At 43.0% G+C, this 282,673-nt stretch overlaps 20 protein-coding genes, 1 long non-coding RNA gene and 1 other non-coding gene across 31 annotated transcripts; 9 read left to right on the top strand and 13 right to left on the bottom strand.

Moving 5' to 3' along the window:
* The first annotated feature begins 85,126 nt into the window (after positions 1-85,126).
* Positions 85,127-105,468, top strand: zhx2a (zinc fingers and homeoboxes 2a). The gene is made up of 13 exons (XM_037453153.2): positions 85,127-85,621; positions 97,977-98,472; positions 98,779-99,459; positions 99,675-99,887; positions 100,002-100,262; positions 100,353-100,568; positions 100,748-100,832; positions 101,526-101,711; positions 102,248-102,660; positions 102,898-103,141; positions 103,223-103,379; positions 103,656-103,775; positions 104,290-105,468. The coding sequence occupies exons 2-12, from the start codon at positions 98,380-98,382 to the stop codon at positions 103,771-103,773; spliced, it is 2,667 nt and encodes an 888-aa protein (XP_037309050.2). The 5' UTR covers positions 85,127-85,621; positions 97,977-98,379; the 3' UTR covers positions 103,774-103,775; positions 104,290-105,468.
* Positions 105,469-106,170: 702 nt separating this feature from the next.
* derl1 (derlin 1) lies at positions 106,171-110,150 on the bottom strand. Its single transcript, XM_037453154.2, has 8 exons — positions 109,822-110,150; positions 108,838-108,949; positions 108,678-108,742; positions 108,152-108,178; positions 107,595-107,690; positions 107,332-107,384; positions 107,096-107,206; positions 106,171-106,659 (listed from the first exon to the last, which is right to left on the bottom strand). The coding sequence occupies exons 1-8, from the start codon at positions 109,972-109,974 to the stop codon at positions 106,503-106,505; spliced, it is 774 nt and encodes a 257-aa protein (XP_037309051.1). The 5' UTR covers positions 109,975-110,150; the 3' UTR covers positions 106,171-106,502.
* Positions 110,151-110,675: 525 nt separating this feature from the next.
* On the top strand, positions 110,676-125,032 carry tbc1d31 (TBC1 domain family, member 31). 2 transcript variants are annotated; one of them, XM_037455035.2, is made up of 24 exons: positions 110,676-110,863; positions 111,755-111,838; positions 117,627-117,767; positions 118,015-118,130; positions 118,256-118,434; positions 118,569-118,720; positions 118,805-118,964; positions 119,097-119,297; positions 119,415-119,588; positions 119,774-119,853; positions 119,975-120,121; positions 120,203-120,336; positions 120,515-120,648; positions 120,747-120,926; positions 121,019-121,251; positions 121,378-121,450; positions 121,677-121,756; positions 121,859-121,994; positions 122,195-122,287; positions 122,676-122,804; positions 122,952-123,146; positions 123,327-123,396; positions 123,497-123,628; positions 124,255-125,032. In XM_037455035.2, the coding sequence occupies exons 2-24, from the start codon at positions 111,768-111,770 to the stop codon at positions 124,407-124,409; spliced, it is 3,165 nt and encodes a 1,054-aa protein (XP_037310932.2). In that variant the 5' UTR covers positions 110,676-110,863; positions 111,755-111,767; the 3' UTR covers positions 124,410-125,032. The 2 variants fall into 2 exon arrangements, with proteins under 2 accessions (XP_037310932.2, XP_037310931.2); XM_037455034.2 differs by lacking the exon at positions 110,676-110,863 and adding an exon at positions 111,401-111,530.
* A 1,387-nt stretch (positions 125,033-126,419) lies between these two features.
* LOC119198021 (protein FAM83A-like) lies at positions 126,420-133,534 on the top strand. Its single transcript, XM_037454824.2, has 7 exons — positions 126,420-126,688; positions 126,766-126,879; positions 126,978-127,096; positions 127,277-127,444; positions 130,707-130,831; positions 130,963-132,288; positions 133,408-133,534. Exons 1-6 carry the CDS (start codon positions 126,505-126,507, stop codon positions 132,233-132,235), a joined length of 1,983 nt encoding a protein of 660 aa, XP_037310721.2. The 5' UTR covers positions 126,420-126,504; the 3' UTR covers positions 132,236-132,288; positions 133,408-133,534.
* On the bottom strand, positions 132,656-138,441 carry LOC119198022 (uncharacterized protein C8orf76). 3 transcript variants are annotated; one of them, XM_037454825.2, is made up of 9 exons: positions 137,607-137,762; positions 136,065-137,206; positions 135,507-135,608; positions 134,910-135,053; positions 134,721-134,771; positions 134,456-134,600; positions 134,142-134,265; positions 133,722-133,854; positions 132,656-133,601 (listed from the first exon to the last, which is right to left on the bottom strand). In XM_037454825.2, the coding sequence occupies exons 2-9, from the start codon at positions 136,164-136,166 to the stop codon at positions 133,440-133,442; spliced, it is 963 nt and encodes a 320-aa protein (XP_037310722.2). In that variant the 5' UTR covers positions 136,167-137,206; positions 137,607-137,762; the 3' UTR covers positions 132,656-133,439. The 3 variants fall into 3 exon arrangements, with proteins under 3 accessions (XP_037310722.2, XP_062421490.1, XP_062421491.1); XM_062565506.1 differs by lacking the exon at positions 134,721-134,771 and having other exon boundaries at positions 137,607-137,752; XM_062565507.1 differs by lacking the exons at positions 132,656-133,601; positions 133,722-133,854; positions 134,142-134,265; ... (2 more) ...; positions 134,910-135,053; positions 135,507-135,608 and adding an exon at positions 137,868-138,441 and having other exon boundaries at positions 136,178-137,206; positions 137,607-137,752.
* Positions 138,442-139,391: 950 nt separating this feature from the next.
* On the bottom strand, positions 139,392-151,514 carry LOC119197823 (zinc fingers and homeoboxes protein 1-like). Of its 2 annotated transcripts, none has more exons than XM_037454447.2 (8): positions 150,861-151,514; positions 149,634-149,940; positions 149,070-149,533; positions 148,508-148,714; positions 148,078-148,293; positions 147,556-147,720; positions 146,108-147,325; positions 139,392-144,617 (listed from the first exon to the last, which is right to left on the bottom strand). In XM_037454447.2, exons 2-8 carry the CDS (start codon positions 149,821-149,823, stop codon positions 144,336-144,338), a joined length of 2,742 nt encoding a protein of 913 aa, XP_037310344.2. In that variant the 5' UTR covers positions 149,824-149,940; positions 150,861-151,514; the 3' UTR covers positions 139,392-144,335. The 2 variants fall into 2 exon arrangements, with proteins under 2 accessions (XP_037310344.2, XP_037310343.2); XM_037454446.2 differs by having other exon boundaries at positions 150,877-151,514.
* Positions 151,515-152,091: 577 nt separating this feature from the next.
* LOC119197910 (ATPase family AAA domain-containing protein 2-like) lies at positions 152,092-167,769 on the bottom strand. 2 transcript variants are annotated; one of them, XM_037454606.2, is made up of 30 exons: positions 167,403-167,769; positions 166,677-166,831; positions 166,379-166,434; positions 166,085-166,256; positions 165,841-165,928; positions 165,601-165,682; positions 165,290-165,472; positions 164,876-164,993; positions 163,130-163,144; positions 162,593-162,694; positions 162,003-162,111; positions 161,562-161,677; positions 161,244-161,418; positions 160,989-161,077; positions 160,591-160,750; positions 160,371-160,461; positions 160,041-160,218; positions 159,788-159,924; positions 159,491-159,635; positions 158,562-158,748; positions 157,452-157,637; positions 157,140-157,275; positions 155,574-155,770; positions 155,301-155,460; positions 155,070-155,192; positions 154,613-154,786; positions 153,859-154,536; positions 152,951-153,081; positions 152,657-152,785; positions 152,092-152,330 (listed from the first exon to the last, which is right to left on the bottom strand). In XM_037454606.2, exons 1-30 carry the CDS (start codon positions 167,604-167,606, stop codon positions 152,298-152,300), a joined length of 4,509 nt encoding a protein of 1,502 aa, XP_037310503.2. In that variant the 5' UTR covers positions 167,607-167,769; the 3' UTR covers positions 152,092-152,297. The 2 variants fall into 2 exon arrangements, with proteins under 2 accessions (XP_037310503.2, XP_037310504.2); XM_037454607.2 differs by having other exon boundaries at positions 162,593-162,691.
* Positions 157,901-158,035, bottom strand: LOC119198257 (small nucleolar RNA SNORA5). Its single transcript, XR_005114505.2, has one exon. It is a non-coding gene; the product is annotated as a small nucleolar RNA SNORA5 (small nucleolar RNA).
* Positions 167,770-168,161: 392 nt separating the features above from the next.
* psma2a (proteasome 20S subunit alpha 2a) lies at positions 168,162-172,105 on the bottom strand. Its single transcript, XM_037454457.2, has 8 exons — positions 171,976-172,105; positions 171,378-171,454; positions 170,871-171,003; positions 170,420-170,542; positions 170,226-170,307; positions 169,920-169,993; positions 169,282-169,339; positions 168,162-169,177 (listed from the first exon to the last, which is right to left on the bottom strand). Exons 1-8 carry the CDS (start codon positions 172,014-172,016, stop codon positions 169,061-169,063), a joined length of 705 nt encoding a protein of 234 aa, XP_037310354.1. The 5' UTR covers positions 172,017-172,105; the 3' UTR covers positions 168,162-169,060.
* A 562-nt stretch (positions 172,106-172,667) lies between these two features.
* mrpl32 (mitochondrial ribosomal protein L32) lies at positions 172,668-174,281 on the top strand. The gene is made up of 3 exons (XM_037454458.2): positions 172,668-172,885; positions 173,092-173,273; positions 173,627-174,281. Exons 1-3 carry the CDS (start codon positions 172,783-172,785, stop codon positions 173,873-173,875), a joined length of 534 nt encoding a protein of 177 aa, XP_037310355.2. The 5' UTR covers positions 172,668-172,782; the 3' UTR covers positions 173,876-174,281.
* Positions 174,282-175,073: 792 nt separating this feature from the next.
* On the bottom strand, positions 175,074-179,188 carry LOC119197379 (coiled-coil domain-containing protein 127). Its single transcript, XM_037453618.2, has 4 exons — positions 179,049-179,188; positions 178,421-178,558; positions 177,677-177,921; positions 175,074-177,572 (listed from the first exon to the last, which is right to left on the bottom strand). The coding sequence occupies exons 2-4, from the start codon at positions 178,548-178,550 to the stop codon at positions 177,141-177,143; spliced, it is 807 nt and encodes a 268-aa protein (XP_037309515.1). The 5' UTR covers positions 178,551-178,558; positions 179,049-179,188; the 3' UTR covers positions 175,074-177,140.
* Positions 179,189-179,321: 133 nt separating this feature from the next.
* Positions 179,322-185,850, top strand: sdha (succinate dehydrogenase complex, subunit A, flavoprotein (Fp)). Its single transcript, XM_037453617.2, has 15 exons — positions 179,322-179,454; positions 180,051-180,131; positions 180,411-180,572; positions 180,682-180,825; positions 181,060-181,224; positions 181,308-181,456; positions 181,575-181,699; positions 183,248-183,416; positions 183,558-183,753; positions 183,866-184,037; positions 184,228-184,346; positions 184,490-184,601; positions 185,055-185,185; positions 185,382-185,495; positions 185,619-185,850. Exons 1-15 carry the CDS (start codon positions 179,392-179,394, stop codon positions 185,703-185,705), a joined length of 1,989 nt encoding a protein of 662 aa, XP_037309514.2. The 5' UTR covers positions 179,322-179,391; the 3' UTR covers positions 185,706-185,850.
* A 2,894-nt stretch (positions 185,851-188,744) lies between these two features.
* Positions 188,745-202,610, bottom strand: LOC119197934 (proline-rich transmembrane protein 1-like). The gene is made up of 3 exons (XM_037454649.2): positions 202,270-202,610; positions 199,455-199,667; positions 188,745-189,400 (listed from the first exon to the last, which is right to left on the bottom strand). Exons 1-3 carry the CDS (start codon positions 202,414-202,416, stop codon positions 189,257-189,259), a joined length of 504 nt encoding a protein of 167 aa, XP_037310546.2. The 5' UTR covers positions 202,417-202,610; the 3' UTR covers positions 188,745-189,256.
* A 1,532-nt stretch (positions 202,611-204,142) lies between these two features.
* LOC119197824 (fucolectin-like) lies at positions 204,143-207,775 on the top strand. Its single transcript, XM_037454450.2, has 4 exons — positions 204,143-205,180; positions 205,706-205,770; positions 205,993-206,275; positions 206,460-207,775. The coding sequence occupies exons 1-4, from the start codon at positions 205,122-205,124 to the stop codon at positions 206,632-206,634; spliced, it is 582 nt and encodes a 193-aa protein (XP_037310347.2). The 5' UTR covers positions 204,143-205,121; the 3' UTR covers positions 206,635-207,775.
* Positions 207,776-207,973: 198 nt separating this feature from the next.
* On the bottom strand, positions 207,974-217,996 carry fxyd3 (FXYD domain containing ion transport regulator 3). The gene is made up of 8 exons (XM_037454451.2): positions 217,798-217,996; positions 211,588-211,643; positions 210,451-210,483; positions 210,057-210,080; positions 209,828-209,902; positions 209,676-209,712; positions 209,493-209,536; positions 207,974-208,629 (listed from the first exon to the last, which is right to left on the bottom strand). The coding sequence occupies exons 2-8, from the start codon at positions 211,619-211,621 to the stop codon at positions 208,610-208,612; spliced, it is 267 nt and encodes an 88-aa protein (XP_037310348.1). The 5' UTR covers positions 211,622-211,643; positions 217,798-217,996; the 3' UTR covers positions 207,974-208,609.
* A 291-nt stretch (positions 217,997-218,287) lies between these two features.
* On the bottom strand, positions 218,288-221,433 carry LOC119197802 (uncharacterized). Of its 2 annotated transcripts, none has more exons than XR_005114446.2 (7): positions 221,385-221,433; positions 220,006-220,050; positions 219,765-219,797; positions 219,456-219,470; positions 219,079-219,153; positions 218,941-218,965; positions 218,288-218,766 (listed from the first exon to the last, which is right to left on the bottom strand). It is a non-coding gene; the product is annotated as an uncharacterized LOC119197802 (long non-coding RNA). The 2 variants fall into 2 exon arrangements; XR_005114447.2 differs by having other exon boundaries at positions 221,360-221,431.
* Positions 221,434-225,614: 4,181 nt separating this feature from the next.
* LOC119197809 (uncharacterized) lies at positions 225,615-228,118 on the bottom strand. 2 transcript variants are annotated; one of them, XM_037454425.2, is made up of 6 exons: positions 227,821-228,118; positions 227,441-227,569; positions 226,953-227,170; positions 226,566-226,713; positions 226,300-226,422; positions 225,615-226,202 (listed from the first exon to the last, which is right to left on the bottom strand). In XM_037454425.2, the coding sequence occupies exons 2-6, from the start codon at positions 227,529-227,531 to the stop codon at positions 226,153-226,155; spliced, it is 630 nt and encodes a 209-aa protein (XP_037310322.2). In that variant the 5' UTR covers positions 227,532-227,569; positions 227,821-228,118; the 3' UTR covers positions 225,615-226,152. The 2 variants fall into 2 exon arrangements, with proteins under 2 accessions (XP_037310322.2, XP_037310323.2); XM_037454426.2 differs by having other exon boundaries at positions 227,954-228,118.
* Positions 228,119-229,050: 932 nt separating this feature from the next.
* Positions 229,051-232,351, top strand: cd22 (cd22 molecule). The gene is made up of 7 exons (XM_037453972.2): positions 229,051-229,215; positions 229,630-229,974; positions 230,457-230,678; positions 230,974-231,252; positions 231,513-231,594; positions 231,696-231,729; positions 231,811-232,351. Exons 1-7 carry the CDS (start codon positions 229,053-229,055, stop codon positions 231,847-231,849), a joined length of 1,164 nt encoding a protein of 387 aa, XP_037309869.2. The 5' UTR covers positions 229,051-229,052; the 3' UTR covers positions 231,850-232,351.
* Positions 232,352-232,407: 56 nt separating this feature from the next.
* LOC119197557 (limbic system-associated membrane protein) lies at positions 232,408-237,485 on the bottom strand. The gene is made up of 8 exons (XM_037453971.2): positions 237,089-237,485; positions 236,507-236,646; positions 236,171-236,250; positions 235,881-236,086; positions 234,954-235,217; positions 234,543-234,845; positions 233,861-233,963; positions 232,408-233,500 (listed from the first exon to the last, which is right to left on the bottom strand). The coding sequence occupies exons 1-8, from the start codon at positions 237,150-237,152 to the stop codon at positions 233,437-233,439; spliced, it is 1,224 nt and encodes a 407-aa protein (XP_037309868.2). The 5' UTR covers positions 237,153-237,485; the 3' UTR covers positions 232,408-233,436.
* A 204-nt stretch (positions 237,486-237,689) lies between these two features.
* hpn (hepsin) lies at positions 237,690-247,713 on the top strand. 3 transcript variants are annotated; one of them, XM_037453969.2, is made up of 14 exons: positions 237,690-238,092; positions 238,745-238,911; positions 240,251-240,363; positions 242,846-242,953; positions 243,089-243,130; positions 243,455-243,584; positions 243,661-243,780; positions 243,955-243,995; positions 244,215-244,404; positions 244,486-244,676; positions 245,161-245,256; positions 245,491-245,633; positions 245,836-246,000; positions 246,270-247,713. In XM_037453969.2, the coding sequence occupies exons 3-14, from the start codon at positions 240,342-240,344 to the stop codon at positions 246,312-246,314; spliced, it is 1,293 nt and encodes a 430-aa protein (XP_037309866.1). In that variant the 5' UTR covers positions 237,690-238,092; positions 238,745-238,911; positions 240,251-240,341; the 3' UTR covers positions 246,315-247,713. The 3 variants fall into 3 exon arrangements, with proteins under 3 accessions (XP_037309866.1, XP_037309865.1, XP_037309867.1); XM_037453968.2 differs by lacking the exon at positions 240,251-240,363 and having other exon boundaries at positions 237,691-238,092; XM_037453970.2 differs by lacking the exon at positions 240,251-240,363 and having other exon boundaries at positions 237,693-238,092; positions 244,215-244,380.
* An 823-nt stretch (positions 247,714-248,536) lies between these two features.
* Positions 248,537-256,296, bottom strand: si:dkey-33i11.1 (sialoadhesin). The gene is made up of 18 exons (XM_062565581.1): positions 256,040-256,296; positions 255,221-255,319; positions 254,943-255,054; positions 254,717-254,862; positions 254,506-254,626; positions 254,297-254,433; positions 253,982-254,104; positions 253,503-253,649; positions 252,802-252,907; positions 252,338-252,501; positions 252,003-252,152; positions 251,699-251,830; positions 250,985-251,066; positions 250,854-250,902; positions 250,482-250,568; positions 250,219-250,352; positions 249,672-249,797; positions 248,537-249,321 (listed from the first exon to the last, which is right to left on the bottom strand). Exons 1-17 carry the CDS (start codon positions 256,086-256,088, stop codon positions 249,695-249,697), a joined length of 1,941 nt encoding a protein of 646 aa, XP_062421565.1. The 5' UTR covers positions 256,089-256,296; the 3' UTR covers positions 248,537-249,321; positions 249,672-249,694.
* Positions 256,297-270,629: 14,333 nt separating this feature from the next.
* Positions 270,630-281,857, top strand: LOC119196953 (basic helix-loop-helix transcription factor scleraxis-like). Its single transcript, XM_037452767.2, has 3 exons — positions 270,630-271,695; positions 271,999-272,215; positions 281,183-281,857. The coding sequence occupies exons 1-3, from the start codon at positions 271,310-271,312 to the stop codon at positions 281,219-281,221; spliced, it is 642 nt and encodes a 213-aa protein (XP_037308664.1). The 5' UTR covers positions 270,630-271,309; the 3' UTR covers positions 281,222-281,857.
* Positions 281,858-282,673: the final 816 nt, after the last annotated feature.

Here is a 282,673-nt window from a genome sequence, read left to right as displayed (position 1 = left end):
TTTTTATGTAACTCAGTCAAAGAACAATATTCAATAATTAACACAATCTTGATGAAGTGATGAACAGTGTGCAATAACGCTAATTCTGCCTAATAGAATGCTCTTTATTGAATGCCCAGGCAACAACTACATTTGAATCAGAAATTATTTTTTTTATATTGTGGTAGACAGTGAACATATTTCTTGAAGTAAAAAACAAGAGCTCTTAGTGGTATGTTTTCCCCTCCCTCTTTCCTGTACACAGGGGTGTGGACCAGCACACCTGGGGCTAATTCTAATTGATTGATCTGGTGTGTGGACTCGTCCTGTTGTCTTCTCCTGCTGGGTGTCTGTGGAGACGTGTCCGGGAGGCGCGCTTCATGTTTTGGCCGCTGCCCTAGGTCAACATTCTGCTGTGGTGTGGTAAGGGCAAATTTTTCCATCTTTTGTGCCGTTTTATTTTCCCGTGTCGCCGTGCATGCGGCACTGATGTGCATCCTTTCATATAGCGACCCTGTATGGGTCATGGATGTCCCCGTGTGGGTGGATGTCTCTTTTTCGACACATTTGGGGGCGTTATTATATAAATCTTAATTGTTAGTGTGGGCCGCTGTCTGTGAGTGTGTGCGCAAGGTGGTTGCCACCGGCTGGGTCTGTGGGCAGCTTGACCTGTAATTCGGTAAGTTGCTGTGTCTGCCTGTTTGCTGTACATCCATTACGGTCTTGTTCTAATGCTGTGTTTCACAACATAGCTGGACCGGGCTGCAGCCTTGGACATGCTATCGTGAATAAAAATGGTCTTGGGCCTATCCCAAGTGGCGTTGCGGGAGATTATTATTTTCCTGGAGTGTCATAGGTCGCTCGTATTGCCACAGGTAGTTGAGAAGGACAAGTAACTTAATGTCTCTTAAGTCCTATGTCCACAGCTGCAGGTCAGGTTTCTTGAGATGACTGAATTATTCAAATGGAGATCGTAGAACCAAAATCTACCTCGCTATCAAAAAACACTAAGCCCGCCACATAAGTACATTCATTCTGGGCCACAATCTATACTCGAAGGCTGGATTCATCTGTAAAAAATTTAACATTGTCATGATCTTGGTCAAGTGAAACTGGTGATTTTTTTTTTGCTGGTATTTGTTCTCAAAATGTTCTACTGATGAGTAGATGGATCATATGCTTAACGATTAATTTAAGTTATTGAGCCCCAACTTCATCAATAAGTCAGAGCTTCTTCACTGCTAGTTCACCCCTTTCAGCTGTTTTCTCCGCGGCCTGCAGTATTGCACACTAGGTGTGTGGATGAAAGGGTGCAGGTGTGTTATGGTGCTGAAAACACTGAAGCCAGCTGTCTTCTCTTACTCTTCTTACCTTAAATATTGTGTATACATGTGTGATTATTGTTTTACCCATCGACCTCTTTGAAGGATCGTCTCATCTCTCGCCACCCTTTTGGCGCTGCAGTGTTTGAATCAACCTTTTATTGCTGGGGTACCACCCCGGCCCGGGCGGATGAACTTCAATTCTCCTTCATTGACTCTAACTGTCATGTTCCAATTGTGTCTTTGAACGCATTTTGACCTGGATGTTATTCATCACTCGTAACTCTGTGCTTGGGTCGTTGCTATCCTCATCTACGAAAAAATGCTCATTGGATTCATCGGGTTGAGCGTTGGCGGCGTCGTGTTTATCCACTAGATTTGCTTTGCTTGTTTCTTTTGTTCATGGTAACAGTGTGCTTGTTGTCTGAGCATAACCGATTACCTCACAACACTGATGTAGGACGCACACGTCAGCCTATGCGTTCAAATATAGCTTTCTATTGTTAAAACTGCACGAGATACGCGTGGGTTGTACTGGGTCAGACAACCTTCTGAGGGAGAGGCCTTAAAGAGGCTGCGCGTGTTCAAGTTTAAAGTGAGGTTGAATGTGTGGGAGGTATAAAAATCAAAGCTCAGTGAAGTCCAACCGCAGTCGCAAATGAGCTGCGTCTCAAGGTGTGGTTTTTGGGCACGAAGGCCCGTTTCTCGATCAGAAAGCCACCAAAAACCAGCTGCTGTTTGGATGTTGACATCAGGTCACGTGAATGGTGGGATTATTTCAGAGACATAGGGTGCAGACACACATAAAATATAACAAACTGGGCGTGACACAGTTGTGTATTATTATCCAATGCGCGCACACACACACACACACACAGAGGGCAGGCTACATTGGTTTCCATCTAGCCTGCATTAAGAGCATTACCCTAGGAGTTTACGCCGAATTGGTACCACATGCTCTTAACTACGTTGCAACCTTCAGTCTATGATTTCCTCTTGTCCCTCTGGAGGGCTGTATGTCAAGCTGTGATTTTCCAAAAATTAAGGGAAATGGGGAAAATGTTGCCTTTGCTGTCCTTGCCAAAAAAGTCCATCAGTCAGAAGTAAGGCTGGATGTTTAAACTAAGCAGAAGTCTAGACTTTGTCTGAAAGTATTTTACCATACAGCTTAATAGATGGATCAGGGACTGATCAGCATATTCAGCCCAGGGGGGGATGCAGAATTTCTAGATTGTAGTATTCAGCAACTATTTGGCATACATTTAGGAGAATATGCAGATGGCTTATAGATTGTAGTGTAACTGAGGTTTTTTTGCAACCACCTCAACCTTCAGAGATCCTGATGAGGCAGGGATGAAGCCACACACACACACATATATATGTTTTAATCTCTTCCTCTAAAAGCCAGTTGAGGTGGAGCAGTGTTGTAATGGATAGAAATAACCTCTGAACCCTGAGAGGAAAGCATCTTCCTCCTCTTCCTCTGCCCCCTCCTTTTCCTGAGTGCTGAGTTTCCACTGGACGCCACGATGACCTGGTCAGCTGCTTTGGCCTACAGTCCAACACAATTATTACCTGCAGAGCTACACAAGAGAGATGTAATATATATACGGTCAAAAGAGCGATAAGAGCAGAAAGTGGAAGCATCCAGGATGGTGCTCGTGCTAATTCTCTCAGAGGTGGTATGTGTACTCATTGTGGACTTTTGGTAACATGAACAGCTCAGCGCAGGGGACACTGTGTGTGCGTGTGTGTGTGGGTGTGTGCTAAAAGCCAGAAGGAGTGGGGGAAGAGGGTCTGGACGAGGATACCCCACCCATCTTGTTGTGGTAATGTAACCATGGTGATTCCTAAGACCAGACCACCGTGCAGAATTGGAGGGGTAATTTAAAAGTTTAAAGGATTACTCTCTCCTTTCACTTCCCTTTGTCTCTCTCTCTCTCTCTGTCCTTCTTTCTTCCTGTCTCTATACGGCTTCCACACCCCTCCACCCCTCCACCCGCACCCTCTCCTCCAGAAGCCCCTGTCCCCCTCAGTCTGAAGTCTCAGCCTGTGCTGAGAGTTATTTGAGGTCACACACACCTCGGGGATACAAGGCTCCGAGACTCACGGTGGACATGTCTTCAATCATCGCCCCCCCCCCCCCCTCCTCCTCCCCTCTAGGGACGCCAAGAAGTATTTACCAAAAGATGCATACATCTGCAACATGGCAGCACTGAGAGATTATAATATTTCAAACCACATGAGTGAAATGTGTGTGACAAGTGTACGGTGCACTCTGTGATTGGCAGCAGGGTTTCTGTTGTGCTTTCAAAACATTGTCTGCCCTCAAAGGTCGTTTCAGGAGCAAAATATTTGATGCCGTGTCCCCCCCCCCCCCCCCCCCCCTCTAATATAAAGGGAAACGACGTATCATGGCAATTATGTAAATGTTCATCACATTTGAGCAATCACATTGTGGGAGTCACATGCTGGTCGGCGTCAGCTGTTTGCAATACGCTTCCCAGGGATTGTCTCACGGCAGCTGGGTGGCTTGTGATATCCAGTAAACATACTTGTAAACACGTGTAAACAGACAACAGCGCGCCGAGGTGCTGGTGCTGATGTCGATGGCTCCTTTCAGCCCAACCTCCTCCCCCCTCATGTTATAGTTCTTAAGTTGATTTAACTGAGAGTTTGTTTTGTCCATCTTATTATGTATTAAAGGGGGGGGGGGGGTGTATATATTTGCCAAATCACTTGTAGTTTAAACATAAAAAAATTGTTTTATGTTGTCTTGTGTTCTTGAAGACCCAACTGAAAAATGTAATCATCCAACGTCACATCTGGCCTCTGAAACCCGAAACAGAAGTTGTCCCTCGCCTGTAGCAGACCTCTGGATGATCAGATCACCACCAGGTATCCAATCCATCCTCCTAAAATGAGAAAAAGTCGATAAAACAATGTGACGCAAGTGTTTTGAACTGTTAAAGACGGCTCAACCAGCACACCAAAATGAAAATTAGGGTTCTGAATATGAATGCATACCAAGTGTAATATAATGTGTATAATGAGGTTAGAATAATGGTTTGAATGGTATCGAGCACACAGCTGATGATGGTTGGGTGAGGATGCTCTATACGCCATGGTTCATGTGCTGTTTGCTCAGAGCAGAGGATGCTGGGATGCGCTTATGACACATTAGTGCGGCCATGCTGTCATTTGTGTCAAATACCACACCCCCATCACACTTTCTTTGTAATGTGTACACATAATACAAAAAAGTCCAATTCTCTACCTAGCATTTTGTACCTTCCTACCATCAAATTTGAGCATTTTTGATACATTTTATGGTAATCCTGGTAACCGGTTTAGGGGAGAACTGGGACTATAGTGTATTCAGAAAATAGAAGACATGACTTAACCGGAATTGCTTAGTTTCAACACAGATGTGATTCACAGCAATTCCTTAAGAATTGATTTATTGCTCAATCAGGGGGGCAGTGCTTCATCAGAACCTTCTAAAGTCTGAGAAAATGCGTGTGTGACGATGTGATGAAGTTAAACATCCGTTATACGGGGGAAGGAATATTGTCTCATTGCCCTCCCTCATATGACCGAGCAGGTCTGAAGGACCTGTGTGAAGCAGGAAGTCTGCTGCTCGTTCTGCACTTCCTCCTCTGCTTCAAAGAGCTGATCTTATCAGTAATGGTCGTACTCAGGGGACTCTGTGTTTTTTATTTTAAGAGCTAAGTGACAGCTGTGAGCTACTGACGGGTTCTTTTTTTTTACTGTTTTTCCCTGTGGAAAGTTGGAAAGGAGTGTTGTCAAAACTATCAAGAATGTCGCTATTGTGTTCACGCAACATGATGATTTATTGCATATAAGAGGGTTTTGAACTTTAATATGGAAAGCAGTACACATCGGAAGACACAAATATTTAGAGTTTGACGTCATACTTCACAAATCACAGTCTTTACATTCTAATGTCCAGAAAATGCGTCAGAAACCAAAATGACCAACGTAGAACTACAATGCAGTATTAGCTGTCAAAGAGGTATTTTGAACACGCAGTATATTACCAGATCAAACATTGTTTTCTATCAGATGCATTACGCGTTAGTCAACTGCTGGCCTGGAGTTAAGGTTGTTTCTCAAACTGAAAATCAAAGAAAAACACTTCCAGACACTGCAATGAAACCCAAATCGTTGCTTTGTAAAGGAGCATGAACGTCTTTCACTGAAGGAACTGGGACTGCAAGCTGATATTAAAGGGAAAGGGTCCTGCTTCCTGTAATGGATGCTACAAAGGATGAAGCAGGAGGCTTTTCATGTGTTATCACTTAAATATTGCACACAGTCATTTCCAGATTAGTATTTCAACAGACTCAACACAAGTGGGTTGGGGGGTAACGGTTGAGTTTTAGTTGCTTTGTTTCCGTTTTTGCTGTCAGCTGGTTGTAAATACGAAGAACTGAGGTCTTTTGACTGATGCTGGTCGTAAAGGGGGATTGTCTCAGTTCACTGCGTTTGATATGGATCTCTAGCACAGAGAAAGTAAGACTGCTTTGAGGAAGAAAAAAAAAATTGTGACTGCTTTGAGAAAAAAAAAAAATTGTGACAGAAACCTCTACTATTTTTATAAATAAGTATTTGAATATGAAATATTTTCTGATTAATAGCTTAACTGATTAATACACAAACATATTAATACATCTCATATTACCTTGTGAATGTAAGTCCAATCTCAATAATGTTTGCTTTGCCTTAACCAGTTTTTTTTAATTATAAGCCCACGCAAATCAATTGGCCTTAAGAAATATAACATTACCTAAATGTAGTCCTAATTACTTGCAGTTACTTTCCTCTATTATCCTCAAGTGTTAATAGTTACTGTGGAGCTCCCTGCTGTATGTGGATGATGTGAATAATACCACAAGAAAGAGAGAAAACAGAAGGCACAGGCTGATAATAGAGTGAATTGCAGTGGAGAGTATCAAGTTAAAAAAAAAATCAGGAGTCTCCCTTTTTGCTTGACTACCCGACGACATTCATCAAATGAATCAGTTCAAGACGTTGGAGCAGCAGAGGAATCAGTGCCTGAACACACACACACACCAATCAGTGGGACTGGAGTGGCGGGAGGACAGGGTTCCGGTCGTGACCTGCTGCGTTGATCACAAGACTTCAACACACGGCACCTCACAGAGAAGCCTGGACTTGACTGTACAACAGTCACAGAGCACGCAGCGGGGTGAACAATTATCACAGCCACTTATCCCCTAGCAACCGTCTCCTCCGCTTGGTTGTTACAGCGTGGAACACACAACCTGTGTTTGAACTGAGTTTTACCATCGGGCCAGTGCTGCACCCGCTGATTATTCTCACATTCTCTTTGATGGGCAAATTGTCATGTTATGACATTCATTACAGTGGACATGAACCCCACATCATATGTATGTAAAAGGTGCATTCTGGAACCCTTCCCTTCCTGCGGTTTAGTACTTGTACCATCCGATTTTAAGACAAAGGGACATCTGTTACGCAACAAAGCCTGCTGCTTATCCACACTCTCTTTATCCTTATATTTGATTTATTGTTGTGGGCCAAATCCTATCAAGCCGTATTGTGTCTTTTCTTATATCGTTATCTTCACGTCTCGATCGTGAGAGTTTGACTTCTGCAATACCGCGATAGAAGAATCTCATCTCTCATCTTAGTTGCGGTCTGAATAACACCCGCTATCAGGATATCCTGCTGTCCGACCACTCTCTCTCGGTGCTCGTTGCTCTTATCTGAACAGACAGAGGAACATGTGACAGAACTGGACCCCCTGCTAGCGCACCATCAGAGTAAGTTTGGCTCAAATTTTTCTCTCCCTGCAACACTCCCTCATGCAGAAATTCTCTCTCACACACACACACACGACCTAAAAAAACACGCCTGCAAATACACTTCCTTCCTAAAGGTGATTTGTTGACTGGATGCCCGTAATTATCTGCAGAACACACTCGCACATAAACCAAAGCCCTGTTTTTCCTTTGATTTAGACGTGGTCAGTGGCCAGACATAATTGCCAGAGTGATCTCTAGCCTCAGGGGTCAGAGGGCAGAATGTCAGGGATCCCAAAAAGTCCAAAGGGTCAAATTTGACCCTCTGGGGCTACGGTCACAGAACCAGCTGGAGTGTCACGTGTGAAAAGAGCTGCCAAATGAAAACCTTTGTAAGCCTCCAGCTAACACAACATGAGCATCTGAAAAAGAGGCGGTATTGAGAGGTCTGAACCCTTTATTTGGGCTCGTGGTGCAAAGCTGTCTGTTTGGAAAGTGGTGATGAGTTTAATTATGTTTTCAGATCACAAATACACACTCAACTGCTTTGCAATCAGACACCACAGAGCATTGTACCAGAAAGCATGCAAGCTGTTATTTCCCTCTGGGATTTCACCATCATTTCGCTCCTCTTTTTACCACATGTGTCATTTTGGCATGCACGCCCCCGTATCGTTCAATCAGGAATCAGCGGTGAATATGGCCGCCTTTACCAGCTGCATGTCATGAGGTCATCCCCTTCAGTTTCTTCTGCTTCCACTGGTGTGAATGAATCCCACCTTTTTGGGAATTTGAAAAGCACGGGATCTGTTGATATGACAAATAGAGGTGGATCATGTAATACAAAGACTCATTTCCTCTGACTTTTATTTTTAAACTTTGCAAAGCTCCTGGAATAGTGTGAGCAAAATGACCCCACAAAGGCAGAAACCTCAGCAACGATACCTTTGCTCATATCTTACAAGGTACAAAGGCAGTAAGAATACTTACCCACTATGGGGCAGGTATTGTCCTGTCCATCCTTCACTGTGAATTATTTTCCCAGCAGGCCCGGTGGACACAAAACGGAGAGAGTATAGGCCACGCTGTTGAGGTGCAGGTATATTTCATCCAGAGGTTAGACAGGCCACAGCTGTCCAGAGGGGAGATGGACTGATGCCTGCGTTGGCCCCCGTCCCACACACCTCTAACCCGCTATCTGACCCGACCCCTCATTGTGTGGCTCTCAGACCTTCTCACCTGAGATTTGGCACTAATCCTCTCTGACCCACAAACTAAACTCAGTCATTACTGTCGTACTTTGTCTTTCCTTGTGATTAGTGTCCATTCTTCAGCCACCCCCGAAACAAGTTCTATGTGCCTTCAAATAGATGTAGTTTTAAGTTAACTCGGTTCTGGATGCATAATTCCATAGTAAAGTTTGCGTTTATGATTTTTAAAAATGGTTTCACTCTGTAGCCAAACCAATTCATGAATTTTGTCCAAGATTAGTCTAAAAAATCTTGAACCAGGGGCATTCACCAGGGTGCAGTTTGAGATCATTTTTTCATGCAACGACCTGTTACATCACAACAGTGTGCAATTATGTATTGAAAAGGCTTGTTTTCAGAACATTTAACTCTAAAAAAAATTGAAATCACCTCCTTGGGGTACAGGTGATTACTCTCAAGTCGGATTTGGTTACAGGAGTTCTTGTCCAATTGAGGCTTGACACAACTTTCTGGGTAGGAAAGTAAATCATGTCATTGACTGATGAAAAGCAGACTAGACATTCATCCCCGACTTGCCAAGAACTCTGCGTGGCTAACCTTCTAGGTGCTATGAAGTTATTTTTTGACAGGCCTATTTTACATCAAAAAGTAAAAACTTTAATGCCAAAATACATCTTTAAGTCATACTTAGTAACACTTTCCAATATAATTTCAACTAAAGCGTCATCCACTGGGAAATTTGCACTTGGGCCACAATAAATCAGTGTGTAAGAGTTCTACGAAACGTACTTCAACTTTTGCATATTATACAACCGTTTGACTCAATGACGGCCAGAGGATGTGGGGAAGGCTGCCTCTTTGAGGGGGGCTTCACTGTGCAGAGAGCATCCTGACGACATGCAGTGGCCTTTCTCAACACTTATTTTTGCTGGTTGTTTTAAACAAACAAAACATGAGGGATTCAGATTCCTGTGAGTAAAGGATGGCCCTGAAATCTCACAGAGCGGCAGTAGTTAAAGGTGAAAGTTCTAGCGCAGGATTTTCATAACCAGTGCATTTCTATTTTGAATTATGCAATACTGCTCCTGACATGACTCTATACTTAGAACCACTACTTTGAGAAACTTTATCTTTAAGAATCACATTGAGCAATAGAAGGTTATGGGTTTGGCCTCTGGGTATTCTTTTTAATAGCAGTACTATTCAAAAACATCTCAGTCATTTATCAAGGAATTCCTACTGTGTAGCAAATTGTGAAGCGGTCAGGAAAATAACTGCTTTGAAGAGGGTTCTCAAAACTCAGAACTCAGAACTTCCCACCCTTAAGAAATATATGCATGCAGCCGACTAATAAGTTAATATGAGTAATGACTTTTAAAGGACTATGCTATTAAACTCATGCAAGCACAACTTAAGGACTGTTATGCGCTTCTCCAGATGCAGTCTACAGGAAGTAGGACATACTCTCAGTTCAAGGAAAGCAAGGCCAATGCCGGCGCCCTTCATTTGTAAGACTTGCTAAATGCTGCTAGCAACGGGCTGGCCTGAGGAAATCGGATATGAATCACCTTTCAACTTGCTTTTTTCGTAAAAATGTGTACAGCTGCACGTATGGAGTTTATTTTGGATCGAGATCTGATCACAATGCAAACCAGACCACCTTCGGAGTGGTTTGAGCCATCTGAACGTGGAGTGATACCTTGTGCATGAACACGTGATTTACCTTCTCCCGACAAAAAATCACACGTTATTGTCAGGTGTAAACGGGGAATATGACGACAGCTGCAGTTCCTTCAAAGATGCCTCTCGCCAACTGTGAGGATTACATTGACTTTGTTTGCTTGCATGTTTCATATTTACTGAAGTTATGTAACGATGATGTTACAGCCACATAAACAAAACCATAATCGGCTAAAGACTACAGAGACCTCGTATTTCAAGGCATCCTTTGTCATGTGCACAGACGCAGGGATCGATTAGTTGATGCTGTGAATGCGTCAATAGCACAGCTGCCTGTGTAATACTCATCCACACTAGGGAAGTGGTGTGTGTTTTGTGATTAAGTGAGACAGAGACTAATAGAGGGACTTGGGATGAGAGAGAGAGAGAGTTGGCTGTGGCACAGCTGAGGTCCACTTGGGCCTCGTCTTGTTTCATCCTCTGATTTCCCAATACTAAACATGAACATATGAGCCCTCCAACGGTTTTCTTTCACGCTCTCTCCTCCCCCGACGTGTTCCACATTTATCCTCCTTGTGTTACACCTTCCTGTTGCGCCGTCACCTCCGGCTCTCTTTTGTTTCTCTCTGACTTTCTGCACCGCTCCAATAGCGGATAACTCCAACTCCAAACACTGCAGAGCTAAAACAAACTCATTCTGCCACAGTAAAAATAAACCACTTTCTCCCCCTCCCCCTCCCTCTCTCTCTCTCTCTCTCTCTGCTTCACTCTCTCAGACCCCCCCCCCTCTATTTAGCCACAGTGAAAATAAACAGCTTGGTCTTTATTTGTTTTACGTAGGAAGACCTGACCACCGCAGAGTTTCCTTCAAGCCATTTCATCTTTAACCTGCTTAATTTCCCCGTTAGAATGACGTAACCCGAAACATCTCGCTGCTAATTTGTCACATGTGAATGTATTAGGAACAAATTAGATGTCAGTGTCTTCCTATGCCACAGTTCACCATTCAAGCTTGACTTGATTCCACACCAGATGTGATTTCCTAAATAGAGAAATGTTGTTTTGAGGCGCTACATGTGCAGCGGTGATGCATTATCCTAATGTAAAAAAAAATCCTTGAGGTCATCGGTAAAACTGAGCAGCTTTTTCCTCCATTTTCTGAAAAGGTGACATATTTCAGATTCAGCGTGTGCTGTATGTGACATAAGCAAACCTGACGCACAGGAGATGCAGGGGGATCGTATTGGTCTTCAGTTTGCACGAGGCTGTTATTGCCAGGCATGCGATGGGTTTTCACAAAGTGTTACTGACCCGGGAGTCCCAGTAAATGCTTGTTTTTACCCTTTGGGCTTAAGATGTTTACGTAGTGCAGCAGTTGCTGTGGTTTCATTGGCAAAATATTTTCTCTCCAAATACAATTAACGGCAACCACAAGAGTGTGTGCATTAAAGCTGGGATGAGGTTTGCTGCTGGCATACCGTACATTAAGTCATTTGAAAGAGGAGCTCTGAGGTGGATGATGACTCCAGCACTCGGGCAACTAATAGAATGAAGCTTCCATCGACCACACTGATGTTAGTCTGCAGACGTGCTTTTCACTGAACAAGAATAGCGTACTCACACCCATATACCCAGAAATGCATAGACATTGACAGAAGTGACATCACGCAAGCATGGATACCAAAGGAAAATGTCTGAGGGCCTAATAAGGAGGATAGGAGGATATAATTGATAATTTAGTTACACCAATCAATAATAATTGAAAGTAATACAAATGATTCAATTTGCTCTTAAAATATGCAAAAATGAGGCTGAAAAATGAGGCTGAAATTAGAATGCATGTTGGAAGAACAATAATTGAATACATCTCATTCATATATAAATAAATATTGTATATATACTGCATGTATATTTATTTGAATTCACTCAAAACGATAAGAATGGCGAGAACTGAACTGACAGTAGATAATCTGAAAGAGTTTGACCACTGTGACGGATGACATTGTTTGCTTTCACCACTTACACATTGTAAATGTAGCTAATGTGCTTTGAATGAAGCCTCTATTCACTCACTCAAGACTTACCTCACATGCTCTCTCAACAAATCAGGATACATTGTATTTCCAAATAATGTGTGATTGGAGGTTGATGGATGGGCCTTTTCTCTGCCATCGGCTGTAGAAGCTTGGCAGCTGTACACATCAACAATCTTTACACTTTGCGCCAACAATTCACTCCACGGCTTCGATTTCTCGGTTTTATTTGTGAAATATCGTGCTGTCTGTCTGACACCCTTGGAAACCTTTTACGTCTTCTGTTCCTTTTGATGTCAGTCTCGTTCTCGCCAAGGACATATGACTCTTTGAGGTCTCTCTCGCGTCCACACTTGATCTCCCTCCAGCTCTCACTTAAACATCCCACTTCTCTCGTATCTGTTTCTCAATGCCACACGCAAACACACAAACCCACCATGTCCTTCTTCTCCCTCGCGCCGCCAACTCTGCTTCGCTTCCCAGATACACTGTTATATCACCATCGCATTGCGCATGCAGCATAATGCATTGTTCTACTGGAGAGCTTGAATTGTGAAAGGAAAAGACAGACCACCTTTTGTCTTGAGTAAAATCACTTCCATGTTGTTTTCCACTTAGTTGGCCGGGTCTGTATTTAGGTGATAAACAGCGTCTTCTCTTCTTCCCGTCTTTGAGTTGAAGGTTACTCACCGAATGAATCATTAATCACCTTTTTCACACTTTGAGGGTCTTTTCTTTGGATGAAATATACACACTTGTCTGTTGTTTGTTTCCCATGAGCCAATATGTAGCAAGGCTTGAATCTGCTACATATATTTTTTTTACATACACTGTTTGTGTTGTGAAAGGCTCCCATTATTTGCAGGACATCAACCTCAACCCTAATGGGAAAATGGCTGGTTGGACGGAGCCCCGACGGCGTGGTCAACACAATACGGTCACACAAGTGCTGAATGTGGATGGGAAGTGCTAACACTACCAAGACATGTGGACAGAGGGTTTATTCATCTGTGGATCTTTTGTGTGTGTGTGTGTGTGTGCGCGCGCCTCTAAATGGAGATAGTGGGTCTGTGGTGTGTCACTTTGCCAAATTAAATGAGGAACACATTGAGGGGGAAGACTGTGTGTGTGTGTCTGCTCAAACACAAACTGGTGGACATCTACCATGGTAACATCTGGCCTTGCATTCTTTATAGCTCCTTTAGCACAGAGAAAGACATTATTGTTTTGAGGCAATTAGACCAACTCACACAAACATCCTGCAGCAAAGCATGTGTGTGTGATTGACCTACTAGAAAGTAGGCATGCATGGGAGTGTTTAAGTGGACCGCTTGGTGCAGGGAATCTATACCTATGGTTTACGTACTCGTAACGTAGTAAAAATTAGCTGAACACTAACAGTGAAGGTAAAAAGCAGGTGAAATACGCTGGATCAAAGGTCCTGATCTGGCACCAAGGAGCCAAGACTGTCAACGGCTGCAAGCTGGAATTGTTAAACTAAACTGTTCGAATGGCTCTGGGTTTACACAGTACCTGTCGTCTTGACAACAGTGACCTACGGTTGCCTTCTGACATCACTGCTGCGTCTAATAAGGCTGCTGGGGAAAATCCCTCTGCTCTCAGCCCAGACATCAGCCAGCGAGCCTTCTAGGAAACACTGTGCACACATTAGTGGATGCGTCAAGAAGAGACTGAAGAGGCTCGAAGCTGTAGAGCATGCAGTCAGGGGACAGCGGTGTGGACATTTACACACAAACACACACAGTAAACGTAACCACGTTCACACACAGCAGCTGTAAGCAGAGAGAGACAAGAGGGAAGTCTCCCATTCCTTAGAAAGAAGAAAACTGATCCGACCTATTAAAGCTTAGCAAATGTTTAAAAGCAACCTGTGTGCGCTCGAAGCACAATGTGTGACTTGGACAAAGGTACAAAGGCACACTGTTTGTTTCTCATTGTTTTCTTGAGAACAGAAATGATTGCCTAACAAGTTACATTTTAATTGTTTTGAATCCATTGAGTTTTGGCCAATTTCCCCCCCATATTTCTGTAATCAAGCATTGTCGCAATGACATTGAGTTCAATGGAACCCCAAGTGAAATTTGATCAGTATTTTAAAAGATTTCTTTAAAACGATTTTTAAAATAAAAACCGTATCAGTTGTCTGAGAGTAGCGTAGCATTTTATTCTCATCTTGCCGAGATGAAAATAAAAATGTTTTGGAACTCCTGGGCCATAGCGAGCCAACTGCAAGACACACAACTAAAATAAACCTGTCAAAACATGGGTTAATGAGTTTCTGGGCAACTCGACATGGGCCATCATTCTGTCATCTCTCTTCATTTATGGGCGTACATGTAAGACTTTGTGTGTGTGTGTGTGTGTGTTTGTGCGGGTGCTGCTCAAAGTGCTAAATCGCCCTCATCGATATCGCCCAAAGGGAAAATGGGTTCTTGCCCTCAGCGTCCAATTGGAACTTGAGCCAGAGCAAACATGGGTGTAACCTCTTAATGCATCAAGGCGTGACTACGCCAGCGTGTTGTGCCTCAAAATCAGTCTGGGACTGCATGGGTGTGTGTAACAGAGAGACTCTGAATGCCTCTATCGGAGTGGGAGAACAAAGAGGTGGAATACGACAAAGATATATGAAACATTTGCGACAGATGAGCACAATGAAAGAGAGAAGGATGTGAAGAGGAAACTTAAGAAGAGAATAGCCAGAGAGTGAGACAGAGAATTATCCAATAGTTATAGGTTCTTTACCCCCGCACTGTCAAAACAACGATTCAGCAAATAACTATCACAAAAAAGACTTGCAGTAATAAAGCTTACATGATATGGAATGGCACAGAGGAATTTGAAATGGTCATTTCCATGGACAGGGTGTGAAACAGGACCGGTTCTGTGCTGGCCAGGTTATGGTTGACTGGATTTTCAGAGCTTCTTTGATGAAAAGCAGCCAAAAATCACAACATGTAACCACCTCGAGAAAATTAGAAAATATTATTAATAATTAATTAATCAAATGTATTATTTAACTAAATTTGGTATTTTTTCTGAGGATGAGACAAAAAAACATTTAAGAATAGTTTGAAAATAGGAGATTTGGTGTAAATAAATAGTCCTGGCTCCAGGCAGTTTGTACGAACTCATTAAGTGTTTCTGTCGTCCTCGTTGAGCGCCGTCACCCCTCCCTGTTCCATGATGCCGTTCTTCTTCTAGCACAGCAGCTGCTTTGACTAATCATTCCCCAGAGATTACTTCAAAGCCAGCTTCCTAGCCCACTGAAAACCGTCTGTTGATGGCGACGGGGTCAGAGTGACACACACACACACACACAACATTCACACATCCAGGCATACGTGCACTGACACACGTAGCCAAGCGCTCGTGGCACAGAGTCCCGTCTGTCCGGGCTGCGAGCTGACATCACCGTTTTATGAAGTGCACCCTGTTTTACACTGGCCGGGGCCTTGTTTGGATTAGGCTGAGCACTGAATTGGCCCGGGCTGGAAACCAATACTGCTGAAGGGAGGGTCAGGGGAAGGAAACCTGGAGGTGCTACCAAGAGAATGTAACCAGACCCTAGACTGGGGCATTTTAGGTCTGGGGTAGGTGGTGTTAGAGAAAAGGTTATTGGGCAAGTAGGAAGCATCTGAAGCTGGAGATGGGATTGATTTGGAGGTGGAAGGTGGGTGGCTCAGGCTCTGCCTTGCAGCACTCGGGTAGTTGTTTGTACTCAATGGCTGCATCTCAAACGGTTGTGGTCTGAGGTTTGGATTATATTATTTAGTCTGGCTCTGATGTTGTGGATATAGTCTTGAAGGGCAAGATGAAGTTATTGTGATAAAGAAGCAGAACATTCACAAATATATAGTTTCATTTATGCTGGGGCTACGGCGTCGCTACACACGACACGAGTTGGAGCAGTTTTGTATTGCATTATAATCCAGATGATTTTGTCTCCGCTGGAGTCAGACCAGCAGCTATCCAGGCACCTTCATAACCAGACAACCTGGGTAGGAAACGCTGGGCCGCAGCTGGAGAACGGATCCGAGGGTAAAACTCCCTGAGTTGAAATCAAATTATATCACATAATAAATCTCACTCATTTTACATTATTAATCACGGCTCTGACAAGGGCAAGGCGCGGCAGTTGGCGGGCCAACACGTCGGGATAGACATTTTCCAGCAGGAACTCGGCACACTCTCAAGCAGCCGTTTCGGAGGATTAGAGGAACTTTGTGGTATAGCGCTTTGTCTCGTGTAGCTCAGCTGCTCCACACCGCCTTTAAAAGAAGGGTTTTTTTTTTTTTCGTGAGGTTGCATTTAGGGTGCGCCGTTGTCAACGTATCAGTTACTGAGTTAGTTGGAGTGAGGCTGGAATAATACAAAAGACAGTGAGTGAGATGAAGAAAGTACAATGCCATATACTGTATGAAAAGTATTTTTTCTAAAATGCACAGCGCTGCAGCCTCTCACCTGTCAGAACTCAAAACAGTTTTTACTATGGATGCTGCTTATATCCATAGACAGTGATAATCAATCAGCAATGGTTCATTTCTTTATTTTTGACGCTAATCATTGTCCATGTGTTGACTATGCTTTGCCTTATGTTGGCCATGTGTGTGTCCTGATTATTTATGAATCCATGGAAATGCGTGACCATGTTCAGACCACTACTTGTACTGAGCAAATGAACTGTGAGAGCTGAGGTAACCTTTTGAATTCCCCTCGTGTCTCATACGAGATCCTCAACATGAACTCACTTGCGTGTAACCTGTGTGATTTTCTTCTGTCAAGAGACAACATTGAATACAACTGATTTCCCACTCTTAGTGGTATTGTGGGTGACTACTGTAGAGGATTATTCAGCACAGTTGGTGTATTGGAGGAGAGGAACCTTTTTTTTTTGTGGAAAGTGGGGCCATTTTGGTAAGGAATATTTCATTAGAAAAACATTTAATGTGAATTTCATCAGTTGAGGACATATACATGCAGCATCTGATATTTAATATTCAGAATGAGCCTTTTCATACAACTGTTGACTCACACTACGGTCAAAGACAGGCTGAGATATGCTGACTCATCACAATGGATCTCACAGAGATGAGTCGTTTTATTGAAAGGCATTCATAGAAATACCCCTTTTTGAAACGTGGTCAGCTGAATTAAATAAAATAGGATCATGAGGGAGAACCTGTCCGCCAATAGAGATGCATCTGCCTGTAAAGACCTTTGGATTAACACTGAGGCTTTCCCCCACACTTGAGGCCACTTCCTCTCCTGTGATCTTCTGTTGTCACATCTTCTTTCCTTCCCCACTTCTTTTACCCTCCATTCACCCCCCCCCCCCCCCCGCCCCGGCCCCCTCTCTCTCTCTCTCTCTCTCTCTCTCTCTCTCTCTCTCTCTCTCTCTCTCTCTCTCTCTCTCTCTCTCTCTCTCTCTCTCTCTCTCTCTCTCTCTCTCTCTCTCTCTCTCCTGTTTTCTCCTTTCTTCTTTGCTGGTCTTCCACGTTTCTTGCCTCTCCTCCAACTCTCCACCCCCACCTCTGCTCCTTTTGGTATGTTAGCAGCTAATGTCCCTGGAGGGGCTGTTCAATTTGGAGAAAGCCTTACCCCCTGCATTGACATCTGTTGCCTGCTACCAGTGAGTCACACACACACACACACACACACACACACAGTAAATGACCCCCCACCTTCTTTGCTCCCCCTGAATTGTGTTAACCCCCTCACATTCTCACTTATACCCCAATCCTGAATGTCCTTGTTTGTTCGCGCCTCTCTCTCCTTCTGTCTCCATCACCCACTCAATTGTTTATTCCATTTTTCTTGGCTCCTGCTCCTCCTATTTCTTTCACTTCTCTTTTTACTTGCCCATCAGGGCTGGTAGGATATCAGGGTTATACCCAAAGACCAAGACTTTTAAATAGCAGACAGGACACAGGAGTGCGAATGCCTATTATTAAACTGATTATTCTTTAATCTTAAGAAGATTCGTTGGTCCTACACTTGAATAGTTGAATAGTCTATCCTCACTTTACTCCATGGCCACTTTTTTGTCCACATTTCAGATTTTCCAGTACTGTGTGCTCATTAGCAAATGTTAGAACGCTGACATGCTGAACTAAGATGATGAACATACATGAACATTTTCATAACTATGTGACTTCCAATACTTGCCTAGAGAGCTGCTGAAAAAGCTTGTTGGGGACAACACACACTCAAAGTCCACAACCTTTTTTTTGTCTCACAGACCGGTCAATAAAAGTTATTTGTTTCTTTCTCTGCGGCCCAGTACCAAGCGGCCCAGTTTGGTTGTGCCCCACTGAGGGTAACCATCTCCCAAACACGCATGTGGTTGGACCAGAGGTCTCAATATTTTCAGTTCGCATTGAAATGTTCTCATTTGGTGTATTGAAAATCTCGTTTTAAAATGACAAAACCACATCATTTAAGGCGAGTATGCCCATCACAGTAGAGCCATATTTACAGAGAAGAAGATTGAGAGGGCTAACTGGCAACTTTGCGCAACCATCCACGCTCTTTGCCAGGTGGCATGTTGTCGATTAGCAGTTAATTGTTGGCAGATGTATTTTCCTGATCAATTGTTGGTTCTTCTTGTTCATGTTAATCCAGTGTAAATACCCCGCTTCATCACATTTCCAGTGCAAGAAGGAATGAAAGAGGAACACAGAGAGAGACAGAAAGAGCTATACAAACCCTTCAATCCATCATGATCACTAATCAAGTCCATGTCTCAGCCAAGTAACAGTCAAAACATTCCTCATTTCGGGATTTAAATGAAAACCCCACATTGTAAATTCAGAGTTTGGGGAACTTTGGGGTCTGGGTGCCCTAAGGCAGGGATGTGTTCTTCCCACCGTGGACCAGTTATAAGTCAAAGCCATCTGATCCTTTAAACCCGCCGGCGGAATTCAAAAGCATGTTTTCTTTAATCAATTGCAGTTTGTCCTAACCATAAGCTGTAAAAAAAACACCATTATCATCAACGCTGTATCTTTTCTGACTCCACATGATCACATTATGATATTGATTCAAATGCATTCATTCTAAATTAATTTAGTCCTGAGAAGAACCAGCTTTCCAGGTTCATTGGGATGACCCAGCACTAGGTGAAGAGATTATATCTCCACAAGGGCCTGGGAACTTCTTGGGATCCCCCCCAGTCGGAGCTGGTAGAGGCCCGGGGGGAAAGGGACGTGTGGGGTCCCCTGCTGGAGCTGTTGCCCTCGCAACCCGACCCCGGATTGAGGCGGTTGAAGATGACTGACTGACTGACTGACTGACTGACTCTACGTTTCTTGCATAAAATGTTTTTGATGCATGGATTCAAATGTTTTCCCATTTATGTAAAGATGCATTTAACGTGCCTTGTTTTTTTTCCTTTTTTTATTCATGGTATGTTCAAGACAGTTCTCTCAGCTCGTGGTTGTGCTGTTTCCAAAGAGCTGCGGGACTTATGCTGCAGTGGAAAACGAGGCCACAGGGAAACAAAAACTGATGAACAATATTCTGGCGAGCTGGTCGGTTGAGGACGAGGCACTGGGAGAATTCACTACTGAATAGTTGATTAACTCAATACTCAAACCAATACGCCCACCCAGGATAAGTGTCCGTTTGATTGCCACTGCCATTCTCTTTATACATCCATGGCCTGTCTCCATAATAGTGTTGTGAGGCTCGTAGGTCTGAGCCAATAGTTTGAAGTTTCATTCATCAGCTTTGATATGTTAATAAGTGTTAATTAAGTCCACAGACCTTCTCAGAAAGGCGCCCTGCACTTGTCATTCTGATTCGAGGCCTTACAGAAACATCATGTGGAGCTTACACCATCTCGTCCCATTCTCATTGCCTCTATCCCAAACACACACACACACACACACACACACGCATAACGAGCACTGTGCCGCAGCACCGACAGGCGGACTTTGTCAAGTTCATTCCAATTCCCTGACAAATAATCTATAATGTTGTTTGTTTATTATTCAGGACCTTTATTTTGTAGTTTCCTACACAGCTGTTTTCAATTTTTTGGTCTCAGTGAATCCCTTGTCGGTGTCTCACTGTGCGATGTGAGACCAACAATAATTGATGACCAACGGTAACCACATTTCTCTCATGGTTGTCAACTTTTTCTCTCCGGCAGATTAGGATTTCACGGTACACAGGGGACTTTTAAGACAAAGACTGACACGTTAGGCATTTTAGTTTAAAGGGTTGCACAGGAAAGGTTTTGGGTTTAGTTAGCTAAGTTGGCACTGCTGTGCATGTCTTCCTTTGATTAGACTTGATGGATCTTTAAGACGGTCTGTGGGGGAATATTACAAGCCTATCGTTCTAGAAACAGTGTGTTAGTTGTAACTGTGGATGTGACCCCTACTCTGTGTTTTCTACAGCGCTCTACCCTCTGAAACCCATGTAGTTTATGGGTGTCTCCGGTTGCATTTTACTATCTGCATTTGTAGTTAAACACGGTTACCATGTCATAAATAAAAGAAATAGCACACATAATTTACTTGTATCAAATAATCAAATCAACATTGTTATCAGTTTGTGCAAAACAATGTTGGGTTTCATTATATTTAATTTAGTTACATTTTTATAACCTCTACTTACGTCCTCTCCTGTCCTCCACTCGGCAGTGTGAGGAGCCCACAGTTCAGTCGACCCTTCACACAAAATGTGTCATGTGTCTGTTGGTCCATCTATCATTGGCTGCTTTTCCTTGCGTATAGACCCCTAAACATAGATGGGGTTACGCATGCTGCCATATTCTGCATCTGGAATGCTTGCACAATACCACTGATAAACATGAATTTTTTCTGTAAATACATAGATATACGTAGATAAATGATAAGATCAAATCAGGCGGTGCTCGTTGCACCATTTAAACTGATTCAAGCTTGTGTATTACTTCTTTTTATAGACTAATCTGGTTTAGAACATGACAGATGTAACACATATGCTGGGATTGTTCTTGCATTGCATCCTTTACAATACTGAGCTTAAAGTAAATAAATGAAAGGTAGGTCATCAATTGTATTTCAAAAATTATGTCACATGATTTTTTATTCATGCTACATTTGAAGAGAGGCGTTTCACACATCCTGATGCTTGATGTTTCCACGGGGACAGAAACTGTCAAATTTAACCAGTTCATTGTGCAAAAGGCCTCAACCGAAGATTTGCTGCACACAACAAGCTTCACTTATGCTGCAGAACTCAATGTTCGATTGGTTTATTTTCAAGATTTAAACCTCTTCGTCTACTCTTTACATTACGCTTTGGCACTGCTTCCCAGCTCTGTCATTATGTCTACCCCGTGCTGCATATGTTTCTGGGGCCGCAGCCAAAGTTGAGTCAGGGAATTACATTAAGACTTGTGTGTGCCAGAAAACACAGCAGCGTGTTGCTTCTGACATCGACATCTGTCATGGCCTCCATAGGATTCAAGTATTTGGCTGTGATCTAATGGTATTCCCCCTCCTAGACACTTAGAAAAGACTCATGCTATATGTACAATCAAGAGCCAAAGTTGGTTCAAGGGTGTGCTTTTGAGTATTAAGGAACCTGAGTTGGTTGACTTTTGAATCTTCTTAATGTAAAACATAGACTGAATAAAAAGTCCATACGACGTTAAATACAGGTGAAATTTATTGCTAGTGAAATTAATTGATAGTTTAAAGACTTAAATTGCTCAGGGTAGATACTGCACAGAACCGCAGTGAAAAAGCTATTCTGAATCTTTCATTGTAGGTAAGTCAACCTACAAACTTACTACACTGAAGTGTGAATTAAAGTTTATTTGATTCTACCCTCATTTTTAACCATTTATCCATTTAGAAATCATGTTGACGTCCTGTGGTAGGATGTTTTCAGTATATACCCACATTCCATCCCGAATACATGTGTAATTTAGTTTATTCATGATTTGGACAGTTGGAGCTTCAATCCTGCTAAAAAACATGACAAGATATAAAACATTTGAAGGCAATAGCTGCATTGAATTCATTTTAACAATGACGTTCCACTTGGGGAAGAGGTTGCGGGGCAGTTTTAGTCATTCTCAGCAATTGGCCACCCACTTGGCTCTGCCACAGATCTGCCAAACCAACATTCAGCCTCCTGTGCAGAAGCCAGCCTTCAGTTTGATTCAACACAATCGGTTACTTTTTGAAAACAAAAGACTTGCCTTCATATTCTTTCAACATGAGAAGAGCTGAGTCTCAGTTTTAAAGGTATCATTAAACGGCAAAAACCATGTTAATGATAATGATACACAAAGCATCTCCCTGCGGTCTGCATCCAAACCAGAGCTTCAGGAAATGGTAATCCACTAAGTGGAATGTGCTGAATTTTCCCACACATTTATTCCCTGAAAGCTGCAAAACATGACATTCAGCTCTACAAATGCAGTATTGTCAAAAGTCGGTCTCATGCAAAAATGACAGACAAAGTTAATATTGTGTGCTGTAGAATATAGAATACAAGCATACAACATACATTTTCAGTTATAGTCTGTAAGGGATTTGTGTAGTGTGTTTGACCAGCTGCGGAATAAAGGCCACAAAAAAGATCTGTGTGCATTTGTTCATTCAAAGTTGCAGCATGCACATCTTGACTTGCATGTGTGTACCATTTCCTCAGTCGTGTATGGTCCTGCAGATCTGGATATCCGGGGTATGAATTCCATCGTTGAACCGCTGGTGTGACATACAGTAGGCTCTGTGGACCCAGCTGTTCCCTTGAATACTTTGGGAGGATGGGTGTTAGATGTCCAGATGTGCTTTCCTGCAGCTGATGCTTTAGCTACAGCTCCGTATGAATGCATGACATAGAAAAGTAATCCACATTGCTGCGTGTCTCACCATACCAACAACACTATACCATTTCTCTCTCTATGTCAGTGTGGGCATGTGTCTTTCCCGATGAAGGCATTGTAGCATTTAGAAATTCAGAAAGAGCGTGACGCACATAAGCAGAGCCAACACCGCAGTCCATTAATTGAGCTGTTAGCTTCAAAGCACGGTAACACCACGCCGAAAAAGGCCTGCAGCACAAAAACCCCACGTAATCACTCGCAACTGTTTCTTCCTTTGAACACATTCAGCTGCCCAAAGTGACCCCCTGATGTTCCTACACTGTCTCGTAATCAGAGGAAATGAAGGGGGCCAGCGCGGCTTCTAATTGCTGGCAGAAGATAGGTGGATACACACACACAGCGTCGGGGAAGCGCACACACGAGGCCACAGGCGCACCGCTTTATCTTATCTGCAGAGAGCGGACCAATTTATCCAAGTAGGTAAAATGTCTCGTCTGACCACTGTTCAGGCTCCCATCACACCTTGGTTTATCACAGTGAAGAACGAGTCTGTGGAGTCCCGGAGTTCAGGGAGGGATACACCTCTCAATGTTTCTTAAATGTTGTAAAGAAAGAAAATGAATTGTAGTAAGTGTTTTGGCGTCGCACATACCTAGAACCTTCAAAAACTGTGTTTGATGTAGTTTCTCGGTAACTAACAAGGAAGTTCCCCTTTCATTGAGACTTGGGGAAGACAAAATACAAAGAGCGCAACGTCTCTTTACTGTATAAACACGTCTGAGAAACCAACCTCAGACGAGAGATATTTGTATGGCAGTTGTCAACAAGTTTGACAAGAACATAAAAGTTGCTTCCTAATGCAGAAACCGGAGAAGGATTATATAAAACAAACCACTTTGAAGCAGTATTTGGATTTATTTCGTTGACAGATGGGAGTGACTGAGTTGGTATCTCTGGTTCACATTCAAACCACAGTAAGCCTGTACAACCACCCACCACCAATCTCCATTGCGTCCCAAGGATTGAGCCATTCTGTCCCCTTTTTCATCACGCTCCGTGTTGCAACGGGGCGGCCACTTTAAAAAGGAAAAGACGCGGACAAATTGAAGCAATTTGCCTTTAGTTCGTTTACAGAGAGCTCGTACAGAATGAGAAATTAGATCTGTTATTATTCGAATGAAGCGGCAGTGGGAAGCTTCGTGCTGTTCAACGTGTGTTCGTCCCCACAGACGAGACGGAAGCCCGTCCAGATGGAAAAGGAGACCTGCTGTTCAGGAAGAAGCATGTTTTGCCAAATCAATACGAAGGAATCACAAGAGAGCCAACTTGTTAAGGTTGTTATGGTTCTGAGCAAAAAGGTTCCCAACTGTTAAAACATACTCTCATTACTCAGCATGACTATTGTGGTCACATTTGGACTGAACAAATTATCCTGCGTTAATACTAAGAAATGGATTTGTTAAATCGAATCAAGAGCAGTTGAAAGAAAGAAGAAATGTAAGCTACTGCGGAGGCCTCACATGAGATTATTGTTGATTGCTTTGCAATGGAGCCTTTTCTTTTGCTCTTTTGAGCATATTTCTGTTCTTGCACGGCACATTTGTAGTTTGTAATACAATGAAGGCGCTGGTAGAAAATGAGTGACATATTGTAACTCAATGTCAGATTTTAACAGAAGAAGGTTTCTCCTTTCTTCTCTCCAAACATGGATTGAGCATGCGAAAAGGACAACTGCTGCCTGTATATTAGTAATTATTAAATTATCATTATAACACCATTAAAAAAGACTCGGGCTAAAGCTTTGTGTTCATTTAAAATATATAGACAATGCATTATTTGTGCAGCATTTAGCTAGTCAGCCCTACTAACTATAGTATAAATAAATGTCGAATTTGTGACTCCTAATAACCAAGAAGACCAATAGAGAGTGTTTTGTTTTGTTTGCATTTTTAAAAAGCATGTTTCTGTTTTACCTTAACAAGAGAAAAATATGAAACAAGCTAGAAAAATGCAATGCTATGGTAATATTTTGGATCAATTTGTGGTGCTTGAAGTGTAACGCTGCATTGCTGAGCTCCTCAACTCTGATTGGCTTTGCGAATTTCTCGCCCCAAAGCTCCTTTTGCTTTTCGCGTCCAAAGCACCCAACACGCCACGCCGTGTCTTTTGCGTCCTTCGCACTGCCCGTTGAAATTTGTCTTATTCGCAGCCAGTCGCGTCTGTGCTTTGATTATACATGGAATCTACCCCCCAATTGCCCTAAAAGACCACAAAAGACTTAATGTCAGCCAAAACTTTGACCGTCTTCTTCATAGCTGATGAGGGGATTGGGAATGGAGCTTTTCCATCGTAGTCACAGCAGAATATTGGAGTTTAATAATTATGTCAGTAGATGAGATTGTATTTACTTTCAGAAGTACGCTGGGCAAGCTCAAGTTGGATCACACAAACACGCTGGATCTTGTGCTTAGAACTTATTAGATGGAGTTTCTGATTTTGGGAAGGCTTAGCAAAGACTCCACAGCATGTGGAGAAAGCATGTCCAGCTCGCTGTGCCTGGTTACAGATGCCAAACTTTGATTGGACAATTACCATTTGGAGGCACGGTGTTCTCCGTTTGACAAAGATAACCAGACGTGCTCGCTTTCACTGCTCATTGTTTCTACTCATGTGTTGCAGAATAGAAAAACAACCTCCACAGACCTGAAAATTGCCTGCGCTACAACATCCATCACAGTAATGACGAGGCCTTTATTTGGCTTTGACAGAATTCGGAGTGTTTTTGAATTGGTGTGCATTATGTTATCCTGTGCTTACAGGAAGAAATCAAAGCTCATGATGAGAGGGAATAATCCATCTCATCATGACATGTTGCAGCCTGGATTGTCACATCCATTTTTATTTGAGTTATATACAGTGTATTATAATACGGGGAGGTGAAATCCAGGGGGGTGGGTTATTGAGCGACAGTTGCTGTTCACATTGACCCGATCATGTGATCGCACTCAAATTAACACGTTAGATTTTGCGTGACCGTTAGTGGACATTTTAACTTTTAGCTCGTTCGAGGGTTGCCGGCCCTCCTCTGCGCTTCGGGCCTGAGAAACTCCCCCGAACTGCTTCATTATCGGACCATAAAATACGGCCTCTCGTCTGCATTCCAAAACAATTGAAGAATCCTTTAAAGGCCATAGCAAATTAGATCTTGATCTAAATGGTAAAATAAGAATCTTGACTTTATCGGAAGCAGCTTCGAATATTCAAAAAAGTTGGATCCAATACACTTTCCCATCATGTTCCCCTTTTCACATGTCCTGCTTGTTACTGGTTTTCTAATCTTTCAGATAAAAGCATGGCTCCCTCGGGGTGGAGGGCATGGCTGTAAATAGATACGGAGAGGAAACTAAGTGGGTGATCATGTTGTTTCAGCCTTGTTAACAACACACCAGCATGGGCATCCCCCGCCTCACACCCCCGCACCGACCCAGCTCCTTATTCCAGAGCTGATCGACACTCAGCAAACGTCATCCGTCATCAGGCCGTTGGCTCTCCGAAGCGCCCAATCAGCCGGTCAATGCGCCGTGCCGCCCCAACCGGGCGGGTCAGCGGTTCAGTCTGTCAGCCACCACCCAGATGGCTGGTCGCAAAGCCAGCCGCTCACTCAGTCAACACCTTTTGGTTCTTGCTATCGGGGAAGAATTTCCTCTCACTGTCTTCTCCTCCTGTAACACCTGGACACACACGTGCATGCAGACAAGGCGGACTCACACAGCCAAATGGCTACCAGTCTTTTGCAACTTGTTCTCAAAGCAGCAGCGGGCGCTTGCCCTGAAGTCTCACATCCACTCTGCAGATCTACTGAGGAATCAGACAGTGTAGCTTGAGAACGCTGCGGGGGCACTCGGCCTCTCGCGTATTCAATCGTGAAAAATCACTGCGCACGGATAGATTTTTGCTTGCGATTTGTCAGCTCATGATTCTATCCAGCGTGACTTTGAATCACAGGATATCAGAGATGCCTCATATCACAGGATGAGCATGCTGTCTGACCTCTCTTCAGCGTCTGGTCACCACCAGGTGGTTTATTACTCAATGCCCTCTATTTACTATTATGACGCCACATTTAGCATTAATTGCAATAATGTATAAAGTTTTTTTTTTTTTTTTTTTACAATCATACTGTTCATGCTATTATGTACCTGTCAGTGTTACTTTTCTAACTTTACTTTAATATCTTATGCTTACTCTCGGCCCACTCTTATATGGTTGTAACCAATTAGCTGTTTAGGTTAAAAACAGACGGCAGGAGGAGGATTATAATAAAATGTATAAATAGCGTCTGAATATGTGACTCTGTATCAAAAACGGCAGCCGGTCAGGGAAGAGTGACTTTGTTTCTTTTAAAGAAAGACCGTATTTGGTTGTAATGACCTTTAGATGTGACAGTTTGATGACGTCATATATATATATACAAACAGAAGGCCTCTGCACGACACAAAAACACAAGCAATCCATTACATGCACACACTCACAGACTAACACATCAAATCTCTAATCACATCTCCAACTATATACACACTGAGCAGGTGAATGCATATTCCCACGAGAACAGACTGAGCCAAAACAAATGCCTTTGGCCAATAAAACAGTCAAAACTCCTCACGTTGTTTTTTTTTTCCCTGCCTCGTCTAGACAGAAGCTCTTCTTTTCTCACAGCCTTGCCAGAGTCTGACATCCTCTGTGAAAGGATTGATGGCACATCACATCTAAATCCTGCTTATCACTCCCCACTCCTGTTGCATCTACGAAGTGCATTTTTTTGCGATGGTTAATACGTCGGTGGCACAGAAAAGGGGCTCGATGTCCACTAAACTGAAGCAACTCTGGCTAATGTTTAGATACCTGAAGAAAAGTTTGATTACAGAATCAACTGAATCCTGAAACTTTATTATTTTCACAGAATTTTGTTTGCAGAAGGTGTTTCGTAAATCTATTGCAAACCTCGGTGAAGTTCATCCTTCATCCTTGTGTTCAGTATTTAAAGGTTAAAGTCTGTATTTAAATGTCTCTCACATGATAAATGATGTGTATTCATACTAGGAATTGAATATGTTCTACATGCTTTCTAATGATGTCTGAAATGAATGAAATCCATCATCTATCCGTCAGTTCTTTCAACACTAATGGTCACCTGCTGTTTTTTCAAGTTTATAGTAGGTTATGTTCAGTGTTTGGGGTACAGGCGGCATTGTGTCGTCATTCTCTCCCTGCTTTCCCAGCTAGTTTGCTGTTTATTGGCTTGGTCCAACCATATATCACGGTAAATTGTAGCAACAGGAGCCAAGCATATGGCGCCAGTAACCTCAATAGTTGTGAAAAACAGGAGAGATCAGACAGAAGACAAGGAAGCCATTCAGATCTTCTCTTACAAATACAATAGCAGCTGTATTAGCAGGCCGTGGCGGGCTGTGGCTGTGTCGTTGTTGACATGTGAAAGATATTATAGCTTTTCCCGCTGTGACATACCGTGACATTCTGCTGTGGAAAATCGTCCTGTCAGTTCTTACTATTTGGATCCGTTTTCACCCTCTTTCACCCAAGTTAACCCAACAATTATATATTTTAAATTCCATTTCACGACCACATCTAATGGCCATACGGCCTGAACATAAAATGACTCTTCACCTTAGTGCTTAGAAGCTGTTCCCATAAACTGGGTGATTCATGATCGGAGGACAGCTCACCGATAGTGCTCCTTTAGTGTAACAATTTGGCATGTTTTGCTGGAGAGAGAGGGGGGGTGTGAATATGGGGTCTGTGTGTGGGAGGGGGGGGTGGATGTCTTAGGTGTTGCTTTTAATAAGTGTTGAAACATAATATCTCAGTTTACTTAACATGATCAGCAGCTGTTGAGTGGACTTAAAATATTACTTATTTTCGGGATTAACAGGATTATTTTGTGGTATTCAAACAGGCAGAAGCGGCAAACACTATAACAAGTGCCACAATATCTCTAAACAAAAACAAATTAGACAGCAACTTATGTTGTTGGATATAATGAAACACATGTCTGGTTGGAGAAGTGCAATATTAAATGGTCATGTAGTCTACATGTCTTCATAACGTACAAATATTAGAATGTCATTTCTATTTACAGCTTCCAGGACGACCAGTCAAAGTTAAGTCTTTTAGGGCTGACAATTAAATCTGTCAGAAAAATGGTTCTGTTGCTTGGCATGTGGCCGTATGACATGCTTAACATTACAGCCTGTTAAACACGTGTTTATGGGAACCCTAGAACATCAGCGGTTGTGTGATGTCGATAATGCATGGACACACACATATGCACAGAAATACTAAAAGACATGCACAGACGCTGCTGCACTTTAACGACGTTCATCCACAGCTCCAGTTATTTTCATGCAGGATAAAGCACCAAGAACAGAAAACTATTGGCAGAATCTTCCAAATTCTTCACTTTCAATCAATTAACAGCTGCACTCTTGAAAACGACCTCTTTAATTGTTCTTTTTTTTTAATGATGAAACGTTTAATGAGCTTGAAGTTCTTGCAAGGAAACATCCGGTCAGTCCAACGGCAGCTGAGAAAAAGCAGGATCCCTTGAAGCCATCACGTTCATGCTTGTTTCACACGTGTCCACTGGCTGCACTGATTTAAGTGGTTTGTGAAGGGTCTACTTGTCTATTCATCCACAGCACTGGAAACGTATATACTTGTATTTTGAGTGTCTCCCATTATGTAATCACTATCATTTACTCATTTCATGCCAACTCACATTTCTGTCAACTGTACAGGCATCTGCTGCACATTGTGTTGTTTTGTATCAGCCTGGATTATTTGATATAAAAAAAGACAGCAGACACACTGTTTGAGCTCAAGTACCGGCTCGACTCGGGACACAATTTATGAGGTAAAGGTCGAACTTGGTGGTTTACTTTTTGTATGCATCCAGACTGGTGGGCATGGTGCTTGTTTGTTATGGGTCCTAAAAAAACAAATAGAAAACAGCTGTTCAATGAAACACACCAACTGGTGTTGGTGGTGTGTCTGCATGTGTGTTTGTGTGTGTGTGTGTGTGTGTGTGTGTGTGTGTGTGTGTTTGGGGAAAGGCCAATAGAAACAAACCGTGCAAGAATTGAATTGTCATATATGTCATGCAGCACATATATTAAGTGTTAATTGATTTACTTGGGTAATTTCTCACTTTGTTAAGTTTATAAGAGTCTTGTGTATGAGACTGACTTCCTGGTGAGTTTATTTGTGTGTGTTTTTGGTCGCTCCTCACTTTCCGGTTCGGGGATTACGATTGAAATTGTGCTTAGGTGAGAGTTTAGTTAAGGTTAGTACAGTGTCTGTTTTGCGTGTGTGTAGAGGGGAGGGGGGGGGTTCGCTGACAACTGCCACCACCCAGTTGTGCCAAACACCACTTCGCTTGAGGAGGTAAAAAATACAATCCGTTACACATGTGCTCATTTTTGACAATCATCACAAAACACAAAGGATTGGCATCAAACGTGCAACACAATAGCGCACAGTAATGTGTTTTGCACACACACTCACTGTCGGTGTGGGTGGGATTGCTGCTGGAGCAACACACTCAGTCAAACAGAGCTGTGCTTGATTGGCTGTCCAAACTAAAAAAAGGTAATCTTGGGACTATGTTGCAAAATACATTTTTTGTACATGTCTGTATATGTTTCAGTGTTTGTGTGAGAGTGTGTGCGCATGTGTGAGTGTGTACTACACTCAAAGTATTGTACTCAAAAGGTTCCCACTCTGTAAACCAACAAATGATTGCTTACATCCTTGTGGGGATAAAAGCTGGTGAAATTTGACAAAGTAACCGTTAATCTTCATCCATTTACCCTCTTCATCCTCAGCTGTCAATCACATCTCTTCATTGGGCATATCCGGGGAGTTTCTCGATTGATGAACTAAAAACATATGAACGTCCAGCCCATCATTTTAATCCATCATTTTTCACCATTAACCAGCTAATGATGCTCCCATAGTGGCAGAATAGTACTCAATGTCAACCATCTGACTATGTTTACATGTAATGTGTTTGAAGAGCAAAAATACATTAAATCTATTAAAATATAACACGTGTTAGAAAATGAAATACAATACATGTAATTTATATTAAAGCAAAAAGGTACGAAAGGCTGTACTGTATCGTCCAATAAAGTAACAGTTCAGTGAAAATCATAAATAGTAAGTAAATAGCTGCCTTTCAGCACAAAATAGTTGTAGCCACCAAAACATTTTGTTTACACATTTATAGAATGAAAAAAAGTCCCCATACGTGCATGTAAACAGCATCGGGTCCCACACCATCTCATTCATTCACATCGCTCATGTCGTCTACCTTGTTTGTCGAAATTGTGCGAAAGCTCTCATTGCTTCAAAACGATCATTTGTGGAACAGTTTTTTTCATAATCTTATAACTGTTTTGACTTTGTGCAGATCCTGTGACGTTTATAAAATCAAACCAGAGATGAGTGACAGCAAATATTAACACTGCACAGTACATTTGCTACCATTTGACAACCCAAATGCAATTTACTCTCCATTTTTGGTTTAACAAAGAGCTTACAATAACATCCCATTGTCATTGTATTCTCTTTGGATGATCAACAGCTGTCTCCTCTTAATTAGGTGTGGCTTTAGATGTCTGAGATCAAGTTAAGGCACTGATTGTGTAGTATGCAATAGGACATCTGTAATGGACCTGTCTGGGATATCTTAATTTTTGGTCTGCACCTATTGTGATATTACATTACGTGTCATTTCGCTGACACTTTTATCCAAAGCGACTTACAATAAGAGCATTTCAACCATAAGGACACAGACCCAAAAGAACAAGAAACAAGAAGTGCAATTTCATCAAATAAGTCGATTTTACAACTCGCTATAGATAAGAGCCATTATGAGTACAATTTAAGTGCTACATTTTTGTTGTGTTTTTAGTACAGGTAGAGTCTAAAGAGGTGTGTCTTTTGCATCACAGAGCTCATTCCACCATTTCAATTTCAATGCAAGCGGGCATCCATTAAACAACCCTGCTTGCTTTTGAGTACACTGATTTCTGTCATAGTACTCTACAGACTGATAAAACATGGAACGTGTGGCAGTAGTCGAGTTGCATTTTAGTGTAACATAGTGATAATATAAGCCAGGGATCCAATATATTTTGTTCTGGTGCTCCATTCATTCCGTGTCTGTCAGGAGACACAAGAACACAGAACAAATGTTACACAGAGCTCTTAGATTACCTCCTCTGTCCATATGTGAGTAGAAGAATGAGAATGGCCATTGTGTCTGCTTTATTCTTGCAGTTACTATTCATGTTTTTAATCCTCCATGTTGGCACTGAACAAAAGACGCATTGTGTGTAAGTGGCAGATAAGTGTGTGGTTGTGTTTCTGAGAGACTTCCAGTAACTGTCAGTAATTCATGGAAGCTGTTGCGTCGCTGAAATAATGCAATCCACAAGAATCCAAAGTTTGGATGCAGTAATTGTATACATACAGCAAACCCACAAGCAAATCACTTCACAGATGCAAGCATGCATGGACATGCACACAAACACGCGCACAAACACCTACAGCTGCTCAAGTTTAATTTGGGACTCAGTTTTCCATGAACGTAAATCAGGCGTTAGGCTCCCGTCTCCCCCCCCCCCCCCCAGCACAGGAGGCGGCATCAGCCAAAGCCAACACAATGGCAGTGTGTGTGTGCGTGTGTGTGTGTGTGTGCGAGACAGCGACAGCGAGTCCGATGGAGAGACGCAAAGCGAAAACAGAACCACAGTATGAACGAGCAAATGCACGCGAGTTGGTCACACACTGAGCATGTAAAGATGGCAGCTTGTCAAACCCTGTGAAACATGACTAATGCAACTGGGGAATCATCTCCAGTTTCCCCCCCCCCCCCCCCCCCCCCCCCCCCCGCAACCCCCCATACTTCTCTCCCACCTCTCTGCTGGCTGGATAATGTGATGCAGTAATTGCCCCCAGTAGGAGATTTATGCAGCGGTTGACACTGACTCTAATGTTTATGAAGATGTGGGAGGGGGGGGCGAGACTTGCCTTTCACAGCGTGACTCTTCACATCGCTGAGCCAACAATAGAAATGCTGATTTTGATCTGCACCTACACAAGCTGCGTGGAAGAGATGCTTTGTTATAAGTATAAGAATATGAAAAGCTCACCTAGACTGGCATTATTGCTTCTTTTGGGGAATCGTTTTGTCAAAACATGTCTGAAAAAATGCAAATGTTAGAACACAATGTTGACGGAGAATGACCATGGCTCAGTGAGTCTGAATTGAAGATAATCATCTCAAAAAACGAATGTTTGTTAGTTATTTTCATTAATTGACTTTGTGTAATGTTAATGATCTGCTCGCTCCTGATGATGAATTTTCACCCTTCTTTGCAGTTGCCCCCAGCGCTTCAGTGTCTTTCAGAGTCTTTCAGCTGATTGGCGACGACCCTGTTGGGAATGAAAGCAGTCGTATTCAGTACCACCTTCATCTCCATGCGTTTTGCTGAACCTCACACATCCACACCACAAGAAGATTCAAATGAAGATGCAACACAAAGCGGCGAGGGAGGGTCCCGCCCTTCTAATACACCAGAATTGCCACAATCCAGTTTAATATGGAAACGTCATTTTATCCTGCTGCATGTTACGGTGGCTTTGCATGTGAGTGTCTGTTTTTTGTTTGGTTGATTTTCTTCAGCAGCTCTATTGTGTGTGTGTGTGTGTGTGTGTGTGTGTGTGTGTGTGTGTGGTGAAGCTATAAAGTTGAACAGTCTCCATCATCCTGTAAAAACAGAACACTGCATGGCTGTCAGTGTTTCCAGTCCTCGTCCTTTTGTTCGGTGTAATGCTGCCGTTGGTGGACAGACGCAGCCTGACTCATTCACCGGATCCGGTCACAGGGCAGCGGGGACGGCCGATGAATAAGTGTTTATAAGATCACAATCTGATGGACCCTGAGCCGCGCGTTGTCTGTTGTTGTAGAATCCCTGGCTCAGCTTCGGCTTAACGGCTTCCTCTGCGTGTTTGTGTCCCTGACACTTACTCACCGAGTGTTTCATGGGGAAGACCTCGGGTGGACGCATGGAATCAGGGGTTTTGTCACAATGCTTAGTGTTAATCCTGGTTCTTTTTATGTAAGCTGAAGCCAGATCTTTAGAAGGACTCTTTGTACGAGTACTGATGAGAAGTATTGAAGTATTTTTCAGACAACGACTGTGATCATTGGAGGGGGAAGATGGAGGTGCCGACATATCAAAGCCTGGATGCACGCAGACAATAAACTATTCCACTTAACTATAATACATCACAGATTTGAGCTTATTGCCCAAAGATTTTCACCTGACAAACTGACTGGCTTGAATTGCTATTTAGGAGATGAGGAGATAACTAGGGTAAGTGACCTTATGGGATTGCTACAGTTGAAACATTTCATACAGTATGGTTCTGATTGGAGGGTAGTGTATTGAGTGTATCTGTAGATCACTTCCATAGTTTCAGCAACAACATATTCCATTATTTACGTTGGTGTTGGTCATAATCGTCACGGTGGCCGTTATCAGGTCGTTGGGGTGTTTTGTCTTCGTCTCTGTCTGTGTTGGTGTTTTTCCGGTGGCCATGGCGACGGGGCGTGGACTTTGAGGACGCGCAGCTGCTCCGAATCGCTCACCTGGCTGCGGTTCCCTATCGGGGGGGGCATTTAGGAGCAGCCCGGCGATCCCGTCCCTGTCGGGTGGTTAGATGCCAATAGATCACATCTTGTAGGACCGCCGTTCACCCTGCCGGACTTTGCCTCACCAACGTTCGGACCACCTGACACACCAGTATCTCCAGTATCTCCAGTTGGGTCAAGGACTCGGTGAAGGGACCCACTCCAGGAACCAGAAAGTTGCAGACTACTGGTGTTTTTTTCGTTTTGTTGTTTTGTTGATTGACTCGCGCTATAAACCTTTTGTTTCACCCCACCGGTCCGTTCTGCATCTGGGTCCTTTCTGAGCTAGCTGTGAAAATAATAACCTCACAATCCATTTTTCAAAACAGCAAACAGTTTATTGATCAAGTACGCACACTTTTTATTGTTAATAGGTTCTCAGATGACGTACAACAGATGTGATTTGATCATTGCTATAAAGTGTAAAAGAATTGGCTGTTGATTGTATTATCTTTGCAAGCTTATAAAAAATACGGACACTGTGTCATTGGTTGGCAGCGGGGGAAAGTGTCGCTACACTGCTCCTGGCATCCTGCTTCTGCCCTTGCACATGACCACTACCCTTCTGACTTACTATTGGGTTATTCCACACAGTCACATCAGTCAGAGCCAACAAACAGCTCTTTGGTAATATCAGTTTTCACAGATCGGCTCAAAACACTTCCAGCTTTCACATTAGTGATGTAAATCAATGAAAAACTAACGTGACTGCATGCGGAGATGGCCAAACACGCAATGACGGATTGTGAAATCCTTTTGTGCATGCAGCTTTCATGCACCCAAATGTAAGGCTGTGGACCTACTGCCCCAAAAACGCACTCCTTTTGTGTCACATGGCTTTTGTTTATTCCGTAAAGATTTAACATGACCAAGGCAGCTTCACTTTTCATCAGGAGGGTCCGCCCTGCAGAAGAGTCCTTCAGCAAAGTTCCCATGTAAATCAAACCCTTGATAAACAGCTGAAGCTCACAGAGCATGAATCTCGTCCTAAAACACTATCTCTTCCCAGCCTTTTAGATTTTCTCACAGGCATCCAGAAGAAACACCCTTGTGAGAATCCTTCTGCCAGACCTCTACACATGCTGGCCAGACAGCAACACACTCACATACACACACATGCACTCTTGTGGAAGCAGAAGCACCACACCCTGCTAGACAACCACTTTGCTAATGAATTTTGTAGACCTTTTTAACTTGTATTGTTTTGTGTATGAATGCTTTATTCTCAAGTGGGAAAACATTTCTTTAAATCAAAAAGAAAGGATTATTAAATCTAGGGTTTTTACGATGTGTGCGGGTAGAAACGGTGGTGATAGTTCTGCTGGCGGAGGTTGCATGGTGTCTTTTTCGGAGTAGTAGCCGGCTTTTTATGTGATCCGGCAGCTGTCGTTTATAATCACAGCAGCAGACAGCAGATTGTCCTTGAGGTCAATTAGGGGTTAAAGACATGCAGGGTGGGTCTGTTTTTCCTTGCCAGGAAAAAAATCAGAGTTCACATCTGGAGCCCCTCCCTCACAACACAGGAATAGCTGTTCATAGGTTCCTAATAAGCTGTCGATATGAGCTCTATTCCTGATGATTGCGTTGGACACTGGAGCGATGGTCCATTTATGTTTCTTTGGGGAATCTTATTGTCGTCGGTTTACAACATGATGCCAATATAGTATTTATTTAGATTCACTGGAAACAAAGTTAAGATTTGACATAGATTCCCATCACCTACTGTACGTGACACAGGTGTTTGAATAACACGCAAATTTGTAGATCAAACAAATTTCGTAACAAATCAACAGGTGCGATTGGTGGCTTGCAACAAATATGTATTATAAAATCATTTTAAATGCTGAATTAAGGTTTAGAACAGTTCACAGCGATAACTGCGGAGAGGTACATCTCAGATCCCACAGACCTCTTGTGGGAGACCAGCTTGTTGAGGGACCACTCTGCCCAAAACAACAGCCTGGCTTGAGGATTGGAAATCTGTGTAAGATATGAAAGATGTCTACTCTTCTGTGCCGCAACCCGGGCGAGTGCTGGACTTGTGGTTGCTGTATTCTGGCCATTTGGACTTTGTGTTGATTGTGGCTTCAAGGCAGGTCCCATGATTCCTTCCTGCAGTAGGCTCTGGGTAGCCTCGCCCTTTGCAATGGCGCCTGAGATCAACAAACGCATGGAGCATTTTTGGCAACAAAATTCATCTTTTGAAAGCAGATTTCACGCTTTTTAATTATGCCTTTGAAAGTGTGTAAGTTAGAGCCATTGTTGTCAAAGTATTTGGATTGTGTCAAGATCAAAATCCAAACTTTTTACCTTTCCTTGGACTCAAACCTTGTTTTTTCTCGAATCTCGAGTTTCTTTAACTTTGCTATAAAAGTTTTCACAGTTTAACGTTCTTCCATCTGTCCACCCATCCATCTTCCTCCACCTATCTGGGTCGGGTGGCGGTGGCAGCAGCTTGACCCAAACGTCCTTCTCACCCATAACATTTCCCAGCTCATTCTGGGGGATCCTGAGGCGTTCCCAGGCCAGCTGGGAGATATAATCCTTCCAGCATGTCCTGAGCCTTCCCTGTGGTCTCCTCCAGTGGGAGGCGTCCGGGAGTCATCCTATTTAGATGCCCAAACCACCTCAGCTGACTCCTTTCGACTCAAAGGAGTAGCACATCCACTCCGAGTTGCCTCTGGATGGCCTGTGCTCCTCACCAAATGGTAAGGAGGATGAGCCCGGCACCCTACATAGGAAACTCGTTTTGGCCGCAACATTGTTCTTTTGCTCAAAACCCAGAATTCGTGACCTTAGGTGAAGTTCGGAACGTAGACCCTCTTCATCAAGGCGGTGCAGGGAGCGTGACAACAGAAGCGACGTCACGCTCCCTCTTACCCTCACTTGTGAGCAAGGCCCCGAGATACTGGAACTCCTTTTGCTTGCGGTAGGCAGTTAAAAGTTCTTTAGTATAAATCAACAAACTATTGTGCAGGCTTATATTGGATGCAAAGGTTTGGTGCACAGGGCATTTTTCTATAGCTTCATATTCTCATCATGGCTCGTTAGTGAGACTGGTGAGTGAGTTCTTCAGTCTGAAATCACACTGCGTGTGCACATGGACGCCTCCAACTAAACGAAGTGTGAGCCCCGCATACATTAAGCTTGAGACTAAAGCTGTAATGGAGGACAGTGGCAATGAAATAGACTGGTGCAGTGTTGGTTATCTGATGTTACAGCTTTTGTGACATACAGAAAGAAGTAAATCCTCCGAGCCTGCTTCCCAACAATTGAAACCTGACTCGGTATGATTACATTTTGGGCGAATTACCGACCACATCGTCACGGTCAAATCGATTATCCTCAGCATCTCTAAAGCATGGACTAAGCTTACAAAATCGAAGTTAAGTTGTTTGGCCCGTCATCAACCATAAAATAAAGAACAGATACATAAAGCAGAAAGGTATGTCCAACGTGAAGTGTATATATCATAGTATATTAAATCTGTTTATATGATCTGCATCCTATTTGGTGAAAACTTGTTGTTTCTGAAATTATTCTGATTCATTACCTCAATAAATATCTCTACTTTTGCGTCTTCTTCAATAGGGAATAATGTTCTTTTAGTGAACTATAGTCCATTTTAGAATGAAAAACCATGGAGCACCAATGAAAGAGTCAACGCAGGGCTGCACAACATCCCGAGAATACGTGCCCTTCTCACTCAGAAGGCGGCGCAGGTTCTGGTGCAGACTGGGGTCATCTGACGCCGTTAGAACTCCCCTCTGATAGGTCCACCTGCTCGACGTGCAGACGGGTCACCTCGGCTACCAGAGCAGTATACGGCCTCCTACTGTCACTGTGCAATCAAAATATGGGCACTTACTGGTTCAAAAAGTCAGTGACTATTGGCATCCAAGATGCAATCCAAGGTCAATCATGACGTCAGGCTTGAGACTTCAAAGTGTCAGTCGCAAACGTCTATTTCAGATGATTATAGTCTATGACTAAACACTGCTTGTCTAACACCTTTCCCTGCACATGGTTGCATGAGCTGTTTATGTGTTTAACATTAACTAAAAAGCAACCTAGAGCACAAATCTCTTTTTTGTTACCTTTTCCCTAGCCTTAAAATTAGACTGTTCTACTCAGGTTTAATATATTTTTTAAATTTATTATTGACTTCTATTCACATTGCTGATCACAAATTTTGTATCAAGTCATCTCCAATTAAGCAGCACAGACAAAAAAAATTCTGTCATATGTCAATGTCATAATAATACATGAATTAAATAAATAAATTGTAGCTAATACATTCAAGTCAAGTCAAAGTCAAAATTGCAGCAATCCAATCATGAACAACTTTAATCAGAACAATGTGGATCATTGGGAGCTCCATGTTTCAAGATCCCCTCTCTATCATGGGGCAAAGAATATCCATTACACTCATTTCTCCTTCTTTATATCAAACTGTCAGACCCTATGCACATATCTATTTGCCCATCAAAAGGGTAACAATATTAGCATGTATTTTTTTACAGGATAACCACCCATATGTGTACCGTCGTATCGCTCTGTCCATCTGAGGGTCAGACTGCATAGAGTTAGAGAGATTGACGGGTTGCTGTGTTTCCCGTAAAACCACACGCGGTCCGGCCTGGCTTACATAGCCAATTTAGGGTGGAAAAAGAGGAGAGCTGAAGAAGAAAGCAGTGGGATTAGATGGTCGAGAGGAGAGGAAAAAAAATTGGAAGCAGCAGGTCGAGTGACGCCTGGGGAGAAAGCGATGGAGATGTGCTGTGGAACAAAGGCGAGATGCAAGGAAAAGTGTGATCTAGTGTGGACTCGTTCGTACACTAAACCTTTGTAGGGTCCATGGAATGGTTGCCTGCGTCGCGTTGTTGGTTACGTTGGTTACGTTGGCAACGCTTCATCATGTGTTTCGGTACCTGCGTCTGGTCACAGGTTAGTGCAGGAAAACATTTAACGTCTTGTACTTGATACTGTTGACTTTTCCAGTTGTCGGTGGTCTTTCCCTGACCTTACCAGAGTACTCTGAACCTAAAATAAAAACATTGCATATTTATATCATTCTGCATATTAAGTGTGTGTTGTATCAGTGGATACTGTAGGAAAAAAGATTTTTTTTTTAAAAGGTAGCATCATGCATGAGTTAAAATCTCTTTGTCGCATGTCAACGAGGCCGAGCATCTTGACCGATCTAAGTTTTTAAAAATAAAGGGGCGACGAATGTGACTGAACGATGGGAAATGGGGCAAAGTGGAAATAGAGACGGCAAATGGGAGGTTGGGAAGAGGAAATGAAAACCATCTGCAGGCTCATAAAGTGTGTGTCAACTTCTCACTGAGAGACAGAATAGGATGGGAGAAAGGGGAGACGGGTGTGCTGGGTGAGCGAGCGATATCAGGAGTGAGCTGCTTCCTCCGCCCCCCAAAAGCCTCTCTTTCTCCCGCAAGATACAACCGTCTGAAAGTGAGCCAAGGATCCAAAAGCACACATGGAGTTAATGCCTTTAATGATAAATAGAGCTTGTAGGTTTCTCTGGTTCGGATTTCCCAAAGAGAAAACAAACAATAACAACAGTATGTTTCTATGTGTCACGCGCTCAAATCTTAAAAAAAGGTTCAGAGCTTTTGTTTTTTTCCACTATGGTATTTTGCGTGGTAACCACCTACCGAATGAGTTATTTTAAATTGACAATTTTTCAAACTCTGCAATGAATTTCACAAAGAAGCCTTGCGGGATTATATTCTATTGTCTCACTAATACCAGAACCAAGCGTGAAGCATTCTCTGCATTTACTTTCTTAAAACTAAATGACTACCTACCCACAATGACTTGTCAGGAGGCCAACCTCTTTATATGTGAATTATGTTTTGCTTCATCCAAAGATGATTCTTTAACGTGCCTGACTCACATGTTCTTGTTGTTAACATTTTTATTACACAATGCATTTTATGGAGCTAAATTAAATTCGTACTACTTCTGTAAAACTTCTATAATTTGCAATTGCTGTAAACCATCTGCATCTTGTATACGCTTTGGTCCTGTTTCTGATCGTGGGGTTGTAAAGGTTTCTTCACACACGCCGTTAACCTGTTGCACTTTCATGCTGTTGGTCAAAATTGGCTTTAACCCTTTCACCTGTTCAACGGCCTTTTTGAAGATCGGATTCTCCCTTTCTTATTTCTCATTTACTGAGACGCTTGCCTAAAAACACGCTCTGCCAATCAGTCGCCGTTAATCGCGTGGCGCGACGCCGGGAACGACGCTTTGTGAACTTTATCCCATCAAGGTCTTTCCTGACAACATTTGAGAGGGATCTGATTCATTTGCGAGGAGCAGAGTGTAAATGTAACTTCCGGTTGCCACTAGGTGGCGCTATGACTAAGATTCAAAATGATCATATGGATGTCTAAAGGGTGAGGATGAGAAATGGTGAGCAGATCAGATCATTTACGAAAACCATTTCAATTCTCATGGCAAAGCACCGCGCTAACAAACCTTTTTCAAGCTTCATGACATTTTTAAAGGCCAAGAATCGGAATGAATCTCTGGGAGATGTTTGGTCTTTTATAACTGTAGAGAATATGCTAAAAATCAACAGTTTTTTGTGTTGATATCTAAGTCAAATTTAAAGTCAATTGGCCATCGGGGGTAAAAGAACTCTCCTACTGTGGTATTTTTTTTTCGAGGGGGGGGGGGAAATCTAGACATTTCTTTATACCCAAATGCGAGACCCCAAAATCATGAATCATGAAACTTTTTGAATATCATAAATCCCCCCTAAAGGCAAACAACTTGTGACAAGAAGAATAACTAGAAAATGCATTTCCTGCTCACAATGTGTTGGAATAGTGGAAGCTGGAATGGGGAATTGCTAAAATGAGGTTGGGGGTTTGGGTAGAGAGAGAGGGGGGGGGGGGGTCGGGTAGGAAAGAGGGTGGGGTGGAGAAAGAGGGTGGGGTACAGAGAGGGTGGGGTGGGGTACAGAGAGGGTGGGGTAGAGAGAGAGGGTGGGGGAGGAGAGGGTGGGGTACAGAGAGAGGGTGGGGGAGGAGAGGGTGGGGTACAGAGAGAGGGTGGGGTAGAGACAGTGAACACAGTAATATCAGCCAAGTTAGATTTTATAGGTAATTTACTTACCTTGAGTGCTTAAATACTGAGGGGGGGGGGGGGGGGTTACGGTTATTAGGGAAATTAGGCTTTCTCATTGTTTGGCACCACTGTAACATTTTGTTATATTTCTTTTCTTTTGGGGCATCCCGGGGAAACTCGTGTACAGAATGCACTTCTCTCTTACCAAAGAAGCTACTCTATTACATACCTACCGTCTTTGTTCAGTCGCTGTGACATTAGAGGGTCATAGAGGTCAGATTTGGGATATTATTGGGGGGGCAATGGGGGAATATTTGTATCTTCTTCCTGATCCGACAACATTTATTTTGCATCTCTCTTGTTGTTAGCGGTTGTGTTATTCCTGGAAGTAATCATTACGCAATATCACTGGGCAACCACTCAAGGATTCCTTGAAACAACTATCCTCAAACGTATTGTTGCTCTGTTCAGAGTCCTCAATGAAGATATTTGGTTTCATCTCTCGATCGGGTCTAATGGAAAATAAAAAACATTTCTTTACGTGCATTTCTTTTCTTTTACTAAGTAACTTTTTTTTTTGTACATTTCATTGTGCAACAATGCTGTGGTTTTCACTGGAAAGCCAGCAGATGCAAAACATTTTGGATCAATTAATAACAAAGGAGGGGGTCGCATCATGACGCACTACAATAGAATACAGCACATCTGGTGGTGTGTGTGTGTGTGTGTGTGTGTGTGTGTGTGTGTGTGTGTGTGTGTGTGTGTGTGTGTGTGTGTGTGTGTGTGTGTGTGTGTGTGTGTGTGTGTGTGTGTGTGTGTGTGTGTGTGTGTGTGTGTGTGTGTGTGTGTGTGTGTGTGTGTGTGTGTGTGTGTGCGCAGTATATGCTCATTAAATGTTTTTGCAGAAAGCTGCTTTGAGGCTTCAGTCGTAGAGTTTTACAAATGTGTCTTTAAAATAAAGAATACAACAGAAGGAGAATTTCTCGGGGCCCAAACATTTGGATTATCTTTGTTTAACCTTTTCTTTAATGTCAAAACCATTTCAATATTTTGGTTCCTATTATGTCATGAGAATTAAACTAAGGAAAGCTTTTCTGACAGAAGTATCTTGTTAAAACAAAGCACCTTGTTAAAAAGGCCCAATCATCGGTCATTATCATGCTTAGGTGTGGTCCTATAAATGTTGCTAAATAATTACTTGTTTTATTTATGTCCTGTCAAAAAACAGTTTTGCAAACCTATTATATTCCGCTTTGTACATTCAGACAGAATTATCGCCAACGTGTTGCAGCATATGAGACATGCTGGCATTAAACTTTGGATCGCAAGAATGAACCACTAGGAGTTGATTTTTGGTTAAACGCTTCGTCTCTCTGTCTACATTTCTCTTTTTGGGGAACGCCATGTGTAATAAGTTCTCTGTGAGGCTATCCCCTCCAATCGTTCTCCTGTGTGTTTACATGTCACTGGAGTTACCACGCATATCAGCATACACGTATTGGGGCTGGGTAGCATCACGTGAGATGATGCCACACATGGAATTTGCTGTACTTCCTAAGCCGTGCTGCTGTAAAGGCTGAGAATGAGGAGGATCTATTGGCTTTAGGTCCAGCCCCAGCCAGAATAGCGTCTGGTTCCGGACCCTATTAGTGACTGCTGGTCAAAACAAATGCCAAACCACCCCGAAGAATACAGCAGTTTCTGCCAGCATTGCTCTCCTGTCACCAGGGAGCCGAATTATAACTGACTGTGATGGAGAGATGCTGCAGACAAAAAGATCGCATTGGCCATAACTAACGGCATTAACCCCTCATGCCCTGGGTGTCCTGGTCCAGCCCGACCTCTCTCAAACACAGGGTTAAGTGCCGCAGCTTTTCACAGTGTGGTCGTTTTATGACCCTACAGCCTTTTAAAGACACATAGCAAATTAACAAATTAACTTTGACCTCACAAATGTGTGACAAACGTTTTAAACACTCAATCACCACGGGAGACGTAAGCATCAATGTGTCATCGTTTGGGAACCAGAAAGTGTAAGTGAAGTAAGTGCATCAAGTATTACCGAATCAACTCAAGAATACAAAAATAATTTAACAGAGATACACATCAATTCCATGTTGCACATTAAGAGAGAGTGAAATACTCTATATATACGTGATGAGCCCCAAATGCTACAAGCATGCCTGTGCACAGTGGCCTTGGATGTAAATATGGCTGTGCCTTACCGCGTTTTCTTTTTAATCAAAGAGAAAACCATTACCTGTTGTAAACTGTGTAGTTTAGATTGTCTTTGCATTAAAAAAATATATTTTGTGTGGCTACTAGTCCAAAAATACACCAAATGCTGTAAGATGTTCTGTAAGCAGAACGCTGATTATTATTCTTGTAAAATATGACTAATACTGGAATTCTCTTGCATCTTGGTTTAAGGTTGTGTGTACAAAGTTTATTCATTCAAATTCAGGGAATCCCCCCCCCCCCCCCTTCTCAAATGTTGACAGCAGATCGAGTTTTGTTCCTGCCAGTGTGTCCTGCTCCCAGGTTGGAGATTATGAACCTAAAAATGGAGCTGGAAAAAGACATTGCTCAACACTTCTCTGAATTGGATCTGCAGGAGCCAAAGTGCCATTTTGTGACTTTCTGTGAGAGACTATGTCTTAAATAGAGAATAAATGGTGGGTAAAGCCTCAAAAGGCGCCAACAAAAGCAAGTTACTATATTCATGTTGGAATGCTGCGTGATTGTTTGGCCTCCAAGAGCCTGTTTCAGAGAGAGTTTTATAAAATAAATGTAATCTGCTGCTGCCATAAACCACTGTGTAATGAATGTTCCATGTCTTGTGTCAATACAGAGCTAGGTATCAAACAGTAGTGATATCAAACAGTGATCCATACATTAAGCCACAGGGGTCCTTGAGGGATTTCAAGCAAGGTTTTATTCACTGTATAAGTTATACCAATGTGATATGATATGATTAAGAGTCACTAAAGTACAAGTTCTAGTAAAAGTTTCATTTTTCCCACAGTTTTCTCCTCAGTTATAATCAATATATATATATACATGTATATATTTTAAAGGCTCAGTCAAGACATATCTTCAATTTTTTATTTCTTCTTCTTGATATCAGCAGAAGCTTCTTCATGTTTTTTTATGAGCTAGTGTCCTCTTCTATGCTGTGCTCTGCTGGGGGATAACTGGATCAATAAGTTGATAAAGGCTGGTTCAGTGATTGGCCTTCCACCGGACTCACTAGAGAACTATCAATATTTCCTTTAAAGGCCATTCACTAAAGCTCATTCATACTAAATGACTCAGAATGTCTTTCATTCCAGCAGCGGATTCATTTTTTAATAAACACCTTTATGTTCAGCATCTTTCTGATGTCATGTTTTATGAGGCACCTTCTGTTTGTTTTTATCCTCGTAATGTGTTTCTCGTCCGTTGTGCTCTGTGGCCTCTGTCTGTTGTTGTTTGTGTGAGTCTGTACGCATGTTTTGGTGGCAAATGAGTTTTTTTTCTCGCTCTGGGGATTGACAGAGTTTTCAAATCTAGGAGCCCATGACACAAAACCAGGTGAAGAACGACCACAGAGGTTATGTAGCTCATGTCAGTCACTGCTGTGGTGATAAACTGTTGGATCCTCGTCAAAAATGTGCAATAGCAGCATAATAAAAAAAAAAGTGAGAGTACATTTTGCTGTTTATTGTCTCACTATTTCACATTGTGTGACAAAGGCATGAAGTCCAGGGAAACTGTAAATATGTACGGACCTCTCACAGAGAAGTGTGTTGGGGGTCGGTGCAGATATGAACTGCCAAAGCATTAAGCGTTTCCAGGAGCACAGGATGTTTCAGCATTTGGATCCGCTGTGACTCTTCCTAGAGCTGAATACCGTGTGCCAACAGAAATAACCACGTCACTTCTCTGCCAGCCACACACTCGCACTCACAACTCAACATATGTGTTCCACACACAGAAACACACACACACACACACACACTAAGGCAACATATATCCTGCATTTGAACATGCACAGACGAAAACACTCACTCTCACACACATTCACAAAATATATCTTCCACAAAGGCGCACACACACCTGTGCAGCATATACTGTATCTTTCACACTCACTCACTCACACAAAACCACACACAACATATATCTTCCACACTTCACTCAAGGTCCAATTTTGTCCCTTTTGCATTGAAGTGGTATATCAGCTGTGGGTCAGTGCAGCTGTTCCTGCCGCCTACTGCACCTGATAAACACCCTGGGAGCCAAAGACAAGTACACACGCACGCACACACACACACACGCGCAGACACACAAACGTCTGTGTATCTGGTTCTGCGAGACATGAGATAAGCCGCTGAGCCGTCTCTCCCTGTCCGCTCCACACACACGGACACCATCATTCACTGGGAGCTGTGATCAATAAACAACAAAAAAGACAACAACTTTCATGTGCGCTCTTCTGGATGGTGAGAAGGACTTCATCTGTGTCATTTGACAACCATTAACAATTGGTTTAGAAGTGAAACCTGAAAAAAATCAGAAGGGTTCTTGTAAAATGCTGCACGTCAATGCAAGGTTACAAGTAATGTCAGAACAGTTCCAGAGAATTTCTTCAAGCTTTCTCTCTGGGGATGAACACACCCTTCACTTCTCTTCTCCATATTCTGCAGATTGAATGTACTACTAAATATAATATAACTAATAAAACCTGCCATTCGCCAGTGCAACAAATGAACCGGGACAGTTGCATTTATATAATTAATGCCAAGGTCGGTTGGAGCAGCGTAGAATTATATATTTTTATTTTTAATGTACAGTACATTAAAAAAGGTATCCTCTCATTAACTCACAAATCATTAAATATAAAATGTTAAAACATCTATTGTATTTAGTGATAACGTGAGATTGAATACATTTAGTAACCAAATGTTATTCTATATAAGTGACCTGTACTGCTCACTAACAAAAGGGATGGGATGGAGAAGTCCATTCATTCTCAAAAGGCCACCCACCCAAATGACATAATGAAAAGTTCACTGGCTTGTGAACTTGGTTGACATTCATTAAGGTAAAGTGGTAGAAAAGCATGTCCCAACCCTGAGCAAACATCCTACATCCTACACACATAATCACTGCGGCCTGATTCTTCAGGTCCCTCCTTTCATTTTCATGGCTGCAATTTTCTGTGCGATTGCTTCCTGTCCTCCAAACTAGAAACGTCTTTCTCGGAGGATAGAGCTGTCAGTTTGTCAAACCCCAGTCACGTCCGTACAAGCTGTTGGTTGTGAATGTGTGAGACCCATCTGTTTGAGCTCTCTCCACCTGCAGCTCGTTCAGGTTCAAGTAACTTTCAAGGTTCAACATTCAAAGGTTTTACTTTCCTGCAAGTGGAGGTGTGATTTTTACACAGTAACCTCAAAACCAATAACTGAAATTGGCCCAGTTCATACTTAAGTAATTAAATCAAAATGCCAACCTGCCACTCGTGTTCCTGTCTGAGACGATGTGTTCTAAAAGCTGCCTTGCAAGCACGCACTGATTAACATTACATACATTTTGTTTGCAACATCATTTGAACATTGATTCTGAGTCACATTTGTGAAATGATTATAACGTGTTTGACCCGCTAAAGATGTGGAATAAAGAGCATTACGGAGGCCAAAAACACAAGCGTGGACACGTGACAGAGAGCAGAAGGCAGAGAAGAAGCACAAAGAGGCAGCGAAGCAAAGGGAGGGATCAGCTACGGAGTGGTTCCTGCAGTCATTTCAAGGGGATTTCCCCCCCGAGCCGTGCAACTGATTACACAAGGGCTGCACATTTCTAAACAAGCGCTTGAAGAGAAAGAGAAGAGGGCCGATGTTGTCAGCGTGGACAACGTTTTAGATCAGGACCCGGTGGTGAACTTGAACACTGAGAGGCTTTGAATAATAGATGACGCCATAGAGATAATTTAAGAAATAATGATGAGGATGGCCGACGCATTGATCAAAGTGGAAATCAGGCAACGCCCAGTCTAAAGGTGAACAGTCCTGTGACCCACAGAGAGGGAGACTCATATGTTAAAGTCTCATCATATGAGTCTCTGATGTCAAACTGCCTTTTGGCTGTGATGGTAGGTTTAAAACCAGAGTCTGCCTGTCTGCTGCAGGTGTGTGCGTGCGTGCGTGTGTGCACGCACAGAGTTGGCGGGTGGCTGCCCCCCACGTGGTGGCTGCTCTGTGTCTGTGTGCCAGCTCGTGTCCCTGGCATTGCTTCGGCGGTAGCCTCTGTGCCATTTACACTCAGGACAACGTCGACTGGGACATCTGCCTCCAATGGGACCACTGCTGTGCGCACACACAGCGTCATCTAGCACTTGGTTTGTGCTGTTTCAAATACTTTTGAAGGGTGACATTGAGCCAAGAACCTCAACAAAGCATCGGGAACGAGAAGATGCTGATGGGTGTGGGGGGTTTGATGCAACTGTATTAGTCAGTCTTGTTTTTATTGCATTAGTGTTATAGAAAATGTCTGTGAGCAATTATCGCTCCTCTCCTCTCATGATCACGTGGACCTTCTCACACACACACACACACACACTCATATATATGTGGCTCGTATGGTGGTGTTCAGCCCGGTTGCCTCACAGCAAAAGGTTGTGGCCTTTCTGTGTGGAGTTTGCATGTTCTCCCTGGGCCTGTGTGGGTTCTCTCCTGCTTCCTCCCACAGTCCAATGAAATGCAGGTTAGGTTAGTTAGTGGCTGGGTGATGGGTGTACCCCGTCTCTAGGGATAAGTGGTATAGAAGACAAACAAATACATTTGTACACTACACATGTATGGCCTTATTTCCCATCTAGTACTCCACAATTGATATTCGCTCTGATGTGGAACAAAAGGGGGGTTTGGGGGTCACAGACGCACAAAGGAGGTTGTTCCACTGGAAAATTAGCTCATGAGACGGGAGTGTGTGCGTAAAGACAGCCTCTGCTAATCACCCGTTGGTGGAGTCACAGTGGTGGCCTATCTCTGCGTGTGTGTGTGTGTGTGTGTGTGTGTGTGTGAGTGAGAGAGTTATCCACTTCCGTCTGTGATGTAATTTTAGAAGAAGCTAGGAGGGTTTCCCCTCACTCACTTGCTCATCCACCTATACCCACACACGCACAGACACACACACACACACACACACACACACACACACCCTCGGATCACAGGATTCTGGATGCAGCAACATTGACAGCTTCTGCTCATCCTCACAGTGACGGGGTTTGTTGTTAGTCCTCAGGGGTCCGAGCAGGCACGTAATCGCCAACCAGAGTGTGGCCCCTTGCGATCCCTGCTGTTCCACTAGAGGAGACGTGCAGTCTACAGCAGCGTTATCTGGCTGAACGCCGCTCAGTGAGAAAGCAGTGTGGCTTGAGGCTGACTTTAAAGTCTCCACGTTGAGAGCGTTATCTTAGAAATGAAGATGACCACTTTCCTTTGGAGAGGATAGAACCTGAAGGCCTCATGATATTTTAACCGTGACTTTGGGCCACTTTGGCTCTTTGAACAAACTGACAGGTGGTCAACTGTCCTCACATGCGTCACATTTCGGCTGTTTCAAAGCAGTTACACACGCCTGCTTTTAATAAAATGGCTCTTTGTGATGTGCATGAGTTTTGGCCATGTGCTTAGACCACGCAGGCGTTTTCACGTGGACATGTCGACCTGTTTATCTTAACCGAATTGGGAGAAGTGCAAGCAGCGCACGCGGATGCTTGCCCGCGTGCATGTGAACGGGGCCATAAGTTGAAAAGTTTCTAAAAAGCATGACTTCATCACCGGTTCAGAGCCCACATTCAGTTTCACCGCCAACCCCCGGGTGGCACACGTCCCGTCCGCGGAACAGGCCATTTGCAAATGAGTAATCATCGTCGTTGGAAACCTGCCCAGGTCAAAACCATTAGATGGGGCCGTCTGACATTAATTGGGGTCACTTTGGATGCATTGTCCATGTCCACAATTGAGTTTGAGCTAAGCAGACTGAAGTGAGGAAAGCACAGAGCTTCCACTTTCAGCGCACACACTGGTGGTGAGAGGGTAGTAGTCTTGTAATTTCATCTCTGCAGTTGTGCAAATTACAGTGTGTGTGTTGCAATAGAGTTAGGGTTTGTTTTATGTACAATATTATATCCCACATGTTGGCATTTAGTTCTATAGAAAGTTTCTCCCAAGGAGCCCTCGCTTGCCAACTGTAGTTTGTCCGATGCCAGATTCACCAGCGTTAGTCAACAGCAAGAGTCATTAGATCTGCTTTGGGCTGAGATCCATTTCGGCAGTGAATTACAACTAAATGTCACAGAACTTAGTCGGCGGAGCAAGCTCAATGGATATCAAATGGTCATGCTGACTGAGCAGTTGACATGAATACATCTATAAACGTGTATACATCTAGACTGTGGCTTAAAACGCAGACCGTTAACATACACAAAAAACACAGTAAACAAACACTAAACTATCTCTTCCCAAACATAAAAGTCTTACTGTCAAACAGCTCTCAATGTGCTTCCCTCGGTTACAGAAACCTTTAATCTGCTGGGAATATCCATCCTCTTGTTTGAAAAAAAAATGGCAATATAACCTGAAGAATGTGCCTTGGAGAATCTGTTGGTGCTGAGCTTCTGCTACGTTTCTTTCAACAGCAGCAAGTGGTTCATGTCTGCTGGCATGCTTCCTCGTTGTTCCTCTACTCCTTTGCGGCCGGTGAGGATCACGCTGGAGAGGCCTAACTTCTAAGAAGAAGAAGAAGAAGAAGAAGCAGCAACATCCCACCTTAACACAAGCTGACTCAAACAAAAACGACAGCATTTTTTTGCATCTGTGCAATCTATGCCTGGGATAAAGGTGTATTTCTCTATGTATAAATGAGAATTAGAGGCTATGCAGCTAAACTAGGAAAGGTCAAAGGGTTCATCAAAAATATTGGAAATCTACTCTATGGAGTACAATGGTTAGCTTGTTTCTCCTGTGCTCCGTCGCTACATTGTCGACTGTTTATAGCTCTACATTTCGACTTCAAGAAACGAAACGAATGTTACATTTTGCTTTCTATTCTTCTATTCTTAAAGCTTTTGATCATTATTGTGACACATGCTAACCAATAAGAGTTTCGATTCACCCTTCGTTTGGCATACCGAGTCTTTTGGGGTAACCTCCCACAGACACACACACACACACACACCCCCACGCACAAAAATACCCACGTCAGCAGTCGTCATCGGCCTTCCGTTACCGTGTCAACGCGTGAGTCACCGTGACTGGGAACACCCGCACAGCAGATACAATGCAGCCCTGGGAGTCTACGTCAGTGTGCGTCTGTGTGAGAGGGCTTTGTGTGTGAGTGTGAGTGAGTCTGTAGGGGGATTTAGGGCCTGCCCAAACGGTTGAGCAATCTGATCTGGGGGGTGTGAGAGGACCTTCTTTCCCCCTGCTGCTCTTAGTCCCTCACTACGTTAACTGTGTGTTTTCTATTTCCTTTTGCTCAAACTGGTCTGCCTGTTGGAATCATTTGTGTAAACACGGTTTCATTTTTTGGGTGCACAGCGACGCGATACAAACGATCTGCAGCAACAGCCCGGAGCCCCCCGCCTGAGTGATGGGTTGGTAGCCGCTGGTTTGTTTTGGTAGTTTCTGGTTTCGAGCTTCTGCCTTAATCTGATCCTAGGTTTTTTTTTCTCCTGTGTCACATTGTTATAGAGTCCGTGGTTCGATAATATTGTTGCTGAAGCCTTTCGTTGGCCCTTTGTCATGTTTTTCAAAGACACCCCAGTTGTGCCCCTGTAGAGTTACACGATTATTTAGATGGCTCTTGTTCTATCAATAACAGTTCTATGGACTTAATGTTGACTTGCGGCTGATGTGAAGGGAGCATTTAGACTACGCACTGTTCACATGACTTCTTGTTGACTGTTCATTTTTTTTATATTAGACAAGAGGCACTCACACATACTACCATACTATTTATCATGTTTCAATACAAGGTGTGTCAAATGCAATGTGCAAGAAAATGCCAGGATGTTATTTTTCTGACACCTTTCACAATAAGAGTAATTCACGAGTTGAAGACCGACAGTGATGTCCATCTTTTACCATCTTTATTTGCAATGTGGGCAAAATTGTTTGCTGCATGTTTTATTACACTGTCACTGTTTGACTTTGTTTTTCCTTTTTTACCAAAGGTCAGCTTGCACTTTATTCCTTAATCCATGACAACACACATTGGTGTTCTTCTATTCCTTCCTAAAAATTTTAATAATACCGTGCATGCTTTTATTAAGTGTTGCCTATCAAGAGACTGGTCACATGAATGTGCCACTCACAAAACTCTCTAAACAGGACATGGTAAAAAAAAAGGAAAAAAATAGGGTTTTGGAGCAACACTTGGTTGTTTGGCCACAGCAGGAAGCCGCAAGCCAATACTGTTAGGTAGACCTCACACAGCAAGCAAACATAAAGGAACCACACCAAGGGGAGAATGGAAACCGGCCATTCATTCAACACAACGTTGTGTTTCTTCTATCATCTATCATCGTGCTTTTATAGTTGTTGTTTTCTCACATGTTGCATCTGATGCTGTTTGGGCTCATTGAATATGGGTCAACACATTCATAGATAGAACAATCACACAAACAGCCTGCAGTTGTGTTGCAGAGAAAAACAAACTCAGGTGGCACTGGCTTGGACATCTTATCACTCCCCAAGTTCCATCAGGAACTCCTAATAGACCACACGTCCATGGGTAGCAAACACTATCGGCTTTCAACAGTCTGCAGCTGGTTTTTGCCCCTCCAAAGCACAACACAACACATATTGGTTTGGAGAACCAAACCCGACAAAACACCCTTCGTGAAGAAAAAAGAAGCTGCGGTTGCCGAGCAACACTCAAAGCTTGGTAGTAAAAGCCTTAATACTCGAAAAACATATAAATGGCCGCCAGAATCAGAATCAAATTGGTCACGCCAGTGGTTGCCAAACTTCTGCTGTCAGGGGCCCCCTCTTTCTTTTCCTCTGTCTCTTTTTCTCTCCCCATCCATCTCTTTCTTTCCCCCTCTCTCTCTGCCTCTCTGCTGTAACCTGAGCCGCTCTGTGGGGGGTTGGTTCCAACACAACGCATGTCAAGTCCTCATGTTGGTTTGGCTTCTTTTTTTTTTTCATGCTGGGTCGGTGATGAAGCTGCGACCCCCCCCCTGTCGGCCTACCCCCAGCTCGGGAACCACTCGGTTGAGCCATGTCATTTTAACTAAAAGTAATATCGCAATCTTAAGACGGAGAAAATCAATTACTACAGTCAATAAAAAAAACAATAAATGTCAGCAAACCCATTCAAACACAACTTGAATGCAGAGAATTGTTATTTTCTTATTGAATAGGGTTCCATCTTATTTAACTGTAACCATAAGACCTTACAAAATATTTCCAAGCTACATATTAGCTATAAATTTGTGTGTTTTTTATAAATAAGAGCACTTTATTCACACGTCTTGTGTGTATGAACAAAAAAAACGACATTGGTCACCAACATCACCTAACTTAAGAAATTGTTTTAAACTGAAATGTATTGTGAGATATCATATTATAATATATCTATCTACAGATGTTCGAGTGAATTGCAGTACTTACATTTAAAAGGGAACTCCCGCTCCTCCGGCTGTCGGCTCACCTGCCTCCATCACGATTCAGTGAAATTCTCCATCCACTCTGCATGAGGAGATACGCCGGGCTGCAAAGGATGCATCACATGTGTCCTGCAAAGCCGCCGACTGTGTCCTTGAGGGCAGGAAGCACGGTGCTAAAGGTTTATTAACATTCTTAAACGTCCTTAAACGACGTATTGTTTACACCGAGCTGTTTACGGGCTTGCAGCCTCCTTCACTGGATTTGTTGGCGAGTGAGTGTTTCTTTGACATGTTGCTGCCACCTGTAGATTGTGGAATGGTGAAAAAAAAAAGCCATTAGGCAGGAACGAGCAAGGTGAGAGTGAGGCTTTTAACACCTTTTAACTGTCTGAACTAGGTGAACATGTCATCAAAGCAGATGTGTTCCAGCCGGGTTTTTTTTAGATTTAACTGACTTGTCGTTTCGTTTAAACGCGTGAGCGTCCTCCATTTGATGCTGCTGCTTACTTTGGACCTTGTGTTTGGTTTTATGTTCTAAACAAACCACTGACGTAAACTGTGGCCGTGAAAATCAAGGCATCAGACACATGTGGTGAGTTTATAGCAAGTAGAGGTCTACGGTGGACAGGCGAAGGACCCTCTAAGAGGAAATATGATTTCATTAGTTTGTAAAAAGTGTCAACATCCTGCCTGTCTGATAACCATGAAAGGATTCAGTGGTGCTTGGTAATTCTTCACAGCGAAGTAGATTTGGGTTCACGACAATTTCCTCTAAACTGTGGAGTACAGATTTATTCTATTTTCAAAACAATCCCATGGTTCCATTTGTAAAGCCTTTTGAAAAACTTACTGGTGTGCAGTTTAATGATAGCATTTTATACCTAACTCTTGGCTTCTTTCAATTTGGTTTCTGGCCTCTTTCTTCAGATGCTTCAAGTGTAAAATGAACAAAAACATTTTTACGTTAGTCATCTTCAACGACAATTCTGTTAAGATGAATATAAGTGCACTCAGATGGGAGCATGCTGGGAGAAGTGGTAAAGTGGTGCGCCGGAGCAATGGCAAACTGCTATGTGTGTATTTTTGTGGCAGAGAAGACATGGTGCAATCGCTCCGGCAGCATAACAGTGCTAACTATCATGTGCTGATTGGAGGTGCCATGGTGACTGTTTGAGGAAAAAGTCTCTTGCAAAATTTGAAACGACACATGCCAAGTTCAGACTTGCAACAATGGAACACATTCAAATGTGCTCTGTGTGATTTTCAAAGAAGCACATTTGTTCCATGAAACATATAATCTGAACCAAGCCTCACAATGAAAGAGCACTTTTTTTATCGAAAAAAAAAAGTGAAGGCATATTTCATCCAAAGTGAACAGGAAATAGCTCAGAATTAACGTCCTGTGCATCATATCAATTTCTGGCTTTATTACCATTTTGACGGTATGTTAATTCCCCAAAACCTCGTTCAGTCTTGAATGTCTCTCATATGCTGAAGCAAACCTCTCTGCCTCTGAGAGGAAGAGTAGTCTTAGTCAGCTTGGAGTCAACTGCTTTTATGTTTCTAAGACATAAAAACCAACTCCATATTTTACTCATTAAACTCATTATTCTGTCACAGGTAATCAATGTATCATTTGATCATTTTCATTGTTAACCATATACTACATGACAAGTAAAACCTATTGATTATATCTTTGGTTGAAATGCACTTATTGTAATATATTCATATGGTATTAAATACTACATCAAAATCCATTTGGAATAAAGTTATTTATTTTAAAATAAATGTTATGATGTCTGAATGTAACTGAAAAGATGTTTTTACACTATTGTTAAAAAGAGCGTCTTTTCTGCAGATTAGCAGTTTTAGTTTATATTGAAGCCCGAAGGAGAATAATTGGTATAATGTGCATTGTTTTGCTCCGGATGAACAACACGTTTTGTTTAAATGTTGTAAAAAAAAGTATGCAATGGGATTTGGGGAACTTATTTCAGAAAGGAGAAGAAGATGATTCACTTGACAATTTCAGGAAGCTGTGCAAATATCTGTTCATTAAACCCAATCCCCCCCGAGTACATTTTTATCGAATGAATCACATCAACCGTCAGACCAAAACATGACAAACATTCATATTTATCATTTAAATGGAGGAAATCATAAATATGCAAGTTCTCGTACCAGAGATCAAGTCAACGTCCACATTCCTGCACTTCCAAGCACAAAGTTTCCAGTAGTTCATATTACCAGCTGACTCTCAGATCACATGAATCATAGTGACAGATGTTTAGGTTCGTTCCCACACGCCGGGCTTAGTTCATTCACTTCGACGAGGGAAATAATAGGACAAATGTCAGTGATAAATAACGTAGTTAACAGAGTCAATAACAAAAGACATCAACAGTACAAAGTGCACTGTGGAAAGGTGAGTTTGAGCATGTTGAATGCTACTGGCTGGAAGGACCATTGGATTCTTATTTCTTTATCACCATTATTAATGACGTTCAGCTTCAGTGCTGCTGAAGGCCTTGTCAGTTTGATTGATCTTGCCGTTGATTCAATATTCAGGATTCACAGATCTCAAAGTTAGGCTGTGCAAGGCTTCCTCTAGTAGCTGCTATTCCTAAAAAGTCCACTGGGGGTCTGTGAGCGAGCGCATGCGTTGGACCGGGTCCGTCGACCCGGACCGTCCACGTTTGCGCACCTCAGCACCCCATCGACCGTCGCCAATGATCTGACTGGTCCGGCCCGCGTGACATCAAAGTGGACAGTACATGAGTAAAATGGGTTTGACAACCCTGATTTAAACCATGCGTGTCCCTTGTCGGTTCATCGAGTGTGTTTCTATGCTGGCTTTTCAACTTTAACAAAATAGTTTTGGTTTTGTTCTTGAGTCCGACTCAACCATCACAGATATTAGCCTGGTGAAGGCATTGGGTTGCATTCTGCCATTGTCCACCGCTGGTTTCATAGTCATCCGTCATTGGTCAAGGCTTTTTTCAAATAGATTTCAAAAGCTGAAAAAAGGGCAATACTGAAAGGAAGCTCTACGGGGATATATTCTCCTTGTCAGCCGACCACCCTTACAGCTTTTATCCGCTATCAACACTTGTGGCTTTCTGCTCCTTTCTGCTCTACTTTTCCTAACCACCATTCACCCTGTTTATATGTTCACCCTCTACACTCATCTGGTTTTCTCTCTTTACCACATTTGTTCCTCCCTCTGATTCTGTTTATTACACTCTTTCTGTATTTCCTCTGTTTGTTCATTAGTTAAAGCTTTTTTTGATTTATGGTGGGTGTCACCAACAAGCAAATCCTCACATCTGGACCTCTGCAGGACCGTAAACATTAAACATGCACACAAAACACAGAGTTTACAAGTTCACAAGTGCACAGTTGACTGCACATACGCAACAATTAAAGCATGCAGATTCACAGCTTTCCTTGCAAAAATAATGCACACACCAGAAACTTTCCAACCTGCAGCGCACACATCTTCATTTATTGCCATGACAACGGTCAAAAACATTCCCGCCCTTTCTTCTCCGTAAAACCCCTGAAGTCAATCACGCACATGCAAACACAAATGTGATCTGGAGTCATCCAAACTGACCATAACGTACAGAGCCAAGACGTTGAAAAACAAAAACACGCTGTAGGTGTTGTCACTTTCTGTGCAGGTCACTGGACAGTCATTAGGAATTTTCCAGGTTTTTGGGGGTGTTTATGGATGATGTTACTTTTATTGCCTTGGTGATAATTGCAATGCAATGGTGGAGGCATAAATCATTACAGCAGCATCGCAATAATTTGCGTGGCAATATTGTGTTGATACAGATCAAGAAACAATGTTTTTTAATCTAAACCTATTAATATTGCTACTTGAGATGTCAGGATTAACCAATTTGGTTATATATAAGACACAGTTTCATAACCATTAGAGTTTACAGAAACAATGTTTATGGTGACTTGATTCCTTGTGTGTGTGCGTGTGTGTGCGTGTGTGTGCGTGTGTTTAAGAGAGATTTGCAACTTACTTAAAGCGTTCCGTAAACATTAAACAGAGGGAACAGTAGCCTCTCGTATCTGCTATAAAGGGCCTTAGATCTGCAGCGATGGAGCATTTTGGATATGGAAAATGATGAGGGTCCAATTGAACTTTGAGCTCAGCCCAGATTTAGGGACACAAATGCTCAAGATCTACATTTACGCTTCCCAGTGCCTGGTCTGATAATGATACTTTGTAAAGCAGTAATCTGGGTTGTGGTGCCTTCAAGATCCATCAAGTTAAAATGATGAGTCTCATCTCATCTCATCTTCTACAGCTTATCCGGGTTCGGGTCGCGGGGGCAACAGCTCCAGCAGGGGACCCCAAACTTCCCTTAATAGATATAATCTCTCCACCTAGTCCTGGGTCTTCCCCTGGGCCTCTTCCCAGCTGTTATCGTTTCTGGGGAATAACTTTAGGTTTTTTTTCATTTAGGTTTTAAGCTTTGAACACCTGACGTCACGTTTAATGATAATGTTTGTAATTTGTAATGCATCGTAGTTGTAAATATTAAATGTAAGTCTTGATTGCTTCCAGGCCACCACCATGCTTTGTGTGAGGCAAGTTTTGTTTTTGAAAGGCTTAACCCCAAAACTTTGGATTGAAGTAGGATATTTTATACACAGTTACATGTTGTGGATTTTGGAAATAATTACATCTATCTTTCTATGTTTGTTAACTTTTGGATATAACAACACTGAGGAGGTATTGGAGATGTTTGGCTCTTATGAGCGGAGGCAGCCGCTGTGCACACTACACGGACACACGTTCTGGGTCAGGTTTACTTCAAACCTACTGGATACGAGAAAAGTGAAACACAGCAACGCACCACCGGGTGTGCAGTAGAAATGCACATTAATATGGGCATTTTTCATATTCCATAATTCATAATCTCTGCATTGAATCAGCCTTTGTGGATTGTAGACCAGTTATTTGTCTAGTTTGAGGAATAAAGACTCATATTTCTCGTCCAATTTTCACAACAGTGTCATGTGGAGGATTCACCTTGTCCGTGCATTATGTCAGCTCAACTTCACTTAGTGACACTTAACACAACCCTCCTCTGTCCCACCCCTCCCTCCATGGTCCTTCCCCTTTATCTCCTCCATTTCTCCCTTTGCCTCTCTAAATTTCCTGTGTTTTGCTGATGTTTTGGACTCTGTATTGCCATAACAAACACATTGTTGCTGTGGTTACGTTTCTCACAGTCCCAGGAAAACAAGACTGAGCAACATTTCTGAGAATGAGATGGTCTTTAAGTCCCTGGGCTACAAGTGTTGCTTAATACATGATTTTAGTGATAGGTTTGGGAGACACATTTTTTATTATTTCTATTTGGTACAAGAAAGGAAAGTTAAGAGTAAAGTTATGCGCCAAAGAAATGCCCTTTTTTTCTACACGGAAACCTTAATGTCTTTTTCTGTTACGTCAACCCGTTTCTGTCTGATTTTCACACATGAGCTCACTTCTGCTCCCTGGTACCACCTGACCAGACTGACTTCTGGCAAACGTAACATATGTCAAGTGTATGAGGTGTGTAGGTGTCTGAGGTATGGTTTGTGTGTGTTTGTGTGTGTGTATGTGTGTGTGTTTAAAGGAGAGTAAAAGAGAACCCCGTGGTTTGGGGCTTAGAGCTAATCTAATTGAATTAACGCAATATTCCTCACACCATTTTCAGATTTTTCCATGAACAATTGCTTGACTTTTGGCTTGAACTGTACAGTGTGCGTGCTGCCCGAGTGTAATCATGCTGTGGGGATTGTGAGCTGAGGGACTGAGGTGTGGCAGAGTTAAGAGGTTAAAGGTGGGCTCGTATTCTGCAGTAACTAGTCCTTCCCTGAGGACGAGAATGAACTATTACGCTTTGGCCAGCCATCTCTTCATCATGCATTTACTCACAATATGAGTCTACAGTACGGTTAGGAGTTCCCACAGATCCATTTTTCAAGATGACCAATCAGACTGTGATAACAGAAGAACTGCCTCCTAACATTGTCACTATCCCTTCACATCCGCTCAAGCCTAATTTGGTCATTACAAAAAAACGTAGGTCCTAACTTGCCCTTGGATATTACTGTCTGCAGACATATTTTAGTAGATTACATGACGTGTTTCACATTCGAATTCAATTCCAAATTAAAGCAGTGATTTATTTGCATTCGATATATTCATCGTTACCAAAGCGTTATACAATAGAGGTAGAATCCAGGTCTGAGTAGATCTTGGCCATCAAGAATAAGTGCCATGAAAGGAAGGGACAAATGGATTTGGAATAGTTTACCTTTGTCAAAGTTGTGACTTAATTCCAATATCAAGCCAGTGTTTCCGCTACCATCATAACAGCGGGGGGGGCGTGTGAGTATATGCCGGAGTGCATGCGGCATACAAGCAATGCGCATATTGAATCCCCTCTCTGGTCAAACCTATACAACCTATAGAATGTAACAAGGCCTCTCAGCTGCTGAAGCAGAAGTAGAAGCTGCGTTCCCACTGCGGCTTAAATAAGGATTTTACTGCAGCTTGAATCTCCTATTTTAAACCTATTTTAACATCCATGTTTAACACTAAGCGCTGTCCCGTCAAAGACCTGCGCTCACATTGTCACTGTTACTCTGTGAGAACACAAACGCAACAACACTTGTTTGATCTGAGTTTGATCAACGCTAGTACATTTTTTTTTTTAACCCTGACTTTGACACAAGAAGTATATTGGTTGCATGGTCAACAGTGGAAACTGAACTTGCGTGGTGTCAAGAGAAGGTTTACATCAGGCCCTGTATGTAATGTAATAACCTGGAAAGGCTGGTGAGCTCATGGAAAACCTTGATCCTTTACAAAGCAGAGCAAACCAGCTGGTGTTCTGGCTTCCTGTTAATGGCTGAATCACAGTATGGCAACCAACTACTGAAATGGTTTTGTGTGCAGCGCTAGTCATGTGATTAGTCAAAGAGACATTTACGTGGAATGTAGTCATCTTAAGTTCCAGGAAACGCTAAAAAAAAATGTCTGTGTGCTGGATTTGACTGAGCAGAACGTCTTGCCGTTCCCTTCACAGGGAGTTCAAGGGTGTTTATAAGCAAGGCCCTGAGCATGTCAGTAAACACCTTGTGTTTGCACCTATCAGACTCAAATCAAAATCAGCTATCATATTTATTTGGAGCCCCATTTATTTGGTACAATTTTAGTCTCTACCAAATCCTGAGGGAAATATCCGTCTCTTCAGCTGTTAAACGCCTCATTATGTTCACCAGTTATTTGTTCAATGTGTCTGCGGAGCTCGGCAGGTCTGGGGCATTGAATTTTTTTTCCAGCTGCATCAGTGCGGACATGATGAATCCCCTCTGAGGGAAAGGCCCTTGTAAATATTAGTGTCAAAGAGAGAATCCTCATTCATCGTATCTCTTCTGGGAAACGGCCTGTGCTTATGAGGTCAAAAAGGTCAACACAAAGTACTCCTCACATTTAAAAATAAGGAAGAATACAGATTTTTGAGTGTGAGAAGTGTTCGCTCATCAGCCCTTTGAAGTGTGTTTGGTCGTTTTGAAGACGGATTGAAGGGAATGTTTATCGGTCGGCACAACTTGGGCTCCTCACCCAGAGAAAAGGAGATGAGAAGGGAGGAGAGGCCTGATACAGAAAGACTTAATAGAAACAATCACATTTTTCACAATGGAATATGAAAAGGGTGTTTGAAGACAAAACTGGACTGTGAATAGTCCATTACAAATAGTTATTATTATGCATTATTTAAAAGCACAGGAGCAACAAAGAGGTTTCGCTTCCCATTTTTTAACTGCTTGTGATTGTTTTTGTTTTTGTACAATATCACAAAGATTTCAATGACATGTGAGCCTGTATTCGTATGGATTCAGGTTCAAAGCCAGATGAATAGTCAAAAGATTTTGGAATGTGTACTTAATAATTAAAGATATGTGACATGATAAAAGGGATTAGTGGTTTTCTTTGTACAGTTTAAACTATTGTATGTAATCTGTCTATGTGGAAGTACAACCTTGGCGTGGGCTGTATGTGCACACGTTGCTTTACAAGTACTAATTATTTGTGTGATGTCCAAAAGGAAGACTCCTCTCGCTCCTTTGGGGTTAGTGTTGGGCTTAGCCTTGAGTTAGGGTGTGTTTATGTTTGAGTCCGTGGCTGTGTGTGAGTTTCCTCCACTTCAAAGGCCGTCTGTGGCCCCTGAGGCCCTCAGTGACACCTCACAGGTGTTTCCTTTGAGTAGACACACACTGTCAACATTTCACTCAGGAGCCAAAAGCTCTCCTTTACCTACAAACCCTGAAAGGATACGCGCTCCTCGAGGTGTAAAGGCTCTTCAACGACCGAGCACTTGCGCTTCAGCTCAAAAGCCGTCGACATCTGCTGTGGTGAAGTGCGAGATGTGGCTCCTGCTGCTGCTGTGAAAAGTTATTCACTTTTACAGCCTGTCGCTTTGAGATTAAAAGACTGCTCAGGTCACACCGACACAGCAACTACTAACACCAATATTTTGATAGGCCCTGAGTTCAACACGTGTGAAATACCTCATGTCCACAAACGAAATAGTCTAACACAATTTATCGCACAGAGGATGCTTCAAAATAACGTCACGAAGACAACAACGTCAGTCATCAGTACAGTCCTCCTGGTGCTCTAGCTCGGTAATCTCTTCTCTTCTGCAGCGTCTGGGTGAAGCACACAAGTGTGGACCACTGACCTCTTTCCCCAGGAAAGGGGCACATTGAGAGGGCATGTTGTCGGTCTGGCTCTCTGGCTCTCTGGCTGTCTGGATGGATGATTTCATGGCTCGCTGCCTGTCTGTCCACCTCTGACTCTTTCTCTCACTCTGTCTCTCTCGCTTGTGCTGTCTCTCTCTCTCTCTCTCTCTTGGTATATTAGCTCAGACGGATGATTCGGGAGAGGGAGCTACAGGCATCTCAATGGTGTTAGATTCTGTGGAAAGACACGGATACCAATACCTCGCCGTTCACAATGATCTGAGTTCTTGACACTGCTTAATTTGATATTGTCTCAACTTGGATTCTAAATTCAATTTCAAATGATCTTCAGTGAATGTATATATAACTGATTCAAAGTCAGAAGAATCTGGATTTCTGTTGCTTAAGCAGCTCCTGTGCTTTGAAGGTCAAAGAGTCAGCCTGATGTTCTCGTTAGCCAGCGAGGATTGAGAAATCAAAAGGATGAGTCAGGAGAGACTCATTAACAATATTTAGTCTGAAGTGAAGGAAGACATGATGGGGTCAAACCGTCTACTTGGATCAGAGTCAAATGATAAGAAGCCATTGATAATTAAGATGTTGCTTAGCAGGTCTAAAGAAATAAATGTGGGAGTAATGATAGCAAAGCTTCTAGGGTGGCATCGAGCGAGCCGGAGGCTAGACCGTGTCCAAAGTTTGACTTTCACGGGCTCTGTTGGTGTGGACTTGGGGACGGCACCTCCTAATGCCACACTTCAATCAGGCACAAACCTACAAATAATAAGCCATAATGGTGGGCTTAATTATTAAAGGATTCCTTTCTAGAATCTTCCAATCTTGTCAAATGGCTTAAAATATGGTTATCATGTAGTTGGTGGTGTTATCCTTAAACAAAGCCTGGAGGCTGTGGTGCGAAAGCCTCTCTTAAGTTTGAGCAGACGTTTGACCATTGGCCGATCAAGGCTGCTGTCATGGTTTGTTCATGTTGGCCAAGTAAACCCTCAATATGAAAACAAAGATGAGAGTTTATATGTTACACATGTGTACGCATGGGAGAATCATTCAACAGACTTTGTTTTTTTGCACTGAATTAGACACGGAATGATGCGATCTTCCCTTTTCTATCATTGGCTGATTGAACACTTTGACCATGCCAAACATGAATATATAGTGTGTCCCACGGGGCACTATTCTGTTGCCTTTTGACAGTTGTTTTTTTTAAAGTGAAGAATGAATGATAGTTAAGGGTCATCAACCATTTTTGACACTTTTCCTCTCCCCTCTGTTGACATGAATGTAATGCGCATGATCCGGTGAACTTTGTTTCATTACATCAAAACATCATTTTCTTAAACTTTTTTAAAACCAATTGTGTGCATCAATATAGACAAATCTCATCATTTATCATTACTGTGATTATTTAATTGATCAATTCTTCCCAAAACAAATGCAACTGACGAAACCATAGAATTGACACTGTATCCACACGGCTGCGATCTGGCTCCTGACATTTAGGTTCAGCAGAACACGATGAATGGCTCTGTGCTTTAATCATCAAATGGAGTGTTTACCTGCAGTGACTTGCAGTTTGCCCCTTATCACAGCCAAAGTGAGTGAAACCATAGGGTGACCCCCGCGCTAAGTTGCGGCTTCGTAATCCCGCTTCGGTGTTCATCCAAACTTCCTGTCTTGTCGGCAGGGAACAGAGACACATGGTTAAAAGAGATAGAGGCAGAGGGAAAAGGTCACATGAAATGAGTTATGACACACGGATTATAGATGGGTAACAATAAAGATCAAGGCAGAGGAAGAGGAGGTACAGACCATATGTGCAGATGACAAAAGGGTTTTATTCCACTTCCCAATGAATGCTAACATTGTCTGGTTTCTCTACACGGTGATGTGATTTCCACCCCGCTGCTCCTCCTCGCAGGGATTGAGCACCGTGTGCACGTGTGCACGAGAGGCACAGGGACGACCCCGGACTGGCTCCTCCTGCACACATCATCTCATTCCTGATTTAGGGTGCCACAGATAATTACATGTGGATAATTACATACAACGCAGCAGAGGACTTTGAAGTAAGTGTCTAACCTGGTGGATCCCACAATGTGGTTCTCATCACTCAAACTCTGCAGGGGAAAGAGAGCAAGCGCATTAGACACAGTGGTAGCTGGTAATTGTGATGACCTTGTCACACATACTGAGCGGGAAGATAAATAAAAACAACTGTCTTTGGGGGTCGAGTCCAAAGAAACAATGTCAACAAATAAATAACCGGAATTGTTTCCATGTTGTACGTTTGTTGGTTTTGTTCTTTAAAAGCTGTAACAATGTGTTACCACCCTTACAAATAGACCTAGTCGGTAAGGTTGTTCTCCATATGCATTCGGTTTATTTTATTGTATTTGGCTCCCTACGTGCTCACTGCAACATTTAGGAACAGCTTGTGAAAAAATCAAATAAAAAAGCAAGCGTGTTTCATTAAAACGAATGAAATATGTCTGACAACTTACAACAACTATGGTATCAAGTGAATGATTAGTCTCATTATGTTAGTCTGATTAAATGTGCCCGCTCTTGAAAGTTGGAGGAGTTTATTTTTAAAGATTTTAATTTGGTATTGCACATTGTAAATCACATGAATGCATACGTACAATGTGACTAAAACTGTCAAAACTACATACCACAACAACAATACAATTGCGCCATAAGATTGAACAAAAAACATCGACACACTTTACGACTGAATCCCGTTTCCCTCCTTGTGGATCCCTCAGACCACGGGTCTTCCAGGGATTGCTGCAGTCCTTAAACTGATCAGCTCACAGGTTGACGTATCAGCTCAAGGGCATCCACGACACGAGAGATTAGTTGAACTCATCAGCATCACCCACCTGCAAGATTCTGTGTTTTGTGAGACGTGTAGGAAAGTGCAGGTGAAAATGACGTTACTTCTGAAAAGTGACCTTGCAGGTGACCTTGATGGTCATTTGTGCGAGGGACTTCGACAACAGTGTGACCTTTCGACGGTTGTTTTGGAGACGCTCTCTCGCTCTGCAGCCGAGTGGTATTTATTGTTTCCCCTCAGCACCCTGAGGATTCACTCTCCTTGAAACACATGTGTGCCTGTGTGTTTGCGTATGAATGTGTGTTGTTTTGAAAACTACAGAGAAACTGGTTCCATTATTTTGGGACCCCCTGGTTGAAGGATGGCTTGTTCGTCAAGAACAGGAGAGGAAACGAGAAAGTCCAGCAGTTGATTTGGTGTGGGTGTGTATGTGTTTGTGAATTGTGTGTGCACGTAATCACTGGATCTGCCTCTGATTAGCACAAGGGCATTTATATGTGTTCATATTCATCTGGATGTTCTTTGACCCGCCTCATCTCAACATCTGAACAAGGGAATCATGCTTTAACAATTGTTTGTATAAATGATATTGTACCGCCATGGTTGCTGCCAATAGTTTGGTTTATACATTGGGGGACATATGAAAGGTATCTTAAAGGCTTTGTTCCTGATACTCTGTGCCTTTCTAAATAAAAAGTACCCTGCACACAGATAAACACACACACACCCAGCGCACACAGACACACAAAAAGGTTTAGTGAGCGGTAGATGAAACCTTGAATGCAGTACTGTGTTGCATCAAACAGCCTTCTTCAATGCGACATGAGATGATGTAGTTTCTTCAGAATAAATAGCCTCATAATCTTCTTATATCATCCTTCAACCATCATTTTTTTAACAAAACACAACTGTAGCGGCGGAAAGCTTGATTTTATTTCGGCTTGATTTCGTTTTTTGCATTTGACTTCATGTCAGCTCCAATTTATTAAAGCTGGCATCTTTAACTTGATTCCTCTCTTCTCCTTGAGTTATTTTCCAGAGCAGAAACCTTTTCTGGGACCCTCTGCAGGTGCTTGGCCAGATTTTTGTGGCTCAATGAATCGTACCGTAAAAACCTGCACGGTGATACAGACAGAATGGAGTTGCGGCTCTCCTCCAGTGACCTGCAAACACGAGAACGCCAATCGCCATGTTATAGATGTTGATATTTTTTTATTGGAGAAGGGAAACTGACCCGCTGGTGGCCTCAGAGAAAAAGTAAAAACACCACCAAAGTCAGTAGGATTCTCCCTGGAGTGACCGTGCATAAGTACAACAACTTTCATGCCAATCCATCCAAGAGATTTTTCAATGGAAGACCTTCCAAATGACAGACACTCCCATCCCCAGAGCCTAGTTGTTGGGGAGTTTTCTCTCGCTGTGAAAGTGAGTTGAATGATTCAAGCCAGGTCCCCCGTTGATGTAATAATTTCGGATTCTGCGCACCCTTTAATAACCCTGAGAAAGGGTCAGAAAGACAGATTAATGTGGCTGTGTGACAGATCCAAAAACAGTTGTGTTCAGCTGAAATCCCTTTTTTATAGTGTGTGTGTGTGTGTGTGTGTGTGTCTATGTTACTGGCTACAATGAACTAAAATACATATGGGCCAAAAACATTTCAACCCGCAGATGATTTCTGCAGTGTGTGCTTCACATTTGAATTGTTCTTAGAGACAAGAGCAGAAAAAAATCAGTTTTAATAAAAGTGTTTAGCAATGGTTTAGGATTATTCCCAGCCTGCAACACGTCTTAGAGGTCACATCAGGTACGGCTTTGGAGCCAAATGAAATCAACACGTCACTTTTACTCACGGCAAAACTAGTAGTCATTCCTTTGTTTGACCGTAGCTTTCTGACCTCTGACCCGGAGCCCTGCGTCACAGGAAGCGTTCCGATAAGGAGTGCGGATCAACAGTAACCGTACAGCGAGCTTATCAGAGACACAAGCCAGACGGGATGATTTAACCAACTCGTTATAAACAGCACGCGCCGTTTGCCAAGACCACGCCCACTTGTGCATTTTATTTTATGGTGTGCAAATTTGCACGAATTTGCAGATATATTGTTACATTTCCCAACAACACTTTTTACAGATTAAGTATTTAATGTGACAAAAAAAGCAACATAAAAATATGGACTGTAGTTTGTTACAGCCTGGAAGCAGGAAAAGGGGCAAAAAGTTCATTGAGTTAGGATCTACAATAAAACAAACTCTGTGATCCGCAGGTCCATCAGAACTTGGCCGGGGGGGCGGCGTGTTTCATTGTTTTAAATATTGTCATTCTTTGTTTTGTCACTATTCCTTTTGTGGGCCTTTTGTGCGTTTGAGAGAGAACCCCAAATCTGGGTTGGTTACACTTGATAAACTCCTACGTTCTGCCTGTGTGTTGTGTTGCTCAATGACAGTCAAAGCAAAAACACTGACCGCAAAACCCCTTGCCAAAACATTGGTTTAGCACTAACATGTGGGACGATTCAACAGCCCTCCGAAGGGAAAGCTGTGCATTCACACATGAGATAAAAGCGTAAAACGATGATGCTTCTGAACAGCTTGTTCATACCTGATGAGCTTATGTGACGTGGTCTAGAGATAGGAAACAAACAAACGATGAAGGTTTACTGAACTGCTGAGTAAGCACTAGTCCACACGGCCCTGTAGCTGCATATGTATACGAAAGCGACTGCATGAAGCATTGTGTTTTTCTAATGGACTATGGAACTACGTTATACAGACATTACTCAATCCAATTTTCTTCCAGTTGCAGCCGGAAACACTTCATGACCACTGCTGATCAGCAGGTTGCGGAGGTCTCTGTATCACTCCTTGGGGCTGGACAACTTCCACAGCGCCGTAAACAAATAAGCAATGTATGCAGCTCTGCGGCACGAGTGATGGAGCTGCAGTTGACTCAAGTTAACAGACAGCGAGAGAGCCAGGAGAGGAAAGGGGCTTTCCATTGCCCTAGTTTCCATGGCCAAGTGTGTGTATGTCTGTCATTATGCGTAAATGGTGGCTCTTTGAAGAGAACTGCAGCTCAAACTGGCTCACTTTCCAAAGACAAGCGGGAGAGAGAATGTGATTGAGAGGAGAATAAGATACACAAAGAGAAAGAAGAGACTGAAAAACTGTAAAAAAAACCTGTGTGCGGTGTGTACTCTCACAGGTTGGCTGAATGCACATCATTCTTGTGGAGAATGACCGCAAACTCTCTCACGTTACTTGCAGCACTTGAGTTGCAGTACAAGTCATCAAGCATCAAAGAGCATTCCCATAACCAGACTGATGCAGCTACAGTGACTGATGCTGGTGGGGACGACAGATTGCTGGAGACAAAAGGATTGGGGTTAAATAGTTGTGCGTTTTAAGGGTTTTAAATTCCATAGAGGTCCACTAAGACCATAGATTTAATTTATCAATGTAGAAGGATTATGGATCCCCAGTTGTGATCCGAGTCAAGGCGTATACTATGAGGTATTATGTATAAAACAAGACGCCCTCACCAAATAAATCGAATTAGAATCCCTCTAAACGGGAATGTAGGCAGAATAAAGATGTCTGTCTTTAAATTGGTTGTTCGCTGCATGCCCAACGCCAACACACTGGTGTGTGCTGAGCCCCCGACACCACTTCCCATTTCCCCTCATCACTGTGGCACCACGCCCCCTGATGGGGAGAAACTCTGCAGGAAGTACCAGGCGGTGTGAACGTGTGAGGAACATGACGTCCATTGTGGTGGTTGTGAAAGTCATTCCAGATGTGTTTGCTCACCTTATTTGCCTCCATGAAGGGTTATTTTCTCAGGTGGGCTCACTGAGCAACAGACTTGTAGCATTTCTTATGTAAATTACGTCATGAAGGCCTTTCCTTCACACCCTTGACTCAGTGTACAGCATTCTGAAGACAGCAGGTAGCTGTCTCCCCTCCGCCTGCCCATCGTTCGAATGGATATAAGAGGGACAAACAAAATAAAACGTGTTTCTTTTCCTCCCTCTCTGTTCACATTACAGCCCAACAAGCCATTGTTACACTGGAAATACTGTATCTCTGGGATACAAAACACAATACACAAGTAAGAAGTCCAATATTGCTTTGAGTTAACATAATACAATATCATAATATAAATCACAAGTTGAACCAATGTGAACTCTAGGACTGCACTCCAGCAAGCTGTCACTTCATGGAGCAGTTTGTACGGAGACTGGTTCCAGCCCACAGCTCTACACATAACACCTTCCCACATTCATCATGGGAACCTGCTCTACATTGCTCTGGAAGTTTGGGGGGGGGTTGCGTCTCTTAGGATGTGAACATGAATTGAGTAGAGCTTTTGAAAAGGGGGAAATGAATAATGTCCTTGGCCCACCAGAAAACAGCATTTGGAGTTCGTATACAGAGAGCTTCCTGTTAGCTTTCAAAAACAAATAAGCCTTTCACTCCAGTCCACCTCTGGTTTCTGTAATTAAGTGTCAAGAGCCCCGAGAATCAGGGTTCGCTTAGTCACAACTCATTTTTCGCAAAAAGTGAATCTCATTTATAAAAAACTGAGAAAAAACTGAAAAAGATTGGATTTAGATCTCACTGAAGACCAGAATTAAGTTCAGCAAACAAGACCCAACAAGACCTCATTCTTTAGGGAAAATATTGACTTTACTATGACGTTAGAAGAACTGCATCTTTGGCATTTGTTCTTTGAGTTTGTATCCATATGGTTCATATGCACTTATTGTCGCTTATAGGCCCAAGAAAGGATCCAATCACTGTGACTGACACATTGTGGTGCGTGAAAATGGCGTTACTTTTACAGGAAGTGTTTTCAATTGTGCATTAGAGTCTTGCTTTGTAAGAGTTAGTAGTCAAGAGTTAATCGCTCTCTTTGTACACTTGGACCAAACAAGCAAGCGACAAGTTTCTATTGTGCCACTTTGCTAGAGGCCTGATACCATCAAGTTAACCAAAGGTTTCTTAAATTTGTGTCCATTGTGGGTTTTTGTTAGGGCATCATGACAGTATCATGTTTTCGTTTGTAGCAGGAACCAAAATGAGTTTCTGTTTTCCTGCTAATATTCATAAGGGTTTGTTATCAAGTAATTGATTTATCGCTAACAAACGCATCCTTTATCGGTTGAATGCATTATTTGAATCAAATTGCTATTCCCACATAAGACATATATAACATATTTAACACATAAATTGTCCGACGGCTGAAATAACACGTGTGGGTGTGTTACAGGTCGCATGCTGCAGTGCTCACTCAGGACTTTCTATCAAAACCCTGCTGAGTGCAGTTTGCATTGCACTATAGAATTAACATCATACGAAAAAATATTCATATTTACTCACCTGATTACGATTACGTGACAAATTATGAATGTGAGTCCTCCCCGCACGCAGAGTCTGCTCCAACAGCACAAACTGCATGGTGAATTTTGTGGAGGTTGCATAAAATTTCTAAATTTGTATTTGAAACCTCTTTGAAACAAATGCTCAGATAAGAACTGCATTACAAGATTCATCCTTCTCAGAAAATGAGGTGGTTGTGCTCTTCTGTGACACTTTAGGAAAACACCCTCTTTCTCTTTGTTTATAGAGCAATCACCTCCATGGTGATTAAACGGGACAGTGTCCAAATCCAAAGATGTTGCAATATTTAATCCTCTGATTGAATTAACAGGGAGGTACAGAGCGTGAGAGTGAGATAACGGAAGTTACGCTACATTTAACTTATTATGAATCAGACTAAATTAACAAGAAAATGTATTGAAATGTCTTTGAATTGAACCAGCTAACAGGGAGACGGACATGACGATTGAGGAAATAGTGGAATAGTTGGACTAGAAAACGACTACTTTCGCTCTCAAAACGTTTCAATAGGTATCTCGATACATGGTCTGCAATACAATGAATATACCAGTTAACCATGCAATGATTCAACCCAGTTCGAATTCAACTCTGATTTAACTGTGATTGTGCAGAAAACAAGAGGTCCAAGTGTTTGTTGTATTTCCTTGCGGATAGAACATATGAGATTGAAGATTCAAGTTAGCCGGGGTGTTCATTTGGAACAGAGTTTTTAATGCTCACTGCATTTAAGAAACGTTTCAATGTCTCCGGATGACTAGAAAATCAGTAACAATTATAAGGGAAATAGCTTATTGGGTTGGAAGAAATCTCTGATGTCCTCACCCACAACCAACGCTGAAAAACAAACTCTCTAATAGCTGATAATTGATATTATCACGCGAGGGTTTGCCCTCAAACTCTGTCATATACAATCCTCCCCATCTGTGACCACCCAATCTCCCCAGGAAGTCAGACTTCATCATGATAAACACAGACGGTGTCCAGTCTAACAAAACTCCACTCTCCTTTTTCTGCCTTTTAACAATTGGTTTGCATGTCTGGCATCCAGGACTTATCTGACCCCCCAGCCCTAGCTGCATCATTAACTCTGATCATTAGTGCCTAATCCACAGCAGGGTTTAGTGAGACTTGCTGTAACCAAGACGAGTTTATTTTCAAAAGTATAAACTTTTGTGTTTGTATTTATTTATAGTAACAATAAGATGACTGGAAGTATAAAACCTGTGTTTTTTTTAAGAATCATATAAAAAAAGTGATTTGATGTCACGTTCTGACATATGAGAGTACAATTGAATGTTAACAATGCAGAATTACAGTAAAATGGACCATAAGTCTAGTATGTTATGGGCGGGACTACCTTGTGATTGACAGGTTGCTACCCTACCACAGTCTCTGCGTCATTTTTCTGCCGTCCAGATGCGGTACCCTCCGATTATTGATTGCAAAAAAAAGCCATAACCTAAGGTGGCAAGTCAAGGCCTCATACCACCGTCACAATGAATACAGCGGATGGTCCTGATACAACTATCTTCTGTTGTTTTTTTTCACAATTAGGATAATATCATACTACATAGATGTTTATTACATTCTGTCTCACTCATTTGATCATAACCCAATATGACAATGCCCCCCCAGTCTGAATTCAAGAATGATTTTTGTCAATATGTGTGTCGATCAATCAATGTGTTGTGGTTAAGGTTCCTGCTATGATAATTGCCATTCTTTCTAATACAAACCTTACATTACACTAACTATCAGCTCTCGTATCAAATAGTAAGTCTTTATTTTCCAATTACTCCTTTCTTGATGAATTACTGGCAACAAAAATGTATTGAGTAAATGTATTGTAATGAGTATTGTGTTGGTGGCGCACTGAGAAAAGACTTTAAAGACTGTATTTTGTATGATATTAAAAAATTAATTGACAACCAGGTTCATAAATACTATATACCAATAAAAAACTGTAAATAAAATGCATTTAGTGTACACCAAAATACAACCATGATTCTGGTGATATGTGTTCAATAAAGTAATGGTAATGTCATAAAACCACTGTAATTTTGAAACTGTAATCAAATAGAATAATACCAATTTACAGTTATGATTGTAGTCAATGTAATGTAATCTACCGGAATGCATTCATGTAATACTTGATAACACCACAACTGATGTTGCCTTCGAAAGCCGAGCTACATTGAGCTCACCAGGAGGCCACTCCCAGGGGGCGTGGCCACTGACTTTCACACCTTTACTGATGGGTATAAATACTTGTAGGCAGCCATTGTTCTGGAGTTCTCTGGTTGTAGACAGCAGACATGGTCCAGGGATGGTCATGAGACTGTCATGTGGCCTGTTGGTTACGCAGACCAGCGCCTCCTCAGCTGAGATGTTCTCTCTCTTTGGCACAACACCTTTTCCTTTATCAAACACTTTTGATTTTAACTGTTCATTCCAAGATGTCGCCCGTCCGTCTGGTGTTTCTTCATTGTTTGAACATAACAGTTTGGATGGCCAGATAGCAGCACACTGTGCAATATCTATCAGAGAAAGTTTTGGTGGATTGCTGGACATGACTTCCTTCCTGCTGAAGGTCTGTCCATGCTATTGAAAGATGAACTTAGTGTTCAGGAAGGTGTGGTCGGTGCTAAAATGATTGTCCATCCGTCCATCACATCCACCCATGCATGAAGATTTGAGGGTTCCGGTTTTGGGAGTTTAAGTAAAGTAAGGTGCTTATTTTCTATCTGCTTAGACACTCACACCCACAAATACACACAATGTCAGATTCTTTTAGAACGTTTTGACGTTTTAGCCACGGTGGGTTACTTTAATCACCTTCATCCTGAAATGAAGCATTAAGAGGTGGATTATGTGTGTTTCTCAGAACTCACACAGTATTTGCCTGCTGTGAGCGCACACTTAGTGACTCCGCTGTGTCTGCTCAAGAGTAAGTGGGTCTCTTATTTGATTGTGTGTCTGTATTACTGCTTGTTTTTCCTCATCACACAAAGCCAGCTAGAAGTAAAAGCTAGCCGGCTAATTAGTAGCAGGCTTTGGGTTTTTTTATCTTTTTTTTCTCACAGTCATGATTGCCTCTGACACTGCAGTCCAGGAGCTAATTGGATCAACATATTTATTGACCTTCTTACCATCTTGAGGATTTTTGCTTCATGTGTTGAATTTCATTAGAAACTGATAAAAACACAAACAAAGACATGCATGCAAATGTTTTACATGGGTGCTGAATTGCAAATACAAACAAACCCTTTTTTAGTACCGACCTAAATGTCATTCTCAGACTGTCAGTTGCTGACTTGATGGTACTAGTAGCAGATACATTGTAATTTTATGTTTGGTAAATCCAGATTTAATGGGAATTAAGATGAAGAGTCAGCTAAATTCTCTGCTGACAGGCTGCGTTTATGGTTAATCCTGTTAGAACTCAAGTTTCATAACTTTAAAACCAACATTTCAAATATCTCACTACCTCTCTGACTGTTTTTACAACCCCTTACTTATGTCTGATATATAGCTGTCGTGCCTCCGGGTTCCTCTTTTCTCTCCTCTACGTTTCATGTTCTTGTTTTTACTCTTCCTCGATTTCTTTTGGTTGAACAAACATCGCGCTAAATCTCCTTTGCTTGCTTTTGTATGTTTTAGGGATTTTTTATCATGAAAGCAAATCAGATTATGGCCTGTTTTGCAAATCAAACCCAGATACGGAGAGACATTTTGATGTCATTTCCATTAACATCCACACATTTCAACTGATGTTTTTTATTTCATTCTTTTGGTAGTAGTTCTACATTCGTACGTGAATAAAAGATGGCAGGGTCCCAGACTGTTTGTTTGGCAATATAGCTTTAAAAAGTGACTTTAAATGTTCATGAAAAACCTTCAGGATACTTCGTTAGCTATTGAACTGAACTCAAGTGGAAACAATATATTTACCAGATGATTCCAAATGTAATGTAGCTGCTGGTCTCTTTGCAGACACATTTTTTCATATCAACTTTTGAAGGCCTTCCCACAAGTGTCCAAGAAATATGAATTTACTATGTGTTTAGTAGAAATAAACAGAGCCCAGGTTGATGTTTCTTTATCTCGCTGTAATTTATAGGTCTGTGTATCACACAAGGAGAGAGAACAAAGAAGGAAATGCACGCCACAAACTAATTAGATGTATTGAAAAAGACGGACACGGGAGGAGCAATGAAGAAAGAGTGTGTGTGTGTGTGTGTGTGTGTGATAATGAGCGTCCAGGCTACGTAGCCAACCGCTCCAGTTCATCTGCTGCCCATTTGGCTCTAATTAGCATGCAGCCCCCTCTAGCTCCCTCCGTCTCCCGACTCCCTCCCTCTCTGCCTCCTCTGTTCTCGCTTTGCAGCTCACCCTTATTCACTCTGCTTCCTACACGCCTGACACAATTTTCTCCAGTAGCGTATGTGACTACGTGCACGGATGCAGATGTGTGTCTGCGTATGTTTGGGGGTTGTGTGAGTGTGTACCTAGCCTCCCGCTGCCTTTTTTCCGTAACAGGCCACCACCAAGGCCGACCCCCTCTGTCTGATTTAAGACATAAGCACACACCCGCAGACTGAACAAAGCCCCCACAGTTACTCAGTCCACTGAGCGTTTGTAAATGGTAACATATTCCCTGAGCTACAGCGGCACAATGGGCCCTTATGGAGATTTCAAAATGTAAGTTTAAAGGATGGCACAATCAATTTCCACTTTGTGGAAACAGGCCCGTAGTTTCTCTTGTTGTTAAATTGTAGAATCCTACATACAGGACAGTATAATTATGTCACGCTTTCGCAATTTGCCGATTGTCATGTCATCATTATCGGTTCAAATGTCAAACTTGTTCTTCGACGTAAGAGTAAAGGGATCTGTTTGTTGAAAAGGATGTCACCCCATAAGTGACACACTAATCGGATGTTTTAACTGCTGGGACCTTTCATATCGGGATGACTTCACCCTGCACACGTGCTCACATCCACGGTCAAGTTATTAATTCAGGTTCCCGCAGTGTTTGCACTTCAGGCCCCCCAATTACGAACCGTTATTGAGTCATTTGGAGTCCCGGTAGTGTCAGACCACCCAATGATGAGAACTGCATCTGACCTCTGACATCAGGCCGACACTCTATGTAGGGTGAAAGTAGAAAGGCCGAGGCATACGGTTGCTACACTATTTATTTTTTTGTGAAGGTAAATTAACTTTTTTGTCTGTTAGTGTATTTTACAATCTACACAAAGTTAATGTACCTAAAAAAAATTGATCATTCATACATCTCAAACAACATATTTTTTGATCAAGGGACGAACAGCTTAACATCCCTCCTTTTGGTCACTGTTGATCTTAGAATGAGGTCAGATTAAAACTCAGCATTTGGCAGCATTAAGGCTTTACTCTTTTACTTTTCTGTCCCCTTTAACAAGTGAACAAGACGGGGCTTTGTAGATGTTCAATCAAACATTCATTGCTTCCATGTCTTCCATGAGCATTGGTCTTTTTCCTTTCTGACTGAGCTGTCACTCTTATATAGTATGACATTCAACCCTGAAAGGCTGTCACTCTGGATTAATAAAGATCCATCTTTATTATTGAACCCTCATTGTACAGGATGCAATGCGGATGCCCCCGCTGAACTTCTTATAACAGGAAGCATATGAGGTTACAGTAATCGCATTTTATGATGCACACTGTGGGACTTCGTTTCAAATGGTTGTAATGTGTTGAGTCACTTTGCATCTTTTGTTCAGAGTTACACAATGTTTGCTTGGTGTGTGTGGGTGGGGGATTTGTGTGTAGTAATGTCTTTAGTTGTCTAGTGTTTGGCACAAAACAGCTGTGGAGGAAGCTAAGTTCACCGGCTTTACTTGGTGAGACGCGGGTGGGACTGACTGTCAGTTCTGATGCTTAAACTGGAAACAAAGTTTGGCACGAGTCCAGCTAATACATTTAACCTGGAGATTTTATTTGTGGTTTACAAACATGTAACTACTTGGGGAAACTATTAAGCTCCGTGCATTGAGCGTTACGTCCATTTCGCTATTCAGTTGACATAATTTGGTTTTCACCAGAAGCATGTGTTTGTAAATGAGCACAATGCATTAGAAGATGAGTAGGATGCTTGTTTTTCCCATGCACAGATGTGTTTCATTCTTTTATTGCTGTATTGTTTAATTATTCAAAATCCGCAGAATAGCTCGTGGATTAGGTCGACGTAAACTTCAAAAGGCCCTTCAGATCAAAGAAGCCACTAAAATGATATAAAATGCTCCAGCCCGCGGAAGGTGAAGGTACAGCAGTGTGGTTCACCTTCTCAAAGCTGGTGCAGATGTTAAATGTTTTTTATTTGGGGTTTGAGTGGGGACGGAGGCTAACCGAGTGACAGTTAACAAATAATCTCCAGGCTTTATAGATCTGCGGAAAAGGAAACCCGAATACCGTTCAACTTCCACCCAAACACACACGCAGAGCTGCACACAAACACTGCATGCCACTAAAGAGGGATGAGGAGGAGACTGACTGCGGCCAAATTTACAAAAAAGACTCAACATCAGCTCAGAGGTTCAGTTTCCCAGGGAGATTTATGGGGGATTATATTTCTGTTGGAATTAGCTAATATCCCACTAAGTGCAAATACTCCTCTATCTTATCAGTTGTGGTAGGACATGGTGAAATGCTCAGGACACTACGCTGGAGATGGAGCAGCTTGCTGCAGCATTTCCTTTCTTTACCTCTTCCTTCATCAACCTCTCAATGGCTGTGACCAGTGGGCCTTATTTGATACTACTCATGATGATCATGCTATCATAATATCATCATATTGAGTGTCCATTCCTCTACACCAGATAACCTCCAACATGTGTGCCACCATTGGCTAGCTATAGTAATTGCACACTAGTGTAATTGTGCAAGAGACGTTTCATGGAAATGTTTTTTTGTTACAGTGTCTGATGTTCTGACCGTTTTATATTGTATTGTGGATTTGTTTTTTCCTGTCCGCTCTGCCTCTGATTCGTGAGAACGTGTTGCCGTCTTAGCCAAATTTATGTAATATATGCATTATTACTAATGAATAACAGTATTGAAGGTTTGGGAAAGCTCAGAACCTGAGATGTGGATACTAACGTGCTCTCATACATAACTACAGTGCTCGATTATGAAAACAAAATGTTGTTAAATATGTTGCTACGCACTCAACCGAATTGATGGAATATAATTACGCCACACTGAAAAAGAAGAAAAGCAACCCATGGAGTAAACGTTGTGGCAACGTCCCTGATGATCAGTCAAAACTGAATTTGTTACCCAACACAGAGAGGAAACAGCAGGGAATCAGCCACTGCTCGAGATCCCATACTGGACATCAAACAAGGTTCTCAGGGTTCAAACAATCTTCCGTCTCAGCAAACACGTGTCCATCCACTCCTGTTCCTTTCCGTCATTCGGGGAAGCTGTTCAACCCGTGTCCGTGACCATCGGTCAGCCATTTAATTAAACCAGCAAATCGGAGTGAATCAAACTGGAATAAATCCTGCTTCTCAGGTGAGTCCAATTCAAGTTGACCGGCTCAGCCTGCGGTCACAGCAGTGCCCCCATTCACTGGTTTGCTGGGTTTGGTTCACTTGGCTGTAAACGGACACCATTAGCTGGTAGGGTTGTTAAGCTACTTTAGGCCAATTAACTTTCCTTTACACGCAACACCCCCAGCTGGAAGGCGCATGTTTGGGTTTTTGAAATAGAGAAGAGAAGAAGGACAAGGCGAGACAAAGAGGGAACGATAGGTGGAAACATTTCCTTCGCATCGTCTTCTTTGAGCATTTAGCTTACAGTATGTTGTTGTGTGGTGTCGGAGAACTAATTAAAGACTTCCATGGCCGTCTTTTGGTGCAGGGGTTTCCACATGTGGTGTAACGGTGTAGATGACAAAGACAGAGTGAGTGAGAGGGTGGTGAGAGGAAACCGACGAGCAGAAAGGTCAGTTGGGGTGAGACGGGAAGCAAATAGAGAGGAAGTGATGCAGAGAAAGTGAAATTCAGTGTTGTTTTCTTTCTGTATCCCATGTAAATCATTTTAAAGGAGAATCTTTCAGCATCTTGACCTGGTAAAATGCACTGAATATTCACAGTTGAATATGTTTTTTCCTCTTATGGACGTCACTGAAATAAAAAAAAGCTGTAAAAAAAGAGCCGGGATATCTATAATTAGTGATCAAAATGAAAAACCCAAGCAAACCCGACAAAGGATTAAGGAACGCCTTGGCTTACAAATAACAGGGAGGTGAGGAAGAGCAACAGTGTAAGAGGAAAAACACTTTAATTACTCAATGAGAAATGTACACAACAGGCTGAAACCGCAGGACAGAGATAATGGGGGAAGAAGAGTGGGTTCTTTAAGAGATTATAGCTTTTCTCCCAAGCCCTGCAATAAAAACGTAACAATAAAAAACTATATACTAAATAAATCCACAGCACTGTTTACAGCACTGTTGTTATACTGCTGGATGCATGTCAAGTTTTTACCAGACAAGCAAGAAGAGGCTTTCTGAAACTCTATATACACAGACATAAAAGGGAAACCCACACTTTAATAGTAGCCCACTCATTGCAACAGATAACATAATGTTGGTCCTGTGTACTTTAATTACAGAACAACAGCACAAGTGCATCATGCAAATGTAAACTACGTAGATACACATTGAAACCAGGGGAAGAGAGGGGTATTTGCAGCTTTGAATACTTGACTGAGAGCAGGAAACATTGACAAAATGGATGGTTGCACAATGGAATAAAGGACCGCTATGATTTAATATAACGCAACAAGCGTGTCTAAACCGTTGCAAATTTTAAGCTACAAAGACAATATTGTTTCCCTGTGAAGGTTGTTTTTTTCTCATGCATTTGGAAGCACACTAAAGTGAACTCACAGAATGTGTTTATTAAATGCTGTGCAATGAATTGCATGTAAAAAAAGTTATTTCGATAGTGCAAATGTAATCAGAATTTTCCCAGTAGGTGATTACTTTCTAAATCATTTTAATTCTCCATTATTTTAGTGGGCAAATAAAAGTGATAGCGGTGCAAAGTGTAACTTAACCCCAAGCTCTAAGTACTCTCTCTTTTAAAAAAAAATGAAAGCATGCCTTCTTTCTTATGACGAAAGCGTTGATGCAGCGTCGACTAATACAACATCTACAGTGGCTTCAAAACTCAGACCACGTGAGACGAGAACTGGAACCCGGGAATCCTCCAACCTCACGCCACGCCAGTGGGAGATGGCTCTGCTGGAAGGAGAGCAGATGCCAGCTCGCAAAATGACCTTTGGGGTGGCAGGAACCCAAATTGAAAGAGTGCAATAGGGTTCCTGTACCACTACGGAGTGGCATCTGCTACCCTCCCAACAATAATGACATTACATAGAAATGTCTTCCCATCACTGTGCCTGCCTCATCCATCTATTCATCCCTTTGAGTTTGACGCGTTACTTTCAGTTAAACTGAGTATTATTTATGTGACCAGTGGATATTAAGAAGAGTTATTAAGAATGGCCCTTTTACTGGCCTTGATTACAAAAGACTTTATTTGAAATCAAAGATAGTTGAACATGGATGAGAGGCAGTCCCCCACAAAGGGAGTATGAGAGGAGAAAGGAACAGTGATCTGGTTTCCTCTTCTTCAGGCATAATGACATGTTTCATCATAATGTTGATGGAAGGAGATGGAGGGCTTGAAAATACTATGCTACTGCATGCTTGTATATTCTTATCCAACACAATCATTTGATTGTGAAAGTGAAAATATGTTTTAATTGGCTTCAAGGTCCTCATCTTCTCCAAAGAGCAGAAAACCTTTGTAATAAAAAACTTAATTCAAAGGGGACTCCTTTCTGTGCATTGGCTAAACGGCCCGTGCTGTGAACTTAATGGACCTGCGGTATCTCTGGTCTTGATTAAGCGCTCATCTCCTGGGACTGAGCGGGGGTCTCTGCAGAAGTCTTTTGTGTACCCTGCTGTTTTATTCTACTCAGAATCAGAACCAGCTTTATTGGTCATGATGCCTATGCATACAAGGAATTTGACTACATTATTTCTTAAAGTACTTACATAGAAGAGGCGAGGGTGGCAAATGGAGTAGTGTGGTGCGCTGGGCGCCGCAAGGTAGACGCAAACAATAGACGAGATATAAACATGAACTGCTATATATGCAAATATATGAAGGAAAAACAACAATGACCATGAAATACAGGTTATACTGCAGTGCGACTCATTCCCTTTTATCTGGAGTGATTTCCAGTGGGAAGAAGCTGGTGTGTGGTGGTTTTGGCGTACATTGCTCTGTAGCGCCCACCAGAGGTAAGACGTTGGAACTGGTTGTGCCCCCGGTGTGATGGGTCTGCACTGATTGCCTCTGCCCCTGGAGACGTACAAATCCAGGATGCGGGGCAGCAGATGATTCAATCTGCAGACCTGACAGTCTGTTCCCCTCCTGCTTGGTAGCCGTTTTAGTGACTTTGTACTGTTTGCTGTCCACCAATAAGTTAATACTTCAGATAGGTGCTTTGGCAGACCACATTGTAAGGCTTCAGATGCAGATTGGTCTCTAGCCAATAAATCGTACCATGCTTCTCTTTTCACTCTTGTAACACCTACAGTTTGTTACATTGGATTTGGAACCTCTCTTTTCGTTAATTCTTTCACGTTACTCTTAATCCCTCCCCACAGTTTCCTCACTCTTCCTCTCCTCCTCCTCCTCCTCCTCCTGTTACTGCTGTGTGATAGTTGTGTCAGCAGCTGTGTCACGGTTGAACCCGAACGTGGGAAGGGAAGTCTGTGAGACGTTTCAGTGGTGATAACAGGATTTATTAACCCCACTGCTATTTGTGAATACATTCTTACCAAACAGCATTTTGAATATATTCCAACTGTCTGCTGTCTGAATGTGCCAAGACTGCTCTCCAGGGAAGTACATGCATAACCTGAAAATACACACGCACACACAAACACACATCCTACAATGGACACTGACTGGTCACATTTAATTTAAACTAAATCGTCACAATAGCGTAGATCAATCTCAACAGTTAAAGAGCAGTAAAACGCTACAATGGCCTATTAATGTAATATTAGTGCACCAATGAACTGTTCGCTAAGCCCCCTTAGGTGTTGATGCTCGTCACATTGTCTTTTACCGTCTAGCTTGACAAATGTAGTTTAAAGTTATTGTGCAGATTTATGACTAATATGTAGTTATTTGTCAAAGACTGTGGTTCTTTGATTTCAGACAGACTTTTCATCTTTAACTTGTACCCAGTTAGCCGAGCAACAAGAACTTTGGATTTGGTTTAACAAGACTTTTTATTGTTTCCAAAACAAGCTTTTTGAATTTGATTCATCGTGCAGGTTTCATGCTTTCTAATCATCTAAAGACTTTTGGTTCAACCAACACAAGACAGGCAAAAGGGAGCATCGTCATCCGCTGATTCCGCTGATGTAGATGAAAGAAATGAGAAAATAAATAAATATATAAAAAAGCACAGGACAGACCACTCCAGGCTTGAAACGGAGATCCATGCTTAAGGTGGGACGCTTCAGATAATAAACTCTGGTTCAGGGATTCTTCACAGGAGCAGGTTGTACAGCCATGTGGCACCATCTAGTGACCTACTACTTTAATGAAGTTTACACATTTTACAGAGTTCCCTGTGTGAGGGATTAGGAAGGTATGTTCTAAATATATTCACAAGAACTGGAACATTAAAGTGAAAGTGACTGAATGCATTTTTTTTTTTTTACAAATTATTTAAGGAAAAAGACAACTAGCACAAAATCTGTACAGTAACAGAAATGCATCATCATCGCAAGAGCTTAAAATAAATTCATTTCGAAGTAATCAACTTTTGTGACATTTCAGATGGAAAATATGCCCGTAAAAGACTATGACCTCTGCGAAGATCACATTGGGTGTAAAAATTGCTCTATTCTGAAACACAACTTAAGCCTTTGTTGAATATTCGCTCTAATGGCTCACAAATTCTAAGTGCACGATGGTAATTGTCCATACCAAAAGGCACCTTTGTTAGTTATAGCTACTTTCTCTCCATGCATTCTTATTATTGACTTTGTCAGTAAAAAAAACGATATTGTGTTACACATCTGCTTACCGTCGAGTCCTTCCATTGGGCTCCGTCTTAGCCCAGGACCTCAAGTGGGAACATCAGCTCCATCACCAAGAAAGCTCAGCAGAGGTTGTTCATCCTGAGGCAGCTGAAGAAATTCAACTTGCCGAAGACAACGATGGTCTACACAGCCACGGGCAGGTTGCAGCGTGTCATCCGCTCTGCAGAGAGGGTGATTGGCTGCAATCTGCCGTCCCTCCGGGACTCGTTTTCTTCGAGGACCCTTTTTGTGCTCCTTCCATCTGGCGGGAGGCCGAGTTCCATCAGGACCAAGAACGGCACAGAAAAAAAGAATCCCGTCGGCAGTGAGGCTTATTAACAGCGCCGGGTCCCCCACTGACTGACTATTTAAAAGACATTTGGTCACTTTCTAATTTGCTTGTGTAGTAGTAGTGTTGTTATCTGTTTGCATGTACACCTTTCCCTTTATCTTTTTTATTTGGATTCCATATTTCATTTTAAAATATTTTGTATTCCTTTGGTCATTTACATGAAAACCATTCTCTTTTTTTCCATGTATGCACCACCTACCATTACAATTTCCTTTTATCCAAGGTGACAATAAGTGCATTTCAACCACAAGGATACAAACAAGAAAGTGCATATGAATATTTCTGATATATTCTGATATTCCAGCATCCCTCTGTTGGCACAACAGAGGACCGTGCATTAAAAAGCACGGTGGATTCATGTAAACCAAGAGCAGAGCAGCACTTATTGTAAGTCGCTTTGGATAAAAGCTTTAGCTAAATGACATGTAATGTACTGTTGACTGCCATAAACTCATAAAATCACTGTTCACTGCAATCACTTCAAAACATAACTGTTTTGGCCTCACTGGTCCAGTGGGGAGCTGCGGTGTTGTTCTGTCTGGTCCAGGTCCGGATAGACAGATTCAGAGAGAAGCCCCTTAAAATCCAGACTGGCTTAAAAACATCTCTCTTTTGTATTGAGTTTTTCTCTGAGGCCTGAGGGAGGTATAGAAGAAGGCATGTGACATCTTGTCAGCTCTATTTCTTTCACACTCCTGTGAAGGAAAAGAAGATTGGTCCGCTTTCAATGAATTGTGCTCCGTGGGGGCCGTGGAATCAAGCCAAACTTGAACCACTGCAAAGAATGATTAAAGCAGCAGAAAACACATCAGTGACCTGACAGCTGAGGGATAAATTGACCACTTTAACATATTCAGATAGCTTGATACGGAATGTTGTGTGACAGGCGGACATGTGATCACCTGCCAAAATACAAAACTCTTTGACACACACACAAAAAAACCAAATTTGACCATTTCTTTACTTTTCAAAAGAGGGTTTTGATGTCAGGTCCCAGAAGATACTTGAAAATATGAATCGACAACATGGTAAAACATTCTGGAGGGGGATTTGATTTTCAACATGAGGCTGGAGAAGGATCCCCTGTTGATGTTTAACTGTTCTGATGTTTTATTTTCCCTCCATAATACTGTAAAAGACAGGCAATTTATCAGCTTTCTTTTGATGTGTGTTATGTGTTATGTGTTCTGATCTAGCCAGGGGGGGTTGGCTCAGTGTTGTCACAACTCAAGCAGAATATCAACGACAATACACTTAGTTTGACTTATGACATCCGAAACCGCTACATTACAATTCATGCAGAAACTGAACAAGCTAGTAGATACATAATGGCTAAAAGTAAACAAATAGAAAACAAAATGCATCCTCCACTCATTACACAATCACCTTTTTTGCAGTATGCAGCTGGTAGTCCTAACCAAGGAACACACCTTCATAGACGATGTGAGGTAACAAGTGAAATACTGTTCAAGCTAATGTCAACGTTTTAGGTCCAGCCTGCCCCGCAGCCAGGAATGCCTAAACCAACTCTGCTAAGGTAGGTTCAGGTTCAAACTCCAGTTTAGACGGGAGTAGGTCAGCCTGAATACAACAAAAGGTATAGAATTTTATGTGACAAGTTCATGCTTTTAATCTGCGCCAGCCTTTCACATGTGTGACGTAACAATTATGTTACTCTTGTAAACCAAAGAGTTATGCTCCGTCCACGTGTCAGCCGGCCTCCTGTTGTGCGAGAACAAAAGAACATATCTTAGTTTGACCGCTCTGTTAAAACAGACTTGCATCATGATCCTTTAACATTTTTATGCACAAATGACCCAAAGTGAGTTGGGTAAAATTGCTGCGAAACAAATCGTGCAGAGGTGACTCCCCCATATCTACATGAAGAACGTGAGTCAAGGTCAAAATCTATTCTAACGAGGATCCAGCTCCCTGAGCTGTGTCGCTTCAGGCCAGTTAGTCTCAAAGCGTTGAGCACCAGCTGACCCCAGACTAACCTCTACAGATGTGAGGGAGTTATCTGTGTGTGTGTGTGTGTGTGTGTGTTTGTGTGATGATGGACGATGATGAATACAGTCCCCACCCCCCCACTGCAGCAACTCCTCACCCAGCGTCACATGCACACAGAGAGAACGAAGGGAGAGAAAGACCAGTGGGCGTGGTAAACGAGGGAGGGCGGGACATGGTGGAGCGGGGGCGGGGCGACAAACGCCCCCTCGGATACTGTAATATTCAATTAGCTCCGAGAGACGAGGCGGGCAGGCATCTGCGCGGAGACAAGTTGAAGGCAACAAGGCGCCGTTAGTTCATTCCCACGCAGCAGGCTCCACCGGCCCTCTTCCCACCGTCTGGAGAGCGCAGTTGGTTCAGTTTCCTTCGGCCCCGTACCTCAACTTTTCACGGCAACAACGCCATGGAGCCGCTGTGGACGGACACCGGCGCGCCGCTACGGCATGCAAATACGTACTGTGACGTCGGCGATCATGTGGCTTTTGGCGTAGATCCTCCTTGTGATCGCCAATGTTCTCCTTCCTGTCGCCTGTTGTCTGCTCGGTCGCCGGACCGCCGCCAGGGTGTTTGAGAGCGGTCGGTCTCTTTTCTCGCTGCAGCGGTCGCTTTTGGGAGTGTATCGCGTCACCTGAGCATCGCGCCAAAACGGTGGGCAGGTAAGAAATAGATCAACTGTTCCTCCTCTGTTTTTCCAACGCCACCCCCCCCCCCCACCCTCTCCACCCGCCCATTCAAAGTACCTCAAGTTAAAACTGCATATAACGTTAGTTGTTTATTCGTGGCCGCCCACTGGCTCGCACTGCCTTTGCGTGTCTCCATAACAGCCGCGCGCCTCGGTATAACGTATTTTAACTTGTCTCGCCGAGTGAACTTTGCCTCGGTCCGCGTGCCCGAGACGACGTGTCAGTCAAGTTGTTTAATCGGACGTTTTCTCGCCCGGTGTGTGAGTTTCACTTCGACCCGTCGAGGCCGCGATGTGAGACGGCGGAGCAGAGAAACATCGTGTCTACTTTTCCTCCTCCCCGTGTCGACATAACCAGCAAAACATGGCCGTCCTTTGCCGACATGTTGTTACGTCGATGGCGAGAAGGGGGGAACATTTGGGGAGAGTGTTTTTTTTTTTTTTTTTTTTTTTTTTTGCGCCCCGCCGTCACGTCTCGAGCCGGCCGATGCCAGCGGCCGTTAAACTCTGCAGCGCCAACGGCTCCCAGCTCGCGATCCTCCGCGCGCAGGTTCAGGCTCGCAACTTTCGGGAGTCCGACGTTGTTGTTTTGTGTAGACTTTGATTTGTGCGGCTGTGTGATGTAGGCGGAACGTTACCCCCGGTGATGCCTCCTCCCCTCCCGAGAACACGGTGGGTTTTTTTTTTTTTCTGCATGCAGACGGACCGACACGCGCAGAAGCATCGCAGCGGACGGTTCTCCTGCCGGTGCAGTACACCACGAGACATCACTGCTCTGTACAACCAGGCGGGTTTTTGTTTTTGTTTTTACTCATGTCAACTTTGGTTATTAACACCGTGTCCTCGCTGCTCCCACCACGACCATTCGAAGGGGGGCCTGGTAGTTTCGGTTTATTTCCGTTTCGCTTGCTACATGTTCCTGCGCTGGACCGGATTTAAGACGTAGTTCTGACCTTTTTGTAGGCCAATGTAACGTTTTACCATCTCCCGCCTTGTCTTCTAGTTTCTCCAGTCCCTCCCGTGTAACGGTGCATTTCATATACAACACTATGCTATTACGGTTTGTTATTGCGGTATGATACCTTGAAGTTTCTTAAAAGTCACGGTAAACTCTGACTTCCTTATGTTTGTAAGTATGTATATTATGCATGAACTGTAACAATAGCTGAAGCAGGTACACTTTCTGTTTTCCTGCCACATGGGCTGTAGAAGGAGAAAACACCAAGAGACCCTCGACCCTACCTTTTACACCCCAGATTGTTATTGGTGCTGTCACTGCACTTATCAAGTCTCCTATCCACATGAAATAAATTCCACCTGTCAAAGTAAAGATACATTTCGCTGAATTTCAATTCTGTGTTGCATACTTACTGGTTTGATTCCAGTACATCCCCAACAACGTCAACATAAGAATTGGCGCGTGATGATGATACAAAAAGAAAATAATGAGCACAGAAAACACATTTATTAGAGCCAGAGACACTGGTGCTGGGTTGAGATTAAAGAAGCATTTCCCATCTTCCATATTGCCGTTTGGGATAAACGGCGTGTTTATTATTTACTGGGCTGTAATTCAGTGCACCTGTTCACCCCGTCTACCGTTTCAGACCTCTGACAAGTCTCCACACTCGGCCGCTAAAGGTGGGGAAGTTAATGGAAGGTAATTCGCTGTCTGTTACGGATGCTGCTGTTCTAAGGCAAATTATCCACATTGTCACTTTGCTTCTGAGGAAATATTTTGTTCAATAGACGACATCCATTTATACTCGGGTGACCGACTATGTTGCCTTTCTAAAGATTCCTTGATCAACAGCCCATTCCGTTAAAGACTTAGGTGGTTTTGATCATAGCGCAGTTAACCCCCCCCCCCTCTCTCCCTGTCATACCCGTTACCAGCAATTCCTCTGGGTATAAACTTGGCTTCGCTCACTAAGCCGCGCACTCTTGCTCTTCCCATGTGAGTAGACATGTGGCTCGTGTTTGTTCTTCACATGGTTTCTACGTGTGATCTGTCACATCACAGGTAGTTTTATATCAATGACAATGACAACCGGCACCTTTTTTTTTTTTTATTGGTGGCTGAACAATCAAATGGGTTCTGTTGATAGAAGTAAAATGCCAGATTTGAGATTACACACCGTTGGTTTGGTGTATATAACAATGATATGCATATATAAAATTATAATAGTCAATTAATCCACCAAAATAAATACCAAGTCAGAGTACTAGAATACAGATTGTTGTCCAGTGTTGGGTATATAGGACATTACTGAATTGTTTTTACAGTTTGACAGATACAAGATTAAGGATTTGTTTAAAAAAGGGGGGATTGTTATTCTTAGTATTGGTCAAGGGATTAGGGAAATGCACAGATGTCTCCACCCTACCTTTTTGTCCTCCACATCAGTCATTGTCCCATCATCACTACGACGTGACAGCGGGGAAGAAAGCGCATTTCAGAAAAGATTTTCTGAAAACCCTAAATCCATTTGCTTTGTTTACAGTAAGGGATTTGGCAGCTATTTTTTTTTTTAGAGGAAAATGACTCACTGAAGTGCTATTTTTCCCCATCTTGCTCAACCATCCAGTGTTTCTCAATGTACTGTAACCTCTTAGATCCAAAACATCCAGCTGTGAGGTGAGCTGCCTTATTTGTTCCTAGAGTTACTCATTCATTTACTGTAGTCGGATGTTGCCAAATGAACAAGACTCAGTCCGTCACAATCATTGAATATAAACCATGATTGGTGTAGGCTGACAGCAAGGGAAGTGCACTACTGTCAGATATCATCCTTATTTATGATGTGTAAGATCTGATTCTTGGCAGTCATCTTTGCACTAGATGTTGCACGTGTCAATCACTATGGCAAGTTCTATTGAAATGATCTGCCCTTTTGACTGTATAACGGGAAGTAACCTGAGGCAGAAGAGCAACAGTAAAAAAATAAAATACTATAAGAACACTATAGTGTTTGGGAGATTTAACTTGGCAGGTGGCAGGTGGTCCTGTTTCAGTGAGGAGTGTGTGTTAAGTCTTTGAGCTAGGAGCTCAACTGCAACTGACATACTTTTATCAATATTTTACTTGCTTCCAAATATGAAGTTCATCGGTTTCTCCGAAACGTGACCCATTGTCTGTATTTCACAATACCTGTTAAAATCATCTTCATTTTACTTGCACTCATGCGTAAGCCGCAGAGCTAACTATGCATTAGCCAGTGTTTTACATTCAGAGACAAAACTCCTGATTCAAGTGTTTATATGTGGCGGCCGTGCCAGCAGACATTTGGTGGGAATTAACCAGTTCCACATCCAATCCAGAGATATACACCGGCTGCCCGTTCCATATGAGACGGTGTGGGTCATCAGGGGTCAGTGGACGGGGGGTTGTTGTCATCATGCCCGGTAGGGCTCAGCTGGGCTCTGTGATGACATCACCAGCGTCTACGCTCTGTTCCAGTGTTTTCAGTTCAGATCCACTATCTTGCCAGACTACATGTTGGTATGTGACTACGGCAGCCAACGGAGATGACATCATCACCTGGAGGTGCGGCTGAGGGCTGAAGGGTTACATGAGGACAGAAGGAGCATGAAAGCACCATTGTACGAGAGAGTACATGTGAGGTCAGAAAAGAGACGACCGGACTTACTCTGCGCGAGAGGCAGAAAGAAGACGAGAGGGCTGCTATTTGCTAACTCAGGATCGAGTTGGAATCCAAATCAGCAGCAGCATTTCTCATCAAGCACACAAAAGGTCACGGTGCTCTCGGCAGTTGGGTTTAGCCTCCGCTAAGGCAATCCCCCTTTTAATGTATTCTCACTAAGTAGTGTTGGCAGTTTTTCACCCATGTAAATCCTTGTGGGGAAATCACAGTGAAACAGAAGGAACTCTCGATACATCTGTGGTTCTCAGCATGTCAGAAATCCAACCCAACTAGAGGTGTTGCAAAGAGGAGCGACAAAGAAACGAGAGACGTGAGAGCAGGTGCACCGGGCCCCCCCATTAGTAAGTGCAGCTGGTCATTTCATGAGCAACGTCTTTTATTAAAGACTGCTTATCCTACCCCACACACTTCACCCGTCAGAGGCCTAGTTTCTCTTTTTGACAATGCAGTGTGTTTGGAACTTGAAAGTGGCATTGTGGCATTCTGAAAATAATCACGGCCACATGGAGCGTTGGGAAAAGATGGTTTCACGCCCTCACTGTGTGTCATTTAGACCATTCAGGCTTGTGTTGGCTTGCGAGTGGCGTAGCTCCCCCTCTCCCATTTTGATGGTGTCCTCCAAATTTTAAGTTTGGAATAAAAGGAAAGAGAGTGAGGAAGGAGGGAGGGAGAGAGAAAAAGAGGGAGAGAGCCTAATAAAAGTGCACCGCACAACGTCAGCCGCTGGCACCGCACTGACACGCCTCTCCCAGCATGAGACCAATGAGGAGAGGCTGGAGGCCATTCACAAGACACACCCACTGCAGGGTAGGCAGAGATTGACAGGTTGGGAATCTGGCAGATGCTCGCTGAGACTCAACAAAATAAAGATATCAAGCATTCACATTTGGAGTTGTGACATACTTTGTCAAATGCATTCAGCAATATATATTTTGAACTTCTTAACTTTGCCGCTATTGGACTGAACCCTAACCATGTCCCATGTCATTGTTGACCTAATTTTGATACATATAGAGTAACTGAAAACTCAAATTTGACCTCATCCAAAGAACTTTGAAAGCAGTTTTGTGCTTCTAAGCTTTTCCATGTAGATGTGATGAGTGTGGCTGTCTGTACATAATGCCATGAGGCGGAGTGAAGGAGAGCACTAGACAGGGATAGGATAGCAAATTCAAGTCAAGGGTGGCATTTTTTTATGGAAGCAAAATAGAAATGTTCAAGAAGGCAGGTAACGCTCGACAGCTGGGGCGAAAGTCCGGCCTGCTCCTCATCTGCTTTTCATTCCTGCTCGCGCCCAGAGATCAAGCGAATGCTCCCCGACATGTCGGCCCTTTGCCATGTGGCCACTTGGTAAGTTTATATGGGGTTGTAGAAACGTTTTTTTTATTTTTTTATGTGGTGAACATTTCCCATCTTGCGGAACAAGTAAAGCTGAGCAAAGTTTCAAACATTGCTGCTTTCGTGACACTATTTGACCTCCTGCTTGGTTTCGTCTCTCGGCTACAAGTCAACAAGCACACCGTTTCTGTTGGGAACAGCGTTACCATAGTAACACAACCATCAGGAGCAGAGTGGGTGACACTATTTTTATGGCTGTGCGTGTGCGTGCTCGCGTGTTCAGTGAGACAGGTCTGGCAGCATGAGACTAGTCTCTGTGTTCAATGCTAAATGAACCAGAAGAAAGACCGGATTCTTCATCCCATGTAGTGTACTCGTGTACCCATCACTCTGTATGTAGGCCGCCGTGTCTGCGGATCAAATGAGGTCACAGCAGGGATTTCTTATTCTGTAAGTAGAAACTTTGGTAACCTGTCCCAGTAGCAGTGGGCTGTGCATTGCTGATGTATTCCTTCGCTGTGTCATGTTTTGGTAGATTAAATAATATACAGGAAAAAGTGCTGATCTTTACAAATGTAAAATTTGCAATATATATTTTCAAAGGGAAATCTGCAGTTGTGACAAAATATTGTAATTTAGCATGTAGTGACAGCTTCTTTGTCACTTTTATTAATCGGCAGGTTCCCCGTTCTCATCAATTGTCCTCATCCCAGCCCAGCAAAAGTGGCGCTTCTCTGTTGCTATGCAGAACGCACTGAGCTCTCTCTCTCACACAGTGCAGCACAGTTTGGGTCTGGAGGAGCCACGTGATGCCATTCAAATCAATTCTGCGACGGTCCGAGACTCCGCCTCTTCCACCCCTGCTGGGACGTGCTGTGTTAATGGTGGTGGTGCTTCTCCTCACCCACACATCAGGCTCACACTGCAGTGGAAGCCGTGGAACAAGCAGCGAGGCGCGAAAAACTCATCCTATAGACCAGTCCCCCCCCCCAAAAAAAGCCGTGTGTGCAGTATGTTTGTGGTACTTGTTGCCGCTTCTAGGTTTACGTTATTGTTACAAGAAAAGCTGTCAGGATTTAGAGTTGAGTGTTTCTTCAGCATGTGCTTCTTGTGTCGCCCTCCTGCTCGTTATTTTAGAGCCTTGGTGTTACTGGCTGGTTTGTTCTTCATGCATGGTTTCAAGTGCAGTAGTCGCAGAGGTTGCCATGCATATACGTTTGTGTCACTGATGACTGACTTCCTGGAAACCCGTGCACTCGGAGGTTCTATGAAATCCATTTTTTTCTATCCAGATTCTCCGTTTTCCATTTACACTTTTCTGAATTCTTTGCTTTGGGAGTTGAGGTGATTTTTGTCATTTCAAGTAAATAAAGTGGTTCAATAGGGTTGTAAAATAAAACCTTCACTCTTAATGTAAACTAAAGTGCTGGGAATGTAGCTGTTTATTTGACTCAAACCAATGTTTCCCCTCATCACAGGCCTGAGCTGTGGTTGGTGGTCGCTCCCTGACAGGTCAGATATTTTGCCTGTCAGCTGATGCATTGATGAGCCTTCCAACTCGCACTTTTAGTGTAAGCTTCTTACAGTTTAACATTCGGGTTTAAACGTATATTATTACGGTTATTAAAACTGCAACGTAGTAAAAATCTGACCAGCTAGATCTGCTGTTTTACTGGCGCTACCTCAAGTCAGAATCCGATTTTCTTTCCCCCTTGCATTACTTTCTTTATCCTCCATCTCTCTTTTCTGTTCTTAAATATGCAACAGCGACGCTGCCCTTCAGCCGTTAAGAAGTTGTTACAATGTTACGAGCTAGCGCCCTTTTTTTTACTTGTTAATTGTTGGAGTCACAAACTGTCGTGCCCCATGGGCTCAATGCTACAAGATAAATTGTTGTATCCTCTGCAGTGAATTTTTGAGTGAAAAAGTATGTGTCGTAAGATCCAAACAACTGTCTGGGCAATTTCTTTTTTTTAACGTGTGTTCATGTAAATCAATTGGGAATCAATGACCAAAGGAGTGCCTGTAAATAAACCTAAAACACAGCAACAACCCATTTGAATTAGTGCCTGGTCTTGCAAGAGCCTGAAGTGTTTTCCAATACTTAGCGACATCCCCATGAGCATCAGTCGTGACACAGTTAGCCAGCATGGTTAAGTTGTTTCAGACCAATGAGTTTTAACAGACGGTATCTGCAATTTGGGGCCACGCTGCCTTTACAAACTTCCAGTTTCAGAGAGTACAGCCTGTCATATCCCCCCCCCCGCCCCCCCCTTCTACACTTAGACATTGAGGTACAGAAATAGGAGCTGAGTGGGGAGGGCAGCTGTGACTCATCCACTCACTCTCTTCTCACTGCTGTTTGAATAGATACCCGTCTTATAGCACAACTGTATTTCTGTTGCATTAGATCATCTGGTACAAAGCATTTGTATTAACTACCCCCCCCCCCCCTCCGTGGTACGTAAGCCGGTGTTTAGAACAAAGTGATTACTGCCGAGGCTGATGATGCCTCATCTGCCCCGCAGCCTTTAATGTAAGTCCTTGAGAAAAATGACTCCTCTAATGCCGTGCACCAGTCAGACAGACGGACAGATGGGCAGGCTAGGCGCTGCAGGCTGCCTCTTCATACAAGTTTAATGAGCATCCAGACAGTGGGGAGTTTGTAGCTCTGCGCACCCAGACGCTGACTGGGTTAGACACACTAACGAACGCACTGTTTGACCCCGCTTATGAAGGCAATTGAGTTGACTGCAATTATTGTGTGCACTGCAGATAAAGTGGAAGCGATGATGCAAAAAGCTCCGATTGCAGTCCGAAGCGTTGTGTGTTTCAGCTCCACAGCTCAGATGTTCACAACCAAACGGCTCGGCAGTTAAGATGATCTTTATAGAATACATATTTTAAATGGTTATTATTGTTAAAGACAAATGATTGCCGTGGTTGATCACACACAACTAATCATGGTTTACTTGATGGCACGCAGTGCTCCAAAGTCGGCAGTGAAGGCAGCAGCAGAGTGTGACGGGAAGCAGTGTATCCTCAGTGCTCTGCTGTCTTTGCACAGGCTTTTCTCTTTGTTTGAGACGATCAGCCAACACATCTCAGATGCAACATCTCAAACATCCGCGCTGCTTACGTTGTGTCAGATAATGTGCCTCATGCTCACGCAGCCTTAGCCAAAAACCTGTCATGATGTTGACACTTTCTTTAAATTACTTAATCAGCATTTATTTAACCCTCCAAAAAATCTATTTAGTAGATACACAAAAACGTTCACAGTTCCCAAAATGATGTGTTATTTGCGTATTATTATTATTATTATTATTATGACTGTTTGTGTTTATAGCTGGCTGTGCTAAATGTTAAAATGGGCTTGTAAAAAATCTAAATTCTTTTACACTCTGCAGGGTTGATGTCAATGTCTGATGTAGTCCAGTCACTTGTTATTTGAAGGAGTCATTGGCAACAGGAAGAATCATGAATATCTATGTAGATTGTTTACAACTTAGAATATACAGTCCCCAAAACCGAGTTGGTAGGAGGATTGGGATGCTCCTTGGTAGCCGACCGATGCCCCTCCCACAGTCCTGGAGCCTCTCCTGAGCAGCCCCATCGCGCCAACAGCTTGATAGCGCTCCCCTCCTCTCTCTCGCAGACATCCAGAGTGTTCTTGTGTGTGATTTGGTTTTAATATGAACCCTACAACACCTGCACAGCACACGGGACACTCGTCCATGGTAGCTCTTCATTCGCGACTTCTCTGATCCGCGCACTGTACTGCGTGTGGGGATCTTTTCAGTTACCACCGCAGCTTCATAAAGTATCTCCGGCTTTAAGTGCGACCTTGCGTTGATTCACTTTTTGTCACGTGACACAGAGTTTACATCTGCTGATCACAGCTCTGGTTTATCCGGGTCCTTTTTTCTCCCCCCTGTGACTTGTCCATGACCTTCTCCATTGACGTTCAGTGAGTGAAGTCGGAGAAGCCTCCCGAGTACGCCACGCCGCTTTCTCCTCAGTCTCCAACAGATGAGCATACGCAGGTGTGCTTCGTCGTCCCTATTTTTACAGTCTGTCAGGGACACGGATGTAGCAGCTACTTGACTACAGCGCAACGTCCTCGGTTGCTATAGCGACACCATGGCAATGAATCTGCATTCTAATGATGCCTCAGTGGGCTGTGAGTAGTTGAGATATCTCGGGACAACGTGTCGGCTAGCGAGCGACGGCGTTCAAGCCTCGAAGGGCACGGTGGCTCGTGATTAATGTGCAGCGGTCCAAATCAAGTCTATAACACCTTTTTTAGCGGGACTACCAAGTACGACACCGACATGCTAAGATGTTTTTTTTTTTACAGCAAAATAATTTGATCCTTCTGTGGAGCAGGCGCTTTGTTTGGTGGGGGTTAAACTTGTTTCTTCTGTCAATTTTTTACTGATGAGCATCACACATTTAAGTCGAGTTGCACACATGCGACTTTTCTTTGGTAGAGGACTCTGTGCCTCTCGCCTTCTGAACGTCATCGCGTCTCGAGGGGAGCGCATCGCTGCTGCATCGACTCGTTTGATTTTCCCTCCTGTGAATATGAGAGTTGGGTTTTTGCATGAGGCCTCCAGAATATCAATAGACTTCACAGCCAGATAAGCTTCTGTCTCTTCACTCATTACAATATGACCCCAGGAAAGTTTCCTCTGCTCACTCCCACGCAGAGTTTTCATTTGAGCAGAACCCAAATATAAGGTGCTTTTGGATTTTTAAGACGTGTCTCTGACGCTGCTTTGTCTCCTTTCTCACTTTATTCACACCATGCAGCACAATCTGATACATGATTAGTCAGTATTTCTCAGAACCGCTTGTCTTTCTCACAGCTGCAGACCTGTCTGTGGCTTATATTTGGATCCCAGTTACACTATCAAAGCGTGAGGAGTGTTTTTTTATGAGCCCAAGCTGGTCCATGCAGCTAAATTGTTTTCATATTCTGCAAAATACAGCTGCCACCTGAACGCTTCTCGGCTCAGCCATGTGACGCTGACCAACTGCAATTACAGCAGGTGTGTTGGAAGTGGCCAAAGTTCACGTAATCAAACCGATTGCTGCTCATGTTGATGCTCCGACACATTCAATCGCTTGTTGTTGTTTTTTTACAAATACATATTTCAGCAACTTGCTTACTGGTCATTGAGTAGTTTGCTGTAGTTCTCTAATCCATCCAACCATTGTTTTTGTTTTATCACAGGGAAACAAATGGATCTGTTGAGTGTGCAAAATGTCAGAAAATATTGCCAATATAAAAATTGCCAGATATATATGTATTATTAGTTTGGTCTGTCATTCATTTACTGTGAAAGAACAAAAGTATTCACATTTTGGAAGTGGAATCCGGAGAATTATTTTGCATTTTTGTTAAATACATTTTAACTTGATGCAGTTAACCGCTGGAATATTATCAGGAACAGGTTTACTGTCTCTCCATCCTATGGCTGTTTCTCCATAAGGTTCTATAACTCCTATCAATAATTTAGAAGTGTGTGTGTGTGTGTATACAGACATGATATCATTCCCCGTTTGCCTCTATATGTTCTTATAATTCAGATTTTGCGTGTACTCTGAATTTCCTAAATTTTACACAAACGGTTCGTTCCCCCATCAGCATGAAACAATAAATGCTCATTAAGCAGAGTACTGCTTCTTCAGACCTCCAGTGTCTAGTGATTGCTCCTCAGACCACCGCAATTAGTTTCTTGTTAAGGTGGGGGTTTTTTTTGGCAGTCGACCACCTGTAGACCATCTGCTCTGCTTTGCACTTTCTTTGTCTGCTTCCTTTTGACCTTTTTTCATTTTAAGCCAATTTTTCCGACCATATGAAATTGGGCTGGACTTGGTTTGGATGGTGGCTCTCTGCAGATCTACACTTAAATAACCCAGCATGCGGCCTTGTTTGACACACTCACAACAGCCTACTTGTTTCTTGCTGCCATACTTTTCCAAGCCTATTCAAGGGCACTTGCAGAGTGCCTAAGGCTTTTAGACAGAGTTAATATAAAATTCATTTTCTTAAATGAATTCCAGTGTTTGCCCATGTTTTACAAGTTCGGGGGGGGCGGACATATTTGTGACCTATTAATGTCAGTGTGGAAATTCCGTGCGTGGAAAAAAAAACAATCAAAAGAAATGATACTTTTAGAAAATGATTGCACCTCTTTTTGAGGGGGGTGCCCCCCTGTTAATGGTAGGGGGACTGGTTGTGGACCCTTCGAGGCAACAACTGAAATCAAGTGTTTGTGAAAACCGGCATCGCTGTGGAGAATCTTCGGCTCGCTGTTTTCTACCGAATTGTTTTATTTGGCCACATTGGATGGTTAAAGCATGACCGGCTTGGTTAAGGTAACGCCGCAGCCTCTTAATCAGATTTAAGTCCAGACTTTGGCTAAACCACTCCACAACATTCATCTAGCTTCTTCTGAGCCATTGGAGGTGGACCTGCTCTTGAGACTGAAGACAGGAACTGATCGCTGGACACAATTCTTCTTTTTTTTCTTTTCTGGAGCAAAATTCATGATTACATTAATTATGACAAGTGCAGCAGCATGTGTGACTGTTTTATGATGTGGTTTTTACGGAATGCTGTGTTATTTTGAAACCAGATGTAACGGGACGCAAATCTTCCAAAACATAAATAACGGCCTACATTCCTTTTTAGAAAAAGAAAACAACAAACCCATCCTATTAAAACAAGTTGGCAGAATTAACTCTTTGCGAACCAAGCAGAGTCGCAACTGCACAAAATTAAAGATTAGTGCGTAAAACCATGCTGTGGACAATTTAAAAAAAGACATTTGTTTACACTTATAGTGAAAAGCTTAATTAATATTGACAATCATTACATTACATGTCATTTAGCTGCTAACGCTTTTCTCCAAAGCGACTTACATTGCATTATAACCCATTCATTACATTTTTGCATGCGAAAAAAATGAGGGGTTAGGTGTCTTGCTCAGGGACACTTCGACAGGACACATGGGGCGGCCGGTATTAGAACCGACAACCTTGCGGCCCGCAGCGCACTACGCTACTCCATGTGCCACCATCGCCCACATATTCAAACTAATATATTTAAGTCACCGAAGTGCTATAAATGTAATAAAATAAAAAGTAGATAAATTTGCCGTTGATCATTTTTGATCTGATGGACAGCTGATTCAAGCAAAAATCTGTTGTAGGTAAAATAAGGGTCTTCAAACAACATGGCCAAAATAAAAATGTTTATTTTATTTTTGTAATGATCTGCTTTTACACCCTGGTTCTCTTCTTTCTGGCATCCAGGTAGCCTTCTGTCATGAAGTTCCAGGAGGTCAGACATCTTTGGAGCTGACACTCGGCAGGCTCAGCATAGACGGCACCACAACAGTAACTTCTCCACCAGAGCTCCACCCTTTACTGTCCTCCTCTCTCATCTTCCTCCCTGGGAAAGCTGTTGTTTAGACTGCTTGGCTGCTCCCTCCCACCCCAGGAACGGTCCTGTGCTCACGTCCTCTCCTACTATAAAAGAGCCCAAGGATAAGCCAGGCCTCCGGGCTATTAGCTGATTTTCCAGCACCAACTCCGCGATAGCAGTCCTGCAATTCCGCACCCTGGGCCCCTCAGCCTTCCTAACATCACCTCTGACTGAGCTCAGCCACTAACTGAGGGCGGCTGTTCGCCCAGACAAAGCCCGGCACCCATCATCATGTCCAGTCGACGGAAAGCCTCCACTCCCTTGATGATCCGACCAGAGCGGACCATGGTGGAGCTGGATGACGACACGGAGGAGGACATGGAGGTACACTGTCCATTCGTCGATGTGATAGGAGGAACTGAATACAAATGGTTCCGTAGTTTCTTATGAGGAACATTGGCTAGATTGAGTATACTCTGTCTTATTAAAACATCATCATAATCATTATCTTTATTCTCTCGGATAAATGTGTCAGTGTGCTGATTACAAAGTTATTTAGTTCATAAATCTACAAGGTGACGCAAACACACGCATGTACTGATGCGTGTGTTTGACGCATATATAGGGGATACATGTAAATGCATTTTACATTACAAGTGTTGTTTTCATCTGACAACTGCCTTCTTCCAGACAAAAACTGAGAACCATGCCGAGGAGGAGCCTATGGAAGCAGATCTGTCAACAGAGACCGAGTTAGACCTGGGGGGCACGACCTTGGATCCTCCCACGGGTCCAGACGAACCAGCAACAGAGCCCCCAGACCTTTCCAAGCCTCCGCGTCGACAGCAGGGGGGCTACGAGTGTAAATACTGCCCCTTCTCCACACAGAACCTCAACACTTTTAAAGAACACGTGGACGCCAACCACCCCAACGTCATCCTCAACCCGCTGTACCTGTGTGCTGTCTGTAACTTCAACACAAAGAAGTTTGACACGCTGACAGAACACAACGAGAGGTGTCACCCAGGGGAGAGCAACTTCAAATTCAAACGCATCAAAATGAATAATCAGACCATCCTAGAGCAGACGATAGAGGGCTGCAGTAACAACGTGTTCGTCTACAACACGCCGAGTGCCGTTTGTGGCAAAGGGGACGAACTAGGCCCTCTGCCGCCCAGCAAACCCACCACAGTCAAGGTCGGTAAACCAAAAATAATGTCGGCGGAAAATAAACGGACGGATTTGGGCAAGAAGCCAATCACAGCGGTCAATGTGAACGGAACGGTCATCATCCCTGAGTCGAGTCTACTCAAAGCAGAAGGCCTCTCTCACATCATGCCTTCCCTACAGCGCCCTGTAAACTACACCCAGGTAGGACACCCAGTGGGTCAACTATTCCTTCTCTGTTATGACTGCAAGGAAATACAAATGTTCTACATAAGCGGCAATATTTTCCTTGTACATTATTAAGTAATATTAGGGATTATAGTGTATTTTGTGTGTGTGTGTTTGTACTAAAGACCTGGCCACAGTACTTCATCTTTTTGAAAAACAAAGGCCATTTATTGCTTACGTTATCATTTCAGGTGCCCAAGATTGCAGTGCCCCTCAACACAACCAAATACAACCCCACGCTCGACGACAACCTGACCCTCATCTCGTCCTTCAACAAGTTCCCCTACCCAACGCAGGCCGAGCTCTCCTGGCTCACTGCAGCCTCAAAACACCCGGAGGAGCAAATCAAAGTGTGGTTTACCACGCAGAGGCTCAAACAGGGCATTAGCTGGTCACCTGAGGAGGTAGGCGATATAGCAATGTTTGACACCCCCCCTTTGCCCCCCCACAGATGTTGAGAAGAGGTTTCTTTTTTTTTTAATCGTGCAAGTATAACAATTGCTTTCCTTCTTCGACAGGTGGAAGAAGCCAGGAAGAAAATGTTCAACGGAACAATCTCCTCTGTGCCTCAGACCTTCACCGTGGTATCTCCTCAGCTCAACCACCAATCCGCCAACTCGTTTGCCCCCGCTGCATCCTCCAAAGCCATGCAGTCTGCGGCCTCCGTCTTGCAGTCCCTCCCCTGTCACCTGCTGGGACAGACCAGCCTGGTGCTGACTCCCGTAGCCAACGGCTCAGCGGTCACCTGTGCACCGCTGGCCCTCACCGTGGCCAACCAGGTACAAAACCACGGGCGCAAACGTTAACTTGTACCATCACAAAGACTTGTGATCTGAGCTGGTCGCCGTGTCCATAATGTTCACCCCCAGGTGGCGCAGTCGCTTAAACGCCCCCTGACGTCCCCGGCGATCGCCACGGAGAGTAAACGACCGTCCATCATCCAAACCATATCGGCGCCCATGGCCACGTCCAAGCTGGCCTCAGCCAAAGTGCTGAGTTTCACAGTTGACCGCAACAAAACAGCAGAGCAGTTATCCGTGCTGAGGTCCAGCTACACACAGTGTCCTTTCCCTGAGGAAGATGAGGTAAGAATAAGTGAGTGAAATGACATTATTTGTGTAGAAGTTCATATACAGATATTCTCGAGGGAGGTTTGGCATTGAGATTTTTGCAGCTGCTTTACATTTTCTGCTACTAGCTTTTTCTTTTTTTAACTGAAGCCTCCCAAGTATTTTCTCATTTTCTGTTTCTTGTTGTGTTCTAGATCTACAGGCTGATCGAGACCACAGGGCTGTCCAGAGGAGAGATAAAGAAGTGGTTCAGTGAACAGAGGCTACTTAATCTGAAAGGTATGGATACAGGTGGGGGGGGGGTCAGTGCTAAAAGACAATGACTGATGATCTTTCTGTAGATTTTAAATAAGCACATTTTGTTTTTCATAAATAGCTTTTAACTGCTATTATGAAAACCATATACTGAGAAAGCAAAATTGTGGAAAGTGTAGTGTGCCAACCTGCGATTAGTAGACCTTTTTTGGTTGTGAGAATGTCACGTCCCATTTAATAGCAGTCCATTGCCTTGTTGTGCTGCTGTCTGCTTGTACAAACTGAGCGGCATCTGTTATTAATAAGAATCCTTCGTTGTACGCTTAAGCTGTAATCAGGAAAAATATTGTATTGGGTAAAGGTTAATTATGATGCTGTTATGATGTGTTCAAATGTAACCAACTCCCAAACACAGCTCTAACCAAACATAAATAAAACCTAGATTACCAACCTGCAAACAACCACTAGATATGACATGACAAAGTAAAAGGATAGCATTTAGAATATTGATGTTTTACATTGGTTGGTGGAAACCATGCAATGCAGTAGACATACCTTTTGCCTTCAAGAACCTTTTAATATTTTTTATTTTATTCATTTTTTTTACAAAAAATGTATAGTGAAATACTACAACCGTCATAATCCTACTAACATGCCTGTGTTGTCCTTGAATTAAAACACCATATTCTGGTCCTCAAGTCACTCTGTCTCTTGAAGGTGTTCCTCCACCTCCAGTGCTGGTGAAAGCAGAGGTGACACCAGCACCAAAAGACGCCCCCATAAAGAAAGCGGTCCCCAACCAGTTTCCCCTGCTGGAGAGGGTGAAGGGCAAGTCATCCGAGCAGCTGAAGGCGCTGGAGGAGAGTTTCCAGAGAAGCGGCACTCCAACAGAGGTGGAGCTAGGTAAGCCTTCTACCAACCCTCTCACAAGCAGATTGTTTAAATATCAAGAAGTGTGGCTAGAACCAACGTTAAGTCCCTCCCCCTCCACTCAAAAGCTGTTTACGACTTTACCTGCGGTGAACCTCTTTTTTTTTTAAACTATTTTTTTCTCCCTTTTTGGTTCCATGATTACTTGAGGTGAGAACATTCTACACATTGTATTCACTTACAGAAACACCATCCATCTGCTGGCCCGTCATAACGGATTCTATGATCATTTGGCTGAGTGTACACACTCAAATTTAAAATATCTTAACGAGGTCCGGGGGTGTTTTCTTCTATTTCTACTAGTTCACAGCACGTGACTTAATTTCTTCCACACCAAAGGAGCTGCAGGCCAGTCTTTGGTGGGTTCCTGCAGGCAGGAATAGCAGAATTGTTTTAATGAGCTCATTTTTAAGACCCTCGGAGAGACTTTAATTCCCAGGTATCCAAAAAACACTTCCACTTGGACTCAACACCGCTTGGCTTATCCACTGAACTCTGTCCTGCTGCAGACCTGCTGGCCCAGGAGACCAGGCTGTCTAAGACTGAGGTGGACTGCTGGTTCTCAGAGCGCCGAGCCCTCAGGGACAACATGGAGAAGGCTTTACTCGCCATGTCTTCAAAGAGCAAAGAGGACAGAGCAGACCGGCCCGGAGCGCTGCTGAACGGGGCTTCACATCGAGAGCACGGCGGGAAGCCTCTCCGCTCCCCCTCTTACCCACCTGCCCTCTCCTCCTCCTCTTCCTCCTCCTCCTCTCCTCCTGTGCTCGCAGCCTCCTCCCCTCATCCTCCAACCCTCTCCTCTTCGGCATCCCCTCCCATCCTCACTTCATCCTCCTCATCCTCGTCTCCCCATCCTCCCATCCTGTCGGCCTCCACCAGCCCGGCGCCCATTACCAGCCGCTCCCTTGATCTGCTCAGAGAGGTAAGAAAGGCTTTAGCAAATAGTGAGTTTTGAGTCTGTTTATTACCAAGGTTCAAAAAGCCAACATCTGCTTGCCCCTCATTGGGGTTTGTATGGACACACATGGGTGTAACTGCAACCTCACCGGTTGGCCAAGGCATACAACCTCACCGGTTGGCCAATCGCGTTTCTGCTGTGAAATGGTGATCATGATTTACGTTTTAGGGTGTAAAATGTTTTGTGTTTCGGTCACCACAGATGTTCTGTCGGACTCGGTGGCCTTCTCCTGAGGAGTACAGCCAGCTGGAGGTCCAAACTAGACTTGGACGCACAGACATTGTTCGCTGGTTCAAGGACCACCGCTCGGCTCTGAAGAACGGGGAAACTCTCGACTGGATGGAAAGACCAAACATTGTAGTGCAGCACAGAGCGGGCCACGAACAGAACGGCAAGAGTTCTGACAAAAAACAGAGTGTTTCCTTGGAAGTCAAGACTGTGAAAGGTGAGTTTAGGAAGAGGTTTTTTTTCCCCTCTTGCTGCAGAGTTTTGTACCCTTTTTTGACTGTTTTCTCCTCTGTTACAGTGGAGGCCGGGGAGAACACAGCAGCTGCTGCAGATCCCTCCAAGCTGTCTGACCAAGACAAAGTCCAGTGGCTGACTGGCAGATTAGCCCACAGTGTGACAGACCTGAGCCGAACCAGACCGGACCAAACCAGCTCCGGCACTGCTGACAAAGAGAGGTGGGTGAAGGAAAGGAAACGGCTGTTTTATCCTATATTTATTCTCTAGTGTGAGATGTTATACAGACAAAAGGATCCACTCACTGCCAATTTTAAAGGAGTAGCTGTAGTTATTTTAAGATTTTTTGTGATGCTGTGACAAGTTGTGATGCTGAATGACTCCATTCTATGCATGTGTTACTTATTTCATTAATTAAATATGAAAATCCTCCTATATTTGTTTTTAGTTCTTAGGAGTCTGCTCGTGTTTAAGCCTTTCATCTGGTTCTTTGCCAGGTGGCTACAGGTGACTGTGGCAGTGGGAGAAGAGGGAGAAGCAGGAGGGGAAAGACCGACACTGGCAACAGACAGTGAAGTTCTTTCCTTGGAGCAACCTGGACGGGTCACTGGTTGATGGTGGGTTGAAATATCTCTAAAAGAACACTGGTACAGGGACTGTTAAGGAACTTGGGAAAGGATCAGAAATAAGTAACATAGTGGAACACATGACTCATTATAAGACTTTGTAAGAGATCGATTTTGAGTGTGTGAGATGGCTTGAATAACAAGATAAATGCTGAGCTGTTCCTTTAAGACGCCACAGCTGCAGTCTCCAGCTACCCAGGAAGCTATTACGTGGCAATTACTCTGATTGGCCCTCCAAAAGGAGATAGCATGCTGGGATGGCAGGATGATATTTGGACTCACACCATCATTAGCGTGATCCATGTAGACACATACACGCACAGGGCCTTTGTCACAGGAAATGCAAATAGTGCATACTATTATGAAATCGAACAGTTTTCAGTTCATATGGAAAATAATTTGGCTGTACTTCTGAATTTATGTGATTAAAGGTTTAAAGTATATCTGAAAATGTATTTCCTCCATGGTAGAGAACAGTCATTTTGACTTACCGTTTCTGTTCAAGGTCGAGTGAATCATTGACTGCTGAGTCACGGACCATCATGCACCGACTTAAGATGACTGAATGTGGAACCAGCAATGTAACTGTCTGTGATGTCATCACAAAGCGCCAGGACTGATGTGTGGTGCAGATGCTGACATTAAGAGGAGTGCCAAAGCTGGACTTGATGCATTGTTCTTACTACTTATCTTTTTCTCTTTTTATGAGACAACCACCCTTGTAAATATTTTTCTGTATTACTAAAAGGTCTGTACAGTTTTCCTTAAAGGGCATGTTTTGTTACATTTGTGGAGGGGAAACAAATCATGACTGGTGCCCCAAAGCTTTTTTGCTTTTAAGATCAAAGTGTATAATAGTCTTATTTGCTGAAAAATAGTCTTTTTAAAAAATAAAATCATACTTGCGCAGTACTCATTACGAGTAGTCTTTGATAGCACTTGTGTATCCTTGTGGTAGTGGTAGATATGTACATACTGGGACACTTCTCAAGCTGACCACTTTTCCCGTTCTCCTGCAGCGTCACCAAGATTCACACTCATAGAATGACGCTGACACAGGTAGAAATCACTCAGAAGTGCTCCCATGTTGTGGGCATTTGGGTCACACAACGTGATGTAGAAAATGATTGATCACGTAGATATGAGGGTGTCCGTTTGATCGCACCAATGCTGCCTTTTCTGCTCTCTTGTAGGACATTTTCCGTCAGTCTCAGAACCGGTACAGTACAGACTCATGGAGAGGGTTTCAGTTTTATCACTTTGTTTTAAAAAAAAAAAAAAAAAAAACGTAACCTGCCAAGAAGCTTTTGGCGAACGTGTTTCACGCATGATAAAATAACTGAAGCTCCTGTGAACACATCCTTGGCTTCTCTCTAGTATTTCTTGCTTCCAAGTATTTCAAGGCCATTCTTTTCAAAGCTGGGTTGGATTTAGTGGATTTCTGTACAGCTGGTTTAGAAGACAGAATGGTGGTTCATGAATATCCGGAGCATTGCTCTTGTGCTCACTTTTCTCGCATAGGAAAATCAAAACTGTCATGAACTTCTTGCATGCGCTTAACAATTTTTGTTTTTAAAAAACATCCAGAAATGTACTAAAAGGGAAATGTGATTCATGGGTCAAACGGCTACAGCTTGCAATATTTGTGCAGCAAAAAAAAAAAAGTTGAACCCTTGTTTAAACAGCAGGCACAAGGCTGAATGTCTGTGGCTGCTTTGGTTTCATGTTCAGACTAATATTTGGGATGCATTTGGTTGGCTACAATGGAATATTGCTCGCCTGTTTCATTTTCTACTTTTAAGTCTGCTCTAACTCAATAAATACACAACCAACTGCAAAACCCCCTTTGTCTCTTGTTGTTGGACCAAACAAAAGCATTTTCACAATTTTTTGACATTTATAGAAGTGATCCGTGAAGAAAATCAGGTAATTGATAATCAGCCCAAATTGTATATTGTACATACTGTATAGACCGCCATACAGGCACAAAACTGGCTGAGCTCTGACTCAATAAGATTAAGGAAACATGGACAGTACCACAATTATACTCGCAGACAGTCATCCTTCAAAAAAAAACTTATTTACAGAGTAAAATGCCATCCTCACCTTGATTTGGCCAAGAACAGATCTTAAAACTGAGGATATCAGGTGTGTGCCTAAAGGCTTAAAAACACTTTACACCCATGTAAAATCAGACCTGAAAACGGTGCTGTGAAAAGCTTGGCCCATGTTCAGCTGAGAGGACAATCCCAGTGCGTTGGTAATTACAATGTAATCTGATGTCATCACAGAGAGTAACCGGAAGAGGAGTCAAAATTAACATCAAGCTGGTGTGCAGCTGCAAAGAGTCCGGCCTCGACAGTTCAGTAAAAGGGGAGGAGAATCATCACGTTAAAAAAAAGAAATCTATTTATTTATCTTCCCTTCCATCTGTTCCCCATGGACACATCCACAGTAATAGTACAGCTGGCTTGCATTGGTTAATTGAGCCAGAGTCTTTAAGTGTGGTGCCCTCTCAGTTAAAGTGCTTGCTTCATCAAATCTCATCCCCCTTGGAGCCTTTAAAACAATTCTAAATTAAATTTGAATTCAAACAAAATAGACAAAGCAAGCACTTTAACCTGAAACAGCCACACCATTTAATATCGGGAGGGATGGGGGCTGGGGCGGGTGGGCGGCGGGACTGCGGGGGTGTGGCCCTCTCTCCCGTCTCCTTGCTCATTCCATACCCATGCCCCCCAGGCGGAAGCCTTGGCCCCAGTTGTGACGTCCTCTTACGGCTCCCCCGCCTCCCCCCTGCTCCTGGGCAGCCGGTCTGCTGGGGGCGACTCCAAAGCCCGACACTCCTCCCCTCCTGCTGGGGAAGAACCGATACCTGGAGAAAGGTACCAAAAGTGAATGCAAATTACTGTTTGTTTATTTGATGAAGTTACAGAAGCTTTGCAAGATCTCATGAACATTTACAAAAAAGTTTCCTTCCAAACAAGTAGGTAAAGGAATAGAGACTAGACATGTTTGAACCCTGTCCTGGTAACGGCAACAAACTTACACAAGTGCTGCAAAAAAAGAATAAATATCAAAGAGAAAGACACTGAAATCTTTTGTGGATGTTAAGCGGCAAAAGCTAAGCATTATATTATGAAATCAACATAATCGTTTCGGTTGAGGGACAATGTTAATTCTTCATTCTAATCTTGCGTAGTCTCGCTTCCTTTAAGCTTCCTGCTGCACGTCCTCCACAACAATGACCAAAGAAAAGGCCTAAACTCCTTTTAAAACCCATTTGGGAATTAAAAAAAAAGTAAACTTACAAGAACTCTGGTGTGGAGAGGAAGGCGCGTCCTCCCAGGTCCATGGGGTACTTGAACATGAGGAAGAAGTAGAGGTGACCCACCAGGTTCCCCGTTAGTTCATTCACAAACCTGCACAACAACAGCAAAGAAAACAAGATAAACACCAGGCTGGTGTGACATGTACACATTCTATGTATTGACATGAAACGGCACCATTTTTGAACAAACCAACTGAAAAGTAAGTAGTTACTTACGAGCCTCCGATTATGAAGTTGAAAATCAGAATGACCCAAGGTAGATAATGTGCCTAGGACAGATGGATGTGGAATATCATCAATATGAACTTTAGAACCGGGCTTACGTTCAGCTAGCTAAGAATATGTTGAATGAATGTCACATGTTGAACATTACAAACATGCTGTGTAATGTGCTTTGATATTACAGTGAAACGTGGGGCACGTTTTATAAGGTCAAACGGGTCTGTGGCGTAGCGAGTGCTGAGGATACAACGTGGTACCTTGAACCGAGTCCCAAACCAGAAGGACACCACGGTTTCTTTGTTGAACTGAGCCCAGACATAGAGCACCGACATGATCAGTGGGATCATCAGCAGCTATCGACACAAACAACATCAACATACAACTTAGACAATGTATCATTTTATTAACATTTAAAAAATGGCATTTTCGTTCTCAATTTAAGTCAAGTAAATGATTTCTATATATGACAGCAGTGGTGAGTTACCATGGTAACCTTAAGCAGACATGCCACTATAGCTTAGCGAATGGCCTTATAGCAGTGCAAGAGTTTGGGACCCCTCATTACTCAGCCTATTTACAGTGGTTTGATTGCTGTTGCTATGCACTCGCCTATATGGAGGGTATAAAAAGTAGGCATGAAGTTTTTGATGGGGTGTCCACCTCTAACCTGGTGAATTATTAAAAATATTATTATTTACGCAACATTATTGATCAATTAACTGAAGGTTGGTGTCGATGCAAAGAATCGTCCTTTAATACCATGGCTAGTTTTTTTGATGTGTTGAGATATAAATAAATAGAGTGGGATTCTTACCCGCATGTTCATCAGCATCCCAGTTATCTATAGCCGGAGTCAAGGACAACAACCACAGCCAGAGCATTAAGATTAGAGCAGCTGGTCACTGGAGGGATGCCAGCACAAACCCCACACTGCCTGACTGTCACCTGCCACTTCCCTTTGAGTAGGCCCAACCTACTTTACCCATTCCCACAATTATCCTGTACTAGCAAAAAGCCAAATTTGTCTCATGAACAAAAGATGTCAGTGAAAAGCCGGACAAGGTGACAATCAAAGCAGAACTCCTGAAAAGAGTTAAGAAATATGTGCTGCCTAGATGACCTAGATTACGTTTCTCTGCTCTGCAGAGGTAGAGTGACACTGGCACAGAGCCACCCGACATGGCACAGTGCTGCAGAGAAATCCAGAAGAGGGGGGGGGGGGGGGGGGGGGGTCCAGGCAAAGATCCCAAAGATCAGTGGTGGATTACTTGGATATGAAAGGTAGAACGTACCATTCAAACAAATGGTTTTGTTTTTTGGAATGCCGGACAAAAGGATACAACAATGCAGATCCAGTTGAAGAAGAGCATGAAGATGTAGTCTGCAGGTCGGCCATCAAACGCCCCTGGAAAAGAATACAGAGAAAAGGTTTTGCACAACACTGTGTGTGTGTGTGTGTGTGTGTGTGTGTGTGTGTGTGTGTGTGTGTGTGTGTCTCACCCGTCTCTAACCGAGTAGAGTAGTGGTAGAGGAAATACAGGTTGACCAGAAACAGAAACCCAGTATTGGGGGTTATTGGGAAGTACAAGGTGGCGGTCACTGGTCTCCATAACTGAAACAAACAAAAAAGACATTGGTCTAATAGAAATACATCAACATGGCTGTGTAGGTGCAAAGATACAGACCTTTAAAGGCTGAACTTGTAACACACATGAAGGCTCATGTAGATTGTAAATATTAACTTCTAAGCAGTTGGTGGTCCTCTGCACAGTGTAATGCCACACAAGGTTATTTCTGATGTGCATGTATACACCATTTGGAAAATATATTTATGATATATCAATGAAATAAGCAGTAATGCTGCTATTATGCTCTCAGGTGGATCATGAGAGTTTAACATTTTATGTGAGATTAAATGGATTATTCCCATGTCTTAATGTAGAAGTAACAAATTCTCGTTTTGACAAAAACTAAGTGGTTTGATCCAAAATATTTTTCTTCCAAGGAACGAGTAATTATAAATACTACATTTAGCAGTTTTTGAAGTAAAATCTCATTCCTTTTAAAATGAAAAAGTATGCCAAAACGTGTACTGAAGCGCAGTCCTTATAACGTTACTTTTTCCACTTTTTCCCCACTTAATTATATAAACGTGCGATCTTTGACCCGTTAAAACGCTGCTTTCAGGGCTCAAAGGTACTTTCCCGATTTTCTCTGATCTCATGAAGGCTTTTTTCATTCGCTGTTGGTATATTTGCCCCTTAGCTCGGTGTTGCTAAATAAAGGAGCATTTTGACAGCATCCGGAAGTCATAACCTTCTGCGTCTCGCCCTCTGATTGGCTGACACACAACACACAGGCCTACTGCTAGGCTAGCCTTGCTAGCCACTTGCTAGCTAACCCGACCACATTCAAAACACACCGGCCACAACAATTAACAGCTCCCCGAATCCACTCAGTCGGCGAGAGACGAGACGAACTTACTTGAAATCTGCTTAAGACCAGCTCTGGAAATAGCATGAGGTTCCTGAAATCAATCAATCCCAGTTTTCCAATTAAAGGAACTGCAAGCGAAGCAGCAAACCAGGACCGGGTGATGAAAGGGATGCTTCTGAACCAGTCCCCAATATCTGACATCTTTCCATATGATCACGAACGAGTTATTAACGTGAAATACAAAGTTTAAAAATGAGCTAATATCACCAACACACGCCTCGCTGCTTTCTTTCTGTTATCAGAAGTGCTCCCCTGCTAACTTTACATGACGTGGCTAATCATAGTCAGCTAGCTCATAAAGCTACTGTGGTGAAGGCAGAGACATCCGCTTCAACCTTTCAATGTAAAACCACTCATACGACTACCATTAAACTCAGAAGCAACCACGGAACTGTTGTAAACTAACATGGACACGAAATTCTACAGAAATAAATACGTTCTGGGGAAAGGACTGGAGGACTTAGGATTTATTTTTTATGTTAAACAATATAAAAAAACACTAAAAAAATCCAAGCATATTGACATAAATACGAAAATATGTTTCGGTTCAAGTGATGTAAAAGTACCCCTATATTTGAGTAGCAAATGTTGGAGAACAACTGGAGAGTAATTGTTTGTTTTTATTTCATCCCATTCTCATCAAATACTATTGTACAGTTTATAATAGTAATTTTCTTTATTTCTAAAAGTTGCGGGTTTGAAAGCTAATTCTATCTATATTATATATATGAATATTATCTAGTCATTATCATTATTTATTTAAATTAATTACTGGTTTATATAATGCTCTTAGTCTGAAGGAAAAATGTAAAAAAAAAAAACGGATGTATTGTTATTATCTCAGTCACACACATTTTTGTTCTGCATCGTTACCTCTTGACAAATTTGCAAAAGCTCCCACCAATCTGTGCGCGTTCAGCAATGGAAACAGGCGTTCCAGATGCGCCATGTCTCCTGTTGTTACCAGCAGCACCTGTGGAAAGTGATCGGGCCGATGACGCAGAGATGGGATGAATACAGATGAAGTGTGGTATGTCGTGAGAAACTATGCTCATGTTAGTTATCCATTTTAATGAAACTTAGTATGATGTCACATCTACAGTAAGTGTATAGTAACATAGTCCCACTCTGCTTCTACATGAAACCTCGTGTTCTCACTTGCTTTTGTAAAAAGGCATTATTGAATAAAATCTAGCAGAACATTTGAGTACCTTTAATTTTAAACTAAAAGATGAAGAAAATCATCTCAGTGTTTAGGGGTTTTGCCAACTGACAGAAAAACACACACATACACAAATGACAGACTTGTATTTAGATCTAGACTTTATTCAATTTTTATTATTTATTTATTATTTATTAAAAAAATATATAAGCACACTTGATTTAAACAACTTAAAACGGAGGGTATAATTAATAAAATAAAAGAATCATATAATGTACACACACATGAAATTACAAATAAAATAGGGTCACCTTTAGATTCAACATTATTCAGTGCAGTTTTTGCGTCAGGATTTTATAATCTAGTCAAAATAGTTTCAACTACAACTCCCAGCATGCACTCCTTTGTTTAGCGTTACGTACATTTTGAGCGACAAAAAAACTTAAAACAAGGAAAAATTGCCTAAAACTCAAGTAGGATTAAAGATGTTGGCGTAAAGTCTGAGAGGCTTTGAAAGGAGCGGAACTGTTGAGCTGTAGGTAACAATTAATGGCGCAGAGCTTCTCTGGATTTAACCTGAAATTAAACAGAACGTTACTCAATGAAGCGCTTTCAAATTTCGCGCTGTTTGTGCCGCCTTTGAATAGATTAGCCGACTCGTTTTAGCCCGCTAGCTAGGTATGTTATTGGGGCACCAACATTAACCTCAGCAAGAATCATAAGGACGTTGCTCACTAAATGTACCCTCTCTGTTTCTAGATACCTCTTTAAAATGGAAGTGACGGACATCGGAAACAAAGAAGAGGGGAAAGTCTGGCATCGAAAACCAACACTAGGCAAGGGGTAGGTCTTAAACAACTAATACTTGACTTTATTTATTTGCATTTGATGATGCGGGGAGTGAAACCATAATCTGGATTTATGTGTTAAAATGTTTTAATGACATAAACTTATCGCCCTCATCGATCGGTTCATTGACGCCTGTTGCATTCGGCCTATCATTTCATATACTGTAACGTGACATTGCTCATTCTTAGTGGATCAACGGAAAGCTGTTGCTTCTTGTTTTATTTTACCCTCTCCACGTGTAACCATGTCTTTACTTTACCCTCTCCACGTGTAACCATGACTTTACTTTACCCTTCTCCACCTGTAACCATGACTTTACTTTACCCTCTCCACCTGTAACCATGACTTTACTTTACCCTCTCCACCTGTAACCATGTCTTTACTTTACCCTCTCCACCTGTAACCATGACTTTACTTTACCCTCTCCACCTGTAACCATGTCTTTACTTTACCCACTCCACATGTAACCATGACTTTACTTTACCCTACTCCACATGTAACCATGACTTTACCCTCTCCACATGTAACCATGACTTTACTTTACCCTACTCCACATGTAACCATGACTTTACTTTACCCTCTCCACGTGTAACCATGTCTTTACTTTACCCTCTCCTCCTGTAACCATGACTTTACTTTACCCTCTCCACCTGTAACCATGACTTTACTTTACCCTACTCCACATGTAACCATGACTTTACTTTACCCTACTCCACATGTAACCATGACTTTACTTTACCCTCTCCACGTGTAACCATGTCTTTACTTTACCCTCTCCACATGTAACCATGACTTTACCCTCTCCACCTGTAACCATGACTTTACTTTACCCTCTCCACATGTAACCATGACTTTACCCTCTCCACGTGTAACCATGTCTTTACTTTACCCTCTCCACGTGTAACCATGACTTTACTTTACCCTTCTCCACCTGTAACCATGACTTTACTTTACCCTTCTCCACCTGTAACCATGACTTTACTTTACCCTCTCCACCTGTAACCATGTCTTTACTTTACCCTCTCCTCCTGTAACCATGACTTTACTTTACCCTCTCCACCTGTAACCATGACTTTACTTTACCCTACTCCACATGTAACCATGACTTTACTTTACCCTACTCCACATGTAACCATGACTTTACTTTACCCTCTCCACGTGTAACCATGTCTTTACTTTACCCTCTCCACATGTAACCATGACTTTACCCTCTCCACCTGTAACCATGACTTTACTTTACCCTCTCCACATGTAACCATGACTTTACCCTCTCCACGTGTAACCATGTCTTTACTTTACCCTCTCCACGTGTAACCATGACTTTACTTTACCCTTCTCCACCTGTAACCATGACTTTACTTTACCCTTCTCCACCTGTAACCATGACTTTACTTTACCCTCTCCACCTGTAACCATGTCTTTACTTTACCCTACTCCACATGTAACCATGACTTTACTTTACCCTACTCCACATGTAACCATGACTTTACCCTCTCCACATGTAACCATGACTTTACTTTACCCTACTCCACATGTAACCATGACTTTACTTTACCCTCTCCACGTGTAACCATGTCTTTACTTTACCCTCTCCTCCTGTAACCATGTCTTTACTTTACCCTCTCCACCTGTAACCATGACTTTACTTTACCCTCTCCACCTGTAACCATGACTTTACTTTACCCTACTCCACATGTAACCATGACTTTACTTTACCCTCTCCACGTGTAACCATGTCTTTACTTTACCCTCTCCACATGTAACCATGACTTTACCCTCTCCACATGTAACCATGACTTTACTTTACCCTTCTCCACCTGTAACCATGACTTTACTTTACCCTTCTCCACCTGTAACCATGTCTTTACTTTACCCTCTCCTCCTGTAACCATGTCTTTACTTTACCCTCTCCACCTGTAACCATGACTTTACTTTACCCTCTCCACCTGTAACCATGACTTTACTTTACCCTACTCCACATGTAACCATGACTTTACTTTACCCTACTCCACATGTAACCATGACTTTACTTTACCCTCTCCACGTGTAACCATGTCTTTACTTTACCCTCTCCACATGTAACCATGACTTTACCCTCTCCACCTGTAACCATGACTTTACTTTACCCTCTCCACATGTAACCATGACTTTACCCTCTCCACATGTAACCATGTCTTTACTTTACCCTCTCCACCTGTAACCATGACTTTACCCTCTCCTCCTGTAACCATGTCTTTACTTTCCCCTACTCCACATGTAACCATGACTTTACCCTCTCCACGTGTAACCATGTCTTTACTTTACCCTACTCCACATGTAACCATGTCTTTACTTTACCCTCTCCACCTGTAACCATGACTTTACCCTCTCCTCCTGTAACCATGTCTTTACTTTCCCCTACTCCACATGTAACCATGACTTTACCCTCTCCACGTGTAACCATGTCTTTACTTTACCCTACTCCACATGTAACCATGACTTTACTTTACCCTACTCCACCTGTAACCATGACTTTACCCTCTCCACATGTAACCATGACTTTACTTTACCCTACTCCACATGTAACCATGACTTTACTTTACCCTACTCCACCTGTAACCATGACTTTACCCTCTCCACATGTAACCATGACTTTACTTTACCCTACTCCACCTGTAACCATGACTTTACTTTACCCTACTCCACATGTAACCATGACTTTACTTTACCCTACTCCACATGTAACCATGACTTTACTTTACCCTACTCCACATGTAACCATGACTTTACTTTACCCTCTCCACCTGTAACCATGACTTTACCCTCTCCACGTGTAACCATGTCTTTACTTTACCCTACTCCACATGTAACCATGTCTTTACTTTACCCTCTCCACCTGTAACCATGACTTTACTTTACCCTCTCCACGTGTAACCATGACTTTACTTTCCCCTACTCCACATGTAACCATGACTTTACCCTCTCCACCTGTAACCATGACTTTATTTTACCCTCTCCACCTGTAACCATGACTTTATTTTACCCTCTCCACCTGTAACCATGACTTTATTTTACCCTCTCCACCTGTAACCATGACTTTACCCTCTCCTCCTGTAACCATGTCTTTACTTTACCCTACTCCACATGTAACCATGTCTTTACTTTCCCCTACTCCACATGTAACCATGACTTTACCCTCTCCACGTGTAACCATGTCTTTACTTTACCCTACTCCACATGTAACCATGACTTTACCCTCTCCACGTGTAACCATGACTTTACTTTACCCTACTCCACATGTAACCATGACTTTACTTTACCCTCTCCACGTGTAACCATGTCTTTACTTTACCCTCTCCACATGTAACCATGACTTTACCCTCTCCACCTGTAACCATGACTTTACTTTACCCTCTCCACATGTAACCATGACTTTACCCTCTCCACATGTAACCATGTCTTTACTTTACCCTCTCCACCTGTAACCATGACTTTACCCTCTCCTCCTGTAACCATGTCTTTACTTTCCCCTACTCCACATGTAACCATGACTTTACCCTCTCCACGTGTAACCATGTCTTTACTTTACCCTACTCCACATGTAACCATGTCTTTACTTTACCCTCTCCACCTGTAACCATGACTTTACCCTCTCCTCCTGTAACCATGTCTTTACTTTCCCCTACTCCACATGTAACCATGACTTTACCCTCTCCACGTGTAACCATGTCTTTACTTTACCCTACTCCACATGTAACCATGACTTTACTTTACCCTACTCCACCTGTAACCATGACTTTACTTTACCCTACTCCACATGTAACCATGACTTTACTTTACCCTACTCCACATGTAACCATGACTTTACTTTACCCTACTCCACATGTAACCATGACTTTACTTTACCCTCTCCACCTGTAACCATGACTTTACCCTCTCCACGTGTAACCATGTCTTTACTTTACCCTACTCCACATGTAACCATGTCTTTACTTTACCCTCTCCACCTGTAACCATGACTTTACTTTACCCTCTCCACGTGTAACCATGACTTTACTTTCCCCTACTCCACATGTAACCATGACTTTACCCTCTCCACCTGTAACCATGACTTTATTTTACCCTCTCCACCTGTAACCATGACTTTATTTTACCCTCTCCACCTGTAACCATGACTTTATTTTACCCTCTCCACCTGTAACCATGACTTTACCCTCTCCTCCTGTAACCATGTCTTTACTTTACCCTACTCCACATGTAACCATGTCTTTACTTTCCCCTACTCCACATGTAACCATGACTTTACCCTCTCCACGTGTAACCATGTCTTTACTTTACCCTACTCCACATGTAACCATGACTTTACCCTCTCCACGTGTAACCATGACTTTACTTTACCCTACTCCACATGTAACCATGACTTTACTTTACCCTCTCCACGTGTAACCATGTCTTTACTTTACCCTCTCCACATGTAACCATGACTTTACCCTCTCCACCTGTAACCATGACTTTACTTTACCCTCTCCACATGTAACCATGACTTTACCCTCTCCACATGTAACCATGTCTTTACTTTACCCTCTCCACCTGTAACCATGACTTTACCCTCTCCTCCTGTAACCATGTCTTTACTTTCCCCTACTCCACATGTAACCATGACTTTACCCTCTCCACGTGTAACCATGTCTTTACTTTACCCTACTCCACATGTAACCATGTCTTTACTTTACCCTCTCCACCTGTAACCATGACTTTACCCTCTCCTCCTGTAACCATGTCTTTACTTTCCCCTACTCCACATGTAACCATGACTTTACCCTCTCCACGTGTAACCATGTCTTTACTTTACCCTACTCCACATGTAACCATGACTTTACTTTACCCTACTCCACCTGTAACCATGACTTTACCCTCTCCTCCTGTAACCATGTCTTTACTTTCCCCTACTCCACATGTAACCATGACTTTACTTTACCCTACTCCACATGTAACCATGACTTTACCCTCTCCACGTGTAATCATGTCTTTACTTTACCCTCTCCACCTGTAACCATGACTTTACTTTACCCTACTCCACATGTAACCATGACTTTACTTTACCCTACTCCACATGTAACCATGACTTTACTTTACCCTACTCCACATGTAACCATGACTTTACTTTACCCTCTCCACCTGTAACCATGACTTTACCCTCTCCACGTGTAACCATGTCTTTACTTTACCCTACTCCACATGTAACCATGTCTTTACTTTACCCTCTCCACCTGTAACCATGACTTTACTTTACCCTCTCCACGTGTAACCATGACTTTACTTTCCCCTACTCCACGTGTAACCATGACTTTACCCTCTCCACCTGTAACCATGACTTTATTTTACCCTCTCCACCTGTAACCATGACTTTATTTTACCCTCTCCACCTGTAACCATGACTTTATTTTACCCTCTCCACCTGTAACCATGACTTTACCCTCTCCTCCTGTAACCATGTCTTTACTTTACCCTACTCCACATGTAACCATGTCTTTACTTTCCCCTACTCCACATGTAACCATGACTTTACCCTCTCCACGTGTAACCATGTCTTTACTTTACCCTCTCCACCTGTAACCATGACTTTACCCTCTCCACATGTAACCCTGACTTTACTTTACCCACTCCACCTGTAACCATGTCTTTACCCTCTCCACATGTAACCCTGACTTTACTTTACCCTCTCCACCTGTAACCATGACTTTACCCTCTCCACATGTAACCCTGACTTTACCCTCTCCACCTGTAACCATGTCTTCCTTAGGGTACTAGTGACGGTGGTCCGCACTGCTCATCAGGCCAAGACGGTACGTTTTCTCCATGTAGCCTTTGACACCACAGGAGACTCCTTCCTGGCTGGAGATCACCATGGCAACATCTATGTATTTGACATCAGTAGAAACAGGTGACTGACTGCTCAAAATTACCAGCATAGTGATGTAGGATTTGTTTACCACTTGCATTATATTAATACAGTTTGCCTTACACTTGGCTACGTGGGAATTACGACAATTTAGGAATATTATGGTCCACCTTCGGTCATTAATGTGCCCACATTTCCTATTAATGCCAATCATTGCATTTTAACAGTAAATGTGTCTTCCTTTCTATTTTGAGCCGAGATGGTTAACGTTGCGTTGGTTTCATGGCAGGTTTCGTCTGGTGCAGAAGACTGGCCAGGCCTGCACCGCTCTGGCGTTCAGCCTTCGCCGGACCACAGAGTTCCTCGTGGCTCTGGCCGACTACACCATCAAGTGCTTTGACAAAGGTAGGGTGGACTTGTCGATACATTGCTTCATGCTTTAGTAGTACTTTTCAGGGATGTACTTGATTTTCTCTGAACTTTTCCTTCATTTTCAATGAGACTTAGTATTGTCGGGTTGTTTCTTTCAGACACAAAGCAGCTGGTCAGTTGGATGCGTGGTCACGAGGGAGCAGTTTCGTTCATCTCTGTCCACAGCTCAGGTCGCTACGCCATCAGCACGTCCCTAGACACGGCTCAGCTCTGGGACCTGGACACCTTCCAGAGGAAGAGGAAGCTCAACATCCGCCAGTCTGTTGGCATTCAGAGGGTGAACATGCAAAATATATATCATTTTTTGTTAATCTCAAACTATTCAAATGTCTGTTCCATTTATGGAATGCCCTAAATGTAGTTCTTTCTTTTCGTTGTTGTCATGGTCTCTCTATGCTGTTTGTTTTACAGGTGTTTTTCCTACCTCTCAGTAACACCATTCTCAGCTGTTTCAGTGATGACTCCATCTTTGCTTGGGAGAGCGACACTCTGCTCTGCAAATACCAGCTCCCGGTCCCCGACACCGGACCCAAAATCTCTTACAAGGCTTTTGCTGTTACTCGGTGGGTCTTTGGCATTACAACCGCTAACCATGTTTTGGAATTAAATAGCTTCATTAAACACTGACACCAGACTCATGTTGACAGTGATGGTAAGAGCCTTGCTGCTGGGGGTCGCTCCAACCTGCTGCACCTGTGGTGTCTGGACAGCAAACAGCTGATCCGGGTGATTCAGATGCCCACACGGGTCCGAACCGTCCGACAGCTTGAATTCCTGCCCGACAGTTTTGACGGAGGAGCCAGTCAGGTACTCAAACTACAGGACTTCTCTCTCAGCTCCTCCAATGGAATGTTGTTTGTTTACACATCATGGACATCATTTGTCTGCTTATCTCTTTTTGCTTTTCTACCCCCTCAGACTTTTGTTTTGTCTTTGTAGACACTAGGAGTATTGAGTCAGGACGGCGTTATGCGTTTTATCAACATTCACTCTTGCAAGCTGCTTTTCCATATGGGTTCGCATGAAGACGCCATCACCACGGTGACGGTCAGCCCCAACGGAAGACATGTTGTGGCCATAATGGATAATGGCAGCATAAATGTCTACAGTGTTTTGAGTCTCACACAGGAATTAAACAAGGTGACAGTGAGTCGCAATAACAGTACAAAGATGTACACGGTTTGTGAGTTTTCTCATTTGTTGATAATATTAATCTTTGTGTGTGTGTGTGTGTGTGTGTGTGTGTCCCTCACCCAGCCTCCTCCCTCCCAGGTGGCAGTGGTCTCTGGCAGTGGAGCTGGTCAGGACTTGTCTAACCTAAAGGTTCAGGTTGGGTCAGAGGTCATTCAGAGGCCAGCCAAGAGCTCGGGGCGGCAAACGCACGTGAAGATGCTTAAACCCCCTGCGGGGTCTACAGCTGAGGATAAAGAGGTGGGAGCAACATACACCACCATTGTTTATTTTTATTTTAAATTTTTATGTTGAGTGCTGTGAGGCTCAACATAAAATGTATTTATTATAGTTATACCTTAAATAGACAACGCATTGCCTCCCTTTGACTATTAAGAGACAGCTAATGTGTGTAATTTGTGATACCCTTTTGTGTCAATCAACAGAATGAACTACCCGCCGGTCTAAATAAGAAGAGACTTGTAGCTCTGCTCAAGGCATTCGGAGAGTACCCAGCTAAATACAGGTCAAGATTAACGTCACAGCAGGGGGATACATGCCTGTATATGATGACTGACAAATGCATGCACACTTTTTACACTTGTCTGTTAAGATTTGCACAAATAATTTTTGTGTCCACATTGCAGGATGTTTGTATGGCGCTCTTTGCTGTGTCTCCCAGAGAACCACGCCGCGTACAGCAGTCTGACCGACAAAGGTCTGCATTCAGCTTACCTCACTCTGCACGATAAATACCCCATCAAAAGTCCCAAGTTACAGAGGGGACTGCAGAGGTAAAGGGTTTTATTCTTTCTGCTCAATGTTGATGTGTTTTCATCTATCGAATTCAATTTGGTCATTCTTCTACTCAACAGGGTTTTGTCTGCCTTATCTCACTGGGCAGCCATATTCGGAGAGGTGGAGTACCTTCCCCTAGTAGCCTTTCCCTTTGTCAAGCTCTTCCAGAACAACCCACTGCTCTGCTTTGAGGTGGTGGCCACTGTTATAGGTACCATTTTAAACAGTAACCTCAACCCCAACATTATCAAAAACATATGTCATTGTGCACAGCCAAAGGACTTGTGACATATTTGGAACAATTTAAATTTGATTCAGGTTTTTGAGGCACCTGAATGTCTTGAGGCAATGTCAAGGTATTCTAAATCCGTGTATGTTTGGTTTCACAGTGAATTGGGGTCAACATTGGTTTGAGTACTTCCCCAACCCTCCTCTGAACATCCTGAGCATGGCGGAGAACGTTCTGGCTCATCATGACAAGGAACTACTGCAGCATCTGGTGGACTGTGGGATCACCTCACAGGTACACGGCAGTGCACAGCTGGAGCAGACAGGTGGACTCCAGACTCACCGTTTCTGACCCATGTTATGCAGAGATTACATCGTCTATATCTGTCCCAGCTCTACGTGTGGCCCCTGCTGGAGACCTTGTTCTCTGAGGTTTTGACCCGTGATGAGTGGCTGAGACTCTTTGACAACATCTTCACCAACCATCCATCATTCCTGCTCATGGCCTGTGTGGCCTACATCACCTGCTGCCGTGAGCCTCTGCTGCTCTGCTCCCAGAAAACGGACTTTGAGGTAACTCTCCCCGGAAAATAAAGTCAGCCCCATATTAAGGCGGTAGTAGTTTTAGCCATAAAACAGATTTATCTTGGTTCTTTTCCCTTCAGTATTTTTTCCACCACCGTAACAACCTGGACTTGGGAGCCATGATAAAAGAAGCTTACCGGCTCATGGGCGGCACACCAGCTGACATCCATCCCAGGAATCTGCTCTCTGACTTCACACCGCTGACCAAGGGCCAGTACCCCGTGTTCAACCACTACCCGGAATTCATCGTGGAATACCAGAACCGAGAAAGGGAAAAAATACGACTGCAGGAGCTGGAGTACCTCCGTGAGAGGTGAAATTAAACGTAGTTGATTGAATCGGTTAATATGAAAGACGTACCTGTACACAGGTACTACACAGCAAAGTTATTAGTGGGGAAAATATGCATCAGATGGATTGAGAGTCTCTGTCTCACCAGGCAGGAAGTTTCAGCCCTGCGCACAGATTTTCTGCGTCGCCAGGCTGAAGAGGAGACTTTTTATGCACAACAGGTAGACGTTTTTCAAAATTCATTTTAGCCATAGATTGTGTTGTAATGCTTTTATTTTTTTTTGGTTGCCATGATCAAATAATTAGTATGTACAGTACCAACGCAAAGCCTGGACAAGCTTTCTCATTTAATTGAATGAGAATCTGTGTCCAAACTTTTGACTGGTCCTGTATATGAAAAATGCAAAATAAGGTGTAAGTTGATCCAATATTGTGATTTGAAAACAGGAGCTGCTGCAGAAGGCGGAGGAACAGCGCAGAAACATCCTGGCACAAGAAGAGGAAAAAATAACCCAGCAGAGGGCAAAGTAAAAGCACGAGACACACACCCCTCACAGTCAAGTTATGAGACAAAAAAAAACAACGTTACTTAGCAGAATTGGTTGCTGACAGAATTCTGTCATCTGCAGGTTGGCGGCCATGAAGAGAGAACTGAAGGTGAAGGAGTTACAGCTGCTGGATGCAACCAAAAGCCGTTTCCTCAAACACCAACAGGACCTGAGAGCCTCACAGGTCCAGAGACTTGATCAGGAGATCAGTAGAAAGGTAACCATCACGTTAAGATTAAAGGTTTTACGTAGTTTTCATATAACAGAGCCCACACCGTCCCTAGTAGAGATACAGGGCTGTGATCCCACTTTCTGATAAGTTTGTCATGATTAACATTGTTAAAGAATATGTTGTGCACTTCACAACCTCCCTGTTTGTGCACTAACCAAACTTACAAAAGCAATGTTGTGCAACAGATGGATCTCCGGGAGCGAGAAACTGCTGCAGCAGTGCAGGACCTAGAAGTCCGACAGATGGCGCTGGAGGCCCAGAGGAGACGACTCGAACAGGTGACAAACTGCTTGCATGAACCCCCCTCCTCTCTAACAGCATCCTCTTTTGATGGATTTCTCCCTTTCTTTTTAAACCTAGAACTCATTTAGCATCCGAAATAGCTGGGAGCATAAAGTGTGCTTTCTCACTGGTCATTAGACGGTTACAACACTGTTTCAGAGTTTATTTCTTACTTTAAAGACATCATTGAGTTATAGCAAGCAAATTCCCTCATGGTTTGCACTCAGACATATATAATTATAGTCAAACACTGAGTGCTATCAGCAAGACGTCTTTACTAATGCAGTAATGACAGTGAATTCCCATCATGTAATTAAATCACTTTGAAACTCTTGATTGTTCTACTGTGTGTTAATTACTCCTCTCCGTGACCATTTCCCTCAGCACATGTTTAAGGAGCAGGAGCGCACGGGACGGGAGGTTGAGGACAAGGCGGCGTTGAGGATGAGGAGGGCAGAAAAAGAGGACGAAAGTTTTACAGAGCTGCTACAATGCACAGAGACCAACATGCAGGTCAGGGACACGTCCCCAATATGGAGTCATCATCTTGATTTACCACTTCTGACTTTATCATAGACACACAGATATTGACACAATTGCTAGGGATCTTCTCACTTCTTCTGTCTCCACACACACACACACACACACACACACACGCAGGCCTTGGAGGAGTCCCTGGCGGAGGCATGCCAGTCGGGCTTGGAGAGGCACTGGCAGAGAGAGGTGGAGGAGCGCCTGCAGCAGGTCGATGCCGAGCAGGAGAGGAAAAGGGAAAAACTGGCGCAGCTTCACAGGCAAACGCTGGCAGAGGAGGAGAAACTGGCCGACGCCATGAGAGATGTGGCAGGAAGGAAGGTGAGTGGAACAACGATATGTTTTATGGGATGTACAGTAACCATGACGCTCACTGAAGAACTAATTGTCTAGAATACAATTCTATCTAAGAATATCACTGAAGGCAGATTGTGGGATGTAGAAGAATAAGCAGTTTGTAGTATTAATTCAATCGGATGAGGAACACTTGTTGACTTGCAGTGGGATGAAGTGATGAGTTCTAGAGCCGAGGTCCATGAGCAGCGACGGACCCTCCCCTCGGCAGACACCGGTATTACTCCCCTTCCGCGTGCGGCCTTTGTGTCGACCTGTCCATTGCGTCGTGGATAGTACCAGACAGACGGGGATAACGTGGTTTGTTTCCATCACAGGGATGCCCCACAGACCCTGTGCCCACGCTGCTCTTTACACTGGAACCAAAGGTGAGACCCTCCCGAAGCGGGCAGAATCCAACGTGGTGTGTTTGAACAGCAGCTCCCCTTCAGAAACCACCTCCACCAACTGTAAGTCGTTGTAGATATGATGTTCTTTTTTTTAAAAGGCTAGTGCAATGCCTGTCGAGCCCGTGGTTTTCTCCTGAAGCGTTCATGCAAACATGCTTCCCCCTCCAAAATATGCTGTATTATTCTCATTGAAGTATCCAGCATTATATAATGGAAGGCTCCTTCTGGGAAAGACGTTTACAGTAAGTTCCCCAAAACGGAGTGTTTGGCAATCAAGCAGATTGCTTCATGTTAAAAAAAAAAAACGGTACACAAACTTGTAATTAACATTTTTGTTTTAGGGAAAAGGTGGAAAGTAAAGCTAGATTTGGCCTGTGGACACACACACACACACACACACGTCATACAAGGAGTACTCCAGCCTATTTATTTCCAAATAGGCACAATAGTTCCTTGCTCTGATATAAACACCACGATTATAAAGGATTGATTTTATAAGTGGAAGTATTTTACTTGGGGAAAGGTTATATGCTACTACAGGAAAAGCTTTTTAACAATTTGAGTTCCATCCTGGAAGACAGTCAAGGATTTTTTTTATTTAATTTTTTTTTGCTTTTTATCAACACAACACGACTCTTACTCCTACGTTTCCTGTTGGTCCATTTTTTTCCTTTGTCCTCTGCCAGATTCCCTGGACCGCGGCCGGGCCCAGCTGGATAGCAGCGAGAGACAACTGCTGAAGGAAATCCGAGACCTGAGGCAGAAGCTGGCGGTTCGAGGCAGAGAGGGGAGCTCCGCCTCCTCGCAGTCTGTCCACACGCCGTCCTCTGTCTGTCCGTGACCGCAAACGGCTCCCTGTTGTCTTGGCGCCACAGAATCCTTTTCTTTTCTCATGGGGAGCAAGAACAGCCCGAAACCACGAGTAGCACACCTGCATCTTTTTACCGTCCTTCAAACAGTACGAAATTAATGCAAACGGAGTCAAACGTTTCTACTGTGCACCAGCAACCACCTGCCCACGTCGGGCCTGTGAGGACAGGAACTCATTCTCTGGGTTTCACTGGGCTGTTTTTTTTCATGTGAGGTGCACAGGGTTGTTCAGATTGTGTCACTTCTCTAGAAGCCAAGTCGACCATCGTTCACCTCCAAGCAGCAGCAGCGGTTTGTTGAGTGGGTGAACTGTATGACGCTCTACGGTGTTTACAACGCAGTAACTAACATCTTATTACTGTACTTCCTGTTTAGCTGTACAGTGTAATGTTATTTTGCACAGCACCTCATTTTTATTTTAATAAATTGTATAGAAGCTATCTTATTTAATGCAGGTTTGGATGAAATGGTTTTACGCTGTGTGTTTAATGTCTGCTATTGTACAGTTGTTGTAGTTGTCAATGATTTTGTAACGCAGACCCTCAAACTCTCTTCGTATCGATTTTAAATGCATTTTTAAAATGAATGAGAACAGTAACTTTGTCTTTTTTCCACGTGAAGTATTGCAAATAGATGTTATGAACATTTAATTCTAGAGGACTTTATCATTTAGATCGACTATAATTTGGCTTTGATTGGACATTTACAGGAGTGAGTTTCTTTGAGTTGAGTGTTATGTCAAGAAAATTGGCTATATTTATTTTAAATTACACTCTCATAAGAGCAGGTGAGAACTGGGTGTGCCTGGTTCTGTCTCCGGCTTTAGTCCTATTTTCAACAGGTGTTGTTTGACATGAGCTCAAACGACAGCCATCTCCATTCCTGTCACTCATTTCTTTTCTTTCCTCCACGCAGCATTTTTTCTGTCTTATCCTGCTCTTGATGACACTCGGGCTCTGAAAGGGAAAAGTCTCATTAAGTTGATTCTTTTCTGTTCCATTACCCTCAATCAACAACCACAAACACACACTTGGTGCCGCGTAGAATTACCGTAATAATTGTCAAAGCCTAAATATTACATCTTGAATGATGGTGCCAAGAACTCTGATGTCTTTGTCTTGGAGACATCAAGTGTCTGCTGTTAGGAAATACAAAATATTAACATAAAGCGTATACGTACATTTGCCCGTCGTAGCACACACCTGTGTAGGTAAAACCTAAAAATACATGCAACTAAAACCATAGAAATCTACGTTGTGGCATTTAGGACTTGAATGGACAAGAGGACAAAGGGTTGAGCCCGAGGGAAGGAGCTGGTGTCCAAGGTGGAGGACACGGCCGGGCTCTGAAATAATGTTCTGGGCCTGATGGTTTCATCCAACACAGCCTGCAGCGAGGGATGCTGTCGGACCCCCATGCTTTCCGTGGCGCTTTGTGTTATGATCTTGTCCTCTGGGCTTTCAGCTGCACACCGAGGTTCCCAAACCAGGCGGAAGAGCAACACTTTCTGGTTGACCCCCAAAGACCCTCAGCCTACGAATAATTTTATACCTGAACACCTCGCGTCAGCCATCTGTAAGAGTCCACCTGTGGTACCTTCTGCTCATGGATAACCCCTGGGGAGTGGTCTCCAAGATGGCTGAGTCACCAGAAAACTCATTACCTACGAATACATTTCTTCCACACGTATACGTGTACATGCATGTCTTCATTAACATTTAATTGCATGACTTTTGCTCTCACCTGTCACCTCTCATCACTTGTGAAAGCGTCTCGCCCCGGAGGAGGGGCGGATCCACCATGTTCTCTTAACCTGTTCCACCAACCGGTATTTCTTCCATTAATGCAGGTAACCATCCTTCGTGCACAGCTGCTACACGGGGGGGGGGGGCCCTGCTCGGAGATCATTTTATCTCCCACAAGCCAAACCGCAGCAAACGAGTCGAGCATCACCCATGGAGGCCAGCGGCGGGTCCGTGCTGTCGTACAGGAGGTCCAAGCCCCTGGGGAAGGTGAGGCGACGGGTCCAAGACCTCCGCGTCTCCTCTTCCTCCCGCCGTGACCTCATGCCAGGCAGAGCCGCGTTGGACTTGAGCCACAACGAGAGCGCCCGACTGGCCGTGGACTCCCTCCTCAGCCGGGGGCCGGAGGGGTACCACCAGGTGTTGAACGCTGAGGGAGAAGTGGACTTTCTGTCAGAGCTGGAGAAGACTTACATCCTGGAAAATGGGAGTGATGGCAACACCGGTGGTAAATGTAACTTGAGATTTGATTTATTTGTTATAGTAGTATCACATTTTGATTAATGCTTGTTTTTTTTTACTCAGTTGATTCTGGTGCGTCAGACGGGGGCAGTAACGACTTAGACAGCTTGTTTTCTGGCTCACAGTTTTCCACACAACGTTTTACAGTGTCGACAGACCGGAATCCTACTCTGGCAGGTTTGGACCCTTTTTTTAAACAATTTTTCAAAAAAATCTAGGATTTCTTTTAATTTCATGGTAAATCAGTCTTTGATCGTCTAAATGTCTCTTTCCAGATGCAAAGCTGACTGATTCTGTCCTGGATGAACCCAACGTTGAGGTTTACTGGCAGTCCGACACCAGGGCGGCCGGCATGAAAGACCTGCTCAGAGAGTTCATCAGAAAAGCTGGAGTGGTGTGTGTGTGTCTGCGTGTTAAAAAAGAACCTAACGTGCATGCTGGTACACAAGAGACAAGATTGGAAATGTTTGCATTGGGTATTGTGAGCGGAATAGTAAGAAACCCAAGTGAAACATATCTGTCTTTACGGGTCTTTGCTGCACTGAGTGACATGTGACAGTGTGTGTGTGTTTAGGCCCTGGCCATAGTGATGGACGTCTTCAGCGATGTTGAGCTGCTCTGTGATCTTCTGGAGGCGAGCAGAAAGAGGAATGTGTCTGTTCATCTACTACTGGATCATCTCAACCTGAACCTGTTCGTCAACATGTGGCAGGACCTCAAACTCGACAGCAAAAGCTTCCCTGTGAGTCCGTTCTTCAGCTGCATTCAGTGTTGGCGTCTGAAAACCTGTGTCAGAGTGGGGGAAGGAGGGGGTTAAAACCGTTTGACTATATTTGGATTTGAAGTCCCGTGATCATCTTAAAAGGATCTCCAAAACATGTATTTTCTCCTTTCTGTAGTCCAGTGACGGTTTGAGTTAGTTTGAATATGGTAAAAAAGAAACAGAAAGCTCGTCTGTCCCAGACCAAAACAAATCGTCAGTTACCCAGTTATAAGACATTCTGTCACTTTTAATATTTTGTCCGTAATAAAAAGATGTTATTAGTCACGGTCCATCCTGTCAGTGATAACACATCTCTGAGTGCAGCCTGCCTCTGTTTGTGTTCTATGGTTGTGTACATTGATCCATTGTGGCTGGAGGAGTATATTACAGTATGTTTTATAGTTGCTTGATCATGCTGAGCACAACACAAGGTTTCTAAACATATAAAAAAATCTAAAATAAATCAAGGGAATTTAAGTGAAGTAATGACTAGTTAAATTTGTGCGTTGACTTTCATGAATGCCAATAATATTCAACAAAGTCATAGTTTAGTGTACTATCAGAAAGCACATACTCACACAGAAGAGTATTTCATGAAAGAAATATAAAAAATAGGGCCGGGACTTTAGCGCGTTAATTGCGATTAATTAATTACAATGTGAATTAAGATTAATTAATCACACAAAAAATAACACATTAAACATTTTTTACGCATTTTTACACTTATTTTTTGCACCGCGGAACGTTTCTCGCTGGATGAGTTTCAGGGGACCGATTATACTGGAGCACCAACTGGCGTTCATGACTTCAGACAACAACAAACCACAGAGAACATGAACAAAGAAGCTGACGAGACCGTGTCGGTTGGCCCCGTGAATGGGAAATCTTATTATAATAAACACACGGATGGAAGCGTCGATAAGAGCGTGGTTGTGTGCAAGCTGTGCAACAAGGAATTCACATCGAGCCTCAAGTATCACCTCAACGCAAAACAATTAGCAGCTAGCGTGGACGTACAAGGACCCACACCCAACCCACACTGCACCAGATGACTGGTTTAAGGACCAGGGTAACTAAGTCCACGTCTGAAAAAATAACCAATGTTCTGAATGTACTTGAAAGTATTGGTCTACTTAAAAAACATAGTTTACAGAAGGTCTACTTACCTATAGGCTACCTGAATTTCTGAAAGTACTATATTTCTAAATATGCTATTTCTACACTTGTCTGCTGGAATTGGTTGAACAAAAATAAAAATCCATGTGAAAAAAATTACATCTCACTGTTCTCAGGTCAAATATTTATGCAATTAAAATGCGATTCATTTTGATTAATTAATTACAAAGCCTCTAATTAGATTAATATTTTTAATCGAGTCCCGGCCCTAATAATATATATATTATATTATATATACATTATATTTTGACCCTACTTATTGTGACTTTTTTCACAATATTTTTTTCCCATGACATGACTGGAATGATCTTAGATGGAGCAACCTACACGTCCCTGTCACTAATGCCAAATGCCCCAAATGTCTGTACTTTACACCTTATCTGGGTTCAACCCTCAAGGGACATGGTGGCTCTTTCTAAATCCTTTTTTAGTTTTGGGTAACTGACATTTATAAAAAATCATAATGGGATATTGCCCCAGAGACGGATTGGTGCATCTTGGAGGATCAACCATGCTATTCATCCTTCCTGCATTGGTAAAGGCACAAGTGAGTTGAATTTGAATGTAACACAGAATTAGAGGGTGGATGCACTAAAAAGGGTAAACAAATCTACACCCTGTGCCAGACTGTCAGTTTAAGGTTGTCCACAGGATGCCCTGAAGTAGACAAACGTGATTGTCTTGAAAGATGCCCTCAGAGGCTGTAATAAGTTTCATGTCAGTGTGACCACTGAATGAGACACATCTGCTCATCTTTACTGACTCATCCGGCCTTCTCTCCCGTCAAGAAGGTGGAACCCTATAGGCTACGTAGCATTGCTAATAAGTGCTAAAAGCAATTAACATGCAATTCATCATCATTCAAAAGATTCCCCATCATAATTCAAGTGAACGCACCTTGTGTTTCTGCATAACCCCTAGGGTTCACTTCTCTGAAACAACCAGTGGGGACAATGCCCCCACTACTACCTCCGCGGTAGTGCGCTCAAGACTTGGCGGGTGGGATTTGAACCCACTGGCGGTGCGCACAGAGGCTTTTGGCACCCTGCACTCACCCCTACACTACCAGTCCTGGTCACATTTTGGCAACTTTGATTCTCCTATTTAACCTTGAGCATGTGAGTTAAACTTTAAAACTCTTATAAATACTATTTCCACATCTGGGCTTGAACCCACAACCTTCAAGTGCAGTGCAGGGGCTTATGTCAGCAGCTCTTCCACTGTGCTACTTCACCACACACTAACCAACTCTTTGTTTGTTGTATTCAACCTTGAGCTTGCTACTCAAACCTGAAGTAAAGCCAAAGGCTCAAACCAGTAGCTCCTCAGCTCTTGTGCTGCACTACCTCACCATGGACAAGTTCAATTTTTGTTTCTCGTATTTAACCTTGAGACTGCTACTCAAACCTCAAAACTCTTTCAAAGCAGAAGTGATGTCTGCATAAAGGGGCGTGAACCCACAACCTCAGACACCAGGTTGGAGCCTGCAGCTGTTCCCTTGTGCTATTCAAGCACATGCCTCATTGTGTCCGTTTCTCATATTAGACCTTGGGATTGTTTACTAAACCTCAAAACTGTTTCAAAGTTTACAGTTTGAAGCCCTGACTGCAACCAAACCCTCCTTCTGAGAGAGCAGGTTTGAACTGAGGATCCTCCACACTTCAGCCTTCCTGCTATCTCCCTGCACTGTTCCACCACACACCTGTTGATGCTTTTGAATCCAACCTCAATTCTCATAGATTCTCAGGCTGGAATCCACAACACAACACACTTGTCTGCTGGAATTGGTTGAACAAAAATAAAAATCCATGTGAAAAAAATTACTTCTCACTGTTCTCAGGTCAAATATTTATGCAATTAAAATGCGATTAATTTCGATTAATTAATTACAAAGTCTCTAATTAATTAGATTTATATTTTTAATCGAGTCCCGGCCCTAAGAAAAAAATATGTATAAACTTTATGCAACACTTATTGTTAGAAAGCCCACAATGTAACCTTCAGTGTGTGTGTGTGTGTGTGTGTGTGTGTGTGTGTGTGTGTGTGTGTGTGTGTGTGTATGCAGAAGCTGTCCGTGCGCAGCGTGGATGGACAAACATATTGTGCAAAGACAGGGAGGAAGCTGACGGGTCAAGTCATGGAGAGTTTCATCATCACTGACTGGACCGAGGTGCTGACTGGCTCATACAGGTACACACACACACTGTATGTAACCACAAGAACACATAAACTAATTATATTTGCATGTCTATGCTTTTTACACTCTACTTTTCTGACATTTTTTTGTCCCTACCCGTAACTTTGTGTGTGTGTGTCCTCAGTTTCTCCTGGCTGTCCTGGCAGGTCCATCGTAGTCTTGCTGTCCTCATTAAAGGACGAGCGGTTGTACCTTTCCATCATGAATTCCTCAGGCTTTATTCCAGCTCCAGACCCGTCGTCGGCTTTGTCACGTTCATCACTGTGCCTCACACTCTTCCTCTTCACACCGCGTTAGAGGGAGCTCAAAACGGTAACACCGATGCTAGTGAGTCAGGATTAAGCCCAACCAAAACAAGGTGCCACAAAGTTTGGAATCAAGATGCTCAAAACACTCCGACGCAAGCAGAAATCCGGGTTCCCTCCAACCCACAGAGATACCCAGATACCCAGCCTTTAAACAGAGCCGCCACTCGTACACAAGTGGGTGAAGAACCTCTTCAACTAAACCCGAAGCCTCTTGTTCAATCTGTGGGCAAATCCAAGCAAGCAATGGGGGCGGTCCTCAGGCAGCATGGTGCTCAAAAAGATGCACAGCCTCTGGAGATGAATCAAACCCCGATCCAGAGTCACTCTAACCGTCTCAATCGGACCCACGTCTCACATGTTCAGTCCCAGCTCACCAGCCTCGACATCAACGCCACATCCGAACAGCAGGAGACGCCACGAGAGGCTCTCGGCGTGCGGACTGCTTCCCCCACACAAGGGCAGCGCTGGATAGTCAACCAGCAATCGACCTTCAAGACCGATCTCGAGCAAAGGAATAGGACAGAGCCTTCAGGGACCGCTGCAGGTCCACACACAAAAGGAGATAGATGGACCTACTCAAATAAATATACATCAAAACTGGAGCAAGGAGCTAATTATCCCAGAGAGCTGACGCCTTCCCCGACACAGCAAAAACAGGCCAACACGGGTCTGTGGTTCCCTTTGAGACACCAGAGAGGACCGACATCTGGGCCTCGGACTATCGTGTCCTCTCTGGGAACCAGGAGGCCAGATCAGCCCCAGATTCCCCACCAGCCGAACAGAACGCACCGCGCTCCGCCTTCAGAGTCCACGGCGACGTGTCCTGAGCTCCGGCGGAACGCCAAGCTCTTCTTGCCAGGCACAGGAGCGACGCTAGAGGCCCAGCAGGGAAGGCCGCCTCCGAGACTAAACTGGAGGGCCCAGAGCCGCCTCCAAAGGCCGAGACCTATCGCGCGCTACAGCTCCTTCACCTCCCACGGGCCGGGACAGGTGGACCCGAGGCGGATGAATACGTCCTTAGGAAGGAGCAAGAGCATGACTGACAGACACGCCGGAGGCTTCGATCCAACACTTGGGTATACGGACTAGTCTTCAGATAGAAACTGCTGTGACACTTATTCTACGTGACAATGGTTGTACAGGTCAGTGACACCTAGTGTCCATCAATTAATATTATATTCTGTGTCAAATTAAAGAAATGATGCATTGTCCAACAAATTTAACTAATAACTGCATCAGGTTTCATGTTTTTTGAGTTTAGAAATCACAAAAACAAGCACATTATTTTCCATTTTGTTGTTGAAAGGCTGAAAAAGCACGTGATTCTTTTTAGAGCTTCTGAGTTGATTTAAATCATTACAATACTAACTGTTAATGAAACAATAATCAAGGTCGGTCTGAAGATGATCAGGCAATTAAGTGAAAACATCTGTGAACATGTGCCCTGCAGTTTTTTGTTTTTTAGATGTGTAAAATAAGAAAATAAAGTCTCCCTTATCAGCTGCACTGTAAGAGTTGATCATTTTGAATAGAATTTAAAGAACATACCACTTTTTACTATTCTGCCATCAAAACAAGATATTTCTGTTACATTGTAAAGTTTACACTGTGTGATATAGAGTGACTCCAGAGAGCTTATGTATGCTAATTGTATGTTTTCCTCAGAATTCTACACACATCCTAAAAAGACAAAGTGAAAACAGTTTTGGGGAAAGTTATGCAAATCTGTTGAAAACTAAAGAACAAAAATATAACATACATAAGTATTCACATGACACAAACTGGGCTGATCATCGTCCACTTGCTATTCAGTTGATGATTGAACAGAATCAGGTCCCACCTTCACAAACCAAGCCGTGAAGTCCAAAGAAATTGTTCTTGAAAGAATAAAAAAAGTAATGGTCTATTATGTAGAAAATGCCATGAAAGAAATACTAGATCAATTTCTTGAAAAAAGTCATAGTATAAAAACAGTTAAGATTTATACTATCGCATGTGTTAATGTGAAGTCAGAGTAGAGGCAGACCTGACAGCTCAAAATGTAGAGAAGAACCATCCCGTAGGGCTGTTTTCAGAACAGATATATATTAAATATCTGTATTTAAATCATTTTTGAGATATGAAGTGGATGAAGCATTGTACTGTAAGATTCTCCCATAAAGTGAGCAGCAGAATGTGTCCTTATTGTCGTGGTACTTCGTACATCGTCAGCATCAGTTCAGCATTTGAACCGTATTTGTGCGTTTCCACTTGTGTTGCAGGCCTTCGGTTCATCCAGGGGGGGACAGGACCGTCAGCAAGCTCTTCGCTGCGGAGCATCAGCCTCCAGCACGCCGGTCAGTAAGATCCTGTTCCACCAGCGCTCCTTGAAGCTCTGCACACGCACACTGGCCAGGCTGTCCCCGTCCTGGCAATCCTCCCTCATCTTCTCTGGAATCAGGTCCTCTGACAACACCTGGCGGATCAAAACGGAGAGAGTTTAAAAGGTGTGCATGTATGCAAAAAAACAACAACCCCAAAACAAACATCCTTTGACTTTGCCGTGACAGAAAGAACGCCGGGAGATGGTGTTCACCTCGGTGAGGGCCTGCAGGGTCGTTTCTCTGGGACTCAGCCGCTGCAACGCTTGGTCGCTCGCCTGAAGGGTGCTTTCAGTGCGCTGCAACACGAAGGAGGACTGCTGCTGTCGAAGGATTCTCAACAGGAGTCTGAAGGGGACACAATAGACATCCAGACACTAAGATTTACATTTCAACAGCTCTGTTGAGCAAATTGGTAATTTGAGCATCTCTGAATCTGGCCGTTTTGCAGATTCACTGGCTGCAGAAAAACGATTAAAAGGTCTTGACTTTTTAAGTTACAAAAGCATTAGCACCCGTTTCTTTAAACAACATCTCCTGCAGCTACTTTTAAATCTATCAATATATAGTGTCAATCGAAAGCTTGGCCCGTATTTTCTACAGCGCGTGAAGCATTCAGATTAGAATCTCTGTACCTCGTCCTGATGAAACAGCTGCAAGCTTTCAGCCAGATTCTGTTCTCATTGAGCTCTGCCGCTGCCTCCCCCCGTTTGTCCTCAGCCCCTCCATCACTCTGCTCCTCTGATGATTCAAAGGGTCCTGGTGGAGGACATGTACATCAGACCATGAGGACAAACTATCTTTTAGAAAATGAGCTAGAATGTACATCCACTATAGCAAAAAACAAACACTGTAGTTCCACACCAACATGCGGGCGAATAGGTCTGTGTGGCGCGCACCAATGGAAGGAGCAGCAATGGGAAGTTGGAGTTGTAAACCTTGATCCCACCTGTGGTACGGGAGTTCTCCAGCAGCTCCAGACACGTCTGTCCAAGGTTGTACCAGTGCCAGGGGTTAAAAGGCAGAATGCTACACAGCTGCTGCAGAGCTGACATCTTTGATTCTATGTCACTAAAATGCTGGTAGATGCTGACCTTTGGTAAAAGGAGATATCCTAGTTTAATAATAGATTATCACATTAGCATAGATAGATTTGGGATTCACGAACCGAGAAAAACATGCTTTTACGTGTGTGGGTTTTGGCTAATGCTGACCTTGAGCAGCAGGAGGCTGGTCATGTGACAGAGGTTGGACGCTTCTTTGCTCTGGAGAAAGATCATGTTCTAATTACTACTGAGTTCTGGCTACTTTCTGTGAGAAAGCTTTCAGATTTGGATTGCGGTCACAGTGGGACAAATGCTTTGCATGGAAAACGTTTTCAAGAAGAGCCAACAGAAAATTACCAGTAAGTCGGCAAAGCCCAGCGCCCGGTCTCTCTGTCCCAGTTTGGTGCAGCATCGCGCCATTCCCTCCAGTACATCTCTTCTGATGGTCAGGTTGTTGCCAGCAATCCATTCCTGGCAGCTGCTGTACGCATCCAAAGCGTCCTACACCCACCACACAGAGAGAACAGAACATCACACACACCTCGTAGTGGGCAATGGAGAGCGGTATGAATGACACACTGTTTCTACAGCCGTGAGCCCAGTGTTTTAAATGCCCCTTCTATTCATGTTTGTGCATTGGGGATGAATATATATTTTGAGATAATTGTGTGTGTTTCCATATCATTGTGGTTGAAAGCATGCTGATGAAATAACATGGTTGTTTTAGTCTGTTGTGACAAATAGGTTTTCACTGTTTGTAAATGTGTTTGTTGCACGCTGCTAATTCTGCTAAAAATGTATTATTTAGTTAAGAGTTAGCGGTTTCATTTTACAGCTCATTTTGATTTTATTTTATGGACAAGCTGAAGGACATTCAAATGAGAGCTTCCTACTGAAACTTGTCACCCAATGGCCATAAAGATGATTGACTAAACTAAATGACTGCTTAATTACCTGATGTTGTCCCTGTCTCACAGCCAAGTCACCTCGGAATTTATAGATTTTCTGCTTCTCCAAAGGATCATCTGTATTGAGGGCAGTTTTATCACAGAACCACTGTAGAGAAAACAAAGACAACTATTTAACATAAATCAATCTTTATTCATAATAATTCAAACACAACATGGAACAGTATTACAAGTTCAGGGAGTCTACAAACATAGAACATATCCAACAAATGTCATTCACCAGACTGTTATGCAGAACTATTTGTATTTGCAACATGCTATTTAAAACATATTATGCCCTTCAAGCACAAGTAGGTATGGCTCTTTGTGGCCCGAGTGGAATGTCTAAAACGTGTTGGTCGAAAGACCACAAGGATGATTATTAAAAGAGACACTTTCAGTGACCGTAGTCTGCACGCGTAGCACATGCATTCAAATTAAATGCGTTTTCCCGTCAGTAAGCTAAAAGATGACGTCACTTATGTTGTGTCCGGCATCATCTAACCACACACGACGGCCGAGTAGAACTCACTTTAAGAAGAGCAGTTCAACTACACACGCTCACCTGCGGCTCGCACACTTTCGCGTTGTAAGAAGACAGAGTCACGGCGACTCGGTCTTTCGCCTCCAAAAACACAGAGTCATCAAACGTGGCGAATATCTCCATCGGACACTAAAACGACGATCGCTTCCCTGATTCCAACAGGTGAGCGCGTGAGTAGCAACAGCTGAGGCGAGCAGAGGCTCCTGTGCTGTTTTGTTTTAAATCCGCAGTGACGCGGTCCTTCGTTAGAAACTGCACGGCGGAAACAAGTTCCGGGCGGAAAGGTTCCGGCCCGAGCTGAAGGTGCCACATGGAGGCTTCATCAACATAACAATGATGAAGTGTTAAAATGAATCTGAAATTGTATTAAAACTGATAGCAACATCCCCTAAAAATAGTTTGCAGGCTCAGTGTCCAACCGACTTAATTCCTTATATTTCCTCTGATCCGTGAAAATAAAAAACACACACACACACACTTAAAAGTACCAATTAAACCATATATATTTAAATAGCATATAGAGGGCTGAACGTGTAAGTGTTTTGTTACAATCAAGGTTTAAAATGTCAAATATATATAAAATATCAACTAAAGTTAACACAAGGAACATTTAACTGATGACTTTATATTACCATCATAAGTAAACTTGACCATCAGTGAGAGGAGGTGTTACATAAACTGAGTAACAAAAAAACTTACTAAAATTAAGTAATATAGGAATTGTTGTTAAAGCTTCAGATAAAAGTGGAAATGCCCTTTCCCAGACATTTTCACAATACATCAACGCCACTAGAGAGAAACTGAAGGTGGTGGGACAAATTTTTTGCATATGAAATTATAATTGTTGTCGGCCCATTCAGTGGACCACGATTGGTTCCCTTGTTTCTCAATGGCACCACTCATGTTACACTCTTCTTTCTTACTTTCTGGACCCCAGCGAGTGAATTTTACAGGCTGATCCTCAACCCAGAACCAGAAGTCGAGGGTGCAGGTGTAGCGAAGGCCCACCCACACAAAGGGAGTGCTGGAATTTTCGGCCTCCAGCTCAGCCCACGTCTGGGTCTCTTCGTCAACAATGGAAGCCAGGGTCTCGTAGCGGTCCCTGCAGTAGTACAGCGCATCCGCCCATGTCTTGTTCTCCTTGATCAACTTAAAGGGGGATTCTCAACACAATAAAAAAGGAAAAATGGTTACAAAACTGAATAAATGAACATGCACAATCATATTGAGGGTTAAAACAGCGTGTAATGATTTACCACATGGTCCAAGACTCAAATGTTATCACCACTTTGAAGGAAACTCATTCCTTCCTCAGATAAAGCCGTCATCCTCATAGTAAAGACCCTTTACAAGTCTTCACTCATACAAGTCAACTCTTACCTAGTCCAATAATGGATATTTTTAATCAGCAGAATATAAACAAAAGGCAACAAAGAGAGTAAGTTGAGTAAGTCTGTTGTTGTAATCATGGCCTTTTGGCCACATTCAACCTTATCGGAGATATGTCAGTGATGTTTTATCTTATCTCTAGCATCATACTTTGTGGATGAAAACATTGTGTACCTTTTATTTCTCCGAAGATCTTCACTTCACACAAAATTAAAGGCTTGTCCTGCGGAAAGAACACTGTGACGTAGCGTCCTGAAACATTCGCCGGACACGAGAAGTTATTTGGTTTGCTACGGGTGAAATTTGTTATGTTTTGACACCTAGAAGAGAGAAAAAGAGGGATAGATGCAAAGATATATACATATTAGACATGCCAAAGCCTCCAGAAAATGTTAAATAAATCAGTTTAAAGAAACATGAAGGTCGTATACCCACAGTGGGTTGGCGGTGCCGTTCTTCTCTCTAGAGTTCCCGATGTAAATCTGGGCACCGGAAATGTTTTCATTCTCATTACTGTTAGTGTTAGTGTTAAAGATACTGACACAAGATATGTTGTAGACGCCCCGCAGGTCAATCGTCCACCAGTTGCCAAACGTTACCTTTGTGTGAGAACATTGATTATTTGACCCATCAACAGCGCGTTCAGAAGAGTGTTCACCTGAGAAGTCTGATGACTGTGATGTTTTCCAGTCCACTTTAATTTCCTTATATGCATTGCAACAAGCTGTAGATGAACATTGATCGGTTGTTTCACTTCCTGTGAAACCTGTAACGCCAGAACACAACATAAGACTTAATCTGCATTTCTTTTTCATTTCCCATGTCAAGTTACTGGATGCTCTGATATCAGTGGTAATTAAGCAGTAAACACAAAATACACATACATCAATATAGTCAAAATCTCGGTCTAAATGTTCAACTTATACAAGCTTCATTTGGAAGTTTTGAGTAATTTGCGGGAAATTTGACCACTCATTCTGCATCAATCAACTGAAAATGTAGAGCGACTTACCGACCAAAACGCTCAACACTAGACTCCACAGCATCTTTACTTCAAAGGAGAAAAAAATCAGTTGATTAGTTAAATCTTCTATACAAATGGGAATGAGAACAGGAACCAAGATTAAAATGTATTTTCAACTGCACAAATGTATCTACCCACATCAAAGAGGAGGATAATTCTTTGTAAGGACACTTTAAGAGGATACAATGAACAGAATGTGATTCAGGATAAACTCATTTCACTTACCTTTTGCCCTGCGATAGTCTACCAACCCGTTTAGTAGAAGTAGTTAAAAATAATCGATGGGTGCCTGCCTGTTTTCTCTTGACAATAAATTCAAAATAATGTGTCCTTCAAGCCGCAGCTGTGTTTCTCCTCATCTCCTTTCCCTGACTGCTGTATTTATGGAAAGGGTGAAAGAGGGCGTCACAGAGTCCAGCTGTTATTCCCCAAGCTGAAGCATCATGTACGCCTGTCCCCAATCAGGACAGCGGTGCTCCCTCTGGTCCCCGACTGTCAATGCATCAGTGTTCCAGCTCATGCAAATCACTCTGCATTTCCTTGATATTTGCTTCAACGGAAAATATTTTTATGTTTAATGCAAATACATACAAATCTATTCCAGCTGGGTCTTGCTAAGTAATGTTATTGTAGGTCAGCTGTAAAAAAACAAACAAATTTTTCCCAGTTATGTGTTAAGGTTCAACATGAAGAAAATAAGAATACTAGAAACTATTTATTTTTCACCCAAAGGCCCCGTTTGTTAGTTACAACGCTGTTAATACTGTCTACACTGAGACAACTTCCTCAAAAGCAGTTATCTACATTGATGAATAGTTAAAGCGCAAAAGGTGAGTTGCTAGTTGCTTCATGGTTTGAATGTGAAACATTACGTCTCTCTTTGCTTCTGTATTTGGTCCATTTATGTAACGCAAAAAAAATGCACAATGTACATCCAATTTTGATCCAAATGTATTGGGTTTTGTGCTCAAACAAGTTTGAAATATGAATCTAAATCAATCCAGAGCTTCAATGGAAGCAGGACTTTAAATGAACATTGTACCTCCGGGCTGGTAGCTACAAGCTGGTGATTGAGGAACCACAAGTTAGTTTTGGTACAGCAGGCCTGCAGAGGCAAATGCACATGCAAACTATGTTTAATCAAATGTTGTGACAGATCCTCTCAGTTTTAAACACACTTCAGATGTACAGAGAGTGTAGGAATAACTTAGTGTAGATGGAAGCGTCAGTTCTGTGGACACAGGATAAAAACAATTTGAACTGTTTAGGCGTTTCAGGTCATCTCAAACAAAAGCACCTTCGCCCGCAACCTCCGAGAGCGTCACTTTCATTTTACAGTCCAACCTTTATTAAGAGTTTACAGATAAGATTGTTGTGTTCTACCGACAGCATCTGTGTCTACAGACCCAACTGGCACTTCATACAGGAGCTGAGAGACATCGGTCAGTAAAACATCTACAAGTATGTGAAACATGTTAAAAAAAACTAAGCACACACCTTGAGACGGAATTATTTGGGGTAAAAACTGTCAACAGATACAAAATTTGATCAGAAAAAAACAGGAGGTGAAAAATTCAATGTAAATTAAAAAATTCAAAATAAATCATGAGCATATTACAATTCTGAGATTATTTTTTTTTAACCGAAAAATGTGGCTGCTTTATAGTGAAAACGTTTGAATCTCTGAATTCTGTAGAAAACATTCAACCGACTAGCCGTCTAAATAGAGAAAACGAGTATCTATAGCAGAGGTGTAGATATGACGTGTGCACAATAAGACATCGGGTAAACTACTCAGATCACAACAGTAGCTCTTCGCTATACTGCACAACAATGAGTATTGAGTTGGATTTAAAATCATAACTCAAGGAGCAGACATGTCACCTCAGCAACCTGGGGAAAATATTTAAACGCATGATTCATGTTTTACACATGTATATTGTAGCAGAACCAGGCTGGTTCTGTGTCTACCTCCTGCCTGACAGACAGAACATCTTTAAAGAGCCACTCCAGCGTTTAAGTAATGCAATTCAACAAAGTAGCGGGACTCTTGAGAGTCGGATTTGAATATAAATGTCAACGTGTGCAGCAGAAGCTGGAATATCCACAGAAATGAAAAGGGTTTTATATTTATATTCATTTGCACATTTTATTAGAATTTCCCAGACTTTCAAATTACTTTTTAGTGCATTAATATGAGTGGAAATTACTTTCTAGTTCAATTTAATCTCGCTTTAGAAAACAGGTTAGTTCTAAAGCGTCACAATTGGACACGTTATTATGAAGCAAAAACCATGAACATGTCTTTTCTCTTGAGTTCTGATTTTATACTTTTTCAAACAAAGTACCAAAAAGCCACACAAGCAATACTTTAAAATACTCTAAAAACAGATTCTATTTTAAAAAACATCACGCTATTGTACATATTGAATGAGTGTGTCTTGTTAACAAGCAATCCATGGATGCCTGGCGAGTTGTAAAGACAGTTTTCATAGATAGAAACATATAAAACCATTCAAAACAGACTGACTATAGGAAAGACAGAGCGCACTGTGAGAGACTGGGCTGAAGCTTAACCTGTGGATTAAAACCTTCTAAAGTAACTGCAGACATAGTTTGAACCATGGGAAAAAATTAGCACACGTCCTACAAAGTAGTTTCAGGATTCAACTAAAGGGCACAGTATGGCTGCTGTACAAATGTGGCAATGACACACATCCAAGAAAAGGACAAAAACGTGTCCATGAATTCAACAAAAAAAAAAAAAGGAAACAGGTCCATAGTTGCGTTCCACTTGGTCATGAAATCTAACTAGTTATTATCAAAGATATACAAACAAGGAATCCCAGATTAGGCTTCTACTGCACCATGTACACCCAACCAACATATTGTATGTACAAAATGAGCTTTTTTTTGTATTGGTTATTGCATGCAGTATCAGACAAAAGGTGTACCTTTACATTTTGAACTGGTTGTTTTTCATGGCCGAGCACTTGCCACATTACGACAAAACGCATCAAAGTTTCAGCTCTCCGGCGGTCGCCATCAACGACAGCTTTCACTTCAGGCAAATGCTTTTTGGGACAGCTTATGGTGCCGAGGGAGATACACCAACACATTGGTGAACAGCAAGGTGTCCGTCATGAGGACTTAAGAGAGCTTCTAGGCGTCTTTTAGCCTTTCCATACAAATCCCCAAACAGTAACGTGCTTCATAGAGCGTTCACAGGTTCTCCCTCGTCTCCCGTCGAGAGCGGGTGAGATCGCGTTGTGACGGGTGCACGAGGCACGTAGGCACATAGGTTTATCTGCGAAGACTCATCAGTCTCTCCTCCCCCCTCCCCGCCCCCCCCCATTTCTGAAGAACCGTGACGGAGACAGTTTTCTGTCCATTGTCCTGTCAACATAATGCAGGGGAGAACAGAAAGAGGGATGGTTATTTGGTAGACCTCCCACCACAGAGGGAATGCTGAGCTCTTTCTTCACGCATTAAAACAATTCCTTCCACGAGACAAAGCACATTTTCCAAGAATGTCTGTTTTTGTTCGTACAGCTCGGTTTGTCTGCCCGTTTTGTGGACAATTTAGTGAGCCAAAGAACCACCAGCTCACACTTACAGAAAGGTATCTTGGGAAGTGCACATCATAGGTCTCTGCATTCATCGAACAGAAGGGGGACCGGAGCACAGAATCACACGGGGCTACTGGAGCAGAGGAGGAGGGATGGGAAACAATTGTTTTTAAGCATAAATATGATAACAAATAGAACACATTTAATGGATGCTCAAATTGTGCAACATAGCAAAAGAAAGTGGTGGGTGATTGTTTGACTAGTTTTCTTGAGCCTTGTAAGCATCCAAATATAAACAACACACACTATTAGAAAAGTGGATCAATGATTCTTCCTCCTGAAAACACATCGAGGATTGGAAAAAAAGGCAAAACACTGGTGTAGTTTGTATACAAAACAGAGTTGGTCTCTCAGAGCCATTCTATGGTATAATTAGAGATTAAGGTGCCAAATTAGGATTCGGTCCACTACACATACAAGTGGACAAAGTGCTTCTTTTAAAAGTTGCTTCACGAGTGTTTTTCAGTGCAGACTGGAGTCAAATTATCATTTGAATACTGCTTAACGGTCTTCCTCAAGTTTGGGGTCAAGATCCAAAATGATCACAGGCTTCATTTTTGACACAAGACCAAACCTAAAGGCAAGAAGTTACTGATTTGGGGGCGATTGCAGTCAAAGCGACACAGTCAAGGGATTGAATTGGACACAGAAGCTGCCGCTGGTGTTTACATTTAACATTTTTACACGTTTTGGGTAAAACTTTGCAAAGCTGCATTGCCCATCTTCAGAACCTTTCCACCCATGGAGACCACCTTGAGTAAACGATATACCCTCCAGCCAACTATTTCTGTTTCGATTATTCTTTCTGTGGACGCAGATGTCCATCGCTCACTGCTCAAGAGACAACTTTCAACTTGGGACCTCAGCCTCATACTGTCTGATCAGCCTTTTAAAAAGGTCCCTATATTAATACAGGATGTGCTCCTTCAAAATGGTTAATCATTAGTTTGGGTACATATCCATGACACTTATGAAACAACAAGCTGCTGTAAAGGGAAGCATGATTAAACACCCTGCGTTTCAAAGCATCACAACATTGGCATTCATTCAGCAATAAGGTTCGTCTTCTCGTGTCGTTTAAGGTGTGAGCTCAGAAGGACCTGACGATTCAAATCCAGATGTTGCCATAGGTGTCACATGTCACAACAAGTTTCCCAAATAGATGTATGCTAGTTTCATGGGGCACATGGCTCGGCAGTGACATCTAGCTGCGACCCCTTCTTTAGGAACCTTAACCGTAAATACAAATGATTATTATTGAATTTCTGTTAGTTTTGGACCTGGGGTAAAACATTCACAGCATTAGAGATTTAAGTTTAGGCCTGTGCCTATAACGGGCTCCAAAATGCAACATAATCTCCATTACTGGCTTCATTTGAGCAAGCAAGGCATCAATATTTGGGGCATCCTCGGTGTAAAATCTCTCATACAAACAGTATTCATTAGTTGCAATCAAATGTACAAATGTGTCTGAATCAGTGTTGGGCAGAACCGAGTCCCTCAAGCTCTACGTGGGAGCGAACGCTGGCAGCGCCGCCTCACTTGAAAATGAGGCACTCTCAGTGGAAATTTGAATAATAAAAACCATTGAGGGCCTTGTGGGCTTCTGCATGCTCACCTTCTATTTTTGGTTCATGTATGTGCAGCGAAACGTGCAAAAGAGTTTGGGAAAGCTGAAGATGGATCAGCTGATCAGGTGTACTCTCTAAGTCACTACACTGGGTCGAAATATAACCATCAAAATGGCTTCTTACTTTTGCTATTAAGTAATAAGTAAAGTGATATTACGTTTTAAATGAGTATTGAGTAAAACTTAATAATAATAATACCCTTTCTGAGTAACTTGCCCAACACTGATCTAGTAACACATGTAGTTAATATGCAATCACAACAGATATCATCTTCAGTCTGAAGATTGCCCTTTATGGTATTCCTTGTGTCAAAATATTGTGTACCTTTTCTTGAACAATGTCAAAGTGAAGTTTCTTAGGGTATTTCTAATAACACATGATTCTTGTCCTCTCTGTTACACCTTACTTACAGTAAAATAAGAAAAGTAGAGGGAGAGAGAGCTAAAGCTAATAGTCCATGTTGGTCTCACGTGGACGTGATGTCAGAAATAGTTTGAAAATACAGTGTATTTGTGTTGCAAAAGAGTGAAAGACTTTAGCTAACAGTCTCCCAGCATTGGCCACACCACTACCTCTCTTGTAACAATCTGTCATGTTTCACCGGGTTTTCCCACAATCCTCAGTCTTCAGAGACCGACAAGGATTTCCTGACGCTACGTGACGGCTCCCAAACCTCACTGTCGTCGGTATCATCGCCGCCGTCTTCCTCCTCATCTCCTTCATCCTCCCCCTCATCTCCCGTTGCTGCGGCGCCCTGCTGCTCGTTGGCCGTGGACATCTCTCCCTGCGTGTCCCCCGCGTCTCCTGCCTCGCCGCCCTGCGTCCTCGCTGTAGCCGCCTCCTGGAAGGGATCCAAGCCCGTGTCCAAGCGCCGCTGGACCTCGGCAAACCACTCCCTCACCTCCGGAGGGAGAGAGAAATGCATCAACCCACAAAGTCTGAGGATTTCTCTGTAAATTATTTAGTTTTCCCCCAAGGGGGGACTTTTTATAGCACTGTTAAAAAAAAAAAAAGTGATTGATAATGACCAATACTTCTTGGTTCTTTTTACACAGTTTGTGATCTAAAGCACTCGTAGAACTTGTGAACTTGTAGAACTGTGGTGACTGAAATTCCACACGATTAACTCTGCAGGTGAGATCTACAGGATTCGGAGCATAAATACAGGTTATGTCTACCTGCACAGAGATGGAAGTCGCTCTACCCGTATGTGTGTGTTTTGCAGAGGTGGGAACAAGTCACTGTTAGGCAAGTCACAAGCAAGTCTCAAGTCATTGCCCTCGAGTCCCGAGTCAAGTCGAGTCAAAGACGAAGCAAGTCCCAAGTCGAGTCACAAGTCAAAGCCAACAAGTCTCAAGTCGAGTCACAAGTCAAAGCCAACAAGTCTCAAGTCGAGTCACAAGTCGTACCATTTTATCTTCGAGTCAATTCAAGTCATCTTATTATAGTGGGGACGGGGAACCCTGGGTGATGGTGCGCTGCCTCACAGACCTAGACTACGAAGGGAAGGGTAATGGTGGATGGACTGTGACTGTGTTATAGTGCTGTAACGCTCACCCCAATGCTGCAGCGTAAATAAGGAGGCGATGACTGGCTTGCAACTCCGCTGCATTTATTTATATAAAACAACTCAACTTCGGTCACTGTTGGCCGTCACCACGCCGAACGAACACTTCCGCATACACGGCCCCCCAAAACTCGGGTTGTCTCGCGTAACTACAGCTGGTAACGGAGCATAACGTGAACACATGCAACATCTGCATAACTGATTAACTAATAACTTTAACTCAGCTCATTACACTACTTTAAAACGGACGTTGACATAATGTTGGCGAGGATTTCCATCGGAGTCTGAATCCGGGTTCAAAAATCCAGATTTTTGTAACCATGAACGAGCTGTCTCGTTGATACGGTCAAATGGACTGCAGTGATTGGATGTTGTTCAGGCAGCGCGCGCTCTCTGCATACAGGTGGCGCACATTTTTTTGACAGATGCAGATAAACAGAGCGGCCCGGTGGTGTGAATATGTTTTCCCCCAGTTTTCATGGGAAGTAGCAAGTCTTCTCGAGTCAAAAGGTTCGAGTCCAAGTCAAGTCACGAGTCATCGGTGTTCAAGTCCAAGTCGAGTTGCAAGTCTTTGTACGTTTTGTCGAGTCGAGTCTCAAGTCATCAAATTCATGACTCGAGTCTGACTCGAGTCCAAGTCACATGACTCGAGTCCACACCTCTGGTGTTTTGTCATATTTTGTTATATTGGGCTATACAGATAAAATTGGACAATTTCTAAAATGTTTGGTATTGGGGCATGCTTTGTGGTAATGTATAAAACAAATTGGCTTTATTTGACGATACAACAAACAAATGACAGGATTCAGTGACTCTGGAATTACCTGTTCGTAGCTCATGTTGGTCTTGGTGACGAGTTCATCCAGGTCCTGCTCATTGAGGAAACGGTGCCTTATATAGTACTCCTTTAGAATCTCCCTACCACTCTTGATCTTCTTTAACGGGGGAGGTCTATCAACATCTGCGCTGGAGGACGCAGACCTTCTCGGCTGCCTCCTGGTCCGGGACCGCCCCCAACCACGATTTCGGCCTCTTCTTTTTCGACCGCCACCGCTGCTGCCGCTTCCCATTTTGTTTCCTCCTCCGCCATTCGGCCCTTCGATGTTGCCACTTTGGTACTGGAGGAACCACTTCAGGTTACTGTTCTTCCACGAATACCGAGAGTCTCCGAACCAGCTGACTATGTAGGACCGGAGGAGGCCGCTCTCCTCTGCCAGTTGGTCGTACTCCTCTGGCGTGGGCCACTGGGTCCGCACAAAGGCACTTTTCAGAATATGGAGCTGCTCGGGAGACTTTTTACTCTTATCTCTCATGTCTCTGTTGCTGCTGGTGGGCAACTGCTTACCGCGAGCCCCGGGAGGGGTCTGACTACCTCTACGAGAGGAAGAGCCCGAAGGAGAAGAAGAAATGGCTCCTAATGCTTTTGCTCCCTCTGCCTCCATCTTTCCTCCCTCTGAAGATTCCGGGGAGGAGGTGCTGACCGATGGCATTTTTCGTCTCTCAGTGAACCAGGCATCAATCTCCCTCCGCGTCAGTTTCGTCCCAGTCCTCAGGCGGCTCAGCTCTTCATCTGTGGGAGTGCTGCTCTTCTCGAAACTTTCCTCCAGCACCACCAGCTGCTCCGGTGTCTTCTCCTTAAACTTCTGCAGGGTGAAATCTGGGAAGGGATTCCACGTTTTGGGCCGCGTCTCCTTTTCCTTCACAGGAGGAGTGCGTGGAGGATGGGGAGATGTGGGGGTCTCATCGCTTGAGTCGATGATAATGGTGGTGCCTACACTGCTACCGCAGGTGCCCCCTCCTCTGCCCATTCCGTCATGGAAAACAATGACATGGCTGTTCTTGGAGTTGCGCTGGTTGTACCTGGTGTCACTAAACCACTTCTTGATCTCTCCCTTTGTGAGGTTGGTGAGCTTCATCAGCCGAGATATTTCTGCATCAGTGACAAAGTGGTTCTTCAGGTAGCTGGCTTTCAGCTCGGCCAGCTGCTCTTTGGACTTTTTGGGCCGCAAACCGAACGTGTCAGCGCTGAGGGCCGAGTTCTCCTTAGAAAGGGGAGGGCAGATATATCTGTTGAATGTGGACTTTGCCTACAGAGCTAGCAAATACCCTCTAGGATGATCACAAAATGGTTACGAATGAGCAACTTTCCTGAGGTCAGACATGCACTACATAAGACTGAGAGAAGAGAGACACAATGTTGTAATTGTGTGCATTGAAAAGTTAACAAAACTAACTTTTGAACACAAGTGCAGAATAGTACATCTGTCCTTACCTGTGGAGATAGAGAGGGAGGCTGGATTGTGGTAGCCCGCTTCAACTCAGTGTTTGTTGCAGTGGGCTGGCAGGAAACTCTGCTGGAGCTTTGGGACTGACTGGACAGCCCTGCCACTGTCAGAGTGATGGCACTGGTCACTGGAAGGTGCCCCCCCGGGCCGACCTAAACAGAGTCAGAAAATAATAGCAGAGAATGTGAGGATGAGAAGGATAGCCGGACACACAATCTATAACACATCTGTAAGGAAAGAAGCCGAACTACTATCAAATTTAGTGCAAGAGGTTTTTTGGGCGTGACGATTCTCCACTGCTCTCCGTGCATGGCGAAGTTCTGTCCCAATGGGCACACACTGTGACGTGCACAGGAGAGCATGCTCATCCAGCGGACAGAGAGCAAGTGTTGAAAATTGACGGTCCTTGGCAACCCCATAACCCCCCCCCCCCCCCCCCATCGGCCTGGTCTCAAATATATTTGAGAAAAGGCCCTGTTAGATATAGCATGTTTTCTTTCCTTACCTACCTGTGTGAACACCAGGCCGGGCTGGCCCACTATCTGGCAGGTCTGGAGAATGGACTGCAGGCCGTTGGCAGCTGATGAGAGCTGATGAGCAGGTATAACAGTGATGGTCTGAGGCACAGTGTGGACCGTGCCATTAAACTGTTTCCTCCTTGCCTCCTCGACTTCTTCAGGAGTCCAGCTCACACCGTGCTTCAGCCGCTGGGCTGAGAACCACACCTGGTGGTAGATCGAGTACATTTGACTCCAACAATTACAAAAGTAGCAAAAAGGCCATATTTAATCCTGAATAATACTTTAGATGAGATGTTATGTGCTATATACATTTCCAGTGAAAGGAGCTTCTCTTCGTAGCATTTTGACAGAACAGAATGGTGTGAACTCCTTTGACAGCTGAAGTAATCTACCCAAAATATCAGCAACTTTCATCTACCTTGATCTGCTCCTCTGTGAACTGGGTCTGTGCGGCCAGGCTGCTGATCTCGGCCGTGGAGGGGTACGGAAACTTCTTGTATGTGTTGCCCAGCCGGGGGTTGGTGTCCATGGCTGCACTGTAGGATGGTATGCTGCTGAGGGGTATCAGCAGCTGAGACTGAGCTGCTGCTGCTGCGCTCTGCTGGGCCTGGAAGGCAGAAAGCACCTGAAATAAAGGAACACAGGGAGGAGATAAGAAAATTATGGACTAATGTATTAGCCAAGGTAAAAAAAAGCAAGCAGATTGAGCTGTGTTTGGCAAGCTTTTGTTCTGCCTAAGGGCTTTGCAGAAGACAATCAATATTCATCAGCTGCAGGGCTGCTGCCCCAACCAACATCCAACCTCTCAGTGGAGCACATTTATTGTCATGGCCACCCGTCATTCACAGCTGACCAGTCGTATTTAAGTGCTACTGTTTAGATTGAAAACATGCATTAAGCGTTCACAGATAGAAGAAGTATTTGTACAAACACGCTGCTTGAATGAGTCTTTTAAACTCTTGTATAATTAGACGTTCTACCTGTGCCAGGCCAGCAGGCAAAACTGTGGGGTTTAAAGTGGCTGCTTTCCTCTGCTGCTCCGAGTACGGGCTGACAAGCAGTCCGCCTCCCCCGAGCTTCATGGAGTCGTGCAACAGCATCTCCACAGGAGTCATCGGCCCTAGAGGGGCTTCGATGGGTTCCTGGTCTCCGTCCATCTCTCCTTCGCCCTCTCTTCCAAAACCCTCAACCGCCTCGTCTGTTGATTTCAGGGAAACAGCAATCCTTTTGGGTTCAGATTTGGTCTTCATCCTCATGATGGGGGTCTTGCTGAGGGAAATGGCTGCAATCGCTGCGGGGTCTGCGCCTCCCTCTTCGGGGGCATCACTTCGATGATCCTGGGTCGGCTGGTCGCTCCTCAGATCCTCAGGAGGGTTTGTAGCTGTGCGCTTCAGCGAGGGAGCAGAAACTTCACTCTCTTCCACGGTGGAGACAATGGGCTCATCTAGGATTGTAATGGTACATTTGACGCAGTTAATGTATCTGTCAAGCTGTGAAAGGTCATTGTTGTCTACACATTTGAGAAAAGACCAAAATAATCACACCTGTATCTGGAGGGGTGGGCACAACAAGTACTGCCTGATCCAGCTCCTCTGCAGTCGGCCCCTGCTCTGATCCCTCTTTTACCGTTCCCTCCTCTTCTGCCTCTTCATCCTTTGTCCCTTCGGTTTTCTCCTCCACCACGTCAGAGGGCAGCACCATGCAAGGTGTGGTCGATTTCCGGCGGCTTGACATTGTCAAACCACTCTGTTTACCTCTACTCAGGATAAAGACGATCTGGGACAGAAGAGTCGAGGCTCACATCTCTTGGGTATATGTGTTCACATGCAAGAGTCCTTGATTTACGTATCTCTGGTGAAAGAGAATCAAAAAATATTAGATGTCATAGAAAGGATTTTTGACAAGAGTTTGACAAGTTACTAGCATAAAATGGCATTTTATTCTCAGATACCTCTTTTATGAATATTCAAATATTCCTTTTGACAATTGCTTCAAATCTGTAGAAAGCGTATACCATCAGGAAATATGAATCACATGACAAAGGAGGCATTTATCAGCCAAAACAGTTCTTCTGAATACAGTTGAATCATGTTGAACTGTTCGTCAGACAAATAATCAATCGCTAGATGTTTCTTTGAGGCTCCGTGAGATTGTGATGGGAATTTGTCTCTATTCTTACATTGTTTGCAGAAGATACTTATAATTTGGTGCAGCTCTATTTAAAATGAATAATTCTGACAACTGAGAGGTGAAAATTTAAATCCTAAAACCATATTTCCATGTGAAGGACATTAACTTTAGTACGGACTTGTTGCCCAAATCTTCATTCAATATATATTGTGCAATATCACAGGGCAAACCCACCAAAAATGTAGTTATTGGTATTCAGCAGCAGGGCCCAAATTCTGTCACTGATTGATTCAAGAAACATCAGCATATCGTTTAGATTGTTTAATAATCGTTACACATGTATTTTATTTCAGATTTCTGGACACTCGGGGCTCATGATTTACTGCAGCTTAAGTCTGTTCAATAGATTGCACAGGTCTATATGGTTTACTTTATGGGATGCTGCATTTAATCATTTGGATTAAAAATCAGCACATCAACAACAACAACTGGGAGGTGCGCTAGCTAATTCGAAATAATTAAAGTAGCGTAAGTTAGATAAATGAAATACCTTATTTAGCTTTTCAGAATCGAGCAAGAATGTGAGATGGGCCAACTAGCCGGTGTTAGCCGCGGCAGCCAGTCATTAATATTGATCCTACCTGGCGGTAAACTTACTGGAACTACTGAAACGTGCGCTGTGCTGCTACCAGGATGTCGAGTCGAGGAGTAATATCCCGAGACGCCCGGGCTCAGTCCGTCCGCGTCTCCCCTTCTCTCGGTTGACCGCTCAGCCACAGCCCGGCCCGGTACTGGGTACAGTAGCTAGCTAGCGTTAACGGTTTTTTTGGAGGGCTCGCGGGTCTCCGAAACCCAGCGGAGGCTCACGGACGGACCGCTCTAGCGGCCACGGCTCCGTATGCAGATGCTGGAAACACCGGACATCTCTCACCTCTTCGGAGCAGGTTATTTTGTGCCCAGGGTCGAGTCTTTGTGAACGTTATATAATCCAACACACGGTAGTTACACTCGTTGTACTGTGTTAGCTTGCTGACCTAATTCTCAGATATTTTTTTAACGGCTGTTTTTTTTTTAATGATCTAAAGGCGTCATCATTCAATGTGATACGTCCTGACGTCATTCCTCGGCGACTCTCGGTGCTCTAAATCGTTTACAATTTTTAAAACCAGACAAATGTATACAGTATTTTACGTTATAATACATTCACTGCGAGGCGGCCAGAGCCTTGTGTTGCCCGGAAAAAGACACGCGGTGTAGAACGTTGTTTCAAGGGACCGTAAACTCGTCCGTTTCCCGAGCCGGCTGTTTGCCAAGATGTCCCGACATGACCCGACATGACCCGACAGTGCACAATAAGAAGCTACTTGAGGACACCGCTGACATCAAAGTTTCATACCCGCTCACTTCATCCCGTCTTTTGATGCAGTTCTCGCTTGTCTGTCGTTCATTTCAACGAATTATTCATGTCTATTGAGATATTCATGTCTATTTGCTATTTGCTATTGAGATATTCATGTCTATTGAGATATTTATATATATGGATCAATATCAGGATCCTGATCTATAGATATATTTATATCTATATATATATAGATCTAGATATAAATCTATATTAATAATCTATATTATAATCTGAAATGATAGATCTATAGATATATATCTATAGATGTAAAATATCTACAATGACCCTAAACATACAGCCAGAGCTACAATGGAATGGTTTAGATTAGAGCATGTTCATGTTTTAAAATGGCCTAGTCAAAGCCAGACAAGATCATTCAAGTGATTATTCCACGATGAAACTATTAACACTATAAACACTTTATTGCAAATACCCGACACACTGCAGTGGCCAAGTGAATCGGGGTATGCTAAAAGTTGCAGTTGATGTGATAAGCACATAAAAAGTCACAACATTTTGAGAAAAACCATTTAATATAAACAAAAGACGTAATAGATATTATAGTTAATATATGTGCTTGTAGATTTCTATGAAAATAGAAACAATGTATATTTTTACATAGCTGTGGATGATGAGCATGCTTATATAAAAAAAAAAAATTGTTCCAGTAGAGAAGTCAACAGAAGTCTTCAATCTCTTGTTTCAACTCCTAATCAAATAAAAGCAGGAAAATACAATAGATTAGAAACAGTAACAGTCCACTTAATATGGGAATTTGATCAATAATAATTAATGGCACTATTCTATACTAAGGCTACAAGTAATTACATTTGTACTCCTCAGACACCATTGCAATTATAAAACACAAAAGTTGCAACTTTAAGAGCCTTCTTTTACTCTAGATATTTCTTATTAAAGTAATTAATAAGTTACCCAATGGTGCCCCTTGCTATGACAAGTCCAACTATGTCCAATGAAAAAAATAAAAATAAACATACTAGCTACCTCTGCACATCAGTACACTCCAACACTGACCTGTATTAGTGACGTTTTGTCGTAGTCTTGTCTGTGTCTATAGATGCTCTGGCAGAGCAGAGCATAAAGTTTCTCCAGCTTGTAGACCTCGTACCCGTCAGTCTTGATCACTACTCTCTCCAGCAGCTCCTGAGGAAAAAAGCCAAGACAAAGGAATGATCTAGATTAACCATTATTCTTTTTTCTAGCATAAGGATTATGTGAAGTAGCCTTGTCGCTCCACCCTTTCAGAAAAAAGCTTTTAAGAATATGGTCAAAGCTAACAATAAAGAGTCAAAAGAATAAGCCACACACCTTTAATTTGTCCGTGTCCACTACCAGAGGAGGAGTTTCTTGGTGCAAGATTTGCAGAGAGTTGTCCACATTGATCACCTGGTTCAGCACGGCACTCTTTAGAGCTCGGGTTACACGCCTCACGCTCTTCTCTGAGACACAGAAAAGAGTGTTACAGCAGTGTAATAAATGAAAGTCTGCCGACACAACCACGCTGAAACACCGGGGGATGCAAGTTGCATTCTCTAGAAACCCCACTGATTTTCATTGAATGGGAATTTGTGGGTCAATAGATAATTTCTACAGGTAAAGTTCATACCTGCAAACTCATAATGGGTGAACAACTTTATATCTAAATGAGGTCATTGCCTAATTTGGATAATTGTAATAACTGCTTTAGGATCAGCGGCGGCTTTGTGTAATTCATTTTCAGTCTGACTACAGTTTTGATTGCTGCAGGAGGGTCCTGTGAGACTGACTTAACGAGACGTTCTTTCATGTCAGGCACCAGAATAGTCTCCAAGAACACCAGTAAAGGCCCTAGATTTGTCACTTTTTGGCAAAAGGAGGGTTTGGAAATTTAGTGCGAAAGCTGACAAGTTGGCAACACTGATTTGGATGAAAAGTTTGAGGGGCAATGGGGATATCAAAAAGGTCGTAAAGCTGATTGGCTTGTCACGTCACTTCAAAGATGTTCTATTGCGAAGATCATAACATCACTCCTTGTCCTTGTCTCACTCCAATCTCAGAAACCGTCCGGCAAGTTGCCACCCCTCTCCAAATGAAAACTCTTTGAAGCAACACGATTCACGTGGATGACCTAGTTTTCAAAACTGCAGATTTAGCCAAAAAGTGACAAGTTTGCAGGCATGCAAGTTAAAGAGAGAACTTTAGGTGTAAGCAGGATAGTGTTAATATCAAACTTGTACCTTTGTCTCCTCCTGCCGAGGCGTCTGTGGTCAAGGTATCGGTTGCTTCCACCTCCATTGGTTCAGTGGGCCTGTTCTGCTCTGCCTCTTCTACACAAACTACTTTGTTGTTGCCGTCTCCGTCTTGTATTACACGTTGACATTTCCCAGTTTCCGTCAGCTTTGATTGCTGCTGGGCATCTTGTTCTGTCTTAGTGTGGCTGTCTTTCTTAGTGTTAGGGGAATTGTCTTCAATGTGTTCCTTTCCTGCCTCAAACAGCCCTTCGTTCACTGACTGTTCTGGTTGATCTATGACACCTTCATCCACCAGTTCTTTTTCCTTCTCTTCCACTTTCACCGTTTCACTCTGGCTATCCGTATCTCGAGCAGCGTGACTCTCCTCTTGTCCCTCCGGACTGTCCTGTTCCTTCGCAGTGGACCCAGAGCGACCTTCGTGTGCCGCTGCAGGCCCCGACTCTACATCAACCATCATCTTATCCTGCTCTCCTCTAGTCCCTTCAAACTCGGCTGCTGCTCCTCCTTCTCCCTTCTCAACCTCCTCCTCCTCGTCGTTGTCCCCATCTTCATCATCCGACCCCAAGTGGGATTCATCTCTGGACATGTGAGGAGAGCAGGGAGACTTCCTCTTTGAATATAAGCCAGCGGACCAGCGACTCTTTCGTCTCTTCTTCTTTTGTGCTGGAGGAACAAAAGACACTAAAATAACTAATCACAAAAAACTGATTTGAGTTTATCATTTTATTATCTGTACTACCTGTGTTTTTAGATGTTGTAACAGCAGAGGCACTCGTGCTGGGAGTGACTGCAGCTGTGGGTCCAGCTGGCTCTTTTTGTGGAGTTATGTCCGTGATATTGGTCTCAACTGGACATTTGGACTGTTTGGGAACGACGTGGTAAAAGGACGGAGCCAACCGGGCCGTGGAACAATCTGAGGTAGAATATATACAGTTTTTAGTGGATGCAATTGTACAAATGTATTCTTGAAGATAAATGGGTGAGAAATGCATGGAAGCAAAAGTTATTTCTATGAGAAGTCAAGTGACTAAATGTTTCTAGCAAATTAAAAGCACAAACTTGGTGTGTGATTCTTTGTAAAAATGTTTTCATTGGTCACTGAGCAGTCAGTGGGTCACATTGAGACAAGCACTCTGATAATTACGTTAATCACATTTGTCTAACAACAAACTACTGCAAACACACTCAGCATTTACCTCTTGTGCTGCGGGACGCTTTCATCTCCACACAAATCTTCTCAAAATCTTCATCCAGTTCATCTCTGATGATGGCATGGACGCTGTCCTTTAAGGCACAGGCTTTGTGGCGAATCTGACGGTCTGAAGAAAACCAGTTTAAAACCTTTCCATCACACTTACTTGGTTAACTTGAGTATTATGCTGCATACGTGTCAGTGAGTATGTTTTTTTGCTGATCACTGGGTGTACCTGAGGGGTCCCTGTCTGGGTTGTATTCAAGGGCATTCTGCCAGATGAGATCCACGTCTTGGAGGAACTCTTTGACCGTGCCATACTTATGGAGATCGATATTAGTAAGAACGGTTGACAGGTCCATTGGCTTCTTGATCACCTCAGCATAATCTGGCACCTAAAACACATGGCAAAGAGGCCTCTCTGAGTACAATGGTGGGGAAAAAAGGAACACTGGAAAGTTAAACTATATGTCATATATATAAATGACACAATGCAATTCACAGCTACCTCCTCTAAATCGACAGGCTTTGTAAAGGCCTTGAAACGTTTATCTTGGGACAGACGGTTGGTGACATCCCGCAGGAAGAGGCGGAGATCCCTGAGGGTGTCTTCTTCCTGCTCCTCCAGTCTCCGGGTCTCTTCTTGTGTCAGCTGACGTGGGGGAGGTGGAGCAGCCACAGGAAGCACCTCCAGTGCATTAAGCACTTCAGAAGGGGGAATTTTGATAGATCAACATTCATTTTATAAATGCTTTGAGTGTACAGCCATCTTCAAACTGAGAGTGTTCTGATGTGTAAAAGTCAGTTTATATGTTGGGTTAAGAAATAAATGCACAAAACAACCCCTTTAGGGTTAGGAGTTGTATTAAGAGTAGGGCTGTCAAATGATTAAAAATTTTAATCAAATTAATCAGAATTTTCAGTGGATTAATCATGATTAATCACACCTGAATCCTAACCATTTTTTCTTTTTGAAATGCATACTAAAGATAAATAACAGGACACAGATACATAATTATCATTATTATCATCATTATTATTTTTTACATAAATACATGTTATTGATATTTGATTTTTTAATTCATTCCAGAAAATAATCAAATCAATGTTATTTGATAAGTCACAGACTGATTTCCCTGCATGGCTCTAGAAGGGTCTCGAGCCTCTGCAGTTTATCCCACTCTGCTGTGAGTTTGTGCTCCTGATGGTCCAGGGCTGCGATGACCAGACATGACCAGACATGTCAACCCTCCTGATGTTTCAAAGCCCCTCCCGAAAATCTCCCGGACCGACCTTTCTCCAGATTTCCACCCCAACAACAATATTGCTGCACCACCCGTCACTGGGCGCGCCGTTTCAGACCGAACAACAATAAAGGTTACACCTTGAAGTCGAGCGCGGCGATTAGAACGACTGGCGCTGCAAAGAAATCCGCTACCACCCCCCATTTCAGTGTGAAATATCCCCATACCTGGGAGGATTTAGATCGCATTGGCTTCCCTTCCTCCGCATGTTTCAGAACAGTATTACGGGTCTCTCCGATGGTCCTCTACCTCAGCGCTGCTCTTAGCCAAGCTCTGCTGGGCGGAGCTTTTTTTCTCTGTTCTGCTGCGCGAGAACAAGGGGGGGAGGGGGGGGGCGGGGGTGCGGGTCTCTGGCGCAAACGACTTGCTGAACCTGACGGCCTGACATATGCCTGCAGGTGGCAGTAATGTGTTGTATAGGATGAAGTGCATTCCCTAGAGGAAGAGGCACTTTGCTGACCTGAATAATTTGTCACACTGCGCATGCGTGAAATGCGTCAAAAAAATTGACGTAATTAACAACAAACAGCTAATTAACGCCGTTAACGCGCTATTTTTGACAGCCCTAATTAAGAGCATTTTAAAACAGACAAGTGGAGATTGTAGCCAAGACTCTTATGTTTCGAGCGGTGTGAAGCATTCTTATATTGGTTGAGTACAGGATATTCCTGTCGGATACTATGTTAGCCCCAACTTTAAGCTAAAGCCCACTTTAACAATAGATCACACATAGCTATCTTAGATGTCTTTTCTTTAACCAAAATTCTCACCAGCTTTCTTTTTTGAGGCCGGGGCCTTGGCAGCCTGATTGAGGATTAAATTCTCAAAAAAGTTTCTTCTTTCTCTGCTTGTGGGGACCTGGACATGAAAAACCTCTCCATACTCCCTCCGAAACAAGTCCTGCACCTGATTCAAGAAAAATGAAAAAGGTGAGAGAAGACTCACACAAAGAGTATTGTGTGCATCTCTAAGAGAAAATGAGACCTATCAACATTGTTTTCACACCACAGCCACCCATTAAACAACGTGTCCTCATGTATCACCACATTAAGTCAACAGGGCATCCCTTCTCTTTTCCATACCTCCATACTGAGTTCGTCATACGGGAGGTTGCACGTAGCCAGGAGCAGTATTGGAGCGAAGGGAGGGATGGAGCTGAGCAGGCTGAGGAAGGTGGCTCTTAAGGTCGGACCCACTGTTTCCCACCATTGACTGATGTGAGGGATGTACAGGATGCTGGGAGAGGTCCGCTTTGCTTCAACAAAGATCTGCAAAACGTGGACACAATAACGAATGGTGTGGGCGTTTTTGCTAAATCGGGATGCAAAATAAAATGCATAAATCAAAAGGATATTGTATGTAAAGAGATTGGAGGACAGACTTTGCAGCAGCAGAGGCCATACTAGAGACTGAGCAGAAAAGGTTTCGGCTAAACTTAATCAGTCATTTAGTCAAAAATATATTTCAAAACAATTGTTTTCTTAAGTAAAAAATAAATAAAAATAAATAAAAATCTCTCCTCCATTCAAATATTTGTCTGTAATACACATCTATCCCCACAGTCCACCATGTAAGGAGGTGGGTCCCATGAACTACAGTCACTGTGGCAGCCATTTTGGCCAGTGAGGTCCACGGAAAAGAACCCACTGAATTTGACATGGCTGCAAAAGTAGAGACTTCGGCCCAATCTCGATGTGCCCCTTAAACTCTGATGTGAACGCCTTGCATGCTCTTTTCCTCATAAGATAATCAATTCATTATTTAAATAATGTTCTAAATGTATAGATTTTAATATGACAGAACACAATGTGCCAGCCTCTTTGTATACAACTTCATGCTTTCACTTGTTGTTTTTAACCTCACATTGCAGTGACTTGTGGGTAATTCTCTTTGGCAAAGTCAGCATCCAATGCTGACTTACAGAAACGGTTCTCAAAGGGCTCTAACTCTGTGTTGGAAAGCGCACAAATTCTCAGTGGTGTGACAGTGGGGAAAGCCCGAAACCCTCAGGGAGTCCATAAAGGGAGGGGGGAGTCGGGGTTGAGCCTTCATCCAGGTCACCGGCAGTTCTAATGAATCAAGGGCCTCTTTAATGAATAGAACCCAACTCAAAGACATCCTTAACTGCCAAATGTTCCTAAATATAATAATATTAAACAGTGTATTCATTTGTGTTCTGGTAGCTCTTTTACCTGAGCGCAAGCCTCTTCCGGTGCGGTTGCGCTGGCTCCGAACAGCACGGCCATGTCCAGCGTGTACACAGTGAACTTCTCCAGAGTGTGGAGGACAGCAGGAGCCAAGTGGGAGCTCTGACCTGAGCCAAGTCTGCCCTCCAAGAGCAGCCTGGGGCGGTATGAGGTTGGCTGGCTCAGCACACTCCTACACACCGAGAGATCACATGGACAACGAGGAGGTAGGAAAAGGCTTGTGTAAATATTTGAGGGAAAGACTGGGTGAATTAACATGGATAATTATGACATTGAACACAAGACCATTCATTGATGTGAGATTTTACAAGAACACGGGTTCCACTTCCATTGTTATGCTACATGCTGGCTAATGTACACGTCTTTGCATCAAAATAAAAAACGTAGTTCTTCAACTGAAGCTAAATACATGTTTTACCCAAAATAAAGGGCTAAGTAAAACTATTATTTATATAGTATTTATTGGACATGTCTTTGGCCAAATGAAATACGATTGCATCCATTATTTCAGCGTGTCTTTGGGAGGCGGGTGGATAGGCTGTTGCAGGGTCGCTGTTCTGGTTTTGTCATTGACGGAGATTCAGTGAGGTAACGTTAGCTTTGGCTCTAATGCATCCACTGTACTGTTTTTTCTGTTACTTGTTTGTGGTGATTTTTTAGGTGGTTGAACAAGTTAGTTTTATGGCTATGTGGCGCAGATACAATTTTAACACACTGTGTTCATATGCTTTGTTCAACACCATTTGCCCGTAATCCAAAAAACGTATCATCCTTTTCAAGGGACTAGCCCTTCGCCTTCTGCGCAGTGTAGTCTGCTCTGGCTTTCTACTCTTCTAACTTTGAATAAATACGTTGTTTGAAAGAATTCAGGGACAAATGAACCCCTGCATGACATTCCTTCCCTAAAAACAAACCTATTGAGGCTGATGAGTCCCTTGACAGCAGGTATTTTGAGGTGGGAGTGCACTGTCTCTCCAGTGGCGCAAACTTCCTCCTCCTCCTCCTCCTCCTCCTCCTCACTGAACATCAGATCGTCCTCGGACACACCACAGGCCTGATCTGGGAATAAGCACACCATACAGCAGTTACTACAAAAGAGATCGCTAAATCAACAGTCAATCTGTGATTATGAATTTAATTTGCAGATAAACAAAACCGACGAGTGACGGAATAAATACATTTGATAGTACATGAGAAAAGTAATGCTGCACCTCGTTCTCTCTTCCTCTTGAAGCACTGCTCAGCGTGTGGGAACAGTCTGCTGACAGCATGGATGACATCCTGTAGGGTGGCGCTCAGCAGAGGACGAATGGCAGGTATCAGGTCTTTGGCTGGCGACACCACTGCCCTAAGAATCACACATTATCATCATAGTTAGTTATGAACCAGATACAAGAAGCATGCACTGGAAAAGTAAAATTGATTCTTACACTATTAAAATTATTTGACTGTTTTTCGTTATACCTCTGGGCGGCAGGCACCATCTTGGACATGGCTGACACAAAGTCTTTGCTTATGATGGCGATAGAGTCGACATCAAGCACAAGCTTCTGTGATGAGAGGTAGATCTGTGGGTAGCGACGGCGTAATGCACACAGGGCGGCCTCCGAACAAAGGGCCTTAATGTCTGCTCCGCAGTAACCTGGCCAACAAAAAGATTCACAATCTGAAGTGTTGTTCATACTGGTATCACTTCCAGTAGAGGTTGCACTAAAATATATATAAAATATTATATATATATATATAATATAAGTTATTTAGTGTTTCAAATTTACCATTATAATGAAAACATACCAACACATTTATCTGCCAATTCTTCCAGAAAAGTCTCGGCGGGTGGTGGAGACCACAGTCCGGTGTGGATCTTCAGAATGTCCTTTCTCGCCTGTCGTACAACATGAGATCACATCAACTTTAGAGCAAGCAGCTCAAAGCAGAGAGGGTTCAACTGTTCATTGTCTCTCTCTATTGTTTAATCCCTGCCGAGCATTAAAGGACATGTTCAGTTTGTCACCTCTCTGTCCGGCAGGCCGAAGAGGAACTCTCTGTCGAAGCGCCCCGGTCTTCTCAGCGCTGGGTCGATGGAGTCCAGTCTGTTTGTAGCTCCTATAACAACAACCTCCCCTCTGCCATCTAATCCATCCATGAGGGCCAACAGGGTCGACACAATGGAACTACAAAGACAGAAAAAAACAGGAACATTTGTTTTTCAAAACCACTTAGTGGTGACAAATAAAGCAGCAAATATAAAAAATAAAAAAGCAGATTTATTTAGTTTGAAATTACTATGTTTTTCGGAAATGACAAGATGAAAATTCTTTTGGGCTTTACTGTGTACAGCCTACACTCCCTAATTTCAGTACAATCACCACACCTGTGCTGTACAACATACGGAAGAGGGGTGCTGCTCACCTGTGGATCTGGTCCTGGCGACTCGACCGGACTGGAGCCAAACCATCAATCTCATCAAAGAAGATTATGGACGGTCGCATCTGATACGCCTAGAAACAATTCAATGAGTTCAATCAGCTGCAGATTGCATTACTGATTTACTAAATCCATCCTAATCTACCAGTTAATGTGACAAAATCTAGTGAGACAGCATTAAAACAGGCAAAAAAACAGATAATCTCCATCCATCCATCCTAAAGTGTGAAGTTTGTTTACCTGGTCAAAAAGCAGCCGCAGCTGTCTCTCAGATTCTCCAACCCATTTACTGAGGCAGTCGGCTCCTTTCCTCATGAAGAAAGACACTTTTCTTTCGCCCTGACTGCACTCATTGGCCAGCGCTCTGGCTACAAGGGTTTTCCCTGTGCCTGGAGGACCGTAAAAGAGACAGCCCCTAAAGCAAAGAGGAAGTATGTTAATAATAGAGATTCTAGGAATCAATCGAACAAAAGTCCAAGACGAGATATTAATTAATGAATGTAAAAAAAGCTGGACTATAGTGTAATCTTCTCAACAAATGCACACATTCAGATTTACCTGGGAGGCTGCATCTTGAACCTCTCAAAGACTTCTGGATAGAGGAGAGGAAACACCACCATCTCCTTCAGCGCAGAGATGTGTCTACTCAGACCTCCAATGCTCTCAAAACGCACCTGGATGACAAAAGGCGTTATGTTCAGATTGGTTGCTCAGAATACTACGGACTCTACAATCATCAGCATTGTATTAGCATGAATACAGGCTTTGTTTTCTTATCTCCAGTAATAACCATTAAGAAAGTGACGTTGGCACACAGTTGACTATTCCCATTCAAATTAAAGAATACATTTGAAACATTTGAAATATGGTATATCTCCTGCATCTGTTATTTTTAATAACGCGCCTTGAAGGGCCATGTAAGTTTATATTTACATCAATGCAGCGTAACACAGAGTCACAGGCAACCCTCTGTCTGCGTTGCTCCACCTATAGATTTACCGTCTTGTCGATTTGCATCGGGTCCACATCAGCGAGGCTGGCTCCAATCTTCATCCTGTCCTTGTGGATACCCAGCAGATCTTCTTTCACAAGGTTCATAGGCAGACATCTGCAGGGACAAAAGGAAAACAAACAATGTTTTGCTTGTTTTCACAATGTACTGTATTAACCACTAATATATATATATATATATATATATATATATATATAAATAAAAACAGGATGGTGGGTAATTGATGCATGTAAATGTATTTTGTGTTGTAAGTTGATAAATAAACCAGTTAAAATTGGTAGTTCCTCCAGCCTGCTCATTGCAAATGTGTTTTTTTCTTGTTCATATTGTGTGTGGTAACAAATAATTTCCTTTTTATGGTGCCCCGAAGTTAATTTACTGTGTTCTTGACCACATTAATTTGAAAAATGGACGTGTTTGATCTCGTTTTATTATAAGTAGACTGAATGAAAAGCTTCACATTTTAATTAAAACTTGGGCTTAAAAAGGTTGGTGACAACTGCTTTAAACCTTCTGTCTGCCATCTTTGTGTTCAACTCATGTTCTTACGTACAACAGCTGCTGATGCGGCTCTCACCTGTTGACTGATAAGCTCCTGTTCTTACTTTTCCGTCTCTGGAATTTTTCATCGTCCGAAGATGAAGAAGTGGAGTCACTACTGTGAAAGGCGTGTCTTCTTCTGCGAAGGCAATAGAAGCAACATTATCTCTCCCACTAATAATATATATCTCATTATAATTATCAGCTTATCAACAACTAAGAATCCCAACCTAATTTAGGTAACGGGTGATAATGAACAACACTACTACCATTCATTAATAAGTATGGCAGTCTTAACAAACACACAGTAATAATGCATACATTTAGGAAATGGGGAGTATTTGATTATGCTGCGCTCATTCAAACATTTTCAGTGACATCATCACCATACACGACACTAATAGCACACCCTCTGAACAACATCTAGAAAATGAAATAGACAGTATTCAAATGACAGAAAATACTGGCTAATATAAAGTCAGCAAACAATGGGTCACTGTTGACAAATTAACAATAGCACTAGCAAACCCCGACAAACACAAACACCAACATGGACGAGAAGTGAGGTTCTCACCTCTCAGAACTACTCCTGCAGGTGGCATGAAGAGAAATCAGAAAGAGGAAAAAAGACAAATTTAGGGATTGCTTTTATATGAAGGGATTAGAGTTGTCACGATACCAAAACTATGACTTTGATACTATACCACAAATAAGATAGTGGAACATTTATCTATGATAAAAATAAAAAAAAAACATAAAACATCTAAGCTTCCCTTTTTACCAGCTTCTTCGTGCCCCGCTTTTTGAACACTTAACAAATGGCATTTATGTTAGTATTAGCCCACAGCAAGATATTAATGACAACAATATGGTAAAATCATAGCATTGATTATACACCGCTATGTAGGCCTATTGTCTGTATCTGACTATATGACTACAGTTATTTCTGTGCGTATGAATTACATAATTTTACAGTGTGTTTGAGATGGAAAAAACCCTAAAGCTATGTGGTTTGGGTACATTAAAGCTGGACAAATAATTAAAGGCCAATTTTTCTTCTTTATTGAAAAAAAGACAATGAAAATTGCTTTATGGGTGTATTGTTTGGTACAATTCTGTGTGCATTCTGACCTCATGAGTTATTTTGCATGTATATATTTCTGCTGGACTATTCAGTAACTTATTAGCTGTCTTGCTTTGTGTTGTACTTACTTAATGTTTGACTGTTTGCTGCCATCTCTCACGGTTTCCCCGTGTAACACACAGGCTTTTGCATGTTTTCACACGCACTCACGCCACACATCGAAGGTCTCAGGCTAAAAAACAATCTCCAACCTCGCCGACGGCAAGTGGCGCATCTGTGACGTTATTCGCGTCACGTCGACGTGCTACAAAAACAAAGCGTAGATTTCAACGGGTTTCACTAAGTTTAGCCGCTAGCAAGAATCTCGTTAGCAATGTTAGCAAGTTGGTTATAACATGTTTGGACATTGATGCTGGTATTAAGTGCTCTAGCGTCGGCTTCCTTGTAATGTTATTGTGATCGATACAGAGCTGCCGACTGAGTGTGATTTTGTCGAATGCTACGGCTGACGGGGGGGGGGGGTTAACGCTACGTGCAGCCATCAGCGTCACAGATGCACCATTTAACATCGCCGAGGTTGGAGATGAACCAGCGTGGATTGTTTTTTTAGCGTGAGACATTGGATGTGTGGCGTGAGTGCGTGTGAAAACCTGCAAAAGCCTGTGTGTTACACGGGGAAACCGTGAGCGATGGCAGTCCTGTAGCTGTGTTGGCTTGACAACAACTTTCCCAACAGTCAAACATCAAGAAAGTGCAACACGAGACCAAGCGGACGTCCTCTTTTACCCGGAAATTTACCCTAAAAAATGCGTAATAACTACTTTATACCCAAAGTATTTCCAGATCTCACGTCTGGCATCTTTTCTCTCAAGCCGACGGTCGGCAATAGCTCCTGCACATGAGGGCTTGTCTCACCTGAGATGACTCGCTGTGAGCTACCTGTTGCATGAGAGCTGGTAGCCCCGCCCACCCAGTCAATGCACGCAGGCAGCCGGACATGGAGCGGAACACTGAGTGCGCTCTGGTTGCTGGTTTTTAAAAATATTCAAAACCGTATGGTTTTCAACGTAAGGGTACTGCGGTACCTTTCTAGTACCGGTACACCATGCAACATTAGAAGGGATCATTTCAATGTTCTGTTTTCATAATGTATTAATCCCAACAGAAGTTGTAAACTACACAGATTGTTTGATGTTTGTGAGGATGATGACGGAAGGTGTCTGAGCTCGTACTCACCTGCTGCTTCTTCTCCTGGTGTAGGGACTCCTAGGGGCCGTGGAGCTGAATCTAAACCTGCGTCTAGGAGAAGAATGGTCCTTGAAGTACATGCTGCGCTTTCTGGGCTCTCTGGGCTCTAAGAAACAATGACATACATCCTCAAATCAATTACAAACAGGGATTTAAGTACAGTATTTAATAGGATAAATGAACGAAACAATGGTTCAGCTTTTGAAAATGACAAAGTATTGAACGCAATCTATCTATTTGCTCCTGGGCAAAATCTGCTTTAAGAATTCTTGGGATTCATCCCATTTCTGCGTTGCTGGATGTTATACAGCATAAGGGTGTGCTCAGATTTTGAATTAGGTAAATTAAGTGATTAAATTGATCGAAATGAAAAATATAATTTAGTTGAAAAAAATGCAGTACCGTCCTGTGGGGCCTGATAGCGGACCACAGTCTTTCGCTGCCGGAAGTCATAACGCCTCTGATTTTCTTCTTCCTCGTCATCCTCCTCTTCATCATCATCCTCATCTACTTCCTCCTCCTCCTCCTCCTCATCTTTTTCTACATCTTCAACCCCCTCTTTGTTGTGATCTTCCACATCACCTCCTGTGAAGAAAAAATAAGTAGCATTATTATTTAAAACAATTTAAATGTCACTCATGTGACACTAACTGTAGTAACCGTCAGGTGTATAACATTCACAATTATTCTTATTAAAACCTTATTAATTTTACCTTCGTTCTCTTTCTCTGTGTCTTTAATCTCCACATCTGTCCTCAGAGACCTAGTCACTCTTCCCCTGGTGTACACACCGATCTGTTCAGAGGAAACGGGTCAAATCAGGTCATGAATATTCAGTTTAGAAGCTTATTAGGGATTAGCAATACCCCCTACTGTCAAAATAAAAACTAAAATTAGGCAATAAAACAGAGCTGGAAATTAGGTTTGCTGTTTTTAAAGTCTCTACGTTTCACCTCCTCTACATTGTCCCTGTCTCTGCTCCTCTGTCTGCGTCTCATCTTCTGCATGTCGTCCATCTTCTGGAGGACAGCCTCAGCGGTGCTGAGACAATCAGAGAAAAAACAGTTAATCACTCAAATCAATAATTAGTCTGCTATGTATGTCAAGTTGTTTGTTAGATACAGGACAGGAAGAGCTTTATTTTTAACTCAAGCAGTAAAGGTAGAAGCCAAACAAAGCTTGAGGAATTGAACTTACTTGGTGATGAGGCGGTCATAGAGCACGGACTGGTTTCGAGAATCTAGTTTGTATCGGGTGATTCGGGAACTACGTCGCACTGAGCGATCTTCTTCCTCGTCCTCTTCTCGGCTCTGTAGATCAAAGCAACTCCTCTTGGGAGTGGATGAACCCTCCACCTTATCTGGAACATCTGGGGCAACAGAAACCGTTAGACGGTTTAGTAGTAGTATAGATCCTCCAAAACACTGAATGTTGCTAAATATAAGCATTGTGTGCTATATACTTTAAGACAGTCAGTGCAGCAGATGTTACCTGCTTGCTGCTTGACTATGGATGTTTTCCCCTCCCTTTGGAGCCTGGAAGACTTTCTGAAGATAAAAGATAACAAACACAACTTGATCAATTAATGAATTTCTAATGTATATTTTCTTATACTTTGAATGTTTACAATAAATGCATTGTAGTGTCCACAAATTCTGCTAGAATGTTTCAACTCATTTTGCATAATTAAAAAAACAAACACTAGCAGACATAACGAGCAGATTTTATAGAAAGTTTGGTTTAAAGTTTAAAATATTTCAAAATATCATGATAAGCACACATGCGTCACCTCAGGCATCCTTCTACGGAGCTGGCCTCAGTTACAGGGGAGCTGTTTTTTAGCTCCAGATCAGCAAAAGACACCCCTTCTTTAACTCTCTGTCCTCGGGTCTTCTGGGAGTGATGAGGTTCGGTTTCCTCATTCAGCTTCATATCAGCATGACCCTGGAAAAAGAGCACACATTTACATATATGTACAACAGATAAATGTCTGCTCACATTAATCACTAACCAAACTTCTCATCTTTTGCATATTGAATTTTTGATTATATTTTACAAATTGTAAATGTTCTCATGCAGACATGTATGTATGTTTAGACCAGTTTTCAACGTGATTTTTAATAACGGTGGTAAACGTACAAATGTGGACGTCGTTTATTTTAAACCTTTTAAATAATGATATAGCACAAAGTAGAGGACGACATTTTACCGTATTAAAAATCACGTTGAAATGTGGTCAAAACACCGAACACCCAAACGTTAAAATAAAAATGGCCTAGCAGCGTTAATACTGACATATGAATCCAAGTAAAATATTAGCATGGACAACAACTGCTCATTGAACCTTAAATCACGTGTCGGTTAACGTTACGTTAAGTGGAGAAGCTAACAAGGCGGCTAGCTAGCTTAGCACGCTAGCAAAACTAGCCCTGTAAAGTTATGTCCATCAATAGTTTACACACCAACTTAGAGGCGATCTGGTTGTTTAACCAGCTGCCTCGGTGTTTATGCTCACATTAGCGATGTGGTTTTCCAAACTGCTGAAGCTGTCATCCAGGGCCTGGGAGGACCGAGTCAGCCGGGTGGACTTTCTCTGCGACGCGGGAAGAAGCGACAGAAACTCGGAGCTTGTATCCAACTCCATCGCTCTCCTCTTCGGGGTGGTTGCGACCGGCTCAGCTCCGGCACCGCCGCCGCCGCTGCTGCGTAGTATCACCATCTTGACTCCAAAACCCACCTCGTTTTAGCACGAACTACGGATTAGTAGCCTCTATTCCGTCTTCAACTGTACAATGTTTTCGGTGCCGCCAACATGGCACAGAGGGGGGAGATAACGGCCAGCTGACCCGCACCAGCTCCTCTCTGAGTCCTTGATTTCTGGCGCCATAAACGTCATCGTGTGTTATGAGGTAAGTGGCTTAGAGCAACCGCCAGGAAAAATAGATCCCTCCCCCAAATTGTGAAAGAAACCAGGAAAATAAAATGGTTGTACACTTCACTGACCCGATTTACGCTGCAGCTCGTTACTGTATATGACTTCGGTTGTCATTAAATTAGTTGTGGCATTTTCTTTTAAACGTAAAATAAGCGGAAGGATACAAATACGGTTTGAAAAGTTGTGCCGGTTGACCTCAGCACGTTTCTTATCCAACGTGTGCATTATCGCGCGCTCTTGACGTAGACACAAATCATGTTATGAGAGCTAATTTTGTTGAACATTTAACACAATTGTTGCAAAATTACCCTTCAATAACATAAGTGATTCAAAACAGAGTCGATATCACCTCATCTTTTATTTGAATAAGCGACAGATACCAGAAGAGAAAATACAAACTCTAGAATTGCTTCTAGCTTGAAAAAAAGCACATTGTGTAAAACTGCTGTACAGCCAAACAGATCTTAACTGTAAAAATCACAAAGCTTTACGTTGCAATCCTTAACTTTTATTGGTCTTAATAACCAAATTTGAGGGATGCTAATGATGTGCAGACAAGAGAATGGAAAACTGTCAATATTGAAGATTACTAAATCACTCTGAGACACCAATTCTCTTTGTTGTCTAAAATAACTTACCAATTTAACAAGTTGATTTTGGTTTGACCAACAGACATTTGTCATTGCGGTTACAAGAAATCCCATTTTGAATACTTTGTTAGAGCAACTTCCTTGATCTGTTAGCCAATAGCAATGCCTTTGCAACAGTATTGAGAAATATGAAAAATGAAGGATTCAACGAAAGACTTGAGATTTACACTCATCAAAGGCCACATTCCTTTTCATATGCAAAGCAGCCAACTGACACATGTCACAGTACCCGGGGTGTGTTTGACAACAAAACATATTGGTTATATGATTAAATTAGTTTGCCCTCTCACCACAACTAATGGAGTTTGGTCAGTTCAGTTGTGAGTGGCTTCCACAAAGGCTGTGCATACACAAAAAGAAAGGGGGTCATTTTAAGTAAATTAGATGCGGGCATAATCCCAAACAGGCGATTTGAGTCGACATATTTAATCATTTTAGTGAAGGCTTCTTGTGTTTTCTGAACGGAAGCACAACGCGGACAAACGGTCTGAATAACTGGTCTACGATATTGTGACGTGATGCTGTTGGCTACTCTGCTGTTACGTCTCAAAATGTGGCCAGAGAGCCCTGCCGTCAGGAAGGGTGTGTTCACGCAATCGCTGCCAGGTAGTCTTTCACCTCCGCTGGTGTAAGTCTTTTGAAGCCGGCCTCGTTGCAGATCCCCACCTCAATGTTCTCCTCTGTCATCTGACCTTCAAAACTCTCCTGAAATACGAGAGGCAGGACAGTGTAAATGACCAATACAAGAACAACAGGATAAACACATATAAAAAATATATATGTATATATATATATAACAAAAAGCAAACCTTCAAAGTCAAGATGGCTGTGTGAATGGCATCTTCCAACTCCAGATCGTTGTTATACCTGGCGAACAAAAACAGTCATCAAGCAATCTGTGTAGTGTACAAGTAAAGGAACTTGTGAGGCAGCTGTAGCAAACAGCTCAGCAATGTGCATTGATTGTGCACTGTACATGAGGTAGTCGCAACCGTGAGGCCGCCATCTAGCAGGCAAATGAGGTACTACCAAAACGGTTGCTTTAAATGGATGAGAAATATCAATGAAAAAAAAAAAATCATACTTGCAAAGTTCTGTTTAAATATCCTTCCACCAATAAAGTGGACACAGTACTGTGCTGCCACTGAGGCCTAACCATCTAAACGTAAGATTCAGTGATCAACTTTTTAAACAAAAAAACATTTGGGAGACAATCTTGCACCAGTAAAGCTCCAAGGAGTGTAGTGAGGAATTATGGCCCAGAAAGAAAGCGGCTCATCTTCCTTGTGTGCCAACTACAAATGGATTTTATTGGACAGTGAGGCTTCTGTGCATTTTCATGTTGGCTTAAAATAAATGTGAAACAACATTGAAAGTGTGGTCATAAGTCTCTTACAACTAAGATATCATTTTAATTGACATTATACTCTGTACTGTAAAAGGTTACCTCTTTTCAAGGAATGTTTTTCCATTAACGTAGTTCTTTCCCATGGCGGTGGCTTTCCATGCAAAGTATGCACCCTGACAGTCAGAAACAAAAAGGGGAAATTATGCTTCTGTGGCAGACCCCCCATGCAGATACTTCTGAAAGAGCATTGTAAATTAGTCGGGTAGTCATATTATTTTAGCAACGCAGGGTTAAGCCGCTGTCAAAGCTCTTCTATGAAAACACAATTAAGATTGAGCTGAAAAGAGTAAATAAATTGAAGACAAATGTTATCCAACAGATATGAAAAATAGCTGGATAACATACAGAGGGGTCTGACTGGAACAGGTAGGGTTGGTCTTCATCCCATCCGGCTATCAGCAGTGAAACACCAAACGGACGCACCCCACTGGAAGAAAACACAATAAATTAAAACAAAAGAAATACCAACATCATCTAAAATATAAATGTGGTAAGTTCATAAGAAATTTCTTCATTGATGCATCTATGTAAATACTTACCCAGACTGTGTGTACTCCTGCATTACGGAGGCCACTCTCTGGACCAGCTGACCTGTGGGGATTGGCTCCTGGTAGACCAGGAAGTACTGTTGTGCCAACTTCCTGGCTCGTCGCACTAAAACCCTAAAAGTAACACATCACTTATTAATGTACCTGATCATGAAGTTCAGTATAAAGACAAACTCATCAACCAAATGCGGCATCCCCTAGATACAGACATACAATGCAAAAAAAGTCCTGAATGGTTGTTAAAATTGTAAACCCTGCAAAAAAAAAAAACAGACCTTTATGAGGCTAACATTGATGTTTTATCCACTGATGAGCAATCAACCATCTGTTTCTCTATTGTGCTTTAAAAAGCCGTTGGACATCACGCAGAAATTGCTGATCCAAAGTTAGAAAAGACACAATTCGAGCGCTCGTTTTTTGGAAAATCTGAAGGAATCCCCACCTGTAGTCAGGCCCCATGCCGCTGTAGACCATGCCTATGTGTTTGGTGATAGGCTCCACTTTATGGACACTCTGTTCATCATACAGAATGGACTTTTGTTTCTTCTCTGTTGCCAGGACAACTCCATTGGAAGCTGAAAATGAAGGCACATCACAACCAGCATTGTAACAAATCCTGGCCAATGAGTAAATTTCAGGAGAACTAGCGCTTACGCAGTGGCAATATATACGAAAGGTATCCATGGCAATTGTGTTGATTTTAATTTTTGCAAATAATTGCAATTAAGAGTAATACACCATTTTAAACAGACAGTTGCATCCTCTGATAACAAATCCGACAAACTTACTTTACTTACGTTACTTTAGTATTTTGCCCCATTTAATCATAGCTTCTGAATTCAAAATGGTGACACATATATTGTCAACAATGAACAAATCTTCAAGTGCATGCGTTTCATCAGAGGCTAGAGTTGTATCGGACCCACTCATAAATATAACTCCATCATACCTTTGATGCCGACGGAAGGGGCTCCGGCTGCTACAGCTGCCAGGGCATATTCAATCTGGACCAGTTTACCCGAAGGGCTGCAAGATGAAACACATGATGAGGTGGCGGTACATGCTGTGAGAAAAATCAACGAAGCTATATGCAAATACTATGTAGTGCGTCCCCATTAACAAGGATGAAACTGAAAGCAAAAGCTAAAACAACCGACTCATCTGAGCTAATTCGGCTAACGTTAAGCTAACGTTAGCCTCCAACGGTAGTGTGTTTAGCATGTGAATGGGACATGTTTTGGTTTATTCAGTAAACTCTTCAGAAATAAAAAAAAATGTTTCATGATCGACAGTAGACAAAAAGTGAGACTTGACTCGTCCATTTTACTCAGAAACACGTTAGCCGACAGGCTAACGGTTAACGTAGCCGATTCATTTCACTATACCCGACAATGACAGTGCACCAACTACAATGCACACAAAAAACTCACTTTCCCCTCAAAATGGAAAAAATGCAAACAGTTTTAAAAACTGCTATTCCACAGCATATCCAGGATGAACGTTTAGATTCTATTTTGAAGTTTCGTGGTAATTTATATAAAGTTTACCTAAATGTGGTGAGGGAGAAACTGTAGCCTCGTTCCGCCATCTTGTTCCTCTTCTTCTACTGCGTGTTGACTGAAGAACCGCAGATCCACTTTAAGGGGGATACTGCCCCCTACATTCACAACATAGACACTGAGGGTGTTTAACATGGACAAGAAAAACGATGCATATTTAAAAAATGCATTAATAGTAATAATATTACATTTAAGGTACTCTTGAAACGTTAAACGATATTAACAAAAAACAAAGAAACAATAAAAGCTGAGTTATTAAAAAACTCTATGACATTGGACCAATGATAGACGGTAAAATCTGGTGTTATAATTTTAGATAAGTTACAAAATGATTTTTTCACACACATACACTTACACAAATTACAAATTATCACCTGAAATGTGAATATGATATACTAAAATGTATTTTCACATGTAAATTAATAGGCACTATGTTACAATGGATATCATAGTATGATATACAAATATATTTTTAAAAGCCCGGGAACAACAACCTGTATGACAGTTCCAACTACCACGACAAAGTATGAAACCTCATATCGGACAAGTTCACAGTTTTTTTGCTGGATTCTCCTGAAATGCATCCCCATGTGTTATGAATAACTGTTGAAACACACTGAAGAGTGAAGTAAAAAAGTGGCCGCTATGTTGTAGTAAAACGCCCGAATCAATGTTGCCTCCTTGAGTTGAACAGAAGAAGAGCAGTTGGTTGTCGCTGTATGATGACGTCGTGGATCTCAGTGACCGTGAGCTGTCTGTCATGTTGAACGGAAAGAAAGCGTGCTGACGACCAAAATGATGAATTTAACTGCTTTTGTGCACAGCCTGAGATGTTCTTTGCTACACATTGAAAGCAGACTTCTGCAGGCGTCCGGACTGACGTTAGACAAACAACTGGGTGAGTTTACTGCTGGAGCTCAAGACGACATCTAACGTTAGCTAACGTTACTGCTAATTGTGATACAAGCTCTGTCCCTGACTGACGGACACACACTTTATTTTAGCGTAAACATGAATTCATTTAAAATGTAGTCTTGATACCTCTTCATTTGCATCATTGAGTCACAGTGAAAAGCAAAGTAACAATGGTCTTCATGTATGCAGCTCCATCTCTGGCAGTGAATGGCCCTAGCCTCCTGCCTCCGGTCGACATGGAAGATGAACCGGAGGAGCAGTCTGCTGGCCTCACTGACGGCATCCTCTGGATGGCAGTGCCCAAGAAAAGGCGCACCATAGAGATCAACCGCACCAGGAGGAGAGATGAGAACAACCTCCTAAAAGTCAAGGTACACCAGATCTTCTCATTTTACGCCCAACATTTGTTTTGTTCAGAGAGCTTCATACTGTCTGTACTGATTGGGAGGGATTAGAACAGTTAGAACCAATAGCTCTAATAGCTCCAATATAATCTATCATATTATGATTACTCTGCTGAAATATGTATGACAAATGTTTGTTTTTTCCCTAGATACCACAATTACTATGACTTTTAGTGGCATGCATAGACCCATCAGATTGTTTAAAGACTTAATGTTATTTCAATGTTATATAAGTAGCAAAAAATAGCAGCAAGTACTTTAGAAACTGTCTTGGCATAATGTTGTTTCAACTGCAGCTTCTCTGTCTCTCTCTCCCTCAGAACAACATTGAGCCGTGCACAGAGTGTGGCCACTTGAAGCAGAAACACATCATGTGTGGCTTCTGTTATGCTAAAGTGTGCAAGGAGACGGCTCTGATTCGTCAACAGATCACAGCAATGGAAGGCGGCCCGCTGAGGGCCCCGGCTGTAGAGACCGTTGTCGTGTACGAGGGTGAAACACCAAGTGAGCTGGACAAGGACAAGAGGATTGTGGAGAGAGGCAGGAAGAGGCCTGCCTGGTTCAGCTAAATATATTCAGATATTAACGTTGTGTGTGATACATACCTTGTGTTTGACACGGCTCTCACCCAACCACACACACACACAATGATTCTTGATATGATGCAGGAAACAGCATATTTTGTCCAGTGTGTTAATCAGTAAATTAAGGAGTTTTGTTTCCATTGGGTAACTGTTGGATCAGCACTGATACAAGCAGTTTTGATGAATACCGCCACATCAGACATGTTTGTGAACTGTACTGTATGAATGATGTGTTGGTCTAGGACTTGTATAGCTGCAAAGATTGATATAATATAATATTGAGGATTTTCAATATTGGATCATTTTCTTGGTGTTCTCAACTCATTTCTGACTGAAAAATGCATTATAAATTTGATTGTTTAATAATAAATCCATTATTTGGAAAATAAAATGTGTATCTACTTTATTCGACCAAATGTGTTGGTCGGATGTTATTGACATAATACAGGGTTAAAGAGTTTAAACATCTATTGATATATTACTTTGATTAAACCTGAATTATGTAGCTCAATAATAACCTTTAAATGGATGAAAATTAAAATGAAAAAAAGCAGTTCATTAGAGACACAAATGTGTGAGGATTCAGCGTACGGCTGAAGTAGTTGCTCTTATGTCTCAGGAACAGACTGTTATTCTGGAATGAGTCCATCTTATCATCCAGGGGCTCAGTCACACCATCATGCACTCTGGTGCCAGAGAACTAAAACGTAGGCACTAAGTTGCATTTTGCAGTTGGATTTATGACTTTGACAAAGAGCAGACGTAGTTTTGGATGAATGTGTTTGATTATGATTTTCAGTCAGTGATCTGATTGACCTCAGCTGTTTCCTTTCTGCAACATGTGATCTATTTGAGAGACATTCAAGGAGTCAGATAACACATTTTTTTAATGGGATGAACCCTAATTCCATGTAATTTAGGCACACCAGCCATTTAATACATTTTGACAAAATACACATTTATACAATGGATGCAAACCCATTTCCATAGAAACAAGGCTGCCTTTAAACTCACTCACTTGTCAGACCACATTGTACAGACAGAAATACACACACGATTGAGGAAGTGGAGCTACCGACTGGCTTAGCCTGGTCCTCGAAACAAGGCCCCAATGGGGTTGTGTCCCACTTGAGATTCAGCAGTGATTTTGTAGGAAGCACTGCAAGACACTGTTTTCTGATGCATTTTCACGTGAACCGTGTTAAGTATTAAGTATATGGCCAAAGGGCTCGGTATGCTGTGACAAGCATCAGGATTAAAGAGGTCAGAGAAAACAGAGCATGTGTCCTCATTATGTTTTTATGATAAACACATTCTGTATTTTGAGGGCAGGAAATCAACAGTACCTTGTGACATATAGTAGGACTTAAAGTGCTGCTGCACCGCCTTGTTTGCTGTCAAGTTGCACTTGATGACCTCATAATGCTCATTGGTGTCAATGCAGTATGTTGCCTCTGACAGCTAAAGGAAAACACACGCTGTATGTAATGTGTGGTCAAAAATGGGACTGGCTTAAAGGGGTCGACAAACAAAGAGCAGCGAGGCACCAATCTTCTTTCTCTTGCTGAATTGATGAACCCATAGGTCTACAAAAATGCTCCGGTATATACTGAAGACGGAGATACGAACAAAGTCTGACAATAATTCTTCACTGTGACTGTACACCAAGTTCGTCGTTGTCGGGTGTTTCCATAACTAACAAAGCCTCATGAAAGAGGCTCTTTCATGAGATTCTTGAAAGAAATCAAGAACACAAAATGAAGTACTTAAACCGGGGCTTTATTATGAGGATTTCCCAGAGGGATTAGAGTCAGTACATTTTAATCCGTGAGATCACATCCAACATTTAATCACCAAGTTACGTTCCAAATTAAAAACTGAGATGCTACAGCTTGGTTTATCCTTTCAATAGAGTGGTGGAGTGTGAAGTAAAAGGGCTCTATTACACTATTTTATAAAGCAGTATTGTGGAAGCGTTGCAGTACTTAGCACTACTTTGTGCTTCATTCCCTTATTTAGATTTGCATGCACCTTAAGTGTCCAGTCCTCCTTATAAAGCTCCCACACAGCTGCATTAGAGACTAGATATATTTAAAACCAATGGTCAAAGACTCGCGCCCTAGTGGCTTTGGATCACGCATCATAAATGGTAACACACTTTAGAGTGAGACGAGAGATGTGATACACCTGGATGCCCCTCAGATGAAGATGAATACCACCAATACTCCATCGACGTATTAACGAATAGTATCAACACACCACAGAGAAAGAGCACAATGTATGTTAAACCAAAGTAGTTTTTACATAAAAATATTTGTGTTAATGACTCCTGGCTTGTATGTCCAACACTGTAGTTTTCATTTTTCTCCCTGAAGAAACTTGAAATGCAATAACATGCATTTTGCAGACAAACACAAACACGCACCCAGCCGTTATTAATGGCACTCAGAGAAAATTAGTTATAGACATGTTCCAACAAAAATGTCCAAGGGATTCAATGGTAAAACATTATTTAACATCAGTTGTGCATCCAATATGAATATCAACTGAATAATTCCAGTGTATTTCCATTTTCATACATTTGCATAAAGTTGATTTAAAGCTAATAGTCCTACGCGGGGTTGGTAATCTTCTTCAGGAAGATTTGGGATATTTTTGTTGAAATCCTGACTAAATTCAGACTGCAATCAATGCATTAAATGCACTGCCAAAATTAAAAATGAAATGAAAATGTTGTATTTGTGGTGGGCTGCGGCCGGCCTGTCTGCGTGCATTCTGCCAGAGCAATAATTGATTGATCGTCACCAGAGTCTACCACAAGCTACAAGACTTCCTGTTTGGAACAGTAAATATTTACATGTCTGTTGTTTGTGTTCATTTGGACATTTTTGAGGGAATGTTTTTGGTGGGCTGAAGGAACAGATTGTTAGTGTTGCTGACTTGGCAACTTTGTTGCTGAGATTGTGCAGTTAGCAATTTTTGAAGAAAACTGGGCTGTGTTTTTTGGTTGTATAACATTTAAAATTGGGCTTGATCTTGCTAATATCTCAATATTATAAACTCAAGTTTTAACTAACTAGGGCTTCTAAAGTAATAGCAATATTTCTACATGCTCAAATCCTAACTTAATATCCCTCATTTTCTAAACAGTAAGATGAAAGGAGGAACGTTTTAGCTGCTGGACATTGTCTCATTAGGGTTTACCTTCTGTATGTTCCACAACATCCCAATCACGTCACGATGTTTGAGACTAGAATTTTCCCCCTAATATCGCTTCTTCGGCTCTCTTGTGTTTCTGGACAGTGACCTGCAGCTGCCAGTACCTGAGGTACACCCACATGAGGCTTCCATTCTTCCTCTTGTCCATATTGAGCAAGTCTGCACAGGTTTTATCTCTCTTAAAAATGTCCTTCAGATCGGACTCAAGATCCAGTTCCGCTCCGATGGGGTCTTTGACTACCTTAAGCAGCATGTTCTTCTCCATCTCCAACCGCTGATCTCGAGGTTGGATGAGGGAACAGTAGGCATTCTGGCGATCCACGAGCTGACCCTCCAGCTCCCTCAGAGTTGTGGTGGCTCTTCGGTGCCAGTCGCTCTCTCGTTCCAGGGCGTGATGCAGCACTGCCCCTGCAGCGCCAGACTTAACCTGCCTTTGCTTGTCTTCCTCCAAGGACTGGCGCTCCTTATTAGGAAGAAGACATCGTTTCGGTTTATGCAAAAGAGGCTACAGGTTGGACATGCACAATAGCAGTAATGAATTGTGAGGCTACATTTGCAAGAATTTACCTGAGATAAATGTTTCCGTTCTTCCATCAGCTGCTGGCTCTGTGAGATCATGGCCTGCTTGTAACCTTTGACCCTTTGTCTCTCCTTTTCTAGCTCCAGCTCTAGTGTAGCCGCTGCCCTGCGCCTCTCCGTCAGTGTGTCCTGATATTGTGCTTCCATCTTGCTTGTTAGTGTGGAGACGTCCTTGTTATACTGGTCTTTAACCTTCTGGATCTCCCTCTGAGACTCCCTGCTCCAGATCCAACCTGAGGACATGGTCGGACTTTAACTACTAACATTTCCTTTAACTACTAACATTTTCGGTTTGTTTAAAGCAAACCGTTTAGCTATTCCTTTGTACAGTTTGTTTGAGCAAGTGTAACAGCTGTCAATCAAACTCTGGTTTGGATCAATAAACAAACTACTCTTGAAAAAGTCTCAGTCCTTCCCTCTGAACGGACTGTGCTGTTCATTAATTGTGTGAAAACTACTGAATTAATTGCAGGCAATATGTGATATTATTTGAACAGCTAATCAATACACGTGCTGAATGAGTAGTCTGTTCAGGAATATCATTCATCTATATAAGGGAATGTAGCAACATGTAGACACATTAACTATGTACTTTCAATGGCTGGTCAACGGCTTACAACTGCTGTGCTGACTCTTGGTACTTTGCGATTTTATTAAGTCCCTTAAAATAGTAACAGTGACTGCTACGTAACCTCAGACACACTATGCTTATTATGGTTTTGAGTAACTTACGAAACGCAGCTAGTCCCAGCATGGGGACCAGCAGGGCGTAGTTCCATTGGTTCCCATCACCGGCCCCCGCCCCCCTTCCTCTGGGGTCTGGTTGGATGTTCCATCTGGGGGGGTCATTCAAGTTGTTCATGGAGACGGCTGCCGCACAAACACACAGGGAGAAAAACACATCAGTAATAATTTACTCGTTTGAATTCACGGTATACATTTAGCCAAGTTATATTTTTGGACACAGCCTGAAGGGTAATGCTGTTTATCACGGAGTGCTAGCAGTGCTAGAGTGTCAGAAGCGACACGACAACAAGGTTTCTTAGCTTTACAATAACCGTGCACTTATAATTTTCATTGCGACGTCTAATGTTTCCATTGACACCGAAGGTCCGACTATCCAGTGAATGTTTTCCACCAAAACACCAAAATAGTGGTCTGACAACTTGGAGGTTTGACATCCGAGCTAACCATAAACAAGGCTAAGTATGGGCTAACATGCTAGGTTGGAGTTTAGCTTGCTGGGTCAAGCTCACTGGAGTTTTTTATAAATAAAGATAACACGGAACATAAGAGCTGTGTTAGTTCGACTGCAATTCGGCGTACTTCCTTTAATAAAATATATGGTGCTGAGTCTCACCTTGAATGAAAAGCCTAGGTCACTTGTACATTTGTTCCTGCACACCCTCCCTACGTATACAATATTACCCCCCAGGAGTCCATTTTAGTCATGTGGGGGTGTTTCATTGAATGCCACTTTGATAAAGACCGTATGAATGGTTAAAATTAAATGTCGTTTGTGTTTATCTGAGTCGATTGAAGCAATACTAATTCTATTATCCCCGTTTAATCCCGTTAATATGGGCCTCAAAGACTATCAATGAGGTGTGGCATATGTGGCACCCCCGTTTTCGAAGAATGGTTTCTTCCCTTGCTACGGAAAACCTCGTCCTCCTCCGTGGCTCAGAATTGCTCCTGACAACATGGCGAGTGTTAGCGTGGCTTCCCGACTCCTCTCTAAGAGGGTGTTATCCAAAACAAAAGCGGTGAGTATTGATAGTTGGAAACCTATTCTTTGACACATTTGTATGAGATCTGTTTTTCTGTGTCCGTTGTCTTCTCATTTACGCTGAAAGGAGGAATTCTGCTGCACAGCTTTCGTAACCGGTAGATTCCCACTTGCGTAACCCATGTTATGTAGCTTAGGGTGTTTCAATGTGACACCACAAAAAAAGCCAACCATGCGAGTTTAACAAAGTAGTATACGTAGCTGTGACATCTCCATTCGTTTCTCTACATTCGTGTAAAGCAATGTTTCCAGTAAACCCTCAGCATATTTGCGGTATTCCGACGTAGTTATAAAAGTCCCCTCAGTTGCCCTTGTGCACCACAGTTTTAGCCCGCTGTGTGTTAGCCAGCCACTAGTCAGAGGATAGGATGCAGATCTCCGTAGACTCTGTCAATGATCAGACCATTGCTGACTTTAAGCGTCCGCTGTTCGCAAAGTGTAGTACATTTAAGTGGAATGTAGAATTTAAACTTTCTTTTAAAATGGGAAGCAACATAGCAGCTATTATGACGATCAACGTGGCAACGGCGCTGTTATTTCTCCTTCATAATCAGTTGTTTTCATTCGTGCCAGGTCCCTGCTGCTGCTGTACAGGGATCCAGAAACTTTCACTTCTCCATCTACGGCAAGAAGAATGCCAAAGTAGCAGATGATGTGAGTTGCATTTGTTCTTCTTTTATGTCAGAATAACATTTTAAAAAGGTAGTGGATGCATGGTAGGCCTCCATATTGTATATTGAATCCGAGTCTTCCCGGGTTTTTTTTGCTCATTAAATGACAATATTCAAAATCAATGTAAACAATTATGGCCTGAATCTGATCTTCACTTTGCACCCTTCGAAACACTGCGTGGCGTTGCACATTTCAGCTGTGCACTGTCAAGCTGCTCTTTGATTGGATGTTGTGGTGAATTCTCTCCTGCGTTGTTTTCAGATCTCTACTCACTACCCAGTTGTGGATCATGAGTTTGATGCTGTGGTGGTAGGCGCAGGAGGAGCCGGACTTAGGGCAGCTTTTGGCTTGTCCGAGGCTGGCTTCAACACGGCATGTGTCACAAAACTGTTCCCCACCAGGTCTCACACTGTCGCTGCACAGGTATAACAATCAGACTCAGATTCTGCATTGATTTGGCGGAGCTTTAACCAACTCGCAGTACAAATGTATTATGTTAAATGATATAATAAATAAATTACCTGGTTCATAGGGTGGGATCAATGCAGCTCTGGGGAACATGGAGGAGGATGACTGGAGATGGCATTTCTATGACACAGTAAAGGGATCTGATTGGCTGGGAGACCAGGACGCCATCCACTACATGACAGAGCAGGCACCTGCCGCCGTAGTGGAGGTAAGGTTTCTCTCTAACTGACTGTTGCAAGATATTTGGCACAAAAATAAAATGTAAGTCATTCAAATAGATTATACAACATTCAATTTGGGGGGGGGGGAGAGGAATTGTTTTCACACATGAATTCTTTTCAGTCCACAAAATGAGGTTGTATTTCATAAGAAACTAATGTGTGCCTCTAATTGTTAACACGTTGCTGCATCTAAAACTCAACGACATGCTGCTCTTTACCAGCTGGAGAACTTTGGCATGCCGTTCAGCCGCACTGAAGATGGGAAGATCTACCAGAGGGCTTTTGGTGGTCAGAGTCTCAAGTTTGGAAAAGGAGGCCAGGCCCATCGCTGCTGCTGTGTGGCAGACAGGACGGGACACTCTCTACTGCACACGCTTTATGGACGGGTAAGTCCACGCACACAATTCTTCCACTCTGCACATACATGAAGCGCCATGTGGTACCCTTTAACCTTCTTTTTTCTGTTCAGTCCCTTCGTTACGACACCAGTTACTTTGTGGAGTACTTTGCCCTGGACCTGCTGATGGAAAATGGAGAGTGTAAAGGAGTGATTGCTCTCTGCATGGAGGACGGATCTATTCACCGCTTCAGAGCCCAGAATACTGTCATTGCCACTGGGTAGGTATGCCGTTCACTGCTGCACACCTACTCTTAACTGCTATAATTTGAGAGTCAATGCAAGACTAAGCTCAACCATGTATAAAAGTCTAAATATGAGTTATATCCTTCCTTCCAGGGGTTATGGAAGAACCTTTTTCAGCTGCACATCTGCCCACACCAGTACAGGGGATGGAAATGCAATGGTGACCAGAGCTGGTCTGCCCTGTCAGGATTTGGAGTTTGTTCAGTTCCACCCCACAGGTAAGAAAGACTTATTAACTTATTAAATCCAAGTTGTAAAATTGGTCTACTTCAAGTGGGCAAACTGCCAAATGAAATCTTATTTTGAAAGGCTACATATCTGCAGCTACAGTACCAGTTAAAGGTTCAGACACATGTTCTCATTGAATTTAATGAGACTGACTGGTACTGCACATAAACACCCAACGGACATGTCTCTACTATTTACAACAAGTTCAAATAGGAAGAATGATCAGTTTAAAGTAAGTTATTTTTTGTTCAGCTGTAAAGGTGGGAAGAGACTTGTAGTGTCAGCTTTGTTTCATTTTCAGTTGGTTTGTCCTCTCCTTTCTTCTTTTTGATTTGACCACAGATATATAAGATATATATGAGACACTAAGTGGTGTAAACCTATTACTACATTATGTCAATGCCTTTTTGCCCATTTAGTACTTGGGACGATAACACGTCTGTTTAATTTACATATTTCAGGATATTAAATCAAGACGTTGGTCTGGCATACATTTTTTTCAACTCCTTAATGAGTCCATTCAGGACTCCCCGTTTACATTGAACTGCCCCGGTTGCATAAAGACAAGTGGTCATCTTTATTTTTGTTACTGCTGGTCATTTAACACCAGGCTCCTCTGTCAGCCAGTGATGTGAAAGGTCTCCAATGGCTGAGCCCCTGCAAAGCTTTCTCACCTTCTTATGTGCTTCACCAACTTCACAAGTTGTTTACCATGAATATGGACTGTATTCTGTACACAAGTCTAATATCGAATGTATCCATGAAAGCCTTTAGACTGCAGACTGGAGTATAGCATCAGAATGATTACAACTTTCTCATTAGTCGGCTCATAAAACTGAAACTAATGTGAGAACACAACACGGAACGACGCTGTCACAAAACCCCAAAAGTTTAATTTAATTCAACAAGTTGTTGTTTAACACGCTGTCAGTAAGTCAAGAGTTGTGTTCAAGAGATCTTGATTTATTTTTTTCTAACTAATGCATTGAGTGCTGAATACCATTTGAGGGTTAAAAAAAACATTTATTGTGATCTGCAGATCTTAAGTGTGTAAATGTCAACGTACCTGCACTATCACTGTTACGTAAATCAAGCACAAAATTCAGTTTTAATCGAGGTCAAAATGTTGTCATATCTGTGAAGCTTTGAGGATTTTATGTTCATGATTTTGACATAATGCTTAATTGTGGTTCAAGTCCATGACATCAATCATAGCTGAGTAGAAGCTAGTACTAATTAAGTATATTTATTTCAATGATACCCGCGTCATAAAAGTTCACTAATTTTCTTTTTGAGTGTATCAACATTTGGGTCCTAGAGCTTAAAAAAACATTGTTCCAGAGCAGATTAATGTCTATAAGTTACTGTGGCAACCAAGATAAATAAGGAACCCAACATAAAACACAATTGTTGGACTAAGAGAGATAAACTGCAACATAAGATATTCTGTCTGCAAAATTATTCACAATCCGTAACTGAACTGTGTTCCTTATTTCAGCATAGTGCGAGTCCCTTTCTAACATGTGAACCTTTTACAGGCATCTACGGAGCTGGTTGTCTGATCACGGAGGGTTGCCGGGGTGAGGGAGGGATCCTGCTCAACAGTGAGGGGGAGCGCTTCATGGAGCGCTACGCACCCAACGCCAAAGACCTGGCCTCCAGAGACGTGGTGTCGCGCTCCATGACCATTGAGATCAGAGAGGGCAGGTAAGCTATATCCCAAAAATATACGAGTTAACTTGACCAGCTTAATATGTGTATGAGAGATAGAGCCTTGCATGCAAAGAAAGTGATAATCCACACACACGCGTGTCAACATTTTCATTCCTGTCTGAATCTTTCCCTCAGGGGTGTTGGTCCAGAGAAGGACCACGTCTACCTGCAGCTTCACCACCTGCCTCCCCAGCAGCTGGCTATGAGGCTGCCTGGTATCTCTGAGACAGCCATGATCTTTGCTGGCGTGGACGTCACTAAAGAACCCATCCCTGTCCTGCCCACCGTTCATTACAACATGGGGGGAATACCCACAAACTACAAGGGACAGGTGGGTAATGTGTGCACAGCTGCGTAGATCCACCTCAAATATCTCCTGCTTCCCCCTCACTCTCTTTCAATGACTTCCCCCGACAAAGTGACACTGCTTCCTTCCTGAACAGGTGATAACCCACACCGAGGGAAAGGACAAGGTAGTTCCTGGGCTGTATGCCTGCGGCGAGTCGGCTTGCGCCAGTGTCCACGGCGCTAACCGGCTGGGCGCTAACTCTCTGCTTGACCTGGTGGTGTTCGGCAGAGCATGTGCCCTCACCATCGCAGAGGAGCACAAACCTGGTGATGACCTCCCTTCATTACGTTGTTGTGTTTGAACAAAGCGTTTCTGTTGTTCTGCTCTGGTTTTATTTGTTCACATGACACTACAATGTTACTATTAGATATCCGGTAACAGCACCACCAAACATTTGAATATTAACATTACTTACTCACTGCACCGCTGACTCTGGGCTTGCTGTTTGCTCCTCAGGAGAGAAACTGTCCCCTCTGGCGCCCAGTGCAGGAGAGGAGTCTGTGGCCAACCTGGACAAGCTGAGGTTTGCCAACGGAAGCCAGAGAACCTCCGAGATCCGGCTGAACATGCAGAAGGTACACACTGGAACGTGCACACGAGCAAAATGAGATCGGACGTAACCGATGCCTTGTTCTTCTGCTGTGGTTTGTTCACTGAGCCCCACAGTCACCTCCTAATGGATGAAAATGAATCCTTTTCTTCCTGCCTCCACTCACAGACCATGCAGGCCCATGCCGCAGTGTTCCGCACTGGCTCCGTTCTGAAGGAGGGATGCGACAAGATGGACGGCATTTACCAGACCTTGGATGACATAAAGACCTTTGACCGAGGTAATGCACCGCTGCATGGGACTGTTGCTTCTATCTCTGCAAAGCGGTGCCATTATATTTTCTCATGGCTTTCAGTCGTGTGTGAGCTCAGCGGCACTTTGATTAACTAATGGAACTAATCTAGTTTTGTCTGGAAAATGTGAGTTGCGTTGCCTTTGCAACAAAATTATGAAAATATAGTATTTTAAAAGCACTTTACAAAGATTATATTCAAACATTAATAGGACAATAAATTTAAAAAAACGGATAGCGGATACCTTGCTTGAAGGAGTTGGACTTCTCGGCCTCTTCATAATATGCAGATGAGCAGTGATTGTGTCATTTAGAAAGTTGAGCCTCTACGCGTAATGTCTCGCACTGTCTTGCAATGTCACTCTATCACTTTGCAAGTCACTGTAAAATTACCCTCTCTCTCTCTCTCTCTCTCTCTCTCTCTCTCTCTCTCTCGTGCAGGCATTGTATGGAACACAGACCTGGTGGAAAGTTTGGAGCTGCAGAATCTGATGCTGAACGCAGTCCAGACCATCAACTCCGCTGAGCAGAGAAAGGAGAGCCGGGGGGCCCACGCCAGAGAGGACTTCAAGGTAGGTTGGAACAAATTTTACACGTGTTCCTAAGCTTTCTTTTTTTCTGTTGTTCTCTGCTTGGCTCTTTAGATTTAAATCACTCATCCCATTGGTCAATCTGTTCTTTTCTAAACTGATTTAGGATGTTTGAGTGTATATAACCTCTGAAGTCTGTATGGCAGCTAGCATTGTTAAAAAAAAATGACCATTCCAGGACCGTATGGATGAGTACGACTACTCGAAGCCCCTGCAGGGTCAAGAGAAGGTGCCCTACGAGCAGCACTGGAGGAAACACACCTTGTCCTACGTCGACCCGAAGACTGGGAAGGTACGATCCCACTCTGTGTGTTGTGACAGCAGGAAACCAGGCTGCTGTAAGAACCATTATCAACTTGGCAGGCCTGAGCAGTCAGTCATGTATGATTTATCCTTTGCTTTTGTCTAATCACAGGTGACCTTGAAGTACCGCCCTGTTATCGACCAGTCTTTGGACGAGCAGGAGTGTGCCGCCGTCCCTCCTGCCATCCGCTCCTACTAAGATCTCATGGCCTCTCAACCCTTACAAGCGGTTTGCTCATTAATGTGCTATTTATAAAGATGATGATGACATTTGGGACAGCTTGTGGCTGCGATTGTATCCATTTAAGATGGCCAATACAAAACTTTTTTGTCTTCAAACTGCATTCTTTTGTCTCAGCTTCATTGTTCCACTGTGTGTTTCTGCCTTGATTGAATCAGTGCCGGCAGACCGATTTCAACATGGTTCTTGTAATCTCTGACTCTTTGAGTGGATATTGTGTGTATATATATATATATATATTATGTGTCACTTGGGAGTAGTTGGTGATATTTCACCCTACAGCTGAAGTGGAAGAACGTAACCGTGTGTTGCTGCACTTACGGTTGGCTTTCTGTGAGGATCCCCTACTCACATTCACAAGTGTTGTTGTGCGTTCTCAAATTAATCTTCTCTCCTTTCGCTTTCTGATGTAAGGACATTGTCAACATGATTGCAATTTGAAATGCACAAGTATAAACCAGAGTAAGTATGTAAATATTGTTTAAATGTACAATAAACATAATGAGTTAGACTCGATGTACTTGTTGGAAGTAGGAAGAAGCCTGTCTGCACTCAGAATGGCCTTCAGCCTGTGAGGCAAAGCACATCCTCGGTTGTATGTGCAGCATTTAATCTGCTGATGTTATCTGAAGTTCTAAACTACTCAATTCTTCTATGCATTTAGCAGAATGTTGTGTTACGTCTGTGGCTTCTCTTTACATTCGGTGTTGCTTTTGCCTTCTTTAAAAAGAACAATATAAGTTCCAGTAAGAGCTGGTGGTAAACATTTTATGTTGCTGACCAGCGCTCTTCCAGCATGAATTATTTGTTCTTTGCCTGTTTTTCAAAAGGTTTGACCATTTTACATTTGTACTTATTTGCATATCTTCAATAAAGCTTAGACTACATAGAAACCGAAGCTTTTGGCTAGTCTGTGACCAATGGGCGGGACTTTAATAATGGCATAAGTGGAGCCATCTAATCCATCTATTACGGTTATCTCAGGCACATTTTGTTCTCTGTTAGTTGTGATGGTTGCATATTTATTGTTTCCAATGCTTGTTAATGGCCAGTGAGAGGCAGCAGACCGCTGATTGTTGAGCCAGAAGCAACGGCGAAGGGTTGTTAATGAACAGCATGAACATGTGTTCTCCTGTTCACTGTTTTACTGCATCAATATTGCTGTTATTACAGTAAAAGGCGGCAATACAGAAAGATGTCCAGTACTTTTACAGCCCATGTGCAATTTGAACTTACTGGAAATTCTGCCGGGGGGGGGGGGGGGGGGGGGAAGTACAATATCATACAATGCATTATGTGATTCTGTTTTATAGCCTGACCAGCTGCAGAGGCCAAACCCAGCAAGGTTGAGTGCTGAAAGGGAAGGAGGTTGTTGGCGCCCAGCCCTTTTGCCCAAATGAAAGGGCGTTTGGGGTAAAGAAAGGAAAAACGAAACTGGTGCATACCTTTGAGCCACTCCCTGTGTTGAATCTGCCCCTAGCACTTGTGCCCGTATTAATACTTAAAGGTACATAATCAGCAAGTGATGCTCTCATATAACAAAACCGTCAGTAGGGCACCACTATAAGCAAATATTGGAGAAATGTGAGCACACAATGGAACTCAGTGTGACTCAATCAAATGTAGGCGCGGAAAGTGGATTTTAGCGGCCTGCACGAGAAGTGTTTCCATAGTGCTCTGATATCTTTAGGTATTTCGCACTTGTAGCTTCCTTCCGTTCAACATGAATACAAAAACCCCCACCTTTTACCACAGTGTCGTTTGTTGCTGCACAAGGTCCTTCTCAAACGTGTGTGTGTGTGTGTGTGTGTTCGTGACGCAAACATAACACCGCTGAGGGCCCTGGTTATTCTGTAAGCCGGCTTCTGGAGACAGACTGACGATTACCGTGAAGGATGGATCATGGTGACTTCACAGGTTATAAATTTGTCAGTCAGCCTGCGCACATCAATCAGCTAAATGACAGATATGGGCTGTTATTGATGGCTTCCGTGCAGGTGATTCAGGCCATCGGAGAATCAACCACTGCACCTCTGCTAAAGCACTAAAGAAAAATTAAATCAGGTACATTTATAGCCTAAGCTCATTTGCTGTGTTTGTCCTTACATGGTCTTGCACTGAAATACACAGTAGGGCCAAATAGGCATCTATGCAAACACGACTTAAATATAAAACACAAACTGGTGATCCTGTGTATTCTGCATTAAACATATTTGAATATTTGAAATTAAAAGGATAATCCCGTGATTGCCCATGAATGAATACGAGCGCGATTATGGTTCAGAAAGCTCTCTTGACAAATGATCCCAGTTGTGATCCATATTTAAGCTCAGTGTTTAAAATAAAAGGTCCCCAGAAAAAAAGAACGTCTACGTGAAGGGTTTTAGTATCCAGTTGTTTCATGGGAAACAATGAGGGGAGGGTCTGAGAGAACAGGAAACCGAAGCAAATCCATCAGCGAGCCAGCCATCGATCACTTTCATTTAGTCATAATGACTCACTGATGTGCTGCTTTCCCCCCCGGCCTTCTCTCTACTCCCTAGCAGCAGTGCTACGGGGCTGTTACGTCATGTTTGTTTTCTCTCATTGATCTCACACACATTGTGAGAGAACGATCCTGTTGTGATCCTGAAACCTGATGCAGTTATAATGGCTGTACTGAAAACAATAAAATGTACAACAAATGCAGCGTCTAGAATGACCTGTTATCATGATATAATATTCTCCCAGTCCTTCACTGGAACCTGAGCCTCAACCTGAAATTGGGAGGTCGCCACTTCGAACTTAAAAAAAAAAAACTCATCTATTGAGACAAAATACTTCTGAAGGAAGTGTGCTTTTATTTTTACAAATGAAACGTCCCAATTGTATACAGAAGCACTACTACATTACTGGACCAGTGACATTCTCTTATTTGATGGATGCAGTTAAAGTTCAATAGTGTCACTGCCAGTCACCCGGACTCTGGACCTGGTCAGATATAAATCATCTGAAAAGAGTAGACAGCACAAATGTTTGTTTCCTCTCAATATATTCACTTTATTTTGTAAAGAAATCTGGTACACAGTGAATCGTACTTTTCTAATAAAAGAACATAAAGACATTGCATGACAAACAACACACAATTTTATTTTGCAGCCAACAGTTCCATTAAAGTCTGCTCAAACGCAAAATATAAAACCCTTAATAATACTATAATTTGTGAAAAACTGCGACCTTTTAAGCCATCAAAGTTGGCAAAATATTTTTGCATATAGATATGTTTGACGTGTGATAACATACAAAGCAAGGAAGGTGGAAGAAACATGAATCTTTGGAAGGTTGTACTGGTTACACTCTAAAACGGCCATAAATTGTTGGTTATATATCAATAACTTTCTGGCAACCAGGCAGGGCCCGGGGTTACAAGTTTTTAGCTAAAAAACTCTTCCTGGTGACCAGGAATGTTTCCCGCGTGGTCTATGTACTGGTACTAGAAATATAATAAAGATGATGAAGCCGATATGCGACTAATTTGCCAAAACCACAGCGTAAACAATGCAAAGGACGATGAACCCGATGCCGAGTCCCAGACCCACGTGGTTCAGTATCTTGGACATCCTGCTGCTCCGCTCCGCCGAAGCCTGGTCCCCGGCGTGGTTCGCTTCACGGGCCTGAAAAATATTTGGAAATAGGTATCAGTGAAAGTGTAATAAAAGAGATTTTTTTTTACATTACTTTAGACTTCTGAAACTATTTAGTAGTTGTTCAATAGTTTGGGACTGATCTGCAGTGCTACAGCACTCTCCGCTTGGCTGAACTGTGGCATTTAAGTGGCAGGTAAACACCAAAAACCTCATTGATAAAGCGATATCAATCTCTATTTTGCCCACATCCGTTACCAATAGGCAGCATGAGCTACTGCTCGTACCAGCTGTAGTGTGGCTTAAAGCAGCCGAAATCGCTGTAGTGATTTGTTCTTCCTGGCAAGTTGAGTCAAGCCCTCTCCTTTTGATGAACTGCTATTCCCTGTAAACCTGGCGATCATGGCCCCAACTCAATCTGGTCTGACAGGATTCTACAGTCTGTAAACTTCTGTCTCCACTGCGCAGTGAATGAAGCTTTTTAGAAATGAATCCATTGGCCTCACATTGAAACCTGTGACTCAGGGGCAATAAACAAATCCAGGTGTCTTTCTGTTTTTCTCTGTTTTTCTAGTCAACCTTTCAACAGCAAGTCAAACATTTTTTTTTGTGGGACTGTTGGTCACTCTTTAAATGGTTGTTAGTGTTGGCACGCAAAGAGAAAAATACCTTTAAGATAAGATAAAGAGTCGTTATTTTAGGTTGGTGGAATAGCATGACTTTGACCGGTAGTTCACAAACCGGGGGGGGGCCGTAAAACCAACACAGGGACCCGCCCCCCCTCCACAGCGGCTCAGGTTACAAACGGACGAGCACAGCAGAGAGGCAGAAAGGAGAGAGAGGAAGAGGGAGAGGAAGAGAGAAACAGAGGAAGAGAGAGGTAGCTAGACGTGCAGCATCAGAAAGACAGAGAGTGTTGGTGGGTTTTACAATGTCCCCATATCCTCAAAGAGGGCCTTCACAGAAGAGGTTTGGGAACCACTGACTTAGACCACGTCCACAGTAATGGCCAGACATGCATTCATATTGATAATGTCGTATCAGTAATATGGATACAATAAAAAATAAGTTTCCTTTTGCAGCTGTGTACGAAGAAAAGAGGGCAGTCAAACATGCACGAACAAAGGAACTCTGTTACCTTGGTTCTTATCACAACTTGGTTTGCAATTTTTCACACCTGCATCTGAGGATGGCCTTCACATGTGTGTATAAAAGCTCAGTGTTTAGACCACTCGGAGACGCCATCTCCACCGAGCACCGTAATAAGCGTTTGTGTATTTGACCTCCTGCTTGAAAGCAATAAATGGATTTTACGATTTTGTTGGTTTTGTATTATACAAACACTGAAACAAATCATTTTCTTCTCCCAAACTAATTTCATTGAAATATTCCACAAAAACAAAAGACATAAGAAGATTGATATGTCACAAGAGGAAATGGTGGTGTCTAGTTTTATCAAAACGTGTGCTCATTGACCATGTAGCAAGACTGTTGTGAGGTAAAGGAGCTCTGCGCCTTTAACAAGGAACCACAGAGCCTGAATGAAATGAGCCTCCCCCTCACTACCACACCCCCATGAAGAGGTCCAGCTAGAGAACATTTCCAGAGGCAAACGTTCGGAAGACCATAATGTGACTACTTAGTGTGATTAAATAGAGGAATAGAGTTGTACATTTGCATGTAATCAACAGACGACTATAAAATCAAATGAATTCAGTACAATTCAAAAACCCAAGAAAGAAATGAACATAAATGTTTGACTGCAAATGTAAATGTTCTCTCAATTGACTAAGTAAAAGTAGGGCTGCATTTAAACAATAAAAATATTCTGCATCTTCAAATGAAGTGCTTCAATTCAGAAAAAATAAAATACTGGGAAGAAACGCTTGGATTTTCCCTTTTCTGCTTCACCTTTTTCAAGTGGGAGATCTAGTTTTTCCTGCCAGGACCTGGGCCTGAAAGCATCAGGGCCATCCTCCTCCTCACATGGAGGAGCTCACTGCGCCTCATGATGCTGTTTCAACGGGTTCGGAGCATATGAGACACGGCCTTAGTGCTGCAGTGGGAAGTTTGAACAGAAACCAGTTTGTCCATTATGGATTAAATGCTCTACTGTCGATGTCCATTTGTTCCTCATTTTTCTCACCGGTCCCTTTGTCTCGCTTTCTCCGTCTCACTCTTTTTCTCAAATGTCACCATCTTTCTTTTTTTCCTACCGTCTTTTTATTTGTAATTTGCCGCTGCCTCTCTCCTCAATAATAATAAATTAGATTCACAATTTAGTAAATAATGACATTATGCTGAAAAATGACATTATGGCTACTTTAAAACTCCATCTAATACTCACATGATGTTGTCAATGAATAGATTCATTGTTTTTATCAACAGGTCTGTAAAAGAGAGGCTTCAAGAAGAAGAATTGGGGGGAGGATGGGCTGGAGGGGCTGACATGCAGCTGGAGTGCACTTTTGGATCAAATTCAAATTAATTAAATTAAATCACATTGATTGATTTCGATTGTATTTGATGCTTCTTGCAGATTGTTCCAGATTTCTTTCTGCTGCGTGATTGGCCGCCTTCCTGCAGTAATATCTGAGTGCTCTGTCTCTGTGAGCAGGTCTGTGTGGTCGTCAGTGTGTCCGTGGCGTGCAGTGCATGAGTGCAGTCTGAGCCATTGTGAGGAAGGATGGGGATGTGAGAGCCTGGGGCGGATATTTGTGAGAATATCCCACAAAGCAGAGCATGGTGTTAATGAGAAGTCATACCAAAATCCTGCAAGGACTTCCTCATGCACAAATACAAAAATAGTCATATAATGGGGGGGGTCAAGCTTTGTTAATTCAGTGTTGCAAAACTGCAGTCTGTCTTTGCGTGACCTCGACTATTCATTCCGACCTGAATCAGCCCTGATCTATCATCTGATGACACACACACGATGACACACACACACATCTGTGACACAACTCTCTGTTCCTCTTGAAGTCACACGCGTCCATCACCGCCACACACAGATTTAGGGACACATTCTCCGTGTTCTGCAGGTTCTTTTCAGGTAAGCCACCGCTTGTGTGGCTGCTGTTGATCACGGGGACCGTTAGAGGCGTATTGTCACGGCTCCACTGTGACGTGGGCTCTGCTACCCTCTTTGTTTTGTGTGTGTGTGTGTGTGTGTGTGTCTGGTTCAGGCGTGGCTACAATCAGCTGTCCTCTGGACTCCTCACCTGTCGACCATTAGACCCTTGTCATCGCCAGATAAAAAACCCTGATTGTTTTTTCACCAGCGGCAGATATGCCCTCGGCCCCCTTTTTTTAGTGCAAGGATCAGTTTATTGGTGCTTCGCTAAGGCTGAACCTAACCAGTGTGTTTTTATTCTCTTTCCGACCCAGTGGATCTCTATGACATCGCTGACGAACCAGTGCCCCACCAGTGCAGACTACACTGGATCAATTTACCCACACAATAGATATATTTTTTCCCCGCCCATCCTGCAGTCTCAGTGTCTGCATCTGGGTCCAGAATAACACGTATAGCCTCAAGACAGAAGCCTGTAAAGTTCCACTGGTTCAATCATGAAATCATGGCACGTGGTATTACAGAATTAGCGCCCACTCTGCAGTTCCCTTCAGCTGATGCTTTAGATTAATGGCGGCTCTTTGTTTCCAGCAGCAGGCAGCTGTTTGCAGAAGAGAACTCTGATTAACCAACGTTATATTGTGTACCCAGCACCTAAGATGGTGAACACACTGGAGCATTAAGTACATAGTGGAATTAAATTAATCAGGAGACGAAAAAAAGTCAATTTTCCAAAACACATCTCCAAATCATTTGAGAAAATACACAACTGTTTGGTATCATGTTTAAGATTTAAATAATTGAACTGGTTTAGGTAATTGTATGTTGTTTGTTTTTGAAATACGACACTAGTAGGATTCCACGACGCCCGAGCCTTCCAGGAAAGACGAGTGAATATGATCACTTACAGCACGCCATTCTGCTGGGAACTTCATGACCTCAAAAGCCATCTTGACTGGCAGGAAACAGGTGTTTGACTTAATGTTGTGCAGCTCGGTTGTTTGACACATAGCAGCCTCCAGTGGGACCTTAATCCAGCGGTGCAATGCTCTCTAGAAAAGCAACGCATTCCTGAGAGTTATACTATTTGGATAGTCAGCTGGGAAACGGCTGCATGCAATATGTCAGTAAATGGGGGGGTTGATGAGACAGAGGTTATTACCTCATGCTGCAAGTATGGTGAAACAAGTGCAACAGTCATGTTTTTCATCTGCTTTCCAGATCACCATGAAGGGCTATTTCATTATTTGGAGAGCTAGAAATTTGATTTGCATACTGTACTTAGTCCGACATTATCAATTGTACATATATTTCTTTCAATAACAAAAGGTTACTAACTATTTTATCGACGATCCTGTAATAAAAATAGTCCCTAAATGATGATTCCACTGTAGTATTGCAGCAATGTGTTACTGCCAAAGGACAGGAAGTGCATATCATGGCACCACACTGTAAGGACCCCTGTAAGTTACAGTCTGGATGTTCATCCACTGTCAACAAGAGCCGAGCTGTGAAGAAAAGCTCTTGCTCTGGGCAACAAAGGACCATTTGATGCCGCTGTACCAGAAGTGAGGAGTGGCTTGGAACGAGACACACAGATCACTGGTGTTGGATCCCGACAAAAGAAACTCTTGTCGTCCGGATTCGCCAGAAGCTGCTGATGAGAACTTCAGCTCTCAAAGATATTTCTCCTCATTATCTGGCCTTAGAGACAAGGGGGCACACAGCGGTGCAAGTATTGTTCAGATTGACATCAAGTCAGTTTGCAGATAGGTTTGTTCCGACGCGTAACGCTTCCCTGATGAGCATCCAGGCTAGGCATCTTGAGAAATAATGTTTAGTTAGACGGATACCAGGACCCAGCTCCATATCTCCCCACAACGCCCCCCCCCCACCCCCTCCATGTCCTTTTCTGCTTCCTCGTATCTGGTTCCTTCTCTGCCGCCTTTTTGTGTTCAGCCTTCCGGCTATAAACTGGAATACAGTCTGACACGCAACATAGACGTGACTGTCCCGCTCTGCTCCCAATCTCAAAGTGTGGGCCAGCGGCGTCTTTCTCCTGCATCTCTGTAGGCCTCACTGTTCATCCAGCTGCCTTGCTGTGTCGCCACATAAGAGAATTACGTGGGCACCATTGAGCTCCTCGCTAACGGACACGCTTTCTTCTCCAAACCATTTGGCCACTTTTTATCTTTCCCTTTTTAACTCCAGTGAAGGTCTCCATACTGCCACACTGATTAGGTCCTGGTGAGCATCTGGTAGCCACCGTTCATGCTATTTAAGATGTGGTTTTACGGAGTGAGGCATTTGAGAAAAGTCAGAATTTGTAGGTAAAACGTCACCTGTGAACACTGGAATGGAAATAAACCAAACTGGGGAAATGGGTCTGTTCCTTCCCGTCAGTTTTCATTGTCGTTTTAACCAAACCGTTAAAGGTGTTTCCACAGTGACGTTGTTGCTTCACATGTTTTTTGTTGGAGTGTGTGTGTGTGCGTGGGCTCTGAGGGCAGGATTTACTGAGACAGACGGAGTGGCGAGGAGAGCGAGAGAAAGACGCAAAGAGAGCTAAAGCAGCTGTGACTTACAGGAAACACAGCTGGAATCACTTTCAGCTGTTCAACAAATCGAACTTCATTTCACTGCTTAGATTGTTGAGACCCTCTTTTTACCCAGGAACAAACATACAGACCCAGGCTTAATGGCATCGGTGTATTAGTGTCAGTGTACGGAAGTTTGTCCACGTGCAAAGGAAATATGAGCTAAAAAATCATGACCTCTCTAAACACCATCTATGCAACTACACAACTGCTGAGGTTAACTGCTTAAGTCGCACCTTGAATAGAATAGAATAATAGAATAAGCTGCGTTAATGCAGCATTGTGCAATTTCTGTAAGGTCACAACCACAGGACAGAGAACTACGCTACGGTGCTTTAAACCATTTGAACGACACACTCAAACGTCCGAGTTTAACAGATTTGCATCTTCCCTATGAAGTGATAACTTCTGCTTTATTTATGACTTTTTATTTAAACAAAGTTGCTCCAGCTATGGCAATGTACGGTGGCCGAGAAGGTTCAGACAAATACAAAAGCCACAACACACCCGCAAATGCCACAACACAACACGAACGCCACAACACAAAATACAAAAGCCACAACACAATCGCAAATGCCACAACACAACACAAAAGCGAAAACGGAAGTAGCTAAGTAACTGCCCACGGGAGCGAGCGTATTGTAGCGTGTCTTAAGTTCCTGAATGTGTATATGGTTCTGATTACTCTGTTACTTGGGGCAGGGTTTGGAGTACCGCTCCTTCCGGGGTAATGTGTGTAGTTTATGGGGAACAGAGGAAGTGGGAATTGCGGGGAGTTGTGGGAAGTTGTAGTTCTTACTGGTGTGTAAAAAACCGTGGTGTTTTTGGGATGGCGTGGCTGTGGCCGACAACAGTCAACAATAAACCCGTGTAACAATAAACTGGCCCTTTATTGGCACAGAACGTTACAGTATTGTTTCACTTACTTCTTAAACGATCTGGCATCCTCCAGCTCCGTTCGTCAAATATACGCTCGCTCCCGTGGGCGTTTCGCTTTCGTGGTGTGTTGCGGCGTTCGTGTTGTGTTGTGGCATTTACGATTGTGTTGTGGCGTTCGTGTTGTGTTGTGGCATTTGCGGGTGTGTTGTGGCTTTTGTATTTGTCTGAACCTTCTCGGCCACCGTAGCAACGTCATTGTTGTCAACAACTTTCCAACATAATAGCACCTTGGTGATTATTTTAAAAAGAAAGACAATTCTTGTGATCATACCATATCGGGCCAAGATTTTAGACCAAATAATCATAAAACTAATGACCATATTGTCGTGTTAGCATACTAATGGTAGCATTTAGCTACTCCAGGTAAAATCTCACAGAGCGGCTTACGTTTTACACTTCGCTGACCTCCCATGCATCACCCAATTAGAAGAGGCCCTTACAGTCACCGTGCAACCACTGTCTCCTCGGCGCCGGGTTGAACCAAATTCTATTTGCTTATCTACTGAGAGGCAGAACGAGGCAAGTCCATGCATCATGGAAAGTGCAATCAGCGACAGCTGTGTACATAACAGCCAAGTTCCTACAATATGTACCCAGCTTAATATTGTTTCTGTTCTTGTCCCAGACAGCCAACGGATAATCTTCCTAAGGCGTGTCTTCTACATTCTTCACTGTTCATAAAATGGGTGGAACAACGGGTAAACAGACATTTTAAAATCAGCAAAAGCAGACTTTTGGTTACATTGGTAACACACACTATGTCATATCTGTTCAACATAACAGCAATGTGCACTGCCAATCAACTCAGTTCAACATGTCACAGTTATTCATTCAGCAGTAATTGAAAACCAAAAGCTTATTCAAAAGAATATGCAGAGTGTTGATCTGTAATGGTATTTTTAGGAAAGATACAGAAAGAGAAACCATTCCCTCAAAGGTTTTTTGTTTTACAGGGACGCATGATTGGTGTTTATGAAATGTTAAAGCTTCTGATATTGCTCAACTTAAAATCTCCCTCAGGATGGGAGCACAAGTTGAGAAACTATGACTTTCTGCTATTTCTGCATTGTCAGTCATGCTGAGTTTAGCCACAATATTTCACAAGCTCAAGGTGACTTTCCATTAACCCTAAGCTCTGTTTTTAATCCTTTGCAAGTTGCAATATGTCTTTTTAAGAAGTAACATCTACGAAAGAATGTCCAAAATGTAAATATTATCTAAACAAAAGAATATTTTAACTCCCATGCCCCCATTAACGTCCATTAAGGATAAATGCTCATAAATCTGTTTAGACATCACGTATCCAACCTCAAAACATCCGCCTTATTGCCTCCTAATGACCGACCACTTAATCTTCAAATTCAATCATTGCACTGCAGTAAACCTTGCAATGCTGGATGTTCTGCTCCAAATTACAGTTTTTTAAAATAAGATTATTCAGTCTGAAAACGCAGACACTGGGACCAATGATTTACTTCTAAGTAAATCTAAGTAAATCTGCAAATTTCTTTAGATGGACTTTGCTCTGCGTAAATATCATATGATCCGACACACAGGCTGGTGTCTGTATAGTACATTGACTCGGCAGCCTAGCAAAAAACAAGCAAAATTAAAGGATTTGGTTAAATAAGTTATTTTTCCATTCTTCATTTGCTCTCCTTCATAACTAAACATCCCACACATTGCACAATAATAAGCCAAACATTCATGTGAAATGTACCATAACAAAAGATGCAAATCTTTAAAAAAAAGTCAGCTTTCCATATGTATGTAAGGCTCTTAGTTAATATACTTAAATGTCTCATGCTCGGATAAATGTTATTTTATATTGGCTTTAGATTTGCTTAAAGAACTGTGTAGAAAATCACAAGAATGTCCCCCCCCGCCCCCCCTGACAACTAAACGTCAAACACATGGAAACAATCAGGCCACTTTCCCTCCTGAAGAAGTGCATGATTCATTTACCCCATGGAACTTCTATGAAACAGGGTGCAAACGCAAACTCGCTAACCTTCGAGGTCCCTCATCCAAAAGAAACACCTACCGGCTACAGAATTACCCCTAAAGTGGGGTGATGTGTACGTTGACAGTAACCTTCTCCCGAGGCACGCAAGGATAACGGTTTCATAACACTAGGCCTGTCGCAATATGCGATGAATTGTGATGTCATCCCACAAATGATCGGTTTGAGGCAATGAGAGCTTTCACAACCGGACAATTAAGGTGGACGTCATGAGCGATGTGAATGAATGAGGTGGTGCGGGACCCGATGCTGTTTACATGCACGTACGGGGGGCTACTTTCCTCGCTGGTAACCGTATTATAAAAACAATAAGCCCCCGACATTCCAATTCTAATGTATAACTATTGTGACAAATAAAAAATGGTCCGAATTGCAATAATATCGCGATAAATGGTGCAATAATCGCACAACAAAAATGTCATATCGTGACAGCCTTACATAATACACATAGGCGTAATTTTAATTGGTGACTATAATTACTACTTAAGAGCAAAATATACTAGTAACTGAGGCCAATGTACCTCTCTGTTAACACAAAATGTCCTCTCCTTTTTATTATGGACACAACCTTTCCTGTTTTCCCCCTGCTCGCCTCCTCACAGATCTCCACCCCTTCCAGTAAATGTCCTTCCCTTTCTCAAACTTGCCACTCCTGCGTACACACGCAGCCGGCCCCATACAAATGAGTTTGGATGTGTCCGGTTACTGCTATCAATTATGTAGATATTCATCTTAAGACAAGATGTTAAATCGTCTCCTCATCCTGTGGTATCGTGCTGCAATAATGCACACACAGAAGAAAGCTCACAGAGCTGCTTTTTGATTTAGTAGAGTTTACTACCAAGAGAGACCGACCACTGTAATCAATAACTTCAGTATCAGCGCTTCGGGAATTATTAAAAATGTTTACATCTAGTTTTTTTACTTTTATCTTGGAGAATTGATGGTAAATCAACTGTATTTGTAAAGTGGTTTTGAATTGTACTGACCACCCCAAGCCGTCTGGTACTAAATGTCCTCATTCACTCCGCCCCACCCATTGATAAACTGAAGACGGGGGGGGGCTACCTGCCTATCCAGACTCACATCAACATTCACATTGCAAATAGGCACATCCACGGGAGCACTTTGGGGTTTTTAAGAGTCTTGCCCAAGGTCACATCAACATGCGGCGGCTGAGACCATCCTGGGACTGAAGCACTGCTCTGCCTCTGAGCCACAGTTTTACTTCAACAAAACCACATTTTTATTGTATTTAGATTAAATATGTAAAACAATGCAACCATTTGGTAGGCCATCCATTTTTCTTAATTGACCTCACTAAAAAGCGATTACTCCTCATTAGTTGAAGACTCTTTAAAAAAAAGTTGGCACATAAGTCCGAATGGAATTCGAGGGACATTTTGCTTTGTTTATCCGTGAACAATTGAATGACGTGTAAATCAGACTCACAGAGATGGAGTAGATGAGGGCGGCAATTCCGAGAGGCAGGCAGCAGCACAGCAGGGTGAAGATGGAGTAGCACAAGTAGTCGTTCACTGGGACAGCCAGCGGGCCTCGGGTCACGTAGACGGTGGGCTGGACTGTGACGGTGGTTTGCTGGCCTCCGGGGTACTGCTGCTGCGGCCCAAAGGCACCACCATACTGCGGCGGAGCTCCATAGCCCTGCAGGCCACACCCGCAATACACAATTAAAACTCACTGACAGGTGCAATTGAAAGGGTATGGAGCGAATTTCAGGAAGTTGGGAGGCTTCACAATAAAATGATATAAAACCCCTGATATAATGGTTTGGGAAACTCCAACTATAACTTCATCAGACTGGGGTTTACAGTGGAAATGGTTTAACATGAAGATATAAAGATTCCTTGAACAGGTTTGTTGGGTTCTTTTAGTCACCAAACAGGTGGTCGTCAGCTTCTGCAATAACTGCTGATTAATTTATGATCAGTGAATAAAAGAGAAGAGAATTATAAAAGTAATTTAAATCCATATACACTAAAGCACTATGTAGAATAAAGTTTTGCATTTTTGTTTATTTTTCTTCTGTACTCCAAAGTTCACCAATTCCCCCAATGCTGCGGCGAAATATAGTGATGCAATATCAGAAAGGAGTTTCTCAGAGAAAAATTGCAAAGAGTTTGATGTTCTCATCATCTACGGTGCATAATATCAGCCAAATATTCAGAGAATCTGGAACAATCTCTGTGCGTAAAGGTCAAGGTTGGCACCCAAAACTGGATGTCCATGACCCTTAAACGCTACTGTAACGGTTATTATAACACGGGGAGATGAAATCCAGCGCTGTGATTGGTTGAGAGTGATTCACGAGGAGTGCATTATTGAACGATAATGTACAGTTGCTGTTTACATTGACCTGAGCGTTCAGACAATTAAGGTTCACATCATGAGCAATGTGAATGAATGAGATGAGCTGTTTACATGCCCGTACGGGGGACTATTTTACCTGTGACACTGATGACATGTGATACAAAACGTTTGATGGCTACATCTATTTTGTGCTGAAAGGCAGCTATTTACTTACCGTTTATAATTTTGCTGGTAAGCGTGTTATAAAAGCAACAAGGTACTTGAGGCAGTACTTTATCTTCAATAATATAACTGAGGGTTGCCTAACTACACCCTGGAACTGTTCCATTATTGGACGATAAAGTAGTGCCTCAAGCGCCTTATTGTTTTATCACAACGTGGGCTCAAGAACACTTCCAGAAAACATTGCCAGTGAACACAATCCATTCGCCGTTGCTGGCTAAAACTCAAAAAAGAAGCCATGTCATGATGATAAACATGATCCAGAAGCGCAGGCGTTTTCTCTGGGCCAAGGCTCATTTAAAATCGACTGTGGCAAACTGGAAAACTGCTCTGCGGTCAGACGATTCGGACGCTATGTCACCTGGGCTAAAGAGGACAGGGACAACCCACGTTGTTCTCAGCGCTCAGCTCAGCGGGCCTGCATCTCTGATGGCATGTGGGCTTGCGTGAGTGCGTGTGGCATGGGCAGCCTACACATCTGGAAAGGCACCATCCATGCTGAAAGGTACTGGATATCCAAGTTCTAGAACATCACATGCTCCCATCCAGACATGCAACACAGTTGAGCAACTAGAGGCCTGCATTAGACAAGAATGGGACAACATTCCTATTTCCGAAACGTGAGCAAGACGTTTGCAGAATGTTATAAAAAGAAGAGGGGAGGCCACACAGTGGCCTTGTCCAAACTTTTTTGAGATGTGTTATTATTTTTCCCTTAAAATGATATATTTTCTCAGTTCAAACATTTGATTTTGTCATCTATGTTGTATTCTGAATATCCTTTTTTGGAATCGGGGTTTGTAAATTAATGCAAAATTTGGTCTACCCAACGATTTCAAGGTAGGCTATTTAATATTTGATTTAAATCATCATGAACATGGAAGCGTGTGCAGTTAACAAGATGCTTTTAGGACATCGTAATGTGGGGAATTTGAAACCGGAGAGCTTTGACCGGAAGCCTTTTAGCAGAACCCAATTGCGTCTTGCGGCTACATCTCATGGTGGTTCCTCCTGCAGTGGTCCTGCCTTTAACTTGGCTCGCTACTCTCAATATTGGAATCTTTTCTGTCGTATAAATTGAATGCATTGTGCATCTTTGAGGCTGTTCATTCTCTACACATAACAGACACACACACACGACAGTTTTACCACTTCTGCAAAAGAATCACCAGGTGACGGAGGAGATGATTTTGGGTGTGTCTGCATTAAAGCGACTAGAAACCACATCTCGTTGTTATATTCTGAAGATGAAGTTTGGAATCTATCCAACGATTAAGAATCGGGCCACAGATGAATGAAGGAATGTGTTTCTTGTCCTCAGTGAGGTCTGCTAGTGTGACTAAGTATGCAACTTGTTTTGTGCCGGCGGCCTTTTTCCGTTGAAAGGATGTTTGGAAAAAAAACGGCATTTCAACTAAGAAATGCTCGCTGGGTCAACTTTTACATTTTTAAACGTTAATAACCTGTAGTAATTAGAAAACTCAATATGTATTGCATTTTAAAGGTAAATCTGCCCAGAATATCTTGTGTAAATAATTACTTTGATGAATGGCCCGTTCTTTAAAAGCTAGTTTTTTTTCTTTTTCTTCAATCATTAATCCAAATAAAGAGAACATCTTCAGCAGAGTATTCGGGAGGGAAACAGAATCCCATCATCTGCACCGACACATCGTTATTTGTTCTTCTGTAACTTGTGTGTATTGGGACGTCTTACCTGTGGCTGTGGGGGGTATCCCATGACGGGCTGAGGGTACCCCATGATCGCGTTGTCCTGGTAGGGCGGAGGGGGCATATGTCCCATGGTGGACTTCTCGCCAGCCCACTCAGGTGGAGGAGCCGTCGCTGACTTACTGGGGTCCATAATTCTAAAGCGTCTCCCTTTTCACCGTCGGATTGAAAGATTTTCTTGAATTATTTAGCGGCAAAAAGTTCGATCTGCCAAGTATTCTTCTTCAATGAATTTAACGATATAATATAATATAACTGCAGCAGCCACAAAGTGAATTGTCGAAGTTCTGTCTGAGATTTTATATGATTTCTCCTCAGTGTCAAGTCACCGACAAAGAATATGGAAACTCCAGTTAAGACTTTCAAACTAAAAGCACGGTCTCCCGCCTACTGAGCTTTCTGATTTGGCCTAATAGAGCCGAGGTGAATACTTTAAGGCACAACATTATGTACTATAACGAGATAAACTGACACGAGATATGTCTCCAGTCAATTGAAGATGGCAAAATAAATAGAATGCAAGCAATCTGATATAGAGATTATCGGAAAATAATTTGGATATACAGAGGCAAAAGACAGCAAAAAACAGCAAATACTAAAAGTCCTGCTTCTATGGGCAGGTTTTCTTGTGGAATGGGTTCAACAAGCGGTTTGGCGACTTGCCTTTAACAGGGCTCTGGCATCACTCAGTTTGTCTATGTCTATTCCGAGTTATGTTTATACGTGTCTGTGTGTGTGTATACATTATTTCAAGAAACGTTCAATACATGGAAAAGGGAGTGCATCAACACTGTCATGAGATTTATGGGGATGAAACATTCCCTCATGCCGACCATCTAAATCTCAAGGTCTTTAAAATACACCAACAGACAAAGGCAGTGGCGGCTGGTCCATAGAGGCCAATGACGTCGCCGCGTTGAAGCAACATCGCTATTGAAGGACGTGGATGAAAACATGAACATTTGATCCAAAACCATTCATTGTGTGAAGTTTTGTGGGGCTTTTGAGTTGGTCTTTCCTCAACTCACTAAACTAAGTTCATAGGTGCATCTCAATGTACACATATACATGTTCTAATATATATTTATATTGGATATTTATAATAGTTACGATATGGTAGTTGTATCATGTTCTAAATTTTGTCTATATATACACACATTGATATACTGAATTGTTTGAATAAGCTGTCCATATCATGTTGAACTGTTGGAATAAATATTAAATATTTACATGCAAAGAAACATTGTGTGTTTCATTCCCTTTTTTTGCATTGAATCATTCTGGGATGTTTACTGAAAGCTTTTATTTTTTAAGTAAATATGTCTGATTTCCGGTCCCGCCTGATGCCGACTTGCCCTCATGAGCAACTAAGCAACTAAATCAAGACGACCCCCCCCCCCCCCCCCCCCCTTTGGATTTATCAGTGGTCCAGAGGGACGCGGAGACGCAGTTGGTGTGTGTCCGTGTGCGTGAGCCTTTGCGTAGCAACATAAATGAAGCCAGTGGTTGAAGAGCTGACTGAGTGCTCGGATGACTATAAAAGCAGAATAGAATGACAGGCACAAACAGGTCGGTGTCCACTAGGGGGAGACAGAGCTCGTCTAACACACAGAAATGTGTGTCAAGTAGTCAGACACGTCACACAAGTTAATTCTCTTAACTACTATTATTCTTGACTTTTCTCTCCTCTCATCATCCACATTCTGGTCATGAATTGGCACAAAAAGGAGGTTGAAGATGCTGTAGAGAGGACAAAAACATGAAAATCCCTTTGACTTGTTTTGAGACTCCCTTGTGGTTTTAATGATTTGGTATGAGAGCAGTCGTGTTAAAAGCGCTCTCGTTCAGTATGTGTTCTTCAATGCTGTTTTATACCTTTTCTATATTTTGCTATTTCATCTACTCATCTGCAGAAATACACAGCGTTACACTGACTGGTTTGAGATGGTGCAACACAAATGTTTTTGTTCTTTAATATCAAGCAGATTGCTCTCCCCTTATTTCTCGTCCCTTTATTTCTCTTTAGTTTACGTAGCAGAATTATTATCCGACCATAGGCGTCACTCTTTGTAACACGACGTTTTCCTATTTGTTTTCATATGCTCGTACAGGTGTGGTGAAGTTTAGCCAAGGATTATGGCAATTGTCACTTTTAAGGTGGAGTTAAAGCTGATCAGGTAACGGAACTAAATCTCATGTAGGGTGCGGCCCCTCGAAGCACGGAGAAATATTTATTTTGCATAAATAAAGCACACTGTGAATTTGTAAAATTCAAACAAAAACACATTCAGACATATGCTGCAAAGGCAGAAAACTCAACCAAATACAGAACACCCAAGTTACAAAATAAAACCAGTTCCCTGTAGAAAAAAACTGTTAGTGATTATTCTAGGACTGCTGGCTGCAATTCTGCAACAGTCTCGCAATTAAACCTGAATGAAGGCTACAGTGTTGAGGCGTGGGCGTAATGGAAGCAACATGCTATGCAATAAAATGATAAAACAAACCCAAACCACATCCTCCAAAAGAATCCCGGGCGCAATTTAGTACAGAGAGTTGTACGTCTTAAAAGTCTTAAAAACCGATTTGTGTTTTTCTGATTTCTTCCATTTCATTTTAAACAAATACATCCCTCCGGTATATTGGACACAAACTTCATCCACTATCGAGCAAACACAGGATGTGCCCGTGGGTGTGCCCTGCTGGCCTTCAAAACCAATATTCTGGTCACACAAGCACATTGACATTTGAATGGGATACAAAAACAACACTGGCTGTTTGGCCAGGGGATTTATAAATCAAGCAGTTGTCAATCATTCTTTGCACTAAAGTATAAAAATGATTGTTTTTGATGCATGCAGATCAAAGCTGCTCCCAGCGTGCAAGAGAGCCACAAGGTAGGTCTTTCCTCAAATTGTTTATTCCTTGACTAATTTTGTAAGAGAAAAAGGGAACTGAATCAGCAACTTTAAAGCCGTTCTCTTAAAAACTAACTTTAGGGGGATAGCGTGACGTAGAGATGTTGGATTTCACTTGTTAGAGTGTATTTACAAAAATCCCACAAGGGAAGAAAGAAACCGACAGTAACTGTAAACACACGGCATCATTGTCTGTAGTCCACACTAACTATTGAAAATAGCAAAAAGATTACTTTGAATATGAATAATGAGGAGGGTTGTGCTGGATTTAAAATAATGTGCCCTGAAAAAACCCACACAAGCATCTAAAACCTTTCCCTTTAAGTTTTTAAAGTGCAATACTGACTTTTCTCCCCCCACTCACCTCCTTGTTGTCCGACCTCAGATCTCAACAGATACACAGCTTTCATTTAGACGGTTACGGTGGAGTTCTTAAAAATGCATCTAATTTGTGGGTCGGACATTTATTGTTTAATAACATTGTGAGTTTGGACTTTTTCACAGCATGATGTTTCCACATGGGGTCTTTATCTTGTTGGCTGTTCTCGGACAGATAAGCGGCAATTTTGGTAAGACTACTATTTTAAGTGGATAAGCTACGTAGACGTATGTACAAGGTGTGTATTTCAGTCCATCTTCAACACCTGTTCCAAATGGTAAATACCAAATTGGTCCAATATAGAACATTGAGTAAAAGTAAAAGTTTTACTCAAATATGCTCATTGTTATTTGTTGGCTTCAAAACACGCCTTCCCCAGTATTCGTTTTCTAACGTTGGTGAATTCACTCAGGGGCCAACATTGCTGGAGGCGGAACGGCAACGCAGTCCTCCACGGGGTGGAACGGCCTCCCGGGAAGGGCCATCGATGGAGACCGTGCCAGCGTGTGGGGACAGGGATCCTGCACCCACACAGAGGGCCAGGCGAAACCGTGGTGGAGACTTGACCTGCTGAAGACGTACGACATCGACACCGTCACCATCACCAACAGAAAGGACTGCTGCCACGAGAGGATCAATGGCGCCGAGATCCGCATCGGCAACTCCCTCAGTGACAATGGCAACAATAATCCCAAGTAACAACACGCTTTTTTTATACGTCATGCTTGAACGTTTTACATTTCTTGTGTAAGTTACAGGAAACTATGGCGCTGTGCATCATTTCCTAAAAGAAACCCACATATCCAGTGAGAAGCATAGTTTGTTTTTTTTTATCTCGGGACGTAGTTTTACTCATAAATTTGTCTTATTGTTCCTCAGGTGTGCTGTCATCTCGTCTCTGGCGGCTGGAGCCTCCCAGACCTTCCAGTGCAATGGAATGGAAGGGCGCTACGTGAACGTGGTGATTCCTGGAAGAACAGAGTACCTGACACTGTGTGAGGTGGAGGTCACTGCGATAGAGAAAGAGGACTCCACTCAATACGTCTGTGGTTGAAATCATTTCAAAACAACTCCCAAATCTATGCGAGTTTCTGCTTTTCTTTCAGTAAAACATGTGTTTACTAAAAAAAAACTTATCATAGCAGAGTTGACCTGATGTCACTGCTAGTGCTTTATAATACCTGGAATTCTAATTAACTTGTTGAACTGTTGTTTGAGGTGATTTTATATTACCATTCATTAACTCCTGTGTATAATTGTTTGTGCACATTAAAGAAATAGTTTAACATTTGGGGAAATTTACTCTCAATTATTGATGAACCTCTAATATTTGTGTTATAAATACAAAACCAACTATCAGCAGCTGGCTAATATCACATATGACTGTTGGCCCATTTATCAGCTCGTGCACAACAACCCGATCCAAACCAGACAGGCTTGTTGGGCCTTTTTTTCCTGTGTGAGGCTTTAGCCTGGTGCTTATTATTTATATCGGCCAAGTTAAGTACATCATTTTCAAAGCACAAACATCTATATGTGACCATCTCTTTAAAATAAATAATCAAAGTATAACCTTGGTCTGCGTCTCAAATCCACCTGCTCCAGTCTGGTCTGGCCAGGTCTTTGAAAAGCATCCGTTTCATCTTCTTCCCATGACCATAAAGTGCTTCGAGGCATGTCTATCTGCTCCAATTGAAAAAGGACTGCATGTGAATCACAACATGGAAACAGTTCCATCAACTGTCGCAAGTCTGGGAAACATACTGTGCAAAGCATGACCTGAGCATGCAGGCCACTCTTCTGTGTCTTGTGGCTGAAGCGCCATCTAGTGGTGACACCCTGCAAGTGAATGAATGGCATTTTCGGATGAAGCAAACAAGCCACCTGTACTTTTGTTTTAATTAGATCACTGTTGATTCAATGCAGGTTGTGCTTGCACTTGGTATTTGATAAATCACAGTATTGTTGCTGTGTTAATTTCTTAAGGCTATGGAATTGTGAATGAATTACCATGGCTATATTTCATGGTATTCCTATGCTGCTTCTTCATAATGTCCTAACAGGTATGATTGCTCGTTCTGAATTGCGCGCCGTAGGTGCGTGGATGTGAAGGGTTGCATGTCAGCCCTGTGATCCCAGGGACCCTGTATGAAGGACATAACTGCCCATGAAGAATATGCTTCCTCTTTAGTTTAGCATGGAAATGTCATGCACACACTCAAATTTGCATACAGCAGGGAGACCTGTTGTACAGGTGAAACTCGAAAAATTAGAATATAGAATATTAGAATATTGTTTCACCTGAAGAGCATTTCAGTTCAAATACAAATTCTTATGTATACTTTTTGCACTGTCTGAGTGAAGACACACTAATACAATTCCATTGCTTATGGTTGTTGGTTTCAATAGTTCTTTTATAGAAACATTACAGTTTTCCTGTATCTCTGAACAGTGTAATCCACTACTTTCCTCCACAAAGCGAAACATGGGAATTAACAGATTATCATGAACTAGCAACAGCACTCCACTGACTATGTGGATTTCATTGAGAAAGCATGGACAGAGGGTTAGGATGGTCGCAGTTATCTACATCGATTGTTTACCTTACACACACACACAATACAGGCAACACAAGTACTGCGTGACATTGAAGGATATTTGAGGAATTTTTTGGTGATCATTTTTGTTTTAACTATTGAATAAAGTTACTTTCAGATCAATCAACCGTGAACAACACAGAACGAGTTACAGAATAAATTCTCAAAAGACGCAATATTATTGTTTCTTCAGGTCAAAGCGTGTTAAAATTCTAAACAAAAACTGAAAAGTGTGTATGCGTGAAGGTGCAGACTGAAGACCAGTAACAGGCAGAAAGCATCACAATGGTTCACACAGACTACTTTCTGTTGCTTAACAATACAAAAATAATGCTTCTCCTAGGATGTAACGATCCCTGCTGCTGCTGCTCCTCCATCTCATTTGTTGGTTGCAGTTTTGGGAAGTGTGTGTGTGTGTGTTTGGATTGACATCTAGCACTCGCCGGATCGACCTGCAGGGAGGGAGACAGACAGGACGAGGCGTTCCCAATTACAGATGGTTCATTTACTGCCTGAAATGTGATTAGGAAGTAATTATACAATCAACATGCCAAACCTACATGAAACTTGTTCATCAAAGATGAGGCTGATATTTAAGTCGTATATTCAAGTACGACAGGGTCAAATGGGCCATCAGTGTATTTTGTCTTAACAACGAGCTCCTGTCCCAATAAGCACCATCATATAGCTTGAGACAGGCTGCACATGTGTGAATATCTGCATTATGGCTGCCTCTTAAACACAATGCAACCGAAAAGCACAAAAATGCACATTCCTGTTGCAGTTTAATACTGTGCACAATAATTCTTCAGTTATGGTCAACACATTTTAGTGAAGTCCCAGTGACCTTGAGCTTTCAGTCTAAGTGGACGTCTTTGCCATGAATGAATTCCCTTCTGGATCTTGCACCAAGAGAACGGATCAGACATGGTAACGCACAAACATATAAAGCCAAGAAGGTTGCCTCACAACATTCTTCCTTTCCCTACAACACCACAACTCTGCCAGACACCATGAGCGTGCCACCACCTGTTGAACTGTGACGTCCATGGCATCAGAGTCCAGCACTACGGGGGACTTCTATACTGTCTTTGTGTGTGTGTGTGTGTGTGTGTGTGTGTGAGAGTGAGTGAGTGAGAGAGAGAGAGAGAGAGAGAGAGACTGACACACAAGGCCGTTTACCATGAAACAGATGGACTCAGTAAATATATCTTTAGACTGTAGTCTGACGTCAACTGGTCATAGACCTCAGTCATGGCTGCTGGGTTTCCTTTAGATCTAGAGGGTAAAGAGATTTTAGCTAAATTAACAGTACCTTGCTCGGAGAGCATCTGCTGAGCATTGCTTCCTGTCCTCCTCCTGCAAAGAGAAGAAAGGAGAGAGTCAGAGACGAGGGGAAATAAAACGCACTGTCCATACAATATATATTAAATGTAAGCGGTTCCCCTCTCCGGGTCTTCACACCAATCACACACGTGTTTTAATGTTTAACTGTCACCTCTTGTCCTGGTTGAACTTGCACCTGCAGTGGCCACCTGGAGCAAGAGAGGAGAATAGTTGTCTTTCTGTGTATCTGTGCGTTTGTGCGTTGTTTAAGAGAGTTTAACGACTGCATGAGTGGGAAGGCGGTTTGCGTCATTTGCATCTTACTGAACAGGATGGTGATGCCAATGAGACAGAGGACAGCAGCTAGAATCAGGCCCCCAACACGCAGCCTGTAGTAGTCTGCAGAAACAGATGAGAATTACCTCATGAAAATCAATTTAAAAAACAAATGCATCCTGTCAACGAAACATGCAAAAATCAGATGGGAAACGCTTCTACACACATGAAATCTAAATGATAATGAAAAATATTACTGTAGAAAATAATAGATTACCAAAGGTAAATGGGTCCTCTCCCACTGTAGGAACAGAACATATTTGGAGTGAGTTGAAAGTTGGTTTGAGTAGCAGATAAAATGCGACAATGACATCATACAGCCAACAGTACATGAGGGAACATAAGGAAACACAGGGGCCTTGTTTGATTATCTGGCATCACTCATCAATACATTTAAACACAAAAGTGTCACTCAATTCAAACCAAAAAGAAAAAACCTGCATGTCTCTTGTGATTATTGTATCATTATTTTTAGATAAAATTGTAGCGATGTGATTACATAACAATATGACAGAAATATATAGTTTAAAAATATCTATATATATATATATATATTCATGTCGGTAGAGCAAAATACTAAAGGTAAAAAAACATAATAATAGTGCACTTACAGTTTTGTTCTTCCGCAAACCCAAGGGACACAACTGCAAGAGGTCAGACAGAGTCGTTACAACAATGAAACGCATCTATTTGAATATTAGGGCTCATCGAAGTGGAAAATCAAAATATTCCACTGTTGCTGGAAATGATGGATTCATGTGGTCTAAAAGAGGTTCACATATGAGGGATGTAGATGTCCTCATATTGATTTTGTGCAATTAATAATTCAATAGGATTTTGAGGAAAAATAACATTGCCATCTGTGTTATTTATTTAGTCTATTTAGTCAGTATCAATGAATCAAACAGTCCCGCTAAAGCTCTTTGCTGCTCTGTTTAAAAACACTACATAATACTCTGATCTAACCTCCTGCTTTTACAGCCCAACTTTTCGCATCTCCAACACCTGGCGGAGCTGCGGATGTTCTCACGCTCACCTTTCCAGGACATAAAATTGTACAGAACTTTGTGTCCCATCTCACAGTGTGAGGGCTTTGCTTTCTTTCTACACATTGTCAAATTAGTTTGAAAATCACGACCAGACAGCCAGTGAATTCCAGATTATGGAGCGCGGCCCGAGTATAAGCCGCATCTCCTAAATTTAGAACGGAAGAAAATGTATAAGCCGCAGGTGAGAAAAACGACTGCTGTCGTCCGAGTTCTTCACATTGCCGTCTCCGATGTGTCACCATTGATTCATTAATGGAAAGTCGTGTGGCCCGTAGCTCGCACGTTAGCCCGTAAAACACGAGACATCAGCCGTTGTATAAGCCGCAGAGTTCAAAGCGTGGGGGAAAAGTAGAGGCTTATAGTCCAGAATTTACGGTATTTGTCACAACTCATCCCCTCTGCTGTTTTTGGCCTGACCTCGGACTTCATTTTTAGGGTCACAAAAAATAGAACTATGGAGACCTGGTGAGGAAGTGAAGAAAATAAGACTATATTTTCATGGGTTTGATTTGTTTTTTTTAAACATTTTTTACTTGTTCTAGAGATGTAACATTATAGTGTTTGGTGTTAAGTGACTCCCTGTTAACCAAAACTGAGTTAAAGGATTCACTCTTTTATGGAGAGGAAGTTACTTATGTAATGCAGGACTTTTAAAGAATGACGGATTAAAAGGTAAAGACTTTAGAGAGTTGCACTCACGTGTCATCAACAGCAAAGCACCGATCTTTGACATCTTCTCGCTTGAGGTTGTTTACCTGCAATGCAACACAAATCATGAACAATCCAGAAGGATTTATATAGTATATAAATCTTATTTTGGCATAAAGCTTTGCGTTCCTTCGACGTTTCCATAGCAAACGTATTTACGTGATATATATATATATATATATAAAAAATGCCTTTACTTTTACAACAAACTTAGGACATGCTGGTGAATAACATATCTTCAGTCCCCAATGGCACACACAATTAAATGATATTGTATGTATCTGTGTGTTAGAAAGCTGATCTCAGTACTGCTAACTGGCTCACACTAGCCACAGGCCAACAGAGACCTGATGCAACATTCAGCCTGTGTTTTCTGAGGGTTACTAAAAGGCCTGAGACACACCGTGTGTGCACATGTGTTTCCTCTAGAGCACACAAACAAAGAAATCTGATCGAATTCAGCTCAAAGTGGCCTCTCCGCTCTTTTCACACAGAAACTCGACCTGTTGTTGATGGGTGCAAAGTGCTTTAGTGGAGATTCAACAGAAGTGAATCACTGCATAATGCATTACACTGGTGCCATCTAAACGCTGCAAAGCTTTCTTTCCTTCTTTTTTCTTGTTTTGATATTTTTTCCCCATGTCTCTTGTTACTCTTCCCAAGCTTTCGCTTGTTGATGAAAATCAAAATCAATAAGAATCATATTAAAGTCCACTCACCCAACACGATTCCGATCTTTTATGTCATTTTAATCTTACAGCAAATTGGTGTATGGATTGTTAGCCCTGGGCTTCTTTTTGAGGTTCCATCAGTGGACATTTGTATTTTCCAACGACTGCTAATTATTCAAACCTGACAAAAAAAAGAGTTCTCTCCTAACAGTAAGGCAACATTTAAACTCATCCCACTTTTAATCCATCCCCTTCGCTGCCGGAGGGACTCGGTGTCCACGCCGATGTGCAGGGAGGAGCGGCAGTGATTTTCCACTCATCGCACTTTTCCCTTCAGGTCGTTCCTCAGGGAACCCCAAACCCACCGGTACACATATCTAACTGGCATTCACACGCAGTCACGTGTGTTTGTGAGAACCTGCACAAACACATCCTGCTGAAGACTCTGCCCAACCCCGATGATCTGTTCTAACGGAGCCTCATTGTTGAGAGGGAAATGAAAACCTTCTTTGGCCTGGGAGGACAAACACAAGAGAAGTATTGTGAACTCTAGTATGGAGTGGGTTTTTTTCTAGTTCATGGTGGGTGGGTCCCTACTTGTTTTTATTGTGCACAAGATGCACAGCATGGATTTCACACCTTCCATTGATCTACAGGAGTTATAATGAGGCGAGATTCACACTCACGCTGCAAAGAACACTGCCAGCATGTGTACAGGGTTCAAGCTCTTCCGTCTTTGTGTCGTTTAATGCAAAGAAATGCATTCAAACTGAGTTTTTTTTAAGAGATTTGAGGATACACAGAGTACTTTTTGGTGAGTAACACGGAATTAAACTTTTGCTCCATCTAGCACATTTAAGTTCTACAGAAGAGAATGACACCGTATCTGACAAAACCTTTACAATATGTTGTCAATGATTCAGTTCCAGCATCAAGCCCTGTTCAGTAGCTCCGTTTTTGGAGGATCTTTAAGGACAAGCACAACAACAGTAACCTCCCCATAAAGGAGAACGCGAGTAAAACAACGAGTCTCTCTTCACTGCTGTCGATGTTTTGGAGTGTGGTAGAAAGGGAGCAGAACGAGTGCACCTCTCCTGGTGCCTCTCCCCAGCAACCCGAGGCGAGGCGGAGGGAATGCAGGGGACGGGAAACAGGCCAACAGCCACCAGAGAGTGGTTTACCTCAGGATGCAGCTCCACGGAGAGGGGGGGGGGGAGAGAGAGACACGGAGGGCAAAGACCGCAACAGAGAGAGGAATGCAGGACAAGACACACGGGCAAACTGAGGATGAGACTTTGAGGAAGGGGAGGCGGGAGGAGGGGGGGGGGGGGGAGAGAGAGAGGAGAGAATGTAACAGTAGGAGGTCTGTAAAATATGTGGCGACTCCCTGTTCCAAGATCATGTTCTTAAGGTAATGTTAGTGTAAGGTGGGGCCAGGAGGCGAAACTTCAACACCACATTCAATATCATTGGTTTGGATCATTCTATTGGCATATTTGTTGTAAAATGTGAGAATGTGGTGGCAGAATGCAGATCAAAATGTCCCCGGGTCATGCTTGCATTGCTGGTTCCGTCCACTTAACGCTGCAGAAAATACTTTGGCCTTTCAAAATAGTTGGTCGTCTGTTATCTACAATCAACCAATTGTTTTAAGGCCAAATTCAGCTTTGACAAAACAAAGCCGGAGTATTATAGGCTGATACCGAAGAAGGCGATATTATGTTAAAAGTAGTTTTTCCTCTCCCTGTGAAGTCACTTCTCCAGCTCTGCCTGGTCGGGTTTTTACTTTAGACTTATAGATTATATATACTTTAGACCTTTCTGTTCAGGCTCTGTCATGCTGCTCCGCCTGTCCCCAACTGTCCATCTTTTTGGTTTTCTACTCTTTCTACATTTTCTTCCAGTTTTAAGGTCTGCTTTCTACATTTGTCTCAAAAATGTACCGTGCCTCTCGACTCTTTCTATTTTTGCTAAAGGCTTTACAAATTGCCGCCAGCCTCTCCAGCCTCTTAAAAACCTTCCTCTGCTACTTCTCATTTCTGTCTCACGTCCATCTGACTTCAGACACTATCATCTCCTCCTTTACACCCGACTCTTCTCTTCCAATCTCATCCAAGGTGACACAATAAGCTGCAGAGTCCCATCTCTTACGTCCCTGTACCGGCAAGGAACTCTGCAATTACTTACTCATTTGAAATGTTTACATCTATTTTACTGGGGGAGGTTTCCCAGGCACTGGCCAGGTGGAGGCTTTACATGTCCACACGGGCCTGGGAACGTCTTGGGATCCCCCCCCCAGTCAGAGCTGCTAGACGTGGCCCGGGAAAGGGAAGTTTGGGGTCCCCTGCTGGAGCCGTTGCACCAGCGACCCCCGGATGAGCGGTTGAATGATGAATAAATGAATAAATTGATTCAAATGATAAAACAGACCATTTCTTCTTGAAGTAGTAGCTTCTATTTAAAATGTACAGGTACAAACAATGAAAATTGATTTACTTCCATTGTGTTGGGGCAAAGGCAGAAATTTCAGAGACATTATTTAAAACTTGCAGGAGTCATCGTAGATGGTCAATGTTGTGTTTTAAAAACACACAAACCTGGAATACGAGTATAAAAGAAATCTCAACAGCTTCACCACAGTATGCATGAACGTATGTGTGACTTAGTTTCTTTGGCTAGTTCCACTCCCCCAGCCGTTTAAATGCTGGACACCAGTGTGTGTTTCTGTACTGCACTACAGAGCCAGATGCCTTTTCTCAGTGGCATTTTTTATTCCTAAAATTAGCAGCACTGAATCCCAGTCTGCAACCCCTCCCTTGTGACACACACACACACACACGTTAATGGCGATTGGGTGGTTTTTTTGAATAATTAAAACAAAGACCCGTGTGTCTCCATGGTGATAACATCTAACAACAACAGACCAAGACAAGCTTCAACAGATGCAAGAGTTTTTTCAACTAACCTTTACAAGTAAAGAATAGAAAGACAGAGTGTGGCTGGGAGGCTGTTCACTAAAGGACAAAAGGGAACCAGGGATGGGAGGAAGTAAAAAAAAAAAAAAAGATTTCAAATTGGGTCTTAGGACTGAGCAAAGGAGGGAAAGAAGTAGTCACGCCTCGAGGGAGGCGGGGGAGGAAGACGAAGGGGGGAGGGCGAGAGGGGGGGCGAGAGGGCGGTCGGAGGGACGCACAGAGGCAGACACAGGGAAGTACGGAGTAAGGAGTGGAGCATACTACAGCCATGAGTCACAGGAACCACGAGGCGCGCACAGCGGGCAGCACGCTTCCTGCTCCGCGTCCTCATCGGCAGAGGGAGCACGGCCCCCTCACGCCCCCCCACGGCCCCTCACGGCCCCCTCACGGCCCCTCACACCCCCCCACGGCCCCTCACACCCCCCCACGGCCCCTCACGGCTCACACAACGCCGGTGTACATAAAAACACAGGTACCGGTCCGTACGTTGGAAACGGAGTCACCGCAGGTCACAGTCACAGGGAAAAACAACGTCGCCTAACAAACGCTCCCTGCCCCCCCCCCCCCGCCCCACACCTCCACCGCTGCCTCTCAACCCGCGATATATTTCATCTCCATCTCACTCTGCGAAAAACTGTGCTCAAACTGAGGTGCGTGTAAATGTGTCAAAAATACTGTGGACCCTCTTGAAGGTGTAAACTAAACTAAATCAACACATCTGGAGCTGCAGGTTGAGTATCATTTTGTGAAGAGAATCATATTTCTGCGTTGCATGGAAAAAATCTTATTTTGTTTTTGGCAGAAATGTCACTAATCCATATTTGTGGACACAAATGCCTCCATATAATTCATGGATACAAAGAAGACTAAAAAGCATGTGGTACTGCTAAATATCATCAATCTATGATATGACTATTTGTGATCTTTACACATTATGACCATTAGGAGTTTTGGTCTTCTCCAGCTACTGATGTCCAACGTTTCATCTACAACAATCACACACACATCTGGCCTAAAGAGTTGGCTTTGCACAATGCCCACGCTCACGGCACCGCCACAAAACACAATAGATGTTACTACTGCATTCTGGAACTGGTCATTCTACGCCTCTTGTGCAAGTGATTCCTCCCCGGCCACTAAAGCCTGATGTTTACCTACGGCTTCTTGTTTGCTTATGCCCGGGCTTTATCAGCAGCACTAGCACGATGTGAAAACACAACCTCCCCAACCTCCTGTCTCAACTGCTTGTGCATCTCTATCCTTTATAATCAGTTAACTGCTCAGTTGACTTGAATAATACAAATCAAGTGAGTATGCAAAATGGTTGTGGGGCAAATCTATTTCTACGTTACCTTTCCCCAATAGTTCGGCAACCTTGAACTGCAAATTGAGACATTTCTCTTTTAAGTGTCCCTGTCCACCTATACGACTGTTCTCTCTCTCTTTCTTTCCAAATAAGGGTTCTAACACACTGCTGATACTAATCATCAGTCACATTACTAATACTATGATCATAAAACAACATTGCTGACTTGCTTCTTTCCAGAAGTCTTTGTGGTCCGCCCTGTGGATGGAGGCTACATCTCATGGTGGTCTCTCCTGCAGTGGTCCTGCCTTTAACTTGGCTCGCTACTCTCAATATTGGAATCATTCCTATATAAATTGAACGTATTGTGCATCTGTTAAGCGGTTTCATTCCTTTACACATGACACCTATTGCAGGTCCCGATGTGAAGGTTTCAGAGAAGAGGATGTTACATGAGGACAGACTGTAAAGCCCCCCCGAGGCTACTTTGTGAGTTATATATTTTGCGCTATAAAAAAATGAAATGATTTGAATGGAATCAACACTTTGGGACCAGAGGGATCTGCTATATCTGCACTTGAGGGGTGTTCTACGGACACGTGACACAAGAGTTTCACCGCTTCTTGCAGAAGAATCACCAGATGATGGTGATGAGACACCTGATTTGGACTTGGAACCTGATATCGTTATTACAAAATCCGATTCTGAAGATGAAGTTTCAAATCGATCCAAGGATTTAGAAAATTGGGCTAAAAACACACATCCATGTTTTTTCAATTACAGCCCCCCCCCCCTGTTACTTTATTTCTATTTTTGCATTCTGCTTTTATCTCATGTATATTGTTTGTTAATAATAACACAAATTAATCAAAGAATGTGTTTTCGTCACTGTTGAATGTAATTAGTCATTTTTCCGTTGAAAAGACGTGGATAATTTGTTGTTCAAAAGTAAACGTACAAAAAAAAAGACGTTAAAAACGTTTTTTTTGTACAGGCTTGTGACATGTTGTATTGTACTTGAGGATACCTTTAAAATAGTTTAGAGTCTCCTGGAGTGTAGTTTGACTCGGTGTGTGTAAACATGTCTGTTTACCGAGTCAGTAAAGAGCTGAAATGTGGTTTTTATGTGACGCGTTTCACCGCGCCAACAGTCTGCGCACGAGATTTTTTCCACTTTCACCCCAAATGAAGAAAACCCCACAGTGAACAACGACTCGACGTGTCAGATAGTGTCTTCGTCAGCACTTACCTCTCTCGCGGCGTATTTATCGACGAGGAAAAAAGTCTCCTACAGAAGGCGGATATGTGACCCAGAAGCAAACGCACTCTCTCCCCTCTGCTCTCGACACTGGCGGCCTCAACAGGTCGGCTCGCTTTTTACCAAAAAGGGGGCTGCGTTCCAAACGCCCGGCGGTTTGTTGGTGAATTCCGATCCCGGGTCGGTTTCAGACAGCCGACTGGCAGCGGAAGAGCGAGGGGGCGCGGGGCGTGGAGGCTGATCTGGAGTCGGTCGGACCGAGAGCCGGGAGGAGGAGGAGGAGGAGGAGTAAAAAGCATTAATGTTTGCTTGGCGAGAACGAAGATGTCGAAGTTTCGTCGAGTGTCGTGTTGTCGGCTACTACACCACCTGTTAGTAGGTAAAGCCCGTTAAAGGTCGTTAAAGGTCACACGCGGTGACAACCGCGCTTTAGTCGTACACCTGAGAAAAACCACACTGAAATATGAGCAATTTGGTTCAATGTAGTGTCATTTATTTTCACTTTGGGTGTGGACAACAAGGGTTTCTATGTTTTCAGTTAATCCTATGAATATCGAAATGGTTGATTAACTAGTTTATTAACAACAACACTATATCATGTTCCTAATACTGCATTTTCCAGCAACAATATAGAACATCATGCTTATGGCTAAATTCCCTTTAAAACAGACTAATCATGTCAAGAAGTGCCCCCAGGGATAAACATGAATCCAGGGATGTATAAATGACTCTATAATTTACTTATTGGTACACATTTGAGAAATGGATACATGCTTTTGAACCTTGCATAAGTAGCACATCTTTGCCCAGGTCTTTGCAGAATTGAACTTTTGAGCTGGTGTGTTTCCTCCTAACCCCCCGAAAAACACGCCCAAATCATCATTGTCCTGTCAGATCCTCCCGGGCCCGAAACCGGTCTGTCAGGCGCCGTCTCAGATTTCACTGTCATTCTCCGATTTTCTACAACGTAAGAGACAAGGGAGGCGTGTCAGTTCAGATGAATGAATTGAGTCCATAAGGAGACCCGTCGGAGGGTGACATTGGAAGGGGCAAAAAAAAGTCATGCACACACACACAGACAAACACATGCACACATACTTTTTACAGTCAGTGGATGAGAAAAAAAAAACGTACTTGTTCCTCGTGGAGCACTTGTTGTCTGTGAAAACAAAGTGGCATGTGTTACTGCAACTCGTATTCGTTGAGTAGCATTAGTTTGGGATTTATAAAACAATAAAAATGCTTTCATAGGTTTAACTATGTTAAACTCACGAAATAAAAAGGCGATTCCTCCGAAAAAACAAAAGCCGGAAAAGATCAAGCCTCCAATTCGTAGCCTTTCATAGCCTGTCAGACAATGTAGTTGGAAGTTGAGAAGGTTTATTGACAAAGCAAAACACCCAATTAAGAAGCACACATATGTAATTATGAAATATATTGTTGCCAACCGTTTTGACAATGCTTTTTAAAATATATTGCTTTTAGACAATCAAAATTGCAGCGATGTATCTTGTCATGAGGCGGATGCAATGTGCAATAATCTAAATGAACTCAAGGAACTCTACGCAAGTCTTTTTATAATCTATAAAAGGAGTGAGACGTTATAGTGAAGATTATACGAATTATGAGATAAGAGTATCTGTACTTACTGTAAACAAATGGATCTGCAGAGCAAACACAAGAGGAGGAGGAGGAGAAACGACGTATGGGGAAAGAAACATTAGTTACAACACTCACTTTGACTCACTTTAATGGATGATTTAAGCAGTTGAAACTGCTGCACATGTTCAACACGGCCTTCACAACACAATGGTCCTTGTTTCTCTGTCACGTTTAATCTTTTTCCCGAAGATGTTTACAGTACAATTGCCTTGAAGTCGGCCATTGTTAAGTGAGTGTCCATTTGTCTCAGAGTGAGATGAGTTTCAGAGGAGGTGAAAGGAGAGTGTTGGCCTTACTCGCTTCAGCTTCCATGAAAAGGCTGAAGAGAACTGCAAGGAAGTCAGACAAATGAAACGTTAATGTTGTTTTTAATCCCAAACATGTCAGTTTCTTTGCACTTGTAGTGCATGTTTCTGTTATAGCATGTTCAGGCAGAATGCTTTTCAATAAATGACCTTTCGCATGGCCATAAAAGTCCATGACAATTAAATGTTAAGGATATTTTGTTGATTTATATACTTTTTCTGCTAAATTTACCTCCGATGACAGCCACAACAGTGAGGTGCCCCATCTTCAACACAACTAAGAGATTGATAGAAACAGAATGAGATAAAGAAAGAGAGAAGGAGAGACAAGACGTGAGAAAGAGTAAAAAAAAAAAAACAGAGCCGAGTGATTTTCCCACCACGTTGCCTTTTTTTTCCCGAAGACAAACACACGCATGCACACGAGCAACAAATCACACACAACTCCCTCTCCACGGGAAGAATGTCCTTGTTGTGTGAGAGGTCAGTGTCTCGTCAGCAGGGATGCATTCTGGGTGTTTGGAGAGTAAACAGTGGATCATTTTTTTGTCTTGGGGCCAAACCCAGCTGGGTTCCAGACAACTCGCCTGCAAAACTCCCCTTTACTCCAGAAAAAAAAAAACCCGATCGCTTCGGGCCAAACGCTGTTACTTGCTTTACAGCCTCCGAAGATATTTGCTGATTCTTGTTTTCTCTTCGTATCTCGTTTTGTCTTTCACATCAATGCGTTCCATCGTTTTATCATTTGTATTTTAACATTTGTGCATGTAAAGTACTGTTGTTAAATTGGATTGAGTTACATAAACCGGAAGTCTTCTTCAATCACTTTCTAAAATAACCAAAATAAAATAACGCTTACACTTACTGTATCTTCCTCCTTATGTTAGTAACTTTCAGAAATTACATTCATACACTAAGTGTGAGGAAAGGAGGACATGCAACTTTTCAGCGACCTCAGCTGATCTTGGTCAAAACACAAGGTCAAACTCTGTCCCGTGTCCTTCAATGTAACCCTCGTTTCAAATGACGCAGCAGTGACGGACAAAATAGATTTTCTGGTTGGTTTAAAAACGGTTAATGAAATAGTTGTTTTTTGCTAGAGTGGATGTAACAGTTCACTGTCCTTCACAGATTATTGATGTTATGCCAACATCGTTATTCTTAGATCTTCAATTTTTAGCTAACCGAAGCACTCCAGTTTGTAAAAGGAACTGTTTAAATCTGTCTAAATTTAATTTAAAGATAGCAACGTGTTGCTTTTTGATAATTTGAGACAAGCCAGAAATCAACCCATATGTTGTTGTAGCGCCCGTCAAACATGGACACAATGTCCCAAAGTATATATTAGAAGAGAGTTTAAATGCTCTGAAAAATGGTCACATTCAACATATAATGTATTTTCAGCACCAGCACATTTGCTGTTCAATTTGTGATCGTTTTTCACAAAAGCTCCTCTTTTAATACTACATGCCTAGCTTTGATGCCACAAAACCCCCAAACTAAAACCTTCAGAATAAAGCACACCATAATCACATAAGAATCACAACCACTACAACGGACCAGTGACAATGACCAGAGCATCCTACCTTGCTCCACTTGACCTGTGCTTACCTGAGCTGACGGTTCAGAGGCAGGTGGGTGTGTGAATGTTCCAAGACGCTGTTTAAAAGTGTGAATTTTGTATTTCACCTGATTAAGTAGCACTTGCACCTGCTCCTCCTCTTTGTTTGGTGTATAAACTCAGGTGTGCATGTGGCGCGTTTACACATCGGTCGGTGGCAATGTCCTTCCATAAACATCTGCGTGTGCTGGAATGAAAGTCATTTGCTTTTTAAGATTAATTTACTTTACACCGGTAATTCACCATCAAGGCTGCTTTGACACAGCCTTCATAGATTTGTCATCATTTCAACCTGAGGGGTTGCCAATCACGGGAAGCATGCAGAGAGGAGAAACTGTGAGGCGATAGGATGAAATCATCTGAACCTCTGAAATACAACTTCTGTTTTTATTCTTTTACAAACGTATACCATGTCCTCCAGTAGGCAAAGACAGGAGGAGTGTATGCACGCACTAAACAGGGCATTATTTGTTGTCTCCCCCTCTATGGTACCTTCTAGGTATCTTCCTGCTCCTCTCCCTGTGGAATGGGTGGTATTTTGTTGGTCTCATGGATGACAGGCATTTCACTTTTTTTTGTTTTTACTAACCCGGTGTAGGAGGGAGATATTTTGACTGTAACCTTTATTAGGAACGATTCAAACGCACCATCTTACTTCAAAGTGACCATTCCAAGTAAAACAAGTTAAAATGTTGTCCCAAAGTATGGGAGTCCAATAAATGAAATGCCCCTTTTTGTAGCACAATGCTGTATTGTACGTTGGAGCATATCTCTGTGGGTGTCACCCCTGTATCCACATGAATGTGCAGAGCTATGCCAGTGCATGCGTGTGTCAAAGTGGTGATCACTGACTATTAATATACACTCACCGGCCACTTTATTAGGTACCCCATGCTAGTAACGGGTTGGACCCCCTTTTGCCTTCAGAACTGCCTCAATTCTTCGTGGCATAGATTCAACAAGGTGCTGGAAGCATTCCTCAGGGAGTTTGGTCCATATTGACATGATGGCATCACACAGTTGCCGCAGATTTGTCGGCTGCACATCCATGATGCAAATCTCCCGTTCCACCACATCCCAAAGATGCTCTATTGGATTGAGATCTGGTGATTGTGGAGGCCATTTGAGTACAGCGAACTCATTGTCATGTTCAAGAAACCAGTCTGAGATGATTCCAGCTTTATGACATGGCGCTTTATCCTGCTGAAAGTAGCCATCAGAAGTTGGGTACATTGTGGTCATAAAGGGATGGACATGGTCAGCAACAATACTCAGGTAGGCTGTGGCGTTGCAACGATGCTCAATTGGTACCAAGGGGCCCAAAGAGTGCCAAGAAAATATTCCCCACACCATGACACCACCACCACCAGCCTGAACCGTTGATACAAGGCAGGATGGATCCATGCTTTCATGTTGTAGACGCCAAATTCTGACCCTACCATCCGAATGTCGCAGCAGAAATCGAGACTCATCAGACCAGGCAACGTTTTTCCAATCTTCTATTGTCCAATTTCGATGAGATTGTGCAAATTGTAGCCTCAGTTTCCTGTTCTTAGCTGAAAGGAGTGGCACCCGATGTGGTCTTCTGCTGCTGTAGCCCATCTGCCTCAAAGTTGGACGTACTGTGCGTTCAGAGATGCTCTTATGCCCACCTTGGTTGTAACGGGTGGTTATTTGAGTCACTGTTGCCCTTCTATCAGCTCGAACCAGTCTGGCAATTCTCCTCTGACCTCTGGCATCAACAAGGCATTTCCGCCCACAGAACTGCCGCTCACTGGATGTTTTTTCTTTTTCGGACCATTCTCTGTAAACCCTAGAGATGGTTGTGCGTGAAAATCCCAGTAGATTAGCAGTTTCTGAAATACTCAGACCAGCCCTTCTGGCACCAACAATCATGCCACGTTCAAAGTCACTCAAATCACCTTTCTTCCCCATACTGATGCTCGGTTTGAACTGCAGGAGATTGTCTTGACAATGTCTACATGCCTAAATGCACTGAGTTGCCGCCATGTGATTGGCTGCTTAGAAATTAAGTGTTAACGAGCAGTTGGACAGGTGTACCTAATAAAGTGGCCGGTGAGTGTATGTTCCTGTCCCAGGCATGCATCAGCCTCTCAGCAAATTATAACACTGAGGGCAGAAGGGTGTGTGCGTGTGTGTGTGTGTGTGTGTGTGTGTGTGTGTGTGTGTGTGTGTGTGCGTGTGTGCGTGTGTGCGTGTGTGTAAGTGTTAACACAAAGATTTGACAGCAAATTACAGCAGCAACTGGTGATGATAAAAACCAAGAGAGAAAGATTAGAGATAAGACTTACAGTGGCTTATTCACTCCCATCCCCTTTTTTAAATAGTAATTTGCATGGATTGTATTTTATGGATTACTCTAAAAGCCTCATTTTCTCAAACAGATTTGTATCCGGTTTAAAATCACCTCCATAATGCACACTAATAAAAGATTGAAGACCTTTGTGGCTGTATCTGTGGTTGCTGGTATCTGTCTGCGTGAAGCATGGCATTGTTGCTGTGAGGTTAAATGAAGGTCACTGTGTCCCATGTCGATAGCATGTCACTTTTAGAGTCTGGGTTTTTTTTTCAGCACATGTAGGATTTTGGAAGAATCATTTCATATCTTTAAAAGTATTACAAGATGGTCCAGAATGGAATATGGGATGTCGCTTAAAAATAGCTTTACCTTGAATAAGGCTATCTGCTACACGTCCAGTAGGCTTCAAACGTAAATGTTAAAAAGGGGAAAATCCTGTGTTTTGTTTACTAATCTTACTTCTCTGCTTTAGTCTTTAGTTCTTGTCAGAGCATGCCTGAATAGTTAGAGTTTAGCTGCAGAGGTCAGGTAAAAGGATATTACACGTTGTAAAGTCTATCGTTCACCTCTGAGGCTAACTTCACTCAACATTAACTTGTTACTATTTAACTTTAATCGTCATGGTTCAACATTCCCTTTAATGTCTCATCAGGTATTGAAAGGTGTTGCAAGTGGAACGGATCTTAGGGTCACTTTGAGAACACGCTGAACAATGAAGGTTATCAGTGGACACACACACCATTACACACGCGTCCTGTTATGATGGTATTTAAGATGTTTGTCCATAAACAGTAAAACGAATGTCAACGGAAGGTCATGGATCGAGTCAGCTTACATCGTAGTGAATGAAATCCAGTTATTCAGCAGATGTGTCATTCTTTACGTTACATTTCAAAACTCTAACTGTGGGTACTTTTTCCCCCAACCCAAAATCCAAATGATGAGACAGACCTCACCCAACGGACTCCTACTATAAATGGACCACCTTATTGTTTCATCTGAACGTTTGCCAGGCAAACACCAAGCGAGACCTCGTCTTCAGTGCTGGAGAAAGTGAAGAAATCAGACAGTAGAATATGACAGGACCCCATCACGAGTGAACCGAGCAGAGCAGCTGAGTCAACATGTTGCTCCATACGGCCTCTGTTGTATTGACTAAAAGAAAAGGCTGGACTTCTCTCCTGCTGGTGGCCCTGTGTGTGTGTTTGTATGTGTGTGTGTGTGTGTGTGTGTGTGTGTGTTGCTAGCTGTCCGTTCTGCTCTTTCAGGTGTCACAACACATGGGGAGTAATGAAATATCATAACGTCAAAAGCAGTGAAAAAACACTTTATCTAATATTATTTAACGCTCATTTGATTATCTTCCAAAGATTGCGTGTTTCCTTAAAGATGCAATGTATTTATTTATTATTTATAGCATATCATTACCATTGAAGGACGTTTTAGTGTATGATGGTTTTTAGTTATATGGGCAAATTAGCAGGATAATTAAAAACAAGTTGGAGAGTTAAAAGGGGACTTGGCAAAAGCAATTGGGCTACTTTAGGCTAATCCAAAATGTCTCTTCAAGAAAGACAGAAACTGTTTTGGTGGCACATTTGCTATAGTACTATAATGAAGCTGGATAACGGTTGCCAGATGCAGGTAAAACAGCTCTGGTCTGGCTTACACTCCTACACCTTGAAGGTGACAAATACACGTGAAGACAGAGGGGTCAAAGGCAGGGAGTGCGCTGCACAGTGGAGGGTTTGTTCATGACAACATGCAAGCAACATGGAATGCGCTCACCACCGGGGGGGGGGGGAAGCAACAGGCACGCCAACGTCGTGACCACGTCAGTGCTTGTCACTTGTTGCTAGTCCACCTATCTCAGGGGCCTTCAACTAAAATGCGAAGGGGTCCAGTTTGAGGAAATCTCCAGAAGCAAAGGTACGGAAGATAATAATAATGTGACTACTTAGTGGGATTAAATAGAGGAATAGAGTTGTATCAACATTTGCACGTAATCAACAATCGACAGAAATAAACAGTTGTTTACAAATGGTGTTGGTTTTGATATATAATGCAGCTTTAATTTGGACAATTGCAATGGACCACACACCTCCTATGCAAAGACAATAGGTTTTCTTGAATGTGTGATAATATAGTGTAACAACAACAAACTCATCGGGGCAGTGAGTGCTTCCCTCAAGTGGACAAACTGTGAAAAAGTAACTCACTAAACTGGTTGAACAGCCTGGCCAGGACAGCTGTGAAACATCTATTCATCTGTTCCTCATTCAACGGATGTGTATATAAAGTGTAAAGTGTAAGGCCCAGTTATTCAAGGCAAAGAAAGGAAGTGAAGACGTCCAGGATGGACCCGGCCTCAACAGAATAACCTCCACACCTAAATACAGTTGACGCTTAGAGAGCAACATCAGGCGATCTGTCTCCTTTTACTCCTTACTTACTATTGTGGTCAAATCCTCTGCTGTTTCTCCACCACCTGAAAGCGTAAAGACATCACAGATTACTTGTCCGTTTTAAATATGGGGGGTCCATGCATTCAGCAGTGAATGTGGGCTTGTAGAATTTGGGCTTACGGAAGCACTTCTGGAGGGTCTCAGATCTCAGCAGGGTGGCATACAGCAAACCAAAGACCAACAACGTGCCAAAGAAGCCCCCAATGATGCAACCAATGAGAATGGCGTGTCTGGTGCCGTTATCTAGGGGTAAGGGTGGAAAGCATCGCTACTTTGGTTCACCCCAACATGTAGAATCAAAGAAATACAAATGATCCAAGTATGCACGAACGCTGTGATAGACATGCAGGAATGCAGGTGTTCTATTGAATCAGAGGAATCTTTACCGTAGACGTGCAGGACGGCAGCAGCGCTGTTAGGGTTGTTTGGATGCTGACACAAGACTCGCGCCCCGTTGTCGGAGAAAGACGTTCCCTTTAGGCTCCACACAGCTAATGACTCTCCGTTTTTCATATCACAACTTCCATAGAGAGCCTGAAGAGAGGGACAGGGGAGGGAATGAAGAGGCTTTCAGATGAGAAATAACGAGGGATTGAAAACGATTGAACCTGACGTGAGAAGCTGCCACTGGTAGAAGCGTCAAACAATTGAAATCAGCGAGGTTAAAGAAACAAAGGCAACTTTCAATGTGAGTTAAAGCGCTGCTCTGAGAGATGTTGCTCTCTCCCTCAGGTTGGGGGAGAAGAGCAGAAGATGAGGACGAAGCGACCCACCTGGGGAATATCCTCCACGTGGCCCGAGGGGCACGCGAGGGTGTAGTTTCCGTGTGCCCCCTGGAAGGTGAATGTGAAGCTTGGAGAAGCTTCGGGAACTCCACAGCGAAACACGGCTGGGTCTCCAACAGCCACCGTGACGTCAGCTGGGCGAGTGCGGTAGCTGAGAGGGTCACCGGGGTCAGCGGCTGGAGTGGTGGCGGTGGTGACGTTTTGAGCTGAAACAAAAGATAACGTGTGGTGGATGTGTGTGTGTGTGTGTTTGATAGAGATAAGCAGGAAAATAATAATATTAATAATACATTTTAAGGCATTTTTATAATCTGTTATCGAATCACTTTTAATCACAATTAAATTTAATTCCAATGAAAACAACGATCACATCAGGAAACAACATAGTAGTGTATGTGGATGTTTTCACTTCAATTCTAATGTGAGTAGGTACAACTTAACAAAATGTTCTTGCACACCTGCATGTATTTAGTTACCTGCTGTGATTTGCAGAAGAGTCAGCAGGTGCAAGCAGAGAAAAAAAACCATACTTTTCCTTCTCCGCTCTCCTTTTCCCATCAACTCCATTATTTTCTCCACTTAATGTCTCTTATTCTAGAATTAATCTGTAAACATCGAAACATATTACTTTACTATTCCATCGACAACAGAGTAGCACATTCAAATGGATGCTTCAATAGCAAGCATTTTATCACTTCTATGTCGTTTCATGAGCTCTTGACATCCGTAAATGTTATAAACCAATGTTTTTCTTAATCGAGTCAATCAAGTCACCCATTATCTTGACTCTTTAGACAAATAAAACTAAATGGAAGTAGTATGTTGACAGGTAAAGAAATAGATTATTGACACTGACCGAGGAAGTGAACAGGAAATTCCAACAGAAAGTCTGCCGCCCGCAGACAGCTTCTTTATTTAAAGAATACGATGCAGCTCGAAATGAATCTAAGCGCCTGACATACATCCACTGCCGCAATTAAACAACTGACCTGTCCGACTCACTCTACACCTCTGTGCGACTCACTCCATTCTCACACTCCATCCAAGGTACGACGAAATTTCGCTGATTTAGTAGATGGATTTCGGGCGAACTAGAAACAGGTCTAGCAGGCCCGAGCCAAGAATAGCAGCTGGGAGAAACGTCAGGGCTCACCTTGAAAATACCTTCTGCTTCCCTGTTTACTTTCACACACTCACACACTCACACACACAGAGACGCTTTGCTGGGTCTCCAGATGAAGCACACTGATCAACAGGAAGCTTCTCGCTGATCCTCAGGCTGACTCTGTGTTGCTACACTCTTCTTGTTCTGTTGTCTTTTGTCTTTCAAGATATAAATATACAGACATTTTTCAAGTTTTTGTCACTTGGACGTGGAGGTGTAAAGCGGTGTTAAATAAAGCCTAAGAAATAAACAACTTCACCAGTCACCTGTGTATGCGCTACATATATCTTGGCACCACTTAGTGGTTGAAATACAAAATACAACAAGTTGAACCAAAAGCATAAAACAGTTGAACAAAACAAATGATTAAAATCTTGCAAAAGCAAAGCCGTTTCTCATTTGTATAATTAGATATTCCTGTAGGACCAAATAAAATCAAACACAACACACAGAGCTGCTCCCCATAAACTGAACATATTATACAAAGACAATACTATATAAGACAGTACAGTGAAGTATATATATATGTATGACACAGTACAAATGGGAGGTCAATGAGTTTTGCAGGTTTTTGGAAGGTTACATTCTGTAGAAATTAGTTCCAAATTTAAAGAAGTGGACATTCAAAAAGTCCACTCCTTCAAAACTCAAACTGTCGTAACATTTGAAAAGGAAGGAAACCAAGAGACTTGCATTATGCAAATAAAGTTTCCACCACAAGTTCCCCATGTAAAGGCGACTATTTTATTTTTTTTCCTGCTAACTACATTTTCTCCCATTCTCCTTTTCTTGGATCTTTTGGCAGAAATATATATTTTTTCAAACATGAATCTCACACTAAAACCATTTTGGGTTATGTATATATCAGCGGATGCCACGTTATTTATACATATCGATGACGTGGCATCCGCTGAGTTACCGTCATGCTCAAGATGTTTTTTTGGATGTTTCCAGTCATTGAACCATGCTGTCGCTGTGACGCCAACTTAAGAGAGATAAATCCCCAAATCTCCCATCACGTAACTTTGTGTATTGCGTTGATGAAGAAGATGCTTCCAATGTTGATGCTTCTGATCCTGAAGCCGGGTAAGGAGTTTTTCTTTTTTCCAGTTTTGTTTAAAGACGAAGTAATAGGTTTAATTTCTTTCCATAACTACTGATTTTATTCATTTATTTGTTTGATTAACTTTTAAATACATTTGATAAATTCCCTCTATTTTGTTCAAATATCTTTTCTCTGATTTGTTCATGTTGCACTGGTACAAACACTCATTTTAACTCATTTTCAAAGAGGATGTGGGTTGACACGGTCCTCACTTCCCGAAATTAGAATGTTTGCAATCCGCCCGACACTTGTTTAAACCTGTGCTCTAGACATTTCCAATGAATTCTCTCCCTTTAACGCTTTTTATAAAAAAAGTTGAAGACATATTGGTGTGGAGGAGCAAGTGTCCATCTCTAAAAACTACAACAAAGCTAATCAAAATGACCTGTCTGCAGGAACTGTGAGTGCCGGTTGGTCCGTGACCTTTGAAGAAACAGATCCTTGTGCTTTAAAGGGATCAACGGTGCAGCTTAGGTGCTCATTCAACTACACAGATGAAGAAACGGTTACAAAAACTGCATGGTACAAAGGAGAGTTAAAAGATGGAGCCTGGAGACGTGTTGCGCTCTCAGAACTCCCTTCATATCAAAATCGTTCTGAATATCTTGGCAACCAGCAGCATGACTGTGGCCTGGCCATTCATGACCTACAGGTTAACGACAGCGGACATTACTACTTCAGGTTTGATACAGAGAAGTATGGAAGGCGGAGTAAAGGATCAGTGTGTCTCACTGTCACAGGTAAAATTATTGTTTTCAGCTTTTATCAGTATAGAAGGGGGTCCTGCCTCTTCCAGTGTTTCTCACACTTTATTTCCAAAAAATGATTGTCAAAGATGATGATGATGATGATGTTTTGATCCTGTTTAAATTTCTAATTACAGTACACGTTGGTCTAGGAACTGAATTTGCTAAGAAAACAGCGGCATCTCAGCTACAAGGATATACGTCGCTTTACGACTTTTGGGTGTGAATTACTAACGTAACGTCTTATTCCTCAACAGTTTTACGTAGCAATGAAACTTGACTTGCCAATCCATCTTTAAGATCGACAAGTGTGAGATGTGTAATTCATGGCACGATACCAACGGGATCAAAACAATTAATTTGTCCCCCAGCATGGAATTTTGTACCCATTAGAAATAACTTCTACGGGGATCCACAGCAACGGGCGTGGCCCCGCCCCCTCGATATAACAATGTCTGTTTCTTTTGCCGACGCAGAGCCGAGGGCCAGCGTTTCCCCCGACAGGGTGAGAGCTGGAGACCACGTTACTCTAGAATGTCAAACGTCCTGCCAACTTCCCGCCACAGTTTGGTTTAAAGATGGACTTCCTGTAGCCAGGTCAGAGTTCCAGGCTCAAGCAGGGGATGCTGGGAATTACTTTTGTGCTGCCAAAGGACAGGAGTTCGTTCTATCTGAACCTGTGGCTCTGAAAGTAGACTGTAAGTAGGTTTATCGTGACGTTGTGGGTTAAAAACTCTATTTTACTCTGTAATTGTACATTGAGTTAGAAACGCAGATTAATGTCACTTATATGTCTCCCCATTAATAAGAAGCTACTGCCGGCAGCAAAATGGTTTATTAAGTCTTAACATCTTTTAGTACTTTAATTTATCCATATTTAGCTTTTACGATTCTTTTAGCATCCTAGTTCTGCTTTGGCTAAAAATGATCTGGATTATCGATGACTGAAAGCCCTCCTTTGAGTTAATTTATATACTTTCTACTCTGTTTCAGATCCCCCGTTGAATGTGTCGGTTGAGATGAGCTATTCGTACCACCTGACAATGGGCCGCGGTGTGAATGTGAGCTGCAGCTGTGCCGCTAACCCCCCCGCAGACAACTACACCTGGTACAGGTCATCTGCTTCCGGTTTCAGCCCCGTGGGATCAGGACAGGTGCTGTCTCTCTCCTCCCTGGAGGCGACCCACGCCGGACTCTACTTCTGCCAGGCCAGCAACCGATTGGGTGAAAACAAGTCAACTGAGGTGCTGCTGTCGGTGGAGGGAACGGACGGTGAGTGTGGAGGGAAGATCAGCGACTACAACCTGTTTACGAGTTGTGTTGATACGTGAAGCTCATCTAATGAGGAATAACAGTCGGAGCAAACGAGCCTCTTCCGAACAGCTTAAGGGGTTTGGGGAATGACATCATTGAATAAATCTTATTAAAAACTGCTTGTTAAAAACTGTGATTGTAGGAAGTACAATATAAACAGGTTTACATGTTTTTATTGGACATTTATGACTATATTCTCATTGTTTTGTTACTAATAGTGATCCATCTCATCCTCTTGGTTGGTATTGGAGTCAAAGCCTTCATTGGCCTGTTGCTTCCACTAGTTATTATTTGGGCATGGTAAGTTAAGTTCTTGATTCTGTGCCTGATGTTTCATACTGTGAATACATGAAGAGAATATGCTCTTGAATGTAAACCCGTCTCTAATTCAATTGTTAAAGGAAGCTGGGATGCGATCATGATGTGGATAAAGAGGTAAGACAGACCGTGACCCCTTTCAGTAAAGTTAATGACAAAGTAAAACAAAATGTCTAATGATGTCCCTTTATGTTGCAGAGAAGCACCAGTGATTATGAAAACATCGGCACTGCCTGAATGGGCCCAAACAAGATGGTTACGCAGAATGAAATGTTTGAAGCTTTCCTCTCCTCCTCCGAGATACAGTTGATTTTCTATCTGCTCGAGTTACCACCCGACCCCCACAACAACTCCTTCCCTTGTAAAGCTTCGGTCCTTCTCACGCCACTGGAGACATCACCAGGAAGACAAAAACTCATTTCAATGAATGGATACAAAAGGTGACTAAATAAATACCTTTTCATCATGGTGTTGTTTTTAGAGTGGTGTTGTCTCAGGAATCACTGTGTAGTAGAATCGAGATCTGCTGCCACCTTGAGTTTAACATATTCATGTGCATTATGTTTTGGTTAAACTGCTTCTATGCCCGAACTACGTCTCAGAATGCATACAGAACAAATCTCTGGTGACATACACTGTAGCTTAAAACAGCGTTAAAATAAGAAAATCTGTGGAATTACATCATTTTAGACCTTCTCTTTCTTTCTCATTCAACCATTTAATACATGTAAAGAAACGGCCAGCAAAACCTGTGAGGTGAACAAACTGTCTGAATAAATACTAGAAAAGAATAAGCACTTTTTTGTTAAGTTTATTAGCATGTGGGCACCAGTTCCCTCACTTCAACATGACAAATCACACATAACATTATATAAAACATTCTAAAAATAGATTAGGACCCTGGATGAAGGAGTTGACGTCCAAGAATCTTTTATCATCGGATGTTGGAGTCACTGTCCTCCTGGTTTTCATCCTCAGGCTCTGCTCACTATCTTTTACAGCGTTATCACGCTGAAGAGTTTACTCAAAACCCGGGAGACGAGTCCCCGTCCTAACTGCAGACAGCTTCTAATTGGATCATTAGTACTTTTTTCCGTCATCGTGTTCATTCTCATCATCGTGACCAACAGGCTTCCAGTAACGGCTGTTTCTTGACATCGCTTTTAGAGAACTGCGTGCACTCTGCGGCGTGACTCTGACACTGTTGTCAGCACACATTTGTAGTCGCCATATGTGTTGAACCACAAAGGAGGCATTCAAATTCACATCTGCTATGCTCTGCTCCTGCGAAAGTTCAACTCAATGAGAACAGTGGATTCTTAGTCTATTATCTGTCTAGATTATACATAACTTTTCTCTTAAACATAATTTGGTTAAATGTTGACAAGAGACTTTTCTGTCTCAAAGCACAATCGCTCTTAAACAGATGCAACAAATATCTGCCATTTGTTCCATTTTTTGTGCTTCGTCAGTTCTGTCTGGTTTTCAAATCGACCTTGTTAAGCTCAGTTCATTGAAATTGAGGAAGTGAGGATTTCAGCATTGTGTCCTACCCCGCTGATAGTCTGCTTGTCACGCTGCGTGCCAATGCAAACAGCGCTGTGAGTTGTCTGTCTTACTCCTAAGAAGCCCAAAATATGTTCGCAGCATGAGATGTAAGACTTGGCGCTGAAGGTTTCCGCTTGTATCATCAGGGTTTATTTGGCAAAATGAGATGAACACAGTGTGCGGGGGTTGTGAGAAACTAGGTATGCTGAGTAGAAAACAGATGTGATGGCTGAAGGCTGTTTGCACTTTGCTTTGTGATTTGTGCCGGACGAGTCCTCAAGGTGCTGAAGCAGTTGTCTCAGTGAGGACATACGCCTGGTGTCTGGAGGACTTCTGTCTCCTGAAAGGATAAGGACGATCAAAACATTAACACTGTCATGTTATTTTGATTCTAGTACGTTTGTCTTTTATATTTTAATTTATAAACGCTGAAGATCTTTGGCTAACATGCAGAGTGTTCTGTGTACGTGACCCTCAAGCCACAAACACACAAATAGAAAGTGTTATGTTTAATGCATCAGTTTCACTTCATGTATGTAACACCGGATCTTTTTAACCACACGCTTATAATAATAATGCCCCGCCCCCCCTTATTTTCTTGTATTTGACATTGTTTTCCTTTTGTTATCAACCCATCCGGTACTTAAGACTCCCGTTGCCAAAAACGCTGATGGAAATAGGACAAAAGCAAAGAACTCACCGTGTGAAGAGAAAGGCCACCGTGGCTATAACAGCCAGCAGAACAGCGACGGTCACTCCGATAAAAACACGCCTGCCCACTGGAGAGTCAGGCGGGGTCGTCCCTGCAGTGGGTGGAAATGGGTCAGAGCCTCAAGGAGCGTCCTCGGGCCGCCTTTGATTCAATGTGCATGTGAATGGATGAAGGTTCAATGTGGTGGTATTTCATAATGCTGGCCTTCACGACGGACGAGGTAGTGTTTGTTCTTACTGGATTAAATGTCAAATGTTTAAGTTAAATTTGGTTAGGTGGTCCAGAAGGGGTCAGCCATTACTTGCTGGCTCAATCTCCTGCGTTTTACTTTTACAAACATTTTTGAGCAAGACAACAAATCAAAAAATGTTATAAGGGGAGGTCATTGTCGCAAAAATGTTGTATTAAATAACAACACACAAACGTGTTTGGATAATAAGTATGATTTGTTAAATCTTAGTTGGCAAATGGGTAATGGATTTGACTTTGTGATGAGATCCACAGTCAAAGGTGAGAGTAACCAAAATGCCCACTAGTATCTTTCTAGAATCACTCCGTCACCGCTACACCTGACCAGGTGTGAGTCCGCAATTATTTTCTGCAGGATTGAGGGCGAAACAAACAGGGTCGCCACGGACGACTGCAAACCCGCTGATTGCCACTGACCTACCTGTGCTGCCCGGCAGAGCAATGCTGGCGGTCTGCGACCCGTGTCGGTTGCGCGCTACGCAGCAGTGCCGCGCGCCATGCTGGAGGGTGACGTTGGTGCTGCTGAGAGTCAGCCCTGGTCCGGCGCTCTGAGCCCTGGATTGCTTTGCCCGATGAAAGCTTTTGTCTGCTGCAGGGAGACACGCTGCCCCCTGGTACCAGGCGTGAGTGTGCACAGGCGGGTTAGCGTCACTGCTGCAGGTCAGAGTCAGAGAAAGGCCGGCCTGCGTCTGAGAGACTGAGACCTTCGTGTTTCGTGGGGAATCTAGACGCCAAAGAGACAAACGGTCAGTCACTATTCCTTCAGAAGCACCTTTCTTAACTCATTTTAATGCTACGGACAGAAACAAAAATACTAAACCACGATACTTACACTCTACATCAATGTGCAGCTTGGTGGAGATCTTCACTTTATCTCCAGTGTGTATTTGACAGTAGTAGCTGCCAGAGTCATCAGACGTAACCTCACGGATGCTCCACACCTGTCCAGTGTGCTCTGGGCCGGTGCCTGCGCTCTTGTGCCATGTGAAAATGGCCTGCGGACCGGCCGCGGGGCTGCAGCAGGCCAGGCGTAAAGCCCCGCCCTCAGTGATGTCACTGGAGGGACTCGCCGACACGGTGATGGCGCTGGAGTTGTCTGGAGAAAACGGCAATGAGGTGCTCCATTGACTCTTCTCTAAACGTGACAAGCCAATTTGTCTGTTGGAACTCTCAGCAGAATACAAACATCCCATAATTTCTGTTATTGTTTTAATCGAATCTGCAGCAGATTAGAAGCAGAACTTGGATTGTGTTTCATCACAAAGGCTCTGTGTGGAAACTGAAAGACTTCACACGGCCATTTCTCAATCATTTCTGAAACAACAACAACCATTTACCAATGTCCTGCAATGTACACACCCAAAATAAGATTGCTTTTCAACAGGTGCTCTTGAAATTGCTCTAAATCCCTTGTTTTTGATCAGCAGAGACTAGTCTGCAGTTTGTCTCTACGTGCTGGTATGTCAGCGATGACCGGGCTAGAGAAGGTACGTGGCCTTTGACAATGTGGAACACAATGATAGTTGCTAATCAGATCAAACGTTACTGATAAGCACTCTGTGGTCAGTTGCAGTTCCACTTCTCGTAAAAATAGCCCAACGTGTGTCAAACAGATACGCAAGTGGTTCACTTGAACTAAACCAAAACATCAACACCTGGTGTTCGGGAATTGAAAAAAAAAAAAAAAAACATTCTCGGTTTTGAATGTGATGACTGTCATCATGTTAATTATGGTCAGCGGTAAACAACATATTCCCACCTGCCACCAGGAGCTGCACACCGCTCTGCTCCGGCATCTTCTGTGTCGGGTGGCTGATGATGAGGTAGAACACGTACGCTCCGCTGTCCGACGCTCTCACATCGGAGATCCTCAGTGAGCAGATTTTTGTCCCCGGGTGTCCCAGGTACTCCACCCTGTTCTGATAGGATGGGTCCGGGGAGATGCCGGCGCTGTGGAAGACGTATCTGAGGTGGACAGATAGACTTATAACTCACTTTTTTTGTGCCATGAGGGCTTAACTGCAGGTGTTTGTGGGTGTCTGCCAATACCTCGGTGTTATACAGCGACTGTTTTCGAGACACCACATCTCAGACAAAACGTTGTACTTTTGTCCTTCTTCTCCTCCATCCTGATAGACAAATTTACACATTAGTTAAAGAGGACCTTTTGTAATAGATTACTGCGTATCAGCAGATGATTATAGTACCCTGGCTTCAGGGATTCAAAGCACTTGTTGCTTAAAGAGCTTAAAAATTGTTTTTTAATTACCCCCCTGTCATTGGATGTTTCTTTCTAATATACTGTAGATTTGAAATCTTATCGTAGTTAATTGTCTAGTTAGTGAAAAAAGACAGCGGCCAACAATGCCTTCTTTATTGAATTACCTGTGTTGAGAGCCGTCCCTCTTTGCCTTCATCAAAACGATGGGGGTAGTCATAGGAACAAGGGAGAACCACAGAGGAACCAATCACAGCACAGATCGGACTGTGGGGGAGACGAACTGACCAATCACCTGCAAGAATACCTGAAGCGCAGATAATAAAAAAAGCGGAAAATATATAATAAGCACCAAGATAAATTACAGTGATGTGATTCAATTCGTCATTTCAAAGGTTATGAGAGAACATATTTTTACATATGCCTTATTTTCAGTATTAAATGACATAATCCAACTGAAGTTCTGAACATCTACACAAACTTAAAACAAAATAAGAGAAGGACTTGGTCTCTAGTCATTGGATTTTCATTTTATATATGAAAGAAAACAACACAAGTTAATATTTATTCATTGCTAGTTGTAGCCTGGTTGTTGTTGTTTTTTAAGTAACTTCCGCATAACCGATGAGGAAATGCCAGTGAAGTAATCCTCCAATCCATTGTGACCTCAAATCACCCTTTAATGGCACATTCATGTCCCAGAATGAGCTGTCTAACTCAACACTTTCAGTTCAATGTTGTCACATTACCTTTGAGAGAGAGTGTGAACAGCAGCCAGCAGCAGCACTGTGCTTCTCCTCCACCCATCTTCATGTCTTCCTGCTTGATGCTGATCTCCTGACCTTCCTCCCTCAGTCACCTCCTCTGTCTTTTTGGGGTTTCTTTTCTCTTTCTCGCCTCCCTCTGTGACTCTGTCAATCCATCTGCTCTCCTCTAGACCTTGGCCCAGTGAACTGACAGCTTCTCTTCCTCCACAGCAAAGACGTTTTGGTCAGACTGTCCAACTTCCCTTTTGTTTTCTTTATCAGCGAGGAACTGTGATGCTGACTTGGCTTTGATGTCCACATAGGGAGCTCAGCGCAAAGGAACGTGTTTGCAGATGTTGTCTGGGGGCCCTGCTGACTTGAAGCTTCATTGACATTAGCTCTGTGTAATTTCTATAAGAAAACAGCAAACATCCCTAAGATCAGTTTCCGATCAACTAAGTCTCTGCGAAAGTGTGTGTTTATAATTTTTAGGACGTGCAGCAGGTCCGCAGCAGGCCTCAGGTCCGCTCTCTGTCCACCCAAAAAAACGTCCCGGTGACGTCACTCGCGCCCCTCTCGTGTGCGCAGCAGCGCGCGCGCACTCAGAGCCAACAGGTCGGGATAGATTTTTACTAACTTCGTCTCGGTTAGTACGTTCAATTTAGTCTTCCAAATGTTTCTCTCATTTCTATTAGAAGCGGGCGTCGGTGGTTTTGGTTGATAGAAACGGTCGCTAAAACGTGGCTACTTTTTGCTTCTTCTTCTTCTTCTTCTTCTTCTTCTTCTTCTTCTTTGTTTGAGGTCAGTAACCTGTGAAGGAAGCACAAAGGATTTACTGCAAACTGGGATTTATCTGTGCTGGCCGTGTTTGAACCGTGAATAATACCATGGTCGCATAGCTTTGAGCCAGAATAGTGTTTTGTTTTTTTGATTTTTCAAAGGAGAAAAAAAAGAAGATCATTTGTTAGAAACGAGACCAGTAACACACCTGCGGCGAGGAAATACAGGTGAGTCACGTTTTAGCTAAAACTAAATGCTTATAGTTACCCGGGCTATATCCTATTAATAGCAACCCTATTAATAGCTCTTGGAACACGTTTTTAATATATTGGATTTCTTATAGTGTTTAGTATAGTTTTTTATGTCAACATTAGAGTTTATTGAGTTGAATCTTTTTGCATGTATTGTATCTGTTGAACCAGGTTAAAGGTCACCATATCAGTCTAAAGTATTCACATGCCATGTTTTTTTTTGCCTGTGAAATTTGGTAATTATTGGCAAGTTTACTTTTCCATATACTTGTTACTTTTGATCTTCATTCCTCCCAGTGGTCTTATATCACGGGATTAACCATTGGTTAATAAAGACAACATACTTTTATAATAACTAGCTTGTTCACGAGACAGATTTGAGGAAAAGCAGCTCAGTTATTTAAAAAATAGTGTCAGTTACATAATGAAAACGTGGTATTATGTGTGTTTGTTTGTTGGAGGGTGTTCTAGTTCATGGCCAAACAAGTTTGCCTATTTCATATATTATAGATAATCTAACTGGTCTAACTTGCTATGTTTTGATAAATGTTTACTTATAAAATATATGTTCTACCTAAAATATGATTTTTTTTCTTGTCACTTAAAACCCTCAATATTATATTAACAGGCAAAAGTGACTGCAAGCCTTACACCACTTGCACTCAGGAGTCAAGAAGAAAAGGAAGGGAGGAAGGAAGGAAGGAAGGACGGAGACAGATTGTTGTCTATTGTTGCCCTGGGCTTCCCATTGTATTCAGATGTATGCAGAGAAAGTTGTGGCAGAGGGGAAGATGGGTGAGTGCACATGTTACATACACTGTTGACCGTGCAATCATTCTCACACACACAAACAAACAGATAAACATCCACAGATTAAAATGCTGAGCTGGTCTTGCTGTGGCACATGTTGCTTGTTTTCTGTATTTGGGACCAGACACCAGTTAACCATTAACTATTTGTTCAAAGCTGACTGGCTGTCTCTCTGATGTTCACTGGGTTTATTTTTGAAGTTTTTCCTCCATAACATTATCTTTGATTACTGGTAATATTTTTTCTTCTGATTCGATTAGTAGAAATTATAACCCAAACAGAAATGCGATGTGTTGACCCCACACTGTTCTTTGATCCACGTCATATTCACAGCAGTAACCAACCTCTCCTAGCAGTCACGAACAAACTGCTCACTGTAAGTCTTGATGAAGCTCTCCTACTGGATGCCATTAAACACACTCCCATCAGCATTAGTGAAGCACACATTTGAATGGAAACCAGACACTTCACATCGATCTTGTTCCCTGCTGTAATCAACAGTAAATTGTCACACCAAGGTCATTATGACCCCCAGCCAGCCGTAGACAATGCAACATGCAATGACACGACACAAGATAAGAAACTGACATGGCTTGAATACACAGGGGAGGTGCAGGTGATTGGACACAGGTGGAAACAATCATGGCCACTGCAGACAATCACAGTGGAAGACAGGACAAGGCAGGAAGTGAGGGACACAAGAGATATGAAACTACAAAATAAAACAAGACATGAACCCAAACCGTGACATAAATTCCCCTTTTATACGTTTATGACCCACAGCCCTGGTAGACAAAAGCACACCTACCTTACATTGCAGGGACAACTCGAGTGCAGGTACACTGAAGCCAGTAGTCTCCCATTAAGGGAAGTCTGACCACATCTCCAAATCTTCTTTTGTTCTCATCACCAGTTCTTTTTGTTGCGCTGCAACTTACTTTCTGTGTCTGTTCAGCTTTGGATTTGTAGATTCTGTTGCTAAACGGAAGGGAACCCACCCATGTGCAATGAGTCATGCTGTGTTTTTGGTGCGTGTAATTACAAGGAAAAACAATGTCCCGCACATGGTGGGGCCTATTTTGTGTCTGTTAAACCGGATTCCACACTATTAGTATGTGTTCCCTTAAATCTAAATGTCAGTGGACAAGGCAGCAGAGGCTATGCAGTAAGGTGTGGAGTGGTGAACATCAACCTCTTATGTAAAAAGCTGGTGCATCGACCTTGAGTTTGGATTATTTTGTCAGAATATTTTTCCTATGGTAAACAATGAAATGGCCTCCCTAAAGTCATGAAGTCGATTCTGGTAAATCTACAACCGCCACAGACCCTGTATGTGACATCCATCTCCTTGACAACGGAGCAAAGCGTGTGATACCCTAGGACACAGAGTTCCAGACACTTCTGAAAAGAGAAGAATGCATCCTACCTTGTATCCAGGTACACAACTGCTTACTTTCCTCCAACTGTGGGACGGTGTAATGCGTGCAGGGGGAAGGGTGTGACTCCGATGATTTTGGAGTCACACCCTGTAGTAATCACAGGGAACATTTTCCATCTGGCTGTCTCTGGCTGGTCATGTGACTCATGGATGAGGATAAAAATAAAAACCCCAAAGAAAGCTGTACGTATGTTGTGTTTGTGTGTGCACGGGTCACAAACAGATGTGATGATTCATTCTCCGTTCTCGTGGCAGCCTTTTCTTTGTTGGAGGCAACCCACCACGTGGTGGAACAGCCCTAAAGGTTCACTGCTTCGTGCAATATGATGTGCAACATTTCACTTTAGTAAGTTTGTTGTTAAAGCTTGAAAAAAAGTATTGGATATATGTTCAACAGTATCATGAAGCAGTGTCTTCAAGGACCTTTCGTTCGTAGATCACACCTTTACATCAAGTTTTAGAGGTGCTGTTCATTTTCTGACTTAACAGCAGTAGTCTTGTGAGGGAAACGTCTTTTAAAATAATCAACAGGCTTCACACATAGTAAGTGGAATTGTGAGTTAATGTTGATAACCCATTTACAATAAAATGAACCATACTATGAACTTAACACAGTTTCAAAGCTCTTTGCAACATACATTTTTACTTCTGCATTCTACTTGCCAGCACATACTTCCTCAGTGATTGCAGGTACTGTAAATTCCTGACTCACAATTGCAGACACACATACACTCAGGGGGAGGTGGTCTCTGGTAGAAGCTCACAATGGAGTGTTTGTTCCGTGCTGCAGGTTGATTGAGAAGAGCGCTGTGTTAGGGAGAAGACATCCAGAGAGAGAGAAGAAAACAGGGGGGGGTGGGCAGCTCCAGTGACGTTGAAGTCAATAAATCACAAGGAACAATAACACCATTGTCTTGCTGATTGGATGATTGGAGGGGAAACCTGATGGAAGGGAGGGAGGGGCTGAGGGGGGCGGAAGGACAGGTACAGAGAGAGAGAGGAGGAGCTTGTGTTTCTGGATCACGACGTAGAAACAGTGCAGGTGGTTCTGTGGTTGTTTCCTTGCATGTTGATGGAAAGCACAAATTTTACAATGCAGTAACATGCCAAAACCTTTTTCCTGCTTTCTCCAAACAGGCGGTTACAGAAAATATATATTATATATATATATTATATTAAAGCACAAAGAGTTACATTTCCCCCCTCATTTTTTCCTTCAGCTGTTACTGAAGCGGAATAAAGTCTTTATAAATGTCCTATGAATGACAGATGCTTGTAATAGTTTACACAGGTCAAAGCCTGAAACACACAGGTGCACTTGATCACTCAGTGATGTCTGCATTAGCTTTACAAGGACTAAAGCGTGTGTGTGTGTTCAATAGTTATTTATTTAATCATTACTCTCATTAACATCAGTGTGTTAGCAGCTATGACTCGTCCACCACTGATTCTGGGAAATATTCATACATTGGGGGACTTGGAATGTAAGCGAGCCTTTGCTAATGTCATTTGTAACACCGGTTGCTTTTCCGAACGTTACAAAGTCACAATGTCTGCTGGGAAAAAAGGCCCGTTCTCACGGAAATGTAATTACCCCTGTTCTTATGGTGAAACATTCATTCATCAGTTTGGTTTGGCTGTTAATGATTCGGCGTCAAGAGGTGCAGCCTCCTGCGTTCCCCTGCACTGTTGCTCTAACCCTGATGATGATGATAATGACGAAGACCGTGCGTGGTCTTGTGTTAATGGTTGTCACTGGGATGGTAAATGAACTGCGGCGTGTTGGATGATGTGGGATGTGTACGGCAGGCTGACAGCCCTCACAAAGAGAGGATTTTTCAGTGCTATTTTCTTTTCTTTTTTTGAAACATTACAACAGGTCCAAGAATGGTACTTCTGACATTTTATGTCTTATGGCTCAGTACCATCACAAGTGTTCCGAGTAAGCCATGCCGGTCAGCCTGCATGCTCTGTTCCGGGACCCTTGAACTGACCCAGCTGAATGGATTTATGTTAATAATTGCTGTGTCAAACTTATGTTGCCCAATCTACAATTAAAACAAAATATGTGTCAAGTTGACACATTTGAGGCGAGGATCAGAGGTGCAGAACGCTAGTGAAAAGTGCGCTCACATACTGCACATGCACACGGGACAAACATGGCACTATATACCCCCAGTTTAGAAGTTTGTTCTTGCCTTGTGGAGAAATGCTAGACTTTAGACTATTGATCTAATCGGTGGCCTTTTCATTCTTTGCCAGGAACTGTGCAGCTTGCCCCTTCACATTGGGACAGCAAGCTGCAACCGGTCATCTTCCGAAGTTTGTTGTAGGGCAACTTAAGTATAAAACCAAGACCCAAAGAAATACACTCGTCCTTATCTTATTTTAATTGACAAAGAAAAATAGCAGTTAGTTGCAGCTCTAAATAACGATGTTTACACTTGAATCTTTGATGCGTGTGGTTGTGTGTGTCTGCAGGGCACAGGGGAATCTCTCTGACCTGTGTGTTGACCCCCTGTCGTGTGATTGGGGTGTGTGCGACACTGATGACCTTGGGAGCCATTGGAGCAGCTGTGTGGGCCGTAGGTCAGACCGCAATGCTTTCACATATACACATCGTCACACACATTTTCACTCAAACACACCATAAGAATCCTACTGTTAGAAGTATTTGACATTATGTTTTGCATTGAGGGCCATTCTTTTTTATCCCTTCTGTAGTCACGTATTGCTCCATGGATGAAGACACAGGATTGTATGATGGTAAGTACGAGAGGACAAGATTTGTAGTCTGTCTGTCCGTAGCAGAAAGCAAACTGAGGATTTTTACTTTATGCATTTTTAGAAACTTTCAGTATCGGATTTATATATATATTTTTTAAATGTGTATTAACAAATAAAATAACAAAACGTTTGTTCTAAATAAGAAAAGACTCTTAATGAACAACTGGTTTTATCGTTCAATCTCTGCTCTCATAATAACAATAATTGTGACCTGATTTACACAGAAAAATACATATAAAGTAAGCAGCAGTTTGTGCTATTCCACCAAGCGTGTTGTAAAATTTAAAGTGTCATTTCCTGCAGTCCAGATAAATTCTGCTGACCAACGTCTCAGAGTCTTTGACCCGGCCGAGAAGAGGTGGCGTCAGGTGTGTTCTTCCTCAGCCAATGAGCTGCTAGCTAGCATCAGCTGTGAAGAAGTGGGCTTCATCAGGTGAGATATTATTAATCAGAATATCTCAGCATAGTTTTCAGCATAGTGTGACGCAGGCGTGCGTGTCTGTTTTCAGTGTGGTGAATTACTCCGTCTCGTCGGTGCCAGAGGCCAGCGGAGATGGCGGCGACTTCTTCTGTGTCAGACCGCAAGAGCTCAGCTACGGCAAGAAAATCAAAGACGCGTTGTTCCCATGGTAACAAACACCTGTCTGTTGGCTCAGGCACCTGTCTCGCGGCATGCTAACTTTCTACCACACTGAACTCTTTGTTTTCCTCCACTTGTGCGCTCGGTTGACAAAGAGAAAGCTAAAGGCTTAGTTGCTTCTTCTCTGTCAGGTTGTTGCTGACTCTTTCTCTCTGTGTTTCAGTGACTGTGAGAGCAGGGAGGTTCTCACACTGTTGTGTCAAGGTAAGACGTGAGCTCAGACCTCATCCTTCCCCGGCGTGTTGGGATTGTCATCATGAGTGCTTCTTTCTGTCTATATTTTTTGCTGCCTCTCTGTCAATGTTCTCTGCTTCTCTCCTGCTTAATTATTTAACTTAATTCACTTTGTCCTGTCTATGATATAAAATGTATTCACTTCCAGTTTACACCGACGGCGAGCTTTCCCTTCTCTCTCCTCGGCAGACTGTGGCAGGCGTAGCTTCGCAGCAGACCGCATCGTTGGCGGTGTGAATGCCAGGCAGGGCAACTGGCCATGGCAGGTCAGATTGGAGTACGAAGGCGTTCATCAGTGCGGAGGAACCATCATCTCAAACCGCTGGATTGTGTCAGCAGCTCACTGCTTCAGAGAGTCAGTAATCCAGCCTCACATACAGTAATCCTAATTGACTTTAAAGTACATTGCGGACAAATTCCATATATATATATTTATATTCACACTTTTATTTCCTGCTAGAAGATATCGCGTCGTTAATCACTGGCGTGTGAAGCTGGGCTCCATCTATAGTACACCAGTCAACGCCAACGTGGTGGAGGTGAACACCATCGTTTACCACAGCAGCTACCTGCCCTTTGTAGATCCTAGCATCGATGACAACAGCAGGGACATCGCTGTCCTGGCCCTCACCCAGCCCCTCACCTTCAACGGTAGGCCACACAGAGGCCCACACACCTGTTCACGAGACACGCTCACTGACACACACCGGTCTATTTGATTGACAATGTTTACAGATAAGGCTGAATAATGAGATAACCAGACGGATCAATTATAGTTATTTACCTGCTTTATGTAAACAGGATCTAGATGGAAGGCGCTTGAAGCAGAAACTGTTCTTTAAGCAGCTCACTTCTGACATCTAGTGTTTGACTTTAAAATTACAGCCACAGCATGTCAGGTCTAGAATACTGCAAGTCAAAGGGCTATTTGTGTAGTGAATGGTTTCAGTGCTGTTGATGAGGTTAATAAAATAACCCGTGGTTTGTAGCTTTATAAGGCGAAGATGGCACACATTATAGTTTGGAAGAACAAGACAGACGCTGACAAAGTCATCTACACTTTCCGATACAATATATGGTATGAGTGTGTGTTTGATGGTGAATAGTGTAATAATACACATGTTTGTGTGCGTAGAATGCATCCAGCCTATTTGCCTGCCGGCACACGGTCAGAGACTGATAGACGGACAGATGGGAACAGTAACCGGCTGGGGAAATGTAGAATACCACGGTGAGTCGTCTGCATTTTAGTACAGCTGTTAAAATTGTAAAATTTGATGTTGCATGACATGATCTATCTTCGTATAAACATGTGATATCATAACAAACAGCAGAGAGGACAGAAATACCATTTTGATGATTGGAATTTTCCAATGGTTTCATAACAACTAATTCCTCTTTAGACTCATTAAAAACCCCTCCAAAGTATTGTTGTTTTAAAATGTTTTTGATTTCTCACTTTCAGGTGTTCAAGCAGATATTCTGCAGGAAGCGAACGTCCCCATCATCAGCGATGCTGTATGCAACGCTCCGGACTACTATGACAATCAGATCACCACCAGTATGTTCTGTGCTGGTTATGAGAAAGGAGGCATGGATGCCTGTCAGGTCAGAGTGTGACTTTGCTTTTGCATGCCGGTGCATTCGGACTCTGGGGGTTTCTTTGCCCTCATGCGGGTGTGCTCGGTTTAATCGGATGCTTGTTTTTAACTAGAATCTAAAGGTTTACGTTTTCCTGATGCGTGTACCTGGTTGTCAATAAGCTGTTGGAAATGTTTGGGAAGCGCTGTAATCTCTTCTGTGGTTTCAGGGAGACAGCGGCGGCCCCTTTGTGGCGGAGGACTGTCTGTCCAAGACCAAGCGGTATCGCCTGCTGGGGGTGGTGAGCTGGGGAATAGGCTGCGCCATGGCCAAGAAACCCGGAGTCTACACCAGAATTTCCAGGTTTCTGCCCTGGATATCCACGGCCATGAGGGTGAGAACCTGGACGTGTTTTTGTTATTTGTTTTCATTGCATTGTCTCAATGGTTAACGCACGGCCAACAGAGTGAGAACAGAAACCGGCCTTCAGGTCTACCTATAAATCAATGACCACACACACAAATTCTCACATTCCTTAATCTAAATTAAATCATGTAATGTCTTACACGCGCGCTTCAAGACTGGTTTTGAGTTTAAGTCATCTACATCTTTAAACGTGTTCTTGTGAACTTAACAGTTTCTGCTCTCATCTCTTCTCTCCAGAACTATCACAACTCACCGGGGCTTCACAAAATGGCTCGGACATGAGATTCCTGCTCCTACGTTTCCACTTTTTCTACTCTCGGTTGACAATATCAAAAGACGTGGAGGCTTGTCGACAAGGGGCAGTTGGAAGAAGGGATGAAATGCTGTCACTGTTCCAGTGGTGTCCTTCTTACTTAAAACATTTATTTAAGATTAACTTCTTCCTGAACTTTCGAAAGCCCACCAAGACCAACGTACTCAAACAATAACCGGTATCTAAAATACAAGACAGAGCTCCTAAAGAAACATGACGTTTTATTTAAGTTGACTGTTCTCATGAAGTATTGATTTATACTAAAATCCGTACACTGGATTTAGGATACAAATAAATAAATAAAAAAATATGAGGAGATGAAGTTAAGTTTTAAATAACATCCAACAGGTGAGCTGAACAGCAGAATGTTGCACTGAGACCTGCAAAGGCTCAGGTTCAACTCGAGAACGCTGGATGAAAACCCAGGGATTCATTCCATAAGGGACTTTATTCGGTTTCTAGAGGTTTTTATCTTGTTCCACGTGACGCACTCTTGGCTGCCAGTGTGCACAGCAAGCCGCAGTGAGTGCAGACGGTAAAGATCTTGTGCAAAACGCTTTTATTACTTTTAAATAGCGCAACACTAGGACACACGGTGTCAATAATTTATCAGTAATGCTAATGAGTAGCAAAAATATTTCCTGGTCACTTTATTTTGTACAATCACAGCACACATCAATCTTTTCACACCTTAAAAATGTCATTTTATTTGTATCTTTTACTTGTGTGATATTTTATATGCTGCAGCCTGACATGTCATTAATAATAATAATAATTATTATTATTCATTCAAGCTCCGTCTTTGTCAAATCCCCACATGACGGGGTAATGATGATTCTTGTATTGAAATCAGTATTTTGCTATCGCCTTGTAAATATTAGCCACTGACTTGTTTTGTTTGGTCTATTTGAGGAATGTTACAGATGTCTTCATGATCGTAATGCCAACAATTACAACCTATTTCTGTCAACAGCGCACATTACCAGATTGTAAATGCTGACGATGTCACATCCAATGAACTGTGTATACTCATGATCTTCCATGACCAATGTATAGTATTATATACTAAAACTCTCTGCGCCTACAGTTATATTCAGCATAAACAACAACAAAGTGTTACAGCAGTGCATTCCATTTTAGATTAGATAGATGTGATTACTTTTATTGTTCATATTCTAGTGGCATCTACTTGCTATGTTTTACTAGACATTCACCTGACACATTAACAGAAGAGCCAAACACCAAGAAAAAGGATTTTAGGTCAAAAGTATCTCTCAAGACTCCACTAGACTGTAAATATTAGGTTTCAACCCAATCTGTGATCAACATAACAGAAATAAACCACCGAGATAACGGCACAAACATAAATTGTATAGAAAGGATTGGATCTGAAATCTGAACAAATGTAAAATGCTTTCTGTCATTGATTTTTAGCTCTTGACGCAAAATTATGTGATTTGTTTTGCATCCATAAAATTACAAACTATTCTCCAGTTACTCCTCTGAAATAAAGTTTATGCATGTAGCACATTATGGCATTTATGATATGTGCAAGATGAATAAATATTGTAGATGCACATTTTTGCATTGGTTATTGTATTGAAATGATAACAACTTGCCCACAGTTACATTATTTATTATGTCTATAATACTAACTGTACGAACTGCAGTGAAAAAATATTCTCAGATAAAAAAACACAAACACGGTAAAACAACTGTGACAATATATGCTTTGGTTATACACCAGCAGGTGGGAGACGACAGGTAACCACTGTTGAATCTGGCCAACACAGCTTTCTCTGTGTGCTGACATGGGTCTGTTCCACATGGTGGCGCTGCTGCACCGTGCTGCAGCAGCAACAGCAGACTGAAGAGTAAACTGCTTGATTTACAGACAACATTTTAACCAGATGTAGTCTTCTTCATGTCTTTCTACCTGGAATGTCCCGATGATGATCTTTGAGGACCTGCGGCTTATTATTTCTGATTAATACTATTTTAACATCTTCTACTATGATGTCTGTGTGATCCAAACACTAAATAAAAAAATATCTGGAGCTGTCAGTAAAATGTGAAGGAGTTTTTTTTTTGCCATTTTTTACAACAGACCAAATGCTCGCCCTCACACCTGCTGCCCCTTCTCTGATCAGCCCGGCCCGGCCCGGCCCGGCCCGCTCACCTGGGTCTCATTCCTTCATAAGCCACACTCCACAAGCACACATAACTACCACTAGAGGAAAGATAACACATAGAGAATATTTATTGATTTATTTGATACACAAGTTAGTAACGTGCCGTGGATTGACCACAGAATAGAAAGAGCGTGCATAATGATGTTCTTGATGGAATATCTCTATGGTCACAATATTTTTTGTTGCTGCATTAGTGTTAGATTTGAATATATATATATGATGCTTTTCTCAAAGACTGACAAATGTTTACTTCTGTGGAAGACAAACTAAATTAGATTATCACGAAATGTAATCTCACTGCTGACTACACCCCCTCATTCTCAATCCTTATTCAGTCTCATATGTTGTGAGCTGCAAAGACTGCAACATACATTGAAGCTAAAGATTAGTTAGTTGTGTTTTTAAAATAAGCTTTTTATGTCAAATCTTGCACATCCTTTATAGATAGCTTAATTTGATTTGGTGTTTTAGTATTGATGGTCATCATCTTTCAAGACGAGGTGATGCAAATGATGTTGTGACAACCACTCAAACTGTGTAATCTACCTTTACTTTACTTTGTCAGTGTCACATTAAAGATTTGGCCTGTAATGAGGAAGTGGGTGTAAGAAAAATGGCCAACAGGGTGTTACCTCATTGAAAGATGCATGGAATAAAAAAAAGGAAAGACATTGCGACACAGTAACGGTTAACACGTTTGTCCTCGTGGTCTGGTGGAGAATCCATGACGACGTGTCCGACCCGGGACAGCAGCAGGCATCGTCAGCCCACTCACAGTCTCAATCTGAATGGAAGTAAAGCGATCACATGATGAAGATGATTTGTTTGCACGTGTCTATTCACGGTTTTGTGGCACTGAGTCTCTTTATTTTTGGTACATAGTTAAAGATAAACAAGTAAACTCTGAATGTTAAACTTTTCCTTTTCTTTGCTATTTGTTTTATTTTAGAGGCACGACTTGGCCTTTCTGATCAAACATCGTCTGTGTCCCACTGTATGTGAGTTTTTGTCATTGTACCTTCGTAGGTATAATGCATAAAGGGATGTAGACATAATAGAATATAAAATACAAACATAACAGCAAAACACACAACTTGAAATATGTGTAACTATAAGGTTTGTAAAGTGCACTACCTGGTTTGCCGTCTTGTCTCCCATCAGCGACGAGGCTGTTGAAGTAAAGTGTAAACAACTTTGGAGGAATCCTTCTGCTTTTTATCACCACCCAGTGGAAGGTTGTGGACCTGCACCTGGTCCACACTGAAGCAACAAATAATCACTCCATCTGAACATCCGACTCCGATCATGACAGCAGGTCTTCATTTTCACTCCACAACCATTAGAGCGTCTTTAACGTCCAAAACTGGGATGAGAAATTTATTGCACTCTCATAAACGAGAGCAGGGTGTTGGATATCTCAGAGGAAAGAGAGGAGAGACAGAGGGGAGTGTGAGCAGACTAGAGAGAGGGTGATGACAGCAGATGGAGAAGGAAACAAGAGGGCCAATGTGCTTGTGAAATATAATGCGGGGCAGTATGAACCAGTAGATTGTTGCCATAGTCAACAGCTCAGACACATGGTGTGAATGAAAGAGGAAAGAGAGAGAGAAAGAGAGAGAGAGAGAGAGAGAGAGAGAGAGATGTAGTGCAGAGGACAGAAATAGAAGAGGCCGGTGTGTACCTGGACAACTTGGAGTAGTGGACAGTGATGTAGTTGAGGGCGGGGCTGTGAGATTCCACTTCTGTGATTGGCGGAGCATCCTTCAGAGGAACAATGGCGGGGTGGCCGCTGTCACTCAGGTCCTCTGGCTCTTCCTGCGTGCAGCAACACACGCAAACACACACACACACACACACACATGCAGATAAAATGGTGATATGTGTTTTACTTTATCGTTCTTTGCCTTAAGGCCTCAGGTGGAGTACAGTAGTTGAGTTGTGCACCGGTATGTCGGACATCCTCCCCCTTTTCACTGGAAAGGTCTGTTGGGTTGACTCATAGAACCTGGTGTCAGCTGTCACTGGCGGATGCTGGGGTCACATACAGACACACACACACACACACACACACACACACACACACACACACACACACACACACACACACACACACACACACACACACACACACACACACACACCAACACACACACACACACCAACACACACATGCAAAACAGAGTATTGTTATATTATATATAGTATTGTTTTTAGTCTTCAAAAGACAAAAATGACATTTAAACTATCCCAACGGAGATTTTAATTTGTTCAAGCACTAAACATTGTGGAGTTACAAGTAAAAAAACAGTACTGCACCTTGTTTGCTACCTTTCCTGACTCGGTATCTACTCTGTGCATGTTCTTACTGTGAAGACACAGGGGAAATAAGTAAGTATACTTACTTATGAGAGTGGCAATGAGTAAATATTCATTGTTCTTCCGGTCACCTGATCATAATGGCCACTGTGAGAGTGATGAGTCCGGCAGACACTCCTACTGCTGAGGCCAAGGCAATGACCTTTAGACGACCTGCCCCGTGGGACAATAGCAGAGGTTATCAACATGACCAGAAACAAGAAGTAATGAACATAGAAGTGAAATAGATATAAAGAAACATAAGCAGAGAAAGTATAGAACGGAGAAAGAGCTGTGCATCACCTTGCAGGCGTCTAGACTTGAGACGTGTGTTTCCAGCTCCAATTTCCAAACCTGACTCCACTTTTTGAGCTGTCTAGACTCAAATAGTAGTTTTCCACAACACTTCATCACCCCTCCTCTCCATTCATAGCGAGAGCGCTATACATGACTCACCATGACTCATATAGACAAACAGTCAGAATGGGTCCATAAGACTGGAACCCGGTCCTCACACTGTCATAGCGACAGGGAGGTTTCACCACTTCATCTTTCCAAACAATCCCTCACAGGAACAAACAATAAATAATCAGAAAAATACACTGAAATTGGGCATGGTTGGTTTTCCCGAGCTTATCAGTGATAACATAGATACAGAATAGACAGCGAAAATCCCCACGTTGAAAAAGAACGTACTGTAGAACTATAACAACAAAAACCACAACGCTTGTTTGCTGAAACAGAGCGAGAAGCGAAAGGTGGAAGCCGCCTAGAAGCTGAAGGTTGGTGAATGAATCATTATCCACCTCGGACTCGCACGGTCAGGACCGGAGAGCTGTGGGCTCCGATTCGATTCCTGGCCTCGCAGTAGTACTGTCCGCTCTCTCTGGGGCCAACCTCGGAGAAGGTGAAGACAGGGCCGGACCTGCTGCCCCATGCTGCGTGAGGAGGGCAGACGGGGGGAGAAGATGCACTCAGGGTTTCAGGCATTGTCGGCGGGTTCCGAACCAACGGAAGCAAACCTTACTGACAACCAACGTTTACACAGAGAGCTGTTGATTATTCTGTAATGTTAACCTTGAGCGGAACCACATTTTTTACGATGCTAACATTGTGCAGAGCCCCCGCCCAGAGCCAAGCGGTGCCAGGTGAAGTTGTCCACTGCCGGGTTGGCCTGACTGCTGCAAGTCAAGGTCAAAGGTCGGCCGGCGTCGACCACACCTGAGGGGCGGGCAAGAACCGAGGTGTTCTTAGGAGGGTCTGGAGAGAGGAACAGAAACATTGATGCACAAGGTCAGGGAGGGTTTTTTTCTTGGTACATTTGTTTTTCAAAGAGAATGAAAAGCAGTGTGCCAGAGAGACACTAAACTTCAAGAGTAGAGGTTGAGAAATAATACACACACACACACACACACACACACACACGCACAGAAACCACTACTTACAGAGTATAGTGAGTGTAGCAACAGGGGAGGTTTGGTATCCCAACCGGTTCCATGCTTTGCAGTAGTACTGACCGGCGTGGTGAGCACGCACCGAGGGGAACGTCAGGTTCTGGAAGGTTCCTTTAGTCAACACCTGGTCACCTAGGATACGATACCAAGCATACCTACAGGAGGGAGCATGGTGAAGATGACGATGATGACGATGATGATGATGATGATGATGATGATGAAAATGGGCATAGGACTGGGATCTTTTGCGATAATGATTCGGACTCTCAGTTAGATTTTACACAGGTGACTATTTAAACGTTGGCCAGTCCTCACTCACAACACCTTTAAAAAGTCTGAATTAAAATGGTTAAGAACTAAGGTGACAACGACAAATGCAAAAATGATGAAATAAAACGGGCAAAAACACACCTTAGTTGTTATGAATAAATAAACCTGGCGAGGATTTGTGGTACCTGCTGGCAGCAGGGTGGGCCTGGCTGACACAGCTCAGGTTCACGTAGGAGCCTTCTCGGATGTCAGCTGGAGGAGTCAGCAGCACACGCGTGTTCTTTGGAGAGTCTAAAACAGGCAGAGGGACAAACAGCAGCAGCTTCACTCTCTTTTCATAGGAGTGTGTGGAACGAAAAGCATTTTTTAAGGTATGAAGGAAAGAAGTCATGTTATCAGGACCAGAGTCAGGAAAAAAACCAGTAAGTGTAATCAATCACCAATCAACAGTTATAGGTTCATCATCATGTATGACCAGCAGCAGATCCTTCACATTACTACTGAATGTTGGACATTTTCTGCTAGAATATTAAGTACAACTTGTGCAGATTATATTTATCTTCATTGACTTATTGGTTGATTCATTAATCACTTCAGGTTTGTTGCATCTTAAAGAACATTCTGAGAAACTAGTAAAATTATGAAAATTCAGTAGTTTGAGATTGTTACACTTCCCACTAAATCCATATACGGAAGAAGGTTTCCGTGAGAGTATCAAATAGAATGGTTGCCTAATAATTTGAACACCTCAGGCAGATTGACAACAGGACCTAAAACAGACACATTGAAAATGGGTTCACACAGATCTTTAGTCTAATTCGCAGACGTTTACAGTGGGTCAAAGTCGCTGTGCCTGTGATTGCAATCAAACACCCCACAAACTCACACGTGACATTGAGCAGGAGTGGTTTTGAGCGGTCTGTTCCCAGTGAGTTGCGTGCAACACAGAAGTACTCTCCTCTGTCCGTGTACTTGAGGGGGGACAGGTGCAGCTGAGGCCTAAAACTGTCCGGGATGCTGCCACTCTCCATGTCTGAGAGCAGATGGAGAAATAGCTGCAGATTAGTGCAGCAATACACACGAGGAGCGTAATATGTAGACGATGAAGTTTCAATAATTCTTCTTCAAAGGGTCCTGCAATCCCAGAGGAAGCTTTGAAAACATTTTGTCCAGGAAAGACTTAAAGCTGCTCTGCTTCAATACATAATTTAAAGACTTCCCCCCTGTCCAAGTGAAGGGTAGCTTTTACATTACATGTGCTACTGTCATCAACATGTTCAGCTCATATCCAAGACCCAGCCAACAAATGTGTACCCTACCTGTCATGTTATACTCTGTAATGGTAAATGTGCTGCTGTCCCGTACCTTTGAACCATGCATAGCTCTCTACAGGCGGAGCTGCATCACTACGGCACGTAAGAGTGACTGACCCCCCCTCTGAAACATCTGCCATGGGGAAGACTCCTATGGAGGTGGAGCTGGGACCATCTGGACGGGAGGGGGCAGATAAAAGAGGGGTTCAAGGGTAGGAAACAAGGACAAAGCGGACAAAAAAAGAAAAGCAATGATGAGAAGCAAAATGTAAGCGCAGTTTATAGCAAATGTATTTCAATAATTTAACTCCCATAGCGGCCAATGGCAGGTGTTTACAGCCCCGGGTCATTTCCAGAGAGTACTCACGGCCCAGGGCCAGCGAGAGGGACGGCGACTGCACGTTCTGCGGTGGGATCGGTCGGCAGGCGTACGCGCCAGCATGCTGCTGGTCGAAGCGGTTGATGATCATCCATTTCTCGTGGGAGCCGAGGTTCAGTCCGTTCCTGTGAGCAGAGGGTCCTGTCAGACAGCGATGAGTGACGGCGACAGATGAAACAATGGCATGTGTGACACACCTGTACAGTGCAAGGCTCCGCCCCGGAGCAGCACATCCTCTGGCCCGGCAGCCTACAAACACAGTCTCTCCCAAGCCAAACATGATGGCGGGCCGGACCGGATGCACCTGGACCCGGAGGTCTGAAACGCAAACGGACGTTGACACATTTCCCCCCCCCCCCAAGCAGCGGCTCGGCCGGGGTCCAGTTTAGCCTCAGAGTTTGAAACTACCTGTTACGTCGAGAGCGACGGTGTCCGGCGACGTCCATCTCCCCAGTGGTTGGTCCGTCTCGAACCTGAAGTGGTACTGGCCCGCGTCGCTCAGCCGGACAATCCGAATCTGGACTGAGCAGCTGGAGTAGCTGCCTCCGATGTAGCTGGAAGCCGCAATTCATTTGTCACGCCTTTGTGCCCCATCTCGCGTTTAAAAAAAAGAGTCCCCGTCTGTTCCTCCTACCGGGTGCGTCCGCGGTACGACAGGCTGACCTCGTTGGGGTCAGTGTGGTAAGCAAACTCCCTGCGACCTTCTGCAGACACACGGAACCACATGACCCGCTTCACATTGTGACCTGTGACGCAAAGAAGAATAAAGGAGTGGCAAAACATTAAAAAAGGCCCTGAACTTGAAATATTTAGCGTCGAGTTTATTCATGGGTTTATTAACAATCAGTTTTGATGTTTCACAAAAATGAAAACACAAAATTGAATAGAAGTTTTTACAGATGGATTTGAGACCTGATGGGTAGTCGTAACGGCAGGGCAGAGTGACGGTTGTTCCGGCCCACACACAGATATCCCTCCTAGAAAATGACACGCTCCACCCGCTCTGAATACCTGCAGGCCAAATAAACAGCCCCAAAAGGCAAAGAAATTGACAAGAAATGCAAATTCTACAAGTTTAAACACAGAGTTGAAAAAGAGTAAACTAAAATGCTCAGACAATATCCAGATGAAGGGCCGTACTGTGCTGTCACATCCCACAAAAATACGCTGACGCTGCCGTATAAAATAAGCTTCCAAAGGTTTGGGGAACACACACTGGGGGACTGAAAGAGCTGTGCATCGTGACCACTCACAAGTGAAGGTTTTCCTTCAATGTGGCTCCTTGGAGAGAGACTTGTCAAACCGCAGCTCTGACTCGCTGAGAGACGGACACGCAGGATTTGAGGCGGAGGAAATGAGCATCGGTGTGCGGCTGTGGTGTCGTCCTGTGCTGCTAACTGCCTGCCTGGCTGACTACCTTGCACAAAAGTCAAATCAATACTTATAAATAACCTGAGCAAAAAAGGCAAGGGCACCTGGCTGCAGGACCTACCGAGCACGAGGGAAGTCAGTCATTCGTTTTTTGACTGTTGTTACTTGTTTAAAAGCTTGTGTGACATATTTATTGTATATCAGGAGAAGAAAGCAAATACCAGTTAATTGTGAGGCATGCCAGTTCATGTCTCCTTCCATAATAATCCCTTAGTGCTTATTATGAGGTATTAAACTTTAATACCTATTAATGAAAAAAGGAGTTGTAGCTTCTGCTGTATTTCTGTGTTGGTATCTTACCTGGTAACGCTGTAAGGATGATGCACAGAACTAACGCACCTGCCAACATCTCCGCTGACACAAGCACTGCAACGACACCGGAGACGGAGAGAAGCACGGAGAGAGGTGAGCAAAACAATTTTTAGAAAGAAAAAAAAACACCGCCGAGCTGATTAAATACGAAGCACAAACCCCCTGAAAGTATCTTCAGTCGGGACAGAGCGGGGTTTGAGTGATGCGTGCGACTCCAGCAGGGATGGAGGTGAGCTCCTCCAGTGATGACGGTTGCATCAGAAGCGGGTGATGGGGGGAGGAGGAGGAGGAGGAGGAGGAAGTAACCTCAGCTACCTTCCTATATCCTTTTGAAGTGATTCTCTTTTTGCATTTCTCCCTCTGAAACGGACTGTGTTGGTCAGTGGTTTCAGTTCCTCGCAGCATTGCGGTGTATCTCTCTGCAAGTTTATTTGTTTTAAAGCCTAAAATGAAGCAAAAAGCTTTTCCACCAGGATAAAAATATCTGGGTCTTTAAACAGTCAATGCTCCACTAACTGGTTGCTCATGGTGCTTGGCGGGTGGTTTACAGGTGAGAGCTTAAAAAACAACCGAAAACCATCTCACATTGGACCCAATGCTCATATGAAATGTTGATGTGACTAAATATTCATCCTGATCAATGGACAGAAATCGAGTGATGAAAATGCAACGCACTGTAAAAGCAAGTCAGTCTTCGCTCTAACGTCGTCACAACATGGGAGCAAACTTTGACCATCGCGATTGAGTGATTATTAAAAAGTGTTAGAAACACAAATCGTTGATTTGCAAAGTGAATTCGAGCCTGTTGGCGCACATTAGCATCCACAAGCCAAGCCAACATAGACCCCACAGCCCAGATGTCCTCTCATCCACGGCTCTAATTGCGGACTGTTGGCACAAAAACTGCCCATAACCAGACGTGAGGAGGTTCAAGACCTCTCAGTAAACCGTGTCCACTTAGCCTGATGAGTCTAAATGACTTTAACATCCCACCGTGCCACAACTAGGCCAATGGATGTCAGTTTAACATCACGACTCGGCCAATTGGCTACTTACCCCAGCTTTGACCCAGAAGTAATGATGATGTTCAGTTTAACTTTTGAGTCAATCTCTACTCAGTCATCCAAGTCGGGGAAGGAAGGCAGAGTTAAACTTTAAGGTCTTGGAGATAATATCTGGATGTACATCTGGAAATCACAATATATGACTTACTTATGTAATACTTGTTAGAATGATCATAGATGATGAAGGGCATAAGGGATAGGTGCTAATGTTATAGGAAGTTTATATCCTGCTAGATTTTAGGATCAGCAGGTTTCTTTTTCTGTTGCTCTCCACATAAGAACAGCAGAGTGCCGTTGAGTATAATAGGTAAAACACAATATGTTCTTAATGTGGGTAAAAGACAATACATTGTTACACGTTATTGCCATTTTTTTCCTGTTTTATTTGATTGGCAGAAAGTAGACAGAAAACAAGGGAAGCGAGCGGCTTCGTGCACCACAGGAATAAAAGGCCTGTGCGTCTCAGTCTAGTGGTGTACCTCGTAAACCAATGGGCAATCAGGACAGCCACTAGAAAAATAAGGTTTTGTTCAAAAGGTCTGTATTATGTTTATTGGGGAATTTAAACTTGATTTGAACCCTAATAAAGAGCTGAAACTCCGGTTGGAAAAGTCACCTTCAAAATATAATCGAAATCCTCAGGATATGAAGTTAAATGAACAATATATTGCAGTTGATAGATTGCTAGGTTGGATTATGACTTGGGACCCGAAATGGGTCGCAGGCCCTCTCCAAGTGGGTCTCCACATGACAAGAAAAGTTTGTATGATTTAATGATCTTGAATCCCAGAAGAAAAGTAATTTCTGTCCCTGGCTGAGAAGTTTGAAGAACCTTCCCCCTCCAAATACTGACTGTATTATGTTGGGTAAGAGGAGTGGTGGGCTTTGAGCTTAACCTGTAACCACAGAATGACTTCAAAAGGATCACGGCACACTAATAGGTCAAAGCCTGATGTAATCTTAATCGAAAACAGACCAGACTAAATGAATGAAGAGAAACAGATGGATGGAGCTAGATTAAGTGTGACTGACCACAAACAGAGAGAGAAAGAGGGTGAGAGAGGGAGGAACGAGAAAGTTTAAAGGGGAAGGTGGTAGAGGTGGGGTGGGAGAGAGAAGTGGGGGGGGGGGGACAAAAACACGATGAGGTAAGGTTTCTACGGTTGGAAAGAAAGAAAAGAGAGACGGGCGATGAAGCCATAGGAGCAGAGGAAGTTGAGCGCGGGAGGAGGCAGAAAGCACAGAAGGAGAGGGCGAGGTTCAGGCTTATCAGAGCAGAGAGAAGGACAAAGAGAAACGTGTAGGAGGCAGCCATGGACCAATGTCGGGTGATGTATCCGACCCTCGCGGAGCCGAAGGCATCCTTCCCCCTGACCGCAGCCTGCGGGCCAGATGAAGTGCGCCTGTCTGGTGGTCAAACCGGACCCGAAGATTTTCCGCTGTTGCAAAACACTTCCTGCCTGCTGTTTTCGTGCAATGTGACCGCTCACGTGGTTTGCTCCCTTGCCATACTTTAAGTTGAACAATGTGTTATTTCTATCTTATGCCCACAGATTAGACTCTTGGCTCTTTGGGCCCTCCAGCGTTGGACGGACTCCACGTGAGGAAAAAAAAATGGATTCGACTGTCCAACATGTGTTAGTCTTCAAATTGAGTGGTGCTCTCCACGGGGGGGAAGTCTGGGCAAGAGGGATGATGATCAGAGCTACAATCATATCTGACAAGGTGATGTGTTGTTCCTGTGCTGTCCTCTGAGAGCTCCGGATGATGACATGATGAGCCCTCTCTTGCCAAGAGAAGCATCAAACCGACGGGGAGTTAAATAAAATAAATAAAAAGATAGAAAGAAGGAAAGAAAGAGAGAGAGAGAGAGAGAAAGCAGTGTTTCCTCCTTTATTAAACTTGATCAGTAAAGGACACAATATTTAGCCACTTACACACTCGACTTTTAAAGTCAAACCAAACACTTGATGAATTCTTAAACTCCTAAATCTTTGAAACTTATTGGATCTCTATGAAATTCACCCTGGTTTTGCTCATTCCTGTCCCATTCACAAACTCTGCTGCCGGGTCAGGTTTCTGCCCCTTGTCTGCCAGAGACCTGTCTGTGGCTGCTGTGGTATTCCACGCTGAATGAGTCACGTCTGGTGGTTATTATGGGAAGGCGTTTGGCTCTCCCCGTCTCTCACCCCGACTAGTGGCAGCAAGCAACGTTACATCTTTTCCAACCGAGCCGACTAAGATCACATTCTCCGCTAAACCGGGCCGGATGGGGGACATTTTGGGTCGGTGATGTAAGAACACATTGAGGTCCCAAACGCTTTGTTTGGTGTGTTAACTTTGTGATGCTGACTGATTGAGGTGTTTTTAGTTGTCGGGGTCAATCACTGCCTGTGACCTTGGGGTTAGGGTTTTAGAGGTGAACGAGCGAGCACTATTCATTCTTAAGGTTGTTTTATTTTATACTAGACTTACCGGGAGCATTTTTATTGAATTTCATGAACTAAATACTTTTCTTCCTTAATAAACTTGTCTTCACAGGAAGTAGTTTAAGACCCACAGTAACAGTGGTGCGAAAGTGATACGTAGAAGGTCGTAGTTTGAAGTTGAATGAGGTGGAAGTGAGAATGCTTTGAGCGGACCAGAATGAGCCATTATTTTTTGCATGAATTAACAAAAATAAATATGAAATATGATTAAAAAAACACGTGCAAACAAAGCATTCCTTTTTGCTAAATCATCAATCATGTCCACATCATGTCAGGTAGGTATGATGAACCGAGTAACACACTCACAAACATCAGCAGTTTGATCCGTGGACGATCAATGCACTGGGCTCAAATACAGTCGATGTGAGGAAAAGAAGAGCCTATTGTTCCACTCTAATGTCCACGTTTTACCAGATGGGATATTGATCTTCAGTGGCACAAGCCTCCAACCTCTGTCTTTCTGTCTCTCTGTCGTCCTTGTGTTCACAGATATGAGTAAAAGCCATTTCCTGGTTGAGACTGAGAGAGAACATGTGTGTTTTGTGTGTGTGTGTGTGTGTGCATGCGTGGGCGTGTGTGTGTCTGTGATGGTTTTACCATGTGCAGGTTCCCCGTACGGGACTGAATGAAGTCGGATATGAGGGAACCTGTCAGGTCCGGGCTACTGTCGGAAACCCTGCTTCTATTACCTCCTCCTGTCCTCCTCCTCTTCCTCTGGATTCAACATTTTACATCTGAAGATTGTACAAGATGTCCAGGTTAAATACATTGATGTTAAGTATAATATAGATCATTTGAAAAGATGTTTGGTTGTGATAGTAAGTCTTTAAAGTAAGCTGAGCACTAAAACTGAATTTAGTTATTACAAATCTGAAAGCTTTATAAAACTAAAAAAAAGTGCGCCCTTCATCTGAAGAATCTGAGACATAAAAAAAATGAGGACGACTTTTGTTGGGCATCCCTGCGTTGCATAATGACAGCAAACTATCTTTGGATCACTTGAATCTTTCAACATTTGTAACATTTGTGGACAAATTAATATGACAACAAGCAGTGTTTCTGAGAAAATGTGAGACCTGTACCAGGCTTTTGATCTCCAGAGAGGAATATCTGTAGGAACCAAACCTTTGTGGAGCTTATTGCGTGTAACCTTTTAATAAGTATCTGTCAAAGGTGAGCAGCCTTTCCCTGGTTAATTATACCACAGTCAATGCTAAAAACTCCACAATCGACTGAGCTGATTGAAATATATATATATATATATTGTAACAAATACATTTAGCTTGAACAGGTACTTTTAGAAACTTTAAATGTGGAAGCCAAAAATCTGTGGTGGTACAAACGGGGAGCGTTCAGATTTGGATGGCGTCCAGCAGCCCTGTGGCAACGCCCCTGGTTTCACGTGGTCCTCGTGGAACAAGCTCAGTCCAGGACTTTCCTGCAAACCCAACCCCAACCCTAACCTAAACTCTAACCCTATCATTAGTTTTCTTATTTCAAGGGAAAGTGCTCCACACGAGTCATTTTCTGGTAATTGACAGCAAGTAGGGTTTAAATGGTCACAGACACACACACACACATGCGCTCGCGCAGCCTGCATGCATGCGGACACACACTCATAAACGCACTTACTCGTATACAGAGTGGTCGTGCAGCTGCGGCGTGTGTGATAATGAGACAATCCAATGGAGGGACTCATCTAGACTCTTGTTATATCATCTCCCTGGAAACCTTCCACAGCTCCAAAATAAGAGTGTGTGCTCCCAGTCAGCTGCGCCATGATGTCATCCAATATAATTCCTACAATCAAAGGAGACAAAAGGATATTTGAATGTGCAAAGAAACGTAGGTTTCCTCAAATATGGGGATTATCTGGTGCAGACTATTTTGGAGCTCTGTCTTGCATCTTATGCCGAACAGCTTGGAGCACTTGCCATAAAATGAAGAAGAAAAAAACACTGGCACCTGCCTCGTATTTTCTTGGGTGAAAAAAGAGGAAAAAGCTCTTTTTTCAATATGCAGTCCACAGCAATTATCTGTTTGTTGACTAGTTCCTGTTGCGTTATCCACCTCGATGCGTAGACAAAGACAAACAAAGACATGCAAATACAAACAAACACATGCAAATTCACACGGAAAATGGATATTTCACACGGCCGTCCAGGTGGAACCCTCTTCCAATGAGTTTCACTGAGCTACTGACTTCATAGCACTCACTAGGTGTGCCCCCCTGCTGTGGCTTGTATTACTACCTCAACATCTGGACAGGGCAGTTTTACAGTACAGTTACAGTTTTACAGTAGAGCCATATGGGGACAAAATACTTGTACTTGCATACATCGGTAATGAGACTTTCATTTGAACATATAAGCCACATATCTGTTATGGTTTGTGGGTTTAAAAGTCAGAATAATGAGGTTCTTCTATCTTTTTTTGGGGGGGGGGAGGGTGAGGACGCAAATCCATATGAATGTGAGCGTTGTCGTGTCACTCTCGCCTTGAAAGTACTTCAGATTGGACGGGTCTGGTCTCTTTTCCGAGCAATAGCTTTATTAAAGACTGCATCTGTGTGTGCGTGTGTGTGTGTGTGTGCGTGTGTGTGCGCGCGTGGTTTACTAGCTGGCTGTGGTGGTTCTCGGGGGACAGCCCTCTCCAGCTGCCGCTTTACAAGATCGTAACATCAAACGCACACATACACGCACACACTTAACACAAAGGTTTGACACAGCTTTCAATTCAACCCTCAGCCTCTCTTAACAAGTTCAACAAATGAACTCTTCTCCTCACTTCTTCTATTCTCCACATTCCACTGATCTTCACCCCACACCTCCCACGGCCTTGCCTCATCATCCGGGATAGGATTGAAACGCTCACACAGCACGACAACTGTTGTTGTTCAGGTTGTGTCATTTACCAGTTAATGCCATTGGATAAGCAAGACAATAAAGAAATCAGTATCAGCTCAACTGGTGTGAATGTGTAGGTGACCTTGACCTTTGACCTTTAAGATCAATCATTTGAGTGGAAATTAGAAGAAACTCAGAATATTATAGACTGTACTCTGAACTTTAACTAAATGGTGTAAAATAGTACAAACCTGAAACATTTACATCAATTTAACTGACTGTATTGAATTAGCAAAAGTTGAACAGGAAGCTTTAAGCTTCTCAAAATAATCACCAGATCGTTGGATAAAGGTTTAGTCATGTTGTGGGGTTGTTGCCTTCTTAAAGCAGTGATTATCAGTGCGAAAACAAGCCGTGACACAACAGAGAAGGACCAAGTTTGCATGTCCAGTCGGGGGAAAGAAAACACAAGAAAACACAAAAACATATATAAGCGGAAAGCAGAGATAGTTGCAGACGTGGGGAAAAGAAAAAGTGAGTAAGAAAGCAGTCAAATTCAAATAAAGAGAAAGTAAAAAGAAAGAGAGGTGAGCTGGAGAGTGAGTGGTCAGGTGGTTAATTTTTCCCGCCACCTCATTAGTGGCAATGACATCACAGCTGATTTTTCTTCTCAGTCTGCTTCTACCGATCCACCACGTAGAGCTGCTACTGGCCACAGTCTTTAAGGCTGGGGAGCTGCTTTTTTTTATGTTGTCAATTACTCAGAGCCAGCCTTTTTTTTTAAGCTGAGTAATCACAGCTCACATTTTTTATTATTGGTTGCTCTCCATCATGAATAGACTGAAGGCCAGCTGCACTCGCCTGATGAACAGATTTAGTTGTAGCAAAGCCTTTGGCAGTTTGCCCCGAGGAAAATGACCCAATACACCGAATATCTCACATGAAGAAGAGCATTGCGCCCAGTCAACCCCGGGCCAATCCACATAAATACTTATGCTGTTAATTTCTCCTCATTTTCCGACTGTGTCCAACGTTCACTCAACAGGAAACAGGAGTCTAATAGCAATGACGGCTGGTGGAGCATTTTCTAAGTAGGGCCATCCAATTAATTTCAGAAAACATCCCAGTAGGATTTAATGCAACAAATATGGTCAAAGACACAATACCACTTTGCAATGAAACACGTAATATTTATTCCAAAACAAAAAAAAGGCAGCATATAACCCTTTGATTTGACACTTATTTGTGTCACCGTCACAGACAATTTAGTATGATATGATAACACATACTGTATATCATATAGGTAGGTTCTTCAAGTCCCTCATTCCTGTAACTGTCACAGTTGTCACAACGAGGTCCTGCCTGGATCGCGCGTGTGTGTGTGTGTGTGTGTGTGTGTGGTAGGGACATGGGTCCAATCTGGGCTCCTCTGGACTCCCTGATTACATTTCACTTCACCTGCTCAGGAAACCAAGCTGGCTTCAATCCACTAATCACCTTCAGTAAATCTTCCCCCGGTTCTTCAGCCCCTTGTTGCCAGATTGCTGTGCAAACCCACCTGTTAGTGACTGTACTTGGCTGCTCTATAGAAGAGGTTTTTTTATGTATAGATATATAGATTGGAAAACACATTGTTTGTATGCTCCATATCTGGAGCTCGGGCGCCGAACTGGATCTATTTGAGGAGGCTGAGCGGGGACGCCTGCCGTGGTCCATTTCTCCGTGGGCCCAGCGCTGCAGAGACATGCAAACAGGTGGAGAGGGTGTGCAAGAAAAGCATATGCTTTGTGCAGATATCATATTCTCACAAATAATACTGGGTACATTCCATATTTCAGAAAAGGCAATTGACAACTTGTCTTAGTTAAGGGGCTCAAGGTGGGGCCCCGTCCCATGGCCCCCTATTTGCCAGGCTAACAGTCATGAAAGGAGAGCTCTACACTCTGCTCAGTAGATCGGCTGCAGAAATTCAAATTGTGACGTGATTTCTTTGTTCCTTTTGACACGAACCAGACCCCTTCACTAGAATAAAATGCAAAGAGTGTGGAGAGTGGTCTGGATATCATGTGACATCAAGAACATCATTACATTTACCACATAATGAATAACTGACAGTGAGATATAGCACTGATGGACATATAATGCACGTGGACGGGTAAACGGACTATTGATCGACAATGTAACGCCTGTGTTTAGCCATTAGTGTCCTGCCCGATTTGAACCCACAAACACAAAGTGACTGTGCTGGACCTCGGGATCTAGTGGAGGTGATCTGGCCTTGTGTGGCCAGAGCAGTGGAAATAATCCGCGTGACTGTGAAGGTGTGTAATTAAGTTACTCTAAAGCACGGACGGATTGTTACACACACACACACACACACACAAAAAAAGCTTCAAGGTTAAACGACAACTCAGACAAGCTGCAGTGGAAGTGAAGCAAATTACGAGTGAACACCAGATAATGGATTGGAAACAGACTTCCAATATCTCAAAGTTTATTTTATTGCCCCACAGCGTTCACAAATGCTGAAAGATTCAAACAAACCCGAAGAGACAGCCTCCCGCAGCAGAGCTCGTATGCATGACGACAACCTTCAGACGCACTCAGACAAGCGAGATAAAAGTCACACAGACTTTAATTTCCCAGCATCTCTTTCATTGTTTTACAGTTTTCTGAGGGATGTCGAATCAAACAATAGCTTTTTTTACTATGTGTTTGAACCCGGTGCACCGCGAGCGTGTTTGTGAGAAACTCTATCGTAAAAAAAAAAAAGGGGGTATGGACGGAAAGAAAACCAAGAGAGCGAGCAAAGTTTCAACTGATGTCTTCCAGTTGTGTGACCTCTCTCTCCTTCCCCGTCTTTTTTCTGTCTCCCTGCCTCTCTCGGTTTAATAGGGCCAGCTGTAGTCTGGTACTCTGGGGAAACGGAGTAGAGTGTGGCTGGAGCTGAGGCTGAATGAGGCTGAAATTGGGGCTGGTGGTGATGGTGGCGGTGGGGGGGGGGTGCAAGTTGGGGGGGCGAGCACTTCCGACCATTTTCTCCATGAAATGCAGCGTGAAGTCTGGAGCGTTGGCAGGCCGCCGCCAACTCTCTCCCCTTCGTCTTCATTCCCTCCCACCTTTGTTTCCTTCTTTTTTTTTCCATCCTACCTTCCTCCCCCCCCCCCCCCCCGTCCCTTTATTCCTTTACCTTTTCTCCTCCCCGCTGTCCTCCTCTGCTTTTGGTAGTGACCCCCCCCCCCCCCCTCCTAACGTCTGCTCAGTGGCACGATAACCAGTCTAGAAAGTCTTCCCCCTCCTTCTATCACTTTCAATGGAAGCTTAAAACCGACGGTCCAAGGACAGCGGAGAATAGCTCAGGTCCTTGGAGCCTCTCTCTCCTCTGGACGCCTGCGTTGTGGTACTGTACCGGGTCCAGGTCTGCTTCCGAGTTTTGACAGGTCCCTGACCCGCGCCAGAGTGGTTCAGCTTGGTTGGGGCCGTGTGCGTGTGTAAATGTATATGTGTCTTTGTGTGTCTCTGTGTGTGTGTGTGAGGGAGGTTGGACCTGGCTAAGTTGGTGGGTGTTTTTCATCAGACTAATGAATAATACGTCTGAGCTGTGAGGAGAGTATCAAGCGAGAGGAGAAAGGGGACGGGGGGAGGAGGAGGGGGTGTAATGACTATCAGATGGGGCTCTACTACTGTGCTGCTGCTGCTGCGGCTGCTGCGTCCTTAAAGGAGAACACCACTCAACTTATTCATTCACATATGTGATTATTATTCTCTGGAAGTGCGCAATCGTTGTCAAACAGAGTAGAAAGTGAGAGTGTGATCACCGCGTAAAGCCCGGTACAAGAGACAGCAGAGTTACTTCATTCCTGTGGACTGATTGACTCTTTGGTCATAACCTGAGTTGAGAAACTCATTTGAAAGCATCTCTGATAGATATATTTTCTACTTAGCAGAAGAGAGGAGCCACATCAGGAGCTGCAGCTAAGGAGAAGCTGCCAGTGGGTCAGTGGCCGCATGGTGTTTACCTTTACGGACCACTGGGGTCACTTCAAGGTCAATACTAAAAAGGGACGTGCATGGGATATGTTAATAAATAACATAATTGCACTCTGGCACAGATCAACCAAAATGATGATTTTATTATAAGTATTGACATATTTATTGTGCATGCTATAGTCACACCCATGATGTGCTGTACTGGTAGTTGTATCTGGGTTGTGCTAACATCCTAAATGCTAACACGCTCGTGGAGGATCAGTTTCTGTGTGGGAGGACTTCCTGCTGTTTGAGACTCTTAATGCCTGATGCTCGTCAGAACGTCTAATGTGAGGAGCCCTGTGGGACCACAGAGGCCAAACTGGTCATACTGGGACAGAGACTGCTATTAAATTGGTTCCCCTTGGAGAGATACGTGGAGAGAACTGGTTCCACTGGGAGAAAGACAGGGTGAGGCCCGGTTCGACCGGTAAGAGGCATGGTGAGGACTGGTTCTACTGGGAGAGAGACGTGATGACGACTGGTACCACTGGAAAAGCAATATGAGGAGGATTGATTCCACTGGGAGAGAGACATGGTGATGACAAGGTTGCGTGTCTGTCCCACGTGCTGTGTGTCACTACTTTGCTAAATCATGTGTTTAATTGGCTGCAGTGGAGACTATAAAGCTGTTCAGATGTCCAGGGTGTCTACTTTTTTTTATGTTTTATTCAACGGTTGATTGCAGAAGCTGTGTGCTCTCTCTCTCATGGTATACACTGTCTCAATTCTACCTTGTAAATCACTTTAATGACATTACAAGGTTTATATTAGTATCTCAAATGACCCATTACTGACAACAAGCGCACTCCATTCAATGCAGATCCAATATGATATGATAAATAAATCCAGAGTCTGTGTTCTAGACTTGAGTCAACACTTTATTTAGCTTCATGTCAGTTTCAAGTGCTGAAATGTAGCTTTTTATTCAACATTCTTTGGGCAAACGCAACCATGTGTGATTGCAAAAGAACTAAAGTCCACAATATACCCGTTCAAATGTTCTCTGGCCTGCGGGCAACGATTCAGGGAGAAATGGATACTGTGTTATAATAGCCACACACTCACAGGGAGATGCAAATCATAGTAAGATCATGCTAATGCATGTAATGACGGACCACAGCGAGAGGAGCTGGTTGGGAAATACACCTCCGGAGCAGCTCACATATACGTCCAGTCAAACCAAACCCATGTCTCATAGTCATTAATCAAGACATTTAGGTTTGGATTTACATGCTGTTTTACTGTTAGTTGATATTTTAGTAAGACCCATACCTGAATATGCCTCATAATGAATATTGTATGAAGATTCATCACTTCTTGACCGACTTTAAATCTGAGCAAAAGGCAGACTACACACCACAAGAGAAGGTGCTTGATTTTGTATTCTGACTTTAGAGAGTTCTGACCGTTATACCTCAAAAAACAGAACCCGAAACAAACCACATGTTGCCAGGGTTTTCTCCTTTGCGAGAGCAATGAGCTGTTGGAGTGGACTGCAGTGTGTGAAAGAGTTTGTTTTCATTGGGTGATTTTGTTCTTTTTCAATCTATTTCTTTTTCCATCCAAAACCAACATAACTCTTAACAGAATTGATACGGGATGTTGAATCTGGGTCTCTGACGAAGGTGATTCCCTGGTGTAGGAATCTGATATGTGCTGAAGGTCACTACAGAGGACCTAGGGCACTGGATGCACGTGGGCAGGGCTCTTTCATGAGTGACATTATGTAATTCCACTCTGAGTCTCAGATGTTCACATTTGACAAGTCAGGCCACTTTTATAAAACACATTTGATATCCAGTGACAGGATGTGTCCAATGAGAGCTGGAGGAGACAGGAAAACTATAAAGCAAACCGTGAAATGTAAAACTTTTTCCTCCGTTGAATTCAATATCTGTGAGAGTTTTCCAGCAGTTGTTATTTGAAGGAAACTTATTGAGAATCTGAATATCTTAAACTGTAAGCAGCAATCCAAATAGGGGTGGAGTAAAATGTTGACAGGGCAAAGGATCGTGAGATATTGCTTGGCAGACAAAAGGTATCAAGTCTGTCTGCTGGAGTCAAAACTTGAACCTTGAAAGTGAATATTGACAAACTGGATGATTTGAAACAGACAAAAGATCAAAATCAACCTAGCTCAAATTGTTTAAAATCACAACCGCATTGTATTGTTACTTACGTATTGTAATAATCTCGTACCGCAGGCCTCTGGCGATTCCCACCACGACTGGCAACCCTGGTTTTCTTGGTACATTAAGTGGAGAAATTCAGTGTTTCTCCATCCTGACTGCTCCAAGCGGGCAGCTCTGACCTCTATTCTGTGAAAAGCAAAGCATGAACACCCTGACTGTGATTTATGGGTGGATACAGATACAGAGAGAGAGAGAGGAAGGACAAAGAAATATGTACAGATGAGGTGAAAAGAGCGAGAGTCTGATGAATGCTGCCTGTAGCATTGTGTAACTGTGACTGTATGTTTTGTCCTATTCCTTTTTAGCAGCAGTTTACGGTTGCCAATCTACACAAAAGAGGCATACCAGCAGTGGCAGTAGGGTTTAGGGTTTCAATGATGCACTACTGAGGATTATGAATTTCATAGTTGATTTTTTTTCATAGGTCAACCTTTAACCACTGCACAGTTGAAGCAGGAAACAATGTAAAGTTCAGCAAGTTTCTTGGAACTAAGAGTTAAGTTACACAATTGTGTCCAATAAAACCATTTTTTACTTAAGAGGGGAAATCTGATTAGAGCTGTAAAAAGGATTTGGTAAAGTCTTAAGGGAGCATCTGATGTTGTAGCATGCTAGAGCAACTCTCCGGCATCACACACAGGTCATTTATGTGTAGCTAGATAGATGGATCCATTTTATTCTGTCTTTCATTAGTTTTCTCCCACTGTTTTCTCCGTTCCTCCCTCTGTCTTTGCTCCCTTTGCTGCCGGCTCTCATATTTTCTTCTCTTTCAGAGGAAGACAGATTGTAAAAGGGAGTGTATGTGAGTAAAGTATCGGCTCCCCGGCTATAAACCCCCCCCCGAGCCTCCCCTTCATCACCGAAACACTCCACCCAAAACGTCTGAATCCCTCGGGGGAAAAACGACATTCAGACCCTCCGGCGTCCCAGCTCGCACAGAGAAAAGCCTTTCGGCTGTGGCTGAATAAACCAGCCTGAACCGGACCATTCCCCCCCCCGCCCCCCCAGCCTGCAGGCCCGGGGACAAACACAACACCGACCGCGAGGCCCGGGGCGGGGGGGGGGGGGGGGGGAGGAAGACACAGGGAGAAAGGCAAACTCTTACTTCACCACTCAAGCTCCTCAGATTCTTGCTGTCCAGAAAGCAGTTAATCAAAAACATCCGATCCCAGCGAGTCCTGAGAAGCTACCCACAAAATACAGGAGAGAGCACAAAACACATCTCGGCGAGATGTCGGTGAATGAAGATATCTGGAAAATGTCTCCAAATGACAGACAGACTTTATGAATAAACAAGGTAAGAGGATCGGTTGGATCGACAGACTGTGAACTTCAACTGTGTGAAAGGACACGACCCCCGGTGTGTGGGTGTGTCCTGTTGCCGCTCGCTAATCAGAAATGGTTCGCAAGCGACCTCTTGTGATCTCCACTGCTCGGAAGCTGCAGAAAAAAAAAGTGCCGTAGAAAATTGAGAGACCTGCCTCGGAAACCAGTGCGTGCATGATCGGAATTGCACGATGCAAATGGAGACTGAGAAACGGAGTTGTGTGTTCTTGCAAATCTTTGTCGTCAATATGTTTTTGCATACCCTGTCAGACCCGGCTTTGAAAAACAGGAGGCAGACCTCTTTTTGAACGACAACTTGGAATAGGTAGGGTTCGTACTTTATGCATTCGCAGCGGCGTGATGGGAAAACCAACCAAGTTAGAATCAGTGTTGTCTCAGACACTTTATTGCACTGTCCAAGATCCAATTATTTTTACTCCAGTCAGATAAAAACAGTGTTTTCATGTGTTCGTTACATCTGAGGACACCCACTAAACAAAAAATGTTTTCAACACTCTTATTGAAAGCAATATGTGTGTCAGAAGCTCACCAAGGTCACCAAACACACTTAGCAGGCCAGGGTCACGCAAAGCTGCTTTAGGGTGGATTTCCCCCCAGAAACCAAACCAGCGTGCAGCCAAAACAAACTCCTGCCGACGGTTTGCCTCTTGCCTCCGGTCTCGCTGGCCTGCTTCTAGACAGCAGCCGAGGGACCCTCTGCGCTCAGAGGGAGGAGCGGAGGAGACCTCCGGCCCTCCCACCGGCTATAAGACCAGGGGCAGACGGAAACATTCAGACAGCAGGCACACGTGGAGCAAAGAGTCAGAGAGAGAGAGAGAGAGAGAGAGAGAGAGAGAGACCTGGGCCTGGGAGTTGTATCTGCTACAGGAATCGAAACAGACAAACATAGAAACAAAGGAACAAGAAAAAGGTCTAGAGGAGAACATCCACTTCCCTTCTTCTAAAGGATTAAACAGAGAGAAGAACTGACCTTTTTGGGATGTGAAGTGTTTTTTGTGTGAACCAGGAGAGAAAAACACAGCTGCTGAGGTCAGGTTGCTCTTGACCACAGACTTAGGATCAACTGGTTGACCTTTTTTTTAAACCCAGCCCAACCCTGCATCATAAGGGCTACTTCTGGCTCACCTGGCTTCACTAAAAGAGACTTTGGGGGTAAAGTAAATGTTGCACGGTGTTGATCCCCTTTAATCAGCAACAACAACAGAACATTTGGTCCGGCGCTCTCCGTCGACAAGTGGAAGCCTCTCGTTGATTGACCTGCCTCTGACAGAGCGCCGACGCGTCGAAGATGACGTTCGCCATGCTGCGCACGGCGCCTCCCGCGGGCCGCTTCTTGTACGGCGACATCGCCCTCCTCTCCGAAGACGACGAGGAGAACGGGAGCGAGGGTTCCGGCTCCGAGGACCGCAACTCCTCCAACTTCCGCCTGTCCTCGTCGCCGACGGCCTTTCACATCAAGGTGAACAGGAAGAGGAAGCTGTGCGGGGCGGTGGGGGGCGGAGGGGTGGACGTGGAGGCCATGATGGGGAGGCTCATCCCCCAGGGGTCCCCCCCCCCCCACGGGGAGGTTCGCCAGAGGACCGCGGCCAACGCGCGGGAGCGAGATCGCACCAATTCTGTCAACACGGCGTTCACGGCGCTGCGCACACTCATCCCCACCGAGCCCGCAGACAGGTACCGAGGCACCACCCGCCACCTGTGGCACCTTCCTCAGGGGGTCACGAGTGCACCTTTTCCACCTTAGATTCAAACTGTGTAATGTAGTTTATGCCAGGCTGCCTGTAACTATGAGTGGATTTTAGTCAGCGTCTACTTATCTCATATCACTGTCTATATTTTATATGTATGTTGCACCTCGTTTTAAAATACATTAAACCACATTGATTGTGGTTATTTTTATTCGGATCACTTTTGCACACTTTTGAGGTATTTTGTGTTGTCATTGACTCTGTCTCCTCCTTCCGATTTCGCGATCAGGAAGCTGTCGAAGATCGAGACGCTACGTCTGGCGAGCAGCTACATCAGTCACCTGGGGAACGTCTTGCTCCTGGGCGAGGGCCTTCATGACGGCCAGCCGTGCCACGCCCCCTCACCGCCGTTCTTCCATGTCAACTCCTCCCCCAGCCGTGGATCTGACCAATCAGCTCAGCCAAAGCACATCTGTACTTTCTGCCTCAGCAACCAGAGGAAAATGGTGAGCGGATGAAAATTACAAATCAGTAAGAAATAAAAGAGTCTGCATCAAATAAAACATAAAGCCCCCAAGTAGTCAAATCTCCATGGAAACAGTAGTAGTACAATTATTATTCAATGAAAGATTATGAGATCAATACAACGCTGATAACTATATTGTGTTTCTTTAGTCACTTTAGTAGAACAGAGAAGTAACAGTGAAAGCTGATCACAGTGCAGAACGAGGCTCCTTCTCAGTAAACTGTGCACCGCTTAAGGGTCAACTCTGTGTTTAAAGCTGACCTGAGATCAGTGGCTGTGCCTATAAACCTGATTGGCCCTGAGGGACATTAAAAAGCAGGACCTCTTTTAAGATCCTCCGTCGGGGGGGGGGGTGAAGGACTGCATGTGATTGTTCTGTGGGGGGTTAGTTTTACTCGAGCAGGTGGCATCAAAGTTCGAGGGCCTTTCTGAAACTGACATTTCGGGTGAACTGAGAAGACGAGCATGACAAATGCGTCCAACTTCCAACTGCGGTGTTTTTCTTTCTTTTTGGTTGGATTAGGAATTTGAAGAAGTGAGTCAGATTTATGACCGGGAACCCGTGACATCCTTCCAAAACCATGTCTATAATTTCAAGAATGTATTGACGTCAACTCGAAAAGGAGGAGTTTTTAATCACAACTACTGCAGAACTGACCTCTGATGCAAATATCAACAACTGCAGCGATGTCTAAATGTAACTAATGTTCTAAAAAAGTTAGCAAAAGCATTTTCAGGGTTTTGTTTTAATTAGCCACAGGTTAATAATTCAGCAATAGATTCAATTCACCGACAAGCGACAAAAGGAGCAATAATCAATAGGCAAACTCATCCTTTTCACTGCATTTCTGATCACAGTTTTGTAGCCGTTCCTTCACACTTGATAGAGATACGAAAAAGGGAGAACTTGATCCAGTGCAAAGTTCAACTCACATTTGATTGATTCAACACAGGAAATAGAAATAATCAAGAAGACTCTAAGCATAAAAATAAAAGAGTTCAGTTGGATGAACAGGGAATGAAGAGATCCTCTCATCTGACTGAAAGCAAGTGTGCATGAACGCAGCTCCCACTTTAACCAACACCAACCAGTCAGCGCAGGAGACGATAGAGAGGTGAAGGCCACTCAACCCCCCCCCCCCCCCCCCCCCCCCCCCTCCTGACCGAGCCGCTGCCCATTTAGGAGGATTTATGGGTAAGGAGCTGACATCTGGCAGCCTCCCCCCGTTACCCCAGCAGTGTGTGAAAGCTAATACCCTCCTCGGTGTCTAAACCCGGAGACCCTTTAGCTTGGGGGGGGGGGGATAACCCGTCTCGCCCTCCCCTCCCGACTCCCCTCTGAACCTCTGCGAGTGGAAGCCCCACACGTCCTCGGGCGTCTGAGACCCAGACGTCCTCGGCTGAGAGATAACTGGAATCAAATCAGAGGGTTCGGTCCCTCCGTTTCGGGTTTGTCCTCCCCCCCCCCCGAGCCCTTCGTCTTCATCCTCCTCGTCCTTCTCATCCGGTTTCACTCAGCTCTGTGCGTATCGATCAGCCTGGCGGAGGTCGGCCCTGGCCCGGGGGGGGGGGGGGGGGGGGAGCTGCGTAACACTATCTGCTGCTGTCAACCCGCTGCCGCAGACGCACGACTGACCTGTTAATGCACGCTGCGCAGAAAGCCCTTTGGAAACTGTGGATACCTTCACCGAGTTTATCCTTCTTGACCTCAGTCACACACAGTTTCCTATTAGCTCAGTAGCGGCGGACTCGTACTGTTTTGACAGTGCGTGGAATGGGTGAATCCAGGTGAAAGTCATTACCTGTCGGTTCCCCCCCCCTCGGTGGATTCACGTGAGCAAACAGGCGGATAAATAGGGGGAATACTGTGAAGTTTTGTCTTTGATGCGCTTTGTGTGTTCAGTGGAACATGCGCATAAAATAAACCTCCCTGCTGGGTTGGGCTGACAGATATATAGACATTTATGGGCTCAGTATATTAATGGAACTACAGGGCACTGTCGTTTTTAGCAAACAGGCGTAAGGGGGTTTCAGCGGTGGATTAATACGCATTTGGTGGATTCACTCATGTCTTTTCTTTAGGTTTTGCATGACAATAGAACAGGAGCAGGTTCTGGATGAGAATCAATTTGTTGTCGGTTTTGGTCTTTTCACAGGATTTTTGACAACGAAAACAACGAAATAGAGGAATTAGTCGTTTGAGCAGAATCGTAAAGGATTGCTGGCTCACCTGGCACATAAATGGTTAACTCTGATTGGAAGAGCCTGAAAGAATTTAAATTTTCCCTGGAAAAATGACTATACAGTGTGTTTAAGTGGGTTAAAGGGCAGAGCCAGTGACGGTGATTACGGAGAGGAAACGATTGTGGAGGTAAAATGAGACTTTGTGTCCTGAGTGCTCTCTTTGTATGTTTTTATGGTCATTGAGGTTCATCACAGCTGTCGGATCCGCTTAGAGCAGCTGCTTCAATTATGCTTATTTTCAATGTGGGAGAGGGGGAAAGTGAGAAAAGTGTACGCTCATTTCCTCTTATTATGAGTGTATACAGTATAACTGTTGCAAAACAAACAGCCCTGTTAGTAACGACTATTGCACAGAAAGGGCTACATGTAGATTTGCTGGAACACTAATGTGACTATGAGTTTATGCACATGATTATGAAAGAAAATCTTATTCTAGGATATATGAAAACGATGATTGAACCACAGTCATTGAATATTAAGACGCCCTCTAAAAACACAAATCTTTGCGGCAAAACATGAATTGTGGCTAATTCAATGGCTACTTATATGCGGTTCACTGCTTCTGTTTATTTTAGACATTTTCATTTTTGAAAACACTCAAGATGTGTCTTTAGAGGTTTAGGGCCGATTGGGGAACAGTGGAAATTTCCTGAGTGAGACTAAAGTAAAATGAATAGCATATTAGTGAGTACCTTTGAATATATTTATTTATTCACTATTATTAAGTTACCCACCATGTTGTCCCGACACTGTGGGACATTGACACAAGCATCTTATGGTCAGGGGTCACTCTTTGATAAGCGCTGTGCAAACACGCCCGGGTCCCGATGGCTACACGTGTGCACGAGATGTTCAGGGCTGAGGGCGGAGCTGAGCAAAGCGCTGCTGAAATCCCTGCGCTCTCTGCTTGATTGATGCCGATATCCTGTTCCTCTCTGCTTCTGCTGATCGGGGGGGAAACTGTCAGGTGCCTGGTTTTAAACCTACGGCAGGAAACCTGCACCATTGCAGTTTGTTTACATACATAATGCTTTTTGCATAGGTGAAGGCAGCATGAGAATCCACATCATGCTGCTGAATCGTATTGAGATGGTAGTGCTTTTTGAAATAGGTTAATTTGTTTTCTTTGTTGTCTTGAGGATACAGCGCTTGAAGCATAATTACGTCTTCCTCCGCAGTCCAGAACTGTGGTTTATTACTTTTGGCCCAGTGCAGTGAGAAGGTCAATTCAAGTCAATGACAAATGTAAACAGAAACAGAGGTTCATCTGCCAGTAAAAGCAATGTTGCTGAGCTTTTCCTTTTAAGCTGTCTGTGAAAAGCCCAAACATTTTCCAATATTTAAAATCTGATCAATTAAAGAAGAATTTATATGTTTGGAAACTAAATAAAAATCTGGGAAAAATATAACTATTATAATGTGGTGGCTTTTAAAAGGCCATTGTTCCTTTTGGGATGGCTACAGTAAGTTGAGTTTTATAAGACTTTTCGAGGCAAGACCCTGAATTAACCTCAACTTAAATTCATTTCTAGAAACAAAAAAAAGACATGTGCAAATTTAGCAAAACGGCCAGCATTACAGATGATGAATTCAGCTCTTCATTTTACAAATAGTAGTGATTTATGTCTGAGCTGCAGTAAAGCTCTGTGTGGATTTTTGTGGGTGGATGGAAAGCTGGGCGTATGGAGAGCTTTGCCACTGAAACTGCACCATGCAATTGGAAACTGACTTATCTGTAGTTTTGTGGAAGTGTGTGTGTGTGTGTGTGTGTTGAGTGACAGGGAGAATGATTTTTTTACATCCATGTATATACAGTATATATATATATATATATATTTATACATACACACACACACACACAGACCCTGGCTGGCTCTCTGTGTCTGGAAGTCGTTGGCAGTGCAGAGCGAAGCAACAAATGAGCTAATTGTTCTGTAAATGATTTATCCTCTGCTGAGGCCTGTACAGCCAGTGTTTAATTCAGCTGCTGCTATTAGAAACACATTGACGTTTAGCTTTGATGGTGATGTTAAAGAAGCCTGGAAACCGCTCCCTGTGAAACGCCCTTGCTGCTTACACACACACACACACACACACACAAATGACACAAATACACACTCGCACACATGCATGACCACAGAAATACTGACACACTCAGACTTTTATCGAAAAGCATTCAATTCTACCTTTTTTCTTTCTCGTCTAGCAGCCAGACGGCAGTTCACTGCTCCTTTAGACACCCCCCTCCACTGAAAAAAAAAGGAAAAAAATTACTCACTAAAGGAGCTTTGGATCACAACTGTGCTTTCAACACTTTCTAAACTAATGGTGTGCAGGAAGTTGTGGAAAGAGAGATGGAGAGGGAGAGAAGGAGAGGCAGACAAATAGCCAACGACTCAGTGGGATAATCAATTTAGCTATTTATTCTCCACGTTGGACAGTTGTTTTTTTTGACTGTGGTGAAACTACACTTTGCCTCTTTTATAGAGATGAAATGAAGCGTGCAGCTTTTAGAGACCTTAAATGCATGCATACGGCATGTGCAGCAGGGCACTAATGACTGCAGTTCTGCTTATTGGTCTGTTCTCACTGGGAGGAAAAAAGTAGACGTTTTGAGGTCGGAGATGAAACGACAATTACGCTAATTTTCTGATAATGTTGATGTTGACTTGGAGTCCATGCGTGGTGCATCATGAAATAGAGCTTTGGCTGCCGTGTCATGCTTTGTTAACGCGGGGCATCGAAGGCAGCCAATACACTGCAGGCGGTTTGCAAATATATTCCTGTCCACGTCCAGTGTGAGAGCCTGGCTTTGTGTATGGATGTGTGCAGTCGTCATGCACGGAACCGGCGGTAATTTTCTAGAACACATGGAAGCAGTTAAACCCTAATTTAACACCAACACAAAAAGTCGTGTCAGATAACTAACAAAATCTATTAGCAAAACTATCATTCTGTTGTCATTGGGCCTCCAGGGAGAGGGCTGCTCACGGAGCAAATTGGAGCAAAACTACAGAAATCCGAGCCGGGCAAAGAGCAGATCCTAAATAAATCTATAACACAGGGAAAGTCAGAAACCCGGCCTTTCAGATGGTGCAGACCCTTAAAACAATATCTTAAAAGCTAATGACATATTGGCTCTTGCAGGGTGCTGACGATAAAGTGCCGATTGGTGTGTAACGTAGCAGAATGAAATCATCCGAGACTGGCGAGAAAGGATTGGGGCCCTCGTGGCCGATTATACAAACGTGGGAACAATTAGACGCATGTGTCGCCGCCTAGTGAGAATTACAACTGATTAGGCAATCCAAGGTACATCAAGTACCATCAGAAGCCGTCGGGATGCTTATTATCAAACCGCAGTGAGCCAGAAGTACATGTCTGGTAGTCTGCGGCTTATTTGGCGTGAGCTTGATTTAAATGTCTGATTAATGCACCATTTCAGTGTGCTTCCTACGCTCCTCTCTCCTCGAGGGTCATTCATGAGAGTAATTACAGCTTCTGTTAGTCACTTAAGGGAACTGACGCACAGGCGCACAGTTTCAGTCAACCGACTAAAGGGATATTACACTTTTCATTTCATGGTTGAATACCAATCTCCTTATATGATTATCGGGCCGGTACCCAAGAGGAATTATTTTTTCCAACCAGTCATCCCTCTCCTCATGCAGCCGAGAACTAAATTAGATGTTTGTATTTGATGGAATGGGTTGTGCAGGAAAAAGAGAGCGAGAAAGAGAGCGAGAGAGAATGGAAAATGTACAGTTATAGGTGAAGGGAACAGCCTGGATTGAGTTTCGGAAAAACAACATCAAAGTTTGAATTGGGGTTGATAAGATGCCGTGACGAGAGCGTTTACTCTCTACCCGTTAAAGTTAAGACCTTGATAAAACAACAATATTGTTGCAGTAGGGCAATATCATCACGTCGCATCTAAAATAAACATCATCGGGTAATCGTATTAGTGTCGGACAAATCACCCTCGGGTCAGCGGCACGTCTGTGTGTGGGGGTATTTGGAGAGAAAGAGGGAGCGGGGGTGTCATCCGACCGTGCCGTATTAGTCTTGGGGAGCTTGTTTTGACTGCCGGGCCGGCCTCGCGGCCCCCTCCTTCTGTTTTGACTGAACCCGTCCGACTTCGGCTGCACCGCCCACGCCAGCTACAGCTGTGCTTCCTCAACCGTCGCTGGGTGCTGGCAGTGCTGGTTCCATGGTAATCGGATGATGATGATGATGATGATTTGGTGAATCACCCAAATGTCACGCTCGGTTTTTGAGTGAGATTATTTAATGTACCCACTTTCTCTAAACTTTCACAAGTACTTTATTCTCCACTGATAAATATCTCCAGTTTTCCACAGCGTCTTCCAGAAAACACCTCAGAGAGTCTTGTGGCTGCACTGGTCTCATGGCTGCACTGGCCTCATGGCTGCACTGGTCTCATGGCTGCACTGGCCTCATGGCTGCACTGGTCTCATGGCTGCACTGGTCTCATGGCTGCACTGGCCTCATGGCTGCACTGGTCTCATGGCTGCACTGGTCTCATGGCTGCACTGGTCTCATGGCTGCACTGGTCTCATGGCTGCATTGGTCTCATGGCTGCACTGGTCTCGTGGCTGCACTGGTCTCATGGCTGCATTGGTCTCATGGCTGCACTGGTCTCGTGGCTGCACTGGTCTCATGGCTGCACTGGCCTCATGGCTGCACTGGTCTCATGGCTGCACTGGTCTCGTGGCTGCACTGGTCTCATGGCTGCACTGGTCTCATGGTCTCGTGGCTGCACTGGTCTCATGGCTGCACTGGTCTCATGGTCTCGTGGCTGCACTGGTCTCATGGTCTCGTGGCTGCACTGGTCTCATGGCTGCACTGGTCTCATGGTCTCGTGGCTGCACTGGTCTCATGGCTGCACTGGTCTCATGGTCTCATGGCTGCACTGGTCTCATGGTCTCATGGCTACAGTGGTCTCGTGGCTGCACTGGTTTTACGGTTTCTGTTAGTAGAAAGCACAGCAATATCACCGCTTTTGTGAGGCCCAATTCATAGAGACAATTACACTTGGTGAATATATGCGTCCATGACAAACCTCCTTGGCTCCTTAATCCTGAAGACATTACAGTGGGAACCTAAATTCACATTCTCGGTTTTGTAAATGATTGGTTGAGCCCTTTGTTAGGTGAGATAAATACATAATGCGGTGTCCTCCAAAGTACCTTTACACACTACTTGATTGTCTTGTTGTTTTGCGTCTAAGACAAAGTTGTTCTTTTGGCTTTTTTCATTGTTCAACGGAACACCTTGAACTGATGCGTACCTATAAATCTGTTGAGTCCTGCTTCAGATATTCTAGAAAAGCTGTTTAAATACACTTTGATTACTTTATGTAATTTCAGCATCAACATGAAGTTACGTAAAAACAAAAGTCTTGTAGCTGCAATGGACTACATCGAGTCAACTAACAAACAAAATGACGGCGACGGTTCTTGTCTCATCGTCCTCTGCTCCAGCTGGAGTTTTGGAATTGACAGTAATAGTTCATGTGTCTCCTCACACTACCCTCAATCAGTGGGAGGACAATCACGTCCAAATCCTGTGAGCTCACTCTCTCATTACAGCCTGATTCCCTTCCAAACACCTACCCACCTTTGTTGATGTCAGTCAAACAGATTTTTCCAAACACCTACACCTTGTGCACAGTCTGAGAGGAAATGTGTAACAGGTGTGCAGCTGATGAGAGGAAGGCGAGGGGAGCGGGGGCGGACCGAGGGGGTTAGCCGAGATGTTTTGAGAGGGGGAAAGCAGAGTCAGGAGAGGACAGGAGTGCGGAGAAGCTGACCCCCAAAAAGCCATGTGCGCTTTCACCGCCGTTTTGAAATAAAGTTTTCACTTGCAAAAAGAATATTGGACATTTCTGTAAAAAAACCGACCACAAGTTGGGTAACAACAACCCGAGATAGCTTTCCAGCTTTGACTCGATCTAACGTCCGCCCTGAAAAGTAATCACCGAGAAAGGGATGACGCGTGGTGTGGCGTATCACTCAACTGTGTGTTCGTTAAAATCCCCGAGACTGTGGCTTCAGAAGCGACGGGTAGGTGGCCTGAGGCGCAGAGCAGAGGTGAGCTGAGCTGAGCTGAGGAGGGGAAAATGTGATGTTACTTTCCTGGCCACATAGAGAAAGCTCTTCTCGCTGGCCAGGAAATCCAGGCCCTCTCCGTTGTGATACCGCAGATGAATGCGATCACGCAGGGCCGCTCGTGATGTCGTTATGAAATCAGCTATCGCAACGAATGCACAGCATGCGGGCTGCAGCCAACGATTCCCTTTACAGGCCCGGGGTAAAGGTCATAAAAACTGTGTCATCAATTGCAGGGAAATCACATATCTTTCCATAATACGCATTGCTTTTTTTCCAGAGCACCATTTCATGAGACTACGAAGAAAGTTTAAATCAAAGACAGCCGTCTAACTCACCTGTTTATTGCATATTTAAGTATTTGAGTTGCTTGCCTTGCTGATGGATTTTGAGGAAACCAACATGATAAAAGGAGAGAAAGTGTCAGCTTTTCAAATTAAGGCTGTGTAGTGAACCTATGTTCCACCTCCCATTTGTAGTCCTTACGCTAAATTAAGCTACCTGCATTTTTCTTTTTAGCCTTTATGGTTGAATCCTGAATAATGTGCGACGTTGATTTCTGTCTCTTCCAGAACAAAGATCGAGACAGGAAGACGGCCATCAGAAGTTAACAACGAGGAAACAAACCACACGGATGAAATGCAACAATTCTCTGCAACTTGAAGACTCATCAGACTTGTGATGCATTTCAAAGACTTTTGAAGGACTTCTTTAGCACTTCGAGGACTTTTTAAGGGAACTTAAGCCAGCATTCATTTTTTTGTTTTTCTTACTTTTTCTATTGCTTTATAGGAACTTTTTACATTTAGTGTTTTCCAATTTTCATATTTTGAAACACTTCTGAAAAGTCTAAAAGTGCTTTTAAAAAGGCCTATCATGGGCATGACAAACCTTTCACATTTTGACTTTTGACGGACTTTTTGTCCAGTCTGAAGAACTTATGGCACATGATGGAAACACACAGCTTTTAATAAATACAAGTTTGTCTTTCATAGGATCTGTTTGTCATTAATGTGTAAGATGAAATATAAATGTATATTTATGTGACATAACATTATATAATGAAACTATGTTATTTAACCGGCATTGACATCCAAGTAATGTATGAAGGTGCAAAAAATGTAACACAATTTAAGGCAGCAAGCTGGAACTTTAATGGTATTTGTTATTTCTGAAGATTATCTCTGAAAATGTCCTAATGCTGGAAAATAACACATGATGACCAATAAATTGTTTGTATATCTGGGAGTCATTTTTATGATTTTTTGACCTGGTGTCCTTTCAAATCCTCCTCAGGTCCATCCTATAAACCCTAAACATAAATTCCACTGAGAAATTATTATTAAAACAGTGGTTCCATCATACTTTGTTGCTTTTTCAGCTTGATCAAGAGAAAGATCATTCTGAAGCTCCTCAGTGACTCTACCTTTAGTTTATATTGGTTGTGATAGTAGTTCCAATCTGTATCTTTCACACACATTTGGGCCACCGAGATGAGAGCAGTCAGGGACGTGCGAGGGCTTAGACGAATACACAGCAACGGCTGAGGAAAGGGGAAAGGGGGGGCGGGGGAGGGGGGGGGGGGGGGTACGGTAGCAGAATTGAATCTGCAGGTACGGCTGTTTGGACATCTGCCCGTGTGGAGTGAAAGAGAGTGTCCTCTCTTTTACCTTTCCACATGGTCTTTCTGTCTCCTCTCCTCTCCTCCTCTGCTCTTCCTCTCTTTTCCCTGGAGTGGCCCAGGCCAGAGTCTGGATGGTGATGGCTTTCCAGCGTGTTTAGCACACTTACCCTCATTTTACCTCTTGTTTCTTTTTTTTTTATCTTTGTCTATATGTCTATCCATCTCATCTTCCTTCCACTCTCTCTTTTCTCACTGCTTTAACATCTCTTTCCATCACTCGCTCAATCCTTTAGAATCTCTCTATCTCCAAATGTGTCCGCTGCCTTACTGGACAAAGATGGTCAGAGCATCAAAAATGTAGAACGTTGCCTTTCCTTTTTTTGGTCACATTTTTCATTACAGCTTTTCTGACCTCCCAGCAACACACCTCTGTGATATC

Source organism: Pungitius pungitius, chromosome 11 (assembly GCF_949316345.1).
Source record: "Pungitius pungitius chromosome 11, fPunPun2.1, whole genome shotgun sequence".
Taxonomy (NCBI): Eukaryota; Metazoa; Chordata; class Actinopteri; order Perciformes; family Gasterosteidae; genus Pungitius; species Pungitius pungitius.
This window is presented reverse-complemented; position numbering and strand designations above follow the sequence as displayed.

Excerpts from the sequence above, each read along its gene's own strand:
- LOC119196953 (XM_037452767.2), top strand. The coding sequence starts at position 271,310 with ATGACGTTCGCCATGCTGCGCACGGCGCCTCCCGCGGGCCGCTTCTTG. Across the intron at positions 271,696-271,998 it reads CCCACCGAGCCCGCAGACAG|GAAGCTGTCGAAGATCGAGA; the intron begins GTACCGAGGCAC and ends TTTCGCGATCAG. Across the intron at positions 272,216-281,182 it reads TCAGCAACCAGAGGAAAATG|AACAAAGATCGAGACAGGAA; the intron begins GTGAGCGGATGA and ends TGTCTCTTCCAG.
- LOC119197557 (XM_037453971.2), bottom strand. The coding sequence starts at position 237,152 with ATGAAGATGGGTGGAGGAGAAGCACAGTGCTGCTGCTGGCTGCTGTTC. Across the intron at positions 236,647-237,088 it reads GTTCACACTCTCTCTCAAAG|GTATTCTTGCAGGTGATTGG; the intron begins GTAATGTGACAA and ends TCTGCGCTTCAG. Across the intron at positions 234,846-234,953 it reads GCTGCACATTGATGTAGAGT|ATTCCCCACGAAACACGAAG; the intron begins GTAAGTATCGTG and ends TTTGGCGTCTAG.
- LOC119197910 (XM_037454606.2), bottom strand. The coding sequence starts at position 167,606 with ATGGTGATACTACGCAGCAGCGGCGGCGGCGGTGCCGGAGCTGAGCCG. Across the intron at positions 159,636-159,787 it reads CAAGAGGAAGAGAGAACGAG|ATCAGGCCTGTGGTGTGTCC; the intron begins GTGCAGCATTAC and ends GCTTATTCCCAG. Across the intron at positions 158,749-159,490 it reads GGACTCATCAGCCTCAATAG|GAGTGTGCTGAGCCAGCCAA; the intron begins GTTTGTTTTTAG and ends CTCGGTGTGTAG.
- hpn (XM_037453968.2), top strand. The coding sequence starts at position 238,875 with ATGTATGCAGAGAAAGTTGTGGCAGAGGGGAAGATGG. Across the intron at positions 243,131-243,454 it reads AGACACAGGATTGTATGATG|TCCAGATAAATTCTGCTGAC; the intron begins GTAAGTACGAGA and ends CATTTCCTGCAG. Across the intron at positions 243,996-244,214 it reads TCTCACACTGTTGTGTCAAG|ACTGTGGCAGGCGTAGCTTC; the intron begins GTAAGACGTGAG and ends TCTCCTCGGCAG.
- LOC119198022 (XM_037454825.2), bottom strand. The coding sequence starts at position 136,166 with ATGGAGATATTCGCCACGTTTGATGACTCTGTGTTTTTGGAGGCGAAA. Across the intron at positions 135,609-136,064 it reads CGAAAGTGTGCGAGCCGCAG|TGGTTCTGTGATAAAACTGC; the intron begins GTGAGCGTGTGT and ends TTTTCTCTACAG. Across the intron at positions 135,054-135,506 it reads TGAGACAGGGACAACATCAG|GACGCTTTGGATGCGTACAG; the intron begins GTAATTAAGCAG and ends TGGTGGGTGTAG.
- LOC119197809 (XM_037454425.2), bottom strand. The coding sequence starts at position 227,531 with ATGGAGTTGATGGGAAAAGGAGAGCGGAGAAGGAAAAGTATGGTTTTT. Across the intron at positions 226,423-226,565 it reads TGCCGTCCTGCACGTCTACG|ATAACGGCACCAGACACGCC; the intron begins GTAAAGATTCCT and ends CCTTACCCCTAG. Across the intron at positions 226,203-226,299 it reads GACCCTCCAGAAGTGCTTCC|GTGGTGGAGAAACAGCAGAG; the intron begins GTAAGCCCAAAT and ends TTACGCTTTCAG.
- derl1 (XM_037453154.2), bottom strand. The coding sequence starts at position 109,974 with ATGTCAGATATTGGGGACTGGTTCAGAAGCATCCCTTTCATCACCCGG. Across the intron at positions 108,743-108,837 it reads CTCTACTCGGTTAGAGACGG|GGGCGTTTGATGGCCGACCT; the intron begins GTGAGACACACA and ends ATTCTTTTCCAG. Across the intron at positions 107,207-107,331 it reads AACTTCATAATCGGAGGCTC|GTTTGTGAATGAACTAACGG; the intron begins GTAAGTAACTAC and ends GTTGTTGTGCAG.
- LOC119197824 (XM_037454450.2), top strand. The coding sequence starts at position 205,122 with ATGATTGTTTTTGATGCATGCAGATCAAAGCTGCTCCCAGCGTGCAAG. Across the intron at positions 205,771-205,992 it reads ACAGATAAGCGGCAATTTTG|GGGCCAACATTGCTGGAGGC; the intron begins GTAAGACTACTA and ends GAATTCACTCAG. Across the intron at positions 206,276-206,459 it reads AATGGCAACAATAATCCCAA|GTGTGCTGTCATCTCGTCTC; the intron begins GTAACAACACGC and ends ATTGTTCCTCAG.
- mrpl32 (XM_037454458.2), top strand. The coding sequence starts at position 172,783 with ATGATGAATTTAACTGCTTTTGTGCACAGCCTGAGATGTTCTTTGCTA. Across the intron at positions 172,886-173,091 it reads GACGTTAGACAAACAACTGG|CTCCATCTCTGGCAGTGAAT; the intron begins GTGAGTTTACTG and ends TCATGTATGCAG. Across the intron at positions 173,274-173,626 it reads ACAACCTCCTAAAAGTCAAG|AACAACATTGAGCCGTGCAC; the intron begins GTACACCAGATC and ends TCTCTCCCTCAG.
- psma2a (XM_037454457.2), bottom strand. The coding sequence starts at position 172,016 with ATGGCGGAACGAGGCTACAGTTTCTCCCTCACCACATTTAG. Across the intron at positions 171,455-171,975 it reads TTCTCCCTCACCACATTTAG|CCCTTCGGGTAAACTGGTCC; the intron begins GTAAACTTTATA and ends TTCATCTTGCAG. Across the intron at positions 170,308-170,419 it reads CAGGAGTACACACAGTCTGG|TGGGGTGCGTCCGTTTGGTG; the intron begins GTAAGTATTTAC and ends GTTTTCTTCCAG.
- tbc1d31 (XM_037455035.2), top strand. The coding sequence starts at position 111,768 with ATGGAAGTGACGGACATCGGAAACAAAGAAGAGGGGAAAGTCTGGCAT. Across the intron at positions 119,589-119,773 it reads CTACAGCTGAGGATAAAGAG|AATGAACTACCCGCCGGTCT; the intron begins GTGGGAGCAACA and ends GTCAATCAACAG. Across the intron at positions 120,122-120,202 it reads TTACAGAGGGGACTGCAGAG|GGTTTTGTCTGCCTTATCTC; the intron begins GTAAAGGGTTTT and ends TCTACTCAACAG.
- LOC119197934 (XM_037454649.2), bottom strand. The coding sequence starts at position 202,416 with ATGGACCCCAGTAAGTCAGCGACGGCTCCTCCACCTGAGTGGGCTGGC. Across the intron at positions 199,668-202,269 it reads GATACCCCCCACAGCCACAG|GGCTATGGAGCTCCGCCGCA; the intron begins GTAAGACGTCCC and ends TGTGGCCTGCAG. Across the intron at positions 189,401-199,454 it reads CCCTCATCTACTCCATCTCT|GCCCGTGAAGCGAACCACGC; the intron begins GTGAGTCTGATT and ends AATATTTTTCAG.
- cd22 (XM_037453972.2), top strand. The coding sequence starts at position 229,053 with ATGCTCAAGATGTTTTTTTGGATGTTTCCAGTCATTGAACCATGCTGT. Across the intron at positions 229,975-230,456 it reads AGTGTGTCTCACTGTCACAG|AGCCGAGGGCCAGCGTTTCC; the intron begins GTAAAATTATTG and ends TTGCCGACGCAG. Across the intron at positions 231,253-231,512 it reads GTCGGTGGAGGGAACGGACG|TGATCCATCTCATCCTCTTG; the intron begins GTGAGTGTGGAG and ends TGTTACTAATAG.
- si:dkey-33i11.1 (XM_062565581.1), bottom strand. The coding sequence starts at position 256,088 with ATGTTGGCAGGTGCGTTAGTTCTGTGCATCATCCTTACAGCGTTACCA. Across the intron at positions 255,320-256,039 it reads CATCCTTACAGCGTTACCAG|GTATTCAGAGCGGGTGGAGC; the intron begins GTAAGATACCAA and ends TTTGGCCTGCAG. Across the intron at positions 254,627-254,716 it reads CGTCGCTCTCGACGTAACAG|ACCTCCGGGTCCAGGTGCAT; the intron begins GTAGTTTCAAAC and ends TTTGCGTTTCAG.
- LOC119197379 (XM_037453618.2), bottom strand. The coding sequence starts at position 178,550 with ATGAACAACTTGAATGACCCCCCCAGATGGAACATCCAACCAGACCCC. Across the intron at positions 177,922-178,420 it reads GCTGGGACTAGCTGCGTTTC|GTTGGATCTGGAGCAGGGAG; the intron begins GTAAGTTACTCA and ends CCATGTCCTCAG. Across the intron at positions 177,573-177,676 it reads AACGGAAACATTTATCTCAG|GAGCGCCAGTCCTTGGAGGA; the intron begins GTAAATTCTTGC and ends CTTCCTAATAAG.
- fxyd3 (XM_037454451.2), bottom strand. The coding sequence starts at position 211,621 with ATGTCAAAGATCGGTGCTTTGCTGTTGATGACAC. Across the intron at positions 210,484-211,587 it reads TGCTTTGCTGTTGATGACAC|TTGTGTCCCTTGGGTTTGCG; the intron begins GTGAGTGCAACT and ends GACCTCTTGCAG. Across the intron at positions 209,537-209,675 it reads AAGTTCAACCAGGACAAGAG|GAGGAGGACAGGAAGCAATG; the intron begins GTGACAGTTAAA and ends TTCTCTTTGCAG.
- LOC119197823 (XM_037454447.2), bottom strand. The coding sequence starts at position 149,823 with ATGTCAAGCCGCCGGAAATCGACCACACCTTGCATGGTGCTGCCCTCT. Across the intron at positions 149,534-149,633 it reads GCCCACCCCTCCAGATACAG|ATGAGCCCATTGTCTCCACC; the intron begins GTGTGATTATTT and ends TTACAATCCTAG. Across the intron at positions 147,326-147,555 it reads CTCCCTCTCTATCTCCACAG|GAGAACTCGGCCCTCAGCGC; the intron begins GTAAGGACAGAT and ends CCCCTTTCTAAG.
- sdha (XM_037453617.2), top strand. The coding sequence starts at position 179,392 with ATGGCGAGTGTTAGCGTGGCTTCCCGACTCCTCTCTAAGAGGGTGTTA. Across the intron at positions 181,700-183,247 it reads TGTTCAGTTCCACCCCACAG|GCATCTACGGAGCTGGTTGT; the intron begins GTAAGAAAGACT and ends AACCTTTTACAG. Across the intron at positions 185,496-185,618 it reads TCGACCCGAAGACTGGGAAG|GTGACCTTGAAGTACCGCCC; the intron begins GTACGATCCCAC and ends GTCTAATCACAG.
- zhx2a (XM_037453153.2), top strand. The coding sequence starts at position 98,380 with ATGTCCAGTCGACGGAAAGCCTCCACTCCCTTGATGATCCGACCAGAG. Across the intron at positions 98,473-98,778 it reads ACACGGAGGAGGACATGGAG|ACAAAAACTGAGAACCATGC; the intron begins GTACACTGTCCA and ends GCCTTCTTCCAG. Across the intron at positions 100,569-100,747 it reads CTTTCCCTGAGGAAGATGAG|ATCTACAGGCTGATCGAGAC; the intron begins GTAAGAATAAGT and ends GTTGTGTTCTAG.
- LOC119198021 (XM_037454824.2), top strand. The coding sequence starts at position 126,505 with ATGCCAGGCAGAGCCGCGTTGGACTTGAGCCACAACGAGAGCGCCCGA. Across the intron at positions 127,445-130,706 it reads TCGACAGCAAAAGCTTCCCT|AAGCTGTCCGTGCGCAGCGT; the intron begins GTGAGTCCGTTC and ends GTGTGTATGCAG. Across the intron at positions 130,832-130,962 it reads GTGCTGACTGGCTCATACAG|TTTCTCCTGGCTGTCCTGGC; the intron begins GTACACACACAC and ends GTGTGTCCTCAG.